Consider the following 288,358-nt stretch of genomic DNA (forward strand, 5'->3'; position numbering starts at 1 on the left):
ACAAAATATTTACAATGCTATCACTGAATACTTAAAGGTGTGCAACCAGTTAAACTGGGAATGGTTAGGAGTGAGGGATAACGGTAAATAGCTCACCAACTTACGGTTCGTAGATGACATTGGCATACTCAGCAACACTGCAGACTATTTGCAACAAACGTTTGAGGAACATGTCGAAGAAAGTGTAAGTCTGACTAAGAGTTAGTATGCAGAAGAGAAAAGTAATGTTCCGCAGCGTGGCGAGAGAACGAATGTCATGGTCGGCAGTCAGCCTCTAGAACCTGCGCAGAAATACGTTTATTGAGCTTAATTACTCGCAGGGGCCTCTGATCAAGGAAATTAACAAAAATAAAACAGCTGCAGAGCTTACGGCAGGCATTACTAAATAATGACCAGGGAGCTTACTGCTAACCATTGCTTTCTACCGTTACTAACGTATGGGGCCGAAACTTCGAAGTTACCAAAGAAGCTTGGGAAGACGTTGAGGACCGCGCAACGAACGATGGAATGAAAATTATTAGGCATGATGATAACAGACTGGAAGACAGCGATGTGGATTAGAGAGCGAACGGGAATAGCTGATATACTGGTTGACATTATGAGGAAGAAGTCGTGCTGGGCAGACATTGCAATGCGTAAGGGAGAGAACTGCTGGTCTATTGGAGTTGCTAAATGGGTGCTAAGGGAAGGAAAGCACAGTCGAGGACGGCAGAGAATAATGTGGACGTGATGGAATCGGGAAACTTGAAAACACGTGGAACCAGTTAGCACAAGACAGGGGTATTGGAGATCGCTGGAGAAGCTTTCGTCCTGCGATGGACGTCAAAATAAGCTGATGATGATGATGATGTGACGTCATCCATGCTAGCTTCGCGGCATGTCTTTCATGTTATGTCATGCATGCGTGTCATGCACGTTCTGATAGCTCGATTTCCGTCGATTGCGGGGGGGGGGGGGGGGCGCTAGTAGCGGCGTAGCCAAGTGGGGCACACCGGCCACTTGTAACGCTCACTAACAGTAAAATTTTTGCTGCTATGGCAATGGTCCCGCTCCTATCCCCTCCACGGTCAATTGGGACCCCCCCCCCCCCCCTCACACGAAAAAATTTTCTGGTTACGCCACTGTGGGGAGGGGGGTGTAAGATTGCTCTAGACCCCTCCCCCTAACTTGTCAACGGAAACGGGGGACGGGAGGGCAGCTGCCGCCGGGCCGCAAACCTTAGGCAGCCCAATTAACGGCTGCATTTCCCTTTTGACGTGAATACTGCATTAATGCCATTACACTGTAGGATTCGTGGCGGTTCGAGGGCATGCGACAATAAAAAAAAAAAACATACAGCCATCAGAAAGTCTTAGCTTGAGCAGATCTTTGGGAGCTGGGCAAGACTCTCACAAAAGAAAAAAAGCTTGGCACCCCTCTTACAGGTATTGTCAACTCTGGGTCCCACCGCTGACTGTACATTTCCGGTAAAAAAAATCACCCATGAACTCCTCTCGGATTTGTCTAAGTGTGCGTAAGCATTGTGACTCTTCCTCATCTACACGCAGTCCATGTCGTTATCAATGTTATGAGACTTGATCCGACAAGTATAAGCGCCAGCGCTGCGGCGACACGGGCTGCTCTGGTCGGCAGCGCAAGCAAAGTACTGCAGGTGGCGGGGCCAGACGCGCTGGTGACGTTCCGTTCGTTTTGAGCCGTTATCGCTCTTTAGCCCTCCTCATCCGCGACGAACCATTATCAACCGTTCTCCGGCGGTGGCTGCTTGTGGCACGGCCGCGCGAACCGTATCTTCAAAGCGAACTGCATTGTGGACAGAGTGTGCCCACTGCTGAAAACTTCACGCGCTGTGTTCTCACCGTTTACTTCGCTTTGAAAACAGACGCGCGCACACCTATCTTGAAAGTGATCTGCGAAAAGCGCTTAGTGCGGCATAAGCTGAAAGCTTCGTGAGCGCAGTGTTCTCGCCGCTTCGGTCGCGTTGAAGCCTTGAAGCGAGAGCTAGCACGAAGGTGAATTCACTCGCTGCTGCAGGTTCTATATTGAAAGATATCGTGCGGTACGGACTGACGGACGGATGGTTTTTCTTGTTGGGGAAGTATAGAAATGCTTACGTTATATAAAAAAAAATCGCAGGGTTCGCGAATTTCGCGATAAGAGCCAACACCAACCTACTCCCCCACCCCCCGCTGAGCGATGCCGTCTTGATCGCCCCCTCCCAACCCCAGGAAAAGGGACACTACCTTTCTATCTCAGTTGAAGAAAGGATGATGAAGCGTTAACAACGACAATAACGGCATTTTCTAACGAGTCTTATGGCCTCTGAGACTTGCGCGCGAAGCTGGTGCGCGCGAACCTGAGAGGCCATAATTGGCCGCTTAATAGCATAACAAGACAAAGATAATGCCAAACGACACAACTAAAAATTCAAACAAAGAACTGATCTTAGCTATACTGTTTGGGGAAAAGAAATAAAAAATTAGACAGCCGCAACACACGCCACTAAAGCCACCACCGCCGGCATAACGCGGAACCAACTGTTGGCAACATTCATTCGCGCGTCATTGCTTCGTCCGCGTCGTCTCCGCAACGAGAGCCGCCATCTTCTCGCGCCTAACGTATTGTATGGTTTTGTTTTCTGCAATCCGCGCACACAGCTCATCGGTGGCTGCACGTCTGCTCGGCGTCGCAATGCGGCCTGCGGCATTTTCTGGTGCTCGCGCAGTCGGTGAGAAACATGTCGCATGTGAAATGTTTGATAGAAGTGCCTCACGTCCAAGTCAAGCCGCCGTACGGGTGTATGGCTGTGCGCCCCGTTCTCGGAAGCGTCGACGGGTTTCCGGCATGCGGATTTCAGGTACGTGCAAATGCGTTTCGCCCTCCTATTGAGCTCCGGAGCAAAGCGTGCAATATTTCATGAGAAAAATGCAGTGCCCGTGATCATGGTGTGAATTTCGAGCGGCAAACGAGAACTTTGGCACTTAGAGCACACCGCGGCTGCTAAGTCAGCGTGGAAATTGTTTTACGTTACCGTAATATGTTGCTGTCAGTCTAATCTGCGGCTTGTGGATAGTTAGCCCATTGACGTTTGCTTGTGGCAGCGATAGGTGTATAAATGGAAGCGGTAATAATTTTCGAGAGCAGAGTTTTTTCGCTCGATGTTTGGTCATGTTTATGGCGTTATGAAAGCTAGAAAACTAAATGGCTTGATCGTGCTTAGTTCCAACTCTAAGGGGCGTAACGTTGGCGCTGTATATGTTTGTTTTCGGTATCACGAGTACCACTTTCATGCTTTTGTTGCATGAGAGTGATAGCTGCTGCGTGCCGTCTGGGTAGAACACAATAAAAGCAATTTCCTCACTCATACGTATGCAATGTGAGGTAACAAAATTTCCAGCGTTTTATTCGGAGCGTAAATATCCAGTATAGTTTAGTAAGAAACTCAAATTCTGTGTTAGCTTAGTAGGCGTGAAACAAGTGAAACTCGCATTCCTTTTTTAATTGTTCGCCCAAACTGCACCGCCCCCAGATGCGTCATCGGGTAATTGACAGTAGCTTCGCTACGTGAGTTGTTTTATGCGCCTATATTGCCCGGTTAAGTATCCTGTTCATTTATGCTGACGCTCGTTCATCTTGATTTTAAGCGGTTACTATCCCCGAGTACCGGACGATGCCAAACTTGTGAGGTGTAGCAAACGCGGGAAATTCAAAGTGGCGTGGCTGCAAGGCCCTGTTTTTACGTTTCTTGCATTCAAAGCCAACAGACACAGTATCACTGATTTATTTTCCATTTCTGCTGTACTTGATCAATCTAATGTGACAACTGCATCTGCTCTTTAATGTTCTCCATTTACTGTGTATTCAGCTTGGCTGCCACCTTCTCTTCAGAGGATGCCGCTGTGATACCTCTTTCGTACAGCACATGCCTCTAGGCCCTTGTGTTTCAAGGACTCCCGCGAGGCAGCAGTGCTCCAAGTAATTTTACCATCCTATATATTTTCTATTTTGCATCATTCTTCCACGATGGATTTTAATGTTAATAGTATTCGTCATTAGTCATCGCCATAATGTTATAGCACGTAGATTTTACGCACTTCACATCGACAATTTTTAGGCCAGTTTACAGCCAAGTCACATCTTCCATAATACATCGTCAACATTACCACTTGTCATGGCGCTCTTTGGCCAAACCTGGCCCTTGCGCCATAAAACACAACACATCATCATCATCAGCTTGGCTGCCAGAAAATGCTTGAATTTCTTTCAGTATCCAAGTGACGAAATATTTCACTGACGGCCGTGTGTGAAACACGCAAGATGACAAAACTGATAGCAAAATAATGAGATATTTCTTTTATAGCGTTTGGACTCTACTTTTGGTGAGGATGTCGATCGACCTTGGGCCTGGCGACAGCACACCCGACATCGCCAAAGTGCAGCCTATCAGTTGAGTGCCCCCGAATGGACCATCAACATTGGAAAATGAAGCAGAGCCAGGTAGGGGCAATTTTTACTTTGGAACAGAATACTGACAGCTGCCTCTTTTTTTTAAGAACTAAATAACATATTTACAAACCAATCCTTTCTCTTTGTGCAGCCTACATAGAATTGTTTTTTGCTTGTTATACAGACCTTCAGAAAGCAGTTCTGAACCCTTTTTGCATGCACAAATAAATAAAGAGGAGTGCACTTTCTGAAGAAATTGATGCACTGAAATGTGCGTTCGACACACAGTGAGATGCAAAATAACCAACAACTTTAAAGTGGTAAAAAAAATTTGAAACATGTTCTAACATCATAGCCCGCCTTGGCATACGGATCTAAATATAACAGCAACGGAGGTGCATGCAGAGAAGTGTTTGCAAATGTTTGCAAGATATGTACATTGTCTAAGAAATTGTTTTTATTTACTTGGAGCTTCTTGGTGCCATGGCAGTGCAGTAAAAGCTCAAAATGATGCCCCTGCTCCTAATAAAGCACTTTTAGATTTTAAAATTAAATTATGGGCTTTTACAACCCAAAACCTAAAGTTTTGGTAACCTGGCTTCTTTAATGTACACCTGAATCTAAGTGCATAAGCGGTATTGCATTTTACCCTCATTGGAGGGCAGCTGCCATGGCCTAGATTGAAGCTGGGACCAGCATGACTGAGCAGCATGGCATCATAGTAAGTGGGCTATTACACCAGGTCAAAATGAGAAATACTGCTTAGAACTACCAACTTCTTGGCTCACAAGCACTTTGCACTAAGTTAAAGGAGTATGTAGTACTGTCAGTGGCCGTTTATGTACCAATTTCTTTTTAACCTGACTCCATTATTAAAGTGCGAAGCTTCAATTAGTCAAAACCAGCCTAAATTACAGAACCAGCTCAAAACACGCACCATGTATAGCTGGATTTGGACATGAAAATGGAGTCAATTCATGTCGCCGAGAATGGCGGTGGCAGTCACACTATTTCATGCATTTTGCCTAAAACAAAGTCAATAAAAATTAATCAATTTCTAAAATATTCTTTTCAAAAAGTTTTTTTCAAGCATGAAAGGAGGAGCCAAATGGTGTTCAGGTGCACGAGCAGTTAGTTGCACGGCACTTCTTGCATGTGTTCACTGGCTTCTTTCTAGCTTGAAAGAAAAATTTGTTGCACCTATTGAGCAGTAGAAAGCTGGATTGGGAATTTTTCAGGATGCTCTACAATTTTCGCACTGACACTTTTGCTTTGAATATAATATTTGAGCAGTTAAGTAATGGTTACTAACTAATTAACTAATTAGAAGAAATGTAAGAATTGGTTTCACTTCCTCAAAACGATGGCAAACGACATTGCCTTGGTGCTGTCCAGCTACGTGGCACTTGTACATATTTAAAGCTTGCACATGTCATACAGACCACCTGGTAATTACAAGGCATATATAGAAGTGGCTAAGTTGTGTGAGCCAGCCATATGTAGCAAATCATGAGAAACAGCCATGTTTCTTTCACTTAAGGGCATAATATGATTTACATGCTCGACACCTTGCATCAGTGTGTTCTAGGCCTGTTCGTAGTTTAGCTGCTACATAAACAATATTTCTCCACATGTAAGCTCATATGCATCTTTCAAGTATATTGACCCGTGTGTCCAAAATAAACCATCCTCGCGCTTCCTTCATTATGTATACATCTGTTCCTGTGCTAAATTTTTAACATGCAACTGCACAAATTTTCATCTAGTTTACATATTTCCTCGTTGTTTGGTGGCTTTATTTCTGAACAAGTTGTTTTCGTTAAACCCTGTTGCACACAGCAGTACACAGCATTTCGGCCTAGAGTGGGAATTGTTTTTTTTTTTCAGATTGACATAAATACACCTTGCCTGCGCAATGTAAGGCATTCTACATAACACGGCCCTGCAATAATGTCTCATATTGCATTCCAGCATCATACAGAACTGTTTACTTACCAGATTAGAATATGTATAAGTGTTGGAAGTAACAGAACTGGAAGAAGCCAGCAGATAATGAGGCCAAGGAAAGCATAGAGGAACATGTTTTAAGTTTTTTATATGAAGTATAGAAATGATGAATTCTAGGTAAGTGAAAGTGGATTAAAAGATATCCACCTCTTGGTGGGGAACGGACCCATAACCTTCACATTACGCATGTGATATACTAACCACTGTGGTACTACGGCCGTGTTCGAGCGTCGACAATCTGAGGGGCCATTGTGGACGGTTGAATGCTGCCTCGGTGGCACAGTGGTTAGTGCATCGCATGCCTAATGCAAAGGCTGTAGGTTCGTTCTCCCCCCATGCCTGTTTTTTTTTTACCATTTTCATTTCCTTTCATCATTTCTACATTTAAATGGAAAATTACAAATAAGTTTCCACGTGCCTTCCCTGGCATCTTCCAGCTGTGATTCAGAAAAATTTTGACCCTCAGTATCCGTTCTTCTCGTATGGAAGAACAGGAGCTTCATTTTAAAAATAATGAATTCACCTTGTTCAGCATCTCAATGTGGTCTCAAATCTTGTCACAGCATGTGTATTACTAAGTGAAGTTTTTGTTAAGATGATATAGCATGGGACCTAATTAGTAGCCTTTGTGTACAGATATATGACTAGTCTAATAAATAGGAGGATTTTAAGAAGCACTTCTAACATGGTCTGAGCATGTGTTTAAAAAAACTAATCGAGCATGATTTCAGGCATAGCTGTTGCTCCTGAAAAATATTTGGATCATCTGCATTGGCATTGTTTTTAGCGAGCACCAATACTATTTTGATAGAAGTAGCCTCGTGGAACATGAAGCATCGCTTCTTGCTTAGTCAAGGAAATATTATCTGCATATCTGACGTGCATGTGTCATATGCTCGAATGCTGTTTAAAGGCTGCTAATAAGAAAATTACTTCACTTGCCTTCCAGAGATTGCTTCAGTAGTCTATGCTACTCGATCATAAACAATTTACCAGAGTGAACTTTCATCACAGTTGGCTTTGCAATGTTTATGCAAAATGCAATTGCCTACTAGACATGTGACTGCACTAAAACTTGGAATTAATGACCAGTAAGATTTATGGGACCAGCAAAACTTAGTTTATTACTCCAGAACAAAATGCGAGGCACTTCGGTTATTTCTGCCGTAGAGTTTCTTACAGTAATTACTAGAGGGAACTCTGGCGCTGCAGTCGTACTACCATGGGAATGATGGGAAGCACATGGATTTGTCTGATATTCGTGCTTGTGAATTCAGACGTCCTTGTGGCTTCGTATATTATACGCTATATAAATCTTATTGTCGTAAATTTCAGCGCAGTCTATACTCTTCGAAGTGCAGAAGACGGCGCCAACACGCACAATTGCTATTAATTGCAACGATTGAGCTTGTCCAGGTAGCCAAATCGAAGGGCACCAAGCGTCTCAAGGCACTAGTATGCCCGCGATAAATTCATCAGGGCGTTGCACTCGCTTGTCGTTACATGCCTCCGTCGCTTAATGGTTTCAATATCAGACTTCTGTTCTAGAGTTCCTGTGTTTGAATCCTGTCGTCGGACGATTTTAATGTTTATTTATTTATTACGCAGTATATTGTTGAAAATGACTAGAATACAAAGTCACAAAGCCGTTTGAAGCCAAACAGGCGAAGTTTAGGCAAATCCATGTACTTCCCATAATTTCCATGCTGGTACAGCCGTTCTTGTTTGATCTCCTGTGGACACTAACGTCAGCGTTCCCTCTAGTAATTATTGTATGAAACTGATTTCTGCGCCTCGCTCGTGCAGAAGCGGCACCACACCTGCTGCGCTAACATGCACTGCCTTTCGGCCGTGTGCAGGGAATGCTGTGAACTCGCCATGTACATAGCCTGCACTAACTAAAACAAATCACAACGTGCAGTTGCTACCACGTTGAACTGGTGGAATGAGTCGTGAAATGCAGTACCTCCTGAACTAGTTCAGAAAGTGCAGGTTAATCAAGTGGAGATTATATAGCAACAGAAGTTGAGTGATTCTGCATTACATTCACGAAATATACTTCATGATACTTTTCCATTTATTTCCTCAGTTATTAAGAATCCCTTTTGCATTATTGGACAAAACTACAGAATGCCAACATATTTTCCAGCATTCACTGGTAGCAAACATGTCAAAACATGTTCTAGTGTCTGGATTGCCGCTTTAGCTGTTAACCCCCAAGTTAATTCCGGAAAATGTACCAAATGTTTTACGTACTCAATTTTCGGTGTCATTCTCTTTCTAAAAATATATTACTTCATTGGTCTCTGGTTAGAAATAACACAAAAATAAGAGCTGCTCTTGAGGGCAGCTTTCCCTCAATGCCGACTGTAACTCATCTTTGACAACAAGAGCAGCATAACGTCGGGCAGAAAGAGTGCAACTAGTCATTGGCGATATTGGTACTACCTCCAGTCACTAGTACAGCTTGTGATCAATGGTTAAAGGTTGCGACTTTGTTGCTGCCCAATTTTAATTCTGCAGCTGTTACACTTGGGTGTAGCATGTGTACGTACGTGTGCATGCATTAAAATGACTTCACGCTAGAGGAAAGCAACTAGTGCAGAGAGGCATTAGTCATCTTTATATATTTGCTTTGTAAAGATGCACTAACTTTATCTTTTGCAATATAGACTTGGCGCTCATTGGCCAAAGATGCCCTTGTGCTACTAAAACCTACCAATTAATTCGCTTTTTGCAGTAGCAGGTGCTTATTCCTTTTTCAGGATCGGTCTGTGAGTTCTAATTTGTTTTTCTTGAACTGTGCAATTCCCACTCACAGGACTGCATGTCATCTAAGGTGTTCCTTTTTCAATCAAGAATGTTGAGGTTGTGTTTGTGAAACTCGATTTCTTGCCTCAAACGAGCTTGTACAAACTGACCAAGCTGATAATTCTACCTGCTTATATAATAAATGTGTTGCGGTTATGAACCCTCATAATGAATGACACAATATAAAAATTTTATCTAATAAAACAATTTAATGAAAATTTTCATGTTTTTCGCGTTCGTGTTCACTTCTCTACTCTCGTGTCCTGTCTGCATGCCTCACCTCTTTTTTTTGCATATTAAATATCGTATAAACTTAACCATGCTTTTTTACCACAATGCAGGGGGAAAAGGTACCGGTAACACTGCATTCAGTATGCTGGCCCAGACGTGTATGCAAGCAACCTCCTTCATGTGGACCAAGAACTACTCTGCAGTGTCTCACAGACTTCCATGCGAAGCCCTCAACATTCTCGTCTCAGTGGAATGGCTGCTCATCTATCTGCGTGTCCATCACCAAGATGGCCAGTTGTAAAGCTCCTGTACCCATTTAAGACAGCTTAATGATTTTTTTATTTAGTTTGCATGGTTGGCCGTAGAATCTTAACATTTTTGATGTTTCTAACGTTTTTACCTGGCCCAAAGTGGTGCAATAACTTTAAACCAGCGTAATGTATTTAAGTGATACTCACTCTAATGCCTATCTGGTTTTGTTTGTGTTTAAGAAATTTGAATGTCTGATGAGGTAACAGCATTTAAACTTGTCATCGTGGCTCTTTTCAGTGAGCTGCTAGGAAATAAGATGCAAAACTTATCACACGCCAGTTGTAGCATTTTTGTTTTCAAGACTAAAGTATACATGTTTCAAAAGATGGAAAGTGGGGTAAAAAGCCTCAAGAACATAATCATCCTAGGATTGTCATGTCCTTACAACTATGCAATGACTAATGCCTCATACATCTTGGGAGCACATTGGTCGCAATGCCTACAGGTATACTTAATAAGAGAATAGCTTGCACTCAGATTTGCCACGCAGTTGATGGCTGATAGCTTTTGTTTGTCGTCTTCATGTTACTACTATGTATTCAATATTCATTTACATGTGTTGCGGTTTTTTGCAGTCACACTCACACACACACATACGTATTTATTTATTTATTTATTCTTTATTTCAATAAAAATTTAGTTGAGAGTTAGCGCTCATCCTGTCTGCTTCTAGTCTGTGTCCGTGTCACTTCGCGCTACAATCCAACATCAGGTTATTGTACCAACTTGCCCAACTTTTTATCCTTTTGTTAAAGACACACTCAGACTTGTTCTTACTTATGTGACCGGTTATTTTTGTGCTTTATAATAAGATGCAGTGCTTTTCAAATGAAAACACGTGATAGTTCGTAGTGAGGTTATTTAAAAAAACTGTTCTGCTTAAAATTTAATTGAGCAAGCCTGTGCCATTATTCGGTGCTTATGTCTTTGTATTGGTATGGTTTTACTCATCTTCCTTTTTACTTTTAAAATGTGCAAACATTATTATGTAACCATTTCTCTTGAATGAAATAAATACTTCTGACATTTCGTCACAAATTTTACAATGATTTTGTTCAATTAGGTAACCTTAGACTAGCCGATTGTTATTCTGGTAGCTTAACTTACAATGCCTGTAGAATATTCAATGCAAGCACGTGGTGAAAAATACACTAAGTTATTGGGTATAAGCAGGTCACTGTCAGTAAATGGAGCATACGTATATTTCAGAAAATAGTGCATGCTTACATATTGAACAGCATGCACAGCTACACATGCTGTTTTGTTCGTAAATGCTGAAAGATTATTCGACGTGGAAGCACTTTGCTCTTGGGCTTTCAGTGCTACCTTTAAGTCATATATGTGAAGGTACTAGTACAAGCATGCCGTGGAGATGAATGACAACTTTGATGAATAGAGGTATAAAATATGTGCTTAAAACGGCAAAAAACTGCTTGACAGGCAAACGTATACTTCTGTAGTACTGCACTTGTTACCGTCGCCAATACATGCATTGCTTGCGCTCTATTCCATTCAATATGAGCTACAGCAGCGAGCTGTGGTGTCTTTCCCTCCTGGTCGAGCTCGTGTTGCGAAAATTTTTGACCAAGAAAAGGAGGTTTTTAATCATTTCTGAAATGCATGTAACTATGCTTTTGGCTGTGTGCTGTTTCCACGGAGTTATAAGTACTGGTGCACCAAGGTGCGGGAGATCCTGTGTCCTTAGTGCAGCGCGCATTGTTATTGCGCTCTGCATCCTGCCGGCAGTGTACTATCACTGCAGAGGAAGATTACGAAAGCATGGCGTGTGTGCCTTGTTGCAATGGCGAAACCTTAAATTGTTTTCCTGAAAGGGCCGCACGTTATGCTACCACATGACGGACCAGAAGCGCAATATGACGACGCCTCACAGATTCTGGCTCATACTGAACAAGGTAGTACCATAGCTAAGGCTAGGCAGCATTCACAACAGCTAGTCTGCCCATTAACTACATGGCTGTAGTGAACGCTAAAATACTTGCAGGGATAACACCCTTTTGGAAGGCTGTTGTCACATGCTACACCCATATTGAAAGGGTGGTTGTCTGTGTTACACCCCATATAGAAAGGGTGTTGTTGGCTTTACACCCATAGGTGAGGTGACGTCATATTAACACCCCTTCTTTTGTGGGGTGTTAATGTGCACCCTTTGCTTGGGGTGTAGCAATACACCCAAAAAGGGTGTCACCCATGGGACAAGCCATTTACACCCTTAAGGGTGTTAAAATTTTTAGAGTGTAGGACTCAAGGCAAAGTGGGGTCTTTCCTGGTTTTAGCACTGGAATTACCCGAGCTAATTTCCATGAATCCGGAAGGGTCTCTTTTATCCAGATATCATTAAATATCTCCAAAAGAGTCATATTTCCTACTGGACCTAGGTTCTTTAGCATCACATACGTAACGCCATCTGGGCCTGCGGTTTTCTTTGTACGGCATGACGAAAGAGCCCTTTTCAATTCATTTAAACTAAACTCACAGTTTTCTTTTTTGATGTCATCCTATGCAATGTGTAATCTCGTGCAGTATTTCTGTTATCCCGCTGTGTAGAGTCGCAAACCACATATCGCGCGCTGGTTAACCTCCCTGATTTCCCTTTTATTCTCTCTCTCTCTCTCTCTCTCTCTCTCTCTCTCTCTCTCTCTCTCTCTCTCTGTGTGTGTGTGTGTGTTTATGCACTTCACCGTTCACTAGCTATGCCGAAATGCAAATTGGAGTTCATGCGAATGCACAATGTGAGGCGTCGACGTATAGTGATGTCACGATGACGAAGAGATTGTTGGATGTTTTTTCGAGAAAAGAATGGCGAGGAGAGGTGCATGTAGAGATAATACGTGAAACGAAGTGGTAATGTAGACTATTATTCGTCCGTTCCATTCCTGAGTCTATGGCCTATATAGTCGAAAAGTGCTATATATACTGAAAACGTGCTACTGAAAACGTGCTATATACGCGACGGAACTCACGGGCCAACCGTTAACCTAAAGGTTTCATCCCATTTTTCTTTGCGACCACGTCTATCGGGGGTTGATGCCTGAAGTGTAGTTTTCGGTTTGTCTTTAACAGCAAGGTTTGCAAAGGAATTATCGCAGTGTGTGTCGAGTAAAAAACCTCTATACAGGGCTTTAGTATACAAGCTTCGCCACCACTTTACCGCGCGACATACTTCGGCGTGCCAGAACCGGATATACTAGCTCGTGTGCATGAAATGACCCCGTCTCCATCTACAAAAACGTTCTTTTATCAATTGCATTGTGAAACCTTACCGGTCAGAATTCGACAACGTACAAGAGCATCTCCGTTTCATCCATTAATTGTCACCGGCGCGATGCGCCCTAAGCCATTGGACGTCGTTTTATAAGCTGCAATATTATTTCGGGGTGTCCTTCGATGAACCTTTCCAAAGTACTTTGATCTAAGTCTACATTCTGGGCGATATCTAGTGTCCACTAGATGTGACGATGTACCATTTGGTACGCTTTTACTTATCGGAAAGCACAGCCTGTGGAAGACGTGCACGTTGGAAGGAAACGCCGAACTTATAATTTCCTCGGCAACTCATTACAGCCAAATGACCATGCAACTGTAGGATCTATATGATCAAACTGAATTTCATCTAGAGTGGTATTCAATATCAGCAAGGTACTTATCCTTACCACCATTCTAGTGTTTCTTGTAAAGCTTGACCGTCGCCTGAGCAGCATGTCTCAAGGACGAATAGGAATTTTATAGCGCTCCTTGTATATGTCTGCGTCGTAGTGAGAGTGGAGGAGGCTCATTAGCTCTTTTCACTGCTACCCGCAAGGGTCATTTGTGCCCTGCAATAGACACCACGAAAAAAAAAATTTGCCACCTAATGGTTTGAGCATCGGGCTGTGGCGCTGGAATACCGAGGTTTAATACCACCAGTATCGCACTTAGTTCTTTTATTTTCTGTGTGGGAGCTATTCTGCAAGACTTCAATAGTAGCATCCACGGTCAGAAAAGTTCGGGAAAAGAAGGGCCTTGCAAGACATGAAACGAAGAAGAGCGGTGGGAGAAGATGGAATAACAGTTGATTTAATCAAAGATGGAGGAGACATAAGGCTTGGAAAACTGTCGGCTCTATATAAGAAGTGTCTATCAACTGCAAGGGTCCCAAAAAACCGGAAGAATGCAAACATTATACGAATCCATAAAAAGGAGACGTTAAAGAATTTAAAAATTACAAGCCCGTTAGCTTACTCCCAGTATTATGTAAAATATTCACCAAAATAATATCCAATAGAAGAAGGGCAACACTTGACTTTAGTCAACCAAGGGAACAGGCTGGCTTCAGGAAGGAATACTCTACAATGGATCACATCCATGTCATTAATCAGGTTATCGAGAAATCCGCAGAGTACAATAAGCCTCTTTATATATGGCTTTCATAGATTACAAAAAAGCATTTGATTTAGCAGAGACACCAGCAGTCATAGAGGCATTGCGTAATCAAGGAGTACAGACCGCTTACGTGAATACCTTGGAAAATATCTCCAGAGATTCCACATCCACCTTAATTCTACATGAGAAATGTAGGCAGATACATATAAAGAAAGGGGTCAGACAAGGAGACACAATTTCTCCAATGCTATTCACTGCGTGGTTGGAAGAAATATTCAAGCTATTAAACTGGGAAGGTTTAGGGGTAAGAATCGACGGCGAATACCTCAGCAACTTTCGGTTTGCCGATGCCATTGTTCTATTCAGAAACACTGCGGATGAGTTACAACAAATGATTGAGGACCTTAACAGAGAGAGTGCAAGAGTGGGGTTGAAGATTATTATGCGGAAGACAAAGGTAATGATGACTAGATTGGCAAGGGAACAAGAGTTCAGGATCGCCAGTCAGCCTCTAGAGTCTATGAAGGAGTACGGTTACTTTGGTCAACTAATCACAGGGAGCCCTGACCATGAGAAGGAAATTCACAGAATAAAAATGGGTTGGATCACATGCGGCAGACATAGTGAGCTCCTGACTGGAAGCTTACCGTTATCATTGAAAAGGAAGGTATACAATCAGTGTATTTTACCGGTGATGGCATATGGGGCAGAGACTTGGAGACTGACAAAGAAGCTTGAGAACAAGTTAAGGACAGCGCAAAGAGCGATGGAACGAAGAATGCTAGCCATAACTTCAAGAGACAGAAAGAGAGCGGTCAGGATCAGATAGCAAACGGATATAGACGATATTCTAATTGATATTAAGATAAAGAAATGGCGCTGGGCAGGTCATGTAATGCGCAGATTAGATAACCGTGGGACCATTAGCTTGACAGAATGGGCGCCAAGAGAAGGGAAGCGCAGTAGAGGACGGCAGAAGACAAGGTGGTGCGATGAAATTAGGAAATTTGCGGGTGCTAGTTGGAATCGGCGGGCGCAGCACAGGGGTAATTGGAAATCGCGGGGAGAGGCCTTCGTCCTGCAGTGGACATAAAATAGGCTGATGATGATGATGATGATCACGTAGATTTATCTGTGCCGTAACGACACAGACGATGGTATAATGCTGCACCAAAAAAAAAAGTTTTTCTCTTACTTTATACCGTACAGCTGATGGTGCAGGCGTTATTATTATTATTATTATTATTATTATTATTATTATTATTATTATTATTATATCAGAAACCTTCACGCGCTTTCGCGTCGCAGCGACGCCTGAAGAAGAGTGATACCTCGACTTTTATTTAAAAGCACTTATTGTTTAAGTAATTCGTGAAGCTCACAAAAGCGAAGGTGACAATTTTGGCTCTAGTGAAGCGAAAGTGTCTGCGATACCATTGTTCTACATTTACCGCGCGAGTGATAAATTGCGCAGGGCGCAAGCTGACGAGGTATAGTGCTGCGAGCGCCACGACCCTGTCAGTTTCTCGCAACCCTGCCTTCTCCGTTCTCTCTTTGTAATGGACGAGCGAACAGTACGACGCCGAGAGTGAACGCTGACGACGCTGTCAGGCCGCGGATGCGGAGGCCGCCTGCTGTCCCTGTGGAGAGGGACGGCATATAGCTTGCTCCAGATCATTGTATACAACGACGCTGTCGCTCAGGGCCACAAACGCTCGTAAGAGAAAACGTGCCCTGCTTAGGCAATGTGTTTGCTCAAAGGAAACCCGCTATGTTCGCACCTGCTTCGCCCTTGCACGGTCGGCCTTGGCCAAACATCGCGCCTCCAGAGCGCGCTGGCGGCACCTACGCGGGCGCGCTCGCGGTCCTGACGAGGGCGTTTCGCCCAACATTGCCTCGAGGCGGCGCCAGCGGTCCCGCAACCAGCGCTCGGAGCGAACGACGCGACCACCGGGCGACGACGACGCGTCGACGCGCTTGGCCGGCGCTGGCAGAGCCACCCGCGTGGCCTCCGTGCAGCTTGCCAGCGAGCTGCACGCACAAGGGACTTACGAACGGATGTCGAGCTAAGCTTTTCGGCGAGCATGTACAGCATTTGCGAGCATTTGCACGAATGTAGAGCAACTTGTAGTAACTCTACATTAGTGGCTCTACATTAGTGGCTCTACATGTAGTGGCTTTAACCAGTAATAAGATTTTATTCCTGTTTCTATACTCGCGCAGACGAATGCATTTGCTTATAATGGGTGTACAATATGCAATATCCGTCTATTAAAATCATATACTTGGCCGTTGCTTGGGCAATGCTGCCTTGTCAACTGGCTTTTATTTTTTTATTATCCGTTTTTATTTATTTCGCGGTTTAATTCGTCGCTCATGGGAAGATAGTCGTGAACACTAAATTTTGCGCGTGCACATCCGCAGATATAATGTCGCTTGCATAGTATTTTATTTGGAAATGTTTTGGGCATTAACTGCGTTCTGTTTATTGTTCTGTTGGCGCTACTGTTGACGCGGTTGCGTTTACCATGCAGTCAAGTGCGTAAATGGCGCTTTCGTGTCTTTTCGCAGTCGTTAATGTGATCCCCAATGTGATAAGTCCTTAAGTTGATTGCAATAACGCGTCCATGGTTATATTGCGCTCAGTTTTACACAGACGATATTAAGGAAGGACAGGACGTGGACGGACGTCCACGTCCTGTCCTTCCTTAATATCGTCTGTGTAAAACTGAGCGCAATATAACCATGAACGTTCACCAACTAGCCCCCTTCATTGCTTTACTAAATGCAATAACGCGTGATGGTGAACTAGTTAGTACAACACTTCGAAAGCAAACAGCGCTAAGAACGTGCCTTGAACTGAGCTCTAAAGTCAACGCAGGCTGTGATTACTTAGTTAATATTCCAGTATCGTTGCCTGAAAATGCAGCGCGAAAAATTATTTTGCCTGAATGTCTTTTTCTTTGGCAATTGTTTTACAGCCTTACATGGGGTTGCTGCTACTCAACTACGAAATCATGCGATGTACAACTTGTCTGATCTAGTATTTCTGCTTCCAGTTTCTCTTTGCCCAGAATTGGACATTTTATGTCGTCTTAGTAATTCGCTACGCTGGTGGCTCATTATGCCAGACATGTGTTTATTTTCTGTGCAGTACTTGAATGAAACCTCCGTGAAAAAAAAAAGAAAAAGAAATAACGAGCAACTGGCTTGGTATTTGTTATGAGGTTCTTATCACCAAAGGCGCGAGGCGGTGGCAAGCAACATCGTGCAGACCGGGTAACAGGTAAAGGAGACGTAACATGACAGTTAGCTGCCGAAGCGTACGCATTTGGGCTGATGGTTGAGCGGAAACAGCGCAAGATTTAATAAGACGTGTGAACATGAGACGCCGTTGTCTCTCCCTCTCTCACATCCTGTCGTTTTGTGCTGTTTCCATTTCCACTCATGTCGCCTACCGCCTCGCAATAACACACATAGTCACGAAACACTAACGATTTTTTTTTTCTGTTCGCCAGTATTTAGACCTCCGGTTGTTCCTGGGCACACAAATAAAAACTGATTCATTGATCAACGAATGCCAACAGCATTGTCATTGTCTTTCTCACTTTCAATGAAGCAGGTGTTAAATGCATTCTCTTGACAAACTTTATTTGCTTCGTCCGTCAATCGTCGCCACCATGATAAAAAAACAATGATGGCGTAATACAGACGCTTCAAAAAGCGGCCTTGACTTGTCTCCGTATCGAAAGTCTTCATCATCTCCGTGTGATACTGTCAACTTCCTTGGCATTTCTTGGAAGACAGCCACGGTGCGCGCATTCGTCGCACGTTTGCACCACGACTTTCGCAAGCGAATGACGACAAGTCAACGCAGTGGCCGCCATTGTTCTGGCGGTCCTTCATTCCCTTGCGTCGTAGTTAACAGTTTCTTCAAGAGCTTGAGCGGGCATATAATTACATGTCGTGTTCTTTTTACACGTAGGTTTGCCTCTCTGTGTGATGGTTTGCTTTCTTTTTATCTTTTTTTTTTGACAGTGACGTTTTTGGTGTATTGACGACAAGGGCCGCCTTTACGGAGTCCCTGAGGTTGCAACTGTGATGTTGCGGCCACGAACATACAGCTATAGCGCGGATTTTTCTCAGTTTCTTTATATGCGGCATTGTTTAGTGTGACTATAAGCTAGAATTTGTCACAATTTATTGCGCCCGGACAAAATTGGGATCAAGTTTGAAGGCGATTGCAAGTAAACTTGCCCCAAATATGATCGATATTTGGCCTAAAAACGTTTCTGACAATAGTTGTCATTTTCGCGTCAATTCTGTTTAGCCTCTTAAGAAGTGATTTTTCTCTCTATTATAACTTTTTGCCATCTATATTGTATACGTTTGAATATTTGGGGGCGAGTACTATAGGATAAGTTCAAATTGAAGGACTTTTTGGAATTCTTGTTGCAACGTGTTGTAGAAAATTGTTATTTCTATTGAGATCATTACATGTAATTTTGGGTCATTTGAGTAAAACAGGTGTTGTAAACAGAAAATCTTGGGTGGCGCGGAGGGAAGTATTTATACGTCAAAAATGGCCGACACTCGCGGGCGGCAGTTTCTAGTACTAGTTCATTAACTAAGAAGGGACCCGTTGTGGTTGCTCAGTGGCTATGGTGTTAGGCTGCTGAGCACGAGGCCGCGGGATCGAATGCCGGCCACGGCGGCCGCATTTCGATGGGGGCGAAATGCGAAAACACCCGTGTACTTAGATTTAGGTGCACGTTAAAGAACCCCAGGTGGTCCAAATTTCCGGAGTCCTCCACTACGGCGTGCCTCGTAATCAGAAAGTGGTTTTGGCTCGTAAAACTCCATAATTTAATTAAGTAAGAAGGGACTCGTCATGTGGTTATGTTATTATTAACGCCGTTGGGCCGCCAATGATGCGTCAAAGTTGTCCGCCTTCAGCAGTCTCGCAACAATGGGAACCCGAAATGACACTGGCGTAGCAAGGTTATTCCAAATTGTCCAAGCTAGAGAATCTGGACGTGACAAGCTGGCTCTAAAATCAAAGTAGGTAAACGAAGAAGCTGTACGCTTATGATGGGCGTATTAAGGACACCTTGAGGTGATCACTGGTAAAAGTGCCCGACCATTCAAGTATGTGCCAGCGGAGACGCTTCACTGGTGATGTTTGGCATGCAGAAAAATATGCGGAGGTATTAATGCTGGAAGCACGACGTCAGACCTAAAGAACGCCCGAGATACGACGCGCAGGATGGAAAGAGGAACGAATGCAAGGAGCGAATTCGGTCGGCAACGCGCGATGACATCGCAGAAATTTGTCGGCTATATACTCGCAAAACGGCACCGTGTAGGCCTATTTCCTTTTATCCTTCTCTGTTGTTCTAAAATTTGGAAGACACTTAAGCTTCGCCTTTAAGGGTGGAACGCGACAGCTTTCAAGAGAGAGAGAGAGAGAGAGAGAGAGCAAACGATAAATGAAAGGTAGGGAGGTTAACCAGGACTGAGCCCGCTTGGCAGGCATTGCAGTCGGCGCTATCAGCCATTCAAATCAAAAACGTATATGCATTGGTGAATGCGATGCCCAAGCGTAAGCTGCACAGAATTGTTTCCTCATTACGCGGAAGCCCTGGTAACAGCCGCAGTTGCATAGAGGGATCGAGGGAATGCAAGCGATGTTGAGTGAATTCAGGTGTGTGCCACTTCTCCAATGACATACGGCGTGCTAGCTTGCCTAAATGTTGGGCTGCGTCAGTCCGCGATAAAGATATAGAAACAAGGGTTGCTCCTTCGTGTGCTTTCCTAGCAGCTTCGTCAGCGAGGTCGTTGCCGGAGATACCACAATGGCCAGGCAGCCACTGAAACACGACGTCGTGTCCTTTCGCTGTCATACGATGGTGCATTTCTCGTATCTCCGACACTAGTTGCTCACACGACCCGCGACGAAGAGATGACAGAAGACATTGTAAGACCGCCTTCGAATCGCAGAATATTGCCCACCGATTAGTGGGTTGGTTGTTAATGTAATCAACGGCACCTCGGAGGGCAACAAGCTCCGAACCGGTCCATGTTGTCATGTGAGAAATCTTGTATCGGATGCTAATTGATCGTGATGGTATGACCACTGCGCCGGTGTAGCTGGTCTGAGTGGAGGAGCCATCCGTATATATGTGGACTCGATCAAAGTAGAGAGTGTGCAAACAATCCAGAGCTGCTTGCTTCAAGGCAAAGGTAGGCAGGTCGGTCTTCTTTCTTATCCCTGGAACCGTAAGACGCACTTGAGGTTGTTTTAAACACCACAAAGCTGAGGTTGAACGTTCTGAGGGTGTGAAACCCGATGGTAAGGAAGCACGATGGATGCTGCCCTCGTTGGAGGAGGACGCCTGTGGTCGTCGTTCTGGCAGGCACGCAAGTGAGCTTGACTGCATCCGTGAAACATGACGAACATGGGCTCTAAGCGTTTCGGTGCTAACGTAAGTAGTGATCGGATGGTCTTGAGCCATCATAATGGTTCCTGCTGTTGAGGCCCTCCGCGGAAGGCCTAGGCAAACACGTAGTGCCTGCGCCTGCACGCACTGAAGTACTCGAAGATTTGACTTGCATGTTTTAGCAAGCACGGGAGAGCTATAGCGCAGGAATCCGATGAAAAGTGCTCGATATAACTGTAGCATGGAGCCCACTGACGATCCCCATGTTTTGTCCGCGATGAACTTGAAGACGTGAACAATAAATGTGAGCCTCTTCATTAAGTGGGCAACCTGAGGGCTCCAAGCGAGTTCCCGGTCTACAATGACGCCCAAAAACCGGTGATTTCTCTTGTATGAGATAGGCTGACCATTGATGCATACTGAATAACGAGTCATCGCTTTTCGCGCAAAAGCGACTAACGTACATTTTTCTGTTGAGATGGTAAGGCCTTGAGTGTGAAGATAGTCAGATGCCTGCGTTGCTGCTTTCTGTAGCCTTGCGCGAACATGCAGGCGAGTGACCGCTTATGTCCAGATGCAGATGTCGTCGGCGTAGGCTGAAACACTCGCTGTTTCCGGTAGGGATTCGGCCAGCCCAAGAAGCGCGAGGTTGAAAAGAACAGGGCTTAAACACCGCCTTGGGAACGCCTCGGCATGTGCATTGGTCAGTATAGTCGGACCATCTTCCGTACGCACGAACAAGGCCCTTTGTGTCAAGTACAGTTTCTGATAGCTTTCAAAGATCCGTGACTGCTTCTCACTCTTCCCGGCAACTACAGCTTATGCAACCGTAATGTTTGCTGGGAAGCGCTGGAAGCGCACGCTATATGCATGAAAGCGAACTTTCCGGTAGAAACGCGGCCTGCCGCATGGGCTGATCCCGGAGGTGTAGTGCACAGTCGCGCGAAAAAAGTTGCTTCATTTTCAGGGTTTTGTTATTGTTTCGCACTTTTGATATTTAAGTTTGAGAAGATTTAACATAAACGGCATGCGGTAGCTGTCCATGTTTTGTTTCATGACATTGATTTGTGGGCTGTCATGCCCAAAATTTCGAGGAATAACTTGGTTACAAATGTAAGGCAAGGTATGGGCAACTTTAGTGATAGAATGGTGAGGCAATATAACCCGCATATACCCCATGCCATATAGCAAGGTGTGTTATATACATATACATAAATATATAGGGACAATTTCAACTCGCGGGCAACTCCGCCGACATTTACACCGACACCGGATTTTCTGCGACACGGGGCCCTTAACGCTATCGCGTTAATGTGAACCAATTATTCCGTCAGATCCGTTCGGTAAGCTTGTGGGAGAGCTCGCCATAATCCGTTTGCGTGCTAAAACAACACCACACATCAGTAGCACAGAGACGGATGACAACAACACGCCAGTTTCAAACGCTTCTAAGTATTTGTTAGGATATTGGTATATAAGAGATTATAATAGGGAGAGATATCCGCATTTTCTTTTTTAAGCAAGAGCCAAAATTCTGTACACAAGAAGCCATTGTGCCCCTTCCGAAGCCGCGAACGTTAAGCGATCGCTGAAACGTCGTATTTTGCGTTTGTCCAATTAAAAGAAGCTGCGAATGCGCAGGAGGAAGTACAGCATGTCATGTAGCGGTTGTGCAGATAACTAGCCTGTCCATGCCAAGTAGGCCTTGCGCGACGGTGGCCGGGCGGTCTTTGAGTGCCGCGTGGCGCAACGCGAACGTGAGTTGGCTGTTTCGATTCCGTCAGTGGTCTCGTAATTTTTGGCTGACATCGACTATTAACACATTGCCGTAGCACTGTGATGTATGTCACTTTATGCTTAATTCCGGCAAACAATTTAAAATTAGGCGTCTCACTTTAGTGGTGGCGAAAATCGCTGCGGAGCGGCTGAACAATGAAATGTCCTGAATTTCCGCGCGCAACAAATTTAGTACGTATAAGTATACCTTCCTCAATTCTCTGTCGTAAGCTATTCGTAAGCTCAGAGTTCTTATACAGTCCGGAAACAAATTATTTTAAGAAATTAGGCGTGGTGTTCCTGAACAGCTCAGAAGGGTTTACGAAATGAAATAATCCTCGTCAGATTTCCACAAAGAAGACGTTCGTTCACCGTGAACGAATGACAAAGATAGAAAGGTCCCTATAAACCATCAATAAAGTTGAATAATATCGATAGCGGCTTTGCGGTGTAGCGGCCATCGTACGGTCTCGTCTCACAACCAGTCATTTTTTTTTTTTTGTCAACTGCACTCACTGCGATTAGTTGAATTCGACATCCCGCGCCAGCTCCGCCAGTATAACTGGTTCAAAGGATGGCTATTCGCATCGGCTAGATCGCGTGCACTGCCTGCGGTAAGCATAATTTTACACTGCGGCTCATATTTATTTATATGCACATCAGCACACTGAGTACTTATTTTAATTGAAGTATAGACAGAAAATTGCGAGTTCCATGGCAGGTCTGGCAGAATTTCTTGCGAAAAGATATTATTTATTTATTTATTTAGTTAGTTAGTTAGTCAGTCAGTCAGTCAGTTCGTTCGTTCGTTAGTTAGTTAGTTAGTTAGTTAGTTAGTTAGTTAGTTAGTTAGTTAGTTAGTTAGTTAGTTAGTTAGTTAGTTAGTTAGTTAGTTAGTTAGAAGTACATTAGAGGCCTCAGGGGCGATAATAAGGGGGTAGTACATGAAGCATTGTTCTGATATACATTTTGAAAAAATTGGAGGATGCTTAAGCTTCGCCTCTAAAAGTGGACTGGGATAGCATTAAAAGATCCCTGCCTGCTTCGCACGCTTCCCGGCAACTGCAGCTTATGTAACCGTAATGTTTACCGGGAAACGCTGGCGACGAACGCTATGCATGAAGGCGAGCTTTCTGGTCGAAACGCGTCCTCATGCGTGGGCCGATCCCCGAGGTTGTGCACAGCCGCGCCAAACCTTAAACGGCAGCTGGAAAACGGGTTTGTGCTTGAATTTCCTCGTAAAAGCATTACGTTTTCTCGTATATTCAAATTACAATCCGACGCTATCATTTCTGTAGGTTTTGTGTAAGTCGTATTCTACGATTTTTCTGACGCATTATACTTTAAGAAATTCAGTTAGTTCATTAACGCCCATGCATCACGCGGAGGGCCTGCGTGGTTGGGGATGATTTTGCGCTCACGGACAACGCCGCTGACGCCGACGCCAGATTTTCTGTGACATGGTGCCTTTAAATCTATCGCGTTAAATAAAGAAAGACAACTACAGCTCGATCTAAGTGAGCAAACTTAACGAAGTCCAAATAATAATAATAACAACAACAATAATAATAATAATAATAATAATAATAATAATAATAATAATAATAACTACATAAGTTCCATCAAGCACGTGTAATTAAAGAATACACGTATCGTCGACATATCATGAACATATATCTTCAAAGCAAATAGCTTTCCGAAGTGGTCGGACTTTCACCTCCGATAAAAAGGGCGCGTACTCTCGCGCAACCTAGTTGCAAGGCACGTTGTTCAGCGACCGCCAACTATTGCAGCTCTTCGAGATGCGCACGTGCACTGTCGCGCGAGAGCTTCGAGATTATGATGATGATACTTGAATACTTGAAACGTGGCCGTGACAAATAGTCACGTAGCCTAATTGATTTAATCAGGTATGCTAACCGTGTTTTGCCTAGCATTTTTGTACGCGTCTCCTTAACTTTTTTCCCCTTCAATATCTACCTTGTACCGCTAGCTCTGACTCTTCTCATCTTCTCAACCTCTTCTCTGCTTTTTTTCCACCGATGCTCTAAACGTCTCTTGTCTATTTCGACTCTGACCGGTTGATACTTCCGTCTACTTTAAATCCAAGCGGTTCTGAATATTGTACGTTACGTACTGGTCTCGCTGCGTGAATCCCTTCGCATTCCATTAGTATGTGCTGAGTGGTCTCCGGATTTTTGCTGCAGCATACACATGCCTCGCCTCGTCTAGTTCCGAATATTTGCTCCGGTATGTTTTTTGGCCTTAGGAACCGGCTCGAGCCTCAAATAGCGAGGCACGGCCCTTTGTGTTATCGCACAGGTTTTTTCTTCTAATTTCTTTCTTCTAATTCTTGTAAATCTCCATCGCATTATTTGTTTCCATTCTTTGTATCCAATTAACTGTCTCTGTTTCTCTCACTTTTCTTTCTGGTGTCTCTTGGTTGTCAATTTACAGTTTCAATTACCCTGTACTTGGTTGCCAACTTTCTTGTCTTCTTCCTCCATTCTGTGTCCGCGCTTTTCAAGTACAGATACTCGTATACTTTAGCTGGCCATTCATTTTCATCCATGTTCCTGAGCCTTTCTTCAAAACTAACTTTGCCCTGCGCTTCTCCGACTTCAAAAGAGGCCCAAGTCATGTCATCCTGCACTACCTCATTTGTGGTTTTACCGTGGGCTCCCACAGCCAACCGGTCTACCGCTCTGTGTTTAACTTCCAAACCCAACAAGATATCCAATTTTAAGCATAGAATGGCTCCTTTCCACATTCCACGCACCACCTAACACTTATTGTGGCCCCACAGTGATTTGTGCTTTATTATTGCTTCACTGCGCTTCCCCATTATTTTCAGATTTTCTTGGTGGGTGCTTGAGTAAGCCTTTCCTTCGTTTATGTATACGCCGAGGTATTTATAGTGCTTGACTATGGGTATGACTTGCTGTTGAATTGACACCACGTAATTACTCGTCTCTTCTTTAAAGATCATTTTTCCCGATTTCTCTGCGCTAAACTTGAGGCCTGGATTTGTCGCTGCGTTGCCATAGATATTCGCAAGTGTCTCTAAATCTCTTTTAGTGTCCGCTAGTAGCACTATGTCGTCCGCATACATCAGTCCAGGGAGCTTCTGTTTCACCATTTGTCCATTACGAATGTTGGATAAGTCAAACCCAAATTCACTGTTTTCCAGTCGTCTTCCTATGCCCTTAACATAAAGTGTGAACAACAATAGAGACAAAGGACATCCTCGCTTCAGTCCTTGGTGAATTCTTACCACTTCATTACCTTCCTCGACCTTCCCATACAACTTGTACTCGGTTGTCTCTATATATCTCCCTCAGCAGCTCACGAAATCGTCCTCTATGCCTTCGTGACTAACAATACCTCATAACAGTTCCCTGTCTACGTTGTCATATAGGCTTCTTTAATATCTAGAAATGCTACCCTTAAAGGTCTATTCTGAGCTACTAAAATCTATGCACTGATTTAGTACAAACATACTATCCTCTAAGCGACTGCTTGGCCTGAACCCATTCTACAGTTGCCCCAGCACACAATTTTTCTCCACCCATTTCGGGCTATTATTTTGGCTTGCATTTCCATTCTATATGTAACTGTAACTGGTCTATATGAACTCGTGTTATCTTTATCGCATTTGCCTTTGTAGATGAGGTTCTTCTAATCACTTGCTCTATGGCATTAGTCAGCAGTACCTCGCTCTTTAGACCGTGGTTTTTAGTTCACTGTATTGTGATTTCATCTGGTCCTGCTGTCGTGTTATTGGGCACATTTTCTTCCGCTTTTTTTCCAATAAAATATTTCTATGCTAAATTTCGATCTCTCAGGCTTCTCTGTTGTTGCTGGATTTGTTTGAGTCTGAAATACGCTTTCTTTTGTGCCGAAGTTATCCCTAATAACGTATGTGATGTACCGCAGCGCACCAGTCGAAGGAGATGGTAACATTCTCCTTCGAAGATGTTACCATCTTCGTCCCTTATAGTCGTTTGCGAATTTTTAGTTGGAGTTCCTAGTGCTTTCATATGGATCCAAAATTTTTTCGGGGTGCCTTTTTTTTTTACGAATGTTGTGCACCCGGCGTTCACTTCCGCATTTAATTTCCTCTTGCACGAGGTCATTCGCCACCCGTTTCTTTTCTGGGTGTTTTTTTCCATCTAAGGAGCACCTCTTCTTCGTGTAGCCCCAACTTTTTGGCTTCTCGATGATCACTAGACGCATGCTTACGCTCTTCTATAGCTTGTTTTATATCCCTGTTCCACCACTTACGTGGTTTCCTCTTTCCAATCGAACAGTTTTTTTTTTTTTTTACCGTGTATGTCTTATTTCCTGCTCCATAACCTCTACCAGTTCCTTATATTCCAAGACTGCTGTAGGGAAAGCCTCCATTTTCTTCTCCATGTTTTTTACGATCTGTTATTTGTCCTTCATTCATTTTGTAGAAATTCTCGTGCTATTGGTTCGTGTTTTGCGTTAGTATCTCTCTCAAACTTTAATGTTAAACGTCTATGATCGCTACCCAGGCTATTTTATTCGTGTTCGACTATTATCATTTGGTCTAGTTGTTCGTAAACCGTTTCTGTGACGAAGGCGTAGTCTATACATGACCGCCTGTTTTCACATTGCCGCGTTACCTGTCCATGACACTTATTATTTCTGTTACCTGCTATAACGTTCTGTTCAACACGCAGGTGCAGCACTAGAGAAACGTTGTAGTCAGTATATCCGTCTAAATCATCCATGTGCGCGTTCATATCTCTCACTATCATCATCTAGCCCGATTTGGGAGGCTTAGATGCTGCGGTGGAACATTTGGAGAAGCCCAGCCTTCCTCTTCTCCCTCCGCCCTTTCTCCCCTGTGGCGGGAGAGGAGGATGGCGACCTCGTGCTCAGCAGCCCAACACCATAGGCACCCTGCAATGCAGTTTGCCTGTACATGTCGCGCCACCTGGCAGCGGCGGTGAGCACCCGCGGGTAGGCCCTCACCGTCATTTCACCATTGCCCGTGGTGCGCTCAGGCCCGCCTGCAAGCCTGCTTTTCCAATTTTCCAATGGATTCCCCGCGGCCTCTTCGCAGCTCCTTCGGGAGAAGCATGAACAAAAAGAACAAGCGCAGATACTGCTGCGTTAAGGGGATGTCGGCATCAAATTGTACCGCTTCCCTTCAAAACCAGGGGAAGCAAACAACCCGGCGGCTGAAGTGGATCGTCGCAGTTCGTGTCGGTCTTGCGAATTTCTGTTAAACGAACGAAGACGTAAGTGCAACAACAAGAAAAAGAAATGAAAAAGAGCCAGCAGCGGCATCTATAAAAACACGCAATAAAGCGTAAGCTGCATAAAAACGCGTGAATTGATTCCGGCTGTTGTAAATCAGTTTTGATAGTTGTTTAGCTCGTCTTGCTCCAAAACAAACGCGCAGTGGTTGTTAGGTGTCAAATCTAGCTTCGTAAGCGCTCCGTGCTGGAGCTTTGTATGCGCTGTGCTTCTTCCTGCGCCAAGATCAAGACGCAAATGCTGGAACCGAGCTCATTCGTGCCGATGTTTACTCGCGCTTAGAACAACTGAACTAAGGTTGGAGTACACTGCAGAACACGTCGAATATTCGAAAATTAGCATTTCCCTCGCACACGCAAGCGCATATTTGTTAAGTCTTCACGTTGTTGAATCTCAGCTGATTGTTATCTATGATGCTTCAGCGGTAATGCCTGTCTCTCACATTCGAGCCCAAACGACAACACCAGAATATGCTCTAGGCACTTTGTCGACGGTGAAAAAAGCACTTACCGGCCAATTCGCCAGAACCTCTACAATGTGAGGTGCAAGGCACGCTCCAAGTAAGGAAGCGACAAATTACAGTTCAATGACGTCCACGGCCGTATCTGCTCACTTAAGTGGCATAAAATATTGATTTGTTAACGCACTTTGAGATCGACGTCGTAAGCATACTTACTTTGTTCTGATAAATACTTCGCGACCTGCGGCGGTTGCTTAGTGGCTACGGTGTTGGGCTGCTGAGCGCGAGGTCGCGGGAGTAAATCCCGGCCACGGCGGCCGAATTTCGATGGGGTCGAAATACCAAAACGCCCGTGTAATTAGATTTAGGTCCACGTTAAAGAACCCCAGGTGGTCCAAATTATTCCGTCTCCCGCCACGGCGTGCCTCCTAATCAGATCGTGGATTTCGCACCTAAAACACAATTTGATTTAAGCACCTCACTGTAATGTCCGTGCTGTTTACTTCTTTGACACGGTATACGTGGTTGCAGTCGTAAATTTGACGTCCTTTCTCAAGCGTCGGTGGTAAAAAATGGGCCTCGACGTTTTGGATTGCCTTAAAACCGGAATTTAAAAAGTTCGAAATGCTTCAAACGAGCGCCTCAAAAGCATGCCTCCGCAGCAGCGGCCGCCTCAGTGTTTCGCGCAACTGACACGGTGGCGCTGACGGCTGAGCCGATCGCCGCGCCGCCTGACCATTGCAGGGAGCCCATAGCCACTGAGCAACCGCGGCGGGTTGTGGAGGATGGCAGTCGGCTTTATTCAGCGCCGGCGCTCGCGCCAGTGGTGACAACACACATGACGAATCGGCTTATAAGTTATAGCCACCGATACTATCGCTACAGATGTGCTGGTGAACAGCCTCTGTTATGCGGAATTATGCGATGAAACAACAAGTGCCACCTAAATATCCTCACTGCAACAAATATACGCCGTCAAGCGCATCACTCGTTTAATCAATCGAATAGCTTCCTAGATGGGTGCGGCTATTCGCTGACCTTGAAGATCAACGTATATATATATATATATATATATATATATATATATATATATATATATATATATACGCCTCTGCTTATTAACAACGATGTTCCTTTATTTGTTCGTAATGCTCACTACTAGATGTAAAGCTTAACATTCATTTTTATTTTCCTTCCAAGGCATTCACTCGTATTCACAGTGTTTGAGCAGCACAAGACTTCCATTGCTTTACGGAGGATAGAACAATAGCGCTCCTAAGCGATACGGCTCGACAGGGTGAGGAAGTTCGTTGACGACAACAAGTTGGCCATTGGTAGTCTAAGGAGGCTGTGTTACGCGCGCGTCTGGAAATATCCTGTAAGGTACACATCTGACATACTGTATTCTACGTCGCACATGTCAATAGATAGCTTTATACATAACGAACATAAACGGCTTCCGTATATGCCAAACGGGGATTTTGCGTTCCCACAGAAGTAATGGCGGTGGAGCTACTCACTCTCACAACTGGAACTCTCATTTTACGCGGGGCGCAAAGTGTCGGCTTCCATATAGTATGCATTTTCGGAAGCCCCCTAGCCTCTACAGTTGAGCTTCGAAAGACGAAGGGGGAGAGAGAGAGAGAGAGAGAGAGAGAGAGAGGCAAAGGAAAGACAGGAACTAAAGAATAAAACACGTTGTATCACTATGATGTTATCTTCATGTTCCTACTAGTGCCTCGGCATTTGACCCATCACTTAAATAAAGGACACTTCATCAGTTATCAACTCGGGAGAGGGTGGGGTTAGTCAGCATATGCGTCCTTTTTAAGTCTTCGGCACTTGCATTCCGACTTTGTAGCTGTCGTTGATCTGTTTTTTTCTGGCAGCAATGGATAACCGAAACACTATAAATGTAAACATTTATTTCAGGTCGGAGGCAAGGGGGGAGTTGAAAAAGCGTATATCGTCCAACTGTCTCGTCATTTTGCTTTTCACACTAAAAGCAAGTAAAACAAAATAATTTGGTCTTGCAGACCACCACCAAAGAACTCATACGTAACAACTAAATGAAGCCGAGTTTTCTTTTGTTTTTCTGTTTGATGTCTGCTGTTGCACGATCACCGCAGGCTATATGGAGATGACCAAAAAGGTTAAGTACAGAGCGTCGACCCGTGTAGGGTCCATATTTGGTTGCACTGAGAACGTCGCCGGAACTGATAATCGATAATGTAACTAACGCACGGGAACCAAGAACCTATAAGTGCAGTCTCGATAACTTGAATGCCGCGGTGACAGTCGATTACACCAACGAATAAAAAGATAGAGGTAGAGAAAAGCCTGTATGGCGGAGGGCGGGGTCGCTGCGTCTTTCGTTCTCAGCGAGAAACGTGGCTGGCCTGAATAATGCTACCCGGCTCCATCATCGCACCACCCGGTACTGCGAGTTTCCTAAATGTCGTCGTAACATTGTAGCAGTCAGTCCACTTCAGGTTAAGCCGGCAGTACTTAAACGAGCACTTGGCTCCCCAGGAGGATTTTATTGTCTGCCGCCCTTTTTCCAATGATGCTCGTTGTGGTCGCCGACTTCGTCGCAGGGCTGTCACAACGTTTCACTGCGTAAATGGGCACTCGGGCTCAGAGAAAGAAGAAAACGGACCAGGTTAAATTGATGGGGTTATAGTGCCCTAAACTGTACAGTGGGCTATGAATGACGCTGTAGCCGAGGTCTCCGGAAAATTTTTAGACCACCTAGGGTTCTTGAACGTCTACCCAAATCTAAGTGGATGAACTGTTTCTGTGTTCGTTCCCCATCGTAATGCGGTCACCGCGGTGGGTGAAAACGAAGGGATGTATCGACGTCGCGTCAAGAAGCATTTCTTGCGTATACTTTCATGAATATGAGAAGAAAACTCGCAGTTATCTGTTAATTCAATAAAGAACAACCAAGCACAAAAATAAACAGAAAAAACAGCTAAGAAATTAATGAAATAGAAGAACACAGCACAGTGAAAAAGCAATTGCCCGTGCATTGCGGGTTCAATTAAAGCCGCCGTGGCCACACAGGAAGTGAGGGATTGAAAACCAGTATATGAGTTAAAGCAGGTATATGAAGCGAATTGGAGGGGAGGTAAGGATTGGAGAGATGAGAGAAGGCGTACGCGTAGGGGAGAGCGCGGAGGACGCACGTGCGACACAGCAGAGCGACATCATGTTGCCGGCGTCTGCACTCGCAGTGGTGTCCTAATAGATGCCCCCCGCGAGACCGAAGGCATCGGCTTTGAGCGCTCCGCTTGAGTGGCGGAGAACGAGTGCGCCTTAATTAAAGCGCTCCCTTTAAGTTTATTTTCCTCCTCGCCAAATCACCGCGGCCCCAGCCAAGTATCGGCGTCATTTAAATCTAGCGAAAGTAAAAGAAAGAAAGGAGAAGGAAAAGAGAGAAAAGAATAAGAAAAAAAAAGCTAAGTAAGGAAGGGAGGGAGAGAGTCGTCCATCGCGGTATACGTACCCTGCATGGCTCGCTTGTTTCCTCGCGGGCCTTGCGTGCCTGGGCATTTTTTTACGACTTCACTCCGATAACGCGCGGCCGAAGGGACTTGTTTTCGCACAGCACAAGGAAGATTGGGACACGCATCTGCGGCGGACAGCGTGCACGATATGTGGGAAATTGGTCGGAGAGGGGGAGACCCCGCTGCCCTCCGCTGTGCCGTCCGTCGGCGAAGCGCGCAGATAGGCAGGCGGGCCTCGGCGCGGCGCTTGCTTTATGCCTATCAATGCGCTGCGCCGGCCTTGTCAACAAACAAAGAGCAGACGCTGCAGCGACCGTCGCAAGTGGCAGGACCCGCGCCGCAGCTTGCATCCAAACCGCGCCATTATACGCGCGCGGCCACCTCGCGCGATAACCGCGCGACCATGCACCGCTTCTGGCGCTCCCTCGGATTCGACGTGTGCGCGGGGATGTCCCCCCCTTCCCTGCCCTTTCCTCCCTCCTGAAAGCTGTGTGCCCTTTTCTTTTACCTTTAATGGCAGTGCGCCTAGGCCGCTGAATAATCCGTCAGAAGAACACTCTGCAGACAAACTGCGGGAAGCGGGGGGAGGGGGGACCGCGTGCGCATGCTGCTCCCTCGCGAATGGCCTTTTAGCCCCCCCGCGCCGGAGCATCCGAGGCGCTAGGAAGCGCCACTCTGTACTGCTCCTGAGAACGCGCGCGATTCGAGGAGTCGCACCGCAACACCGGAGGAACGAACAGAGAAGCAACGGATCGTGTTATTGACACGTCAGAGCAGGTTCTTGCTGGTCGCGTCGTACCTGTGTGACTCTTCCCAGGTTCGCGGAGGGGAGGTCCCCTGTAAGTCACGGCACGGCCTCTTGTGTGCAAGCGGTCAATCGGCGTCCGCGTAGCAATCGCATTAAGGGAACGTGCTGCCGCGCGTAAATGACGTCAACTCAAATTCGAGTCTGCTGTGACCTACTAAGTGCGTGACATTTACCTTCGCATGACGGCATGGCTGATCGACAAGGACGTTCTGTATAGCCCCTGTAAAGAAATAATTAACCGCCGTTCATGCGATACATTACAGTATGTGCGTCGTATTAGGTGCTCCGGACCGAAAAGGCAAACCTTTTTCGTTCGCAAGTGCTCTTTGCCATTGGTTGACTGTCATCGCTAATATGTCCAGCATCAGGATTGGCGGGAATGCGTTATTTAAAGGACACCGGACTTTGTGACAAATTGTGACTGTACACTGTGTGACGTAGGATGGGACGGTGACAGTGTGCAGCACTAGGAACGCTTTCGCAGACTGCGTGACAGTGCTCGCAGAAACAGTTCTGTATTGTGTGTATATGCGTGCGGTTTTTTTCTCTCTTTTTCAATTCTTTTTCTCTCTCTCACCTATCGCATCCCCTTGCCCCTCCCCCCGTACCGGGTAGCCAACCGGAGATAATCCTTGGCTAACTTCATTGTCTTTCCTTTGCCTTTCTCTCTCTCTCTCTCTCTCATGGCTGGAATTTGATCTTACGAACGATTCTAAATAGCGTAAGACATTTTCGTGAATATAGGCCCAGATACGTTGTTAAACTTAATCGCTGTACCATTCATCGTTGGGCTACGTGATTATTTCCATGAGACAACTGCCTTTTCGGACGAGCCAGGTGGAACTGAGGAATTGGCCTGCATCCTACACCGAAGAAGCACCTGAATTCGTCTTCTTTTTTGTGGACAGGTTTCTTTTGTGGCGGGTTTCAGTTTTTTATAATTTCTGATCGAAGTTACACTACCCCCTACCACGCTTGACATTTTAATGTTGCACGGATACCTTATTGGAACACAATTGTTCTGCGTATCCTTTTATTTTTTTATTACACCGAAGCTGTCTATGGCTAGCTGATTCATCCGTCGGTCTGTCGATTTTACGCCGAGAACTCCGACGCAACCCCATGCGCATGCGCAAAAAAAAAAAAGAAGAGATGGAGAGGCGCATGATTGACTGCGCCAGTAGTGACGTCGTTACTCTACGACGCAGCCGAGCGCGCTCGCAGCAGTTTCTCTCTGGCTCCGAAATGAATAGGCCACGCGTCATACGTACTTCTGAGGAGCAGGCAGCTTTCCAACAGCAACGCCGCGAGCAGAACCGGGAATGAGGTCGTCTACGCCATGCCAATGCTGCAGCCCGGACACAAGAACAGGCTCGTGCATCCGAGCGCAAGCAGAAACTGCGTACCGAGGATCCGACCAAGCAGTCGTTTAAGGAACTGTCGGCATTAACCCAGTGATAAACACCGGGGACGCTTGTTTCAGCTTCGCTGGTTAACAATTTGTACAGAGTGATAGGGCAGCATTTTTTTGGGCACCTAGCCGTTTGTTTAAAGTGCTTTAATCCCTTCTTTCTAGACTCTAATGTTTCAAGTCAATGTTTATGGCAGAGAGGACGTAACAAGTCATCGTCTATTAGCTTTTCCAGTGGCGTCTCCGAGTATACAATGGTTTAGGCAGATTGTAATTGATAAGCTACCATGATCTGTTTCCGTGGAAGGCAGAGTGACTAAAGCTGCCGAAATTAACAAGTTTACTTTCTAATTTGCCACTCAGCTAGCAAATGTTCATTTGGTCAACGACGAGCTTGATATCCCCGCCCGCGGTATGGAGGTTTCGTTCTTCCTTTCTTTTTCTTTACATGAAGTAATAAGAGAGGTTGGCGCCTTTTGTGGCACCAGTTGTACACCTCGTCGCTTGGCAAAGAAAAGCGTTATCTCGAAATTGGCAGTAAAATGTGCCACGAACTTACAATAAAAGTACAGTCAGTCAGCATGGGCCCAAAGTTCTGTACATGATTCCAGAAACCTGCAAAGGATATACATGTGCAAAGTTACATATACCGGGTGTTTCAACAAACACTTTCAAATAATTTTTTTTAATTGCCTGATGCAGATAGCACAATTCTACTCCATGAGCTTGTCTACTCGAACTGGCGGACATTACTTGCACAAAAAATTGAAATGCATAATCGACTAATTTTTTTAAAAAATCGCTAATTACGTTCCTAACTAATTACCTTGCGGCACATATTGAAATTTACAAACTATAGCTGGAAACTTGGCAAGGCGGGTCCTATTGGAACGAATTCTCCTAATGACACCAGTCTTGAGATATCAGTTCTCGAACTTAGCAGAGAAATGCATGGGCGTTTCAGTTACTTTTGTGCTTCAATGCATAAAACGACGTTTTAATGAGAAAGTAAGCGGAAATGCAGTGCATCTTTACCGCTAATTTGACGGCGCATATCTCGTAAATGGTGTCATCCACACAATTCTTTTCAAGTGCATATGTCTTGCAGTCTTGCATGTGTTGACGTCCATCTGGCGAGTCCTTGGCGAGTCTGATCAACATCGACTCCAGTTTTTGTAATCGATTGCGAGAACCACAAGAGAACACTTTAAGCACGGCCAAGGTATCCTGACAACAAACGTACTTTAACTACGAACACTCTTAAATGATATCTAATGTCCATTGAACAAACTTCCGGAAATAGTTGGCACTCACCAACGTCCGGCATCGTAGAATGCCACTGGTATACCGAGACAGCACGTCGCATGGTTGCGGCATCATCCTGTTTATTTTACCAGTACCACTTTTGCAGCGCTATTATCCTTGGTGGTTTGATTGCAATGGTAACGGCGATGATGATAACAGTAGCAGTATAGCAGTATAGTAGTAGTACACTGAGGTGCTGGGGTTGTTTTGTGCTCCGCCCGAGAGCGATGACGTTTTCGCTTCATTCCTGCTACAAACTTCGCCGCGGACACCACGAACAACTAGTTCTAGAAATCAGACTGCCGCTTCACCACCTCGTCGAGCAAGGATACTACATCACGTTACAGTGGATTCCAAGCCACTGTGGCATAATGGGCAATGAACATGCCGTCAGAAGCACGATTTGCACATGAGGGGCGCTTGCAAGACTCCATTCCATTCTCAAGAACAGACGCAGCAATTAAAATTCGTGTGCTTGCAAATGAAGCCATAAGATCTTTATTGAACACACCAAACTTGAAGCACACACGCCTACACCGACTGGACCCGTCCCTTCGACTTCGACCCCCATCTGTACTCTCTCGAGTCGATACAACAGTACTTTGCCGACTTTGGCATGGTGTCGCTTTCACATGATCTTTCGCCTTCCGAGTCGGTATAGACGAGAGCACGGCTTACAGTCACTGCGGCGGCGAGGAGACTACAGAACACGTACTTTGCCTCTGCTCTCAATACAGCGCGCACCGGTTGTAACTAGCGGCCGTGTTGGCACGCCTTGACGACAGGCCGCTTTCAGAACAGACAGTCTTGGAATGCCGACATGAACTGTCGTCGCACCGAAAGTCGGTCAAGTCTCTGTTGACCTTCTTGCGGGGCAGTGACCTATTAGAAAGACTAATGATCTCATCCCGTCCCTTTTCTCACGCCTTTCTTTTTGTCCCTGCTCTTCTTTCCGTCTTTACTTCCCCTTTCCCTTCCCCTAGGGAAGGGTAGCAAACCGGAGGCTTTAACTCTGGTTAACCTGTCTGCCTTTCTCTCAGTTGCATCTATCTATCTATCTATCTATCTATCTATCTATCTATCTATCTATCTATCTATCTATCTATCTATCTATCTATCTATCTATCTATCTATCTATCTATCTATCTATCTATCTATCTATCTATCTATCTATCTATCTATCTATCTATCTATCTATCTATCTATCTATCTATCTATCTATCTATCTATCTATCTATCTATCTATCTCCACTTGCAAAAGTTTGTCGGTCCTTAAGTAGTCTCTGGTTAATGATCTAGACACTAATTGCTAAAGATGCTGTGTTCTGTGAAACCTAAGCAAAAAGAAAAACAACTTGCTCCCCCGCAGAAAGATTTGCGAATAAATAGTGGCACGTGTCGAGCACAAAGCTCAGAAAAGCTGCTCACTGATGCTCGTACACGCGTTTCTTACGAAATTGCAAATTGCTCAGCTCCCGTATTCAAAGGCCATGAACCTATCATCATTTCCCAGCTGAACAGCTCCTCGAGTTGTACTGGCCATCATGGACAACACAGCACCATCTAGGCACCTTCGAAGCTGATTGATGGTTGTATGCGACGAGCGAGAACAGAAGGGAAACGGTGACACTATAGCCTTCTCAGTAAAGCTTTCTTTCTGTGATTTAGTCTCGAGGCCTGACATGTGGGTTGTACGACGAATCGTGTGGAAAAGCGGCCTTCAGAGATTTCGCGTAGGGTGCATTTATATTTTATGGGGTCCTCTCTGCCCGGGTAGTAAAAATTCGGTGTTATATTCAAAGAGAGAACCCGAATAGGGGAGGGGGTGATAAGGGGTTTTTGGTTGTCTGGCACGCCAAAGTTCTGGATTTTTGTGGCAAATTTGTGGTAAAACTCATGCAATGGTATTTTTTTTCTTTTTGTACACAGACGGTTATATTTAAACAAGCAAAATCACTCACAAGAAGATGCAGTGAAATAGAGAGCTGCTCACGAATCATTAACTACCTCATCTATACAAATCCTCGATGGCACGCAGGCATGATTAACTATATGTCTAAAAAAAAAGATCACGAAGAACAACAAATAGAGACTGGTTTGGCGATACCTTTTTTACTTTATTCTTCGCACTTCTTTAACAAAGGAAAAAGAAAACCGAAAAACAAATAGTATAGTGCATACGAGCATGCTTCGGAAGAGGTGGGATACTTTTTATTATCTTACAAGCCCGGGTTGACGTACATTATCGTAATCATTCCGAGCATTTCTGTGTCCATCCGAGAGATCTCGGGATTTTCGTCCTTGCATGCTGTCGTCCTGTTTTACAGGTTGCCTCCATGCGTTCTTGCAAAAAATTAATATAATGCCAACTAGATGGGTCATCCATCGTTTGAATGTAAAATAGTTGAATAAGCGTCCTCTCAAAGCCACAGCTACCATTTGCAATGCAGAGCAACCTCGGCCGATGCGTTCGCTTTCTAACGTATTACTGTAATTTACATGTATGCGACGGGGTGGAAATGCGACGCAATGTGCCATTGTGGTAGCCACGTATATGCGGTTACTAAAGACTTAACAGGTCTTCGTTTACTGAAAGTTGGCAGCTGCTGAGTATATTATGTATGCTGGTTTTCGCTTAAGTGTTAAGCGAAAAGCAGTCGTATACTATGTTCATAAATGCATAATATTACTAATGTGAGGAATCTTGACCACTTGCTCGCACAAGGTGGGCAGAGTTTATTAGTCTGTAGTACCTACGTTTATTAGCAGCCTTTACGAAAGAGCAGCCTACGGGCTGAAATCAGCTCTAATCGGATTTTCAGAAAACTTGTTTGGGGTGCAAAAATAGAGAATTACCCGGTGTTACCCGAAAACGAAGGACCCCATTAATATCACAACCTGCTCAGTAATGCCAACAAAATCTGAGTCGTGCGGAATTCTATATATGGACAAGCGGCATCCTTTAGCTGTCTATAAACAAACACATGCGGCGTATTCTTGTGCCAAAAAACTGAAAGTAATTTGTGATGAGTTTCAACGTTTTAACTGCCTTCAGTGTATCTTCGTTTCGCTCGTCAACCAGTATTTACTTCGAAAACTATATCTGGCATAATAATATCATTTTAGGCAATTATTATGGCACCTCACCACATACGTCGAAACTATTGGACGGGTTCTCATGAGTATACAGCTTGCTAATTACATTCAGCCTCCATTTTAAAATGGTAGCAAATGGTGGACAGGCTTTGAATTTGGCGCGAGATATTGCACCAGGGTTGCTTTTGGTGTGTTCACTGATTGCTCTGACAGCTCCCACGAGATATTCGAATAGCATTATGCTGCGCCATAATTTCAGTACTTGAAAAGAATGTGCACCCTTAGGCTAAAGTGGCGGGCAATTGCACCTGTTTGCTCAGTTACTTTGCATACTGAAAGTGCGGCGCAAAGCGTGGCTCGTGAGCGCTCTACTGAGATTTCCTTCCGCTTCGTTTGTTATACAGTTGCGCAGCTGCAGTCCTAACTCACTCTTTGCCATTCACTAGCTGCAGAAGCCGACCCTGCTGAACAAAGCGATGAAAAGCTTTTCACGAATTCGAAAACCGAATGCTGTCGTCGTCGATAGGAACACGCGACGACAACCTTTTACACCAGTGTCAACGTATAATGGCGTTGTGCACGCTTCACCATTTCTGTCGTTTTGTCGCATTTTGTCGCGTCTCTCCAGCTTTCATTCGCGTTCCTTGGCTCGCATTGTCACCAAGGGCCTAATTCACAACGCGTTTCGTTCGTAAGCGATCTTTGTCATTCACCAGCCGCGCCTACGCTGACATGTCCAGCACCAGGATTGGCTGTAATTTTCCCTGACGAACAGTTCTATGCGTAAGATATGTTTTTGTGCGTGTGAATAGGGGTCCCAGATTGCACTCCCGGTAATGTAGATTGGATTCGACGCGATTATATTGCTTTTCGGCAGTTGGCCGAGTAAAAAGTCAGCTTCCGCGCGCCGCCGATCTGTAGTGATTCTGGTCGTGTAGGCTGATTCTTATCATCCTCCGAGATGCATATTTAAAGCTATGGTGTGTTAAAGCTGTAAATTCCTTTTAGAAAAGAATATCGGACTGATTATGTGCTACCCATGGGGCAATAGTGCACGTGGTTCCCTGAAAGACATCTATACTTGTTCCTCTTTTCAACTGCCTCGGAGTACTCCTCTGAGCCAACGAATCTTCCCATACACGACAAACGTTGCATGTGGAAAGCGGCAAACATTCTATTCCATGACAGCTGTTCCTTTTTATTTTATTATTCATTTTGCCTAAAGGTCACACCGCACCAAATGACATTGATAATCCCCGAAATATTAAGCTCTAGTATGTGATATTTGTATGATACATTAGGAAAGGTTACTTGAAATTTCAATTTTAAATTCGAGAACAGGACCAGTATTCACAAAAAAATATTTTTATGCTAGAACTGTTCGTAAGAGCAGCTGCCAGTCAATCATGATGTTGGACAAATATTGATGATTGAAAACAGCCCGCCAATGCCAAACAGCACTTACGAACGAAGAATTTTGTGAATCTCGCTTCAGATCTGCACGAATTTATCAAAAACAAAAATAAATAATCGAATATTGTTTGTGCAACAGAAATAACAACTATACCTGCTTTACTGCATAGTATACTACCGGTGTCATGCGTACACTTCTGATCGCGATCGGGGCCGATCCGCTTTGGATTTCTTGATCGCGATCAAATAGCTTCTGCTACACGGTGTAATAATGATCAGGATCGACTTATTAATATTTGCTGATCGTTGGAAACTCTCAGAACTGCATAATGCCTTGGCTACAAATTCAGATTTGCAAACTATGGTTAAATTTGGACAATATTTCAATTTTACAGTTCACTATTGCTGGCGAAAAGGTGTTTAAACGTTGTTTATAGAGCTGCCTTCACTTTTTGTTTTTAGCGTTTTAAGAATACTGCGCTAGAGGGCGCAGACGTCAGCCTGCGATCGCGATCAAGAGGCCTGATCGCAATTCATGGATCGCGATTGTCCGGATCTGCATCCCGCAAGATCGCGATCACATATGATCGTTTAACAACACTCGATCCAGATCAAGCTCAATCCGGATCAGCCCCGATCGTGATCAGAAGTGTTCGTGCAACACTGGTGTAAAATAAAAACGTAGCAGGCTCCAGCGACTCTTCCACTACCTTAACTCAGTTTCTGCGCATTTACGAGTCCCGGACTTGTTTATGCGCGACTTCGGTTCGGTATTCTTGGACTTCACTAAAGCTTTTGATACAATTAATCATAACATACTTTTTATTAAGCTAGAAGCCCTGGGAATTACCGGTCCAGTAATCAAACTCCTAAAAAGTTACCTGCATGATTTAGAACAAGCAGTTCTTTATGGAGGTATCTATTCTGATACTAAAGTTATTAACCAAGGTTTACCACAATGCTCCATGCTAGGTTCCTTATTATTGTCTACTTATATTAATGATTTACCCACGTGTCTTAGATTGGCACATTGTGTACTATACGCAGGCGATACTACTATCTCGTTGCGTGACAATTATTTAAGAACCTTAATCCTTAAACTAAACAATGACCTTGACCATATTGTTGCATGGTGTTCGTCCAATCATTTAATTATCAATGCTTCAAAAACTCAATTCATGATTTTCCGTTCTAGCCAAAGAATACTACCTGGCTTGCCTGATATAAATCTAGATGGTAATCACATTCCCGTCTCAGATTGCGTATCCTTTTTAGGCATCAAATTAGATTCTAACCTAAAGTCTTCTCAACACATTGCCTTCATTAAGCAAAAGTGTACCTTTGGTATTAGAGCATTAATCAAATAAAGAGCATATTTCTCCAAAGACACATTATTAGCATTATACTTTGCCTTCATTCACAGTCACATTAATTATGGCAATGTTGCCTGGGGAAACACAAATAACTGTCATATCTCGTCCATCAGCACTTACAAAACCAAGCAATACGCATTATCACTAACAGTGGGTTTTTCACGAGTGCTACTCTATTACTTCGTGAAAATAACATCCTTGTTGTGACGAACTTGTTCAACTATAATCTAATAATTATGTTTTATAAGTTGGTTACTAAACAGCTCTCATACCAATTCATTGATTCCAGGCACCTCATCAATAACAATAATACCAGGTTTGCACGTAACTCCAATTTTCTACTACCTATTGTTCATTCTAACTATGGAAAAATGACATCATCATTCGCTGCTATAAAACTGTGGAATGGTTTACCCGTCAGCATTAAATCTTCATCCTTTCATACATTTAGCGGTGCCCTTAAGCTGTTTTATATGTATAACTAAGTTTACGTCATTCATTACACTACATTTGCCATTTGTATGTATTGACAGTTCTTTTTATTTACTATAGATTTGTATACAGACAATTTGCTTTCGTTGATTTTATTTTTCTATGTTGTATTTTCGCGATTGTGATTGTTTCTTTTAGTTAGCTTGCTCTTCTTTAATACACCTCTCCACTGTTATTATTAACCGAGGGTCCCGCTGCAGTCTTTGACTTTGGGACTCTCGTCTGTATATTGTCTCTTACCAATTCATTGTATTTAAAGAATAATAAACTGAAACTGAAACTGACTTGCGGATGATCTGATGAGCACAAAAGAGGAGGTGGTCCCACGATGTTCAGGAACCACAAACCATGACAGACACACACGTGGCCCTTAACTTGTTGGTGAAACACCTCCTCAAGTATGCGCCCACCGCGGCCCACCTCGGATCCTCTGTGCACCACCGCTACCCTCCACCACCTACACCGCCCCCACGATATCTTTATGAACCCGGCGCGAAGCCGGGTTCATAAAGCCGGGTTCATACACCGCCCCCCACAAGATATTGTCGGGGCGGTGTAGGTGGTGGGGGGTAGCGGTGGTACATATAGGTTTGTATACAGACAATTTGCTTTCGTTGATTTTATTTTTCTATGTTGTATTTTCGCGATTGTGATTGTTTCTTTTAATTAGCTTGCTCTTCTTTAATATATATATACATCTATATATATATATATATATACACACTCACACACTAATGCCTGGCGTCACACCCACTGTCGCACTGCGCGTCGTTCTGCGTAGCCTGGGAAATCTCAGCCGGAGAAGGACACGTTCAGCTCATTTCATATATGGCTTATAAGGTTTAATCGCAATAGCACGGGGACGTAGAGCTGTGATTAGAGCGTTCGGCTTGAAGCCGTGCAACCGCTGCTAGCTTGCGCTACGTACTGTGTATACTGTTTGTCCCAGCCAACACTAGCCAAGCTGTTCAACAAAAGAAAAAAAGAAATAAAAGAAAAATCAACACAATGGTTTACAGAACGTGGTACAAGATACAATTACGGTGCTCCGTCGTCAGCGTTGTGATAAATGAACACCATAGGTCCTAAAATCGTGTCTTGCAGCATGTTTTTCAAATAACTTTTTTTAAATAACTTGGCTAATGCTATAGCTGAGACACCGTTGGTATGTGCGTCTCTGTCGCTCTTCTCCAGAACTTGCGAGTCCTTGGCTTTCAGGTACTTTCCTTCATTGAAGGAAGGTGAGAGCACTGCAGGAACTGTCACTTTCGCCGGTCCTGCACTGTAATGATGAGAGTATTGATTTTTTTGCACGAAACAAACCCGTTCCAACGACATTTAACAACATTTTTTTTTATTTGTTGTGTTTTGCCTTCTGTTTTTGTTTTTTTCGCTCCGCAGTTTAGCCGCAGCTGAACGGTTTTCTCTGAACCTGCCAGAAACCGAAACTAAACGACTTTCGGTTCGAAACCCTGCTCGAGGACTTTACGGCCAGTTTCGAGATCGCAGCCTCCAAAGTTCGCCATAAAATGCAATGGCGTTCCAGTTTGCCTTTTCCCGCAAATAAGGCATTCTTTGCAGATAGCTTGTACAGAATTGCGTGCACCGTGAGAACAGCAGTTTAAATTCGACTGATTAGTGCGCAACCAATATACATACAGTACGCGGGCATCACGTGGTTGCGTCCGGACACGCTTTTACAAGTTTCTTTAGTGAAGCCTCGCTTTAGCTCGGGCAGCTTGATGCGCATAAATAAGCACCACTTATGTACATTAAAAACAAAGTTTGCTGCAACTCGACGTACACCTGATCACTTTGATTTCGTGACCTAACGCGTTAATTGATGAATATCGGCACAAGCGTTCTGCCTCAATATTTTTCGGAGCTTATAAGCTCCGAAAAATGCCGAAACAGAACGCTCGTGTGGGTACCTGTGTACAGGTGTACTTCTGCTACTTATTTCATTTCTATATGGGTTGAAGCGCTATGTGTGATGAATATTATTTAAACTAAAATAAAAATAAAAGTACTGAAAGGCGAACGAAAAAAAATTTGTAAAGAATCATGGAGGACGTAAGGTCACGCTTAAACGCGAGGTTGAAAAAACAAAGAAAATAGAATAGTTCGAAGGCAGAGGCGCAGTACTTTGGCGCTAGGTCACATGTGATCCGTACTATTCAATTTAATCGAAGTTTATTCCTCAACAAGAACGGAGTTACGAGGGAATTACCATTCTGCTGCGCCAACCGATTCCAGCTTGCGCCTGCGAATTTCTTAATTTCATGACCCCACCTAGTCTTTTGCCGTGCTCGACTGCGTTTCCCTTCTCTTGGCACCCATTATGTAACCTTAACTGTCCACCGGTTATATCACCTACGCATTACATGCCCTGCCTAGCTCCATTTCTTTCTTTTTTTTTTGATGTCGATTAGAATATCGGCTATGCCCGTTTGCTCTCTGATCCCCATCGCTTTCTTCCTGTCTCTTAAAGTTACGCCTACCATTCTTTGTTCCATCGCTCTTTGTGTGGTCCTTAACATGTTTTCGAGCTTCTTTGTCAGTCTCCAAGTTTCTGCCTCATATGTTGCCTCAATCAATGCCTCAGTGCATTGCCACAATCAATGTCTCAATGCATTGATTGTACACCTTTCTTTTTAGTGATAATGGCAAGCTTCGCGTAAAGATCTGAGTATGTTCGCCGCATGCTCTCCAACCCAATTTTATTCTTCTGTAAATTTCATTACCATGATCAGGGTCCCCTGTGAGTAATTGTCCTATGTAAACGTATTCCTTCGCATACTCTAGAGGCTGACTGGCGATCCTGAACTCTTGTTCACTTGCCAGGCTATTGATCATTATCTTTGTTTTCTGCATATTAATCTTCAACCTCACTCTTGCACTCTTTCTGTTAAGGTCCTCAATGATTTGCTGTAACGTGTCCCCAGTGTTGCTGAATAGGACAATGTCATCGGCAAGCCGAAGGTTGCCGAGATATTCGCCGTTGATCCTTACCCCTAAGCAGTCCTAATTTAATAGCTCGAATACTTCTTCCTAGCTCGCAGTGAATAACATTGGAGAAATTGTGTCTCCTTGTCTGACTTCTTTCTTTAAAGGTATCTTCCTACTTTTCTTGTGGGGAATTACGGTAGCTGTGGAATCTTTGTACATATTTTCCAAGATATTTTCATAAACCTCCTCTTTCCCTTGATTACGTAGTCCCTTTATGACTGCTGGTATCTCTCTGCTGAATCAAATGCCTTTTCGTAATCTATGAAAGCCATGCAGAGAGGTTAATTGTACTCTGCAGAATTCTCGATTACCTGATTGATTGCATGGATGTGATCCTTTGTACAGTATCCATTCCTGAAGCCAGCCTGTTCCCTTGGTTGACTGAAGAAGTCAAGTGTTGACCTTATTCTATTGGAAATTATGTTCGTGGATATTTTATACAATACTGGAAAAGAGCTAATGGGCCTATAATTTTTCAATTCTTTAACGTCTCCCTTTGTGTGGATTATTATAATGTTGGCATGCTTCCAGTTCTCTGGGACCCTTGAAATCGTGAGACTTTTTAGATAAACGGCCGCAAGCTTTTCAAGCATGATGTCTCCTCCATCTTTGATTAAATCGACTGTTATTCCATCTTCACCTGCCGCCTTTCCTCGTTTCATGTCTTCTAAAACCCTTCTAATTTCATCGCAAGTTATAGAAGGAGCCTCCGTAACTTGTTGTTTACTACTTTCAAAGGAGGTGTCCTGGCTGCTCAGGGTATTGTACAGGCCAGTATGGAACTCTTCCGCTGCTTTTACTATATCTTCGAAATTGCTGATGATATTACCTTGCTTATCTTTCAGTGCATACATCTTTGATTGTCTCATCGCAAGTTTTCTTCTCACTGATTTCATGGTGCGTCCATTTTTTACAGCTTCTTCAGTCTTTCTCACGTTATAATTTCTAATATCGTTTACTTTCGTTTTGTTGATCAGTTTTGACAGTTCCGCGAATTCTATCTTATCTCTTGAGTTGGACACTTTCATTCTTTGTCGTTTCTTTATCAGATCCTTTGTTACTTGGGAGAGCTTGCCTACTGGTTTCCCTGGTGCCTTGCCTCCCACTTCAGTTGCTGTGTCTGAAGCCAGACTCATTACGGTTTTATTCGTTACCTCTATGTCATCTACATCTCGCTGTTCTAAGGCTGCATACTTATTTGCAAGTACCAGCCTGAATGTGTCCGGTTTTACCCTTACTTCCTCTAGGTTGATCTGTTTCTTCTTGACCAATTTTACTCTTTCTTTCTTCAAATTGAGGTGAATCCTAGACCTCGCTAACGAATGATCACTGCACTTTCCCCTACCTAACACTTCTACATCCTACACTATGCTGGGATCAACAGAAAGTATGAAATCGAGTTCATTCCTTGTCTGACCTGTAGGGCTTTTCCAGGTCCACTTTTTGTTGCTACGCTTTCTGAAGAAGGTGTTCATTATTCGTAGCTTATTCTTTTCCGCGAATTCTACCAACGTCTCTCCTCTAGTGTTTCTAGAGTCGACGCCATAGTTTCGAATTGCTTGTGCACCAGCCAGCTTTTTCCCCACTTTTGCATTGCGAAGTGGGGAAATGCTTGCTGTCTATCAAAACCACCGTGAGATAGACGTTGCAGAAAAATTTTGCGCGAAAGTCGCCGGCGGCACAGTTTTAGTCCATGACATGGCTTTAGGCAACATCCCCGGCTCACGAGCTACAAGTATGGACGCTCTATTCTCTATGGAAGAGTTAGAAGCTGCTATGGCGCTCTGCAGGTGTTCGTCTTCACCAGGGCCCGATCGCATACCATATACTGCTTTGCGCCACCTAGGTCGAGAAGCACGAAGAGAACTCCTCAGCCTTTTCAATAGTTCATGGCAAGATGGTGTCGTCCCACAGGAATGAAAACGCAGCCGCCTGGTACCGCTTCTAAAAGCAAGAAAGTTACCGCTCGAACTGGCATCGTATCGGCCTATAGCTCTTGCCAGCTGCGTCGGGAAGCTCATGGAACGCATGATCCTCATGCGCCTCGAATGGTACCTTGAACAACACAATATTTACCCTGACTCTATGGCGGGATTTCGACGCGGTCGTTCATCGATTGACAGTGTCATCGATCTAGTATCATCTGTAGAACAACAAAAATTTCGGAAGCGATTCTCAGAAGCACTCTTTCTTGACGTGAAAGGCGCATACGACAACGTTTCCCATCAAACCATTCTAGACGCACTTTTATCAATTGAACTAGGAGGGGGAGTATATCAATGGATCAGAAACTACTTGACACAAAGGTCCTTGTTCGTGCGTACGGAAGATGGTCCGACTACCGACCACTACACATGCCGAGGCGTTCCTCAAGGCGGTGTTCTGAGCCCTATTCTTTTCAACCTCGCGCCTCTTCGGCTGGAGGAATCCCTACCGGAAACAGTGAGTGTCTCAATCTACGCCGACGACATCTGCATCTGGACATCAGTGGTCACTCGCCTGAAGGTTCGCGCACGGCTACAGAAAGCAGCAACACAGGCATCTGACTACCTTCACACACAAGGCCTTACCATCTCAACAGTAAAATGTGCGTTAGTCGCTTTTACGCGAAAAGCGATGACTCGTTATCCAGAATGCATCAATGGTCAGCCTATCTCCTACAAGAGAAATCACCGGTTTTTGGGCGTCATTGTAGACCGGGACCTCGCTTGGAGCCCTCAGGTTGCCCACTTAAAGAAGAGGCTCACATCTATTGTTCACGTCTTCAAGTTCATAGCGGGCAAAACATGGGGATCGTCAGTGGGCTCCATGCTACAGTTATATCGAGCACTTTTCATCGGATTCCTGCGTTATAGCTCCCCCGTGCTTGCTAAAACATGCAAATCAAATCTTCGAATACTTCAGTGCGTGCAGGCGCAGGCACTACGTGTTTGCCTAGGCCTTCTGCGGAGCGCCTCAACAGCAGGAACCATTATTATGGCTCAAGACCATCCGATAACGACTTGCATTAGCACGGAAACGCTTAGAGCCCATGTTCGTCATGTTTCACGGATGCAGTCAAGCTCTCTTGCGTGCCTGCCAGAACGACGACCACAGGCGTCCTTCTCCAACAAGGTCAGCATTCGTCGTGCCTCCTTACCATCGGGCTTCACACCCTCAGCACGTTCAACCTCAGCTTTGTGGTGTTTAAAACAACCTCAAGTGCGTCTTACGGTTCCAGGGATAAGAAAGAAGACCGACCTGCCTACCTTGGCCTTGAAGCAAGCAGCTCTGGATTGTTTGAACACTTTCTACTTTGATCGAGTCCACATATATACGGATGGCTCTTCCACTCAGACCAGCTCCACCAGCGCAGTGATTATACCATCACGATCACTAAGTATCCAATACAAGATTTCTCACTTGACAACATCGACCGGTTCGGAGCTTGTTGCCCTCGGAGGTGCCGTTGATTATATTAATACCCAACCTGTTAATCGGTGAGCAATATTCTGCGATTCGAAGGCAGCCTTACAATGTATTCTATCATCTCTCCGTCGCGGGTCATGTGAACAACTCGTGTCGGAGATACGAGAAATGCACCATCACATGATCGTGAAAGGACACGACATTGTGTTTCAGTGGCTGCCTGGTCATTGCGGCATCTCCGGCAACGACCTCGCTGATGAAGCTGCTAGGAAAGCACACGAAGGAGCAACCCTTGTTTCTATACCTGTATCGCGGACCGACGCAGACGAACACTTAGGCAAGCTAGCGCACACTTTGACATTGGAGAAGTGGCACACACCTGAATTCACTCAACATCGATTGCATTCCCTCGATCCCTCTATGCAACTGCGGCTGTTACCAGGTCTTCCGCGTAATGAGGAAACAGTGCTGTGCCGCTAACGTTTGGGCGTCGCATTCACCAATGCATATACATTTTTTATTGGAATGACTGATAGCGCCGAGTGCAATGCCTGCGGTGTCGAGGAAACCATAAAACACCTACTGTGCTGCTGCCCATCTTTTGAAAATGAAAGGAAAGACCTCTGCACAGCTCTCAATCAGCTAGATGGAAAGCCGTTGACCTTGAACAAGATCTTGGGACCATGGTCTCGCATATCGCAGCTACAAAAGAGCATGAAAGCGCTGCTGCGATATTTGAAAGCTACCGGATTAAGTCAGCGTCTGTTATCCGGACTGAGTGACCGACTGATATCCCCAGTGGACTTTCTCTTATTTTAATCTTTCCGTCCCCCTTTCCCTTTCCTCAGTGTAGGGTAGCCAACCGGGCTCAGTCCTGGTTAACCTCCCTATCTTTCATTTATAATTTTCTCTCTCTTTCTCTCTCTCTTTCTCTCTCTCTTTCGCATTGCAGTCGCCCATTACTACAGTATACTAAGCTTGCACTTTTCTTATGGCTAATTCCACGTCTTCATAAAACTGTTCTATTTCTTCATGATCGTGACTGGAGGTTGGAGAGTAGGTTTGTACTACCTTTATTCTATGCCTCTTATTCAGCTTTATTACGACTACTGCTACCCTCTCATTAATGCTTTGTAAAGTTCGTCAATGTTTCCCGCTATGTCCTTATGTATTTGGAATCCTACCCCGTGTAACTCCCTATCTGGGAGTCCTCTATAGCAGACGACGGGGCCGTTAGTCAGCACTGTATAAGCCTCACCAGTTCTTCTAATCTCACTATGGCCGATGATATCCCAAGCAATGCCTGATAGTTCCTCAAAGAGTCCTGCTAAGTTAGCCTCCCTCGAAAAGATTGTGGTCGCCATATTTCACTATCCTTGTTCGACGAAGGGACTACAGGCAGGCCTGAGGCCTCCTTTCTGCATCGCCTCCTCACGAGGTCAGCGGAGTATTTCGGCATCGATGCATGATCTGACACGTCGCTTCCCCGTTATGTGTTGATTGTCGGACTCACGGGGATGTTGACAATTAATTTTTGGGGTGTCCTGGAGTCGCTACAGAGAACTGAAGTCTAGTTGAAAAATTTCAGCGTTGTGGCGCTCCACATGGTGTGCTGTGTAGAGGGCACGGTGTTACCACGAGGAACACTGCAATACGTTCAAAACACGTGTGTGGTAACAATCAGCTGGTCTATTTAAGGGTGAATAAAGAAAGAGGGGTGGAGGTCGACATGGCATCTTGCTCTGGGTGTCTCAAGAGCTGTCCGGTAGCGTCCTGTTCTGTCCTGCCCCGTCCTGCGCGTGAGCACCCCTGTAGGTATCACCCTTATAGCACACCTAGATTTTCACCTATGTGTTGTACAATAAGTAGATCAGTGCCATATAATTTTTTCCATGTCTATAGCACCGCCTAGCCATTTTACTTGCGGCATTCGAAGGAGCAGGCTGGTGTCTGGGCCGCTCTGGCTAAATTAAGCCTGCAGTGACGTGCAAGTTATATTTCATCGCTTCAGTCAACCAAGCATTTAATTTGCCAAGCTTTTCAGTCGCAAGAACGTTTCGTGAGTGGTCGCGAATGTTTAAAGATTGCGTCTCGAGCTAGCGTGATTAGTAAAAGCATGCTCGGGTGCACGGTTGCAATCGCAAACGCTTTCACAGTCGAACAGCATCTCTGTCAGCTTATAACACTTGATTCATTGGCGCATGCTCTACAGTTTGGACAACGCTGCCAGTTTTCAGTGATACAAAGTGCATGCAACGATGCACGGTTAGTTAGTTATATACAGAGGTGTTAACCCCTGCGTCTGAAAGTTTCCTGCCCTTCATTTCTTTTTACCGTCACCTTGTGCGACATGCATGGTTTGGAAAGAGAGCTGCGTCCCCTTGCATAATCTGCTTCCTCCAGGACATGGAGAAGAGGCATTTCGTCACGGCCATACAAATGATGTGAACACAATTCTGAATACATTTTTTTCTTGCATTATATTTTGTGTTATATATATTAGCAATTCGTGCCATTGTAATGTTTCACATCATGTGTCTTGATTTAGTCTGTTCACGGCCGACTGTGCTTTTGTTGCAGTGCATGACCACAACATGCAGGGCGATTGCGCGCATCAGACATCTGGGCTCGCATTCGCAAAGATTCTCTCACATAAGCGCGTTTTCGTCATTGGTCAACGTTCGGACGCCCGCCGCTCGTGAGAGTGATCGGCATGATTGCGAGACGATCGCCGCAGCGATGGCCAATCGCGAATGGTTACGAAAGGAAAGTTTTGCGGTCCTTTGGACTTTCTGGCGAAGTATAAGTGCAGAGAATCGGCGAACAACGCTTCAAAAGAATGTACTTTAAATTTGGCTAAATTAGCTGGAATAATTATGTTTTGCCTTTAGAGATTTATAAATCATGCCAATTCCTGTGGGGAAAAAATGATACTAATAGACCAACATTTCTGCGTGATGAAAATGTGAGGTTAGCTAAAATTTGTTTTATCAGAAGAAACCATTCTCAGAGCAGAATGCGTAAAGAGCAGCGGAATGTAAGACAGAGAAGAAGCGAGGAAGCAAAGGGGGACGTGTAAAAAATATTTTTAGGTATTGGAGTTTGTCCAGTGACACGGTGACACGTGCTTGTGCAATGACACAGTGAATATTACGCTACACGTCAAATAACTTTAATAAAGCTACTTCAAAAGGTGCAAAATTGAAGTAGCGAACGAAAATCTGCGATGTCAAGCGAAAGTAAATTCTTGCGCGTAGCAATAAAGGAAAGTGGGAAGAAAAAAATGTAGTTTCTTGCCCGAAGCGGTGCAACTGTGTTGAGTGCTGTTGCTTCGCTGCTACTCATGTCCAAAGGGCAATAACGTGCTACTGAAACGGCCTAACTCCGCCTTAACGCGGCGCAAGGACGATTGAGCAGACATTGGCTCTCTGTAGGAAGCAGCAGATCGTCCTCCTACGAGGCGCATAACGAGGTGCGTAGCCCTTCGCTCTTTGCGCGTACAGCACATAGACTATATCCGATCTCGGCCAGACGACGCTGCTGGATGAATGGACAGGCGGACGGATGGATGTTATGAGCGCCCCCTTTGCAACGGGGCGGTGGGTTGCGCCACCAAGCTCTTGCTATTATACTGCATCATGTCTTACCTAGGTAAAAAAAGAAAAGGACCGCACGATGAATTCCCATAACCAAATTTTCTGACCCACTATTGTGAACTTTGTTTCTGTACGTCTCTGTTTCTTTCTTGTTCTTTTTTTTTGTCGTTTCCCTACTTCCACCAATCTTCCAATTGCCTCTTACTAATCTCTATTGCAGACATGTTTACTTTCCCCCTGCTCTCGCTGAACCCAAGGGCTTCAAGGAGTCCAGTGGTGCCGACCGCTGGGCCGATATCTTCACATTCTAATAAAACGTGCTCCACCGTTTCCCTAGCTTTACCGCAGCCCAAGCGCGTGCTTCTTCTTCCTTCTTATATATCGCTGATATACCTGCTGCGCCTTGCTAAAAGGCGCCCTCTTGTTGGAAAAGTTCAGCTCGGTGGTCGCAGCGGCGCCCCGGCGGCGTTTTGTTTACGTTACGGCTGCGTGCTTTTGTGCTACTTAAGGACGACGGGCTTGTGCGACCATCTGTGACTATTAATGCAATTTCTGTAAGGCCACACACGTCAGCGAACTCATCGCAATTTCCTTCTTTCCTTCCCTCCTCTCTCTCCCTGTTATCTTTGTTTTCCCCTTTCCCATTCCCCTGGTGTAGGGTAGCAAACCGGACGTTATTCTGGTTAACCTCCCTGCCTTCTCCTTATCTCTTTCCCTCCTACGGCTGCGTGCTGTGTTGCTCGTTGCTCGTGATGCTCGCGCTGTATTTTTGAGCGGCAGCGCGTGAATGTGTTTGGAAACGGTGATGTACACTATAGGCTGCAGGGCCGTTTTGCAGAAACTGTACGACGCAGAATACTCGTTTTTGCTTCGCGGCGGGAACATCAAAACATATGAGCGTATGCTGTGTCTCTCATTTACGACGTCGAACGATATTTGGACGTATGACGTGATTGCAAACGCCAAGTGTGCTTCACACGTCAACGACTAGATCATCTGCGATGTCGAGCTTGAGATGTATATACGCCAATCGATGCGACAGAACCTAGCGCAAGCTGCGAAATATGTGAAACAAAAACGAGTGCTGTTCATTTCGTTCCGTTGTGAAGCACGCAAAGAACATTTCCGTTGTGCTGAGTCCCCCTTCATTAGGTAGGTGCACGTACATGCAAACGTTGATGCTTTCTTTATATTGTTCTCCGTCAGAAACATGGGCGTCATGGTTTGTGCAGCCAATTTGAGAGGTACGCTGTAGTCACACCTCAATATATAAGTCCGATCAATTCAACAAGGCTACTGAATCATAGAAATTTGCGATTTTAACGTCGCGATATAAAAACACAAGTTAAGTAGCCCACTGCCGACCTTGCGTTCGTTGCATAGTTCAAAAGCACTTCATCACTTGTGGTAGGGGAACAATGTATTTAGCGGAATGACAAATAATATTTATTTTGGCGATGGTAGCATTCTATTAGTGAAGAGGCTTGCAGAAAAGGTTATGACAACTTACAAAACAGAATGGTTGATGATAAACAGCGTACAACTGCCAATTGTTTATGCTATACTGGGTGTTCAAAATCAAGCTTTATGTTTTTTGTTTTTTGTTTTAATTTGACATTGGAAGGCACGCGAAGACCACCTGTGCAAATAAGTTTTGTGGCCAGGGGGACACAAAGTGAGATGGTAATCATCGCTGTCAGCAGCCCAATTAAATAAAATTGAATAATTAACTTTTTTGTTGACTGCAGTAAGTGTGTATGTTCGTATTTAAAAGTTAGAGGCAGTTTCGTGTTTCTACACAGTATCGGTTGGAAGGATTTTAGCGTGTCTGTGCTCCGACATATCCGGCTCCAAATTTTAATTGTCCTTCGCATGATTACGCATGCAAGAGTGTCAGGATCGGCGCAGAGCTGCTCCCTGATATAATGCGGCTGTTGTGTACGGCGTTTAATCTGACAACAGGGCAGAGGCATAGGCAAAGAAGATAACGGTTCCCCTTCCCCTCTCGGCTGGCGAAATCAAGGTATGACAGCGCGGTGTGCCGTGCAGTTGTTTCTCTTGATTTCAATAAAACTTACAGTACTTGGAAATCAGTAGTCACTTTATTTGCGTAGCCCAGGGAAGGACCATGCCCGCTCGTCAGTCGCCATTACGCACGCGCACTGGCCTCCGGCTTCTCCACTCGCGCCATTATCTCGGCATGGCAGCTGCCGCCATCGTTGCAGTCTGCGCGGTCGCGTAGTGCGACAGCCGTTTGGGTTCTTCGATATTTTTTTATTTCGCCAGCCGAGAGGGGAAGGGGGTCAGTTATCATCTTTGCCTATGCCTCCGCCCTGTTGTCAGAGTAAACGCCGCACGCAATAGCCGCGTCACATCAGGGAGGAGCTTTGCGCCGATCCTCACTTTTTTGCATGCGTAATCATGCGAAGGACAATTAAAGTTTGGAGCCGGATATCTCGGAGCACAGACGCGCGAGAAGAATTCTTCCAACTGATACTGTGTAGAAACACGGCAGCCTCTAACTTCTCAATACAAACATAACCACTTACTGCAGTCATGAAAAAGGTAACTATTCAATTTAATTAATTGGTCTGCTGACAGCGATAATTATAATCTCACTTTGTGTCCCCCGGGCCACATAGCTTATTTGCAGGGGAAGTCTTCGTGTGTCTTCCAGTGCCTAACTTTAAGAAAACCATAAAGCTTAATTTTGAACACCCTGTATACTAGATATGTCATTATTGCGACATTCGGCTGCCTCACAAACTGTAGATGCAGATTACGGAAAATACCGTTATGTGCCCTTTCAAGTGCCACTAATACGCGCTATCGAAATTGCAACGTCTCGGTAAAAAAAAGAAACGCATTGCGCCCGCAGCCGCGGCAATGTTTCTCATTAGCTGGTCCTGCAGCACACTTCACCTTGGAAGAGGCTGCACGGTAGAGTGGGCGTGCTCGTACGCACGAAGCTCACAAACATTTATCGCTGAGAAGGCAAGGGCCACTCGATTTACCGTGCACACGACACGGATGAAACGAGGGCACTCCAAAATAAACATGCGCAATTTAACCCTGCATGCATACAGTTGAGCGGTTGTCCCGTTGACGAATTTTCCTGAAATGTGCAGAATTTCATCGCCGGGTCACGGTGTTTCGTGTTCTCGAGACTGTTGTGGCCCTGAAAGACACAACAATGCTGTGTGCCAGGCTTGCGAGATGACGAGGGCACGCTTGCAGAAGTGCAAACCCAACCACAAGCAGCACGCGCTGCAGCGCAAACGCGCGGCCTTGACGCGTTCAAGTCTGCCCGCTAGGGGAGCAGTCGGCGTTGATATCGCGGGCGGATAGTTGAGGTGGCCTCGTCTATGCAGCGCAGAACGAAATGACGCCTGCGAAAAGCCTACGTTGAATGAGACGCAATACGTTTCTACGTGTGCGTCACGTATACGTAAACGTATACGTATGCGTTACCACGTTTCTACGTGCGCTTGACCGAAGAACTTGAGAAGGACCCGCCGGATTTTATGGGAAATGTTGGCTGCACCTGAGGTAACCTTCGCCATAGTGTGTATGTAATATCCACATATTCCAGGCGTTTCATAACCTCGATTACCAATACACCCTTCGGAATTAATATACAGAAACGCAGGTCTTTGTTTTCCTGAAATGCCCGGGGCTCCGACCAATTGTATTCGAAGGACAGAATTGTATGAAAACGGAAGCTTTGCCATTTTCATCTATATATGTGTATATATATATATATATATATATATATATATATATATATATATATATATATATATATATACACATATATATGTATTGGTGGTAGTATTCAAATATGTGCGCAGAGCTTTTCATTAGAGGGGCCAAACTATTTTTCAGCGCTTCCCTCGCCATCCAATACTTTCATTTTCGCGTGCTACCCGGGGCATTTCGTGGACGTCAAACGAGCAATGAAAAGCGAACATAGAATATAATATTTATTATTCACTCAGTAAGCGCTTACTCGCTTATCACACTTCTACACTGTAATCATAGACTATTCTTTCATGGGTATTTTGTTCGCAGCTTATTTATAATGTCCAGCAATTATGCACCAGACATTAAAGCCACAATGGTTTGACGGTCCCACAGTCATAAATGTGCAGGTTTGTTTTTAGAACTCTCCTACAGCTCAAACACACACAAAAGATAAATCTCCCTAGAACTAGAAAACACACAAATCTTGCATCGTGCTTTTCAAGGCAGCAGTCAATAACAACTCGGCATGCGAACAAACGTAAATTATCTAAGTAAAGATTCTAGCTTACACATTCTGTCCTCACCTATTTAAAGCAAAAGCGTATACCTTCTTGTGGCCAAATGCAACGTTGAATGATCGACGAGCCCGCCTACCGGAAGCTGTTGCTTATGGCACACCAACTTTTTGCATCACCTGTCGCTTCCTATAGGACACGCGGTTATCGTGGACACGGCGTCGCGAGTCAATCGTTGTCATTGCCGACTCGATTTCACGCGGCGCTCTTGACTAAGGGCACATTCTCTAACCAAGGATTATGCGACTCCTCGCTAATCCACGTTTCCAGCATAAAGCTTCAGTTATTGTTCTCACCTGCCTCCCGTTGCAAGTGCGAAGTTTCCTTCGCCGCGGGCGAGAGCAGTTGTGTGTTTGTGTCCGACGAACACGGTATACACCCGCCGTGGTTGCTCAGTGGCTATGGTGTTGGGCTGCTGAGCACGAGGTCGCGGGATCGAATCCCGGCCACGGTGGCCGCATTTCGATGGGGGCGAAATGCGAAAACACCCGTGTACTTAGATTCAGGTGCACGTTAAAGAACCCCAGGTGGTCGAAATTTCCGGAGTCCCCCACTACGGCGTGCCTCATAATCAGAAAGTGGTTTTGGCACGTAAAACCCCACAATTTTTTTTAACACGGTACATATATATGAGCTTCTGCAGCCGCCTTTGTACTACCGTACGCAATTCCAGTCTGAGCGCGACCGGGCTCGGTAGCTGCGCCCCGGCGGGCGTTCGTGTGATGCGTGCTTCCTCTCAGCTGTGCTTGCGCCTAAACCCTCCCATGCCGAGCAGTGCTGTGCTCAGCGGACACGTATTCCGCTTTTTCGGACGAAGGTGAAGTATACGTATAGACGTATCGACTCAGGGACGCATATAGCCTGAGGATGTTAGTTTCCTCGGGCGTGTATGCAGTCTGGCGCAGTGATTGCGTTGGTGGCGTATTTGTTAACTTGAGGAAAGGCGAGAATAGCTTGCTCAAAAGACTTCTTTTGCAAGTTGTTTAACCACTGATAAGGAGGCTGCTTAGTGTTGTTTTTAAAACCACGGGGATGTTTTTTTTCTTTTTCTGGGCATGTGCAGACCACCAGTAATTTTCGTACTTGTCGAAATATCAATTGTTAAGCGTCAATATAGTGTTCTTTGTCTGGTCCGTGTCCTTCTTCTTACGCCTTCTTTTTTGTTTCCATTTCTTAAGTATGACGAGCCAGCTCGCCCAGCAGCGTGTCGTGAGGATTTGAACTCGGTACACAAAATACCTCCTTAATATATTCTGCGAGCTTCGCGCCTTGACCGGGCGCACGTGGATGCGTGCACTCAGTTAAGTGCTGTGCGAGTACGAAGACAGGTCGTTTTGCTTCCTTTCTATTCTGCTGCGTCGCCATAAACACGAGCCAACGTTTGACAGCGATTCGTCTTAGTCGCCTTAGGGAAACGCGGACGTACACAAAAAATTGTTGTTGGAAAAGTTGGACGCTCACCAGAATAGCTCTGACACGTTGGATACGGAGATTCCAAGAAGCGTTTCGACGCGGCGTTTGTTGTTTTCTCGCTTTGTGATAGTACATTGCACTTAAAAGGTAAGAAAAATGTGGTTTATCTTTCTCGAAAATAGCATGAAGTAAACTCACCACGGGACCATTTTAGACCTAACAGGAAGCTTTATCTTCCGTACAAATCCGGTTTCCTTATTCGAATGCTATACATGCGAAACGTAGAAACGCTCTCATTATAGAAAATCTCCGAACTGATTGAATTAAAATTTGTTGTATTGAAGAGCGAAACGTAAATTCTGCTGACCATTGTAAGAAGAAATTTTTATTTCGAGCTTTAATTTCTTTTACAGAAATTCCTGAAACATTGGTAGAATAAAATATTTAGGCACGCATTTACATGTAACTCTGTACCACAAGACGGCTATCAGAATTCTGTAAATTGCCTCTATTAGATCGTTTGAAGTGCACAAGTACGATGCGCCAGTTTACAGCTTGCGTGAAACTATTACGTTCCAGAAGCACTTTGCTGCGTTCTAGTTGGTTCTTGCTGAACACATATAGTACTGCGCAAAAATACATCAAGACCTGCGGAAAGGCGTTCTGTCCAGTCTCTCTTTCCATCCCCGCTTCACCTTTCCCCCCATCCAGGGTAGCCAACCGGAACTGTCTCTGGTTAATCTCCCTGACTTACTATGCATCTCTCTGTTTCTCTCTCTCTCTCCGTCTTTTTTTTTTTCATGTATTTCGCGTAGCACGTTACTTGTTTGCTATTGCGTTGTCTACGCGATTCTGAGAAAGCCCCATAGACTTCACCCTGACGAAGGCAAGTACCCTTGTCCAAACTTCGACTTCGGAGACATCTTTTGTTCGACCACTGGTATTGACCACTTCACAAGCATCCATCTTCCTGCGTATATACCTCTGTCCTGTGTTGACCATGCACTCGCAATTTGGTGGTATGCTTGCATGCTGGGCGTAATATATACGTTTTGTCCGCTTTATGTGTCCAAAATCAGATGCAGCGTACAGGACACTGATGCGTTTATTGCTGATTTGTAGAGTTATAAACTTCATTTCGCAATTGACTTTTCTGAGCAATTTTTCTAAAAAAAGAAGCGAGTCCTAATTAAACCCACAGCTCCTAACCGTCGCTATATAGTTTAACTTTCGCTTTGAGAAACAACCAACCGCATGAAAATAGGTTCAGGGGCGAGAATAGCGATTTATCCGTTTTCACGTACAGAGACAGATATAAACGGGATGGGAAAAGCAGGTAGGTTAACCGGATTAGATATGTGAGCTTCCAGAGGTGAGGCTTTTTCTTGAGAGCCTCGATATCGATAGGCCGAGGTTGTTGGAAGTCACTCGCCACGCTCGAATCAGAAAACGGCTGCTGCTGCTGTCAGCGTTTTGGTAATATAGAGGAAATATAGTAATACAGAGGGGAAAAAAGCCTGTGCTTGAGGCGTATTCGCTTCGAGTGTAGTGCAAGTAATTCCGGACACGACATAAAACACGGTAAACCACCTTTCTTCAGAGTTACTAGATACGACAGCTAGCCATTTCATTCCTCGTATGTTTACTGAGTTCTCTTGGAGGCGTTACCAGGTAATATACTGTTCGTAGTGCTCCGACTTGTTTCTCGGAAAATGCAAATGTTGCAGGTATATCTGTGATTAGTTGATTATCTGCGCGTGCCTTATTGATATGGGCATACTGGGGAATAAAAGACGTTGGCGAAGCGCGGCTGTCCCGAAAAAGGTTCTTTTACTGAGGTCCTGTAATCTGCAACCTGTAACGTTGCAGCGATACCGTTAAGTGGCCCACTGCAGGGGCCACGTACTAACGCAAATGCAGACTGCATGCACGACTCAGTTTTGCATCGGCCTGAATAGCTGACACCCAAATCTCTTGTCACTTCCATTCTCTTCTAGTTTCTCGATCACTTTAACGAACAGCGACATTTTAACAGATTATTGAGACCGCTCTCTATATTTTCTCTGTTCTCTATATCCCGGTTTTCGTTTACTTGTTCATGGCTCATTAATGTCTTCATTAGTGTATATGCATTTTTGGTATGTATACGGCTTATATCGCCATCTCTCAGTGCCTTTATTGTGTGTCTCAACGCTTACCCACATTTGTGATAAATTCTTATTATTTTTAGTATGTTCTATTGCTTTCCCTAATTGCATGTTGATCTTTGACTGTATACGTACCAGGTATCTTGCCGCGCCCACGATACGTTATACTCCTCGACTCAGGCGCGTCGACGCTAACTGCTCGTATCTGTGTGTAAGCGTGCTTTGTTCGCCCATTTACTCACGCTATTCCTATCTGTTGATTTGACAACCAAAATGTTGTTGAGAATCCAGTGACGAAAATGGGCAACGTTTCCGATATCACCAAATAAGTCAGTGAATCACTCAATTCTGTTTCAATCACTTCTTTACCGCAGGAGGCGTCAAAAGATAAAGGAGCGTTACATGGGTGTTTCCTCTGCCCCTGCCTCCGCTTTCCTAGTTTGCAGGGGTGGTTGGTCTGCAGCCAAGCTAGCCGGAAAGTACAATAGAAATCAAGAAGTCGTCGCCTACTCCCACTCATACTGCCTGTTCCCCCTCTCTCCTTTTCCCCGCCACACGCGCCCCTTTCAACACGCTCCCCCCTCCCCCTCTAATACGCACCCCTGCCAAGTATAGACATCCTTGTTTACCCCCCACAAAATCCTCGCCCCAGTGAAAACTGTTAACCACCGCATCGAAAACAACCGATGCGCCTTCTTGGTGGAGTGCTGAACTGCGAAAATATCTCTCACATCCAGGGGTATTGAAGTTTACTGTTTATTCTTGCTTCTTTTCACCAGTGCATTTATACATAACTACGTAAATATGATTGTAGCAAACGCAAAAAAAAGGAATAAAAAAAACAGCTTAAGGACATGCAGTGTGCGTGACCCTCTCTTTTTGAAGTGATGCGAAATGAAGTGATATGAGAACATACGTGGATCTCAATGTGTTGCAGAACATAACTGTGTCCGATGAAGGAAGGAAGCTCCATTGCAATTTTGGCTCACAAGCGATGCTACGTGATCACACTCAATAACCGAAAGTCAAGCGTGTAAGCTAAGAACAAAAATGAAATAATTGTTTCCTCTTTTTGATTATTGTTTAGCTGCTTTCTGCCCAGACGTGTGAATGCAGGAGAGTCGAGTCTCATATCCTTCATGTTCTATCTAATTGTCCTCTTACCGCCAAAAATTATATATATATATATATATATATATATATATATATATATATATAGACTTTGTCATGGGCAGCCAGCCTTCCTAAGTTAAGGCTTGGTACTTGGACTTGTTAGTATGGCATACTTAACTGCAGAGCGCGTAAAATACAGGACGAAGAGGCAGTATTCTGTGTTTCGTCATAGCGCTGTGTGATCCAGTTTGCCTGTTTTTACGATGCGCTGCAGCGTATTTGAGCTGCTTTGTGAGTTCGGACCTTGTAGCGGCAATCTTCACAGCTGCAGTAATGGAACGTGGCATCACCGGGATGGTTCGAGAAAAAAAGAAAAGAAAGAATAGCTAATCGCGTTCGATGAGTTCTGGCTGATACCTAGCCGTGAAGACTAAGGCTTAATGTGCACATGAGACAGCGAATGCTGGCGGCGAGTATACGCTGACAGATGCGTGTTATTTCGTTAAAAAAATGTAACAGTAAACTTGCCTTATAGGTAAATACCTGAGTTTTCCTCAGTCTAAGGAAGAATGACCAACGCAGACGTCAGTACCATCCTTCACAAATCAGATGCAACGGGAACAAGATGGTCTAAATATTGGTCTGGAGATCCCATCCGTTCGGGGCGTATCTCATTTGTGTAGCATCCCGTACAATGCGTGGCCTGAGCCCGCCAACCTCGTGACAGCGCGAAGACTGACACCTTATTCGACGAAACTGGCAGAGACGATGACCTCGCAAAGTCGGTATTTTTTTGTGGTAGCGTTAAAGTGGATGAGAGATCCCTCGCGCTGTCCTCTCTCATACACCCTTGATTTTTTTTTTCTATTGGTGTATCACCACTAATGAAAGCTAATGTGAAATTATTTACAGCCAGCACCCTATAGTACCGGTATAACCTGTAATAATTCCGCCATTCACTAATACCATTTCATCTATTTACAAACTAAATTCAGGAGCAAAAGACAAAGACTACGCTGCTGTAGTTCATTAGATATCGCGACGTGGTAGCCCTGCGACGACGTAGGCACACTCAGAACGATCTCGACAACCGATTTTACAAAGCACAGTAAAAGCTGGTAGCACGTGAGAATTATGTAAGGTTGCTTCGGGTGGAATAACAATGCTCCTATTAACCGATTACACAAGGCGCAATAAGTGTTTCTAATGTAAGGTTGCTTTGGGTTAGAATGTGTGTTTGTTGAAACATGGTGCACGACTCAAGTGGGGTTAGCACTATGTAATGCTTAGCTGTACGGGCGCTGTGCAGGTTCAACATACGGGATCTCGTTCTGTGAAACGCCCACATAGTTGTTCAAATCGGTGGGATCAAAGCGAAATTTAGCTATTGTAATAGCCTGATATCGTAAGCACATCATCGTACTGGCCAGACAAGAGAACTCGGAGCCGCATGCGAGAGAACGCCGACGAGAAGGTGCAGCGTGGAGGGGAGTCCCCTACACAAATGCTCAGGCTTGTGCGTATGTCCTCCGCCTTTCTGCATCCTCAGCTTTTTGCTGCTCCCTCGTACAAACATGTCTCGTGGAAAAAAATTCTGCCGGTGCGATTTTGAGCACTTCGTTTTAGCCCGGCATTCTCGGGCATAACGAGTGGCATTGTGAGCGGTCCGTGTGGCAAATAAGGGAGGAGCGGCGGGCTCGCCGCATGCCTGCCGAGTCAGAGTCGACGTTGACAAGGATGGTTTAGCGCCTTCGACGGGCCCACAAAATGAGCCGCCGCTCCGAGCCGGCGGCTCTCAAGGGGGATAGCAGAGGGGGCCGCAGCGCTTGGGACCCGCGGCGGCCGACGCCCCTCCCATGCGATCCGGTGTGGGCCGGCCTCTGCGTGGCTGGCCCGCGCGGCCGAGCGCTTTGCCCACGGCCGTCCAGGTGTCGCTGACGGCGGCGCAGCGCCGCCATTGGGCCTCGCGCGCCCGCCTCCCCGCGGGGCGTGCCGGGCGGCGGGCCGTGCAGCTGGCGGCGGCCGCGGCGCCCTCGGCCGGCTGTCGGCAACAGAGCCCGTTTCTGTAGCGGCCAGCGCGAACGCACCGGCGGCACGCTCTAATTAATTGCGCCAACCAGCGGCGGCCAGCGGGCCCGACGCGCGTGTGGGCCTGACGGCGGCGGACCCGAGTTGAGCCCGATGCTGTTGTCTGTTGAGCGCGACGTGGTGATGATGCAAGAGGAGGCCGTCAAACCTCCGCCATCGACGGCCAGCAGCGGACTGCGCGCCACCGACTTCTCGATCGCCGCGATCATGGCGCGAGAGTCGCCCGGCCAGCCGGCCAGCGCCTCGTGGCCCTCGGCAGCCGCCAGCTCCGGTGAGTGGTCGCCTGTCTCGCTGCCGCTGCTAACTCTGCTGCTGCTCGACGGCCGCTTTCACGGGTTCGCCGCTCCGGCAGACCTTTGAAAACGGCCGCCACCGTGCGCCGGCTGCCGCGCTTGCGTGCCGTCCCGGCGGCGTCGCAGCGAGGCTCGCCCGTGCGCGCACTGCGTACGTGGTGGTTGCACGCCGGCCGCACTGTTCGCCGACCCCGTGCGAGCAGGTGTCGCGCACACAGCCGCGTGAACACTTGCACTGGCACTGACATGACCGTACGAGCGATGCTCACGCGTATGCGCCCCGTGCTGCGGACGTGTGAGAGTGCCACTGACGCTCTGTGACATGTGTTGGACGTCTTTTTCGCTGTGTTCCGTGTCATGAGCCTATGTGCACCGTGCCCAGGGTATACGGCAGTCGATGGCGAATCCGTGGGTCGTGATGTGATTCTGAGGATAGTTTTTACGATAGCAGTTCCAGCAGTGCGTGTAGCATGCATCCGATCGACCGTGTGCATGCGGTTTTATTGCCCATGGAGTTTCTGATCCACCTGAGATAGGGTTCATTGTACTTGCGTTGTTAATAATAATGCACTGCAGTGCTGTCAGGTGGCAACTCTTTCGAGTTGTCGAGCGATTCAGCGTTGTTCGTATGAGGTCAAGGGAAACCAGGTAATGATGTGTCAGGCCGTAGAGCTCCAGTGTACAGCTTTTACATCCGCCGTCAGTGTTGACAGCGGTACAAAATTGATGCTGCGTGATGATATATGCTCGGCCCTCAATCCAGAAAGCGGGCGTATGGTCGTTCGGCGTGTACAAAGCCGTCCAAGGCCGCCTTCCTGTCGGTGCTGCGAGCACCAGGCAGGCGGTGTGGGTGGTCGTGCCCTGCACGCACGTGGTCACAGGATGTGCGAGACGCCTTAGGTCGAGGGCTCGTCAGCGCCACCTTTGAAACAGTAGTGGGCCCCTTTCCACCTCCCCAACTGCATGTGGGGGGAACGCGCATAGGCATCCTTCGGCAGTACACAATGAACGGTGCTCCGAAACATGAAACATTTTGCTGTACTGTAGGCGTCTGTGCGCTCCTTTTTGTAGGAATCAGAGTCTTGCATACGGAGATAGAAAACGTCTAAATGAGCATGTTGCGTGATCTCGGGAAAACGGGGCGTTACTCGCAGTTTCAAAGCAACGCAAATCTCGGATTCCAAGATATATGCTATAACATTTGATGATCTCAATACTGCTAGGATTAAGAATTAGTAAGCCCTTGTGGTTGCAGTTGACGCAATATACACATCACGTAGTCTTCAGAATGAATTTCGCTTAGCATTTGCACTGTTGTATATTATGCAGATGCAGATTAAGCGAAGCTACGTTCGAAGCTGATTACATATGCCCAGTGAAAAGCTCAGCTGAAACTGAATTGCACCGATCACCTTTAAGATGAAGTATTCTCACAGCAACGTGCTATTCGCGTTGTGTGTATAGTAATCTGTTTACTGGATATACAAGCAGGCAACAGTGCTGCATTGCATAGAGCATACATTTTTTTAATATCAACGTTTAGTATAGATTAAAAGGAAGGTTATGGGCACTTTGTGTTGGTTTGCTAAGCTTTTGGTTACAGTCAACGCTCCGATAACGTGACCATCGGTACATGTTGAAGTACGTGAGCTCGTGTCCATCTGCCATGTTTTGAACACAGAGTACTGTAAACGATCCACTGCTCCTGGTCTGTGCTTGCATGTGTTCACTGTTCGCCCTTTACTACATAAATGTACGAGGGAACTTACAGGTCATTTGCACAAAATGACACGAACCCGCGCCGTCAACCTTGTTTGTGGGCACTGCTTATTGACAGCACACTTTTTCGGCTCGCATATCGGCCGGCATAAACTTCAGCGCATCATACCTAAGCATCATTGCATTTGCAGCTGTTTTGACGCTGTTATTTTATAATTTCGACAACTGTCCTGCAGCATAACGTGGATGGTGCATTTCATACATACAAGAGTCGATTGGGAGCGAATGTGCAGACACAGTGTCAATAGTTTGTCATTGAAAGGGTACACATTTCTGGGCCACCGTTTTCACAGCATGCTGCATGGAACAGCTTGTAACAGGCCAGGAGCAGTAGACGCGCAGCCTCGTGGAAACACATATGCGCCACAGTCTGGCGTATAGTTGCACTAAGAAACGCAAACGAAGATTTCTGTAAACATCTCACTAATTTCATGCTAGCTTTCCATTATATACATAAATAATTCAGTATACGTTGTACGTGTTGCAAACGACATGAGGCTTTGGAAAATATATATATATATCTTAAGGCATCACCCAGAAATCTCAACCGCGAATGATCCAGTTCTAATCTGTGCACAGGTTTCCAAGTTGTAGCCACTGGCTTCCTTATTATTGTCAGGGAACGAGAACCTTTCCCAAGTCAAGCATCAGGAGAGCGGTAACCAACTCACTCATTGCACTCAAGTTTTGTATAAATGCATCTATGCGGCACTAAGCTTTCGCAAGTCGCGTCGAGATTGGGCTGTCTTCACATTTATTGAAATGGTATACATGTTCATGTTCTCTCATCAGCCTTTTAGTGTTGGCATGCACCAAAATCTTGTGTAACCAAGAAAGGATGTTCCTTACACAACCTTCGCCGATGGCCCTTTGCAGGCGCTGGCATGTAGCTGTATACTCGGTGCTTTTCATGCCGCATATTAGTAACACACATCCGCGATATGTTATCAATAATAGCTTTTAATATTGGAACGCATGCATTGCTTTGTAAGCCTGTCTTATAGTCAGCCGTATTCAAACCTGCAGGTGTAGTTGGTTGTTTGTAGAATATGTATAGTCGGAACCGATGAATTAGCGATATGTGCTATGTATACATCAAATCATGTGTGTTTAATTCGTCTAAAGACAGCATGACGGCGCGTATATTGGCGAATGAACATGCGCACGACTACGTTCCCCGTAAAAAGCTTGCTTGCCTGGTCTTGCTTTATCCTCTTTCTTCGCTTATTCCCCTTGCCCCGGTACAGGGTAGCCAACCGAATATTTATCCTGGCTTATGCGACGATATTTCTAGTGAGTTGCTGGGGCGAAGTGCAGATAGCCAGATAGTCACAGTGCATCTTAATTAACGGATGCATGTATAAAATGAGCTATAACCAACACTATGTCATAATTATGACTTAGGATAACTCGTCAAGCCGCAAATGTAATTAAAGTCTTAAATAGCCGATGGAGCCACAATCACAAATCGCGCTCAGGCCATCTCAGATTTATAATATTCATCGCGTGCTGAATGTCTGTATAAACACTCGTGGTTGTAAGAAACACTGTAGGTGCGCCCGTCTAAATGCACCCACCTCGAGGCGTCTGAACAACCTTATATGCGTCAGACGTTTAGTTTTCGAGTTAACTATTTTGGGTACCTTGGTACCATGCGTTGCCACTTCACGCCTGTCTAACAATGTGAGCAACCGTACGACTGTTTTATGTGGTAGCAACCACAGCAAAGCTACAACCACAAAATTCTATTGAAATAGAAGGGTCTGTCATTTCACTGCTGCACATGGCGGCGACTGTATTCCATGAAAGGTTTATATGCGAATTGGCCCAGGAACGAAAAAAAAAGGGACGACAACAACATTCAGGAACCTTTTCTGGATACAACCGCAGCAATATCAGTATTACCCTACACAAGAGCTTGGACAAAAAGATAATGATTAGGAGGATGCACGGTGTAGACACCGCTCTGTACACGGCGGTACTCAATGCAGGCGCGAGCTGTATAACATAATTGTCAAAGCAGAGGTCGGCAGGTTCTCCTTCCTTGCGCAGGCTCATAAGAGAAGAAATATAACCTCTCCTCTTGGAATGGAGATTCGCAGCGTTTAATTACCTGCTTAATTACTCGATCAGCTGCGGCGCTGAATTCACAAAAGTGAAGTAGCTCGTGATTAAAGTGAGGCTCGTGGATTTCGCTCTCAAGAAGGAGAGGAAACACCTTTGCTTTAGTATAGAAGTGATAAGTGAATTTCACTGCCAGTGGCTCTGGCGCCTTCGAATGGCGACCGCCGACAGCGTGCCCGATAAGAAAAAAGCAATAAACTCCTGCCGCGAGGAGCTAAACACATTGCTCATTGGTTGTAGAGACCGCGTCGCCGATGACGTCAGCGTCGAGGAGGCGGGGGAACAGCTCCGTACGCCGGCCAACGATTATGCAGGGGCACTGCCCTGCCCGAAACGAACGTAGACGTTTTCTTCTTTATTTTTTCTCCTCCTTATTTTTGTGTTTCTTTTCTCCTTTCTGTCTGTTTTCTTTTTTTAAAAGTAAAAACATGGCTGTTTTTATTTGAACGACAAAGGTTGGTTGAGTTGGATGCGCTTACTTACGAAGGACGTTACGCCATTCCGAAAAATCACAATAACAAATCGAATAAATGGGGAATTGAACAAGTTATTAACAGTTTCTTATGCCACCTTTCCTTCATATAGCGATTGTTGCTTCCGAAGCAAAAAAAAAAAAACCAATTTAACAACAGCCTCCTCCTTGTGCCCCTTTGCCCTTTTAGTTTTTTCCCTCTAGCTAAGGAAAACATGCACTTACACGACGTAAATGTGCCAAATTCAGGGTGAAAACACGGTATGCTAGCAAGTTCAAACAGCGAAACTAAGAATATGCAGTAAAATGTACTACGGCCACTGTGTACATCGCTCGCTTGTGATATTCAGGTGCTTTGGAGAAGTGCTTTTGGCGCCATCATTTGAGAACATGGCCGTTAGATTCACGTAGATGTTTCAAATTTCAAGGTCGGGCACCTTACGCTTGTATAAGGTGGAGGAAGTACAAGAATATGTAAGCATAAACGAAACTGCGCTTTGATTCAGCCCTTTGTATTCATAGGGGGGTCGCCGTTACGCCAAGAATTCTTACCACATAGTAGCTAAAAGAAATCACGGCTACACGTCTGCCCTATAGTCTATAGGATATGATACAGTATAATAAACTCGCGGAGTGGGCAGTTCCTCGAGTTTTCCATGACACTAGAGCAGTCCATACCAGCCTTTGTATACGTTGAAGCAAACTGATCGACTCAAAGACTATGTTAACTTTTCGATCCCTGTTTTTTTAGGGGGTGCATCGTCCAGGAAGCAAAACTTCCTATATAATAAGCTCTTTCATCGCGCAGCATCAGCAAGCAACTTTTACTCTTCTAAATACAAAGCCAATAAGACATCCAAGTTGGACTTGTTTCGTACCTGTTCCAATGTGGTTCCAATGTAAATGGTCTTTGCATGGCTGGGGACGAACGCGAACTTGGCCGCGTACTTATCTACTCGACAATGTGAAGAATTCTGTCGTAATTATGTTTGGCAACTTCTTAACCATAACAGTTAGTCGAAGCAGCCCATTATTTAGTATTGCGGTTAGTTGGCGTTACGGTATACTTCCGTCCTTGCCGTAAGTCGCATCATGAAGTTAGTTACGTGACATTGTTGAATGTTACGTTAAATGCCGTTGTTAAACAAAACGTAAGACGTCCTTCATGTCCCTCGGCATTCCGGCATCAGCGGGAACTGCCCTGCTCAACCAATAGTCAATGCAGCTATATAGAATCACCATGCATATAGTCAACATTGCACATACGGGCACCACAGTGTCAATGCGTAGCGAAGCGGGCTGCAGCATAAGTGGTTTGACATCACCTTTCTTCGGTACGGCCGAAAGGTGCTATCAGTGGTATACGGGCGCTTCCGTTCTTTTGGCAAATGCGATGGGAAGAAATTGTGAGGCGTCACGTTTTTGCGACAAAGACGTCTAAACGTCCCGCTCTAGAATGCCATCCGTAGGCCTAACAGTGACCGCTACGATATATCGCAATGTCGCTTAGCATTCGTATATAGTCGAAATGCAGCAGTTCTATAGCTGAATGATTTCGCCCTTGCAGCTTACGTGTCGACAGAGTTAATTAAGGAACGTTTCGTGAGCGATGCATGTAGCTCCGTTTTTTGAGCGCAAGCCTTACAACAAATCCAGTATAGCATTTACTGTTGCTTCAGGCAGTGTATAAGTCCCTGGATGCCCATTCACTGCCAGCAACAAGCCCTCGAAATTTCTGATGCTAAACCAAATTTCTGAATAACTGCGCTGTCTTTGTCTAAAGGTACTTGCCCACAGGATATATTATTGCGCTCGAGTTGGTTGCTCCCGTGAAGTAACGCGCACAGAGTGTATACGCCTATATATACGTTTGTGTTGAGAGAGAGAGAGAAGGGAAGAAGGAAAGGCAGGGAGGTTAACCAGACTGAGTCAAGTTTGCTAGCCTACACGTGGGGAGGGGAATGGGGAGTGAAAGAGAGAGAGAGAAAAACGTGAGTCTATACCGCACTTTTTGTTGGTGAAAAAAGGTGTAAATGTGTCTATAACTCACACCCTTAAGGTGTGATTTATACAACTGACACCCTAACGGTGAGTTTACACCCTTTTCACTTTTAAGGGTGTAAATTATTTTACAGTGTAGCTGTTGTCGATCGCTTCCCTGTTCGCTTACTTAGCAACGCAGTTTTCGACAGCGACCTCGGTTAGCGGCTATACTATCAACTAAAACATACTCAACGCTGTCGGTCAATTTATTTTACATAAATGATGTAGCTCCGAATACAGGAACTGTATGTGTCAGTTATTAGCCATATCGTCCGCATGCCCCAAAACATTAAAAGATTCTACGGAATGATGCGGTATCGGTGTACTCTTTTATGATAATTAGGTTGTTCTGCCGAAAAAGAAACAACGTATATTAGGCGCGTGATAGCAACTTTTGAAAATGTTTTACGTCAGTTCTTGCCGAGGGAAACACGGCAACCGATGTTACCGGGGATGGGCGTCGACGTATACAGCAAGTAAAAAAATGCTTGTTTCTTCATCTATGCACTTCTCGAAAAGTTGCGGCTACCACGCAAGCTATGATTTTCTCACTATCGACGCCCAAGCTTATGCAGATGATTGCCCCCTTCCATACTTTCTTCCCTTATTTCGCCCTATGATTTCCTCATAACGATTTGGTACCTGCCCCACAATATGCTACAGCCTATAAAAACGCACACTTCCCAGTTTTTTTATGAAACGTGGCATCTATATATTTAACTGTCATGCAAACTTAGAAGTAAACGCCTGATCTTGATCACGCTGCTAAGATGGATAAGAACAGCTCATAGCAGTCATGTATGTAAGCCCAATCGTTCGTGTACACAATCGCTCGGCAACAGACTCTTGGCGTAAATAAATGTTTTTTTTTCTTTTAGGCTAATTAAACCTTTAAGGAACAGCGTCGCGCGTATTTAGCTTTTGTATCACCTCTTGCTGAAATTTTATCGACGTAAGTGACATATGTGTCATTTGAAAAGAGAAGACCGTCTGGCAACACAGATTTCATAGCTGTGTTGCTGTAAATCTGACCTGATTTCTTTTAAAGCTTATCTGCTTTCGTTTTAAGCGCAGAAAAGAACTGTCATGCCTTTACAGCGAGGTGATGATGTCTCGTGAGGCTTTCGACTGTTCTCTTGGACTCTGTACATTTAGCGCGCCCTGTTAGAACTTCCACCGTGCCGCGGGAGTTGCTTGAAGAGGGCGAATAAACCATTCGAAGGGATAATAAAGAGAGAGAGAAGAGAAACACTGTTCAATGCATGCTTGGAGTTATAGCCTAGTATGCTGCTCCATATGACGAGGGTGACATTAAACGACGGACCTGTAGTAAACAACCCGTACTTCTACCTACGTGCACAACATACACAAGCACACAATATAGCAACTAAGTCGAGTGTCTTGGGCGGGCCAATGCGTCTCTGAGAAACGCTAAGAGGGCCATCGATGTGCGCAAAACACTACCAGCGCTTATATAAGGCCACGCGGCATGCCAAAATATTTTACATTCGTAATATCGACCCATAGACGTATAATAAACAGTCGTCAAGCATGTCAATGTCAAAATGAGTGGAGGAGACCTGTCAATAAAAAAAAAGTATATAGTCTTTTACGCTGTTCCAAGGTTTCGTGGTGCATATCCAAGCCATGCAGATTCGTTTCAATTTCGTTTCGCTGTCGTTAACAACCGTTTGCTTTTGTTCTGGTGTCGTGAAACACACTGAAGTTTCGGAAGGAAGCACTTAACAGCAAGCAACACACAAAACAGCCGTATATAGGGGATAATCCAATTCACGCCTATACCCATTTCAAGGCTTCTTATCAAACATCTGCGACATCAGTAGGCCGCCTGCTCGTCAACTATTTTGTCGAGCCGCTTGCCTGTTTTCAAATGGCAGCATTGGGCGTGGAAAATGCAGTGTATCATGTTAAGGCAATAACAGGCATATCACTTGCAGCGATTTTGCAAGACCGGTAATGCAGAGCAAGGCAGGACGTCAGCGGTATACCGCCCAGCTAAAACCTCCGTTGGCCATCCTGCTGCATGCACGGTGTTATTACACAGGCTTCACGGCAAATGAAGACGTTCAATTTTTCGACCAGAACAAGAAATTATGACGCAACGCCTCTTTATTATATACTTACAGTTCCATTTAATATAACTTGCTGTCAATGCGACATATATCGCGCTAAAGGAGGTGCAGGGTCTTTAAATCACGTCAATACCATACTCGTCAGTAAATAAATATGGCATCGTGTACTTTTGTTTCGTACGCCGTTAATGTACACGATTACAACAATTATTACAGTTATTATTACTGCTATTATTTATATAACTCACACCCTTAGGGTGTCAGTTATATAAATCACACCCTAAGCGGGTGAGTTAATCACACATTTACACCCTTTTTGACTTTTAAGGGTGTAAATTATTTTACAGTGCGGTTCTCTTTATTCACGTTTTGCCCTGTTAGCTTATTTAGTAACGTTAAGTCTTTCTTGCGCAGTTAAGGATTCCACAGCTTAATCGGCCTAAAACTCAGACAAAACATTAGTGCCTCCCTTTTTGCGCAACAATGCATAGTCTTTATAGTTCGTTAGAGCTTATCATCCGCATGAGCGAAAATGCTCTGTTTAATAAGGCCACGGTTGTACATGCTCTGCACGTGTGCTGCACCGTCCGGCCACGTTTTCTACAGCTAACTATGGGTGCGTACAGACAGGACACAAGCTTTGAGAATATATGGAAACATATAGCAAAACCTGTGGGGGAAAATGAGGTTTATCAATTGGTTTGCATATTTTGCTACCCACTGCTAGTATGAGTTGCGCTTGATGTAAGCTGGGAGAAATGAAGGAAGCATCTCTCCTCTCGTTTGCTCAAGAAGGTGCATGGCGTTATGTATTCAGTGGCGCCAGGCTCTTATCCTTGAAGCAAGAGGGTGGAGCCATACGGACCCCTCCAGACCCCTCGTAAAGCAATCTCTTCTATTGACGCGCTTTCTGTCTTCGCTAAAGGTCAAAATCCAAGCCTCTGGCACCACAGAGAGGACAGCAGTGTTCACAGTGCGCTATAATGCCAAAGGCTCAAGAGCATATTTGCCTTCAACGCGCATAATGTTCCTCATTCTTGAGCTGCAATCCGAAATGTGTCCCGAGGCTCATTTGTCATAACGAGAACTATGCTGCAAGTAGTAGAAAGTGAGCTTCCGTTTGTAATTAGTGTAGGAATCGTTATTTTAACATAATTTACCTGTTGCGCCGTGCATATTGGCGCACGGTACGATGCAGCTTCTTGTCCAGCCCTGCACCTGTTGGCCCTACATAGTCTAAACCGACACGTGCCTAGCTCCAGGCAGATCATCGAGTATGCCTATAAGCATCGCGTAAGATTCAAACATCGCGTGGCACAGTTATTGATTCTGCGACCTCGCACACTATACCTCCCTGTAGTGCAGTGCATCATTCCTTACGCCATAAGTGAGGCACTATATAAACAATGGCAATTGGCGGCGTGCGGCACGTTTCCATACAGAATTTTACCGGTACGTAACCACCGTGCACCGTGCTCTGCGAAAAAGGTGCATGCGATAAGACGGTGATTTCAGTGAAAAATTGTGTGTCAGCTTCTCCGATTAGATCCATAAAATGAGCGCATGCATGACGAGTGTTTACATGAGTAAATATTAAAATAATAAAAAACGCGTAGAGAACGAACAGTCTTGTTACGAGGTTAACAAATCGGTAAAAAACCTATACTTTCACATACTACTTTATTTTGCCCAAAAAGCGCTAGACTTTGCAACGAGTGGCGAAGATACCATATCTTCAGATGAATAGTATAATTATTAATTTATGGCGGATTTATACCCCATGAGGAGGAAGGCAAAGTGGCTCTCTCATCTACTGCTATAAAGGTAATACTAGTGTAAGTTGAAACCCGCTTGGGTAGCAAGCGTGGCGAAAATATAGTAGAATATCAGTGAAATGAGCATCACATGCCATTTATAATCCGAACATGGTATGATGAAAAATAAAGCAAAACATGAACAGCAAAGCAGATGAAATGAGCCTTCGTATATTTCTTTTTTCCACTTTCTTATGAAGAAGTCTGTGACGCTCGTTTGCACATTTTCTCACTTCGTGTCTTCTATAAAACTTTGTGGAACGCAAGAAACACCACATAGCTGGAGCTCATGGCACACTCCAGAATGTTGACATCATGGCCCGTCGTTACCGTAATTGACAGCGACTGATCGCCGAACTGCTAGCCATTTTCATCGACACTGTCCGATTCCTCCAATGTTTTAATGAAGCGTTGTCGGTGACATCGCAGTCATATTGTTCAAAGCGTCCCGATAGCGGGAACGTTCGCTTCACTGACAGACGTGCGAGGTTTGCTCATCTCGTACACCGTACCACAGCGCCTCGCCAGGCACAGCGTTGATTGAGACCTGCGACGTCGACCCACGGCGCCTTCTTCCTTCGCTCCACCAGGATTTGCATTGCGTTGCACTTTCTTTCTGCGAGGTTCGCGGCTTCGTTAAGCAAACGCGGCAGCACTAAACGTGTAAAGTCAGTAAAGGCTCATTCGCGAAGGGCTCGCTAACAGGGCGTGTCTCGCATGTCCTTCTAAATGGATGGTGCTGCGGACACAGCGCGTCTGCTGTTGCATGAAAGCTGTCTGCTTCTTCAGATTGCGGGGAAAACTTTTGTGTTGTCCAGGAGTTTCCACGAGTTCTTCTGGTTGCACTGGTATTTTCTCCATGTTTTCCACGAATACTGGTTGAGATAATTTCTATAGATCGTGTTGGATCCTTTATAGAAGTATTCCCGAGCCGGGACATCATACTAGCTATTCGCAGTGATTAAGCCAAGGGTATCAAATGATTACGGCAGTATGGATATTTTTTTTGTTGTCATCACAGATTTGTCTTTGCCAGTGTCTTTGACACGATTAGCTTTTCCTACACTGATCTGAGTGCATGTTCTGTTGTGGCTGCTACGAGACACTTCAGCACCTTATATTCGAGTGTCCCGCTTTCAGTGCGCAGCGCATGTCGCTAGTGAGAAACTATCATCTCCTTGGCCTGCGGTGTGCGACACTCGAGGAATGTTTATACCCCAGTGGTTGTGCATCTAAACGTGATCAGGCCCATCGCGCCCTACTATTCTTTCTAGAGTTGACTAACTTAGGTTCACGTTTGTAGCGTGAACATTCAACATTCTGTAGTAGCGCGACCTTCAGTGACCGGCCCTACTGTGTGGGATCTGTACTGTGTTCTAACGCTTCTTCCTTCGAAGATGGGAGGTGGCGGGTTCAAACACCTTGTAGTGTATATTGTGAACCGACTACCGGCGTCACTTTAATTCCGGCTGCAGAGTCGAAACTCGGCAGAACAACGTGCGTAGTGTACTGTGTTCTACTTTAGTCTTTAGATTTGTCCTGTTGCTCTTCCTTTCCTCTTTCCTCCCCTCCTTCCTATCTTCCATTTCTGTGTTGCTGTCACCTCCCTTCAGAAGAGCAGGCAGGCGGTTGTGCCCCTTCCGGTGGCAGTTGCCAGCCGGCTCGTCGCTTTCCCTTTCCTGTTAACTGTGTATATGTGTATATGTGTCCAAAACAAATAATAATAATAATAATAATAATAATAATAATAATAATAATAATAATAATAATAATAATAATAATAACGAGGGAAATTTATTTTCGCTCGCTGAATGCATAATTGCTTGCCGGTTTTTCGCATCAATGCATACAGTCACCTACTTTATGATTTTGGACATTGAGAACTTCAGTGTATTGCATGTGCAGAACGTCTCCGAAGAAAAGTTATCCCCCAATTGCACAACCAGCGGCACGAATGCGTCCAGTTTAGCTGCATCTTGTTTCCCGAACACGCATTTCAGTAATGCGCCATCTCGATTGAAGTCTGCGCTGAAAAACAATCGAAGATACCTCACACTTACACAATAGGTCGCCAACGTTACCGCGCTGTGTCGCTGTCCTTGGGCAACGTTATTTGTGATAAACAGCGCCACCGTTGTCAGTATAAGTGCTGCAACTTGATCGGCAACGCCTTCCATGGCTGGTATCTTCTGTAGCATCGCCTTCAAGTGTGTGAGGAACAGGTTTGCTCGACGATCTAATGTTCACTAATTAAACAACTCTGTTCAGCTGCTTCTGATCGCTGTTTCTAGCGCCAGGTCGAAGGAAAGCCAGAACAACTGACGCGACGAGCTGAACGCCCGCGAACAACTGTACGTCACAAAAAACCGAGTATCTCACAAGAGTTTCGTTGGTCAACGCCTTCTCGCAGCCGACTGGAGGTTTGCGCCGCAGACGCGCAACATGGCGTGGTCTGGCATATAATGCACGTCCCGATTTCCGAGCAAATGGCGTAGGAGTTATGTCTTCCGGCGGGGTCAATGGAGAGGCGTTCGTTTCCCCCGCCGCTCACCGGGCCGCGGGAACGCCTGGTGCGCGCGCAGAGGCAGCAGGCCGCTGTCCGCACGACGAGGGGCTCCTCGAGAAAACGCGGGTGGGCTGGCGCGGAGGCCAGATGAGCGCCGTTATCGCGCCTCAAGGGACGCCCAATTAATTGCGTCCAATCTCCGCCTCCCCGCTGCCGTGCTTTTCAAAGCCGGGCTTTCGCAGGCACCCGGTTTTCGTTCTTTCTTTCTCTCCCTCCCCTCGTGTCTAGTTTACCATTCTGTTCCTTCGCTCTCATCCAACGGCAGCCCCCCACCCCCTCCCCGGACCTTTTCGCCATCATCTTATTCTCCTGACGGCCTTCTATCGGCGGCCATTGGCGCCGGGCGTTTGCTGGCCTGGAGGCCACATCTTACGAGAGTGTGTCCTCACGGCGGCTCTCATCCGGGTATACTGGTTGAGGGAACGTGTAGTATATGGCACGAAGGGAAATCGGCGCAGTCTTTTTTTCTGTATCACACAGTCGCTTGCTGTAGATGTGAGCCGGCTACGCCCTTTGTGGAAGAAATAATTGTCGAACGATGGACCCTGAACTAAACTTGAACGAGAACATCGCAATCGTCGTGCTTCAGTTTCAGCTGCTTGGCCATGACGCCAAAGAACATCGGCTACGTATACTTGTTTACGAAACAGGAACCCGATTAACGGCATTACCGTCGTAACGGACCCTTATTCACGTCGTTTCAACATAGAAACGGGTTCGATTTGGCACTATGGGCCACAGTAAGCTATTGATTAGTATTCACGTTTCAGCCATACTTGCGGTGTTCCATGTGCAATCGCAAACTGATAATTGCGGGCGCTTTCCATGTGTTCCATGCATGGATGAAGCAGCTCTTCTTTAAAAAAGAAAAAAGAAAATGAGGGGTGCTACGGGCCAGAACCACGATATGGTTATGAAGACACATGGGGATCTTTAATATGTCCACAGTGCACACCGGACACGGGCGATTTTGCACTTCACCCCCATCGAAATGCGGCCGCCGCGGCCGGGATTTGATTGCGTAACTTCGTGCTTAGCAGCGCATCACCTCAGCCACTAAGCCACCAAGGCGGGTAGGTCGCTCTTCTTTCTGGACGGATATATTGAGCAACATGTCGGCGTATTCTGATACCCCTTGAGGCGTTAAACGGGGCGCATCTAGAGAATCATCAGAGACGGCCTCTTTACGCTATTTCGTTGCGCTCTTCCACGGTATACCAAGTCAGAAGACAGAAAGAGGGTGTGTGCGTACAAGGGAGGGGGGGGGGGGTGAGGTCCTTACTGAAGGGGAACGAGGAGTCGCACGACGCGGAGATCATTTGAGCGGGAAAGTGCGAACCGCGACGTGTGTCCCTGCGCGCCTTTTCCCGCTCGGGACAAGTCGAGGGGGCGTTCACTGAAGGGCGCGAAGCTCAGTGCCTATACGAGCGCGTCTTGCGCGTGTGCGGTCGAGCCGGCTCGTTCCCTTTTAAAGGCGCGCACCACACATGGCGGTCACGGTTCGCCACCAGCCATAGCCGTCACCGTGAGACCGCACTGGAGCAGGATGGCATCCGCCTTTGAAGGATGGCGTGCCGACAGACAGTCACGGCGCACGTGCACGTCGCGCTGAAGCCCCGAGGTGAAGCTGGCAGATTCATTCACTCGCGTTTGCGATGACTTCTACAGGCTCGATGGAAGGGCCGCTGCTCACCTCTTCGTAGGGAGTTTCAGCCTGCTTCTGTCGCTCTACGAAAACAGCCTCTGCCCTAGATAGGTGCCAAATGCGTGCGAGTATACCGGGACGCACACGCGCTGATGACCTTCCGGAGATGCTAGCCGTATACTGCTAGAGCGAACACGGTAATGATATAACACTTTATAGTGCGAGTGCGCTGAACATATATACGGAGATGAAGATCAGTTTATGTGCCTCTTATAACCAATAACGAGTGGTATGAATAGGTTCTCACTGCGGTCGCAACTTCAGTAGCGGCGCCGACAATGGATCTATCTCACTGAGAACACGTGTCGGCCATTGGAACGGCCCACGAATCGTCGCGACACTTCTGCACAATGCGTCAAATGCGACCTGCTCTTTGAACAAAGTCAACCAAACCGTTCGTTTTGCGCTGTTTTCAATTATTGCGCGCGTCTGCGTAGAGATAGGGCATACCAGCATGCAGTATGTTCTGCCCAGTTTACGGAGGTGTACGCGTTTAGGAGTCAATCCGCGCGCAACGCGCTGCTTGGCTGTTTGTGCAGACGACGCTATTGTACTCCCTGCGCCTTCATTATGCGGCGCATGCTGTTCAGTGTTCATCAGTCGCATGTAGCGGCGGCAATTATGAGGTGTCTGTGTCCGCCGCTATGGCTTTTCCATATTCACACTTCCCGCTTCGATGCGCCCTGAGCAACCGTTTCATTTCCGCCCAGCCACACCAGACATTGTCCTTGTTGCCAGCAAGTAAATGCAGAAAGCGAAACTGCACATTGCGCATAACAGAGGATGTGACGCATACGCAAGTCGTATTTCGCACTCGCAGCCATTCCGCGCCTTCACTGCGCGGGCGTATACTACAGCATTGAGTCGAACAGGCACTCCGCGGGATGTAGCACCTGCAGCTCTGTCTGCACTATTATTTCGCGCTTGTGTTGTTGCTGTACAGAACTGAAACGTTCGATCTATGTCAGGCGTTCGTTGTTGCTGCTGCTCGGGCGAATCCAATGCACGCAGAAAAAGATGAGCGAGCTCCTCGCCCAAGCACGAGCTCTATAAAGGGCTGATATCTGACCATCATTTGTTCCGAGTACGCGGGATATTAAACAGACAGTAAGCCATTGTTCAAGCACCCCTGCTCGATCTAGCGCTGCTTGGACGTGGTCGAGGAAATGGAGGGACAGTGAGGTGGGGGCGCACTATCGTGCGTCTCATTCGCGTTCCATCTCCTCTCCAGTGGTTGGCGGCGCCGTCTCACCGCTGGCTGGTGACACGTCGTTTAGTGTTTGCCCCGGCGTGAGTATATACGGGCCGCAATTAATTGGAAAGCGTCAGGAAAGCGTGCGCATTGTCAGCGTCGGGACGCGGCAGCCGTCAGTGTGAATGACGTGTGGCGCGGCCGGAGGAATGACGGACAAAGTTGCGCGCACGCGAAAAGGGGGGAACGGGCTTCATCTGGTGAAAAAGCTTGCGCGCTCATTCGACAAGAATCCAATTTCGGTTCCCGGGGTTATTTATACGGCTCGGGGCGCCGCGGCTGGCGTATGCGAAGTTGAAAGTGCGTGGTCCGCGAGGAAGCATCGGAGATGAGCGTCCCCGAACGAAAAATAAAAACGAGCGCTATAGCCGCCGGCCGCATGCATCTGCGTTGGCTTTGTTCGGCGCCTGGTGCTTCCTGACGCATGCGCCTAGGAATAGGCCGCCTTTTTGACGGGCGCGCAGCTATGCGTCGCCGGGGAACACGCTAGTGTCGAGTGAAGTCGGCGCGCGTCGTCGCCACCCTCGGATCTTTTTCCGTCCGGCGCATACCGGGCTGTCTTGCGCGCGCCGACGAGCAAGCACATTCCGCGGAGACGTGCCTGGGCCCCGAGGCCCGCGGCCAATCAGCGTCGCCGGGGAAGCCACATGGGAAGGGAAAGGCGCAAGAAGCCAGCCCTATTTAAATAGGGAGAGGAGGAAACGCCTTCTTGACGCGCGGTTAAAAGCGCGCTCGCCAGAAAGGTCGACGTCGGGACGAGGACCGAGCGTCGAGTTAGGGCCCGGTCGTTCGTTAAAGTCAGCAGAACCGAGTTACCGTGGTTTGTCGCTTGTCGCGTGCCTTTCTTTCGTCGTTTCTCTTTGCGATGTCGCGTAGATGCTGAAGCGTCAAGGACATGGAGTCCCTATCGGCTGGTGGAACAGAGCAAGGAATGACTAAACAAAAAAAAGTGACCACCATGTTCCCGTTGAGCATTTGCTAACGTTTGATGTCGCAAATATTCACACGTCACTAGATATTGGGCGATAAAGTATGGGGGCGTTTTTTTCTTTTCTTTCTGTCTTGTTCGCGCTATTATGCAGACAGCTAATATAAGGAAATGGGCGGAACGCCGCCTATAACCGAATAGTTATGTTTACAAGCGGGAGCGTTAGAAGTGGAATCGATGAAGGCAAAGAAAAAAAGAGCTACGTCACGGGTCAAAAGTTAATTAATTTATGCACGATCGTCTAAGGCCGCTGGAAAAGGAATTGCTAAAAATAAATTTTATAAAAATGGTTCCGATGCACAAAGCTTCTCGTTCGTAAGGATGGTTTTTAATTAGTCGATCGCCTTGTAACTTATACATTCGCTGTCACTGTTGTTTGGTACTTATTCTTACGAATACGAGCAACTCTTGCGAGCACTTCATACGCGATTGCGGTTCGCAAGAACTGGCACTGACATATTATGATAGCTAACATAGTATTAGCGAAAGCAGCCGACTAATGACAGATATATATATGCATACGAACGAAAAGCTTTGTGAATTCGGCTGCTATACTTCAAGATATTGGGTAAAGGGTTCATATTAACAACATCTATAGCGTAAGCGCCATCCGCGATTGGTCATTGACCAGCGAATGCTGACGTTATCACGGTGATCCTAGCCATGAGTCATAGGCGCTCGAACGACAACTGATGAGGTGACGCTTTTACGCGAGATAAGTTTTGCGACTGCACGGGCGGGTCATCTCTGCTAAGGCAAACGGCGCTAATATAACATGCAATGGCTTGCGCACTTTTCGAGAATCGCTTTGCATCGAAGACTCCACCATAGTTCTGTGGTTTCAGAGCTTTAGGGATCATTGGTGCTGCCTCCTTTTAATTCTGCACCTTCCTATAGCTTGTTACTGTCATTAAAAAAAAGGAAAAAAGCAAATAGAGCGCCTGCATGGGCACTATAGAGCCCACGAAGGCAGATCATATAGTACATGAAGCCTCTACGGCCGTGCAAGGCTGTTGTAAAACACTTTAGTAAGTTGGGAAAAACACGGGGAAGACGGGAGAAGCGTTTCGACATGTGAACTTGAAAACGACAAGTCCACTTGTCGGAACGTTGGCTCCCGTTTTTACCTTGTTCCCGTTTTGCTCATCGACTTTAATAAGTTCGTAAATCTTGTCGTCGATGCCTTATTATTTTTTTCATAGATTCTTGGCAGCTGCGCGTACAAGGCATCAAACATGCGTTTTTACCCCTTCAACAAAGCATAGTTTCTCATTTCAACAAAGAATACATTAACATTAAATTATCGGGTTTTACGTGCCAAAACCACGATCTGATTATGAGGCACGCCGTAGTGGGGGACTCCGGAATAATTTTGACGACCTGTGGTTCTGCAACATGCACCTAAATGTAATTGCACGGGTGTTTTCGCATTTCACCTCCATCGAAATGCGGCCGCCGAGGCCGGGATTCGATCCCGCGAGAATACATCGTGCACGGTATAAAAGACTGCTGACATAGGGCAGGAAGAAGAGAAGGTACTTCCAGCTTGCCTTGCCACAATTCGTCTACTAAACATTCTTCACAGCTTTCGTGGGGCTTTCCAGCATGCATTCGCGGTGCCGCCATCACCAAGAGCTGTGGCAATGTGCCGGTAATTATTATCATCATGTCATCATGGTAGTGGCAACCATACGTAAATATAACGAGGATAGATGAAGAAAATAAGCATCGCAGCCACTGTCGAGCGCATATATATCTTCCGCTATGAAAAAAAACTGAAGCTCCAACCGACCGCACCATGATGACATTGGCAAAGTTTAAGCGCGGAGAGGATTAGCACCTCGGGAGGCAACTGTGCGGGTGCGTTCCGCGGTGCGGGTCAGACACAAATCAGAGCCGAGGGCAAAGGAGTTAAGGGAGGCCCACGAAATGATGTGAAGGATAAGAAGAAGGAAGAAACGTATGCGGAGGTGCAGAAACGGGGTGCTGTAGAGGTGAGCGATCGCAATGAAAGGAAAACACTAGCGAATATAACGTGACATCCTGTAGTTTTCGGTTCTCTCTGTGGCACATCTCTGCACAGATTAAGGTTGATTCAAAAGTCCATATATCGCTCAGCGCGCGTGCCGAGGCACGGGCCAGCGACTCGAGGACGAGCCCGAACCAAGTTATCTTTGTACACGACAACCGGGCTGCAATCGGTGACAGACTTCGGACAGACAGACAGCGAGGCGTGCATGGTTTGTGCAGCGCTGACACCGTTTACTGCAACACACACACAAAACTGCGGGTCCGCTGCGTGCCCACGAACGACAGTTCTGGAATAAGGGGCCATATATTGCTTTGGAAGCCAAGATATGAGTGCGTATGTCGGAAGAACGCAGTTCAAATTTTAGGTTGTGCGATTTGAACTTACGTCTCACTCAAAGGTCGACAAAGTTCGTGCGCGCGCTAAACCAATAGCGTGAACAAAGAATACTCATGTTTTCAGTCCCTCATACTAAAGGTACATTACATTGCGTAAGCTACCACTATCGTAGCAACGCATTCTGGGTAAAACTGCAAGTTTATTTTCAAATATAGTTTTTTATCTTCACAAAACATAGTTTTGATTGATGCAGCGGGAATTTGCTCGAATGGGTACGGTATCGAGACCAGTGCGGCATATATCAGGCACACAAGTTGCACATGCGCGCCTCGTTGCCGTGGCCAAGTATCTCCGGCGTATAGTTTCGGAACTTAGGTGTGCAAGGTCAACGTCTTAGCATAGATGATAAGGTTATCGGTTGGTATCTGGTAAGGTATCGCTTCGAATTTGGGGCACTGACTTTGGACAGGACGTGGGTCTTTTCCTGGGTAAAGGCCGTTCGGTCTTAGCATTCTCGCATCCACGATGTGATTGATTGTTCTGATGGGTTTGGAAACGGATACATTCGTTGGGCGCTTTTGCACAACGTTTGACTGCCTCCTATAAGCAGATCGATGTGACAAGAGATATATTCATGTTTTCTTTTTGTAGCGTTGGCACTCAGTGCTCCCAATTATAGCGAAATGTTCCCTAATGTTCGGGCTTTTCGACGCTCACTTACAGGGCGCCCTGCCACTTTTTAGTTGGAAGACGCAGGGGAGATCTGCAACTTCTGCCAACATCGACAAGCAAAATTTACTCGACATATATACCTTATGTGTCGTATCGTCAGTGATTCGTCTACAGGTGCTCTTTTCTACCTGATAACTTCGGCACTTTCTCAGTTCGTGAAATATTGAACTTTCCTCAGTTACGTTGCGGAAGGTTGAAAGGCACTATACACTCCAGATGCAACAGCTCATCTCTGAAACATGCTTTCGCACTGGCTAGAAAATATTCAGATCAATGTAATCTCACAAACCGCTCTCCACCTCTATCGCGTGTTTGATCCGCCTTTTTATCGAACAATTTAGAGTGTTATCTTTGTGTACTTCTATCTTTTAAATAGTGTACCAGCTAAGTATGCAGCAGGACGCTGTGCCACATTAAGTCCTGTTGTTTCATCATACGTATATAGTACCGACATAATAATTGCAAATTTCCAAGTTTTATTCCTTCCTTTCAGGGATTCTCCTACCACCCTTCCTCATTTAGGCTAATAAGCCATCCTGATAAATAAATGGTTCATTCATTCATTCATTCATTCATTCATTCATTCATTCATTCATTCATTCATTCATTCATTCATTCATTCATTCATTCATTCCTACCACTTGCGAAGTTCATTTTTTACTGTTGCACATTTCTCTTCGGTTTTCAGGGTCGCTTATGTGAGGCTTATACTATAAAATGCATGCATACAAGGCCACCTTGCCAGTTTAGGTTTTGCCGAGGTAAAAAGGCGGTTGACATGAGATGGATTCGCGAATTTCATGCGTTATTATTTAATTATAAAAATTAAAAGGAGAGGCTTAGCGGCTTTAATTAGGCTACGCCTGCTACTCCTCGTCACCACGCAGCCGAAAAGGAAAGTGCAGAAAGCACCGAAAGTGAAGAGAGCCACAAGACATGCACGTACAGTGTTCAAAGTTTCCCAAGCAAACGAAAGGAAGGAAGAGAAGAGAGTGCAAGAGGCATGCACAGGCACACTTTCGCTATCCAGTGCAAGCACTGAAAAGAGTCCAAGAACACGCACACACACGCGCACAATCATGCACACGAACATATAGCTACATAACTGTTCCTTACTACATACATCAAACTTAAGCGTGCGTGACACACTCAAGTGTGTAGAGGATAACCTTTTACAACAATGAACTCGGACACAATTATTTAATTCAAACCTGAGTTCTTGCTGCTTTCCAAATTCTTTTCTACTAATTTTTTTTTCTTTTAGCGACTAGAACTTTTCTTTGTAACACCGCTATTCGCCATTAGGCAAGTTTTTTTAGGTATTTAATATGAATAGTCGACGATATAACAAGATCAAATCAATATTCAGTCTTCTCTTTGCTGTAGTTTGTCGTGGGCGCTCGGGAAAATGGTCGCGAAAATCCTCGTCTCAGTGCCCTAAAGGGTGTTGTGGACTCTATAGCAACGCATTGTAGTCTGTAGAGAAAGTACCGCGTGTGCCAAGCCGCAGACGACGTAATAAAGTTACAATCTTTCTGTTGTTAGATTTCACGGAATAGAACTCTGAATGTAAGGGCAAATAAAGAACGACTCGGATATTTTTGACTGCTGATCAAAGCAGGTGTTCCTGCTAAGTCAACAGGATATCTTCCTCAGCAGCAGGCGGACTTCAAAAGAGGGAGGGGATCATTTTCGTGCTCCTGTTTTACAGCGTCACTGGCTACAATGTTTTCAGGGATATTGTAGTTTTCTGTCATTTATTGAAACGCCATACAATGTGATTCTTTGCTCTCTAGATTTTGTGTGCTCTTCGAGGGTTTCATACACCAAATGTGCGCTTAACGCAGTTGTGTGTACATGCTTTAGCGGCATAAGTACGGCTCGGAAATCGCCAGAAACTGTCCATTTGTGTGCGTCCTCTACTGATGCTGTGAATCCAATGCAGAGGCAATAATAAGGAGCTCAGTTACATGTTAAGATGAGACTTCTAATGCCTCTCAAAGGAAAGCGGTTCATATTTTGGCAAAGCCTAGTGCTAAGGACCCTGGCATAATAACTCTGCATGCTAAAAAGCTGTGCTGACTGCTTCCGCCGCGCGCAATAAAGAGAGAGAGAGAAAGGCAAAGGAAAGACAGGGAGGTTAGCCAGAGATTATCTCCGGTTGGCTACCCTGTACTGGGGGAGGGGCAAAGGGATGCGATAGGTGAGAGAGAATAGGAAAAAATCCCAACAACATACACACACGTACGTACACACGACACACACAAACTGTGTCTGCGTGTGGGCACTGTCACGCAGTCGGCGAAGGCGTTCCTGTGTTATGCAGTTTCACCGTCGAATCTTACGTCACACAGCGTACAGTCACAATTTGTCAGAAAGTCCCGTGCCATTTAAGTACCGCAGCAGCGCCTTCATAGTGGATCGCGCTGATGCTGACGTAGGATAGTTTCCAAGGATGTTGTTTTCTGTTATTGGGCGCTTGTCCAGTTTGTCTATAGGGTGACTGAGAGGACTGCTCTGTGCAGGTCGAAACGAGGGCACTCACAAAGGAGGTGCGCGATTGTTTCATTGCACCTGCAGGAGTCACAAAGTGGGCTTCTGATAAGCCATTCTGATTAGCCATTCTGATAAGAAAGGAGAACGCATTTGAAAATGCGACTCCAAGCCATAGACGGACTAGAAGAGTGGAGTTATACACGTCGTGGAAGGTTTGGCGTAGTACGGAGCTGTAAATTAAGGTTCAGGTTATGAAGGCGTGCACTTGTAAACTCGGATGAATTCCGTTGAGCTAATGTTAGGTCACGCGCAAGTGCGGAAAGTTTTTTTCGCTGCGTCGGCTCTCGAAAGAGGAATGGCAACGCAGTTAAGCATGGGCGTATAGCATAGTAAGAGCGCATCACTCACTATGATCTCTAAAATGATATTTATCCTGCATTTTATGCTGCCTGGCAATACTGCACACGTCTTGCATACGGCAACCGACTTTGTTAACTCATGCTTGGAGTAAATATCATAGAGCAAGAATAGAAATAAAGATGAACGATAATCATTCTTCTTGTCGATAACTATATTGTTCAAGAAGAGCAAACTTAAAGAAGCGGGTCCTGCACAATGTTTATAAAGGACCACCGTTGTAGTTACCGTACTCGTCTGTATACGTTTTCCACGTACTTGCAGTGGAAACAGACCATCTTACTTTGCTGTACATTTAAGGATAAATGAATTCCTCAATTGCTTTTGGCCAAACTGACGTAGCAGCATATATGGTATCAAGAAAGTGGCTGGCTTGCAGCATCGAAGACGGGCCTTCCGGGCTGCGGCGCCCTCGCCGTTTCTCCTTCGTTTCACCATTCGCCGCTTTCCGAACCTCGCGCGCGCGAGCAAAGCCGCTCGCGATCGCTGCAGCGACGAGTCGGTCCTTCCTGGGCGCCGCGCGTGACTCGAAGCCTGCGACGTCTTCGAGACGGGCTTCCGGGCGCACGCTCTCCCGCGAGGCTGGCGAGCGAAACCGCGCTGATTTGTCGCGTACGTCCAGCGCGGCGCTTCGCCGTGCGTTTGGGGAACGGCGGCCCCGCGCCTCTGTGGGATAGGGCGGCCGTAAGTCTTCCCATCCATCAGCGTGTATCGAACGTGCTTAACGCCAGTCGATCTAATCTCAGATTACACATCGAACGCATGAGCGCTGCCGCGTGCCTTCGCGGGAAGCGCTTGCTTTCGGAGCCACCCTTGGCGTATCCTAACAGGCCGCGGCCTCGGTAATCCAGCAAGGGGTGCCTTCCTTTGTGTCGCGCTTTCGGCGCCGCTCTTTGATGCCACCGGCTTATTTACATGTGCAACCGCGCAGCGGCGCCAAATTTCATTCGGCCGCGGTTCCGCGCGGACAGAGCGGCTGTCGACGGCTTGGGCGCCGCGTGGCTGCTGCTGCTGCCGCCGCAGACCGCCGCGCGAGTTGTGTCGTGTTCCTCCCGGCTGGACCTCGTTAGGGCGCGTGAGCGGGGCCCGCGCATGCGCTCCAGGCCGGACGGCGCGCGCCGCATGCCATCTCCGATTAAAATGTCGCCACTTCCTGGTCTCCGACGAATGTGCACCAGCGGAACCCAGTCTTTACGGTAGCCCGGTCCATTTCGTGTTACGTCACGACACATGATGTTACGTCGTGTTGTATTGGTATTGCGATCAGAAAAAAAAACAAGAAAAAAATATAAAATAAACAGGGAAACTTGTAAATGTTGCTGCATGGGAGTGAGGAAGTACTCTTCGGAAAGCATTAGTGGCTTCCTAGAACTGGTACAGCGCAACATACAAAGGAAAAAACAAGCCGAGCCGGCCAGATAAAGGAACAGAGCGCTGTCTTCCAACTGGTTTATTGGCAAGTTGCACGAAATATATACCTACAAGAAAGCATCAGGACAAGTCCTCACAACACTTCACAAAACGTCACACCGATAGAAGGCTACACCATCATGAGTCACAGAACGCGCCATTCTGTTATGCAAGGTTAAACTGATCAAGAAATCTTGCTTCCTGTGAAGGTAGGCTCAAAGATTTCTGTTTCTGTGGCGTGCAGTGACTCATGATGGTGTAGCCTTCTATCGGTTTGACGTTTTGCGAAGTGTTGTGACGAAATGTCCTGATGCTTTCCTGTAGGCATATATTTCCTGCAACTTGCCAATAAACCAGTTGGAAGTCAGCGCTCTGTTCCTTTATCTGGCCGGCTCGGCTTGTTTCTTCCTCTGTATGTTGCGCTGTACCAGTTCTAGAATGCATACCAAATCGCCCAATCCTCAACCCTAGTGATTAGTGGCTTGGCTTGCAACATCCATTTCTATCGTCGAAATTACGCACAATCGCGGCGTTGGCAAAGAAAGTGGCTGTAATGACCGTGCGCTCCTGTCAAATAACTGAATGTCAGAGCTTGACGCATTTCGACCCCACTCGTCAACCGAAGTTCACGCGCACGCTGAGATCAACAGACTTGTTCCTACTCCCGTTCAACTGAAAAAGTTCATACGCCAGAATTTTTCGTAAGAGCAGGTCGTCATGTTCAACATATTATTAGATGGTCTGTTCACTTAAGGATCTTTTTTCCCATCTCTGTCATCTTTCCGTACCTTCTCCTCTTTTTCCGCACTGCGCACAGAGGTTCAGGTGCCAGCCGTGCGTTAGACAGTTGCCGTATTTACTCGAATGTAACCCTGCCACGATTGTAACTTGAAAGAGCCTAAGTTGGGGCATGTTGGTGTTCCATAACTTTTACGAGGGTCGACGTTCCAGTCAAGCGAAATAAAACGCAAAATAAAAATAAAACCGCGATTGTAATGCGAGATGAAAGGAAGAAGAAATGGGACCTTTATTCAAGAAATCGCAATTAGCAAACAAATTCTTTTAGGCGATACTTTTCAAAGATAGGTTCACTTTCGCGAAATTTCGCGTGACTCGCCACTGAAAGCATCCCCGACAAGTGTTTTTGGCGCTGTGCAAGCTAGCTATCAGCGCCAAGAGTGCTGTCAGCCGTATACTTTGAAGGGATCGGTGCCGGGACGAGCCAAGCCTCGCGAAGGCGAAACTGTCGCCGAAAGTGATCGCCCGAGAATCACATCATCTCCGAGCTTGTTTGAGATGAAGTACTCTTTAAGAGGCCACAAAACCATCTCATGTGGGGACACTACCAGGTCACTACGAAGTCTACAGAGCCCTTCCGGCCGGGCTCGGATTTAAAGAGGGCCTTCCATTGGTCTTGCCATCCGGGAATCGTTGAATCGTTGACGCCGAGCCGCCGAGCCACGGCGGAGTATCCCACCCTCTGGGCCGTCAAAATTGCTCGCCTCTCGAAGCGGGCAATATACCGAATGCACTACGTTGACATACCGTCACGAATAAATGGAGTCGGAGCGCGAAAGTCCATAGAGTGCTGCAGCACTGTAACCGTAACACCAGTCACATGCACAGCGAAAATGTCGTCGATTCTAACAAAAACCTAGTTTTGACTTCGATCGACTTGTTTACAGATTGAATCGGGACGTACAGATTGCCAACATAACGATAAAAACTGCGACATTTAGAATATTTGCTTTAATAATGATCGATTTTGCCATTAGTCGAATGTAACGCGTGGGTCGAATTCAAGCAACGAAAATCATTCAAAAACTCGCGTTACAATCGAGCAAATACGGTATCTTGTGGTCAGCAGGATTAATTCCCTCTTATGAGTCAGGCAATCACTCAATCAATCATATACATTATTAGTGAATGCTGCCAGCCTATGGCAAACTGCTCTTAGGAACAAAAAGCTTTGTGCATTTGGACTCAGTCAAAAAGAAGAAAAAAAAAACGCATTCTGGAGCTCTTAAGCACCAAAGGTTATTTTGATTGGATTAATTTGACCACCTGGGGTTCTTTAACAAGCAGCTAAACTTAAGCACACGAACGTTTTTTGCATTTCGTTCACATCGAAATGCGGCTGCCACGTCCGGGCTAGAACCCGCTACATCAAGCTCAGCAGCTCATTGGAATAGCTACTGAGCTATACCACTGCCGACATCGGGATCAGTTCTCTCGCTCCTCGTTTCCTTTATCCCCCTTAGTCCTTAGTACAATGCATGTAACCGGACGTTCATCTTGTGCGCCCCTATGTTTGTTTCTTTCAAGTTTCCCTCTCCATTCAATACGCACGGTGCTAGTAAATGGAGTATCGCGTCTGGTTAGGCAACGACTAAATTGGGACTTCAGTGGAGCGAGACGCCTTCTTCGGCAAACCACAAGACAGTAAGGAGCTCAGTTCTGCTGCTCTGTGCCGTAGGCCACTTTCGAACATACTTGACTGAAGTACAGATGCGGTAATATACGTTTACTGCCGGCTGTGACGTATAGATGCATTGGTATAAGAACCGCGCGACGAGGAGGAACACAAATACGAACGAATGAGCGCAGGCTTACAAGTGGTTTTATTTTTTTTAACCAAAAGCGCTTTATATGTAGGTATGTAGATAATTAAATAAAGAAAAACCTCTGGTAAAAAAGTTTCAGGACGTAATTTTCTATCTCTTTTTCTGTGATATTCAAATTAATTCAAATGTGAATTAGTGTTATTGATTCGCTTTGTATGTGCCCAGAGTAGATTTTCCCTCGGAAGGGCTTCCGTGTAAACTCATTAGGTGGCAGAGCTGTCTTCAGCAACCCACCGTTTGACTTGGCGTATTTTGTTGGACGTTACATGCACAGATTGGACAGCAATTTCTAGTAGAGGGTTCTGCGCTAAGTCAGGGAAAACCTCTAATGAGACACAAAACTTGATCCAGTAAGTATATGGTGACGAAGCATTATCGAGAAGCCGTGCCACTGAATGGCAGTAAATATTTCGGGAGGGCATATATTCGGTGTAGAACGATACCACAGTCGGCCGTCGGTCAGCGTCACACGCTGCTACAAACATGGGCCGTTTGAGGCATTTAGTGCATGAAAATTGCCTGCTTGCCGTGCGCATGATACCGGAAGATCTGAAATTGAAGAAGGGTGTGCGTCATGAGATCTTCCGCAATTATATATGTAGAAAACCGGAAACAGAGTTTAAAAAGAAATCATTGCACACACACTGACTGACTAACAAGAGAAAACCAGATGAACAAATGTGCAACACTCAAACGAAGCGACAAAGTGCCGCATAGTGAGCACTCGGTTCACCTCCCTCTAAGTAAGCGAAGCGATAACCATAGAAAACAGACAATAGATTGAACACTTTTTTTTTTTGTGCTGGAGGTTTGGTGCACTATGAATATCTGCCTGAAGGGAAAGCAATAGACGAAAATTTCTACACTTACGTGTTAAAATGGTTGCGCCAAGCGATACGGCGGCGCCGTCCTGATTTGTCATATATGGATAGCGGTTCTTGTTGCACGACTACGGGAAGCCTCGTCCCTCTGCATCACTCCAGAAATACCTGCCCAAACACCACATACCACATACCACATATTCACCCTATACCGGTCGAGGTGTGATTTCTTCTTGTTTTTACACGTATGAAATTGCCGCTGGAAAGGACGCGTCCTGAAGTTGTGCCAGCAGTCGAAATTGCTGCAAATCATGTGCTGAAGAGCACCCCGGATGAAACTTTCTCTGCTTGCTTCGATGATCTCCATAAAGTGGTGGCAAGTGTGCGTAGATATAGCCGAGGTCTACTTTGACAAGACCCAGAGCAATTATTTTGTTATTTGGGCAAATGATTTTTTACAAACTCAGTCCTGCACTCTAAACATTTTTACTCCCTTAAAGGAGCTGCTTGTTTGTCCCATGGGTGACACACCCACCGCTTGGGCTTTGAACAAATGTATAGCGCAGGAGAACGAGCTCTAACCAGGCGTGCTATAAGAAAAAGCGGGGCTGAATACTTTGTAATAATTCTGATAGCCTTGGGCGCACAGAAATATCCGACAGGAGAACTTGAAAGCGGTAGCTTTGAAAGGTTATTTAATGCACTTTTCGTGTCTGTCACAGCTATGACAATCTTTACTTGCTAGAAAAAGTCGGCAAGCAAGATGCCATCATTGGTCCCCGCCAACAATTCGATCTTACCCCTTAAACGTGAAAGTGTCAGCCGTGGGAGCACCGAACACCCTTTATAGATCCATAAATGTGCAAAAACGCCTAGAGTGTGGAACGTTTCTGAGAAAAGTTGTATATTAAACAGTCACGGTGTCACGTTGCAGCCTGCGCGATCAACGATAAAAGTCGATGCATAACAATACACCATGATTCCCTTTGCGCATGGGAAGTACAAGGCAAAACAAAACTAAGCCAGTATGATTCCTTATTTCACATGGTACATGAAACATGAAACACACTTTGATGTCTTCCTTTGTCTGAAAGCGTTGTTGGAGGCTGACTGACGCACTCCTCGCCCTTTCTACCGATATGAAACGGCTGGATCATCTGACGAACGTCTCTTATGAAAGGATAACCGCCTACCCGAAATTGGGCTCATCTCCACATATAGTCGCGGTGCGTCGGCAAGCATAATCCTAAGTCCCCGAAAGCGAGCGTACGTGCCATTCCAATCTGTTACTAACAAACAAGCAGTTTTCATTGATCTATGCTCTCCGTCAAGCTACAAGCGACAGATAAGGTATCGCTACTTCGCATGACACTTATTTCCTGCTGCTGACACCACATTAACCTGCCAATAGAAAGTTTTAGAATAGGGAACCCATAAGTTCGGGGTTCCAAAGAGCTTAGCGGCTGTTGGTGTTAAGGCACGCAGGAACGAAGAGTTTTAGAATAGGGCTTCGCGTTGGCGGATATCGTCTGGCGCTTGCAGCGCCACTACGGCGTCAAAGAAAAGCTATTAAAATAATTCAATAAAATATAACATTTTATGATAAAAAGAGTAATTCTGACATTCGTGTCTCCGCGTTTAATTACATTTTAGAGGTTATTCTATTAGCAGCAAGCAATTAGTTGCGCTTAGTTTTGAGCGACCAACTATACGTGCCTTCACCAGCTAAGTTAAGCCGTGTTGGGCCTATTAGCCATGAAATCGACGATAGAATTCGGAATTAGCGGTGTCTAATGAATCAATCTTCATAACACACGCTAGTTGAGCGAAAGCGATAACCGCAGTCAGTTCTCCTAGCTTGCGAACTTCACGCGTTACCTTCGAATCAAGCCCAGTTTGGTGCTAGGTTAGAGCCGTCGCTTCGATGGGTGCCCTCGCCATGTTTGTTGACGCAAAGCTTTTGGGGCTCTCGCTAAATCAGCGAAATAGCGTGCCCGATGCAAAACCCAAACGCAGTTTGCGTCTCGCGCATGCGCAGTGGCTTCGACACTATTTCCTTGGGGTCCCGAATGTTTGGGGCCCCTATTTAAAAACTCTCTATGGGGCTCGGGTGTAATTTCTTTCCTTTTTCGAACAAGGATGGAGGCTGTGCACTTTTAAAGTGCAGAAAGACTCGTCCTAACGTCATGTTTATGACTACAGACTGGAAAAGGCAAATGACCTTTTCTTTTTTTTTCTTGCGACCTCATCGTCCCTATTTAACTTATAAGAACGAAGTATGGCTCTATAAATATTTTAGCGGTACTTTTACTACGCCTGTAGATGCCTATTTCGATGTTGGTGCCTATATTGCCTTTCCAGAACGCAAGAACGCATTTCCCCGTTTTTTGTGCTGGCCTTATTTTGTTTACATTGTTATCACCCGCTGGGGAGCTTGTCTAAAGGCAGCCGATTGTTACGACAAAAAATTTGCCGGTGCAAAGGCTGTTATTAAAAGCTTCGAAGCAGATGAAAGCATCGCTCTGAGAAGGGCTCAAACTGCGCTAGGCGACGACACACTTGAAGGTGACTTCGCCTACTCGTGCTCTCACTTCATGCTGTTATCATAAATCATTCGGAAACTTGAATACTCGGGCACCACTCCTACCCGGAATGCGGGGCTCATTTTGGAGAGTCAAGAAGGGTTTGCCACTATCCCCAATGTACCTGTTGCTGATAGAAATAGTTAGTGACATTAATCGGTCTTTGACAAAAATCTAAGCTTCTAGGTTCCGAAAAAAAAAAAGAACTGCTAAATGTTCTGACCAGCGAACATACTGCGCAATACCAGAGGGCATTGGATCATCCAAACTTTCTCAAGTACAAATCTGTGTCCCTAGCCTCGGTGAATGTGGAGCGTTGCTTTTCTGCTTATACAAACCAATACTGAAGAAAAAAAAAAAGAAAGGCGCGACACGAAACTTGCAGATATTGAGATGGCGCCTATTCGTCGTTTCACAGCTTTTCTCGTGGTGTCTGGTCACGTTAAATTTAGGAGAAATGTTGCAACCTACGCAGCTCGTATCATTCCGTTTTATCGGGAAAATAAAGTTAATTTCACAAAACAAGGGTTCAATGAGCCTTCTGCCATAATTTATCCCCAGATGCAAAGCGGAAGTTCTCATTAAGTGAGCCCATACATGGAGGCTAACCGTCAATATTAGGCGCCTGTGTATGCATCAGATGACAGCTTTAGTGCCTGTTGTAGCCGACTGCGGCAGCATTTTTAGTGCCTAAACATCCGGTCTCTATTTATGACCTATCTTCTTGATAGGGGCCATGTACACGCGTGGGACAACAGCAAGCTGGTCGGACAGCCGAACGGTCAACCTTTATTAATATACATGTGTCCAACCAGACCACAGTGTTTGTAATCTTCCCACATCGTTTTGGAGAGCGATTTCTCTATAGCTTGCAACGTGCGCTCCCGATATTCCAGTAAGCCTATGCTCCAAAATAATGAATGAATGAAAAGTAAATCAACGAGAAACCACATGAAGAACCCTACATTCGATATAATTATTGGCGCCGAAGTTCAGCCAGTTTGTACATTTGCGTTGCTCCGCAGCACGCTTTGCAGTTGTTCCACTTTCATTGCACGAGCAAGAATATGTAAGCTAACTGAGATGCTCTATACGTGTGAAAGATTGTCGCGTAGATGCTTATGAAGCTTGTATATTCGAACCGAAGCCTCGACCCCCCCATTGGCCGGCAAGGCCAATATCTGGTGTACGCTATTGCGCGTTCGTTGGTGGGCTCCGCAGCGAGGCCGCAGACTGCGATGCGCTGGGTTTCCTCAGAGGTGCAGCCGTTTAAGCGGCGCCATCGATGGCCTGGCGATGGATCGCACTCCCCCGCTCTCGCTCGCTGCGCGCTAATTAATTTGCAACGCCCGGCGCGAGGCATCGGCCGCTCGGCGAGCGGCTCTGCCGCCTCGGAGCACACTTGCGCGGAGCTGCCGGCGCGAGCCAATAATCCTGAGCTAACGAGCCGTGTCCCGGGAGCACGAAACGGCGGCTGCCGGAGAGCGCGCACCTCGGCAGCGCAACAGCTGCTCCGCGTAGCAGCAGCCGTCGCCTCCAGAGGCGGAACGCCGCCGCGCAACGCCGTGCCGGAGCTCCACGCGCGGGGTCTCCCGAATTCCGGCTCGGCAATTGTGAGTGGTCGCAACCCCTGGAGGTGTTCGGCCGCGACGCCGTGGATTTGGCTGATGGTGCCCGCGGATGTGTGTTACTATATGTGCTGTACCACGGCGCAGTTCTGTGCCAGAGCAGCGCATCTTGTATATATAGACCGCCCGTGCACGTTCGCCTAAACAGCCTCTCTCCGCACTCGGGCCGACAATCTGAAAGGTCACTTTTGCCGCGTCGCAATGATGTGGCGACGCAGCGGCGGAACATTAAGCCTGCCTCGATATAACGTCTGCTTCGATCCCTAATCTCTGATCCTCGTGCAATGTTTAGCTCATATGGCCGTCCGCCTCGGCGGATCCGGCGGCGTCAGGATCGTAAAGGGAGCGCCGGCGAGCCGTTGCGACGTATGTACGGCGTCGTTGTCTGATAGGCGTTTCCCGAGCAGTCGCTAAAGGGCTCGCTCCATCTCGCTCTGGGCGTCATTTTCTGTGCGGGACTCGCTATTTCTGGCGGCTCGTGTACACAGAGACCAGCTCAATAAGCGCCGCCTGTCGCCCAACTGTCGGTACTGCCCACGAAGAAGAGGGGGAGGGATGGCGATCGAAACGCGCGTCCTCCTCCCCCTCCCCATGACTGCGCGCGGGGATGGGGGCCGGAGGAGGCCTGCATTGAGCGTGGATGAAACGGAGCGCGGGAGCCGACATCGATATCGCTGCCTGCTCTTGCTGACGATTCAATTCGGCTGCCCTCTCCCCCCTCCCTCCCCCATGAGCAGATGCCTCCTTGCCGCCTTAATCTCGCGGGATAAATGCCATTGGCTGCAGCGGCTGCTAAGGCCCCTCTGAAGGGGGGCCTACGGTTGGCCAATACGCAGCTGCCGACGCCAACGTCCGATAAGGGAAATTTGTGTGAACTGCACCAACTCAGCGCGGGTGCCTGGGGGGAGGCCCGCGCCACAGGGACAGCTGGGACCCAGCACTCGCGCGGCGCCCTCACCCAAGCCGGTGCGAACATCTTGAGCCGGCTTGCAGCCAGACTACGAGTTTGTGCACGCGAATCCACCGCATTTGTCCGGCGACTGACGTGACAGGCTAAACGAGCGATGTAAGCCGTAAGTTCTGGTATCGCAGTATAGGGTGTTTGTGACGGCGTGCCTATTTGCAGTCGCAACGCACTCTTCAGCTACACGAAATTTAGAAGGACTCAGAAAACTTTCCGTCTTCGCGCTTGTACATAAGACAGAATCATGTCTTTTAATTGCTTTCTTATATTTATATGTATGCATAGTGTACGCTAAGCTAAGCAGTTCATGAGAAAAAGTGATTGCGAACAAAAATGATTTCGCAGAATGTCAGCGGCTGGCATACAGACTTGTACACGTTACACAAAAGAACTAATCGATTTTATGTACTTACTTTAAAGATGTAATTCAATGGTTACCAATTATCGCCCCTCCCGAAAATAATTCAGCAATTACTAAAAATTAATCGATTACCTTATAGGTTACTTTCCTCTCTACATTTATTAACGTTGCTCAAATACAGTAAACAAAACGAGCTGCATGGCTTGGCTCTTTCAATACGTTATTGGCAGCCCTTCACGCTTTGTTTATCTTAGCCAAGAATTGCTTTTCAAAAGTTTCATCACTAATCTCGTTTTTCTTGTGAAGACATCTGCAGCGACACTGAAAGCTCGCTCGATGTGCGCGCTGGAGAGAATTAAGGGCTGTGTTGTAACGTACGGACACCTTGCTCAGTGATTGTATTTACTCAATGCCGCTATATATCGACGATCGGGTCTGGGTATTCTGTGAAGCAGAGCTCTTGAGTGTTGTTGGGGCTAGGGGAAGGCGCTCCTGATAGAGCCAGTGGAAAAAAAAAAATCGTCCGTGAGCGATTCCGCGAGCACTCTCCAAGTGGCTATCGCTATAAAAGCGCCTTTTCACTTTATCGGCCAACACCTGGTGGACCTCCTCCGGGCGCCCTTCACTCGTTTGCCATTTAGACTTATACGTTTCATTGCAACAGACGCCAGCAAACGTTCACGTTACTTAAGAAGGTGGCCAAATCTAATGTGTAATTTAATATAAAGCTGCATATTATTCAGCCCTAGAAATGTAGTTACCGTGTTACAATCGTAAAAACTATGTGTATAGGAGTCGCTATATCAGACAGATGGAAACATGCGCATTAAACGGCCAAAAACTTGTATCTGTATCAGAGAAGTCGTAGACGGCCTTAAGCGAAGAATTGAGCAGCAGCTCTTACCGCCTATGAGGGTCGTTGAAAAGCACTTACAGGAGAGAAAGAGAGAGAGAGAGAATAAGTGGTTATAAGAGAGAAGCTCGGAGGTCGAACTTTCAGGAAGCGTGCAAATCTACAAGCCTGCCATGTTCAGCTCATCGAGGCTTAGCTGCAGGACGCCGATTGTGGGAAGGAGGTAAACCATGTACTACACGTTTTAACCCTTTGGACACTAGCTCAAAGCTGATTCCCTTGTTATAGCTTTCTTTTTTCGTCAAAAATGTAATTTTTTTACATGTAATTGGTTACTGAAAAAAGTCAACGAAGTAATCGTTAAATTATAAAATTACGAAAAAACGTAATTGATTACAAGTGAATGATTACACGTAATTCGTTACGCACACGTCTGATGACCGGCCACCTTGACGAATGATATGTTTTCCAGATCACGGTTGGCCAGAACCTGCCCTTGCGTATCGCTTTAGCATACAAGCTGCTTTGCCAATACGGGGCCTTGCGAGTTCGTTTGTAGGACCCGTATTCACAAAACAATTCCCGCGCCAGGGTGGTTCGTAAGAACAGACGCCGGTCAATCATGAAAAGGAAGATCATAATTGGGAAGGCGATCGACCAGTGACAAAAAGACCTTGCGGATAGAGAAATACTAGTAATAATAATTCGACCACCAGGATGCCGAATCGACAATACTTTTGGTTGTAAGTGTTGTTTTTCATTTGCCGGCCGCCTTCACATATGTGCCCGACGTCACGATTGGCTGATATGTAGTCTTACACTTCTAGCGTATAAGAACTCCTTTGCGGATAGTGTTGCATATCTAGGGCGCATGTGCGACAATGACAGGATATTCAACGTGGACCAAGAATTGCCAACGTACTGCCTCCTGTAGGGACCTCAATTTACATTTTGCCAGCGCCTTATTTATTTATTTATTTACCCTCAGGGCCTTTGGAGCATTACAGAGGGGGTGGGTACATGGTTGAACAAGAACAGAATGTGAAGTTGCGGATGAAATCAAGAAAAATCTTAGAAAAACAAAGCACACACATGCAGAAAGCACATAGTGCAAGGCTTTAAAAAGACATTCAAAGTACAAGGATAAGCTATAACGTGTTCAATCTACAAATGCAGAACATTTTTCATCGCGCCATTGAAGGCCACATGATCTTCCGTGCAGCCAATGGAGGGGGCCAGGTGGTTCCACTCTGTTCTAATTTTCGGCCAGAAAGAGTGCATAAATATATTTGTACGGCAGAATGAGGCGTGAACTTTATGTGTGTGGTCGACACGTGTTGACAAGTAAGCCGGTTCGGAAAAGAGTTCACTTTTTTAGAAATTGGTTAGTAAAATAAATTTTGTGAAGTAAACATAGACGAGAGAGCTTCCTTCGAACATGTAAGTTAGGTAGACCTAGTTACGATTTCATTGAGGAAACACTCGCAGTACGGGCATCGACAAATATAGAATGAAACGCGCTGCACGATTTTGATCTGCTTCGATATCGTCAATTATAGCACCAAACAGCTGGATCCCATATTGCGGTGGCATATTCGAGCTTAGGTCGAACTAGGGTTAGATACAAAGTGAGCTTAAGATGTTTTGGCGCTTGGGAAAAGTTTCTACGCAAGTAACCGAAGGTGCGATTAGGATTGTTGGTGATGTGTTTTACATTAACATGCAATGAAAAGTCATTTGTTAGGTAAACACCGAGATATTTATTGGAAGTGACATTTTCAAGGGGCATCGAGTTAATCCTGCAGCAAAAGGGTAAAAGCGTGTTAGTACGGCGGGAAATTGTCATGCTTTTGCATTTAGTAGCATTTAAAGTCATAAGCCAACTGTTGCACCAATTAGAGATAGCGTTAAGGTCAGATTGCAAGAGAAGGTTGTCATGAGGGTTAGTTATTTGACGATAGAGAACACAGTCATCGTCGTAAAGCTTTATGGATGAGGAAATACATTCAGGAAGGTCATTTATATACATTATGAATAATAAAGGGGCCAAAACGGAACCTTGTGGAACACCGGATTTTACAGGGGATATATATGGTACACAGCAGAGGCGCATACAGGGGCGTCCGATCGTTTGTGGGTAAAGCGTCTGAATGCGTTTACCTTCGATGATGAATTTAATATTGCACCTCGCATTGATAACATGCTGCCATTTAGTTTGCGCATGATCCTTCTTTGTAAGTGTACTTACAATGCTGTATTTCTTCCCGATATGAACCAGTTGGGAGTTCAGCATTCGTCTTGTCACTTTACTCTTGTCAGTCTTGCTAACGCTATACAGTTATTGCTTTTACCTCGTGTTTCAGCTCAGGCAGTTGTATGGTAATAAAAGATTTGGATTTTAGTGTGGCACTAGAAGGCCTTTGAGCTGCACCAGAAAAGCATAAGCATCAAAATTCTCGTACTGATGTTTTTCATTATAGCTGTACTACTGTTGATTGGCATGTAAGCGCTGCAATACAGCTTGTTTAGCTTTTTCGTACGGTAATTTGCATACACACGGTTATTCCAGGAACCTTGTACGAAACGCTTATGTGCGAATAAAAATAAACGGAAACAACGAGAAAACGCTCAGCAGACAGTGAGTACAAAAACTAAATGTCATTCTTGCGGTGAAGACCACTTATGTGTTATGTAAAGACCACAATACAGCTGCCATGAACTTTGGGCGTAGAAATGTCAAGCTCCATTGTGAACCAATGTCGTGAAGACTGCATACGGTAGCGTGTGCGCATATTATGTTTGCCTGGACGTTCAGTTCTTTGCCCTTTTTTACCTCTTGTAAATTTATACTGCGTCCGAAACATATCAGAAGTTGTGCTTTTTTCTCGCTGTGTGATCACACGTTGTTAAAACATTATTTTTTAGCCGTTGCACATGACTGTATAGAAGGGCAAGTTTCCATGGACGATGTCAGAGCAGAAAGTTTTGCCGTAATTTACACCAGGGACATGTTCGTACGTAAGAACCCTGTCTACCAGAGAAGCATTGCGTTTTCATTTTCTTTCTACACCATCACGCAGGTTTCTTCGGAGTACTCGACAGGCTTAGTGACCTTAGGGCGTAAGATACTTGACGTGCTTTTTGGGAATGTCAATAAGGGCAACTCCGGCAAGAACGCTCAAGTTAATTTTGAAATAAGCGAAAAATTATAGTAAGTAAAACGCTAACTCGAAATCGAAAATGAACCGGGAATCATGGAGAGCCACTTCTCATGAGCGTCATTGGTGCGTGATGTTAAAATATGTATGCGACGCGAGCAGGAGCGCAAGTGGCGACATCTTGAGACGATATGTTCAACTACAACAAATTTTAAACATTCTTGTGTTTGAGGACTTGCTCTTTTGGGGGGAAGGACATGAAACAAAAATAATGCTTTAGTAAGGTTACGTTGCTGCCGAAACATTAACGTCAGCAGATAAGCACTATACGCCGTCACTCATGGCAGAGGAGTACTGCACAGTGTTTAACTAAACAAACACAGCTTCGGAAGATCTGGCCACTGCGGTACTACTGCTGCTGTCCGTAGTTTCTCGTGAGCAGATATCGCCGCAGCATTCAAACACCTCTATAGGGTGCCCCAGCTGAGCTTAGCCAGGCTGTTTCACGAAAAAAGAAAAGAAAAAAAAGAAAGACAAGAAAGCCATGGTAAAATACAAGACCTAGGGTGCTTGGTCGTCACATTTCTGACGACTGAACACCGTATAGTCTTTATAATTTCATCTTGCACCGTGTTTTGTTGTTGCTGTTGTTGAACGGTTTCGCTAACGTTACCTAGGACATGCGGTCTATATTTGCATGCATGAACGTCTATTTGTTGTTATACGTCATGTATTGGTGTTTCTGTCGTCTCTAGCGGCGATTTATGTTATGCACATGGTGAAAAGTATCGCCGGAAGGAAGTACTAATTCATTTTTGCCTTTGCAGAAGTGACTGCTGCCACTCTATGGCCTAAATTTATGCACTACATAAGATATGACAGTGCCGGGAAGTAAAACACGTTCACACTAGTTCAACGCAGCGCGTTGCGCCGTTTATGCAGAAGCCAATGCGCACGGCCGTTTGTAGTATAGCAGAGCGCTGCGTCAAGTTAGAGCAGCGCAAGTTAAAAACCGGAAGCGGTTCAATCGGTGCTGTTCCTGTAGCACCTCGACGAATAGCTTGTCATTTTCGTCGCCGTTATACGCACGCAGTCACACACACACACACGTCGCTGCCACGGAAACTGGTGGGCTGCGGGGGTGCCACCCCTCCCCCCCCCCCTCCCTCCGTCAGTTTCACCACGTGGGCGCGGCATCGCTCCGGGACGTATAGTATATATATCCCCGGCGAGCCACTTGGCGGCACCGGTGTTTTTGCAAGTACGGTGCACGTGCCAGCCCCCCCCCCCCCCCCCCCCTCTTCACTTCCCGGCCTCCGCTATGCACGGCTCCCTTCTTTCTTCTGCTCACGTTTCGTTTTCGGCTTGCGCGGACCAGAGAGAAAGCAGGGCCCAAATGAAATTCGCAAGAACAAACGGCCCAGGTTGGCGGCCGCTTTTGGTGAGGTCCGCTTTTGGGCCACAAAGAAGACAGCGGCCGGCTCTCTCGCCTTGCGCGGCTGCATCCCGCTGAGCGCTAATGAAGCGCTACGTCGCGACGCCTCCTTTCGGCGGAGCTGCGCGGCGCGCGTGCGCTCTGCAAACAGAGGCCCTTTTTCTCGCCGCCGCCATTGCGTGCAGGTATTCACATGCGTGGGCCCCGCTTCGTTACGGGGCCGCCGCGGCGCGCACATAGCGCGCACTTTATTATTCTAATGGGTTCTGCGCGTATAGCTGACTGCCGCCGCTGACCTCAGCGTGCCCGCATGCTGCGCCTCCGGTCGGTATGGCTCTGCGGTGCCGCGGGGAGGGGAACAGAACGACGCACCCGCGCCACACACACACACAACGAGCATCGCGTGTTTCGTTTGCTTGTTTCCTTGTCGCACAAATCGGACGGAGGCAGCCACAAAGGAGGCACGCACGACGTTTCTAACAAAACGTTTATTTTGCCGGCACAGGGGTTCTGGACTGATCACCGCAACAAAACAAGAAACGATGAACAACGAACAGGCCCAGCTGGAAGCGCTTGCTTAGCTTGTTTCCTTCTGTACTTAACTCTTCGGTTCGCACAGGCCGCACTCGACAAGCTTTGCACTGAACACTTTCCGAGGTATGTGGGAACGAATTAATTAATTAAATTCCGGGCTTTTACGTGCCAAAAGCACGATCCGATCGTGGGGCACGCCGTTTGGTGGGCTCGGGAATAATTTTGACTATCTGTGGTTCCTTAACGTACACCTGAATGTGAGTGCACGAGGGCTTTTTGCATTTCGCCCCCACCGAAATGCGGCCGCGCTATACAACCCGTGACCTCAAGCATAGCCACCAAGTGAAGGCGGCGGTAAACATGTAGGAATGACGATAGTATGTTGAAATAATAAATTGTGTGGCCAACGCGTTGGAACGAATATAGTTTCAGGGAACAAAACCAGTTCGTTATATATGCCTATCTACTTAAATGGCTCGTGCGCGTATGACAATAGCGGCTAAGACGCGATATATAATTGAAAAAATGAATTGCGCTTTCCGTTTCACCGAGGCTGTCCTTTTCGTGCTTACTATCAATTTATTAAGCATGTTGGTTAGTAAATTTACTGATGGTTACATAGTCCATAAGATTTAATGAAGAGTTCGCTGAATGTTTGGGAACAACGAGACAAACACATGTCGGAATGTGTTCCCGCGGGCCAGCTGGATCTGACGGCGCGAAGAGAATGCTGACGGCACCTTGGAACATGGCGAAGGAAAATAAATAGAAGCGCGGCCGCCGCTGCTTCTTAGCATCTAGGTCACCTATTCGTTAAACCTCCTGGAGTCTGAACTTATCTCTGAATTTTATTGAGACGTAAACATTTTATAATAACTGTAAATCTTGTCTCTCCATGGCCATAAAACGACGGAATTGACGTTGGCATGGCAAGACGGATCTCCGTCAAACGCTGGACTGCAGCCATTAAAATGCGTGGGCGACTATGTAGATGATATTAAATGTGAAATTCATCGCATAAACTTGAGTGCTGTAATTGCACGGTGCTCGAGCCACTAGACCTATGTTGGTTGTTCTGACGCGCCTGCTAATTATGCAGAGGTGTCTTTGTCTTTGTCGATATTCTTCCGTACAGAAACTTTTCTTGCCAAGCCTCCTATTAACTTGCTGTGACTCTGTGTATTGGATCATATACCTCAGCACACGCAAGCAATTGAAATAACGAGATCTATATAGAAGAACAACTAAGTGGAAGTATTGATTTAACCTCTGTTGATGGGTTACACTCCATGAAACTCCGAACAGAACGGTCCTACGGATAAAAGGATGCTTAATGAGCAAGAAAGGACGCAGAAATGAAGAATGGGCCGTCAGCGCTGCCTTGAAATCCAAAACGTAACTACCCATAATTTCATTGCTTATTGCACTGTCACGCTCATTGCTACGTAGTTACTTGCTTACCAAATGATTACATTGAGCGTATAAGTCTTTAAAATGAAATATGCAAATTCCATGCGCTGTAGAAATCGGTATACTCGAAGCTTCTCGGCAACTTCCATCACGTTTCTAATGCCAAGGCTCTGGTGGTCTCACTGTGCAGGTGGAATGGCAAGTACAGGTTGTGTGTATACTGAGAAGTACGAAACTTGCGTAACGCTTGCCGTTTAACGCGCCCACATCCCTTGCAAGTACATGTCGGTTGCACCTACTAATCGAGACATTGGTGTACGTTGTTAATATGGTCCCGCTGAGTTACGCGAACACTATTTGTGACGTATAAACCAGCGCTGCTATACGCAAGCGGTTCCTCTCGAAGCTGCTCCAGGCTAGCCTCACAAGTGTTCTCTGTGCGTTCCCGGCTCCGCGCCTCAGCTATGTGAGAGACCGCATGCTGCATGCATGCGTCTACGCGGCGTGACGCCCACGCAGAAGCTGGAGAAGAGGGCTATAAGAAGCTTTAGGTCCTGCAATGCGATAGCATTGTCAGGATCGATCCACTCACAGCTTTGATTGCGCAGTCGCAACGATCGGCCCGCGTTACAAATCACAATACCCCTGCTAGGACACATATCCTGTACGGCAGGTTGTCAGGATCGGCGCATCATGTCACCACCTTTGATCACACCGTCTCCAGGATCGGCTGAGTCTAGTCGGCGAGATAGGAACCCAGCCTAGCCAGACCCTGGGGCCGTAGGCAGGTAACACTTCGCCTCAAAAAAGCTTCGTCCGGCACTTTTGGTAGGCTCTTCATGCATATATAACATGAAAATATGGCAAAATCTGTGCAGTCAAACACGTGCACCGGTGCTTATGTTTGGGTGCGATATTCAAAAATAGAGGCTTGGCGTTCATATTCTACACTTCTAATGAACCATTCATTTTACAAATGAAACGCCAAAAAAAAATTCTCAAGGAATAATCTTCGATTCTAAGCTTGCTCATTGTATCTATTAGTAGTGTAGCTTTAAATGGATCATCCAAAAATATACCATGAATATTTCGAGATTTAAAACCTGTCGTATTCTATTATATACGTATAAAAAAAAACGGCACCCGAGTTCTCTATCTCTCTCTCTCTCTCTCTTGATGGTTGTCTAATGACTAACTTTCAGATCTTGCGTTGTCCTGGGTGTTGAAACTGCGCCCGCCATCGCACTAGCAAAAGTGGGCTGATAATATCCCCTCCTCCGCATTGTTGAAGAAGGGAGACGGTGCAGCTTTCCGCTCGGACTTCTCGTCCACTGCTTGGATCACGGCGCGGCCGAACCCGGGACGCACCAGCGTCTCCGCCATGCCAACCGCTGTAGCTGCGTCGTTTGGTGACGCCCGCTCGCGTCGTCCCTCGGCGGAGAGCGAACGCGCCGACCGGCGGCTCCCCGCGCGAACCTCCGTGCTTCCACTACTCACTCGGCGGCTCGAGTCGTTAAGGGTGCGCTGAAAAGCAGCTGTTCTCAAGCGGAATGGCGTTGCCAGCGCTGCCAGGGCAGACAGGCAGACAAGAAGACGGCCCCGCGGCTGCCGGAGGCGGCAGCGCCCGGGCACGGACGGTCAGCGAGCACAAGGCGACTTCCCTGTGCGCCGCGGGCCCGCAAGAATGCGTGGCCCGGAAGGCGAAACCCGAGCGTCGCAGTATAGCTCCCGTTGGACCGCCGAGGACGCTGGGTGCACGCCATTAAGCAGCCGGCCCGGCCTCTAAAACAAAGGCGTGCGAAGAGGAGAAGGGGGGGGGGGGGAGGCGAAGAAAAAAAGAAGTAGGCGAAAAGAAAAAACGCGAGAAAGAAGGGGGCACGTGACGCTGCGCACACGCTCGCTCGCGCGAATCTTCAGCATGTCGCGCGGCCCGGCCCGAAACGAGAAACCACGGGGCGAGGGAGCGCGCTGGTGTGGGTGGTCCATTTCGGAGTCGTTAGCTGCACGCGGCCCCTCGCGCTCCGTCGCTCGGTGTTGCCGACTTGGCAGTTGTTTGTTATTATCCTCGCCGAATTAACGCGGGCGCACATACGCGCGCTCGTCGGACGAGAGACTGGCCTGGCTGTGGCGGCGTACTCGTCCTTTTCGGCGCAGGAGGTGTCGCGGCAAAATCAAAGCGCGCGTGTGCGCGCGCAGTGAGGCGTATTCGGTTACACTGACGCGTATACTTTCGAAAGCAAGGGAATACTAAATTACGCTGATGAATCGCAACGCTGGCGCGTATTAGCACGCAGAGAATGATACTTACTTCAGGCGCATTTTGCACGCGCTTGTGTTGGGAAGCGCAATTCTTGAACAGTAGTGTGCAGATTTCTAGCTCTTTTATCCGCTTATAACATGAGAATAATAATAATAATAATAATAATAATAATAATAATAATAATAATAATAATAATAATAATAATAATAATGAGAAGAACAACAACCGCTCTATCAGCTCACAGCAGCCATGTGTTGCATGCTAGCTTTTCTGTAACTGCACGGGCATACTTGAGAAAAATAGCGGCGCGCTCGCGCGTTAGGTACATTTTAAAGATATCTTATTATTTTCACTTAAGCGAAACACGTACATCAGCAGTTCATTTTGAAGTCATTGTGTGCCGGCATGTGGTCGCAGGCTAATATGCGTACTTTGCCTGCGTGCCAGTGACAAAGGAGTTGACAGATAACTGCAGTGGGACGAGCTGCTTTGTTTTACGAGTGCGACGGGGTGTGCTCTGTTATAGCAGCGACGATGGCGTTATGGCACCGGCGGCGCGCTCTGGGTGCACTAGATTGATTGCCGGAAAAGAAGGAGTGACAAACAAAACTAACATAAATAGTACGTGAAAAAAAACGATGCTCTGGAATATTCTTCTGCGGCGCCATTTCCGCTGGAAGCCGCAAGTGGGGAACTTTCACGCTGCCTGGAAGCGTAATTTGCGATTAAAAAGCGGTGAAAACTTCAGTATAGGCGTCGGCGGCCTCTCTGTCTCCCTCTCTCTCTCTCTCTCTCTCTCTCTCTCTCTCTACATGCGCAGCGCATTGCAACCGAGTGGTCGGCTGGCCCAGCGTTGCCAGTTTTTCGGCACCTCAGAAGGCTCAAAGTGCACCGCGGTGCCCGAACTTCGTTCCGGCTGAACTGTACTTCCTGTCGAGGTAAATGTTCCGAGCAGTGGCTATGAATCAGTCAGTTTTCGGCCGCCTTTATGGGAGGCCGAACACGGTGCGAAACCGATGCGCGAGGAGGCTGCATAGCGCTGGAACTCCTGGCCTTGATGACAGGCTTGAAGGGCGTCCGTCTTCTCCCTCGGAACGAGCGTCTCAAGTTCCCTGACCATCTGTCGAGGTTAGCCGCCAGGGCTCGTGCTCGCCGCGGTGTATAGGTGGCGGTGAGCAGGTCTTGCAGCAGTGATCGCACCTAAGCTTAAAAAAAAAACTACAAAAAAAACGGTGCCTGACGCTCGTCCATGTGACGCGAACGAACGCGACCTGTAGCGCGGGTAAACAACGTCAACAGCTTGACACGCGTCCGTTTAAACGCGAACCTGAGGCCCCCTCCTTTTTTTTTCCCCCTTCTCTTTGTTAGACTCGAGCTGCTCAAAAGCCTGACACATGATGGAAATACACAGCGCAACTTTTACGCAGACCGTATAGGGCAGGAAGACACGCACAAGCGCTGAACTCGCAACTAATGTTTATTGAAAGCGTAGCGACATGCATAAGGAATGTCGGAATAAAGGAGCGGGAAAATAGAAGAAACAATAACGAACCGACTCACCTTATAACCTGCACTGCCGTGCATGTGGGTGTGTGCCGGACTTAAGTAAGACGAACATCATTGTGAGACATAAGCACACTGTAACCCGCTTGATCATTCAAGTTTACCACATTCAGAAGGCACAAGACAGATGCATCAGCCATCCATCAATCGCATTAAGAGAAAAAGAAATACGGTATCTGAATTAACAAATGCGAAACGTGTTGATTGTATGTGCTCGCGGAACGGTGTGGCATGTGCAAAATGAAGATTTTCTGTTGTTGCGCGTGCATTCCTGATTTAATTTTTTTTGTACGCTTGCACTGTGATAACTTTTCCATGTATGTGACACTACGTTTGTTGCGCTGTGTAATTCCATCATGCACCAACTCGCCCAAATGTCCGCTCTTATGAAAACAAAAGCCGAACGGCTGAAACGTGACAGGCCAGGGCCGTAAGCGGTATGTTAATTGATTATTCACTGTGCGCGATCTCTGCGTTCTGTGGCATGTGTACTATAACAGGATCAACTAGAGTCGATGTACTGTGCAGAGAGAAATGGAGTGAACTAACTTAAGAAAAGGCAGAGAGGTTGGACTGACGTAAAAGTAACTTAACTTGCAATGCAGCTCAGAGGGTCGGGAAAAAAAGAAGCAAATGAGCGGTATGAGGGTGACGCGGCAATGGGACGTGAAAATAAGCAAATGTGTTTTCGGTTAATGCCCGTTCACAGCCGCGCGTTTAGTATAAGTCTGCGTTGCCGTTTAAGGAGCACACGGGTGGCTCGCTCGGTTGATAGAAAGTCTGCGCAAAGGTTGCCAGATTACGCTAACCAAAAGTTCACTGCCTTCCGTTCACGGGCATATTGGAGTCAGACGGAGAAATATATGTGCTTCTACGTGCTCGGTGTCTTTTCTTTCACTTCACCTGCATTGAAACCTTATGGCATGCGGTCATTTTTACACTTCACCTTCGCTCATAAAAATGCTGCTGTGAGTTTAGTTGTTGCTGCGCTCTCGTGATAATAGCCGGATGTCCCTAATCGCGCAGCCCCCGCGACTTGTTCGAGTATATATGTACACCAGTGAGCAAAATTATACGGACCACACGTTCGCCGGAAAAACAGAATTTCTTTGTAATAAAAACACGCATAAACGGAAACTGACGAGGGCGACAGAAAATTCGTCATGTCAAGTTTGAACTGCAGTCATTAATTTCAAGTTGCATTCACAGACAAGTGAGAAAATGAGTTTTATCGCGCCATCTCTGGTCCGTATACTTTTGCTCACGGGTGTACGCCTCGGCTATGGTTCCTGAAAGCGAGGCTTCGTTCGGCCGATAAACATGCGTGAAGCTGTTAAAAAGCATTACGGCCGCGTCTGCAGGCAATGTCCATATGTTGAAGAAGAAAAGAAAAACGAGAAAATATTCGCCGGCTGGGCAATACCTCGTCTTCTCGGCAAATTGTCTGCGCGCATTTGCAGACTATAGGAGGCACGTATATACCTCTGTGAATCACAGGCTAGGGAGCAAACTGTGCAAGAAAGAAACGCGGCTTATTCGGAAAACGAAAGCACTGTTAAACAAAAGCAAAGTGTAAGGCAGGATTCGACTGTTTCATACCTTAATTCTGATAGCAACTATACATAAAATGTGTATTCATGTGGTTGTACATCACACGAGTAAAAAACAGTTTTTCCCGTTAATTTTGCCTCCATAGCAAGACACATTAAGGTGCTCTAAGGCTTCCTTCCTCTTGCCTTTTTTCTTGTCAACACATATGCCTCATCCGCTTACCACTTTTGGCCGATTAAGTCGCCTATCCAAATACTACTTTGCCGTCTTCATTGCAGCACGCTGAACTGCTCGTCTGCGGCACGCTTGTAGATCAGAACATTAACCTAAGGCAATGAAGTGGGACTTGTCAAAGGTAACGAGAGAGGGCAATGGAGCTCGACAAAAGCACACTATAGGTATTGTAGTCAGAATAAAATGGATGTCATGGCCAACAAGTGAGCTAAAAAAGGCATGCAGTTGCCATCTTTATACAGTCTGCCGTACAATCTTCCTTAAAGAATCAAGAAAGAAAGATTGTAGAAAACAATTAGTTATGTGTTTCGGCGTTCATGTTATCGTGGTTTCATATTTTATAGATGCAGGTATAACGTATAAGACCACTAGCTAAGTATACTTAGCTGTGCATTGCGCATATTTTGAACTATGCAGGAATAGTACGTTACCTCATTCCAACTTTACAGCTTTCATTTTATTTATTTCATCTCGTGCAGTGATATCTAATGCAGTGAGCGGTAATTTATTTTCACTGTAACCAAAGAAACATCACTATGTGGGCTATTTGGAATCTTTCATTACACGGTCTTCTTGGCAGAACGCTTGTTTCTGTGCTCTGTGAATTTTTGGGTGAAATCTTCGCTATTCGAGGTGCCTCGCCTCCCCGTCTTGCGGCCATGGACGCGGAGCATGCCAGAGATCCGCCTGGCCAGAAGTCATCACGGCCGTCAACCGCAAGGAAGCGAGTTGGCTCCCCCAGTGACACCGAAGACACCGAGCTGTATTCTATGTCGGAAGACGACTCATCCGACGACGGCTTCATACCCGTCCGGAGTAAGAGGGCGAGGAGAAAAATCGCCAACACAGCGCCGTCAACTCCTGCGAGCACAACGACTGTGAAGACAAGGCCTGCGCGCTGGCCACACGTCATCATCTTTATGCCGACAGAACCGTCAAGCAATCTACGATTGCTGAACAGGCAAGCCCTATCCATTTTTTTGGAATGTGCGGTGCCGGATCAAATTAAAGACATAAGAATAAATCCACGCAAGAATATACTCGCCATAGACGTGTACAACGCGAGTGCGCTTGGAAAACTCCAAGAAATCACAGAGCTAGACGGAATCAAAATGCGCCCCTTTATCCCGATCGACGACACATCCATAGCCGGTGTGATTTACGACATTGACATTGCCATTCCCAATGATGACTTACCTAGCCTCATCAAGCCGGCATACGAAGGCACGATCATTACGCAAGTGCGCCGTCTTGGGAATACGCGCTGCGTAAAAGTAATATTCAAGGGGGATTGTATCCCATCCCACGTTAAAGTCGGACATTTCCGTCATCCGGTTCGACCATTCATCCAGAAGCCGCTTCAATGCCATCAGTGTTTCAGGCTAGGATACGTCAAAGGCGTGTGTCCCAACTCGCTACTGTGTCCCCGTTGCGCTGAACCTCATGCAGAACAGACCTGCGGTGCCACGGTCCTGAAGTGCGTCAACTGTAGCGGCCCTCACGCGGCCTCCTCGAAGGACTGTCCCCGCATCAAGAGGGACCGCGCGGTTCTTAAGCAAATGGCCAGAGACAATTCTGCCCACAGGGAGGCAGCCGAAGTAGTCCGGCGTCGGCGACGACGTAGGCGCCATCGTACGTCTTCGAAGAAGGCGCATGCGCGAAGTGACAGTACCCACTCCACTGCGGTGCCAGTTAGTCACGCCGTGACAAGGCCCACCACTTCCACGAAGGAAGCAGAAAAGACTCTATCTTCAGAGGAGTGGCCTACGCTACCAAGCCGTTCCCTTGCGAAGGAACCTCAGAAGATCGGGGTCCCACCTGATCCTTCTCCGGCCATGGACGATTCACCTAAAACAGACCGCCAAGTCATCTCGGTGCTACGTTCTCTCATGGAGGCCATTCGAGCAATTTTAGTGGACATCGGGACACCCTGTGCTCAAAACGCACTTAAAGTGCTGGACGCCTTAGGCCCAGTGCTTGCATCCCTCAACTAGAAAGATGGCTACCCATACCCCATCCTTCCGGAAAGAAGTCAAGGCTGCGTCCATCATCCAATGGAACGCCAGAGGGCTAAAATCACGAATTTCAGATTTTCGGCAGTTTGTGTACACCAATCTGTTTCCCCTCATCGTCATTTGTGAGCCCAACTTGTCGAAATCAATAAGACTGTCAGGATACGAATTTATCATGTCATCAACAAATGGTGCATGCAGCAAAATCGTCATTATTGTTCGTCGTGAACTCACCTATGTTTTGCAACCAATTGCTCCCCACGACGACAATCAATATATATGCATCACAGTTAAAAGGAACAAACTCTTGTTTATTCTCATAGGCGTGTATATATCGCCTTCCTGCAATTTCGATACCAAAAGATTTGCGGATATCTTGAGTGTTTGTCCCGCCCCATGGGTCATCATAGGAGATTTCAATGCACACCATCCTGCATGGGGAAGTACACGGACAAATGCAAGAGGACGAAGATTAGCAAGCATCGCCCACAACTATGGCCTTACTCTCCTGAACGATGGTAGCCCCACCTTTCTTCGCGGCGTGACATACGGCAGCTGCCTCGACCTTGCTTTCGTCTCCAACTCTCTCGCCAGATGTGTGAAGTGGTTTCCAGACATTGAGACACATGGGAGTGACCACATTCCCACCTATCTGAACATCAAAGGCTTGTCGTCTAGATCAGGCTTACGGAATACCATTCGGACGATTCAATGGGCCAACTTCAAATCTGAGATGGAAGATGCCTGCCGCGAGGGCCTACCATCAGGGTTAGAGCAAACGATTAAAATGACGATGCAAAACGCCACTCGCATGATGACGACCTCTTCCACGCGGAATGACTTCGACATAGAATTAGAGCGCCTTCGAGCGCTTCGTCGCCGGGCGGAACGTCGATATCGGCGTACAAAATCAATTCATGACCTTAGGGCAGCCAGGAGGATGCAAAAGAAGATTCAGCGTCGTATGGATAGATTAGCGTCGGAACGTTGGGCAACGTTTTGCCAGAAACTCGACCCCCGCAAGCCACTGTCTCACATATGGAAAACGGTGCAAGGTCTGCGTTGCCTTCCGGAACGGCGTTTCCCATTCAAGGCGCTAGCGCTTTTCCAAGGGCGGCAAGACATCGATGTCGCAGAAGACTTTTGTGCGCGGATCGCAGACCAAGCTACTCGTCCAGATCCTCCAGCCCGAGCTGACGTCCCCAATTCATGTGATGGCCGCATGGACCTTCCTTTTACAATGGAGGAGCTCGAAGCGGCTCTAGCTCTCTGCAGGCGCTCATCATCTCCGGGTCCGGATGGTATATCATACCGGGCCTTGTGCTATCTCGGAGAGTCCGCACGGATAGAGTTGTTGAGCCTTTACAACTCCTCATGGCAGGAGGGAAATGTTCCTGACGAATGGAAAGTAAGCCGCCTGGTGCCACTCTTAAAGCAGGGCAAATCCCCATTAGAGCTCACCTCTTACCGCCCAATAGCGCTGGCCAGCTGTGTAGGAAAGATAATGGAACGGATGATCCTTGGCCGCCTGGAATGGTACCTTGAATACTACAAGATTTATCCGATTTCCATGGCTGGTTTCCGACGTGACCGCTCTTCTATCGACAATGTAGTTGATCTCGTTTCCTATGTCCAGCACGAAAAGTCCCGTAAGCGTTTATCTGCAGCTTTATTCCTAGATGTGAAAGGGGCATACGATAACGTATTACATGAGGCCATTCTCGACGCCCTTGCGACGGTTGGCCTAGGTGGTCGAGTTTTTTTGTGGATTGCAAGCTACCTATCTGCAAGATCATTCTTTGTGTTAACTGACGATGGCCCAACTACGCGACGCTATACCAGCAGGGGCGTTCCTCAAGGCGGTGCTCTCAGCCCGACGCTATTCAACCTCGCTCTTGTTGGACTTGCTGAGTACTTGCCAACTACCATCAAAATTTCAATATACGCTGACGACATCTGTGTCTGGACTTCGGCAGTCACACGTCCTCAGATACGTGCGCGACTTCAAAGAGCGGCCACTTTGACAGCGAACTACTTGTGTAAACAGGGACTCAGCATATCACCAGAAAAATGCGCACTAGTAGCATTTACTCGCAAACCGATGACGCCTTATATCATCTCAATCAATGGGCGGACTATTTCCTATGTCCGAACCCACAGATTCCTTGGCGTAATAATTGACCGAGACCTCTGTTGGAGCCCGCACGTGGCCTACATCAAACGGCGCCTGACAGCAACTTCCCAGTTGTTTCAATACTTGGCAGGAAAGACGTGGGGGATGTCAGTAGACGCAATGCTTAAACTCTACAGAGCTCTCTTTCTCGGTTTTCTAAGATATAGTCTACCTGTACTGACCAACACCTGCAAGACAAATATTCGTGTTCTGCAGGCAGCACAAGCTCAAGCACTCAGAGTCTGCCTTGGTTTGCCCAGATGCACCTCAACAGAGGCAACTATTGCGATTGCTCGGGACCATCCAATGCGAACTCACATTACGGTGGAAGCCCTGAGAACGCACATCAGACATTTTGCACGTGCCACCTATCACCACCTTGCAGCACTACCTTCGGACAGGCACCAATCATCATTCGCTAAAACTATCATCAAATACAACGACAAACTGCCATCGGGCTTCACCGCTGCATCTAAACCATCGATACCCCCTTGGTGTCTTATCAGCCCTACAGTCCATCTCAGTGTACCAGGAATCGGAAAAAAGTCTGAACTGTCGTCGCCTGTGCTCAAACAACTGTCTCTGCTTCTTCTGCACGAGAGGTACGCGGACAGGGAACACATTTATACCGATGGTTCCACAAACATCCAGTGTTCGTCCGGTGCTGTGGTTGTCCCAGCAAAAGCTGTTACCATCAGCTTTAGGACTGACCACCCAACAACATCGACATCTGCTGAACTAGCTGCTCTTCGCGCTGCACTTCGTGTCGTCAATCGGGAGCCACCTCGGCAATGGTCAATCTTCAGCGATTCAAAGGCAGCCCTACAATCTGTACTATCAGCTCTGCATCGCGGGCCATTCGAACAGCTCGTATTCGATATTAGATGCCTACTCCATACATCACAGGAGAAAGGACACCATGTGACGTTTCAGTGGCTGCCAAGTCACTGCGGCGTCACTGGAAATGAAGACGCCGATAATGCCGCTCGGGCAGCTCTTGAGGACGCACAAGAAGAGGCCATACCGCTTTCACGATCCGACGCAGCTAGCAGACTTCGAGTGCTTGCACATGAGATCACGCTATCTCTATGGTGCACATCAAACAGCCAGACCACCCAGAGCAACCGTCAATACCACCTGCCCTCTTTGATGCATCTCTATATGCCAACTGGACTGCGTCGAAGAGAGGCGACCCTGCTTTATCGCTTATGGCTGGGGGTGGCTTTCACCAAATCTTACTCCTTCCGCATTGGAATGGCCGACAACGATCTCTGTAATGCCTGCCTTTGCGAGGAGACGCTGGAACATGTTCTGTGCGACTGTCCTGACTATAACGTTCAGCGACAGTCCATGGCATCTGTTCTAGCGCGCCTTGACAGTAGACCATTGTCGCTCGACACGATTTTCACATGCCGCCGACAGAAGATATCGCAGGTGAAGGCGACAAAGGCACTACTTCGGTTTTTGAAAGAGACGGGATTGGACAAGCGGCTGTGAGAGTGACGTCGCGTACCATGCCAGAATGATGGACTCCAACGGACCATGTGTGTGTGCTGTGATATGTGCTCTCTCTCCCTCTCCCCCTTCCCCATCTTTAATCTCCCCCATCCCTCTCCCATGTGTAGGGTAGCAAACCGGTTAAGCCATACTGGTTAACCTCCCTACCTTTCCTTCTCCACTTTTTCCTTCCTTCCTTCCTTCCTTTCATTACACGAGTACCGCCATCAAATACATTTGATGAGAAAGAAAAAAAGCACAACGTTGCATCGAAGCCTGCACGGTCATAATTTCAAAGGAAGGGCGTAGCACAGATTGCGCTTGAACACGGAACTGCGTGGCTGTACGCCGCGGTACATGTGCCGCGCGCACACCGCAAAACCCTTGCCGAGTCTCCTCGCTCGTGTTCGGCAGTGAAGGCACAGCGCGCGCGCCTACGTGCGGGGAGCTTAGCGCCGCGTGTTTCAGCGATTCGGTCACGGAGCAGAAACTAATTGCGAACAGGACTCAGCGCTGATGAGCGCCTGAAAACGTTGATGCAGCCGTGAAAGCTGCACAGGTGCCTGACGAGCGAAGTGGAAAAAACGGAAGATAGAGAGAGAGAAAAGGCAGGAGGGAAAACAAAATCCTCAGAAGCGCCACTTGTCAACTTTAGGCACACGTCCCGTTGTCCTCGCAGATGTCACTGGGCAGAGCGCTGGCCAGGCGAGCACGCGCGAGCCAATCTGCGCTCCCGCTGGGATGAAAAGCGCTCGGCGAGGAAAAATAATGAACCGGCTACATACGTGGAAGACAGCCAGCGATACACTGTTGTCATGCGCCTTGTCAGCTGTCGGATATGTTCGCCGCAATATACTGCAAATTGAAACGAGGAGACGATAATAACAACCTGAAAAAGTTGGATCATGAGGAACAATGGCATTTTTTTCTCTTTTTTCTTTACCCCAGCCTCAATTATAGTCATCCAAACGTCCGCTTCGCGTCGCTCTTTGGCACACCGTGTTCGAACCTCCACTTTCCCGCGTCTGCATCTTTCACACGAATTTTCGCGACTCGGGAAACAAGTTTTATGCGAAAAACAACAACAACACGGCGAAGCCTCCAAAGGAAGACGCGGGTAACTAAAGGCTAGCAGTGTCAGTGCTACGGAAGAAAAAAAATCGTCGAAAGGGTATGCTTTAAACCGAAAAAGATGAGATGACGCTGACTGCAGGAGTGAAACAAGAAAAATAGTTTCAAACTATCGGACTCGGACGAGCTACAGCTCGAATCCAGGCACGTACATATGGAATCATTGGTACTTTGTTCATTAGCTCATGATTTTATTGATGCACAGGTACTCGTGCGCTCTTTCGTAGTATCTCGCATTGATCCGGTCGTTGTAGGCGTCCAGGTTAACAGATAAAGATTATAAAATGAAAGCGAAATGAATTCACGGGCGCGAGTCGTATTTTATGAACACCATGGAGCTCGTGGAGCCGATAACGCATGCAGAATTCGATGCAGACAGCTGTCGTTCTTGCTTTTTCTTTAGCTTTCTGGCTATACTTAATGTTGCCGCGCAAATGTTCTCTGCGTTGACTGGTGTGATTGCTTCATGGCCCTTCTTCATTAAATTTCTCCCCCTCACTGTCAAGCACACTATATCATGCACTCTTCAGCAAAAAACATAATAACATAAATAGCAACAATAATGAAAACAAAGCGTGGGTGCGCCAAATGGCACTTCGCTACCAAGAACGCCCAACCGGACTCGCCTCATTTACTCTGCGTCCGTCGACCCTGTTCAATGCGGTTTTTCACGCTTGCTTGCTCTCTTAAATACTCGCTTGTTCCGCTGCGGCTACGCGAAGAGCACGCTATCCTTAACACTCTTCGCAGTGCTGATTGCAGTTGAGGTCAGTAAAGCGTCCCATTTCTCTCGCTGTATATGCCCAGATTCACACTGACGCCGCTGCCTGCCTAACTAGGGCGAATGAAGCTCGAACCACGCTTACATATCGGCACCCACGCTTCAGACGCTCGTTTTGGCGGGAATTATGGAGGTGCACGTTGAGCGCACACTCCATTTGGCGACTACTGGTCTTCGCGGCGTTGTGACGGGTCCGGGCGGGCAAGGAGGCTGTGCGATAGGAAAGAGGTGAGGGGTGACGGAATCGGGCGAAGCGGCGGCTGACAGCTCCTCCGGCTGTGCGAGCGGCGGCGGCGGCGCACTTGAGCGCGCACGCGGCTTGCGCCACCGCCGCGTCCCGGCAAGCGGCTGCAGCGCGCGAGCACAAAGCCGCGTCTCTGTCTCGCACGAGGCCGCCCGCGTGCGCGCGCGCGCGCCCCGGGCAAAAAAACAATGTCGCGACCGTCGTCGTCGGAGGCAGCAGCGCAACTTCCTCGCGTTCTCGCAGGCAGGCAGCAGCTCCGCGCTATCGCGCCCATCAGACGCTCATTTGACGAGCTGCCAGATGCGCAAGACTGCATTACACGGACTTCCGAACTGGGAGCGTGGCGTTTGTTTACGCGCCAGTGTCGGATGACTGCCTCGCGAGACCTCCCACACGACCCGGGGCTGCGACCTGTATTCCTCGCGGCCGAAGTTGGGGGACGGGGGGAGGGGGGGAACAAACCCGCAAAGGAGCCCGCCGCTCGCCCGCGCGCGTTTGTCGGCGGCCGCCGCCGCTGCAGCGTGCGAGCGCGTGTGCAGCAGCACGCGGCGCTCCTTTGCACGCGCCCGAAGGCGGCTGGTCCGGCTTTGTGGCTCGCACGCAGCCCCCCTTCTTTGCGTCTGTGCGTGTGTTCGTCTGCAAGCTCCGTCTGCAGACGGCGCCGCCACCGGCTGTACGCTTCTGAGACGACGGGCCATGTATCGCGTCCTGGAGCGGTCGTTACCTGTGCGGATCGCGTATTTGCGCCACCGCAGGGCCGAGGAGAGTCACCTTGGGCGCAATCTCTGCACTTCTCGGAGGGAACAGAACGTGCAGGAGACGGTCCTTGTTCTCTCTTGTGAGCGATCCTTTCCATTTGTTTTTGTTTCGTTTGCTCAGCGGCACACACGCACTCACACACACACACAAAAAAACGTTGGTCTTGACGGAACCTGGAAATATGGCGATGGTAACAATGGCCGCGGGAAATGTTATTGTTCGGCGACGCTATTAAACGCAGGAGAAAACAAAAGGCGAGGGAAAGGCTGTCGGCGCGTTCCTGTCAAACAGCGTTCGCAGAATGCGTCGTCCTGTCTCTGCGCGAAGAGGGAGAGAGAGGCAAGAGAGGAGGGACCGCTGTTATGCGAACGAGAATTGACGTTAATGGGGAAAACACCCGTGGTCGCTCCTAAAGATGCGCCGGCTCTCCCGGCCGTACCCTCTTAACGCGGCTATAAGAGTCACGTCTTCGAAGCTGCCCCCTCTTACCTAAAACTCTTCCCTTCTAACTTCTTCGCCTTTTCTTTTCTTTAATTTTTTTTTCTTGGCGTAGCGCTCTCGCGGGGGCGGGTGGCAACTAAGCGACGCCTCGAGGTGGCGACCCGGCGCCGGCGATTCGCGTCTAGACGGCGGCGATCCGTGCGCGAATTGCGAGCGTTTGCCGCAAAAAAGAAAGAAAGAAAGGAAAAAAAAGCACAAATAGCCCCCATAAATAAATGGGCTCGGAAATTTTGTGCCTCTGGAAGTCGTCTATTGTTTTCCAAATAGAAGTCATAAAAAGGCGCGTGTCTCTCGCGCTCATATTGCAGATGCATTCTGTGCTCGGTAAAGAAGGCGTTCACTTCTTCCGACTCTTTATCTCAGTTTTGCTCTTTTTTCTTTTTTTTCATCTAGCCTTTTTCCCCTTCAGCCGAGTGCCTTACAGAAAGGCGCGGCCCTAGACACTGACTGGGGCCGTAAAAACACAGCGCCTAGAGCGCGGCGCGTGCGAGTAGTACCGCCTTTGTCTTCTGTTTTGCCGGCCGGGTCGATGCGAGCCGGCGCTGTGCGCCGGACAAACGGTTGGGCGCGTTAAACGGCAGGCGTCCGCTAAAGGAAGAAGAAGAAAGAAAAAAAAGATGGCAGCCGCGTCTCCCCTCCGCGACTCGGGAGGGGGGGTTTTTGGACGAGCCGAGTGCGCCGGTTTACATCGATTCGACACTTTATCATCCCCGAAGCATTACCGAAATGGGACAAGGAGGAAATAATTAAAGAAACGAACGGGTTAATGACCGAGGCCTACACTCTACAGCGGCAGCGGGTTTTACAGCGATCGCCGTGCAGTGTGTCCTTTCCTCTTTTTGCTTAACGTGCACTGCAAGGAGCCAAAAGGGGTAGAAATAAACGACCAACTTGGGTGGCTTTTCGCGCGCACATCGTTCTTCTCGCAACGGTGCGCGCGTGCGACGTTTTTTTGCCAGGCCACGAGGCGTCCGTGAAATCGGGAACGGGAATGAATTATGAATTCACTGTACATGAAACGTGCCGGAGCGCAATATGTATACATATAATTAATCTTTCTTCCCCTATCTGGTGGTTATGAACAGTTGACAAGCCATCCTGAGGCAAGGAGAAGCCGCCAAGAGGACCGCATGCATGTACGAATGCACTCCGCGCGGCATCACTTTGGAGTAGAACGCAGCGACCTGTAGAATGGAACATGTCTTTTCAGCGTCGCGAGAATGAGCGTGAGGACAGGTGTCAAGACTGTGAAGAACAAGTCGACGTCGTCGCGCGCTCAGTAGCTCCTTTTGCGAGTGACAAGAGCAAATGAGCAGACGAACACGCGCATTCCACGTGGATACGGCGCTTAAATTAAAGCAGGCGGTAATTAAGACGGATGGCAATTAAATTATTGCCGGAGAAGGAAACAAATGTCTGAGTCCGAAATAGGTAGCGCTTGTCAATTAATTGATAAATGCTGGTTTCTCAAACGCATGGGTGGCAATTGATATTCCAACCGTTCTCGCTTGGTTTACCAGCTTCGCTTCGGGAAGGAAATAAGAAAAACAACAGAAGTCTTAGTTGCGGGACCAAATACATAATTACTATGCTGGCATCGAACAGAGCGGGAGCAGGACCGCGATGCTTTCAAGAAAGTGAAGAAGACGTAGACGATGAGGATCTTCGCTCTTCCCGTGGTTCCTTCTGTTCCTTGGCATGCGTCTCGGCCGCAGGAATATCCGCAGTGTTATACAAGCTTGTTCTTGTTTTCCAACAGTGGGTCATACCCACGACAGGCATGTCCAGGAATTTTGGACATTGCCCCTTCTGCTATCTGTCAAACTTGACCACAGTGCGTTACTCAATGGGCAGCAGTTTCAAGAATCATTTCCAGAAAGCCGTCCGAATTTCAACAAATTTCGGTTAGCAACGTCGAGAGGGCGTGCCCTTTTATTACCATGCGTATTTACGGCCCCTGGTCGTTACGCCGTTTCTCCCCAAGGTTGAGCACTGGGCGTGTTGGTATAGCATATTAGAGGCTGGATTGCGTAACATTTGGACGACACACACAGAAGAGAAACACACACCACAGAGCGCTCTGAGGTGTGTGTTTCTCTTCTGTGTGTCTCGTCAAAATGTTGCGCAATCAAGCCTTTAATACGTTTCTCCCCGTTGCTGCGTTATGCTAGTGTCTTGGTCAGGATGAAAACGTCTAAGCATATATATATATATATATATATATATATATATATATATATATATATATATATATATATATATATATATATATATATATATATATATATATATATTGCACATCGAGTCCGCTGGTGCGTTGCGGTGAAGTTCGACAGAAGGCCGCTGGGGTAAAGTCCGAAATTCCGGGATATGGGATTAGGCAAGAAGCAGGCGGTTTTACTTGCAATGGATTCAGGCGCCTGTGGTATAGCCTATGCCGTGCTACATTATTCCTTTCTGCTTAATATGTCTTTGCAGATTTTCATCATTACACGCAGCTTCATTTTCTCTGTGATTCGGGCCCGCTTGATTAAACTATGAATGCCACTTCCTCTTCGTTTAAACTATACACTCATTGTGACTTTCCTTCTTTTTTCGGTTACCGCATGGTAACCTTCCTTCATGATAGGTTGCACTACTTGAGCTGGAAAAAAGAGCTTCGTAGTACAATAATAATAATAATAATAATAATAATAATAATAATAATAATAATAATAATAATAATAATAATAATAATAATAATAATAATAATAATAATAATAATAATAATAATAATATAATAATAATAATAATAATAATAATAATAATAATAATAACAACAACACCGGCGCGCAATATGGGTAGTTAATGATGACAAAGCCGTATACACTCAAATATGGATTCGGCAAACTTGGTTTCCCTGCTTTCTCCACTGCCACCTGTATATACTGTAGCAAACAGCGTTTCGTTGACATCCCTGCCTGTCCTTCCCTCTCTCTCTCTCTTTCTCTCGGTGTGCTCGTCGTGGGGACATACATTCAGCGATTTGCGACCTAACGATTTTCAGCAATAAACATTGTCTCATCAACGCCGCAATTCGCAATGAATACTCATGTGCGTGCATATACGTGCTGCCTTATCGTCTTTAGAAAAGCGCGATTGCTCGCTAATTTAGAAAGGCAAAGTGTAAAAAATAACCCCACAAGGACGTCCGAAGCCAAGCACGAAGATTAGACAAATCCATGCATACTAACCATCATTCCCATGATATAGCTGAGCGGTCGCACCGCCATAGTTCCCTCTAGTAATTGTTGTAGGCAGTTCTATCACGGGAGACGCCGTATACAGTCGGTTGCTCTGCATGGATTTTGCCCACCCGAGTTGTTTATTCTCTCTCTCTCTCTCTCTCTCTCTTAAGACGTTCACCGGATTCTGAATAAGCGAATGCTGTTGCATCCTGCCCCCTTCGGAATGTGGCAACCACAGCTGGGAATGAAACCAACACACCTCGGGCACAGTAACAGAATGCTGTATACCCACTTGACCAACGTGGCGAGCGTATACAGTAAGAGAAATGACTGACCGGCAATTCAAACTGTCTGTGAAAAAAAAAACAATTAAATAATGAGGTTTTGCGTGCCAAAACCACGATATGATGATCTCATTATGACGTACGCTGTAGTGAGGGGGAAGGGGGGGGCGGGAGGGAGGGAGGGAGGGCTCCGGAATAATTTGGAGCACCTTGGGTTCTTTAACGTGCACCTAAATCTAAGCACATGGGTGCTTTCGCATTTCGCTGTCTGTGGAAGCAATCGTGCTCGCATCGTATTTGTTGATGTTTATCGCTGGAAGATGAAAAAAATATGAGACTGAAGTAATATTACTGAAACAGTACTAAAATACTTCGTGCTAACTATTTTATTAAGCTTGCCCGAAATTATCGTACGTTCAGATATATCGACATGCGAATGACATATTGTCGGAAAACAGAACCTTGAGGCCCGGCGCTTTTTTTTCTTGGCAGCCTATATTTAGTCGTATATGGAACGTTCGCACGTGATTTCAAACTGAGAAGTTTTGTGGCTAAAAACTAAGTATACCACATTCAAGGTTGGCCCTCCCCCCTACCCGGCCTTAATGACAAGCAAACCTGTGACGGTAAAAAAGCACGCAGAAAGACGTAGTTAGAGTAAAAAAAAAAGTAAAGAAATAAACGAAAAAGGTATGTGCGAAGCAGGCGTGACGTTATATGTGACAATTAGGGGATATGAATGAAAACGAAAGGTTAATTTCATCCACTGCATTTCTTGTCTGCAGTCGCATGCGAGGTGATTTCGCGGGCAACATCCCAATACACCTTAATTGCCTTCAGTGTGGTTGCTGTGGGCGGACGATCAGCATAAATTTAAACGCCGCCAATTCCCAAACTACCCCAATACACTGTTGCGGTTACATATTCACCTGGTTTTTTAGCAGTGGCTTAACTAAGAGTCCAAAACGGGGCACACCTCGCACGACTTCATGCCTATAGAGCGATTATAAGTCACAGATTACAGTCTCAGAGCGATTACAAGTCGAACTTCTATGCAATTACACGTACAGGCGTGTTTTGATCGGCAATTTTATGTTCGGCGGTTCAAGTTATGCTGTTGACACAAATGGTTTGGTGCAATCAAGCGGCGTGCGCGCGCAGTACGCCAGGGGTGCCAAGACGCGGTTCGCGAAGTGGTTGTGTGCGGCCCTGCGTGGCTATATTGAGGCTTCACTCACTCCCATGTTATAGCAGGCCAGATTTAAAATGGCAACCTTCCCCATGTTTCGCAAAGCCGCAGTATAGCCGGCGCTGTGCATTGTTATACGCGGCCGGCGCTGTGCATTGTTATACGCGGCCGGCGCCTGCCTTGTTTTAGCTTGAGGATACTGCAGTAGGCAACGTGAACTTCCTTTTTTTTCTTTCTAATGAAAGCTTGTTGGTAGCTGTACTTTGTTGCTTCCCTTGTCGCTGTTCTGTGTTGACGGGCTTCGTCGGAAGGGCAGAAATTTCCAGAGCATGCAATGCGTGCATGCCGGGGAGTTTGCGCATTGGGGATCGACAGGCTCGCCCGACAGTATGCCGCCCCGTTATGTATGCGGCGGGAGCATGGGCACAGGTCGCGTCTCTGGCTTTTCCATCACGCCCGAGGCGCGAGTGAATGGAATAAAGATGGTCTCATCTTGGGGGCATCCATTTAGTGCAAAGTGTGCCAAGCCATTTGGGGGCGCACTTGAAAATGTTTTGGGCCGGCCTTTGTGTCGTGTGTCCGCGCCAAGATAGCGGCTCATCTCGCATTCCCCTCGCCGCCGCCGGGCACACGCCCTGATAGGCATATCCGACGCGTCCTCCGCGACCGGGCGCGCCGACGATACGCGCTGTAAATATACCGAGCGGCGAGGAACAAGCTGACAGACTGGTACACGCTGAGCGTTTGCCTCCCCCCCTTCTATAATAGGATGAGACCTGTTTTATCGGATACCGTGTCCGGGAACGGTTCTTCAAAAGGCCCGTCCTTCCCGGCCCGCGGTTGTTCCCGTGCCGCTGGCAATTTATATGTGCGCGTCGCGGCAGAACCGACTGCGAAACGTCGCCGTCGTCGTTCGTGTGCATGACGCCGGTACAGATGTCACCCCGAGGTAATTGCACTGCCGCCACTATGTCCGCTGCTTTCGTCTATCTGCGCTCTCTCTCTCTCTCTCTCTCTCTCTCTCTCTCTGTGTGTGTGTGTGTGTGTGTCTGCTGCTGTCTTATCGGTTGCGTTAATGCTCACCGACTGATTGCGTTGTCGAATGCGCTTTTTATTTAATTGCACCGCCACTGGCACTGCATAGAGAACGCTTCATTCTATATAGGTTCGCGTGCCTCCAGAAGCTAGCACTCCTCGATCCCGTGATGCCAAGCACTGTCGGCGGGGTTCTAGATTATGATTTTTTTTATTATTCCTGATGTTTTCCTTCGCCCTACGTGTGATGTTTAGAATACGTGATGTTGTGAATACGGGCCCCGGGGCCAAATGCACGAAGCTTCTCGTTCGTTTACGTGCTGTTTGCCATTTTGCCAGTTTGCCATTGGATAATGATATATTTCCAACATGGCGACTGTCTGGCATCTTCTCCTCGAACAGTTCTATAGTGCAAGAAGCTTTCCGTTAATACAGTCCCAGATGCTCAATGCAAACATACTTCAACGCCTCCTAACAGTCAAGCTCAGCACTTCTGACTCAGTGATGCTATACGATACAAAGCGCTGACTAATCGCTATTTCAGTCGTGCAGCTTCACAACAGAGGGTCCCATTGTTGAGCCCCCTTCAATAATACTATTCGAATACCACCAGAAGTACTGAGTACCATGTTAACTACTTTATATTTCAGGATAACAGAACACTCGTGGGCTTGTGATGAGCTTAGTGCCCCCTTGGATGCATATATACCAGAATAATTCAGTAATTGAACTCATTTCCATCCATAGCCGCCATTGCATCTGTCTTGTGATCATATTTAGCGATAAGGAGAAGCGAAATCGCTGTTGCCAACTCATATTGGTCATAAAGGAATTAGAAATAGAAATAAAAACACATAAAGGGGGCTGAAAGGAAGTTTAGTAAAGTTATTTGCCTTTTGTATCTAAAATCGATGCTTTCGTGCGCACCCATACACTCGATATGATCGACCGAAGGGAAGGTATCGGGCAACGTCGCGGCAGCGCGCTCAAGCACATAATGCGCCGTACACGCAACCGTCCCGCTGAAGCGACACGAACGCAGAGAAAAGAAAGGGGAGGCCGCTTCGCCGTCATCCCGTGTGTGTGATGCTACATGTCGCAGCACATCACATTACGACAGAGCGTAACACGCGTCCCTGTTGCCGCCTTCGTGTCGTATGCTGAGCGAGCCCGTGCGGCGTGCACACACAAGCCCGCTCCGATAGCTGTCGTTGGAAGCGCGCGGTGGGGTCCCCCGAGGGGAGATGCACGATGAGCAGCAGCGCGCGGTGTATATATGTGGACATCGCGCAAAGTGCCACGAGACGAGGCTGCACAGGCGCTGACCGTCGGCGGCGGGTCGTTCACCGTCCGCACGCCGCTCGGCGAGAGGAGGACGGCGAGGCAAAAGGGCCCCGGAAGAAGGAAAAAAAAAAAAGGTGGCGGGGAGAGAGAGCGACGATGCCGCGGATTTCCGATAGCGGAAAGAGCGACAGCTCGGGGTTATCCATCGTTGCCGGGAAGAGCGGCGGCAGCACCATCTGGGAGGTCTGGCGCCCAAGCCGGAGTCGATGGCGAGTTTGTCGCCACGGTCGAGAAGCGACACAGCGTCTCCTGTTGCCCGGCGTGGCTGCGGTAGGTCACCAGATGTGGTTGCGCGCCTCGCTGGCAGCCAGGGTCTCCCTCCTCGCGCACACCTAGGCCGCCGCTGCGCCCACGTCGGAAGGGGAGCCCCGTTCCGCCTAGCTTCTTCCCCGGGGGCGCCGCATTTTTTTGCTCCTTCTTCCCCGAAGATGCTGCGCACTAGCGCAGCGGGAAGTGTGACTGCTATGTTGCCCCCGACTGCCGCTCGCGCTGCTCGGGCGGTCCCGTGGCACGCCGCCGTTTATTCCAGCGCGGGACGGCGTCGGCGATAGTATACTGCGCGCGTTGACTCACGCGGTCTGGCGCGCCGTTTCGCCCGCCATGGGCAAGAATAGTTCTCCGTTGACTCCGCGATTCGGCGCACCAATAAAAGAGACTCTCCTCTACGTCAACCAGGCGCTGTCCCTCGAGAGACGCGTAGCTGCTGATAAAAGAGTGTCTTTCGGTATTGCGTTACATCTTCGCCGGTTCCGCCCAGACGCTTTCTTTTTTTTTTTCGTCTCTCTGTGGCAGTTGACGTTGCTTAATATTTTTGCATGTGCGGGTTCAGCCCTCCATGTGAATGGTAGGGCGTTAGTCTCCGTTCCTTCTTACTGCAGCACAGTTTACGAATAGAGAACTATGAGATACTTGACCGCTAAACAGCCTACTGTCTTGAAATCTTGGCTAAAATGAAACAAAGAGATAAAAGAAAGAAGAGGCAAGAGGGAAGAACATGACAAAACACTTACAAAAAAAAACGAACGAGCCTACATCACGAAGAAAAACATGCAGTAAAAAAAAGAACTGCTGGCACAGACACACCAGATCCAAGAACGTGACCCGTTGTCAGAATCCGTGGCCTCTACACGTCCAGCTCTCGCGCTAAAAACGCTTGTTGAACACATTCACAACACACTTGTGAACAAGTTATGAGAGGATGCAGAATTACAGAAGGAAGGCGGTTATGCATCAGTGACGATGACGGGCTTTTTCGTAGCCACCCCGACTGACTGTGTGTACGTACTCTCCATTTTCATCGCAGAACGGCTGCTGGAAGAGCCCGAGGAGGCGTCCCCGGGAAGTGCGGGCGAGTGCCGGCTGGCGACGGCCTCTTCGCCAGCGCCGTCCAGCGACGCCCCGCTGAGCCCGTGCGAGTCGCGGTCGCCATCTCCCTGCCGCAGCACGGTGTCGCCGGCGGTGTCCACGCAAGGCGAGGACGGCGCATCGTCCCGAGACTCCGGCGCGGGCACCAGCGGAGGCGGCGGCTCCTCTTCGTCCAAGGCATCGAACAATCCCTACGCGGCCGGTCTCAAGCCGCGCTGCAATTCGGAGGAACTTGTGCACGTAGACTGCCACCTCGAGAACAAGGACCTCTGGGACAAGTTTCACGATCTCGGCACCGAGATGATCATCACGAAGTCCGGAAGGTGAGCGGCCTCGCCATTTACTTACTGCTCGTTTTCTCCTTCTTTTTTTTTAGGTGAAAATAAATTGAGGAGCTGTGGCCGTTTGCTTGTGATGACTACACCTTTTCACTTGGTTGGTAATATACGATAAAAAATAAGCGACATATAAATCCTTGCATTCAGTAATACTAAAATAAAGTAGAACATGTATCGACACCACGGGTAAAAGCCTCTCTCGAAAAATTTATCAGAAACAAAGTACGCGAATGTCTGGGGTACAGAAATTTGTTTCATATTTTTCAGGCGGCGTGTCTTAAAGGTCCGCTTGCCAGCGTCGGGTTTCGCAATTGAGTCTTCTGCTTCTTCATCGCGAAGAAGGTCATGTTGATATCTTTCTCAGGCGTAGCGAAAATTGCTGTACGCCGGAATATAAAGAACGCAATCGGCGTTAAGCGCTCAAACGTCGTCCTTCGCGCTGTCTCAAACAAAATACCGTGGCCGTGTTCGTGCAGAGCGTTAGTAGAAATAAATAAATAAGATTGAAATTCATCACTTGCAGCGTCGTTGGCAGCACTGTCAGGTGATCGCCACGCTACAGCTATTGGAAGGTGTCCAGTGCCGAGATATAGCGTGTGTGTGCGTGTGTGTGTGTACACTTTCGTGTGTGCGGGTGCCCACGTGTGTGCACTTTCGCGGGTGCATGCGTTAGCTCACGTTGGAACCATGGGGAGAGAAAAGTATAGAATAAGAAGACGCGGATGGACTTTAACCTCTCTATTGTACTGACGTTTTTGTTATATTAATGCTAAGACAAACTCGTGACGCATCAGGACTGGCCATAAATTATTACACCCGTTGTATTTCGTTAGGAAGCGCAGAAACCTCATTCTCCATTGTTCGCATTTCAATCGGTGGCGATAGTACCTTTAGTAATTACAGACAGCTACTCGTAAATGGAAGTATACCTAGAGAGGGACAAAAGGTTGCAGAGGAAGGCGTGGAGGTTGTCCTTAGTTCCAGTTGGCTACCCTGCACGGGGGTAAGGAGTATATGGAGATAAGAAGAGAAAAAGAGAGGAAGGACGATAGAGAAAGAGGGACGAGCAGAAGCAAACCGCGTATACTATAGAGCGGTAGGGGGCGACGTCCTTAAGTCTATCGTGAAGGCCCGTAGACCGCAGGAATCTTAGTAATGCGAATAAGACCTGCACGGGTGTTCTTTGGGAGCAGTGGCTTAGAGCTTTTAGTTCTGATAGTGGACAATTGTCCAATTGGTTCATCACTCTGCACATCACTTGCCTCTCGGCACTATAGCAAAGGCAGACACAGATAATATATGCGAGCGTCTCTTCACAGCTGCATGTGTCGCACGTGGGGATGTTGGCCATTCCAAAAGGAAGGCATAAGAATTGGTAAATACGACGCCTAGCCACAGATGGTACAGCATGGTCTGTTCACGTCGTGGCAACCCAGGCATGATACGTCTGTACGTCCGGTGACAACGAACGCAAACGACACATAGTGAAAACGTTCGCGTCCCACAGGGGCAAAGTACATTCATGGGACATCAATCGCAGCCCAGCTGCAGGGTCTGTTCGCGGAAGCAGAATCAAGACACATTGACAACTTTCATGCTCAGATTGGGCGGCTTCGTCGGCGTATTAATCCCCGCTGATGTTGCAATGTCCTGGAAGCCATTGAAATATTATGTTGTGTTATGACTTACGGAGAGAGGCGATATCTCTAATGAATAATGGAGAGGTTAGCTTGGCGGCACGCCTAACACACTACTCCAGATGAGAAAAATAAGAAAACTTCGGGACTTGCTCGTGCAGCAAGCTAAAATGCTGAACGCTAGCCACGAGGATATCTGATATATTCGTCAGATATCCGAAGACCAAGAATGGTCACCTCCTTCGGCGATCAGAAGAAAGGGACCATATCCTTATCCGAACCATCCCGATTCTCTCTATCATTCCGGACTATTTCTGTAACATAATTCCGGATATCGTCCGGAAAATCACTCAAGTGCAAGCTGTCACGAGGCAAATCCAATCAACTGAATGGTTGTGTTCTGAACGCGCGCGTGAAGCGGTAGCCGAACTCAAAAAAGCTTTTAGTCCAGAAGTGCGGTTTGCCATTGGTCGTCCGTCTTCGCTTATATATGTCCAACATCACGGTTGACTGCCGTCTGCTCGTACGAACGTCGTAAAAACGTCCCCCCCCCTCCCCTTTTTTTTGTGTGTGTGTGCGCGTGAACATGGGCCCTGAAGTTGTGTCAAAGGCCTGATATGCGCATAGGAGCTTGAAGCGGGAGTGTGCGATATCTTGCGCTGTAAATGTATTTGTGAAAGAGACGTAGAAGAGATCTGGTGCGGCGAAATTCGAATGGTCGAAGGCAGACGTCATGTTTAATCATAGTTATGCTATAGCCCTGCGGTTTAATAGAGGCGAAGCGTGCAGCTGCATTTATTATTAATGAAGGCGATCGTTCATTGGTACAAGAAGCGCTTGCAAACTAATAATCTTGTGAATTCGGCCGTTTAAACTTTACTACGCCACCCGCTACAATACAAGGTTTCCTTTCCCAAAGTCACTTGGATAAGACAGGTCCTCATCTTTTAAGATTTCCCGAAAACTAAAGCAATTATTTATTGTTTGCACATAAAGGTGAAGCTTACGTACACTGACGGGGCATACTGGCAAACGATGAGGTTGAAATTATTCGTTAAAAAGGTGGTTGAAATTATCGGCAACTCCACATTTCCCACCTGTTGTGTTCTTTCACGCAGCTTTGGCGCTGGTGCAGCACAGTCTATTCAGCCTTGTTTATTCTTTTATATATCGAAATACAAGTCTGCATTTTGATGCTGAACTTAAGGATTGCGTCCTTTCTGACCGAGTCAAAGACGGCGATAGCGAAGAGAGTGTGAGGAGGAAAGCGGATGAGGAGGATACGGCGGAAGCGTGAGATGAAAAGCTGGCCGTCGCGCAAGACGAGCTCTGCGGCGACGACCGCTACGAGACGGCGCCAGAGTAGCGCGCCGTCGCCTGTTCACCGATGGCACGCGGCTAGCCTGTCCACCGATACCATATATGGAAACAAAGCGCTGCATGAGCGGTCCGTCCGCGGCGGCTGCTGTGAATCGCGCCCACGCGTCGCCCACGCGCTGCCTCTCGTGATCTCCTGATTAGCGAGGCAGTCGCGCCACACTTCGCTCCTTTTGCAATGTGCCGCGCGAGGCAAATTGTCCGCGCCAGCCAATAATATCGCAAATGAAAACACGTATAGAGCTGCGCTCAAATTTCGCATTAGGGAGTATCGTAATCATCGGTGAAGTTTTTCCTGGGCCAGAGTGAGCTGGTATTCGCTCTTTCACCCCCGCGGTGACATATCGCTTTCAGCGCCCACTGATTGGCTGAAGCAGAGGAGCTGCTGCGGCGGCTTGAGCTGAAAAGCGTCGGCAGGCTGAGTTTCTGGGCGGTTATGTTGGCCCCCGTTTGTGCCAGTGGAGCCCTGAACTAGGGGCCCCAACCACGGGACCGCAAATACTGCTTTTTTTTTCTATATAGTTTTTCTCTCACTCTTTCTCTCGTGACCGAAAAGAAGGTAGACATTGGCTAACAAATATTTCATTCGCACAAGCATAAGTTGACGTAATGGAGACGGTGGTGTGCGTATACGTTAGTTTTGATATTGAATAATAATAATAATAATAATAATAATAATAATAATAATAATAATAATAATAATAATAATAATAACGATGAAAGTAGATTCAGTTCCTTAGTGTCAGCAGTGTTGTGCGTTTCAAGAGGCCTGCGAAACACCGTGCCGTTCAGGGCCGTTATAATGAAAGGAGTCATTTCGCTGGATTACATATTCCTTTCTTCAGTCATGCAGCGCTGGTCGATCCCAGTGATATAACGTGGGCGGGGCGCCGCTCGGACCACTTGCGAAGCAGGGTGAGGAATAGCATTGGTATAGAAGTGTTACATTATGACGGCCCACTTTCCCGACGTTATATATTCCTCCACTGGGCGCACTCCATCGTGGGAGTGTTGACCGTCTACGTTCCCGGCCTTTCTCAGCTCAGTGCGTGCAGCGAGCGAGTGGGCGAGTCGTGGTATGAATAACTCTTCTAAGAGAGATCGACGCCGCATTTAACCTTGCCGTGCATGTTTAATGTCGGACACGTTAAAACTAGACGCTCGGGTGGAGAAATTGGCGGCATGCCTTTCAGATGACTATAGACGTATACGTGTATTGGACACTCGAGCGACCAGTTGCGCGGCAATATTGCGTGCATTTGCGAGCTTCTTTCACGCTCGGAAAAACTCTTTTATGCAGCACGTATTAGGCAACAGAAAGCACTATCGGGAGTTTTTCATGTCGCTCTACAATTTTCTTATTGACACTTTTTATCTAATTATAATATTTGAGAAGTTTGGTAGTTAATTAAAACTAACTATCTAATTATACGGAATGAAAAAATAACTGGAGTATCTTCAAGCGACAGCAACCAACATTGCCTTGGTTCTGTCCAGCTACGTGGTATTTGCATATCTTTAAACTCTCGCTAAAGTTAGCTGGGACACCCTGTATATAGTGCTAACCATAACTCCGCATTTCAGGTTGTTTGCCGAGGTTACGAAAATTCAGCTTTTTCTTTTTTCTTTCTCTCCCCCCCTTTCCCCCTAGCTTGCGCCCTCTGTAAACTGTAGACACAGATAGCACGAGTGTGAGTTACTGGACTCCTTTCGGTGTGTTCCTCTTCCTACACACCGCGCGACAAGAAGTACCCGGCGCCACTTGCAAGCGTCAACGTCTCCTTTTACTTAACGCCGTTAAAGAAAAGCGGCTAATCCCAGTGCCACAGACGCCCTTGCGGGGCGTAAAGATGTGCGTAACCGGAAGAAGAGGCAGCGTTGCTTCAGGGTCACTAACGGGTGAAGCCAGCATCCCGCGAACTTTTTCTTTTTCTTTATCTTTTTTTTTTGCGCTTGCGACCTGCGAAATTCCTGCGCCGACATAGTTGCAGTATCCACACTTGCATCGAAGGAAGAAACATCCGGGGCCGTCGGCAGCAAGTTTTACGTTAGCTGCGCGGAATAACATCAGAAAAGTAGGTGCGTCTATCTCTTATCGAAAAAGGAACTTGCGCGTGACGAAAAACATTACTTAGGCGTTCGCTGCCGCCATCGCATCGCATCGCTGCTGCTGCCGTCGCCGTCGCCGCCGCCGGGCGATAGGGGCAGGTCTTGTGGCGGGCACGTATTCGCGTACAAGGGCCTCCGTGACGCGGACGTATTACACACTCGGGTTTCTCGCGCGGCTGTGCAGGAACGCAGAGAGCTCGGCCCGATAAGGTGGCGCAGCCGAACGCTGGCATGGCGCGCCGCGCACCTTGACTTAACGCGTGGCGGCAAAGCGGCTCCCAGGATGGCGCGTCTTGAACAAGAGACATCTTTGACAGCAAGTCGCCGCCCACCACCTTTGGGGAAGCTGTATGACCATTTGACTTCCAAAACCGGGCAGTACTCGTCCGAGCAGTTTCTACCGATATCATCTAAGATGAATCCTATATGCTTATCCAGGCCGCCGTCTTTTTTTTTTTTCTTTAATTATGGGGTTCTACATGCCAAAACCACTTTCTGATTATGAGGCACGCCGTAGTGGGGGACTCCGGAAATATCGACCACCTGGGGTTTTTTAAGGTGCACCTAAATCTAAGTACAAGGGTGTTTTCGCATTTCGCCCCCATCGAAATGCGGCCGCCATCGCCGGGATTCGATCCCGTGACCTCGTGCTCAGCAGCCTAACACCATAGTCATTGAGGAACTACGGCGAGTACCGTTTCTTTGGTAGCTTCACGTACAGAGCTACCAGGATCTTTAACGAATTTCATTTCGAACAGTAGAGTTTTGACTCTGACACACCTTCTCTGGCGATGTATTGTCAAACTTTGTATAAGCTATTCAGACAAACATTTTTGAAAGGTACACGTGTTTCGAGGGGAAGCCTCCACTTCGAAACAAGTGCCCTTAAGTAATATTACAACGATATCAGTAAATTGCGCACACCAATAAATTTCGAATCGGGGTATGGCCTGCAGAAATTCGGCGGAACAAGGAAAGGAAAGTAAGCTTTCAGAAATTTTGTGCATCTTTTTGGGAAGGAATTCGGCCGGAAGTGCAAGAGATGACATTGCATTGGGTCGCAATTTTGCTGTGCACCCCAATTCACCTAAAAAGCGTAACGTGTTTATAATGCCCATCCTATCACCTTCTTCCATCACCAGAAAGGGGACAGGCCGATGCGTACCGCCAAACTCGGAACTCAGCGCGCTGTTCTGCATGCAATTATGGCGTCGCCGCCGGCGCACCATTAATCGCGGAATCACCGAGCACACTTGGGGAGGACTTCCCAGCTCTTTCGGTCCCAACTCATGGCGACGTTCACCGCCAACATAACGCGTTCGCGCGTCCGCGAGAACCGGCCGGGCAGCGACGCAATGAAAGCCAGGTCCGGCAGCGCTTGCTTCGCGCACTGCTCGCCATCGCGCCTGTTTGCCAAGTGTGCCCTGAGTGAGCGGTCCTCGGACGGGAGCGCAGGGAGCGGGAAAATCCCTCGTTGCCCGCGTATGTGTGTGTGTACCCTTGTTCCGGGAGGCACTTGAGCTTCGCGCGACTAATTAGGGAGTGCCCTCGACCGGCCTGGCTTGTAATGGATGTAATTAGTGGCGTCGTTGGGCGAAGGGACTGCGCCTGCAGACGGCCGTGATGGCCGCAGCCAGATTAACTGGCGCGCCGTCCTCTCTGGAAATCGCATGGAGACGCGAGAGTTTGCGCCAGCCAGCGGGTTTTTAAGGTTTTTGCACTCTACCTTACGTTTCGCGCTGAACTTTCAGGAACCTGCGCGCATTGGCGAAAGTCGTACTGGAGCCGTGGCTGTACGGCTCGGCAGAAGCACTGATAAATGGAAATGGGGCGGAGGGCTTAGAAGTTACTTTGCACTTCATTTAATCGGCGCAGCATTGCTCCCTTCACTGAGGCTCTGCAAAAATAAAAGCCGGTGAATCAAAGGGGAAGAAGCCCTTGGTATGTGCGAGCGTGAATGTGTGAGTGAAACAATGGAAAGGCAACTGCAGTTTACCCAAACATTTCTGTGAAACGTGAAGCTTCGCAGTCAGCGGAGATTCAGTGACCGCACGGCGAGAAGCGCTGGCTTCTGGCCAAAACACCAGAAGAGATGAATAATCGCGAACATGTTTACATTCGCGATAACGACACAAATGGGCAGCATGGAGGGGAGCTGTCTTTCTCTCTCTCTTTATACTCTCTTGTCACCAACCTTTCACCCAACTTCGGAATGTACAAACAAGAACGCTGAGTGCTCAGCTGATCGCGTTTTGTGCCCATAACATGAACACGGCGAATCGAGGCAAGCGCACTCATTGAGGTGTATGGTAGGGGCCGGTATACATTGCACAGTGAATCTTTCAAAGTGGGTGTCTCGCCATTCGAAAGTCATCCTACACACCCCTGCAGTTACAGCTGATGACGATTTCCCGTGGTCGGACGGTACATAGAGCCGAAAAGGATTGCGTCCCCCGCGGCCTCCGGCGATGTCCAAAAATGCGTGAGGTCGCCGTCGTGCACTGGAACGGCGTAGCCGTCGGTACGCCACGTGGACTGTAAAAAATTAAATTATGGGGTTTTACGTGCCAAAACCACTTTCTGATTATGAGGCACGCCGTAGTGGAGGACTCCGGAAATTTCGACTACCTGGGGTTCTTTAACGTGCGCCTAAATCTAAGCACACGGGTGTTTTCGCATTTCGCCCCCATCGAAATGCGGCCGCCGTGGCCGGGATTCGATCCCGCGACCTCGTGCTCAGCAGCCCAACACCATAGCCACTGAGCCACGTGGACGGTATGCACCCGGATATAGCACCTCTTGCGCTCGTGTTCGACGGGCGGAAAACGACCCGAAACTCCTCACTGGCTCCAGTTGCAGTTCGTGGAGGTGCAAATGGTTCCTTCCGCGCTACAGTGGCTTTTATATTGCCTTTTGCACTCTCTTCTTTCTTTTTTTTTTTTAACAGAGAGTCACAAACCCACGCTGGAATTAATGTGCTGTGAAAGGAAACAGCTGCGCTTCTGTTCATTTACGACAGCAGGAAGTGCTGCCACTCGTTACATGGGCGCAGCGTGTATTCTGGCTTGCTTCAGGCTCTGTAGCGTCTAACAAGCGCCATCTCTTGTGATAGCGTAAAACAACCTTTGTTTTGTTTTGTTTATTGCTGACGCCGTGTATTTTGCGAGTGCGTTTTTTTCTTTATATATAACCTAAGTAAATGACTAATTTCTCTACAGGAAGGACGATGTTCGTTCCCGCAATGTTATCTTTCGGTACAGCCATTCTATTTAACACAATGCCATCTTCAGGCAATTAAAAAAAAGCAGTTTTATGCTGCACCCACTGTTGGATATAATGTATGATGCCATGCAGGACTTCCTTTCGTTGACAACAGAGGGGATTATTTGTACATTAAGTATACGACATTACATATAGCTTTTAAGTGTCTTGAGGCATGCGGCGCATTACGAGTTGGTGCTTCCTTCAAGTTGGAGCAGGTCGGTTTTGAATTCACTTAATTTTTATTTGCCCGGGACACTCCGATACACGCGGAATGTCAGCCGCGGTCAGTGAGTAATGAAAAAACGTTTCATTTAATGAGTCAATCGAGTCGTTTCGTCAATCAATCAATCAATCAATCAATCAATCAATCAATCAATCAATCAATCAATCAATCAATCAATCAATCAATGAATACGACCCATATTGTAAGGTATAATTATTATATACGTTAATAAATACCGTTTAATAAAAACAGTATGTAGACGCCATGGTGAAAGGCAGTTGTTGCCAAAATAAGGCTGCGTGCCGGGTGGATAAGTAAGTAGCCTCACGCCATGATTTTCGGGTTTATCTGCCAGACTTCCGCGCAGGCGTTCAAAATGGGGTCTCGCAGCAGCATGCAATTCTCACTGTCCGTGTTCAACTTTAAGCATCACGTATTTGTCGCGTATTCAGGATTCTGCTAGCTTGTGCAATATTCCTCATTTATTTTACCTGCATGCGCCCAACCCGCCGCGGTTGCTCAGTGGCTATGGTGTATAGGCTGCTCTGCCTAATCGAATCCCGGCCACGGCGGCCGCATTTAGATGGGGGCGAAATGCGAAAACACCCGTGTACTTAGATTTAGGCGCACGTTAAAGAACCCCAGGTGGTCGAAATTTCCGGAGTCCTCCACTACGGCGTGCCTCATGATCAGAAAGTGGTTTTGACACGTAAAACCGCGCAATTTAATGTAATTTTCCGCATGCGCGGAGTTTAAGAAGATGAGACCTACGCCCAGTACTTGCTAATTACTCTTTTCAAGAACGCGTCGGTGTTGTGGAGGGTGTAAGTCGTCAGATTCGTTCGGATGGCGGGGTCACATTGGCGGGTCGTGCTTCCCCTCCTTTCGCGTAAACAATATTCCAGTCCTGCTTCAAATGCGCATGAGATCGGGAGGCGAGGTTAAAGGGGGAGAACCAGATGGTTCGGAAGCAGTGCTCAATAAAACTACATCTATATATATAAAAAAAACAGAACAGGAAAAGGTAAAAGATGCGCGGAGGTTTAATGCGCTATTGAAAAGAAAGGGGGAAATCCAGGATCACGCCTATCGCCCGTTTGAGGAACGGAGCTCGTTATTATCGAAAGCCAGAGACGATTGGTTCGCGCGTCGAAATGCATGCGCATAATGATTACCTTTTGTTCGCGCGAAGACAAACCGGCACGAACGATCGCGCACGCGTATGGCGCGAGCAGCTGTGGCTTGCTTTGACTCGCGAAGACTTCAGAAAAGCCATATAGCGCCCAGTCTAAGTTATAGATCCAGTGCGAAGAGGGCCACTCCTGGTTGGAACAAGCCCGTCCAGCTGCTAAAATGCCGCTCGGGCATTTAGCAGTTGGTGAGAGAGAGAGAGAGAGAAATAAAAAAAAGATGGAGGCGTGCATGGCGAAGTGCTACTGGCGTTCTCAAGAGCCCATGCCAGACTGGGCGAGCGTCGTATAGAGCAGGCTTCGAGAATCAAGTGGCGGTGAGGAAACACGTAGCGATGCGGTCACGAGGCCTAAATCATGAAAAAGCGCGATATCAATCGAAAGTCTGTCTGCCGCGGACAATGATTCTAATATATGACTCTTGGAAATGCCGCCCGGGGTCGCTGGAGCGCCGTCCCGCGGCGAAGGGCGGCCCCTGCACCGGGCCGCCAGGCCTGCCCGCGGTGCTGAAGTTAAATAGCAACGAAAAAGAACAGCCCGCTGTGAAGGGGGACGGGAGGAAGGAAGCCTTAGAAAGCAAGGGGGGCCATGAAAATGATTTATGCGTGGATTTATTTTTTCTTTCTTTCTTCTCTGTGATCCTTTACTTGACGTTGTTTTTTTGCGTACGTTGCATGCTCTTTCCATCTGTGGGCGCAAGACTGAATTGTTGTAGGCACATGCGCCGTGTTTCTCGCATTAGAGATTATGCGGCTTGCAGGAGTAGGCCGATGTGTTTTGTGCATTTGCGTGGTGGTGGTGACCGGCGGGCAGACCGCAGCGGTGTCAGACTGGCTCGACTGGGCGCAGCGCGGTTGCGCTACCGCATACCGATTCCTCGACGCGCACGGTGGCTGACAGCCGGGGAGACCACGGACACCGCGGCACTGCTGGACACAGCATGCGACGGCTGCATGCGTGGCTGCGACCGCGGAATCCTGCAACTGCTCGACGATGTTTGTCCGCGCCATGCAGTGCGCGTTGCACTGACGCTGACCGCCGCGGCCAGGTTGGTATAGAGAATGCAGGCGGCGCGAGATGGGGGAAATTTTTCCGGTGGTAGAAGTCTCAAAATGGCAGAGAACAAGAGCACCGTTTGTGGCGCACATTTTTTGAGGCACCACCCTTGAATGCATATGTACCGCTGGGCATTCACTTTGACAACCGGCAAGTAAATCTCCTGCATATGCGACGCTCCTGGGCAGAGCGCGCCTTTGCCGTGCCACGTGTATTGCACCCTTGTCGAATTTCACATCATCAGTGACTGAATGCATTCGCTGGAGGACACCTTGTAAACGGGTGATTTTTCTTGCCAACCCCCCCCCCCCCTCTTTTTTTTAAATTTATTTTCTTGTAGCCTTTTGAATGGCAGACCCAACACGAAGCCTCATTGGCTACGGCGTTCTCTACTGCCGAGCATGAGGTCGAAGGTTCGATCGCCTGTCACGATCAGCACACGATAGGGACGCAATGCAAAAACGCTCCTGTACTTAGATATAGGGGCACGTTAAAGTACCCCAGGCAATCTAAACATCCTGAGACTACAGCGCCTCTCATATACCTTGTATTGCTTTACGACGTTAAAACCCACGATTTGATTTCATTTAGTGGCAGTTAAGCTACAGTGGTCGCGCGGGACACCCTGGGCGCGTGCTAAAAGAGAACGAAAGAGAGAGGATCGGCTCGAGTATGACGTAGAGCTATTATAGCATTTGCGGTGGTCTGGCAACGGGAGCATAATGATCGGACGCTTTTTCATTTCTCTCCAGGTGTACTGCACAGCTTGTTTCTCGGCAACAAATGAGCGCATGGTGCGTTTGTGATGCAGTCACGATTCCGTCATGTATGATTGCTCTCGTTCCTTGAGCAAACGTTTGCACGGCACGAAGAAGTTTACGACTTCTGAAATGGGAAATCGAGTCCGTTGATAATGGCCACACGCAAGGCCTGCCCACTTCGAGTGGCCGTAGTCGCCGGTTAATGAGTGAGCACATGTGCAAACACTGGCACTCACGCGCGGATAACGATAACACCCCTCGAGACAAGGCGTCGATGCGCCGCCATACTGCGTTGCGTTCGGTGTACGTGCGCTTCTTTGGCAATGCGGTCACGCGCGAGCGCATTCGGTTATCAAAGAGCGCAGTTATGGTTTACATGCAGGCATGCCAATTTTAACGCGATAGCGTTAAAATCCCCGTCCCACAGAAAATCCGGTACTGTTAATTGTCGGCGGAGTTGTCTGTGAGCAAAATTTTCCGCATATATCTCATATGTAGAAGCCACGCCTTGCTATATGACATGCGGTATGTGTGGCTTACATTGCCACTCCGTTCTATCGCTTAAGTTGCTCATACCTTGTCTTACGTTCTTGACATCCTCGAAATTCTGAGCCTGACAGCCCTCAAACAAACGTCATCAAACAAAACACTGACAGCGCATGCCTTTTATGTTAAATATTCTCAGTCTGAAATATTAGAAGTGCGAAACAATATAACAGAAACCTGAAAATGATGCGTTTTTTTGTTTTTTTTTTAGGCGCACTACTTTCGGGGTCGGCCCACGCAAGAGGCCGCGTTTCTAGCAGAAAGCTCGCCTTCGTGCAAAGCGTTCACCGCTAGTGTTTCCCGAAAAAAAAAAAAAAGCATTTGCAGTTACATAAGCTGCAGTTGCCGGGAAGCGTGAGAAGCAGTAATCGTCTTTGAATGCTTATCGCGTTCCACTCTTAAAGGCGAAGATTAAGCGTCGTCCAAGCTTTCTTGATATATCGGATGAGGTGACATGCAAAACGCGCCAACTTCATCATTCGTTTACATTATTTTCGATGGCGTCCATTGAGTGGGAGGAAGCTTTCTTTTCGCATGGTGCAGAAGTTCTGATGGTCGATTTGAGCATGCACAGCAGCACCACGAAATTGTTTTGCTGTTTCTTACTTTACCGTATCAATAGTTTTTTCTTCTATTGGAACACAGAGGACGCCATTGTTATTTCTAAATGTTTGCCATGTATGAAGGCAATAAGTATAGATTTGCTGAAAATTACTCTTATGCTTTGCAAATACTTGTAAGTTATGCAAATTTCGTACAAAACACGGCAATGATCATTGTTCTGTTCAGGTATATTCGTTTTAAGCGTTTATTTCAGCACACTTCAAAACCACTACTGATGGAATCGTTTACACATCCGAGGACAAAATATGAAAGGTAAGAACAGCGATCCCTTCTGTACACCACACTGTCCCATCGAGCTTGTATAATTGAACGCAGTAAACACTAACGCATATCTTTCTTTCATTTTTTTGCAGCAGAATGTTCGAAATACGATAATTATATACATATTTAATTTTCATATTCCTTTATGTTTCACGTTTCAGAACTGTTAGCAGCACGTAATTCTGTATTTTTTGTAACATTTACGCCGTGCCATAAGCGTGCACCTTCGGGTGGTACTCTCAACTGATTAGTTTTAATGCGTGAAAGCTACATTTAAGCTATAAATAATGGCGTGTGGAGTGCTTCTGATTTTACCGTATGTTTTGCCTTTTTCTTTTCTTTTTCTTCTTCTTTAACACGCGTTCTTGCAGCATTCAGAGTAATTGAACGCTTGTTCACATTTGCTTACTTGGGCTTGATTTGCCGTTCCCTTCTCCACTTTTCGTTTGTTTTTTATATCCTTCCTTTCATCTCAGTCATCCCCATCTAAAGTAGCTAGTCCTGAAAGTGGAGGGCTGTGCTCTTCAGTTTCCACTGAAGTCTGCCTCTATAGACTTCCACTGAAGTCTGCCTCTATATCTTTCGTCTCGCTTTAGAAACTTAGCACACGAGTGTTTTTTGCATTCTGCTTTCGTTGGAATACCGCGACAAAGTCGCGTATCGACAGAAGTTCGTATCGACGTAGCGGCGCAACATCCGCCGAGTCACCGCGTCTGGTCTCATTGGGACCATCAAGTCCATACCACCTGCATTACGTTGATATCGAAGCCGGTTAAATGACGTCGGCAGATGCCAGCTGGTGAAGAACGTATTTGTAAATATGCATCTTCTCGACCGAGGAGGCGCGTCCTGTATAGAGCGTCCTGGTCGCAGAGTTGAAGCTCCCTTATCTCGAACGTTTCCGGAGGCCAGCGGCCTTGGAGACGCCGAGACGCTGGACACAGATGTCCCATTTTGGCTAACCGAGGCTCGGAGTACTGTACGCTTTCAATTTCGCAGAACGCATAGCCCGCTGTGGTGACAGCGATTGCACGGCGGTTCTCGCTGAGCCAGGCGCAACAGCTTTCACCGAGCGGGCCGTCGAGCGGATTTTCACAGCGCTGCAGGTGCCCAAGTGGTCGGGGCCACCGCAGTGTGAAGATACACGGACGCGAACACAGGTGTTTTGGGCGGCAGGCGAAAAAAAAAAATGAAAGAAGGAAAAAAAAAAGATTTGCCGCCAGTTCGCTGCATGCATGCGGCACCGCCGGCGCCAGCAGCAAACCGTGACGTAAGCGATAGCGTGGGCGCCATCTTGAACACACGTTTCGAAGCCCCCCTAGGGTGCGAACAGGCGTAATACACGCTGTCGAATGTGCGCCAAACACTCGCCACCGCTCTCCGATGCGCGACCCCAAAGGGTGCAGGACAGGATAGTTCGTGCTTGCCAGTGACGCGTCGCTCCTTTAATAATCTGGAACATGACAAATAGGCACTGGTCGGGCAAGGTGCAGAATGGAAAGCCGGGTCTTTCGGAGGATGACGGTTCATTGTCCGAACGCTTTTGTACGCTATCGCCCGTGAATCTCGCGCCGCCAAGGTCGCCGTATACGAGCATGTCTTCCTGCTTTATTGCGACTGTGTAGCCGTCCAGAATGTCTCTGCTCCGTGTGCGCGCCCCAACTTTCTTCCTTCTGTCGGATAGTCGGCACATTGCAGCCGAGGCTCTTCGTTTACTCCTCATTTCAATTTGCACCTGGGCGTGGGACTCGTGTCGGACTCCGTTTTCCCCTCGGTAGCGCGAGCGCGTTACACGCCCTAGCGCTGCTTGTTTTAATCTCGCGCTCTTCCAAGAGCCATAAAAAGAATAATAATACTAAAGCGTGAGCGCGCCTAACCGCCTGGCGCCCATTGTTTGAGCGCACAAGAGAAGGCGCATTTACTTTACGACCCTCGCGCTATGGCCAATTATGGTGGTTGGACTGGAGCTTTTTGAAATATTTACTGGCTTCCTGCATGCGCCTTCCGCAGGTGTTAAAACGCGCACTCTCTGAAGACCAAGGCAGGCAGCGTGAAGTGTGGAGCGTAAAGCTTTTAATTGACCCCGCAATTGAGCGGAAGCTGCTTGCGCGGAGACGCTGGCGCCGCGCTGCGGCCGTCCGCGTGCAGTGCGCGTGCGCCCTGGCGGCGAGCGTGCAGCTTGGCGCCGGCGGTTCGCACATCGCCGGCCAACTGCCTTTGGCGCTGTCACGTGAGAAAAACTCTTGTCGATGTGGATTTTCATGCGACTCTAAACTTGCGTCTGGTTTAGTTAGATACGCAAGCAACCATTGTATCAGTTAGTTGCGCGTCTTCCTGTGTCCGCTCTGTCCTATCTTTACAGGGATATAGCGTAATGTATGCACTGTGCGCGCGCTGTGGGCCCTAATGCAGTGTGATATGTGGCATGTAACGTAACGCCTCGTTCTAACTGGTTAGCACCGTTACGCGTGCGTCTGCTCTTGTTGCTAATAGCGTCAAATTGAAAGCCGCTTTTGTGGGAGTTTCAGTTGTATATAGTTCTGAATTTTTTGCATGTACATTATAGATTGTTTTAGTTAACTCTTCAACCAGTCACCGATAAACGTAACTTTAATTAAGAAACATGCGCGTCGTTAAAACAGGTGACGTACCTTGAATTCCTAATTTAAAAAAAAAAGAAAGAAAGAAAGCCTTGCACTTTCGTGTTTGGGTATCGTGACCACTTTATGGAGAGGAAGGCACAGCTTATGCAATCTCAGCTTTTTTAATTAAGTAATTTAACTAATTTAAATGTGTGTGTGTGTGTGTGTGTGTGTGTGTGTGTGTGTGTGTGTGTGTGTGTGTGTGTGTGTGTGTGTGTGTGTGTGTGTGTGTGTGTGTGCGCGCGCGCGCGTGCGTGTGACGTAAGCAGACGCCCAGTCTCGAAAACCAGTTACGTTGCCGTACCCCAGCACATGAAAAACAAAGAAAAAAGAAAAGCAGAAAGAAAAAGAGAGATAGAATAAGGAAAGGAAGAACGAGAGAAATAAAAGTTGGTTTAATTAATAATGCGGAGCAGTGACGGGATAACTGGCGGCCTTACACTGTTTCGTGCGTCATCGGTTGCAGTTAACATTCGCAGATGCGCACGAAGAATTTCTTTTCCATGGAGCAAGAAGCAAACTTAATTCGTTCACGATTCTGTAGTCGGAGTCGTCCTCGTTTGCGGAGGTGGCTCTCCCCGGTGGTAAGTGGGTGGACACGACTTTTACTTCCTCTTCTCTGCTATCCTGCATTTCGCTTCTTGCCACTGGCTTCGTTTGTATTCTTTCACTTAGGTGGCGCTGGTTTATGGATAAGCTGCACCGGGTGGCGTCAGCCAATCATTTTAGTGAGCGTTCAAGAGGCCAGACATCGTATTCTCCAGGCACAGTATTTTTTGCTGCAGCATCGGCGGAGTGGCTGAGAAGTAGAATCTTCGACTGGAATTCTGTGGATCCGGATTCGTCGAGGGGCACTGCAGCTTTCTTTCTCGCAAAGCACTTTGGTATTCCAGCGACGCCCAACAGCGGACGTCAAAGGAACTATGGAAGTGAGCCTATAAGAGCTATGGCTGTGAAAATAGTAACCGTTAAGCTGCTACGTTTTGGATTTTCAAACTTTCAGTGAATTTATGTGTAAAAGTACAAGCGATTGTTACAAAGCGGCATAGTGGCCGCCATAATTGCTGATACTAAATCATAACTTCCGCAGAACCGCTGTTTTGGCATGCAAACCAGCCTGCACTATATGCCGCCGAAATTGAAGCCACAAAGCCGCGTGGCTAACGACGCTTTTGCCAGGAATATCTTCCGCCCCCCCCTTTTTTTTAACAGATTGCCATCCGTGTCTAAATGAATAGGTACAGTCATCTCGCGTAGAAATTGCAGCAAACCCTCATATAACGTGTCATCTATATAAATCTTTTTTCTCGCTGATTCGTTCTCGTTGGAGCGAAAGCAGGACCACGCACGCATCGAAAAATGTGTGCTCTTGTAGGTGCAGTGCTTGTATACGTGAACATTAGTTAGCACGGGTAACGATTCATTTACGAAACCATGTCCGCTACTATTCGCGTAGCGCGGCTATTGGATAACGAGCTGGTTACAAACCTGTACCCTAGTCAACAGGGAAGAGCGAAATAGACTCAACCTCGCACCAGCATTAAATAATGAGGCTGTATGACGTCACGGCGCCCATTAAGCGGTGCACGGTGGCACAGGACTTGCCCACGCTACTTTAGTTCGCAAGAAGCCTGACCACCATGCACGGGTAACGGCAACGATAAGCGGCGAAGTCTAATGTGCAAGTTTAAGGCCTCATCGGACTGCGTATAGCTGAAGGCGCAACAGTGCATGCGTTCGCGCTGGCTCATGAGTGCGTTAGGGAACACAGGCGCGCAAACTTCAGTTCCAACCTGATGCTTGCCTGGCGCATCTTTACAAATTAGCGCGTTACGCTAGAAAAAGAAGGGAGGCCATAACGAGCAAACACAGGTAGTTGGACGCGAGTGATGGTCTGGCAGTGGAATCTGATTACAGGGCGGGTCTTGTTTGCCAGTCTGCTCGCGCACTGTGAGGCAGCGGCGAAGCCTCGCGCGTCCCGACTTTCCCTCGCGTGGCGAAGCAGCAAGAAGCTGCATTCTGCTGCGGCGCGGGAGGGAAAGGCATCCCCGGCGTCATTTTTCAAAGCGGCGCCTGCCCCTGCGCAGGAAGCTTTGTTTATCTATGAGCAGCTCCTCAAATTCACTCCTGGGGCACTGGCAACAAAAAGGGATCGCTATATACACGCCCGCGTTTTGTGTCTTTTGCGCCACACTCCCAAGTGTATATATATATACACGATGCGAAGCGCTAGTACGTATTTTTCGGTCGCGAACACGCGTGCAAAATTTCGCTGCAGCCTGCAACGCGGGAGAAGCCGGCACAAAGGGACCGAGCGGGAACCGTTATATAGAGAGATTAACAATGCAATCTCGGGAAAAGAAAAGGCAGCCGTGGCCTCTGTTGCCTGTTTATGCTTTTCTACGCGCAGCGGCGCATGGCGGCTGCGCGGCTTCGGAGGCCTTCGAAATAAATGATCCTTTCAAGCGGTTCCGAAGCGCTGGCGCCTAAAACTTAACAGATCGACGGCTTTTTGTTTCCTTGCGCCCGGGGGACGTGTGATGTGTTCCACTGTGTATCGGCGCGTCTGCCCGCGCAGTAGGCCTGCGTTGGTTCAAGACGGAGGGCCGCGTAAACGGAGCGAGTCCGGCCACGGGCCCCGGTCGTGGCCGGCGATTAACGGCGCCCTAATGCACCGAGTCGTTTATGACCGCGCGAGGCTGGCGGCTACAAGACGTCTCCCCGAATCACGTCCGCTGCCGCCGCCGCCGCTGATCCGGACGGATGCGCGCGTCGCGCGCTGGTCACGCCGCAGACCGCGTGATTAGATCGGTGCGCGCGGGCCGCTTTGCGCGGGGCCCTTTAACGGCTTCCGGCTGCGGCCGCTCGTCGGGCTGCACTCCCGCCGCCACCGAGGCTCGAGGCGGCGGCGGCGCTACCGGCGAGAACTGCTTCGTCCGGGACCTGTCGCCTTTGGGGCGCCCTTTCTGCGAACACGCCGACGCACCGTAGCGAAGACTCATCCTTCTTCCTAACGGCTCGCCACTCGAAAGCAACGCGGACGCTTCAGGCGGTTATCGCGCGGTGGTTTGGTGAAGTGGTTGGGAACACAGTGGGAAAGGCGAGGGGCTCTTCCCAAACACGTCGTCTGCTCTCCAATACACAATGGCTCTCGCTGTGGATCTACGACCGGGCGAAGACCCTTTATCAGCTGCGCTAGAACTTGTGGTCAAGACGTCAGTGTGTAATGCGTGCTTTAGTAAGTTTTCTCCGACTATTTTGTGCCTTTCTTCTTTTTCTTTCTCCGTCTTTTTCTTTTTTTTTTAGCGGATAGGTTAATTTATCCAACAGGCATTTCGTGCACTGCCGGCTGCAGTTAGGTATTGCGACACACCAGCTGGCATCACCTACACGTATAACTTCACAAATTGCCGAGTTAAGACTAATTTCTTCCGAGTAAGGACAAGTGGCCTATCTGTGCTAAATGTTGGATTCTTGCACGTATCTATGTCCCTGAAAGAGACGCTTAGGCAGAACAATTTGCAATCGAGACTGTGAGTCTGTACTACCATGCATGAATCGTGCGCACGATTCATAAGTGAGACATTCGCCATCGAGATATTCTACACCACAAAGTGCTTGTTGGCTTATACTGTATTAAGCGTTCTCGAATGTGTTCACTCGTTTATTATGCGTAAATACACTACGGCGTGCCTCATAATCAGAAAGAAGTTTTGGCACGAAAAGCCCCATAATTTAGTTTATTATGCGTACATGTGAGAGTAGTCAGTGCATGCTTTGCGAAAAGAGATTATTTTCCATGAACAATTTGCGCGAGCGTGGGCTCTCTCCGGTTCCCGCGTGAATTCGAGAATATTCACGAAGTGGTGCCTAGGAAAAATCATGACAAGTGTAGATGCTTCCGGTGAGTACCCATTTCTTGCTGTAAACGGCAACTATACTTATTTGCCTCGTGCACAGATATGCGAGAAAAAGAAATAGAGACAAGAAAACTACATCGGCATGCACCCCCTGACGACTTCGGGAGCGGTCTGTGCCACGTACTTCTGCAGCCATCCGCCCCGTACGATTTCTCGAAGTGCAGTGCTCGAAGAAGCAGCTTCCACGATTTGCCTTGATCACGCAAAAGTATGAAGGAAACAGTATTGGTGCATCTTTGGGGTAAGTGCCTTGCGGTGCAAAACCAGTACAATTCGCAAGACAACTTGCACTCTACCACCTGGACACTGCGCGCAGAATGTTCAGTCAGGCGCGCATGGTGCGAGAGCGGTGACTTTTGTTTCGAGTAATTTGTAGGCTCATTTCTTCGAGGCAGCATATTGATTATACTATTTTTCTTGAAAACAAAGTGGGTGTCTAACAATACCGATATCTTTTGTGGTTCTGCCTGTAATTTCGCTCAACGGGTGTGAGCGCAGCGACTCTAACAATCGATTGGAGCTTGAAGTACGCTGCTAAGATTTCTTTGCAGTGGCGGGACATCTATGGCTTCCGATCGCTTTACAGTGCAGAAGTGGGCGAGGGTTCGTATTTTATAATACGAACTGTATAATCTTTCGATTCGTATGCGAATGCGAGTTTACTGCGCGGAATTGTCAAGTATTTTGTTTCGGTTCCAATATAAGGGATAACCACATGCCCTCAAGTCGACAGGTAGATAGCCAAGTGCAAATGGTGACTGTTCCGAATTATTGTGCTACAGGGAAGCTGCAGTTGCTACGGCGGCGGGTTGGGGCACCAGCTTCAGAGCGAACAAATCGAGTAGCCAATTTGTTCTCGATAATTTAATCAGCAAGAATGCCCTCGTGGGCGGCCTGCGAATTAGTTTTCTCGATTCACCTAGCAATTTATTATTCGGACATGGTCACCGCCTTTTCATCTATTTAAAACGATGGCGCTGCTGTAGTATTACATTGTGTTCCTTCAACATCTGGCGACGTGTTGCTCTTGTGTTTCATTCCCGTCATTGTCAGGGTGCGCCAGACACGATCACCTTCCAGTTGTTTCTCATTCACAAGATCCTCCACACCCTCTGGTATAGGATACACAACCCTTGACTCTCCGTACTTGTAACGTGGGCGAAATGCAGAACTCACATGTGGAGTAGATGTGTGTAAAGGCAATCAGAGGTGGACCAATAGCACTGACTGACTTATATTGTCGCTCCAGGGCAGTGTCACTACTATTGTAATTATTGTAATTAGTGGCACTCGCTGCAGAACACAGGGGCTTGCGACTGCGTTCGTCGAACTCGCGTCGCTGAATCCGTGTGCCTACCTGACAGCTGTGCCTTATTATGCTGGTATCATTATTTATTATTGGATTTTAATTTGCTGCCAGCTTACAAGTGTAGTTGTCGCCCGCGTCATGTCTTACATGCAGTCGTCTGTCTTGTCTATTAAATTTTCGGTATGCTTCACGTCTCGCATTTTCCTTGGCAGAGTGACGGGTTGGGATCATCGTCACAGATAAATACTCTCGTGCATCTTGTTACGGGCTGACTCTAGCAGAACGTAATGCCTGATAGAAAGAACAATAAAAAATATATATACACCCGGCGTGGTCGCTTAGCGGGAATGTTGTTGCGCTGCTAAGCACGAGGTCGCGGGATCAAATCCCGGCCGCGGCGTCCGCATTTCGATGGGGGCGAAATGAAAAAGCGCCCGGTTCCTGCGCATTCGTGGCACATTAAAGATACCCTGGTGGTCAAAATTAATCCGGAGTTCCCCACTACGACGTGCCTCATAATCAAATCGCGGTGTTGGTACGTAAAACTCCAGAATTTAAACGAAATTAATAATGATACGAAAGATCCGGTCGAATGAGCTGTGCAGCAATCTGGGCGTCGTGGAGCATGACCCTTGTCCCTTTCTCAGGAAATCTTTGGGGAAATTTCTGCAAATAATTTTCGTCCTGATAACAACTACTGGGCTTTATGGAAACTACTCTCATTATTCTTGGGCACGATTTTAACTGTTTTGCTCGTTCAAAATTCATTATTCAACTGCATTGTATACGGGCACCTGTGCGACACTGTAGCTTCGGCCGAACGCCCGTGCGTTCAACCCGAGCGCTCAACCCGAACGTAGCAAAGGGGGAACGCACATGGGAAAGTATACATTCAAACGGCCCTGCCCCGTCCCTGTCTCTCCAAGCGAGAAATGTGGTAGGAGACTTCTCTGCGCATAATTTAAGGTGACGTTACAGCCGGAGAGGCAGCGCTCGCCACGTCCCGCCTCAGCACGAATGCGTGCTCCCGCGACCAAGGGGCTCCGTGCGAGCCGCGCCGGAGCTTGGAGCGCTCATTTCACGCCCTCTCCGGAGCGCGTGGCGGGAATGGCGAACGCTTCGCGCCTTGCTGCGCCGCTCGTTTCCTCTGCCAGCGCGCGGCGTGGCTCTTGTCGGGCAGACCAAACAGAGACGGCGTGTTATGCGCCAGCATTAGAGTCCGCGATTACCGTTTAATGCCGCGCTGGCAAAAGATAAACTCGGGGGAGGCAAAAACAAAGTGGCAGGCCCCGTTCTCGCGCGCCCCGCGCACGGGAAGCTGCGGCGCGGCTGGTTTTCCGACCCGGTCCAGGCGGCGTTGCCGAATTCAGGCCCCCCTCTTATGCTAATTGCCGGTGCCAGGGGCATGCGAGGGACGAGTGCGAAGAAAACAAGTCGCCTCGGCCGATGAATAAGTAATGCGGCGGCGGTTACCGCGCGTCTCCCGCGACTCCTGTTGTGTACAGCTCGCGAGGCCACGGCGCGATGCGACTGCTTGATTTGCTGCTGCAACTTCTTGCTCGTCCCGGCGGCACGTGCTGCGCGATTAAGACCAAGAAACTAATGGTGATCGCCGCCAAGCAACAAGAGCGAACCGAGTCCGCTGCCAGCAATTTGTCAGGGGCGTTTCTTTGCTGCAGCGCCGGCAACACCGAGTTAATCATAATTACACGTGTTCCACGAGAAACGGCGCCGGTCAGGGAGGTGGCGCGCCAGCGGGGGCCCAGCCGCCCACACTCGCCGCCGCGGCTGCGCTGACAGGCGCCGGCTCAGCCGCGGCTCCCGACCCCTGGCCGCGCCGATCGTGCGCCTCCTTTGCGCCGAACAACGCCTGCACGTCCGACAACAAGCGCACGGCGCGACAACCCGATCTAACAGAGGCACTTCTTGCGGCAGTCCCCCGCTGTCGTTGTAAGTTTTCCAGTGCAACTGCCATACGTATACATTTGCTCAGCGAACGTGCGTACATTGGATCATCAGCGCCCAGGGGAGCGGTATACAGACATCACAAAATTTGCATCTCGTCGTCGTATACTAATCGTGTATGAAGCTATTTGCTCAGACAGCTGGGCTTCTCTATACTCCCCCGCTCGTAATTGTACCGGAAGCCTATATAGACTAGCTACATATTTCTGAACAAGCGGGCATAGAACATGCAGACAGACCGTGGTGACTATGTTGACACGCTTTATTGTGTGCGTGTGCCCGTGAGAAGTGAGAACTTGTCTCCTGCTTCTCATTTTCAGTCCCCTTTCCCTCTTCTTCAATGCAGGGTAGCCAACCGTACTCAGCCTGGTTGACTTCCCTGCATTTCCTTTATCACTTCTGTCTCTCCTTTTTTCTTTTAGATGTTTGCCGCTTAGCTATCAGTACATACGTACATACATACATGCATGCATACATACACACACACATACATACATACATACATACATACATACATACATACATACATACATACATACATACATACATACATACATACATATACATACATACATACATACATACATACATACATACATACATACATACATACATACATACATACATACATACATACATACATACATACATACATAAGAAGCCAACAAACAAAGACACCACGAACAACATAGCGGAAATTACTTGTGCTTACTAATTGAATTAAATAAATGACAAATTAATGGAAATGAAAGCGCATAAAGAAACAACTGGCCTCAGGTGGGATACGAATCCACGCCTTCGCATTACCGCGGCGCCGTATTCCCATCCACCTTCTGGGGTATTTATGTTTTACTACAAGAACTAAACCCGGGAGTTTTAGCCAGCACCACCATTCACAAACCTTGGCGGCGGATGTGGAACATCCTTTCTTCCTTTCTGCTTTAGGCGTCACGAGTACGTGATCTATTTGGGTGACGGCAGGAGGAGGAAAGAGAAAATCAGAAGGCACTGGTCAATGAACCCACATATGCTACCCGTCCATTATATATATATATATATATATATATATACATATATGGGGGTGTAAGGCGTAAGAGGCGCAGGCGACAGAAAGAAACAACATTTAACTCGACTTTTTTTCAGCCAAGGTTCTCAATCTGTTAAGAGTCAAGGCCGGGCCCAGGCCCGATACGTCGAATTGCATAATTGTTTTTGTGTTCCTACGTGCGCCTGACACTTTTTACGAGTTGCTTCATTTGGCATCACGTCACTCCGGCGCGGCCACGTAAGTCAATGAAACCTCATTCTAAGCCTCTGCATTCACTGATGCTTCTAGGTTTAACGTCGCAACGCATTGAGCTAAACAGCCTTCATTCCGAAAATGCGCATTTAGAGTGTTGGTGATCTGGGTCCGGCAAACAGCTACGGATGCCGAGAGCGAACGCTCGATATGCCTCGGACAAGGCATTTGTATCTCGTTTTTCGTCCTTTTAGGAATTTCATTGCTGTCGGCACTTCTTTGTGCAGCTGCCAGCTCTCAGAGCTGTTCGGCGGCCGACTTTACAACATGGTAGAACAGTGACGCGATCTTCAGCCGAAGATGCAATCAGCGCTGTGATGATACATTCACAGATAAGCGCTATCTCTAGCAAGAATTCATCTAATATGTCGAGGGCCCGGCGTTGTTCGTGATGCGCTATATCGCTTCGGTGGCAGTCGGTTTTATGGCCGCCACATGAACTAGCGACCCAACAAAGACACTACTACAACGATTCCCCGGGAACATTCGTTCGGCAGTATTTTATGCGTCTTCGCCGCAGCGACCACAAACCGGTCCGATCGCCGCATGGATTCTCGGCAGTTCTTTTTTTTTTTCTTCTTCTACTTCTTCATCGATTCTTTTGCATTTGTTTACCGAGGATGGGCGACGTGATGGAGGGCGGTGAGGACTCGGGCGGGAAACTACTTTGATGAAGATTTTACGGCCGGAATATTTTTGCTTCGCTATAAAACTTAAGGTCCCTTCTCCCCCCGTGCTGTGGAAGAGAGACAAGGCTGATCTTTGACACCGCATCAATACAAACTTAATATCAGCTCAAAAATATTAATCCCTTAGAGCTGCGTTCGACAGCACGACTTTGCGCCTGCTTCTTTCTTCCCCTCCACTTATTTTAGTGAAATACTGCTGCCAAAAGTGGCTACATATTTTCAGCCTACATTTTTTTCTGGTGTTGACGTATACATTGTGTGAGAGAAATTTTTTATTCTCGGCAAGAGGCTAACCTCGCTCTCTGAATGTGTCTGTGCGTGCGTGCGCGAAGGCATCTTTATTTAAAGGCAGCCGTCCCCAAGCTCAGTGCTATCACTGGCTGGGGGCTAATAAATTAAAAAGCTATAAAACTGGCATTATATATATCCCCCCCTGGTGCATGTTCTGCTGCCTGAGACGGATAAAGCTGAAACCATATATATGTATGAACTGTGCCGGCTGTTTTTTCGCAGTTGCATGCATCTGCTTGTGTGAATGCAACAAAGGATGTCAAGCCAAAGGATGCGTGGGAAAAAAGTGCTAACGGCTTTCTTTTTACCCGTAAATTTTGTTCTTGTAGTCTCTCTCTCTCTCTCTCTCTCTCTCTCTCTCTCTCTCTCTCTCTCTCTGCGGAGCGTTTTGTGAAACACATCCTTCGTTCGGATCGTAACACCGCATGCCGCGTGCAATAGAAAGTTCCGCCGGTTCACGTTCACTTGTATTCGAACCCGTCCCTGAGAAGTGTAACAAAGCGAACAGTAGGATTTATTTATTTATTTATTTATTTATTTATTTATTTATTTATTTATTTATTCGGGTTAAGCTCCCCAAAGGGATGGCCTATAGACTATAACAGTAGTCATATACATATAGTGGGGGTTCCGGATTAAATTTAACCGCTGTTAAGTGAGAGGGTTTTGTGAACCTTCAACAGCGTCTGCTTGGAGCTCGAACCAGGTCGACCATCGGAGAGGGTTCGGCAGGGAAGACGAGGTGATGTAAAAACAAACAACAGAAGTTTAATGCATCGTTACGGGTGAGCGGTGCGCTCCAAGGAAAGTACAAAAACATTCAATGTGCGTGCACCTCACGCAAGGGCAGAGAAGATGCGGCCACACGTGGCAGCTCGCTGGCTTTCTTATACGCTCCGCCGTCCGCGCATCCACATTTCACTTGCTCCCTGGAAGAGGGCCTTGTCAGGACACAGGAGGGCTACGACTCCTTTGCGTAGAGGGTTTGAGCGTAGGGCACGTCAGGGCAACCCACACAGAGGGGCACGGGAGGGAATCCACTTCTTGTCGCAGAGGGATTGAGCCCCTTAAAGATGGGAGTAAGATTTGCACATTCCGCGCATAATCCCGTCGCACACACCCGACGGACAACTCTTTTCGTGTTGACGAGCGTGACGATAAGGCACACCGTGTTCCAGGCGTTTGGCGTTTGTTCCATTCATTGCCGCACAAAGGGAACCGTAACACCACCCACGGTTTTTAACGTTCACCCCAATCTAAGCACGCGAAGGTCGCTTATTATACTCTTTCTCTTTAGTTTCTCTTGTATTTTTCACTCCCTCTCCATGGAAAGGTGGCCTCGGCTGCCGGAAAATTGAATTCGCGACCTCATGCTCGATGGAAAAATGCTTTCACTTATGAATGGGGCATAAAGCTATTGTGCTGATATAATTGTAGCTGTCATATTATGAATTCTTCATTGTGCGTGCGTGTGCGCGTGCAAAGTTGTGAACTTCTCTCTTCCTTCTCATCTTTCAGCTCCTTTGACCCGTTTCTCCAATTCAGGGTAGCCAGATGGGCTGGGCCTGGTGAAACTCCCTGCCTTTCTCTTATGACTTCTCTCTCTCTGTCTCTTAGGAATTTTGGTAACGGCCGTTAGTTTGACAAGTTGAGACAAGCGCTTCAGTATAAGTATACTATAAGTATTCGGTGAAGGGCACGTTGCACATCTGAGCGGGCTCCCTTGCCTATTATATAGTCTTTTCTTAATGCTCATAAAACATGGAGGAATTGGCCAAGGCGAAACAACATGTCACAAGTCGCTCACAAAGCGACTGTGTATAGGGACCAGTGCTTGAAAGGCACACGTACATAGGAGATAAAAACCGGACGAGGTCTGAGCTGATCTCCATACTAAGGACGTACACGCACGCTTAATGTACCCAACCGATTGCTCCAGGATGTGAGACAACGTTCGGGCTTCTATCTGGACGAAGCCTCTCCCAGTAGAAAACGCGACGAACCTTGCCTTGCATGAAGACACGACGACATGCGGCACAGTTGGCCATGAATTCGACACTAAGAACGACGAGCAAAAGGAGCACACATCGGAAAGACTAAAGAAAGATACTTGACTAGCAGTTGTTGCGTGACAGCTGCTAATAAACAAGATGACCAGTCAAGTCACAACAGTCAGCCGTTAGTGACAGGCGATCATGTGCGACATTTGCGCTACCGATGTTTGTTCAGGTTTCTTCTTCAGGTTCTTCAGGTTCGATGTCTGTTCAAGTTTCATGTTTCTGTTCAGGTTCAGGTTTCCCGTAATTGGTGGCAGTATGAGAACGAGGGCGCCAATATCGAAAACGATTTGTCGCGACCGAAAAGTTGGGTACATTGGTACGAGCGACTCACATGTATAAAAACGTGTCAAGTACCATACATATTTTGCCTTGCGGCAGTTGTAGTACAACCAGCATAATTAGAATTGAATGACTCAAGGTAGAAGAAGTTCAAATGGGCCGGCTCAGTATACTACAACGGGATTCAGCGAGCAAAAGCCAATGAGTAGAATGTACGAATCTGCTGCAAGAATAGATGAATCAAAAATACGAGACATGCTCTCACTAGAAGAAAGATTCGCAGTAACGATAGATGCGACGCATGGCCATGTTATGGTGAATCGTGGTGTCACACAGCAGATGTTAAGGCTTTAGACTCTCTGCGCTGTGCCCATGTACTGCGTGGTTCGAGCGTCAGACCTCTGCCGGCTATAGCCCGGCACGAACCTCGCAAACCATGCGGCTACCAGCGTATCGAAACATCGGGGTGTGCGTGGCCTCTGAGTTTTCGTTGTCATTGCGCGCTATTTGTTCGTATCTCTGTGCAAGGCTGTCGTGTAATCGACAGCAGTAATGTGCCGCGCTTTAGTCGGCGTTGTAACACCATTACTGACAGCCTGGTATACGGCGAGAGTACTGCTGAAACTGCTTGTGAAGCCATTCGATGCTAAACCACCGTGGATGCTTGTTTGGGCCATGTTATATACGACAGCGTTTTTCGCATAATCGAAACTAAAACTCGGGTACGCTTTGTACTACGCAGCAAAGTACTGCATGCCTGCTCGCGGCCTACTGAATGGACAGTTGCTTAAGTGCGTGTACTTAAAACGCGTTTATAAGCACGAAAATTAATTAATTTACATTGCGAGATTTTACGTGTCAGAACTGCGATCTGATTATGAGGCATGCCGAACAGCGGGAGACTATGGATTACTCTTAACCACCGGGGATTCTTTAAAGTGCGCCTAAGCACACAGGCGTTTCTTTCTTTTTTTTATTTTCATGCATTGGCATTTCGCTCTTATTGAAATGCGAGCGCACTCGAACCCACTACTTCGAACTCGATCAGCAGCGCAACGCCATGGCCAGTGGGCTACTGTGGCGGGTTTTATAAAGGCAGTCGTGTTGTGATGAGCTCACAAGAAAGATGAGAAGAGACGAACGAGGGACCCGCGTCTAAGATCATCGTATACGTGTTCAGCAGCATATATGTTTGCTGTCGTGCGACACCTTCAGTTCTGCTATAGCCAAAGTTGGATTATAATAAACACGCAAGAGGCACTTTTTTTACCAGTTGGTCGTTGCTCCCGGGAAAACTAGACTGCTGTTTAATTTTATTTTGTAGCGCCCAAAACTGCTACGAAGAAGAGTTGATAATGCCCTAGAGGCGTTCCTTGCCTACAGAAAAAAAAAAGAAGGAAAGAAACGAAAGGCAAAACGCCGTTGCGCTCAGGTAGCGTACAAGACAAAAACACTTGGCGCTGAGCACGCGAACGTGCGGCGAGTCAGGTCTTAAAATACTTTTGTGCGCTGTCAGAAACGAGAACACGCCAGCCGGAAGAATCACGTGGGACCAAGACGCAAACAGATAAACCCCATTTTTTTAACCCCTGCATATACACTAAGGAGGGCGTCAAAAATGAAGCCTTTCTATCGTTTAACGGCGTCGTTACAAACGATTACAAGGTCTACATTCCTGTTGGTGGCGATTCTGGCAGTGCGTGTCATGAAAGAAGCAGCACGCAATGTTACTTGCATGCCGCACGTAACGACAGCCGCGCATTGTTGAAAACCTGGCACCGCACTTCGATGGAACATATACAGTTGGGGTAGTTGCCGGGGTTTCCCTGTTGGAGTCGATTCCCTCTAACGGGATTATTACTTTTCTTTCCTTAGCAGCAAGCTACTGAGATTTTGTTAACAGCTTTTATTGTTGGGGACCAGTGAAGAAGTTCTAAACTGCAAATACTCAACATTCGCGTTGTATTCATAGTGTGCTCGGCGCTCTGAGAATCACTTGGCTGCGCTGTTTGCCGCGTATTGTCCAAAGCCGAGAAATGCGTTCACAGCCACCGACATTGTTCTGATCTCTTCGATGTTAGCGGTGTAATGTGACGCTATGTACAACTTTATAATGAGAAATTTTCCTCCATCGTCACCCGTAGCGAGGTTAACAAATGGTCTACCGCTTATCTCCCGCATGCGCTAAACAACCTCGAGCAACAGTGCGTTAATTTTATCGTGGCCGTAAAGCCGAGCAACGTAAACCACGCGACCAGTTGGTGATGCATATCTCCACTGCTGGAGCGACGAAGCAGAGAAGGTCGAAGAAAGAGGAAAAGACTGGCGTTTGTATTCATCTGCTCTCTCCGTCCTTGCTTGCTTCTCTAGTATATACGCTGTTCAAGTTAGGTTAGGTGTGGGGGGGGAGGCGTGGCGGCAGGTGGACATAAGGGGCAGGGGTCGTTGGCTACAGGCCTATCTACACTTGCAAGGGTTGCCGGAAAATGCTTCGCCTTAAGAGCGTAACAGTGTTGCCAACCAACAAATCGGAAAACGCAGAAGTCGGGTCTTCATAATGCACTAAACATGCTTTTTAATTCAGTCTGCGATCGAAAGTACAACCAGTGCGTAAGTTTCATTGCTTATACGTAAAAATACAACTGAATAAATTGCACTGGAAAAAAAAGATCCATTTCTGTTCGTACGGAAAGTAATAAACACAGAAAAACAATAAATAATAATGCGCGTGTTTTGTGTGCATGTTTTCGGGGAAGGCGTGTATAAGCTTCGCTTTAATATGTGATTAGAAACTCTGGTTCCGCGATCGAATTGGCAACACCGTTCCCGCATGTTCAGGTATAGAGCAAGCACATCCTCTGCGAGAGCGACAATATGATAACAGTGGTAGAGCTATCAAACATGTCACCGACAAACATGCAACAACGCACGCGTATGGAAATGTTCAATAAAATATGGGGTTTAATGTCCCGAAACTGCATAGTGGATTGTGAGCGGCGCTGTATATCGGGAGACTGGATTACTTTGACCACCTGGGGCTTTTCAACCTGCACCCAATGCACGTTACGCAATCATTTTTGCATCCCGCCACTATCGGAATTAGGCTGCCGCGGTCGGGATCGAACCTGCGACCCGTGAGTCAGCAACGCGACGCCACAGCCACTAAGCCACCGCTGCGGGTACGTGAATGGCTCGCAGCACCATAGATTCCGACTGCAGTGTTTCGACGCGGACGCTGTACGCTGTAACGTTGGACACTGTGATAGTGCCGGGCCCCTCTTCACACGTAACAGCGCATCCCCTCTCATGAATCGTCAACACATTACAGTCTTCTCATCAACACTTGAAGTCCCTTCCTGTCGCGCAGGAGAGCAAACTAAATTTTGTCTGTTGTCGGCTCAGTAATAAATTACTGCGACGGAAACGACGGCGATTGTTCGGAGACAAGCAGAATTACCTCGGTCCCCACGAGCGATATCGTGCTCGGAGCTCCTTAATTACGTGGGAGAAGTACGATGAAAACTCCGCCTCAAGGCTGGCGCTATACAACCTTTCGTTATCGTATATATACCTCAAAAATGCGCCACAGCAGCACCTGTGTGTCTCTGGTTCGAAGCGACACTGTTGTCGCTTACGCAACTAGAACGAGTCCACTTACGCTTAACCAACGCGTGTTGCATACGCATCGCCGATTCCACCGTCCTTTCACTGACGATGGCGTTCGCTCCACGGATGCGGCAGTTTCGGAGCCTGATCGTCCACTAGTAAATCGAGAGAGACAGCATCGGTATATTAGCAGACAGGTTCGGCTTATTGATTCGTGGGATTTAACGTTCCAAAGCAAGGCACCGGCTATACCCGCCGTGGTTGCTTAGTGGCTTTGCATGGCGTTGCACTGTTAAGCCCGAGGGCGCAGGATCGAATCTCGGCCACCGCGGCCGCATTTCGAGGGCGGCGAAATGCAAAAACGCCCGTGTACGGTGCATTTTGTTTTGTGCAAGTTAATTAACCTCAGGTGGTCAAATATAATCCGGAATTACATAACCATATCGTGTTTTTGTCACGTAAAACTCGATATTTGTGAATAGAGTATACGTACCGAATTTCCCTCCGATAGCGTTGGCGTGTATTCCGCTTTCAAGAACCTTGCTTGAGTGCATTTAAACATCCCGCTTTTCCTCGACAATATTGTTTGCTTTTGCCGGTGATTATTCCCATGCGTTCGACGCTTCTTCTTGGTGCTGCCTTCGCTCCTGCTTCCACTGCTATACGGAATGCAAATCAGCCCTCCGTGTAACAAGCACGAAAACGGTTGCTCTTCAGCTGCGGCCGATTAGAATGGGACCCACGTGGCCAATTCATCTGCCGTGTTGATTCGTTATCCTCCCCGTGCTGTCGAAGGCCCCGAATTAGGAGACAGGTGCTGGAGGGGGCGAGGACGCCGTTGTAGGTAAATATATGCGCGTTCATTCTAAAAAACAAGACCGATAAAAGAAACAAAAAAGCTGAAAGAAGTCACGGCAACTATGCCTGAAACGAGCGCATCAACGGTGCGAACAAAGAAGGTCCTCTCTTTCCGTGCTTCTCTCCCCCCCACCCCCTTCTTTATTTTTTTGTCTCACAACGCATGCGCGAACGACTCGGTTGTGTTACGAAGTGGTTAGACCTTTAATTAGGGGACCTAGCGCGTATACCAGGACATGCCAATGGGGATCCGCGCTGCGGCTCTCCGGCGGGAATGATCGTGGTTATTAATAATTATCACCGCGAAGCGTCCGCTTGGTTTCCTGCCAGGTGTTCTCATCGTGCTCCCTGGGCGTTCGCGCGTGTCGGCGGCGCATATTAAGTCATTCGGCAGGGCTCTCCATCTACGCTTGCCCGCTCTGTACACGAGTCGCGTCTTTCGCCTTTTACTTCGCTCGTATTTTTACCACATACGTGGGCGACGAGCAGCTGATCAACTGAACCTCCTGGGAAACTTCGGGGCTACTAGCGCTTGTGTTACTCGCGAAACACGCTGCGAACACGCTAGCTTTCCTATACATGGTAGAAAACATGGTCGTAAAACTTGATCAATGTAACTGCTCGCTACTACTCAGCATGCGTATCTGGTCGTCTCTTTCCTTCTTTTTAACTGTGGATACGACTGGGAATGTAAGTGAATATATAGAGCGGCATGCAATGAAGCATGCCGTACACTTCAGCGCTGTTAAACTAAAGGCTCATTGCATCACAGCAAATGCTATATGCACACTTTTTTTATTCACTTTAGTACAGACATTTTGCGATCTGGCTTCTGCGCGAGCCAGCACAGTGCATACTGTATGGACGATACACTGCGTACCGCCATGTGCTGAGCAGCCGCAGAAAAAAATCTCAGAGCTTATTCAACTTCCCACGCACGTCCACCGAACCGGACAATCTGATGGCGGTTTTGTGCATATTCAGCTTAACCTGCAACCCAACGGCTTTGGAGCTAAATGCGGCGTGACGACATCGCAATGTCAGCAAAAGAAAATGATCTCCATGAACAGTGTGACCACGGAAGGGGTCTAAATAGGCGCTTTAGCGTGTGCTGGAAGTAATATGCCTGTCTGCGAAGCTTCTTCTCCGATCCTTTCTGAGCGAGGCAAGCTGTCAAGCAATTAGAGCGGTCCACCAATAGCGCAGTAACAATGATAATGGCATTGCCCGGTACCTCTCAGTTTGTTGACGTGTCTGTAAACCTTTGTGTTCTGTGTGCCACTTCCTGTAAGTATGCTCGCGCTGATAGTGCTCGCTAAAAGCAGAGCGCTTGATCACACCGTGTCGTCCACCGGTCCTACAGCGATTCTGACCGGCCCACGGACTGCCCAGAAATCACCGCCTCGCGAACACGTCGGCGGCGTGTGCGACTCGGCGACGCGCGCAATTACATGTGGTCATCGGCGCGCATTCGATCGCACCTCCTCCTCCTCCCCCTTTTTTTCTTCTGGTCGCCAAGTTTTACGCGCTGCGCTCTTCGTTCGGAGCTCCTCGCTGGGGCGTCGGAAAGGCGCATGACGTCAGCGCGCCGCCGTAAAGGCCCCCCAGCCGACCAGTCGTGGCGGAAAAAGTCACCGCCCGGTGGGGACATTAAAAGTAGGACAGACCGGCGCGCGCACAGGCGTGTCCTGCCAAGGCTGCGTCAAACGTATCGCCATTGTCTCGCGGCTCCCGACCAGTTGACATCTGGGAAAGCTCGCGGCGCTGGCGTCTTTCTTGCAATTCTAATAGCGTCGACCGTCATCTGTGTCACTGCTAACCCGGATCGGTGGTCGTGTCGCGCGCGCACGCAAGCGCTGCCGGCGGCGGGATGCTTGTCGGCGTGCGCGTCCTTGCGTTTTCGACACAATCAGGGACGATGGGTTCCGCGCGCGTGCGGCTCTGCGCCGTCGGGAAAGCGTCGCCGCGTATACGCTGCACGCGCTGCAGCGTTGCGCGTACGTGGTCCACTGCCTCGTTCGCTCACGACCGGCGCATTGCCCGCCGTTTACAGCGCAGTATACGATCGCGATGCGCCAGAAAGAAAAAGAGGCAATCGCGCGCCGCTTTGTTTCTTTGCCTCCGCCTGTAGACGTGTCCCGAGTTCGCTGTATACGTATACTAACGGCAGGGTCGCCTCTGATAGCGCTTTTCGGGCTCGTTTTCTCCACGACTCTTTGCGCTTTGTAAACAAGCGAGTAGTAAAGCGATCAACACTATAAGTCGCTATCAGATTAAACAGCGCAACGTACCTGGCACTGTAATAGTTGCGCAGGTGATATGTACGTTATTTGATGTCGGTGTTCGCGTTGTAGCGCATTGCTGCGGAGCTCGTTTCTCTTATCAGGACATAGGTTTCTTCATAAGAACGTAGATTTTAAAAAAAATAAATAAAATGTTTAAACGTTTTAATAATGCATGAGGTCTGCGTCAGCTGCACCTCGCAGCCTATGATCCAAATCAATGTGATTGTGACGTGAATCAAGCAAACGTAAACAACTCTAGTGACCACGAGTCATCAATGCAGCGCGCAGTTTGACGACAGTGCGTTTCGTTTAGTGCATCGTTATCGCTGCGTTGCCGCTGCACGCGTATACCGATTACAGTACTCCTGGCGCGAATGGAGGTCGTGAGAGCTTATAATTTGCATTGTTGTCTATATATACAGGGAAGCCTCTTTTCGACTAACCGTTCAATTAGCTGGTTAATTGTCTGTATCCTCTCTCATCATATATATCTATTCGCCATCCCAAGCTTACGACTGTTGCAGACAAGCCTTGTAAAGTGTGGGATTACTTGTCACGCTGATTGCAGAACCTCTAATATTTCTTTGAGAACTGTTCCAGAAAACCTGAGCGATCGCTCTGAGAACGGGAATATTCGGTAGAGAATTGAATGCACAGATGATAGGCGGTGCATCACGACAAGAACTATTGTTCTCGCGAGATGTTTCCTGATAAGAGGGTGATGTCGCGAGAGAGCATTTCTCGGCTGCGCATATGTCCTCTCTATAGGAAAACGGTTCAGAAATTGAACATGGCGCATTTCGTTGTGCATGTGGCGGGGCACATCTCATCACTCATGCAGCAATGTCGCACAAGAAGCAGCGTGCTCAAAAACTCAAATAGAGGAAATGGAGGTCTATCCAAATATATAGGGCAAAAAGCACACATATTCATGAAATACGATAACATTTGTGGGCCTCCGTGGGCACGGTGCAAACTACGTGTCAGCGGGCTAATTCTTCTAAAGAAGAAAAGGAGGTGCAGCCATCAGTGCATCTCGTTATCCCATAAAAGGATTCAGTGCGCACGTGATCTTGTATTTGAGCACAACTGAAATACCCTACCTAATTAAAATTTTAAAAATAATAACAGCAGATCGAGGCGTTATACTAATATAAAATGGGTCACCAAGGGCGGTCCAGTTGCAATGGTTGTGATGAATAAAATCAAAATCAACCATTCCTCGTGGCGCCTCATGCCAGGTCACTCGCCCGTCAAATGGTTTATCGATGGACGGTCGCTTACTGAATGTGAGTATCGAGAAATTTATCGCGATGCGCTCCCGCATACGGGCTCCTCGTCGTGTACATCGGAAAGCGAACTGGGAGGCAGTGGCCGTTGTGAATCTACATGCCACGTGAATCTACATGCAAGGTTGATAATACAGTTCAATTCAGCAATAAAGTTGCTCTTTCAAGTGACGATAGTGGGCTCCGCGCTGAAATGTCATCATGCTGATCAACGTTTAGGAAATAGACCATGAGTTCTGTATTGCTATTCGACGGCCTGTGTTATTAGAGATCTGCTAGAGTTCCAGAAACGGCATCGAAGGATCATCACTAAACATCACTGGCGCGCATTTCGTATATATATATCAATAAGTTAAATTTATTTGCACACTTCAGAAACTTCGTTTATGTGTTTTCAGCGGGGTATGCTTCGATTTGAAGGTGGGCAAAACAGTAAAGCTGCCAGGATACAAACATCGCTCGAACGGACGTCCTTGTTCGTGTTGCTCGTAGAGCACGCTTTTTGTTGTCCGTTTTCGGCGAGGAAGAACGGGAGAAAGCACAAAATGAGAAACCTTCAGTCATGCTTTCCGTCTCATGATTCGTTTTTGGCGCTATTTCATCCGCATAAGCAGCCTATCCTTACTTCATCCCTTTCTAACAGACCAATCAGCTGCGCCTATCGTGGTGGCGCGTTAAGATGTGGAAGTGAGCGCGATGACCGCGGAGAACTGCGCTAGCCCCCTTGTCAACGTCCATTTAACTTTCCGATTGGTGTCCAAGCTGGGCGATCAATCGATCAAGCGGCCGACGCGCTCTCGCTATAGTAATTGCGCCACGACTGCCCAGACATCGCGGATCGCTCTAAATGCCAGCCTACTGCTATGTCGCTACTGCTATGTCGGCTCCCTTCGTATAAGCGCGCTCGTACGTCGAAAGGAAAAGGCATGACATCACGTGACCCTTGTCCGGTAATGAAGTGTATAGGGGCTGTGTGAGCGGTCTATACGTTTTGCTTCGAGAGTGCTCAGTGTCAGTCAACGTATCGTGGCGGCACTGACGCAAGATGCTGACGTCATGTACAGAACGCAAAGAAGGATCGAGCGAGCGCATAGCGAACCTATATATATATACACCCTCTGCATGCTTCATTAAGCCTAGAAACGACCGCGTTCGCCCGACGATATAGACGTTACTTGCGTGACGTGCCTGCTCCCCTGAAGTATATACGGCTGGACGACTGCGAAGCTTCGCCTTGAAACCAACTTAAGCGCGACGTAGTATAGAGACAGAAAAGCGAGGCGGTGCTCCTTATAGTTATATGTATACCGGTAGTCGATGGAGGCAAGGCGCCAAAGACTTAACCGTCCAGTGAGCGAGGAAACCAACTTAAGCGCGACGTAGTATAGAGACAGAAAAGCGAGGCGGTGCTCCCTATAGTTATATGTATACTGGTAGTCGATGGAGGCAAGGCGCCAAAGACTTAACCGAGCGAGGAGACTGCCATCGTAAATAGCCGTCGCGTTAGCGCAGAGTGTGCACACGCGTCGGCAAGTGAAAAGTCCGCGTATGCAGTTTGAGAAGCGTCAGTGTCTTCGAACCCACCGGCGGAAAGGAACTTTCGTGTGCTTGTGCGCATTTCCGCACTTTCTCTGTCTCGTGCCATTACGCCAGGGACACCGCGTAGCGATTCGAAATAGCCGAGGCGGTGACGCAGGCACTTCTCAGGATCCGAGTTGTGCGCGTGCGTGCACAGACGTCGCGCGAATTTAGACGACACACGAGAAATCGAGGGCTTTCATGCGACTGCTACATTAGGACGACCCGCCTTTAATCTGGCTGCATCGCAATCAATTTATCGGCGTGGTAAATCACTCGTTTCATTAACCTCGACCGCGCGAACCGGGCGGGTCGAGGCGGGGGTATGGATATGTATTCACGCCTTCGCTCGCCCCGTATATAAATATATCTATACCGCTTCTGCGGCGATGGAAAATTCGCGCGCGGCGATGTCCGAGCCCCCATCATTCAATGGCACTGACAGGGCGACCAGTCTCCAGTGGCCGCGGAACGATGATTTCTTCTTTCTCCGTGGCTGCTTCACCGTTGAACCTAATTACAGATAGCCAAAACAACACGTCTCCATAAAAGCGCAGCCTCACGCAGCTGTTCGGGAGACAGTGTGAGCTGCGGGGGGGCGAACGAGTCGCTTGACTCCGCCGCTCGCCCAAACGAGATGAGTGTGCTGATGCGTCGGGGTGCCTCCTTGACGCTTGTCGGGCGGCGAGAGAGAGAGAGAGAGAGAGAGAGATAGAGAAAGCCAGTATGCTCCGCACGACCACGACACACCTGTTCCCGGCCGCCGCAATGCGGTGGCGCTGACCACCAAGCCTTCGGCCGGCAGCGACCTCCGCTGTACAGCCCCCCACCTCTTGTACTACTCAGAGCCGCGCAGCCCGTTTTTCCATGCCCTGCGCGTTCCCCGTTTCCTCTCCGTGGATTTGCGGTGCGTGCGTTTTACACGTCGCCTTCACGCACAAACAGGTGGCGGTGAAACGTATACATCGCCGTATAGTCGAGATAATCTCCCCTTATAATCTCGAGTCCCAACAGCACGGCGGTACGCGGAGCAGGATGTGGCGTTGGACAAGTTCACATGTGCACTTAATATGTTAAACCCACTTCTCAGGCTAGTTGGCCGGCGGCGTTATCATTGTGCCTCCGAGCTGAGCCCTCGATAGCCGACACCTGCGTGCGTTTTCAGACTCCAGCAAGCTTCAACCATGCAGGAACTTTGCCATGAGGAAACGGTCACCGCTCATGAAGCTGCATTGCGTATAACTGCGTGCCACTACTCTTCACTTGCTTCTTTGTGTCGCTCTCTTTCTGCGAAATAATGCGCGTTCTTGAACGCTCATTTTTACTGTACAGTGACGACGTTTGTGACGAATTCATTTTTCGTGCTCAATACTGCTCGGCGCCGAGGCTTTGATGCCGACGTTTGAGTGCCACGGCCGACGTTGACGCAGCGCACATTCATTTGCATTCATTCGTTCGAGAGATCCATTTGCACACCCCAACGAAAAATATACAGGATTATGAAATACGAACGACTGAGACAGCGACTGCGTGTCACTCCATGTATAGGAGCGAAAGCTCCTGCTTGCGTTGGGGAGATGCTATAGCCGCAAGAGCTGGGAGCAAGAGATGGTATAGAGCTGCAAGAATAAGCGGAACCGTGGGGCTCAATTTTTAAGGAATAACCTTATGAAGCCAACAGACAATGAAGCTATGGAAACCATAGGGGAAATTAACTGCTTTGTAGAATAAATTATGGATGAGGCTTATATTCGCGATGAGCTTCGTATTCTTGATAAAGGAAAGTTTTACTCCTTCTGTTTCTGCTATACCGCTGTATTATGCTTTTTTGTTACTTCTCAGCGCATTGTATATTTGAATTTTTACTTTGTATTACATTAAGTTTAATTGTAATTCTGCATTGTGTATGGTTCCTTGATTCATGCTGTATGTCAAATCGTACTTTTTTTTTCTCTTCACTGCTGCCATTTTGTAAACGGGCCCCGGATCCCGTCAAGCTGCTTCAAGGCAGCTTTTTGTCCCCGGCCTTTTTCTCTTGGAGAAATAAAAATGAATCTTGAAAGTTGAAGGAAAGGCCACTGCAGCTGCCTGTGCCATTCTTCTTCTTCTTCTTTTTTTAGGTGGAAATAAGTGGAGGGGCCTTGATCGCCGTGTGTCCGCGATGGCTACTCCTGTACACTTTGTTATTAAATAAGATAAGATGAGAAATAAGTACAAACAGGCGAGGAGTTGATATATGCGACTCTGAGATCGTATATAGCAGACGATCATTATTGTAAAATTGATAGCCGCTCTTCACATGACGGCCTTATCGAGGCCGCCCATGCTGGACGCGAGTACAGCCTTTGGAAGGCCGGCACTTGGGAGCGTCACGTACAATGAAGGATCACGTGAATATTCACCGCGTGGCGACCGCAGCACAGGAAGCGAGCGGCTGAGCGAATCTCTGGCGCAAAACTGAGCCGTTAGCGCCGTTACTTCGCTTTCAGTTTTTCAATGTCGGTAATTATGGTCCACTCAACAGCGCGCACGTTTTTGTGACAACGTTTGCGGGAAGGCTGGGTGCAATCGCTTCAAAAATACGAGGAGGAAGCTGCCTAGTGTGCGTGATACCGATTCCGCGAAACTTTCCTTTGGCGGTGGAAAGAGAAAGAAGACGCTGTGAAAATTTTGAGCCGTTCCTACAGTATAACGGGTAAACAGCTCCGCAGCTGCGCTCCAATGTTGAGCGGCCACATCCTCCGGAAGTATTTAGTCTACAAATCAGAATGTCATTCTGAGTTGGTGCTATTTTTATCTCAGCTTTTTGTTGCTGCCCTGCATTGTTACACTTGCTGCTTTGGGTGCCACGTTGCTTCTCAGTGAAATTGATTGCCTTTTGGAATTGCCACCCTAAACTTTTTGTTTCGTAAATCACAACGGACAAATAAATGCTAACAAAACATAGTATATCGCAGGAGACAACGTGAAGCGAGCAATGCGTACTTGATGCTCTTATTGCCACTGATTGACCTAGAAATGTGACGGGAAATACTATATGGATGACGAACAAAAAAAAAAAAAGAAGAAAGGAAGAAAAGAGAAACGTTAGTGTGCCGTGCGTTGGGTGGACATTAAAGAACCCCAGGTAGTAATAATGATGCCGGAGTTCTCCAATACGGTATCCCTTATAGCCCAATGTTCAGTTTTGGGACGTTAAGACGGTAGTTTAATTAAGCACTATATTTTTACTGATTCGTTACAGCGACATACGCCGAAAGCAACATAGTAATTCTTGGCCTTAACGTATTATGTGCATATTATTAACATATCTAGAGACATGCTGCGTGGCTTTTACTGAACTCGGATGACCAAAGAAGGAAACAAAGAAAGCAAGAATACTGTCTACAATGCAGGGAAAGGGATACGACGGATGCAAGGCAAAAAAAAAAACAAAAAACAAAAAAAACATCAACAACAATAGAAAGTGTGCCGGCGAGCTTCCGCAGAATATCACACAGTCGCGCGTTTCAACGCTAACACCGGTGCTGTGTTATGTATGCGCTCCACACAACAAGATGGCCTCAGTATACACTCGTTCGCAAACTGTGCATTGAGTGTTGCGCCTGCGCAGCCGGTGCGTACCATTGCCACAAAGAAGGGGGACCCCTGAATTTGGCTGCAGATACATACGTATATCGTACACTGTACGTAGCGCCATGTCACGTGGTGTTAGCGAGCGCTCGCGTTCGTGCAAAGTTCGTTGATGGATCGCACAGCGACACCACGCACATGCATCTGGCATGCGGACGCCTCAGTGCGAGGAAACAGCTTCTGCAAAGCTCAGGAAGTCTCCTCTATATATATATATACTCACAGTTGCGAATCCCACAGCGAGCCACATATGCACATAGAAGTGCTTGCAAAAGTACACGAGGCTGCTTTCGCCACACTATTAAGTGATACGTGATCAAAATTTCCTGATACGTTCGTTGACCGTGCATACTTTTTTCGCGTTTATGTGGAAACGAAAAACAAACAAAAGGAGAATAACAGTTTTCCTGTGCTTTCTTTCTTCCTTTCTTTCTTTAGGGTGGTGAGATATGCAATGCATGGCGCAGCCACTCTCATTAGCGCGGCTCCAACGGTCGGCAGAGTTGCAGAACGTAACCTGTTTTCGAAGGCTCCGGCGCTCGCAGCTGTTGTGCGTGCGGCGTCCGGCGAACGGGGTGCGGAAATGCCCAGATAGGGTCCCGGCAGAAATGGAAATAAACCACGCTCATTACGCTCCAGGGAACCGTCACTGTCTAATTCACACCCGCGAGCGTTTAACGCCCGTGTTACGCTCGTATGTATTGGTTCAGTATTTCGGTTGAGCGTACAGGACCGCCAGAAGGCCGCCGTATATATAAATCGCGTTCAGCGGGGCGTTATTTTTTTACTTCATTTTAACTCATCGACTCGCAACATCGTGATGTGCTATGAGAACGTGTGTGAATGATAAGGCTCTACGTCTGAAGACCACTACTGGACTCTAATAGCCGTAGTATACAGTGAAAGACTATGGTTCGATTTTAACCGTCTGGTGTTGTTTGCCTTTATATTTTTTTCATCTTCACTGAACTTGTAGAACACGTGCGTGAAGATCGCGTTGTCAGTTTATCTGAAACATCAAACGGAAATCTTGCACGCATAGTGGAAAGATTACTGCCTAGTTTCAGCTTACTTGTTGTGGTGTAATGGGACAGCAAAGAGCGTAAGTCGCTCTTCCACATTTTCACATTGTTTTCGTAATTTATTAACTGATGACTTCTTTTTATTTTTATTTTTTTGAGGATTTTAAACTGTTTCGCGTCGTATATCCCGCCACAATAAGTACGAACCAACTATAAGTTCAGCGACAAGAAGTGATATTTTAGCTTACTTGCATGTTTCCCTCGCGGAAAAGAAAGAAGACAAACAAACAAGAAAACAAATACACGCAGTGCTTCTGTGAAAAAAAATGTAGAAATGTGAAAAATGTAGAAATGTTGAAATGAAATGGCGACGTTACTAGCATGGAAATTAATAAGTAACAAACTGGACTCCCGTCCTCCCGCCTCCCTCATACCACACACGAACACGCGCGCACGCGCAGAACACACACGAACGTACAATAAATGTCCGCTGTCAGGTGAAAATGGAGAAAAAATTATGAGGGTAATGCTCGGCTCCCATACGTTTCTTTATATACATATTCGCGACTCTTATTCTTAAGTCAGCCGCTTTCTATTTTATTTTTCATCAGCGCACTTCTTTCTCGGTTTCCTTCTCGTCCAGGCGCGATTTTTGCTTCGGGTAGACGTTTTCGTCGTGGCGTGTCTGTTTCTGTCAACGCAGGAGCCGCTTTGATGGATTGCCCGTCGTTGTGAGGAGCCCAAGAGCCACGCGCACAGAAATAGGCGCTGTAGGCGCCGGGCTAAATCAGTTTCACCACGCTGAAAGGCGGTAAATAGCGGCTGGCTTCGCCTTGCTCGACCAACACGACCGACGGTTGAGCTCCGGTTCGGGTTCAGACGACAAATTGGAAGCAGGCGCGCTTCCCACGCGCGCCTCCCCTTATTAGCTTTTCTTTCTTTTTTTTTTTTCACCGCGTGCGCAAGAACGGAATCTGCGTCAGCAAGAGTAGCTTGTTTCATGCATGAAGCGCAGATGCTGCTGCCGTCGCTCGGTGTCTCTTTGTTGTTAGAAGCGTGGATGTTAACCAGAAAATCGTCTTGTTGGCTACCCTGCGTTAGGGGATGGGAATAGAAAGGAGAGAGAGAGAGAGAGAGAGAGAGGCGGTGAATAGTGATCCATTAAAACAGGTAAACAAATAAGGGGACGAACGAGGAAGAGCGCTGGATTGCTGGAGTGGAGAGCAAAAGAACAAATGTCGCCACTGGCGTCTTTCTTTTCAAAGGATCGAGGCTCCTGCGGGCGGTGTTCCTTGTGGTCTTCTTGCCCTGAAACGGGGTTGCCGCCGAGTGCGGGGCACCCTGTGGTCGGCCCGCGCGCCGGCTCTTGCGCAGTCGGCGTCGTTGTTGCCGGTTATTAGCCGCCTCCGCGCGTGCTCTCCTCCGCTGCGCCCTAGCGTCCCGGCGGCGGCGGCGTCGGCACACAGAGCTCCGAGAGAGGAGAGCGCGCCACAATGGCCGCCTGCCGCCGAGCGGGCCATATGCCCCGAGAGCACCCCACCTCGGGTGAGGAGGGGGTGAGCGTGCTTCATCAGTGCTCCCGCTGGCGCGCTTGTCCCGCGTGCGCGACAAAGGGCCCGGAGGCACCCAACAAAGAGCTGCGGGGAGGTGTGAACGTCCACAATGTCAACCAGCGCGCCCCGAAGGGCAGCACTCTTGCCTCAAAAACGGTGTCGGTTCATTAAGCGGCTATTGTGGCGTCCGTTGCGGTCTGGAATGCCCTGGATGGGGCCGAGGGCGGGCCACAATCCCTCTCGCCCTCCGCGCGGTAACAGTTGACGATTGCATTCACGCCCTGTTGAACAGTATAAACGTTTGCAAATGAGAAATGGCAAGCTGCGAGTCGCCGTGATGTTCCTGTTGACTTGAGAAAGAGAGAGCATCGGTTTGTCTGGTAACCTGCGTGTAATACGATCTCGGCGGCGGTCGTCTGCGGCGGCAACCGTGACTTTTGTGAGCGCGAAAAAGAAAAGAAGAAAGAAAAAAGAAACGCGCGCTGATTTATACCGGACCGCGGCGTCAACTGGCCACTGCGTGCGCGCGGGCCGCCGAGCACAAAGGGAGGCCGCGGCGAAAGCGACCCGCCTGGGCCAAACGGAAACGAAACTGATCCGTCGACGACCCGGAGCCGCTCGCACGGGCGGCCGACTATCACGGACCGCCCCTGGGCGGAGGACGCACAATGGGGCCGCGCCGCGTTGCCCAGCGAGCGCGCACGACTTCGCGACACGGGCCGCAGAGCAGCCCGGGAGCACATCGCGCGCGCCCTGGACGCCCGCACCATATGTTGCGCCGAGGGTTGTGCGCGGCGCTTGTGAAGTTCGAGACGAACGCACTGTGCCGGGTGACTGTGGGAAAACAGCTCTCGCGTGCAGCTGCATGTCGACACTTCGCGAACGACTTTGCGCAAGTTGGTCTCTGTCGACTTGCGCGATGACAGCTAACGAGGTGGCCCTCAGCTTCCAGCGACGGTAATTGATCTGACCGCGCTCTTGACTCGCGATGCGTCCGCTCGCACACCAGTGATTCGAGTTGTCCCGCTAGAGGAGCGACTGCTTCTCTAGCATTTCCACGCAAACGCTTGTCATTTTGAGTACGTACGCATGTGAAAAAATATGCCTTGTGGGAGGACGCAGTTGAAGTTCTTCTTTTTGGTTGTACATTGCTGCATATGCAGGCGTCATCTCTTTGAAAATTGACGATATTGGCAAGCTGTAAGCATGCATATGACAGGTGCTAATATTGCTGGAAACTTCTGAGGACAGCACAATACATGAGAAGTGTATGCGAACCGAGGGGGCTCTGTTTTAGTGGAGTCAGCTCCATATTAATGCAGCGGGCACTTAGGCAGATGAACGCAAAAGCAAAATGGAGCTATTCCTTTTTCCTTGGAATTAAACGGTCTTTTTTTCGCCCAGAATTATTCTGCCACATGTTCTTCCTCATGTCCGTCAAAAGAAGAAATGAAAAAGAGACAGCATGACTTTAGTGGAGTCCGAATCCACATTCTCTGCGTGACGCGTGTGGTGCCTTACCAAAGACAGACAGATAGAGAGAGGGGGAGAGAATGAGAGAAAGAGAGAGAGAGAGAAAGGGACATCTACTGAAGCGTAGGTGCTGCGTGGAACGCCATTGTATGAGCAGGTGATTGTCGTATGCGCCCTCATACATTGGCCAGTATTAAGTTAATGATGTTACCTTATTTAATTGACCAATTAGCGTAGGGAATTCCCAAATTAACCGGGGCACAAGTTTCAGTGGTGGTATCGGAGTCGGCTCGGCGTATCTTCATTTACTAGGATTCCCGGCTAGCGCAGATTTAAGGCGATGAATCCGTCCCCGAAACATGCAGCAGAATGCATTCGTGTACGCCTTTCCGAAGTACACGAGGAATTCTTATGCAAGTTTAGTGACCAGTGGAAGCGCAGATGTTCAGAAACAACATTTTCTAAAGACGCGCTGAACCTGCCCCCATCGGCGTTGTGTAATTAAATTACCTCTCTTGCGACGTGCACCCGAACGTGGCTGTATTGCGCAGCATCTGTCTGCGCTCGGTTATTATGTCTCTGTCGTAGCCTCCGCTATGCACACTCGGGGAGAGGAATCGCCGTATACCGGCGCGTTTCGTAACAGCTGGCATGGGGTGCTCGAGGCTTCGCCAGAATCGGCCGAAACACGCATCCCCATAGAGGTGCCGAGCAGGAGCGTATTGTTTACGCAACCAACCTGATAACAAGGGCTGCGCTGCTGCGCGCGCACGACGCGCTGTTCGCGTCAACGCCGCCAAGTGGAACGCGCCATTTTTTTTTCTTTTTCTTCTTTAACGCGCCTCCTCGAGGCCCCCTGGCGGCGACGCCTGCGCAGGATGCGCCTATTTGTCGGTCGGCGGAACATGTGCGCGGGGACCTGCATGTCGAAAGCGTCGTCGATAGCGATCGTGGCCTTTCGCGAGCGCGCGCCCTTCGTTAATGTAAATGCGCTCGCGGCTCCCGGGAAGCCGCAATCTCTTTCTGTCATCGCGAAGCCAATGACAATCCGACCATATCTCCTAACAGGTCTCGCCCCCCCCCCCCCCCCCCGGACGCCTCGAAGGCGTGAGAAAACTCGTGACGGTGCGATTTTTTTTTAAAGCTCGTTCTCCGGCCGATCATTGTGTGCCGCTGCTATATGCTGGCGACAGGCGGACGGGACACCCGTCTTTGGGCCGTTTCGCGCGTAGCCTTCATCGTCGGTGAGAAGGGAACTCGCCTTCTCAGATTCAGATTGTGGAGCACGTTGGAGAGGGTGACGGAGTTGAGAGCAGGCGCACGCCCACGGCTAAGTGTGGGACCACTCTTCTCCTCGACTTGCGCTGAAAGAGGAGCGCCACGGGAGCATAATAATAATAATAATAATAATAATAATAATAATAATAATAATAATAATAATAATAATAATAATAATAATAATAATAATATATGACAATTTGAATATTAGTGGGACACGTTTGGATAGGATGACAATAGAAGCGAAATTTTACTCTGTAGCTATGATTATCTTTAGTCCCCTTACGCGCTCAAGTTGCGCGCAAACCTTGTTTTGGTCCAGGGCTTGTCCTTCACGGCCGCGTTATGCACGAAAAGTCAATAGTTGCGCTGATTTGTGCGGGATGTAGAAATCGTAAAACGACATTTCTATCCTGCGTAACTTCTACAAGTCCATCAGTGCAGCGCGAACGCGACTAAAAGGAGCGCAACTGAAGAGCGGTCTTGCGGTGGCTTCGCCTCCTGCGTTGAACGTAACACCGAAACGGACGGACGCCCACTGGAGAGCGGAGCACCGTTTTTCCGCAGCGCGGGCTAAAAAAAAATCCCCCTGCGGGAGGGGAAAGAAGCCGGGGTTAATATACATGTGTATTATGGGGAAGCTATGCGAAAAAGCGCACAGAAAATGTAAGCTCTCTGCAGATCTTGGGGATCGAGTTCTAAAAGAGGGAGCCGCCTGCCGGCCCTGCTGTCTGAAGACCACCCCGGAGAACGCACGCCCGACGCTAACGCTCACCGCGCGCGGGAAATAAAATACGCCTGAGTACGCGAGCGGCAAGAGGCACGATAAAGAACGCGCGCTACGCCGCGGGAGCGCTGCGGAAAGCGATACGATGGGTCTCGCCTTTTCTTCTTCTTCTTCTTCCTACGTTCCATGCAGGGATTTCTGCCGAAGCATTGCTCCCCCTTCAAATACCAGCGTAGGGCGTGTCACAATATTGGACACGTATGCGTCTTCGCTTAAGTTAGGACGATACCTCGTTTTGTTACCCTGTGACAGTACACAGCTCAGTAGGCAGGCGGCGATTTCATATGCGTAGGACGCACACACACGCTTGCACGCAGGCGCACACGCATGTGCGCGTACACCGCGAGAGAGAGGGCGGTGTCGGCACATACCACTTTGACGCGGCCAGGAGCGAGTGTGTTTCGCTTGCGGATAGCATTTGGCAGAGCACGAGTCGTGCAAAGCAGCCGACGGGAAGCAGCGCACGTTTGCAGCGAGGTGCGAACAGACCCCCGGCGGACGCGCCCGGCCGCCCTTCGAGTCGAAGTTGGGGTGGGGGGGAGCGGAGGTCAGCACGGAGGCCTCATGCGAGCGAGTCCCTTGTCAGGGCGCTGTCAGGTGTCACCATCGCCATGTCGGGGAGGTGGCCGTCGCGCCCGAAGACGGCGCACACCGTCGGTCCTCTCCTTGGGACCGCAAGCGGCCGATAAGCATCGACCGGCGATGCGCGATGGAGCTCTGAGTCAGCAGTTTATCTGGCATCTCGCATTCTCAGGTGTAGGGCGCGCGCGCACGACAGCTCCAGCTTGGCCTCGGAGAGAGAGGAGGGGGCATTCCCGGGACCAGTTCGCTGGGCCGCCCGTGGGAGCAGACAGCATTCCTCGCGGACAGATCCTCCGTTCGAAGCGTTGCCGATTGCGTCACGCTGCGCGTGCGTTCTTGTAACGACCCTCTTCAAATGTTCGAGGCGGCGCGATCGATAACGCTGGTCTCAATTCGGTCGCGTTGGAGCAGACGCGCGCTCCTCCCGGCCTTTCACAGATGGACGCACGCGAGGCAGCTTTGTGTCCACTTTTCTCTGTCGGCACTGGACCCCCCGACTGCGCTTGCCACAAACTTTAGGGCGAGCCGCCCCCTTGTGATGGCACTCTGTATGGTGGTTCAGACCGAAGCTTCGATCTCTTCGGCGGTCGCAAACAAACAAAATATATCGAAAGCGCAGCGTCGCATTCACTCTCTTAATCACTTTTAGCGCCGTCCGTTATGGCCGAATGGGGCTGCGTTTATTTGGTTGTGTCGAGATGACCGCACACGTCAGCTGCGACATCCCTGACCTCTCTCTGCAGAGACACAAACGCTCTTCACCGTCCTTGATAAGCTCAAAAGCCTTTCGTGATCAACAGAGGCTGTTAGTCCCGGTACAAGCATACCCCCCCCCCCTCTGGCTGTCTTCTGCTACTTCTTCGACTAATAAGACGCGATTTGGCTGAATAAAGGTGCGAACGGTCTGGCATATTGCGACGATGTTGCGCGCATCCTCACATGTGTACCTGCATCACGCACCCCCCCCCCTTCCCCTCCTTCATCTTTTGATCCATCTGTTCAATTTTCCGCAGCGCGAATTTATCGCCAACAGGAAAAATGTTCGACGCTTTCCGCATCTCCTCAAGGCGAACCCTTCTTTTACAAATTTCGTCGAAATTCGTAAAAGAAACTGTTGTATTGTTTCTATCGCATGTTGAAGTTCGGCGCATGCATCTGGACAGTAAGCTGTGCACATTCACGCGAACGTCGAACACGCGTGCAACAGAAGCTCAAGGGCACAGGCATGTAAAAGCGCCAGCACGCGGACACACGGAGACAGGAGCGGCCCATGACCGCGTGCGATAAAGAAAAGACACGTTTGGTTTGAGTGGCGGATCATATGCATACGTTTAACGTCGTCCTCCGTTTTCTGGTAGCGTGGGAGTCCTTCACCGAACCCGGCCTTGTTTTCTCTTTAGCGTTAATTTTGGATAGTTTCGCATACATATAGGTATATCACAGTTACCTCTGGTTCCACCCACCGCTGTATGTGCGGCGACATGAATAGCTCCAACGACGCGTGTCGCGTGTACAGCCGTAAGTGGTCTATATACCGAGTAGCCTTATTGCACTGTAATTTCGTGCTCGTGCTCCAGAAAGCTCTACATCGTTAGGCATTGAGGCGGCGTCCATTAGTCGATGCCGCCTTAAGTCGATGGCTGGCCATACGAATGGGCGTGACCGAGCGTGCGTGCATGAATGTGAATGCGCGTGGCGAATTAATAATATTTGGGGTTTTACGTGCCAAAACCACTTTCTGATTATGAGGCACGCCGTAGTGGAGGACTCCGGAAATTTTGACCACCTGGGGTTCTTTAACGTGCACCTAAATCTAAGCACACGGGTGTTTTCGCATTTCGCCCCCATCGAAATGCGGCCGCCGTGGCCGGGATTCGATCCCGCGACCTCGTGCTCAGCAACCCAAGCGCGTGGCGAATTGCCCATGGTGTTCGACGTGTACACTTTATATATTGAACATCATTTTATGTATGTGACAATTAGTTCATGTGTAACTGTGCGCTTCCGTGGATCTATGTGGTTATATATGTTAGTCAGTGAGGACTCGGACACTGTACTTTGAAAACGTGCCGCGTATACAGTGCTTCGTACTTTGTATGTGTTATCGTCCTGGTGGAATTGTGCCGTGATTGTGACTCAGTGTTCCTATCGTCTCTTGTTGAAATAAGCTTTTTTCTAAACACATAGTGCGGCTCAACGCACCATAAACTATTGGTGAAGTCGGGTATATATGCCAGTGCCCCATTCTTTTTTTTTTCTTACTTTTGAGTTTCTTGGTGCGCATTTAACAAGTGGTGGAACCACAAGGAATCTCTGCTTCGCGAACGGTTTTTAGCAAAATAGCCGGAGGAGTTATAATCATATCACGTGGGCGGTGGCGGACCCCTTCGAACCGGTCGTCTGCGACTCCACTGTAACAATTAATAAAGAGGGAGCAAAGGCTTAATTTTTTATTTTATTTTATTTACAGATACCTCACAGGCTCTATGTAGGAGTATTATGTGAGGGGGACTTGACAATAATTTTTAGCAAGAACACGAAAACAAACAAAAGAAATTCAAGAACCACGTATTGTGCAATGGTAAAATGTAGTAGATCTGGTGTAACATTGTAATAATAAAATACTTAGTAGGTTTTATACAAAATCGAGTGGGCTTACATGATATCCCTATAAAATCTATAAACATGATTTCGAGTCATCCTATGGTCAAATAGTCATAGATGGTTAGTATTCTATTTCTAAATCCCACATGGTCATGAACCCATGTTGATGTGACGACATCATCAGGGAGGTCGTTCCATTGAGTAATTGCACGTGGAAGCGTAGCTTTGTTAAATAGGTTTGTTTAATTAAGAAAAGGAAAAAAAAAGTTGAGAGAAATTGAGATGCTGGTATATCAGACGGAAGGCTGGATAATGGCTTATATTCGTTCACAGCTTACCCCTACGAGGTCGAAACATGACAACAAGGAACGATTTTATTGAATTAGCGCTATGTTTTGCAACCGTTTATTAATATTTTGCGCTCTTTCCTAACGGTTGTAAGCATTAGCACAACCATGTCGTCATTAACTGCACCGTTTCGTCAGAATCACTTCTAACTTGCGAGATATCCGAACTTATCGATAACGCGAACACGTGCATTTTTGTATTCTGCAGCGCATGCAGTGTACAGCTGCTGTCGCGAGTTTTCGAAACAAGGAAGCTGCACACAATTGTTCAGCTTCCTTGCATAGTTTACCCATCCATGCGAAGCTTGGATGGAATGTCTGCGTATTCACGTATATCCGCTCACCTTTCAGTTCCAAGCGGCATGCCCTAAGCAACGATAAAATCACGCTTTAAATGCGTTGCGCATTGAGAAACTTGTCACCAGTATGTCTAAGTTGATCGTGTTCGAGCCCCGGATGATATACAACGCGCACGTTGTCTAATGCCGCAGGAGGATGTTCCCTACCGTACGAGTTTCCTTCTCCGGAGTGCAGCCCGACGCTCGGTACATTGTGCTCCTGGACATCGTTCCTGTGGACAACAAGCGGTACCGGTACGCGTACCACCGGTCTTCGTGGCTGGTGGCCGGCAAGGCGGACCCTCCGTCGCCGGCGCGCCTCTACGCGCACCCGGACTGTCCCTTCACGGGGGACCAGTTGCGCAAGCAGGTCGTCTCCTTCGAGAAGGTCAAGCTCACCAACAACGAGATGGACAAGCAGGGACACGTGAGTCGGCCTGCTTTCTTTCTTTCGCTGGAGCAATGGTTGCTCAATGTCATACAGGATATAAACGTGATGAAGGGCATGCGCGCACGCTTCCGCTACAGTCTTCCTCCTGTAGCCCTCCCCCTTCCCCTCCCCCTCTGTAGTGCTCTGTGTATAGACCGCTTAGGCTTCAATGCGGCAACCTGTTTCTTCGAATGCCGTGTGCGCCTGTATACCTATACATCTGTGGCGTTTGCTGCACTCTTTATGCTGTCGACCAATTTATGCTCGCCTCGTCGAAAGCATATGCGAGATAGCCTCTGATGTGATTGACGCGTTTTCATTGCCGTCGATGATGAAAACTGGACATGTGTCATACGAAGAAACATAAAAAACTTGGCGGTTTTATATTATTTCGTGCTAACGCTGAATAAATGTCACCACTACAGCTGCGCTTATAGCTCACCTATATATGCGGAATGTGATTTGACGCGCGGCGAAGGCAACGGAGGTCGTTATTGCTGGCTGTCCTCTATGGTGCTGGGAATGCTTACAGCGACGATGACTGTATGCACGCAATCTCTCCTTACCTGCGCTACGATTGTTCAGCGGGAGCGATGGGTGCGATGGTTATCGACATGTGATAACGATGCAATGCGTCGACGCCGTCGGAGGCAGGATTGGTGACTTCATGCTGCTTGTATTTGTTGAAGAACGCGGTCATGTGCGGCTCCTGCCGTTGGAGTGCCATTGGATCACCCAGGTTTATTGGAGCAGCGATATCCTTCACAGGGGCACCGTGGTTTTAGAGGCAGCTCTAAGTTCATGTTGATGGTACCGGCACGTCGCCACAATTTAGAGCACACGTTATTGGTTCGTATACTAAGGCAGCAATACAGGGGACACGTCGACACAAGAAACGTTAAGCAGATGCCAGGAGCACTGGACTAACAACTTAGTTTTATTGCTGATGATTCGACATTTATAAGCAGAAACAATCGCTACAAAAAAAAGTGTCCCACGATTACGATACTCTCTAATGCGAAATTTGACCGTAGCTCGATACGTACTTTCATTTCGCGATATACAATCTTCAGCCGCAGTTTTAGGAGGTATTTCAGGGTATAGGCCTATAGAGACAAACATGTCCAGGGTTCGAACCCGAGGTTGCAATCTAAAAGCACTAAATTAGCAAATTCCGCGATTTTCGCATGCACTATAACGTGGCTGACCAAAACTGTTTAGCGTGGCGGAGCTTTGACAGCTATTAAAAATTACGGTTATTCTTTCAGCGATTACCTCACTTATAGAACGTTTCGGTGCGGTTAGTAACTAACAAACATAGACGAGTACGCAAGCATGATTTAGGCACAATTGCAGGGATGAGCATTAGATTGGAGGTGTCAGCTAATGTTTTACTAAAGCGGAAACTACTTGAAATGAAAAAAAAAAGAAGAGAGAAGGAAAACACAACGTCCGACAGACTTCATCGCTATCTAAACATATAGATGGGATTAATGTGGGATCAGGTGGAAATGATATAAGGAATTGTTTCCTACTGCTTCATTTTACTTCTAAATGGGCTGAGGCTCCATGAGTGATGAAAATTTTAATGACACTTAATGACCAGGGAGAAAAATAGGACAAGGGAAACAAACAGTCGACGACAGAAAGTCCACTGTCCACACAAAAAAGAAAAAAAAATGCTTGTTAAAATATTCGTTTTTGCACATCGGCAGCGTACATATAAATCGCTGATCAGCTTCCACTGGCCTATGTCAGCTTTTGACAACGTATTTAAAGTAGACTATTACCCAAGACTGAAACTGACTTGGAAACTACCGGGTGGTAAGTAAATCCGCCATGTACACCATATAGTAACCCGTGACATAGGAGGCACGAGCACCGTACCAAGTCGTTTTGTGGCACCGATAATATCAAGTGACGGAGTTTCCGCCATTCCTGTATAACTTAACAACGGATCTCAGCTACCCTTTCTTTCTTTCTGTTAACGTCGGTCCCTTTTAGCGTTCGCTTGCAATTCACACGTTACGAAAGCTTGAGGAAAGGCTCCGTCCAACCAACACTCACACTTCTACGCGCACAGCCTGCGCTATGAGGTAGTTGTGCTGCATCTAGAGTTACATAGATGTTAATGAAAAGCAGGTGCAAAAGGAACTCAGAATCCCCCACTATAGCGTACCTCATTTAGATATCGGTTTTGGCCCGTAAAACCTCACTATTTATTAATTTTTGTTTTGTTTTGCGTTGCAGTACTATAGCACTGGCACGTGTGCATCAGCTATTTGTTTATCTGTGGAGGCTTTACGGTAACTGCAAGGATGCTTATCATATGTGCGACACTGATCTACCACCGCCCAACTCGCATGCGCGACGTGACCAGTATAGATACGGTGTCGGTCAGGTATGCACTGACCCGCATGGTATACCGTTCACATCGTAACACATGAAGCTTTATGGACCCACCATCAGAGCTCTACTCGCGTATATTTTCGAAAATGGTCTGGATTTGTCTATTTAATCATTTGTACCATTCTCCCCCCTCCACACCCCAATAAAAAAGGAAGCAGCAATAATACTTAACGAGAGTTCTGGCAGCGTTGCTGTAGCAATAAGTGTAATGGTTGTGATTTGGTGCACCTCTCTCTTATGTATACGTAGCGCGTGGCTTACGTGAACAGCAAAAACAGCAGATTATTATTTTTTTCTCATTTAGATCGTCTCAGAGGTTTTCGTAGAAAGCCCTGATACAACACCAAGTATTTCACCAAATTAAAAGCATTATCGAGCTGAATGAAAACGTGCGCACTGCGGTGAAGGCTGCGGCTGTAATTGCGGGGAGATGTGCACAAAAGTGCACCTCGAAACAATTTACACACATACGCGACGTCGCTTTGAAGAGTAGACCGAAGTGCACGTCTCCTAAGTTTCGGGTGGAATGTCGGCGAGGTGTGCGAGCTCGAGATCGTTGTCCGAGCGACAACCGGCGGTGATCGGTATACTTTGATGAGCGCTCGCTTGCGTCCGTGACAACGCGCGGCGAAGCCGGGGGGACCGGCCGCGCGGCATGCAGGCGTCGTCGCCGCGCAGCCCAAAGAGGAGCGCGAGACAGGGCAGATTAGCGGGCGCACTTAAGCAGATCGCAGCGCGTAATGACTTCGGACAGAGATGCTCGTGCGGAATTCCTCCGGAGCGTCCACTCCTCGGGGTTTGCAAAGCTGCCGAGCTGGGGGCGGCGGGCGCGCGCGCGCGAAACGGGCCATAATACTCGCGTCACGCGAGGAAGCCTCTCGCCCGAACCAGACCGCGCTGTGTAATTCGCGGTTTGCATATTTATAAGCGCCTGCCACGAAACCTATTATCCCAGGGTCATTGAAACGCCGCCTGGCCGAGTCTCTGACAGCCCCAGAAAACTGGGAGGGGGGGGGGGGCTGAGGGGACGAACGGGGCCGTGACGGAGTATGCATATTCCCGAGGAGGAGTCCGCCTCGCTGTGACATATCCGAAGATGATACAGACGACGCACTGGCGAACAACAAGCTGTCACGAGGGGGGCGACTTTGACGAAAATGGATGTGCGCGTCGGGCTCAGTTCTTGGCGAGTCATGAGACACGCGCACCGTGTCGACTGCACACCCGGCCCTCTCGGCGGGGAGCCTGTTCGGAGAACAATTACCCGGCATAACAGAGCGCGTGCCACAAGCGGGTCGACCGCGGCTCGCCCTGCTGGTCCCCAGGCGCGACGGCGGAATGCCGCGCTCGGACACCATGTCCCCTGCGCCGGCCGCCGCGTTGTGCGACGCGCGGCTGCACCGCCCCCATCCAGCGGACGGTTCTTTTTTTTTATATATAATCGTGCGAGCTGTTCACCGCACCGAGCGAGGTCTTGTTCGCGCTGGCTATACACATTTTCTCCCTCTATTTGTTTTCTCAATTGATATTCGGAAGCGCATCATGAACTGAAGGGAACCCGCCTGCCCGCAGCCGCGGACAATATTCTTGACTGAAGCCTTCGCTTTTCGTTCCTGTAGCTTACAGCTACGGACGTGGTGCGCAGTGCAGCGTGTATCCTCAAGGCAGTGCACACGTTATCTCAAGTAATGACCACTCGACTGAATTCAGAGAACCGTTGTAATGGCTACATATTAAAATTATGGGGTTTTACGTGCCGAAACCACTTTCTCGTTATGAGGCACGCCGCAGTGGAGGACTCCGGAAATTTCGACCACCTGGGGTTCTTTAACGTGCACCTAAATCTAAGGACACGGGTGTTTTCTCATTTCGCCCCCATCGAAATGCGGCCGCCGCGGCCGGGATTCGATCCCGCGACCTCGTGCTCAGCAGCCCAGCACCATAGTCACTGAGCAACCACGCCCGGTAATGGCTACATATTAGCGAGTGCACCCTGCGGCATCAAATGAGGTCGTTTACGTCGTAACAATGTTGAAATTTAGGAAAGCTGGCTAAACTTCCTGATGTTTTTTTTTTTTTCTTTCTTATTACACCGCCGTGCACAAGAACGTTTACTGTATACAGGAAAGGTGCCGAGACAATTTCAAAGAAACATAAAGGGAAAGAAAGCCACAAAGCACCGTCGAATCTCGAATCTGGTGATGAAATAAGCTTTCCCAGTTAAACTTAATTCACAGCATTACCAACTGCCTCTCGCTTAGAAATGGAGAAAAAAAAAGTAAAACAATTCTGTAGCGTAAGAGCGTTTTGTGAATACGGGCCTTGTTGCTTCGCGCGTTCTACGGGTGCAGAGGATGCTGCTGGGTGCAGTTCTTGGGCGGAAATTCATGCTGTGGTTCTCAGACGTGTAGGTTCGTTTTGCACCGCCTGGAAACTGCATTATATCGTCCGTGAGCATTATCGTCCTTAGGCATTCCGTAAGCAGTTTGAGGCTGACTCTTCACTTTGAAGCAGAATAATCACTTCTGTTTGTTTCCTGTCTCCCGCTGAAGCCGCGTGGTCAACAGTTGCCACGGTACCGGACGTTTGTTTACATTTATGTTGGGAGCTTAACCGTGGATTCTCAATATAGGCAGCTCAGACATCGCGTTAATAGTCGTTTTCGTTAAGCTGCTTCACTAATGTCGAGAGGCTCAGAAGCACGTTTCCCAAAACATCTCCTTGTCTGGTTACACTTCGCAATCCCTCGTTGTTTAGTTATTCCAAATGCGCACAATCTGGAAGACGCAGGTGACGCCTGCAGGACCATGCGAGGTCATGCTCCCGTCGTCGGGATTTTCTTTTCACCCCTCACCGCGTCGACGTGCTCCGGCTAACCGTTCAAACAAGCCCGCCAGTTTCTTTAATGTTTAATGGTGCCGTGGTGAGCATCCTGACGCTACAGAGAGATGGCAAATCTCAGGCTTCGAAGGTCTCAAAAGCAGCTAAGGGCGAACGGAGCATATATATGGTATCAGGACTAACTTTCAGTTTCTGGAAGGGTGAAGAGGAAGAAAGAAAGGGACAAGGTAGAAGAAAAGTAGAAGGTTCTGGTAAACATCCATATAGGGAGGTTTAACCAGAAAAGCGTGCGGTTGGCTACCCTACGCTGGAGAAGGAAAAACGGTAGTATACCACTTGACGCTATGAACAACTACCTCACTCCACGAGCTGGCTATACATAGATGTTATCAGACGCGTCGCGAATAGTAACGTCTTAACAAAAGAAAAAAAGTATGAAAAGCTATTTTTCATTGCCAGCACGCACTGTTCTAGTGCATCGAAATTCAACTAGGAGCATTTCTGAACTGCTGGAATGAACCTAAAGTAATCTTAGATGCCTCCCTGCCTTTTGTAAAATCCGACACAGGAATTTTTCTTAAGTTAAGCGACGTGAATATTTTCTGTAGCAGACAAAAGCTCCTTCGGCTCTTCGTAATATGTGGTACCAAGACAGTTGAACCCAAGGACCACACCGCTGCTCTTTTTTGGACTTCATGCCGGGAAGGGGGCTTCACCTACAATACCTTTAATTCATCTTTAGATACCTAAACGCAAAATAAAAGGACGTATCTGTCTGTCAGAATACATTACGTAGAGTAAAGAGCTCGGTATTGTTGTTCGTGTATCCAACACCAAATCCACAATCAGTCATACAATTTATTTCTCGAATACGACATACAAAAAGAAATCGAAACAGTGAGTAAGCGATAACGCACATACACGGATACCTCAGCATCAAAGAAACATAAACACCGTCCGCCGTAGTGGTGATCAAGGGTTGACAATTACTAGACTATTCGGTCCGATTGCCTGTATCAAAGACGCCTTGCTTTCTTTAACGGTGTCCAAGTTTCCTTGCTTGACAATATTTTCCGGGAGGTTTTATATAGCAACTTTTCTTTAATCAAAGTGCAGGAAGTTATACACAAATGATTTTTTTTTATTTCTATTTGGCATACGAAAATTCATTCCAACGCTGTACAAGCTTGTATATATGTGCACCAAGATAACGCGTATGTAAGTCAATCATATGAAACAACTAGCTTTTGACTGCGGCGTGACTTCAAAACTACAAAGAGACATAAAGAGAGAGAAGGAAAGGCCGGAACTCAGAGAAAACATTATTGGTACCTGTACAGCGTGAAGGTATGCGTTGGAATGCGCCGTAGCTGCTGAACACGACTGCTGGCAGAATTACAACATGCAACTGTCACGAGAACTTGGTGATTTCTGCTGCGCCGCGTTGAGCTCAACACACGCTGAGGTCATGTTTCGAGGGGATGAGCAAAAACCTTGTTAAATGGAAAAACAGCTGGCTGGTGGACGGGGTCCGTAGTCCAGCACTCCGTTGGCCCTACCCGACGCCTTCGGCCTTTCTGTCATCCATATATAGTTGACTATTCGGGCTAGAGCTGGCAAGTTCACTCTCCCACTGCTCGTTTGTTTGACTGGGTATTGGACCCAGGTATGGGTTATTCGGACATTCGCAGTCCATGTGATACAGCGTCGCTAGTTGGCCGCCGTGTCTCCACAGGGGAGTGCAGAGTGTGGCGTTGATGGGCGTGTAGCCTCGTGGGGTGTGGGAATGTGATTGCAGTTGACGGAAGATGACTTCTTGCTCTTTCTACAGCGCTCCTTCTATGTTCGCCGGGACAGCATGCACTGTTTAGGGATGCCATTGAAAGTAAGGAGAGGGTGGCTTGCTCGGCCGTCATCCTCCAGTGGTGCCTGGTTTGCAAGATCTCGGGTGATCTCGGGTGCCAGATCTCGGCGGGGGCCGCTTGATTACCGCGGAGTAACGAACGGACAGGCGTCCAGATTATTTATAGGTTTCTAGAAACCAAGACGAATTACAACCGCATTCTGAGCGTGACCCTAACCGCTGAAATTAAATTACGGGGTTTTGACGTGCCAAAACCACTTTCTGATTACGAGGCACGCCGTAGTGGGGGGCTCCGGAATGGTTTGGACCAAGTGGGGTTCTCTAACGTGCACCTAAATCTAAGTGCACGGGTGTTTTCGTATTTCTCCCCTATCGAAATGCGTCCGCCGTGGCCGGGATTCGATCCCGCCAGCTCGTGCTTAGCAGCCCAACACCATGGCCACTAAGCAACCACGGCGGGTGGCCCTAACCGCTTCAAAGCGTATGTTTCGTAGACGCGCCGTATATTTCCTAATTGCGCCATGGCTGCGTATCCATGCCATGGGAACATTTGGGAAACGGCAATAGTTAGCTATACGACTGTATACATTCGTCAGCCATTGCAATATGACACGCACTTAATCTCGTAAGAAAACTGCGCAACAACAACAACAACAACAACAACAACAACAACAACAATGACGACGACGACGACGATGATGATGATGATGATGATGATGATGATGATGAATATCTCACCACGAGAAACGTACATGCGCACAGCCAACTAAAGTTTGTTATGCAGATACTGTCAGCTAATACAGTCGAAGTCAATATATGACAAGAACACACGGCAACTCGCGCGTACAAGAAGGAATTGCAAGAGACTACCAAGAATAAAAATATAATCTAAGATCGGAAGAACAACAATAAATTAAGTCCACTTGTATGCACATGATGTAGGGTGGAGCACTGATACACATTGTCCGCCAGCAGCTTGACACGGCAGGCCGCCGTTATTTTTCTTCGACGTGGCTTTTATTTTAGAGAGTCGCATTGTATTCATTTAGCTATAGTCAGTGACAACCTAAGAATTACAAACAAGATCCTCCAACAAAAACGCAGTGCACTTGCCCTTCACCTCTCAAAGAGAGCCGAGCCAACTGGAGTCCGCTCACAGCTTAATGTAAACGCTAGGCTAAGTGGGCAATAAAAGTTGGTTGTTTAAAGCTAAAATGTTAGTTATGGCTGAGCCCTAGATGTTCAGGTTTTAGACTGAAACCAGTGACACAAAGACCGATCTGTATGGTGAAAATAGTTGTTTTAAGCACGCGAAACCGCTTGACGACAGGTAAATAAGCGAACCAAATTGGCTGGCGCATCCATCCAAATCGTGCTCGGAACAGCGTACACATAACCATGTAATTCTTAGGTTGTCACCGAATATAGGTAAGGACAAGCGCACGTGTGACAACTGAGCTGTCAGATGCAATCTATAGAAGCCTCTTTAGTAACACGAAATGTGTCTCAACACATTTGCATATTTGCACAACATATTTACGCAAACCAATCCGCCCAGCGTTGCGTAGATATCGAAGTCGTACGCCATCCTTGTCCGTAAGGTGCACCCTGAGCGCTCCTCTTCCTTCTCCCTTGATTATCATCGCCGTCATATTTCGACTACAGATGCTGAAATTCAGGGTGCCAATGACTGCATGAAGTAGCAGGTCAATGTTGACTGGATGTATTTGACAAATATGCAAAGTTTGGACGTTTAACGTCCCGCAACTGTGCAGTGGCTTATGACAGACGTGGTCAATGTTAATTTAATTTTAATTTTAATTAATTTTGACGACCTGCAGTTCTTGTACATGCACCTAGATCTAAGCACACGAGCAGTTTTGCACTTTGCACCCTCCGAAATGCGGCCGCTGCGGCCGGGAAACGAACCCTCAACTTCGAGTTTAGCTGTGCGACGCCATAGTAACTGACCCATGCACCTCGGCAGGTTTTGACGAACGTAGATCCACCTAATCGAAACATCGGCCAGCATTTTTGAGGTGCCTTACGGTGCAAGTTGATCCTTCTTTATTAGTTGTCCGGCTCCTACATATTGTCTTTGGATTTCGACTTACACCAAGTGATTCCTGTGGGAAGGGAGAGCTTTTTATGTGCGAAGTGCGAGGCGCATGCTGACCTCATGCGTTCGACAGAACCGGCAAAAGGAAAACGCGTAGCGGGCGTATAGCTCCGTGCCTTGAGCACGAGGGAATTATTTGCGCAGCAGCATGGCAATGAAGGCACGTGGTGTTATTTAGTACCACCACTGATGGATACCATTGCTCATGAAAAAACAATTATTAGCTGCATGCAGGAAGATGTTGGTGCTTATTAGACGGCGCCAGCGACTCTCTTAACTCTTAGATGAGCTGAAAAATAAAAATAAAAAATAATGTAAAATAAAAAAAGAAAACCTCAAAGAAAATATAGTGAAATGATTACAGTAACAACACTTTGAATGTTCACATACACACAACAAAAACAGTTGTTTCTGATCTATTCACAAGTGTTCGAGTGTTCACTTTGACGTACGCACGGCGGTCCTCGCTGGTGGAAAACACAGTGCACACACACACACACAAGAACCACAGGAGCACGATAATGTCAGCGAATACGCGAAACACGTATATACGAAATTGTAATAGCAGATGTTCTATGTCTTCTTCAGCCTCCTCACAACAGTGCACAGCGATGTCAGTTTGTTCTATCTTGTACAAGACGCATTTAGTATAGGCTGTGCCAATCCGAAGTGTATGGACACCTTGCCGCTTTCACTTCGCTGATGGAGCAGCTCTTTGTCATCAGAGGGGCGGTTCGCACCTCGAAAATACCACAGAAACGGTAACGGCCCGCATATGGTAGGCAAAACGGACGAGTGTGAAACCGAAACTTTTGTCTCTGTGAGGAGCATGCGACTTGACGAAGACTTGGCTTAAGCTAAGCACGGTTGCTCTCTGTAAGCTTAGCACTAGTAACAATAAAACAGAAGTTGTCACGCAGCAGCATATGAGCTCTGAAAATATATTCTTCGTGTTCAGCGCGTAGTACATTCGTCTCCGTGGGTGCAATCTGTTGGTCAGTTTATAGTTTGCCACACTGACAACTCCTGCAGATTAAGCTTGTGGGCTGCGTTGTGAGGAGAACGCTCGACAGCTATCCAGAGAAGCTGACGTGCGAAGGGCGTGCGCTGTGTGCTGCCTCGGTGTTAGTCACACACCGTCTTCAGCCGGCACCTACTGCTGTGTTACGCGTGACTCCGCAGCAGGGATGTGTGTCGCTGGGGTTCCCTCTCCCGCAACGTTTTTCTTTTTAACATCTGAACGAAGAACACGTTCGGTAACAGGACTGATTAGTTGCCAAAACAAGTTAAAAATAATATCGACAGTCATCATAGCTGGCACTTTGCTGTTGTCAGCTACACAGACAAAACGATGATGTCGGATACTTACGCCAAGAAGAGGGGGTGCAGTGCAGTAGGATAAAGAAAACGCCGCTTATGTTTCGTAAACCCGAGAAAAAAAGAACAAGCTTCTTCCAGAATACAAATTATCGTTTCTTTTACTAGCGCCTGAAGACTGATAACATGAGAGCAAGCACTTGTCGCGTTGGTTTGATAAGTTGATAAACTGACTGACTGAATATGCTTCATCGGGTTTTTAACAAGGAGGATCGAATGTCTCTACTCTTTTAGTGCTTTCTTCGAGGGACAGTGTTAAGAAAAAGGGGGAGAAGGGAGGGGAGAAATAACGATGTGTGACCCTCTGGTTCGTCGGCGTCTGGTTTCTTCACATACAAAATTACACAATCAAATAACAGCTCTATTCAAGAGCGTGTTCTGGAAGCCGTAGTCTCGTCGGGCTGTCTTGCGCGTTCTGCCTAAAAGAGAGAGAGAGAACGAAAGATGAGAAGCAGTAAAAGAAAGCCAAATCTTACTGCTGCTGTCTGACAAGGTTGTTGAAATTAGCGGCAGCTATTTATATAGTGGACGTGCTTCACTAAGTTATTGCGCCCACGCTGCATTTCGGAAACCATGTATTTTGGCATGTTGCAGCTTGCAAGGATATGTGTCAACTGTAATTTCTATGTCTATTTCCAGATTGTCCTGAACTCCATGCACAAGTATCAACCCCGTATACATCTGGTCAAACGTCGGCATAACGCCCCGAATGTTCCCGTTAACGATCTCGAAGCTGAACAGTTTCGGACGTACGTGTTTCCCGAGACGGTCTTCACAGCTGTCACGGCGTACCAAAATCAGCTGGTAAGTACACTCTTAGCACTCCTCCCCAACAACTGCAGGTGGAGCGGTTAAAAAAGTTGCTCTTGAAAACGTATCGCAAATATATAGAGTTCAATTAGAAAGTTGAAATGCACACTAGCAGGCTACCTAAAATGACAAGTGTAAATCATGTTAACGTGTTAGTATGATGAGACAAAGTAAGTCACTAAAATTGGAGTATACGTTAAATGTTCACCTTGCATCATTCCGTTTTGTCGATACATCACTAGCCCATTCGTTAGTGTGTCTTGGTAAACAAAGGTCTCTCTTGTTCCCTTTCAGATAACGAAATTAAAAATAGACAGCAACCCCTTTGCAAAAGGCTTCAGAGATTCGTCGCGGCTTACAGAACTTGAAAGGTAAGGATCTCGCTTATACTTCATTCAGTGGAAACACTGAGACGAAAACTTGCTGCATTGTGTATAGTGTTCAGATTCAAAACTTAGAGTTGAAGGTTTTCGCTAGAGTGCGCACATGTGAGGGGTTAGGGCAGGCGCGATGCCATAGGTCCGACCGAAAGTGGCTTGCGTTCGGTGTTTAGAAAAATGCGGACAGCTAAAAATACACAAAGCGTGGTCGACGGGGGTGACCAGCGAGACCTGCGAGCCCCGGCCGCTGGGCCGTTGTTGTGATGGGCTACCCGCTGTGCAGGTCGATGAAGCCGACACGGCACGAAATGTCGACTAAACGCGCTGCTGCAGAAGCATGCACGTGGCCCCCGGGAAAAGACAGGTCGTGCCGCCGCCGGGCCGTGAAGCGCGCCCCCGGAGGGCGATCGCGCAGTTGCCGGCTGCTCGCTCTGCGCCGTGGCTCGCACGAGGGCGCTGCCTGCGGCTGGCCCCGTCCGCGGGCGCGCCGCCGCGTGCGCGCGCGGACGCTGCGTGTCGCCGTGCTCGAAGGCCGCTGTAAAATAAATCACGGTATTCCGCCCGGCTCTTGGTAAGACTTGGGCAGGCCGCGGAATCGTCAACTACGCGTTGACGTGCCTTCGAAGGACACGCACGTGATCCTATAAAAAGGGAAAGGGCAAAGCGGCCGCACGACATCTGTTCCAATTTATATGCCTCTCCTCCCGGCCCCCCCTCCTCGCAGTTTCGTGTTTTTAGAGGGCGGCTGCGACTGAGCCACTTTCCCCACAGGGATACAACTTAAAAGTTCCCAAGATGTAGTGTAGATGCGCCGTCCGATAAACGCTAGTTGTTGAGATTACAAGCGGCATTTGCCGAGGCCGCCTCCCTCGTATGTAGACGTGGGGCGCTACGATGCCGAGAAGCCGTCCGTTTGATAGCGGCGCTCGCTGGCGACCGCTGACAGCAAAATCGCGGGAGGACCCTACCGGCGGCGCTTCTTTCCCGCCGCTCGCCCGGAGGAATGCACCGCGCGCCTGTACTTTCGCCGCCCGAGTGCACGGCACGTTTGGCAGTTTGTCAACGAGCGCGTTCGTTGAACCGGGGCGCGAGCACGGCGTGCTCAGCGCTGAGCTAGTCGACAGCTTGCCGAAACACGTGTTTGTGAGTTTGCGATTGATCCCGCCGGTTCGGGCGGCCCATCATTGTCAGCTTTGTTGATTGAAGCGCGTATACCATCGCCTCAAAACCACTTATGAGATCCAGCGGGTGTTCATATAGTGCTGGGAAAGAAATTTCCTCTGTTGCGCTACAAATAAATAAAAAAATATGTGTATCTGTCTGCTCATGGTGAACGCTTCTCGGTGAATGCTGAGTGCCGCGTTAGGGATAGTAAATGTCCATGTCATGAACTATGATTGGTAATGAACATACGAATTATGAAATGCGAGGCTTGGGCAATTGGAAGACAGTTTAGGAAGCAGAAACAAAACGGAAATCCGTTTGGTGCCAAGTAGTGGGCTTCGCTTTAAGAAGGATAACACGCGTGTACAAATGAGAAAAGTACCGCATACACTCGTGTAAGGGTCGCACCTGTGTAAGGGCCGCACTCCTAACTTGACAGTCAAAATTTTGGGGCAAAAAAACTTCCAGCGCAGGAGCAATGGTGCTCGGTGCCCCGATGCCGCGTGCGTGCATCGGCGAATTTTCGCGTGCTGCGTACTTCCGCGTGCCACTACTAGATGACGAGAGCCATCTAGTAGCGGCATATAGTATCTAGAGCTATTTAGTATAGCGGCTCTTAGAGGGGACCGAAATGGTTCGGTCCAGTGTAAGGGCCGCACCTCGTCGAAGTTGGGTAAAGAACTGCCATCCTTACGGTAGTTTTGAATACTGGCCAGGGTGACTTAGCATTGGGGGAAGAACGGAGGAGAACAGTTGTCGGGAATTACAGTTGAAGCAATGGAGACAAAAATCATATTCATGTACCCGACGACAGAAAGTGTATCATCTGAAATCTATGCGTATCTTCGTGCGATCGAATAGCGTATGACCTGGAGTCCGGAAGTAGGCAAGATAAGTGGCGGCTGCTATAGCCCCTGGTGCCGTTTTCGAGTTTCCTGCTTTTTTCCCCCCAAATGCTTTGTTACTCAAGGTGCATTTTGACGACGGAGCGACTCGTTAATTCAGTCTGAGTACTTAGTCTTTACGTAAATCACCAACACAAGATCACGACGTGCAGAGCGGTGCACCCCGCCGACAAGAGGCTCGCGGCGCTATTCGGTACCGTTGAGTCACGTCATGCTCGATGGCAGGACAGAAATAGCCATATAGCCCCTGTCTGAGTTCATCTTTATTAAATTACTGTGTCTCTGACAATACCGCGTAATTGCATATGCCTGGCTTTACGATATAAAACCAAAAACTGCGACGAGTGTCGCGTGAAGTGTAGAGAGTGTATACAAGCACGGGTAGGGGCCCCACCGGTGTACATAGCCGGTGTCCGGTGTTCCGTTTGCCGCGCTCGATGGCGGCTCATCTTCGAGGGAACTGGCAGGCCAGAGACTATAACGCCGGCAACCTCGCGTGCAGGGAGACGATGGAATCGCTGATCACGGATCACCCGTTCGCGCGCACGCCCCTGCGCACCTTCCTGGAGAACGGGGGCGACCCCGAGACGGCGGCCTACCTGCACGAGAAGGGGCTGCTGGGCGGCCTGGGCCCACCGTCCGCGGCCGCGGCCGTGGCGCGGGCGTCTCTGCTCTGGAAGCCGCCCGGCATGGAACTGTACGCGCAGCCGTCGCTGTACGCCCTCGGCGTGCGCGCCCCTCCGCCCGCGGGCATCCCGGCCCAGCTGTGGTCCCAGTGGGCGGCGGCCGCTGCCGGCGCTGCCCTGCCGCCTCACCTGGCCTCGGTGCTGAGCGGCGGAGCGGCAGCCGCGGCCGCCGCGGCCGCGGCTGCGGGCGGCGCGCTCTTCCCGCCCATGATGCGGCCCGCGGCGTCGCACACCGAGACCCTGCACTCGCTCGGACTGTACCGCTACGCGCCCTACGTGTACCCGAAGAAGGACAGCCCGTCGGCCGCCGGCTCGCCGGCCACCACGCCAGACGCCAGCGACGCGGCGCCCACTTCCCCGCCGGGCGGCTTCCGCTCGTAACGACGGCCTATTTATCGGCTGCGGCCATTATTTATAGACTGTGCGAACGGGTGCACCGATCACGGAGCCACCCGACAGCGCCCCGAGAAACGGAAGGGCCCCGGTCGCTGCGGCGACCGTCGACGCGCTCCGTTGCCGCCGTGTCCACCTCGGCGGCCTCCGCTGCGGCGAAAGGCGTGTGTGTGTGTGCTTGTGCCAGTGCCCCTGCAACTACGAACTTCCTCTCGGACTATGACGACACGCGTGAACTGTACTTGGACACGACTGTATTTGTGCTCTTTGGAATTGTGCAATGTTCACCGAACAAAAGAAGTATGTGCCTAATGTAAAGGCGTCGGGGAGGGCATCATTTTTCTGATTTTTTTTCTCCTTTTTTGTTCAAATGACGGAAGAAATAGTGCACACGGGTTTTTTTGGGCAGCAGCAGCGTTGTTCGCTGAGCTGTCAAGTTACGCTATTTCTGTGCTTAGAGAAGATAGAACAGTTCATGACTCGCGCTGTCTTTCCTTTCCCTATTTATTTGAGAAACCTTGAAGAACAAATTACATAATATGGAATTTCTTATTTCGCAGTCTGGTCCTCTGATATTTTCTAGGTGGCCCACATGAGCTAAGAATCGGCGGAATGCATAAACATAACAGTCACGAAAAGTGGGACGAAAGAAAGATGTTTTCAATTTCAAGTTTCCTTGCTCGGTTCGAGCCACTGTCAAGCATGCGATGGTGCTTCCGACTCCCTCGCATCTCTGCTCTCAACACAAGATCGCTGCATTCTCTCTCTCTCTCTCTCTCTGAAAGTACCTTCACAGCTCTTCACAGCGCAACAACGCGGCTATTGTGCTTCACGCGATGTTTTCACCAAATACGCGTGGCCGCTATCCCGAATGTCTCCGGTGAGCGGTGCGTGGCCTCGCCGGATATTTGAAAGCAAGGTCGGCTGCGGCTAGGGCTAATTAGCGACTTGGCATTAGGTCGTCGGGCAAACGACAACAACAACAACAAAAGAGAAAAGCGTGTAAGGCTGCCGGAGTTCGAGAGGAAGCGGGAAACGAAACTCGCTCTCGCGATAAGCACAGAACGTGCGCAAGAACAAAAGCGCTCGGAGAGTCCCATCTGTCTTGTCCGAGCGTATCGCAGTGAGAAACGGAAGGGGTTCATCCGGAACGCCGCGCACGTAAGCGCCGCGAACCAAAGGAGAGCTGCGCCCTCGCGTGTTCCCCGAGACGGCGCTATCAACGGCGGCGACAAGCCATGTGCTCGTAACGTCTGTGGCGCGCGGCTGGTCGTGTCTTTCGACGCAGGGCGGACTGGCGGCGGCCGGGCCCCTGGCGGACGGCGCATCGCTGACCTGTTCGATGTGATTTGTGCGTGTATGCTTGCGTACTGCCTGACACCCACCAGCCGCGTAAAGCTTCAGGCACCTGGCGTTTTGATGAAATGCCCCCCCCCCTCCCCCTTTGTTTTTTCGTCGAGGAGATAACTGGTATTTAAATGTAAAACTGTGTACATAAGAAATGTCTGCTGTTTGGAATGAAATATATATATATTATATATATATATAAATGAAGACTTTTATTTCTGTAACTTATTTACTTGCCCCAATTTTTTTTAAAGTCTGAATGCAATGCCTGTGTGCGCGAACGCTTTCTTTCGCCTTTCTTTTTTTTTTCTTTTTTGTGAGTGACGAAGCGAAGATATGCGATGGCGGTCCAAGTGATGTCATATATAGGGAGCCGAGAATGTTTTCTAACACGAGGAGGCATTTCGCTGCGCACAATGTGGAACCAAAATATTTTCTTTCACGTCGCCTACGAAGTGTGCGAAACTGTGCAATTGTCGTGTGTGCGTAGGCAAGTGAACCGTGTCATAAGAAGTGTGGCTGAAGCTCTCGGGGCCCCTTTTCGGGAGTCTGTGGCCACCGAACGTGATATCTGGCTTTTGCAGAGCATCTCTCATTGACCCCTGTTTTGTAGGATGATCTCATTTTCTGAGCAGTAGGCAGAGTTCAGTGCTGTTTGTAGACTACGGCATGCCGGCACGAGAGAAATCATTTGTGTCTTCAAAAAACTTATTCGTTGTGGTGTCTGTTGGTGCACACTTTTCATTACGCTTAGGCTTGTAAATAAATGAACATGGTCTCGCATAAAGGTGCGTTAAAAAAAAAACAAGTAGCAGAAAACTGAAGCGCATGGTGCTGAATGTATTCGAGCTTCTATATCTGCGGGCGCATTAATTGACGGCGAGGATGCCTTTGTTGTGTGAATCGTTTTGTTGCTTGTACATGTACCGGGCTTCGTACACCAGTGAACTTGGTGCGTCCGCATCAGTCGGTAACCTCGGGGTGCATATACCGTGTCTGCGATTGCAGCATGGTCATCGACGCAATGACGACTCCAGCTGACGCCATGCCGGCACAGGCATCGGAAATGCGTTCCGTGCCGTTGTAGTGAAAGGACGGAGTTAAACTTATTTGCCCATTTTTGTGTCGAGCAGCTATTATGGTGCATGACAAAGGCCAGATTCCCAAGGCGTAATTTTTTTGTTCCTGCGTAAATGGCGGTTCGTTACTCTCCGGCACCTTGGCATTCGCCTCGTTCAGTCTATCACTCCCCAGCACTAATGCGGCAGCCATGGCACCAATGGTTCCTGCTTAGGAACTTACTTTCGAATCGAAGGTCGTATTACTAAACGTTGATAACGTATGACGAGTGCAACTGGAACGACTGCAATATTTATTTAATGAACGTTGATGCCAAAGTTGTGACTGAAGTAAAACTCTCCACTTGAAATTAAGCATTAAACGCTGTAAGGTAAGGTGCAAGTATGCCCGTTATTTTGCGCGAATAATTTCACTTAGCAAATTGGATCATGGGTCCATATTCAAAGAAGCATGCATAAGGAGAAACGGTTGCATAAGCATGGTTGTCGACCAACTGTGGCGGCGAACCAGGCGCTGACCAAGAAGTGAGTCAATGGCCAATAGTTATTGCGAAAGAAAATATCTGGTAATCCTGGCCCTGGGTATATGCGTTAACGGAACCATCGAAGAGCCGTAAATCCTGAAATAGAAGCGAAACGGCACAAAAAGGGGTGTACTGGGAGCGAAAAAAATCACGCGGTTCCGTAGTTCTCATTCGCAATTCTTTAAGTACACACATATTCTTGCGGCTGCGCATATACAAGGCAGAAAGAAAGTGTTACGAATGTAATAAATAAGCGTATGTGCGACCGCGCAAGCCGCTCTCCTCACAAGGAAAGCAGCGCGCTATAGATGCCGAGCAAGATGTCTGCAAAACAGGGGTTTCTAAAGTGCGCGGTTTGTCCTGTATGATCACTCAACAATTTAAACCACGCTTCGTGACATGTCTTGTCTTCTAATTCATGCTGTACATAAGTATCGCTATTGTTGTTTGCATTTTGATTGAAAGATGTGAATTCTATGGTGTAAGAACCAAGAATAAAAACAAGTGTGGATGTCCCGCCTTGCATACTGTGGTCGTTGTCTTTCCTCACTGCTGTGCCCTCCCGTCCGCCCGTCCCTCGAAAAAAAAATTCTATCACTCCTCAGTGGTTGTTCTGGCGTAATTTGTTTCAAGCACAGTTCCCCATAAATGAAACACCATAATCAGTGTATTTCACATTTGTTGGATTCTTTGGCGTCTGGTCTATGTCTGCTATAGGCCGCGGTTACAAACGCCGACTTTTCTTACTGGCACGAATGCCTCGTGCACCATCTGCCGTTGAGTCATCGCTATTGAACACGTATGCTGCCACATATACGTTCTTTTGGCTTCCAAAGGCGTTCTGTACTTGCGGACTGTGCTCACGAGACATATTGGCACGTCATGTTCGTTGAACGCTACTACAACGAAATCGCAATTCTTAAACACGTCTGGGTTGTGCGACTTCCTTCGAATGCGATGCAACCGCTGCCGTGTGCGCGTGTCCGTAACTTCTTTTCACTTTTTTTTTTCCTTGTACCCCTTGCAGGATACCACACCAGTAGCAACATGGTTAAGCTCCCTGTCTTTCTTTCTCTCTAGCTCACTGTGTGTCAGAAGATATTGAAAAACATTTTATTAACTCAACGACATTCGCACTTCTTTCCTTAAACTGCCCATGATTGAGAATTGTGAACGCTCAAATACAGGGGGCAAAATGTATCAAAAGCCTCGGTCGGGCATTTTCGCGTTTCATTCATTCAGCACTGTGGCGTCAGCTCTGTAAAAGCCGTCTTCGCTTATAATACGCTCGATAACGACGATCGATCATGATGCTCCAGCTATTGGCGTAGCCATGATTTTATTTTTTTTTTCGGGGGAAGGGGGGGGGGGGCGCATTTAACCGGGAGATTAGGGTGGGGCAAGTGGGTGTTGTCGCACGTCATTTTATGCCAGGCGTCCCTGGTACACAGAAATTGCGGGGTGTCACCGAAATTACGGGGATACACAGAAAGTACCCCCACGCTGCCACCCCACCACCCGGCCATCCTGGCTATGCCCCATGGCTACAGCGTAAGTACTTTGTGAATGCGAATCTTGACATTTGCGACCATTATGTATACCAATATGTTGCACACTTATTCAGCGCCTATTCGGAGAGGACGTTCTCAATGACGAACGTGGCATTTTGGATCCTGTCATCCATATTTCAAGGCTTGCCTCTCATGGAATGTACACAGGAGCGCATCTGCAAGCTGCTTTGTTATCACGCGAAGCCACCTCCATTGGCGCAAACGAGACACAAATGGGTATTTGCGCAATGCCAACAGTTGCTCTGCCATGAAATCCTCATCTCCTAGTGGTGTTCGGACTTGTGTCTTTTGGGTGGCGAGCCAGGCGTTCTAACCACTGCACTTCCTTTGGAGCGACGGAATAGTGAAAGCATGTTACGCAACTCGACGCGCGTGCGGTGAGGACATACTTGCAACTGCTTCGCGGAAGACCACATCCTGGCGTTACAGCTATGCATTACACTGAAAAGGCTGATTTATTTGGGTGTGCAGCCCCCGACCCCGCGCGATGAATAGTAACCTGGCAACGCTTGTGGATGTCGATTAGGAAGTCTCTATATGCACACCTCAACAATTTGTCAATGCGCTGTAAATATGATAAAAACCTTGTAAAGTGTTTTTGTAAATGCACTTATCAGTAGGAAACGTGAATTCACCTAGGGCTATCGCCATTGCATGTCGTTCGCTCTAATAAGCAAAAAATTCAGATCCGTTCCAGTCTGCGAAGGTGGATGACGAGCGGAGCTGTATATATGGTGCGAAATATGTTGATAACAAATATATTGATTGAAAATAAAAGGCTCATAGCACAATTTCGTTTTTTCACGGTTTTTGTCGTTGTTTCATTAGATTGCATGCTCAATACTTTTATCTTATTTTTAACCTTCTTTTGTTTGCTTTTTTATAATTTATTAGCATAACGCCGACAGTCACCAAGGTGACTTTCGCCTTATTATTGACGCCCCCGCTGAGAAGCGGGGGCGTCAATGCCGGCGCTTGCCTGACTTTGGTCGCGTGAGCGTAACTGATTAATCGGGATCGAAAAAGTTAGTCGCGATTAAAGCTTTAATTGATGAATCGGAAGGGTAGTCAATTAATCGCCCAGCACTAGCCAATGATGCTACTTCCGTCGGAGCCCTTCACTCTTAAAAATAAAGTTAGTAAATAGCTAGTAAAGGCACGGGTTCACTAGATTACTATCTATTTTACTACCTTCTCAGTGGTTCTGCCCTAGCCAGTGCCTAGTATACAGCTAGTAAGTGCTGACTTTATTAGCCAGAAAAGCTGCTTAGTAGTTTTTTACTGACTACTAAGCTATACTACCTCGTCTGGCCATGGCCTATCATGGTGTGATTGTGACAGTGTTGTGCAAAATTGAGATACGCTGTATTACGTAACCTTATGCGCGACGTCGCAGCACACGTATACGTAGACAGTAGACTTTAGAAATGTGTGCACCAAGCTCTAATTATTTAACCAAACACACATATAAAGGTGCTCACCGATGCAACATGTGCTCCCTCAAACTATAAGGCTATAAATAGTCTTGAAGTTGCTCTTTGAGTAGGTGTCGCGCAGCACCTTTGTCGTTCTGTATGTGTTTATTGTGCATCGTTGCTTGTTGGAGATGTGTAGTATACATTCTTACCCGAAATCAGTGCGCCCTAATGTCCCTGGTAAACATTACGCATAAAAATATAATTAATTGTTGCCTTAATATATAGCGAAAGGACGCGGTCCTCTTTCTTACATATATCTATTTTGTTTTCTTATGCATTTACAATACCATCGACTTCATATGACAATGCAAGCAACACTTATAAATTGAATATGCCTCTTTGTATTGTTGGTAATTATGTTTCAGTTGCGTTAGTAACTGCGCTACCGAGGTAGTATTTAGTTAGTACTAAGTTAGTGCTTTTTTCTAGCTTCAGCAGGCAATGAAAATTATTAACCATCATTTTACGACCTGCGCTTACTAGGAAGGCAGTGCTTTTTGGGAAAAGTAACGTGTTAGTATTTAGAATATTGAATATGACGAGCTTTTCTTTTTAGGAGTGAATTGAGAACCAATAAAGTTTACGAGATGCAGTCACTTGTAGTACATTTAGTACACATAGTGACGCTTTCCTTGGGCGCGTCAGTGGGGACTACGACTGAGTAAAAACTTGTTCGGATGGTGGTGGCAAACGTTTACGAAATGATATTAATTAGCAACCACGGGTAACTCGATCTTCACGCGAGGCGCATACGCTTTTGCTTCTTATACACCGAAACGCTCCGCACTGTCATTTCCGACTTGTGTACGGAGAGGGAAAAAAAAAAAACTGCGAACGCACGTGCCTGCAGCGCTTGTTTACAACTGCCGCATGGAAAGAGAGGCTTATGCGCACGCATGCTAACTACGAGTGCTAAGCAGGCGGAAAGCAAGGAAACGGGAGGCTTCCAAACGGCTGTGCATAGCCCACTATCACGCGACGAGCACGCCGTGAAAGGAACTGCCGTATACACAGGGGGCCACTGGTTTCTCGCCGAACTGCTGCGAGCGCGTCCGAAGATTTTCGGCACCAGCGTATTGCGGCGCCATTAGCGGAACACCGCGCTCTTCGCCGAGTGGAGTTCGAAACGGCGCAGCGGCGAGACGTGACACCACGCGGAGCCGCGTCGTATCGCATCGGAGGAGCCATCTAGCAGCGCGCAGGCTCAGCCGCGCCTGATCGCTATGATATACGGTGGCGACACTGGAAAGTTTCTTGGCCAATGTGTGGTCTATACACGACCGATGACGTGTCGTGGGCACACTGATGTTGGTGTAACATTGAATGCCGAACCTGTCCAAGAGAAACGCCACGAACCACTCTCGCGCTGACCGAGACACATCTATGTTGAAATCACCCACAATCGCGATGGGAGTGGAGTCGGTAGGGTTGACACAACCAAAGGCGCGTACGCTTGGTATTTGCTGCAGGATTTTCGTCTGTATTACGTGCCATCGCCACGCACATTCCCGGTTCTGTTCACGACGGTGTTCTTCACCGCACGCGGCCTACCCATTGCACGAGTGGAAGGGAACTTATATAAGATTACGTGGTTTGCCTATAGAACCCGTGACGTCAAACCGAAATCCATACCAAACAGTGTATATTCCGGTTTTACTATATTTATTGCGATATTCTTTTATCACAATACGTTTCGACACTTCTCGCGATTAAACAGATCTGGGGCATATCCGGCGTTATGCTTTTGCTTCATGCTTTAGCTCTTTTAGCTCTGCGGTGGCCCCTATCTTTTTTGCCTACGCACACAAACCGTCAGAACCTAGCATATAACAGCTCTGCTGTAAAGTGCTCGAGTTGATTTTGTTTATTTGCTTTTAATTTTCTCAGCGGCATTGTGATGACAGACCAAGCGATGGCATTTCGCGAATACTCCTTAGTGCTCGTTCGTCACAATGGTTGCCGCCATTGAAACAAAGGCACGCTTAAAGCATGACTCAGTTCAACAACCGCGAGGTTCCTTGGCGAGGCGGTTGCAGCGAAGGCGCGAGTCGGCACACATGTAAGGCACGGCGTCCGGCCACGGCTGCCGCCTTTCCTATAGTGCTCGCAGGCTTGGAACGAGAACTCCTTCACTTTCGTTTTCCTTGCCTCATCAATCCCGCCGCACTGCGCACCGACAAACAAAGCACGATGCCGACGCAATCAAGAAAGGCGGACATCTCCGGCGCGAGGGGAGCACCGCCTCGCGACGTGAAGCCCTCCGGCGTCGTGTCGAGCGAGCGGAGGCGTTGTCCCGCAGCCTGTCGCCGTGGAGCAGCGCGGACCACCGCCGCCGCCGCGCGATCCTGCCGGAGAGAAATGGTCCGGCGCTGCCCGGAGCGCTACTTTTGGGCCGTCCCCGTCGGGGTCAGTCCAAGTTTCGATTTATCACCGCGAGCGCCCCGGCGCTCAGGCCCGAGCAGCAGGTAGCCGGCGTCTTGGTAACAGCACAATCCGTTACTGTCAGCAGCTTCGGCTCAAGGTCAGCACGGCTGCCGGCGTCTTCATCGCTTCCTGGGGTCGCTAGCCGCAACGCGCGCGCACTGGTCCGTCAGGTTGGCCGGCACCTTTCAACGAGAAGTAATCGGCCCCGTCGCTCGAGCGCCCGGTGGTCCCGCGACGCTTCTGGCGGGCCCTGCGAGCCCCCGCCATCCGTTTGCGGCGAGCGGCACCGACCCCGGGCAGCCCCGGCACGGGGCCCCGCGCTCGGTGGCCTGCACGACCCCGTCGCCAACCAGGCTGAGACAGCGGAGCGTTGCCGGCTTTCTAAACGCGGTGGCAGATAAATAAGCCGAGGCAGGACGAAGGACAGTCGCCGCATTTTATTCACCCCGCCGATGCTCGCTGCGCCGCGCGTCTGCGTCCCCTTCTGCAGCACGCAAAAAAGAACGCGAAGAAAGCCATGTTCGTCGAGCTTACCGGCAGCCTCATTTGTAATGGCGAGAACGCTCCGAGAGGGCAGCACATGCCATTTGTTTTCGTTTCGCGATCGCGGCTGCACGCATCGACAACCCCACGCGGCGCAGGTCCTCGGCATGTTTACCAGACGCTTGGCGTAACGCGGTGTATAACGAAAGACTGTCGGAAATCAAGTTCGCTCTCGCAAATCGCAGACGCGTGACGACAATATCAGGCATTTCACGGAAACTGACCTCGAGCTGTAAATCTAGTTGTGCGACTTTTCGTTACATTTCAAGGCAGTAAGCAATCACCAGCTCAGAATGCGCTTGATGAGGTGAGGCTGAGACACCAGCATCACGCATGATACCGAATTTTCATTCGCACGCATTTAAATAGACGGAAAAAGACGCAATGGCAAAACATACAGCAAAATCAGCCCAGTCTCCATCGCGCGGCCTGCGCTGCTCATTTACGGTCTTTGCACCTTACGGCTTGCAGTGCTATTGAATATGAGTCGGAAGCGTAAAAGAATGGTCACTATAGACTTCAAGCGTGACAAGGATAAAATAACAAGATGAATTTTGGGCGCTATTGTCTTCTCTGGAAGGATCAGTATGTAGACGTATCCTTCAATTGTTTCACTAGAAGTACCAGTGAGAGCATCCAGATTATAGCGGCCTTGAAATCTGACACTGTCGACGTGTTTCCGCAGTGCGCAAACATGAGCAGTCCAGTCGTTGGAACAACCATTATTTGCACTGAAAGTGCATAATGTTACTTTGTTGCTTCTTCCTTGCCCTTCCTTTATTCATTTCATAACGCGCCGTGGTGGCTCAGTAATGATGGCGTTGTCCTGCTGCGCTCAAATCAGCCAATTTGACTTACTGTGCACATTGGACTTATATGCAGTTCCTACCACGCTCCGACTCAGTTTGAAGTGACGCGCAGCCCTCTCAAGATTGCAGGCAGAGATGGTCTGCCTCATCCGACCATTCAATTGACCCTAAACAATCGGAGGAGTCATGTCATCGGGATTCTATCGGATCTCGATCGCGCTCCCCGCTCCGAGCGCTATGAGGTAGAGCGCGGAGCTCTGAACGAATCAGGCGAACGGGTCCCGAGCGCTCGATTTCGACTAGCCGAATGTAAACCGCACCGCGAGGGCGCGCTAGAGCGTCCGAAAGCGACAAGTCGAGTGTGTCATTGCTCTCTGCAGCCGCATCCAGATGGTAGCGCAATGCAGAGGTATTTGTGTGGGTTTAGATTTTGGTGCACTCCCCCCCCTACCCCCGTTAACGGAACCATTCATAATTATTCTCCAGCTACCGAAGGTCCCTAGATAACCTTGTTTATCTAGGTAATCTTACAGTTATCCATTCCATGACGCCTCCCCACGAGCGAGGTGGAGGTTTGAGACAAGCCCCCTTATGATTATCATTTCATCGAAGAAAAAAAAGGGGGGGGAGGGGAAAATAAAAGACGCCCTGAGATGCTGCCGCGGATGAATGAGACGGGAGAATTTCGGTGCAACTTCGGGACAGTTTCGGTGTTATTTGGAGCGCTACGTTTTAATGCTGATGAGTGTGCTTTCCATGCTCTCCCTCCAACGCGACCACCCCCAAACGCACATACATACTTGTTTTACGCTGCAAAATATGTAGCACACAAGTGCATCGAGGCCTATATGTTCATATAACACTTCTTGATCATGAGACAAGGAGTAACCGGTGCTGTATTAATGCGCGAAGATGTCAAAAAGAGAGATATGTTATTGGCGGGTGCGTGGCGGTTGAATGAAAGCGTGTTCTTTCAGAGATAGGTTAGACACCATGTTGGCACAGTCTCGATAGCTGTACACGCTGAAATAACTGTCTTTTCTCGTCGCCTCTGTAGTTTTGGTAACGGCGCAGAGATGTCATATTTGTCATGGCAATCTATGGCAGATGTATAGACTGAATACGAAACAGAAAAAAACGTGTGCCATGTTTCTTTAGTCGGATTTGAATATTCAGCTTTTTTTTGATAAATTGATTTCTGGCATGTCTAAATTCGAAAATTTATTCCGGGGAAGTGCCGCCTGACAATGCGCGACTTTTTGCAGCTTTAATGTAAATGAACTCGTATCTTACGCGCCACTGAAACAAAAGTCAAGCGTTAATATCTCCTCCAGCACCACGTATAGGTGATTAGTTGAATTTGACAAAAAGGGGGAAACTAGTGGTGGGCAGGTCATCGTTCGTTGCAATATCTATAGGCTGTTCCAAAGAAATTAGAAAGATAGACATTTATTATGATAGAAAAGCTGATAGGTCGATCTGAATCAAAGTTCTGACTTGCTACTCAACATAGGGAAAGGGAGAAGGGAGATAAGAGAGAGAGAGAATGAAGATCGTGATGAGTGAACAGCAAAGATTCTTCAAAGTCTGAAATCTAGACCGCACAAGTGCATGAATTTGATAAGAGCCTTTATGAAGAGAAGAATAAACTTTATTGCACAATGGAACTCCGTGTGGCCCTCTTGTAGAGCTCCACTTGCCGTCGCTTGGAGATTCTCAAATATTATAATTAGATGAAAAGTATGACTGATATAAGCATATATATATATATATATATATATATATATTTTATTTATATAGACGGATTTTTTCATGGGCCAAACGTATTTAAAAAAATGGAGAAGCCCAACATCGCGGTTATCTTAGATTTATTTCTTTAACCAACAGTTTCGGTCGGGGGACCGACCTGTTTCAAAGGATACAGCAAATTTTCACAACAGTCCATTTATCTATTTAGATAGAGAAAGACAGACATGCAAAAGAGAAGTAAAAGACAAAAAAAAAGAGAAAAGAAAGGTTGGTCCAGTGACTGAAACTATTGGGTAAATAAACCAGAGATAGCCGCAAATTGTGCTTCTCATCTATCTAAATACGTTTGGCCCCTTGATAAATCCATTTACTATATATATATATATATATATATATATATATATATATATATATATATATATATATATATATATATATATATATATATATATATATATGAGGGAGAGAAGCGGCATATTCTGTAGGAAGAATATGGGATAGGGTCAATTGCCTAAGGCCACATGAGGGATATACGTGACCTTTCAGAAACTCCGGGCCTAGAGAGAAGCACCACAGCTAGGTCTTAACAAAGTCCATGCTGGTACGCTCGCTACATTGGTCAGACCAAACCTGATGGAATGGCGCCCTCAAGGTGTAATATAGATTGTAAAAAAGCACTCTCTGAACGTGAAATATGAATCGTCGAAAGCGGGTGACGTTCGTGGCGGGTCGACAGTCGAAGCTACACCCTTAGAGCTTTGCCGGAGCGGTAATCGTCCATTGGACAGACACGCGTTCCAGCAATCGTGCTCTTGGTGGAGGTGCAGCGTGGGAGACCTTGCCATATCTAATCCGCGTATACTTGTGTGTTCCTTGACGGTCACCTCAGTACACTGTACTCAGTACGCAGCATTGTTTGCACATTGTTAACATCACCTCTACGGTTGACCTTCCTTCCTCTTTCTTTTCCTCAAGCTTGTTATTAATTCACGTGTGTGCAGTGTTCCCGCTTTCAAGGGATCGGTTTTTCAGAGAGCTATCACCTCAGAGAGTTACACCTTTCTTTTTTTTTTCTTCGAAATTTCCACCGAAAGCAATAGAACGACTGAGATGACGGCCTAATTTTGTTGTAACGAGGTAAGTACATCGTTGGGCTTGCACCTATTATTGTCTCGCGTAAGAGCCTCCTTAGTACTCAATAATTTGCAAGCCTTCACGCACGTTCGTAATAGCGACTACAGAAATATTCCTTTTTATCGCCAATCCCAAAAACATCGAACATCCTTCCCCTGCCCCATCTCCTTTCTATATACATATTTTTTCGAAATATCAATTTCACACGGTGCGATATCGACTGTGCCCGCAATAGTTCCGAAGGCATTGTACTTTGTGATCTGTCTACACAGCGCCCATATCTCGTGGGGTTTGCAACATCCGTGAGCGAAATTGTGTTGCTTACTTGATTGTACTTCTCCTGAAAGCACACGTGTAGTAGTCAACTGCGATGACGAGCTGAATCCTATACCGAGTTTTGCACTGAGTACTACGTTAAAATAAAATTATTGCTTAAATGCATATGGGGGTTGATAATGAGATTTGCATTAATTTGTCTCTGTTTCGCCCTTGTGGCTTCAATGAGTTTGTTATTTCTCAAGTTAAGCTTTTCTTAGGCTGATCTAACAAAGTTACAAAATAATTATTTAGAATATCGTCATTAATTGCTTTTTCTGATCGTTACTGCCGAAATATCATCTAGATGATTTAACGGCCTCCACAATGACATGCGTAAGGTTTAACATACAAGCTCTAAATTACGCGACAGGTCAGCACAATACAGCCATCGACTCTGTAACGATGCTCTGAGACGAGTATGCGATATAAGTCGCTTACAGGAATCAATTAAAAAAAAAAAGAAGCCGCAACGTGCTTTAACAAATTGACTGTTGCAAATCGCAGAAGAAATTTACGTACTGCTCACGATCCTTACGGTGGTTGAACAATTGCAGATTCCCTCTAATAACCCTAGTACGGAAAGCTATGGTACCAGCGTCTTGAGTACATGAATCATAGTGCTGGGCGTAGAATAATAAACTTAAGCCACTAAATCAGTGCATTTCATTTGATTAATTAATCGATCAATCGGATTTCTGGATTTACGCACATAAGCGAAACCCATCAAAGCCGGTGATTTGCAACATCCATACACTTTGGAGAAAGTAAAAAAAAAGAACGAAAAAAACGCGCTATTTGAATCGACAATTGCCTTTATTACTTGAACGGCACTCTGCGCAAGTTGACCACACTCTAGACAATTGGCCACGCCTCCTCCCTCGTTCAGCACCGAAATAAAGTGAGATGCCTTCGGTTAGCTCACCTTTTAATGACTAAGAAAAAGCGCCGCACTTCTCTAAAAGAATTTACACCCTTAAAAGTGAAAAAGGGTGTAAATGTGTCTGTAACTCATACCCTTAGGGTGTAATGTATAACTGACACCCAAAGGGTGTGAGTTACAGACAAATTTACACCCTTTCTCACGTTTAGGGGTGTAAATTACTTTACAGTGCACACACGTGTTCTATACAGCGCAAAGACGAATGAATAGGAAAACTAAACATTTCGACAGATTTTGCCGCAAGTGCAGCGTGCATGTGTGGGCGCTGCTGGAATTTTGAAATTAAATTAGACTCTGCGTTTTTACGAGCTAGAACACCGATCTGATTATGAGACGCAACGTAATGGGGGACTCCGGATTAATTTCGGCCACCTGGAGTTCTTTAAGCGTGCACCCGATACACGGTACACGAGTGTCCTTGAATTTCGCCTTACGAAAATGTGGCCGCCGCGGCAGGCAGTCAAACCCGAGACCTCTTGCTCAGCAGCGCAATGCCGTAGGTACTAAGTCACTAAGCTGCCACGACAGGCATACAGTCGGAACTCGTTCCCGATTCCTTGCGCTTCAGCAATAATAATAATATTTGGGGTTTTACGTGCCAAAACCACTTTCTGATTATGAGGCACGCCGTAGTGGAGGACTCCGGAAATTTTGACCACCTGGGGTTCTTTAACGTGCACCTAAATCTAAGTACACGGGTGTTTTCGCATTTCGCCCCCATCGAAATGCGGCCGCCGTGGCCGGGATTCGATCCCGCGACCTCGTGCTCAGCAGCCCAACACCATAGCCACTGAGCAACCACGGCGGGTGCTCTTCAGCAAGAGAAGCGGGGGCGTCAATGCCGGCGCTTGCCTGACTTTGGTCGCGTGAGCTTAACTGATTAATCGGAATCGAAAAAGTTAGTCGCGATTAAAGCTTTAATTGATGAATCGGAAAGTTAGTCAATTAATCGCCCAGCACTAGCGAATGATGCTACTTCCGTCGGAGCCCTTCACTCTTAAATATAAAGTTAGTAAATAGCTAGTACAGGCACGGGTTCACTAGATTAATATCTATTTTACTACCTTCTCAGTAGTTCTGCTCTAGCCATTGCCTATTATACAGCTAGTAAGTGCTGACTTTATTAGCCGGAAAAGCTCCTTAGTAGTTTTTTACTGACTACTATGCTATACTTCCTCGTCTGGCCGTGGCCTAGTATGGTGTGACTGTGACAGTGTTATGCAAAATTGAGATAAGCTGTATTACGTAACGTTATGTGAGACGTCGCAGCACATATATACGCAGACAGTAAACTTTAGAAATGTGTGCATAAAGGTCTGGTTATTTAACCAAATACACATATAAAGGTGCTCACCGATGCAACATGTGCTCCCTCAAACTATAAGGCTATAAATACTCTTGAAGTTGCTCTTTGAGTAAGTGTCGCGCAGCACCTTTGTCGTTCTGTATGTGTTTATTGTGCATCGTTGCTTGTTGGAGATGTGTAGTATACATTCTTACCCGAAATCAGTGCGCTCTAATGTCCCTGGTAAACATTACGCATAAAAATATAATTAATTGTTGCCTTAATATATAGCGAAAGGACGCGGTCCTCTTTCTTACATATATTTATTAATTTGTTTTCTTATGCATTTACAATACCATCGGCTTCCTATGACAATGCAAGCAACATCTATAAATTGAATATGCCCCTTTGTATTGTTGGTAATTATATTTTAGTTGCGTTAGTAATTGCACTACCGAGGTAGTATTTAGTTAGTACTAAGTTAGTGCTTTTTTCTAGCTTCAGCAGGTAATGAAAAGTATTAACCATCATTTTACGACCTGCACTAACTACGAAGGCAGTGCTTTTTGGGAAAAGGAACGTGTTAGTATTTAGAATAGTGAATGTGACGAGCTTTTCTTTTTGGGAGTGAACTGAGAACCAATAAAGTTTACGAGATGCTGTCACTTGTAGTACATTTAGTACACATAGTGACGCTTTCCTTGGCCGCGTCAGTGGGGACTACGACTAAGTAAAAACTTGTTCGGATGGTGGTGGCAAACGTTTAGTAAATGATATTAATTAGCAACGACGGGTAACTCGATCTTCACGCAAGACGCATAAGCTTTTGCTTCTTATAAACCGAAACACTGCGCACTATCATTTCCGACGTGTGTACAGAGAGGAAAAAAAGAAAAAAACTGAGAACGCACGTGCCTGCAGCGCTTGTTTACAACTTCCGCATGGAAAGAGAGGCTTATGTGTACGCATGCTAACTACGAGTGCTAAGCAGGCGGAAAGCAAGGAAACGGGAGTCTTCCAAACGGCTGTGCATAGCCCACTATCACGCGACGAGCACGCCGTGAAAGGAACTGCCGTATACACAGGGGGCCACTGGTTTCTCGCCGAACTTCTGCGAGCGCGTCCGAAGATTTTCGGCACCAGCGTATTGCGGCGCCATTAGCGGAACACCGCGCTCTTCGCCGAGTGGAGTTCGAAACGGCGCAGCGGCGAGACGTGACACCACGCGGAGCCGCGTCGTATCGCATCGGAGGAGCCATCTAGCAGCGCGCAGGCTCAGCCGCGCCAGCAGCAGCGCGCGCTGTCTCCACGGGGCGCTTAGCGCGCGAGCGCTAACGCGCCGGCTCTAACGGGGCGCCGCCGGAGCCGCGCTCTGGCCTGCAGGCCCATGTTGATGAGCCCATCAGGCAGCGGATGACTGATGCGGCCCCGAGTCTCGGCGGACGCGTCGCGCTACACCTCTCCTCGTGTCTGCGCCCCGCGACGCCCGACCGAGAAGTCGCGTAATCTGTCTCGCCGCGAGGTTGTCTCAGACGGGCCTGGATTTTAGCCGCGCAAACGTGGCCGGTCGCGGGCGCGGCTCGGAGGAGTTAATGATTCTCCATTACGGGACGAGGGAAAGCGGAGAGCCGGCAAAATGAGTCCGGGGGACGATATCAGGAACTATCGATGCTCGTAGGTCTGAAACCGCTATACCACGGTATATAGGGGATCCAGTTTTCAAGCATGCGTTCGAGAGTTTAAGCAGACTGATAAACGAATAACAGCAAGAAGAAGGAAACGATCAAACGCTTCGCGCATAAATGTGGCTCCTCTTGCACTTTGACTGTAGCCACAGCAATGGTTGTGTGCAAGCCAAACGAGGATAATTAATTTATTTTTATGTTATAACGTTGTACTCATTATAAGTTATACGGCTAAATATATGAGTCAATTAACACTGTCCGAAACGCAGGCGGTCGTATTAAGGTGGGTTATATACTCTACACTTTGGAGTGCTGCATTAGGGTGTAATTGCGACAACTCGTTAAGAAGTCGTTAGCGTTAACTGTTTACCTTCTAAGCTGTGGTGGCGCCGACCACGTATCTCTGTTTGTTTGTTTTTTATCCCCTTCTCTTCCACCTATTTTTGGAATACACACCAAATCTACGTAATTTTGACTGCGTTACTGCAAAACAAGACTCTCACTTATTGAATAAAATTGCACTGCAGTGACATGAAAGTCTCCTGAAATAAAATCGCCATCGAAAGAAGTGGGGTATATTTTAGCGAAACGTGCACAGGAAACTAACAAACGATCCTCCTCCTCGGTGTATTGGCTTGATTTTCTTCGTGGCACTGTATCCTCGTAATTCACAAGATCAAATTAGTGCGCGAATTACATTCTTTCCGTCTTGCTTGCTTTATTCTCCTCAAATAACCATCAAACTGAGGGCTAAAATATTTCAATGAAGCTCATCTATATATATATATATATATATATATATATATATATATATATATATATATATATATATATATATATATATATATATATATATATATATATATATATATGTGCACACACATTGTAGAGGAAGAGGAACGCTATATAGTGGACCATCCTCTCCAGCGCATTGCTCGGGGAACGCCCCTCGTGCTAAGAGTTCGCGCCTTGCTCTGACGGTCGGTCCAAACACTTGTGACTAATTAACACCTTTACAAGTGGTGGAGAGTAGAGTGGAGTTGAGTTGAGTTGAGTTGAGTTGAGTTGAGTTGAGTGGTTGTAGGCTACTGGTGGGATTAGCCTTGCAGTTGCTGCCGGCAATTGCTCCACCGTAGAGACACTTAAAATACATAATTTACATTAATCAGACACAGACCTCACAACTACAAATAGTTACTCCTAAGGTCACCATGTGGAAGCCAAATCCGAGTTTTGCAGGTAATTTAAAAGAAGGCGAGAAACCTCCTTCCTACACAATTGGTTCCCGCGCAGGAAAACAATGTCCTGAAGAGAACTGTGAGAAATTCCTGTATTCTTGAGGGACCCGAGTAACACACTCCTTTCCGCGTTATACAGAGTACAACACATAAGGTAATGTTCTATGTCACCGCACACACCACACGTTGAACATAATGGCGACAACGCCAGGCCAGTCTTATACATCCACGCAGGGGTACGAGCAGAGCCCGTGCGAATGCGGAGCAGTAAAGTGGCTTGGTTTCTTTTGAGACCCTTGGTCACACATGACTTGTGAGGTGAGCTCCACAAAGAACTGAAGTGGCACAACACCGATTCTCTGAGGAATCTCTTGTGCTCTTGAGGAATTTTTCTCAATGGATTCCCAGACAGCGCTCTATGGACGAGGCTGTCCGCCATCTCTTTACCTATGATACCTTTGTGCGAGGGCACCCTTTGGAAACGTATGGAGAAGCCTTTCATATGGAGATTGTGCACCGAGTGTAGGGAGCTAAGACAAAAGGCATCAGTAGGGAACCCGTGCTCTAACCTTTGAAGGGCGGATTTTGAATCTGTGTGAATGACAACAGGTTGAGGCGTACGAAACCGTAGCTTCTTTAGAGCTGCCTCAATGGCAACGTTTTCAGCAGTTGTGGAGGACACGACTGCAGTGAAGCGAACGGACCAATCATACTTCAAAGAGGGAATGTGAAAAGCAGCTGCACTGGATCCTCTGACCTCGTCCACAGAGCAATCAGTAAAAATTTGAAGATGACGTGCATATTCGGTCTCAACATGTTCCAGTACGAGCAAACACGTTGCCACCAAAGGAGAACTCCGCTTAGCGCGAACGTGAGGAATTGTCAACGAACAATCGAGGTTCGTGAATGACCAAAGTGGTTTCAACCTCTTAGTTCGACCTCTAGCGTCAAGACACCGGCAACCAAGAGTATTAAGGGCCAAGTTTCGGACTCAGATCTCTTTCGAAGGCTCTGTAGAAGGGCTCGCCCGGCTATCGTCTGTTTGAGGCCTCCAATTTACATCAATAACCTTTGTCAAGCGACTAGGCTAAGAGGTCTCGGTAGAGACTCATAAAGTACTGCATTGTTAGGAGCAGTCTGCGGAACGCCAAGAGCCCTCCTTAGGCCCTTTCTGTGCAAAACCTCAAATCGTTTCAGCTGTGATAGCGAGGGGGAAATTAAAGGGAACTGGTACATTATTCGACTCGTCACTAGTGCATCGCGCAGCCTGATCGGTATGCGCGGCTGAAGATAGACCTTGATCAATCTTGCCTTCGTCAATTGAAGCACAAGCGCTTTTTGGGCGTCATTATTGACTACCGTCTACAGTGGCGACTAGCTGTGGACTCTATCGTAACATCACTATCTCCGCGTCTCAATGTGATCCGTAGAGTTGCAAATGAGCAATGGGGAAATCACCCTTCTTCAATGAAAAGTGGTGGAGAGTCACGCCGGTCACATCGAACGTTATTGTAAACCTGTGCAGCCGCCTAGCACCACACCACCCGTGACAAGCCAGCCCAACCGTCCATATTTCGACTACCCGTCGGCTATGTCACCGATGCTGCGCCCGCCGCCAACTCCCCGTGTTTCACTCGAGTCCCGTCACTCTGGACGCGGAAAACTAACCGTCGCAGTCCAAGAGGCATAGGCTACAATACCTTCGAAATGGGAAAGTCCTCAATGCAGTCCCTCGAACGTAATCGAAGTGTTTGTTGACGGTGTTCGCGCATCTGCACTCGTGCACACAGGAGCCATCGTATGTGTTATGGACGCTACGCTTCGCCGTTCTGAAAGTCACGACGCCCCTTTCGGGGATGTCCCTCCGCACAGCCAGTGCTCAGCAGAATCACCCCTTAGCGGCTTGCACTGCTCGTGTTGTCATTGACGACGTCCTATACGCCATAGAATTCATCATCCTTTCCTCGTGCTCTCATGACGTTACCCTTGGCTGGATTATCCTCGGCTGGGAGGGAACTACTTGTCCAAGCCAACACCTACGTTCCTCCGGGCGCGTCAACGGTTGTACCCATGTACTGCAGCGGAACCTCAGACGCTGTTGCACTACTGTCTCCATCTGACAGCTTCCTCACTCGGAAAGGTCTGCTGCAACCTTTTGCGACAGTGGACATCACACAGGGCTACAGCACCGTTTTTTGTTTGCAACTCGTTCTCATACCCTGTGATGCTGCTCCGAGAGGAATGTCTTTGCAATAGAAGCTATCAAAGACGTGCAAGTTATGGACGTGCCCGATGACGATTACTGTGCTAGTTTCTGTGCGCGCAGTGCTGTTTCTACGTGTGCCCTATCACCTAGTGATGTGTTTGGTTTTTCTATTGCCGATGACCTTACACCGGTCCAGCGGCCTCTGCTTTTGTGCCTCTTAGAAGAATTTCTGTCTCCTTTCGATGCACAACAATCTTCCTTGGTCCGGACGTCAACTGTTACACATCGCATCGGCACTGGCTCGCAATCGTCATTGCGTCAATGTCCGTATCGCGTATCTCCTGGAACGTCGCGTACTCAGCAGACAAAATCGACGACATGCTGCATCGCGAGGGGATACGTGCTTCCAACAATGCATGGGCATCACCCGCCGTCCTTGTTACGAAGAAAGATGGTTCTGTGCGGTTTTGTGTGGACTACCGGCGCCTCAACAATGCCACTCGCAAGGACGTCTACGCTCTCCTGCGCATAGACGACGTGACTGACAGTCTACAAGGCACCGAATTCTTTTCATCTCTCGATTTGCGCTCAGAGCATTGATAAGTACCCATGGCAGACCCCAATCGGCCAAAGACAGCTTTTCTCACACCCGACGGCTTATACGAATTTAACGTAATGTCTTTTGGACTTTGTAACGCGCCCGCAACTTTTGAGGCATGATGGACATTGTTCTGCGCGGTTTGAAGTGGCACACGTGCTTGCGCTATCTTGACGACGATGTTGTGTATGCTCCTGACTTTATCACGCACCTTGAATGGTTCCGGTGTGTGTTGACGCGTTTAACAAACGCTGGCCTACAACTAAACCTCAAAAAGTGCCGATTCGCAGCTCGGCAGCTGACAATTCTAGGTGACGTCGTATCGAAGGATGGGATTCTCCCAGATCCAGCCAAACTTCGGGTCGTCGCCGAATACCGTCCGCCGAAACGTCCTTCAAAGAACTGCACAGTTTTATAGGTATCTGCTCTTATTTCAGACGCCTCGTTCGCAATTTCGCCGCCATCATATCGGCCCTGACGAAGCTACTTAAAAGAAACGGGCCCCTCACTTCGTGGTCGTCCGAGTGCGATAAGGCCTTCACAAAGCTGCGCCGTTTGATAACGTCTCCGCCAATTTTGCGCCATTCCGACCCGACAGCCCCTACCGACGTAGTACACACAGATGCCAGTGGTGTTGGCCTTGGTGCTTTTCTTGCCCAGTGCAGACAAGGGCTTTCTGAATATATTGTGGTTTATGCAAGTCGCACGATTAAGAAAGCTGACACAAATTACTCTGTGACAGAAAATGAATGTCTGGCCATCATCTGGGGCTCTTACTAAGTTCCGGCCTTATTTGTATACGGCCGTCCATTTGATGTAGTCACGGACCACCATGCATGCACTATGTTGGCTGTCGTCCCTGAAGGATCCCTCAGGCCGTCTTGCCCGATGGGCCCTTCGCCTGCAGGATACGATACCCGCGTGCTGTACCGCAACGGACGCAAGCATACTGATGCCTAGCTCCTCTCGCGCTCTCCCTTGCCTGGCGACAATGCCTGCTGCTCACTATCCCAGTTTGTCATTTCTTCACTCGGCCTTACCACCATCGCTACTGAGCAGCGCAAAGACCATTGGATTGGCTCCATTACAGACTTGCTTTCTGGTTCATCGGCCCAACCAACCACTCGCACGTTGCGTCGTCAATCTCACCATTTCGCCATTCGGGACAACCTGCTTCACCGACGCAAATATAACCCCGAATGGCGCAAGTGGTTGTTACCAGTACCTCGCAGTCTGCGTTCCGAAATATGCGCAGCGTTCCACGCCGATCCACAGCGTGCACACTCAGGAGTTTTCAAAACTTATCAATGCCTTCGAAAGCAGTACTACTGGCTGCTTTCGAAGGCATTCGAAGGCCCAAATGGCCAGCGTCGGAAATATTAGAGTCATAGCTCAGCGTGACAACGGACCAGCGGACGAGCAGGTCCAGCAGGCCAGCGTAGACGCCACTGCGCATGCGCAGTACAACATGCGCAATGGCGTCTACGCTGGCCCGCTGGGTCCGCTAGCCCGCTATCTCGCTGAACTATATAGCTCTATATTCACCCCGCTTCTTGCCAACCGTTCTGCAACCCTTACTTTGCCCTACCCGTCCGCTTGGGCGCATCGGAATCGATTTGTATGGGCGCCTTCCTCTGGCACCGGCTGGCAACCGCTGGGTCATTGTGGCAGTCGACCACTTCACGGGATACACCTAAACTGCCGCCCTCTCGGCATCTACAGCACGTAATGCTGTATCCTTCTTGCTTTGCCGATTCATCCTGCGTCATTGGCCACCTCAGTAAATGCACAGTGATCGCGGACGTGTCTTCCTGTCCGAAGTTGTTGAAGCGATTCTTAGAGAGTGCCACGTTGATCGGCGCACAACTACAGCGTATCATCCTCAAACCAATGGTCTTAAAGAATCCTTCAACCGTACGCTCGGTGACGTGCTTGCCACGTACGTCACCTCTGATCCCACAAATTGGGACTTAATTCTGCCCTTCGTAACCTACTCGTGCAACACGGCTACCAGACCGCATAGCCACTGAGCAGATACCAGACCGATACCAGACCGCAAGTTGCCCGGATGGTGGCGGGTATAAGAAGGCCAGCGAGCCGCCCCGTGAAGACACATCTCTGCCCTTGCGTGCAGGAGCACGCACGCCGAACGTTTCTGTACTTTTTTCGTCTTGGAGCGCACTGCCCACCAGTAATGATGTATTAAACTTCTGTTATTGTTTTTACATCACTTCGTCTTCCCTGCCAAACCTTCTCCTATGGTCAACCTGGTTCAAGCAGACGCTGTTGAAGGTCGCCGAAACGCCGTTCCCGTAACAATTGTGGCAGCCTTAACAGCGCCCATTTCTGCCACGGCAAGACATGCTGAAGCGTGCCGCGATCTCGCACGGGTCTTTACCTCCAATGACCAAGACCGCCAAAAGAGCACTCGCACTGACACCACTTCTGCGCCCACCTTCCTTACTGAAGAGCTGTGTGGCTCTTGGTTTCTTCTGCTGCACGTGGTCTCTCTTCAAAACTACTACCCAAGTATAAAGGGCCCTACCGTATGGTAGAACGCGCATCCTCCGTCAACTACGTGATCGAACTCGTTGAAGTGTCTTCGGACATGCGCCGTCGTGGAGGAGACATTCTAAACGTCGAGCCCCTCAAGCCCTACTATGAACCACTCATAGTGAGGAGCTGTTAGGTCGCCGGACGGCTCCTTTCACGTTCCAGGGGATAATTGTAGTGAAGGAGAGGAACGCTATAGTGGGCCATCCTCTCCAGCAGTCCGGGCCTTGCTCTGACGGTTGGCCCAAACGCTGGTGACTAATAAACACCTTCGCAAGACACACACACACACACACACACACACACACACACACACACACACACACACACATATATATATATATATATATATATATATATATATATATATATATATATATATATATATAATGAGAAGCCAACAAACACTGACACCAAGTACAACATAGGGGAAATTGCATGTGCTTAATAAATGAAATAAAGTAATGATAAATTAATGGAAATTAAAGTGGATGAAAAAACAACTTGCCGCAGGTGGGAACCGAACCCACAACCTTCGCATGTCGCGTGCGATGCTCTACCAATTGAGCTACCGCGGCGGCGTTTCCCCATCCACTTTCTTGGGTATTTATGTGTACTAGTAGAACCCTGGGAGTGTTAGCCAGCGCCCCCACTCACAGACCTTGGCGGCGGACGTGGAACGTCTTTTTTGCCGCAGGCGTCACGAGAACGTGATCTTTTCGGGTGAAGGCAACTGGTCAATAAACCCCCATATGCTACCTGAAGGCATCAATGTTGCCGGATTCGAGACCCTCGTTATGTAATAAACGAGAAGAAAGGGGGTTAACCGAGGGACCCGATAATTATTAGTCATATAATGAGAAGCCAACAAACACTGACACCAAGTACAACATAGGGGAAATTGCATGTGCTTAATAAATGAAATAAAGTAATGATAAATTAATGGAAATTAAAGTGGATGAAAAAACAACTTGCCGCAGGTGGGAACCGAACCCACAACCTTCGCATGTCGCGTTCTACTAGTACACATAAATACCCAAGAAAGTGGATGGGGAAACGCCGCCGCGGTAGCTCAATTGGTAGAGCATCGCACGCGACATGCGAAGGTTGTGGGTTCGGTTCCCACCTGCGGCAAGTTGTTTTTTCATCCACTTTAATTTCCATTAATTTATCATTACTTTATTTCATTTATTAAGCACATGCAATTTCCCCTGTGTTGTACTTGGTGTCAGTGTTTGTTGGCTTCTCATTATATGACTAATAATTATCGGGTCCCTCGGTTAACCCCCTTTCTTCTCGTTTATATATATATATATATATATATATATATATATATATATATATATATATATATATATATATATATATATATACCGAATTGGAGAATGGCGAAGAAAGTCGCGCGCATTTTCAGTGCATTATCATCAATCAGCGCACTCTGTAAGGCATTCAAACCACTCAAATTAAAAACAAATAAATGAAAACCTGCATGTATGATGCCATATTCGACTGGTCGTTTCAGAGCGCTCTGACATCGCTTCAACTGTCCTGTAAGGTAGCAGATAATAATAATGCGGTTTTCTGCGCGAATACGTAGGCTCAAATGATGATAACAGAGCCTGATTATCGCTATTTGACCCGCTCGTTATCCCAAGAGCGCTCTAAACCGTGCAGTCGAATATGCCATAAGGGAAAATAAATGTAGAGGCATTTACTCGTGTAGGTTCGTACACTCGATTCATGCATTTTCATGGGGTCTACAAAATTGTAGAGTTGCTGTTTAAAGAGCAACGTGTCCTTTAACCATTGTAGCGACTCCATCCTTTTGGAAAGGAAAGGCTTGCCCCTCGCACCACTCTAAACCAGCTAGACGGAATACCCTTCTTGTTAGACAAGATCTTGGGATTATGGTCTCGCATACTGCGTCTGCAAGAAGGCCACAAAAGTGCTGTTGAGATTCCCTTAGGCGACCGGTGCGTCAGAAAGCGCTGAGAATTTTCATTATATTTGCGACTGCAGTGCACACCAGCTCCCCGACTTTCTTTCCTCTTAACAGTGCCCCCCCCCAACTCTCTCTCTCTCTCTCTCTGCCTCAGCGCAATTCAATAAACAACGAAATAGGCGTTCTAGCCCAGTCAACGTATCTTTAGTTTCTCCACTTCATTGTTAATCAATCATCGTGGCTGTCAATGAGTTGACAAGTTAGCATTGCGAAATTCGTACACGTGCACAGGTTATACCGAAGACGGCAATTAAAACGGCGGGTCCCCGCAGACGGAAGCCACAGGGTAGTGAACGTTGCACATTAATGATTACAACGACGCGTTCTTAGGATTCTGTAGCATCACTAACAACAAGGGACGAAAAACAAGGCAGGCACCCAGCTGGCCAGCTAGACCAATTTACTGCCTTGTAACAACAACAACCCTTGAGGGGTCTCTCCGGTAGGATCTTACGTGTAGCTGCAATGTCACGATGGTTTCCAATTCAGACGTTATGTGCATCATAGTGGAACTGATTAACAGCTTCTTAGTATTAATACAAACAGGTGGAGCTTAAGCTATGGGCTTTAACATTCCAAAAAGGAGGAAGAAAAAGAGAGGGAAATAGCGAGGTTAACCATTGTAAATACAGGCTCGCTACTTTATACTGTTGAAAGGGAGAATAGAAAATAAAAAGTTGATTAACGGTCCCAAAGCAAATCATGTGTAATGCAAGACGCCCTAGTGGAGGGTTCCGTATTATTTTGATCATAGGGGGTAACTTAAGGTGCACCTAAAACATGGTAAATGGGCTCTTTGGCATTCACCCCTAGATCGAAGATAAAGTGCAACTAAATGGAATAGATAATTGAGTAGCTTTCACAACTTTGCGCACAGGCAGTGTTGTGTATCCCAATAAGTTATACTGAGGAGCGATTGTTGCTATTTGAAAACCCTTTACTGCAATGACAATTATACGGACCCCCGCAGGCGAATTATTGCCGTCGTCGTCGTCGGCGCCATCACCGTGATGTTCCGTTTAAAGTCCAATTGCGACAAGATCCTATCGCTCCCTCTACGCCGATGCTGCGGGTGCGAGGGAAAGCATGCGTTGGTGAGCCGAGAAGGATAGCGGCTTGATGCGCGCAGTCTTCCCGTGCGCATAATGTTGGAGGTTACGTAATCAAGCACACGCTAGGGGAGGTGAGAGTGCGTCTCCTTCTCTAGCCCGGCCGGGGCTGCGCATGGGTGTCCGCGCGGCTGAGTGCATACGCGGCCTGCGAGCCGTACCTTGGATATACACACTAAACATTTTAACACCCTTAAGGGTGTAAATCAGTTTGTCGCCAGACGAACACCCTAAGGGTGCTGTTGTCTACACCCTACAGTTGGGGTGCCATTATTGCACCCTAGAGGAAGGGTGTCCAGCAAAATAAATTTAGGGTGTAAGGACGTTCGTACAGATTAACACCCATCTGTGTGGGTGTTGGAAGGGTGTACAGCCTTTTATTTCTAGTGTGTGTGGAAGGCAGGTTCGGCAGCACACGCCTTCAATTACTATTATGTACAGCGATCCACGCGCAACTATTGTGTGTGCCAGAAGGTTCAAGTTCGGCTACCAAACGCACCGTTGAACAGCCGTCCTTGAAGCTTCGATGGGCATACGCAACACCTATACGTGTGGATCACATTACATATTAGTAATTCATGGTGTATATTGTACAACCTGCCTTCGCTGCACAAATACAACCTAGCAAACTTGACACTTTTGAGCATGTATATCAACACCAAGGTTATCACGATTTCCATATCCAAATAACATGCAAAAGACTGGTAAGATATATGCTGCATTTTCAAGAAAATGCAAATATATTTATTGCATGCTGCAATACAGAGCACATATACATAAATCACATGAAATATAAACATGCACTATCACCAAACACATCGGTAAGTACAAGAACATGTACATTTCCCACAAAGGTATCTAAAATATATGTATTGATCAAATCTGTTATTAGAGAAGAAACTATGTATAGCGGCACTGAAAAAGCCTGGGTTGATTCGCAGTGTTTTGGGCCACATAAAGGAATAAATATTTAGTATTAGGCTCCAGTGAACGAAAATTCAAGTTTAGATGCCTTAAAGAAAAGGCATATTGCAAAGGTGAATTAGGGAAGCAATTGAAATGCAGAGCAAACGCACAAGAAAGACACCTGTTATTTTGTACACTAATGTAATCGCAAAGCATTATGAAAAGTTTGGAAAGTCGATGTAAAGCATAACTGGCCAACATTTTTCAGACTGAAACAATACTTTTCAAGCATAGACATGCTTTAAGTGAGGTTTAAGCCAGGAGCCTTATTGCAAATTTTCTATTTCCAACAAGATTACTTGAGCACAAAAATACGTAGAATTCTTTAGTGCCTAGATAGTTTGTCCTCTTTTGTGAAACGAGAGTTCTCTGGGCTAAAGGTGCTGTGTAGCGGTTTTTCTAACTACAATACCAGTTTCTATATATTTTTGTTTTGTAACTCGAAGAAACTGGTACATATACAATATGTAGTTTGAAAATAGGTTCTTTTCTTACTATAAATTAAAAGAGTGCATATTCCACATCTACTAGTGCCTGGGTGCAAAGTGCAGTAGGAGGCCTTATAAAAACAAACCACTGTTGATTAAACGATTTTGCTGAGCACAAAATGTGGACAGTGTTTTAACATACATAGTAAATTTCTAAATTATTTGCATTTAGATGCAGTAATTCAAGATTAAGGCATGCTGTAGCATGTGAGCATGCAAATGAGCAAATATGGTTTAATAAATTAGCCATACTCTGGTTACTAAAAGAATGCAGGCATAGGCAGTCATGCAGAAGTTCAAGTTAAATATCACACTGTTAACATTTGCCAGCAAATGGTCGTATCAAACATTATAATTATACTGAACAAGGGTAGTTTCTTGGGATAGTTTGCAATTAATGAGATAAAATTACGTACAGCTTGAATGAGAAGAACTGCGAGAGATGACAGACTGCGCTGACTTCCAACAATATTTCATTACGTTGCCACATCATGTGTAAATGTACAAAAGCGGGCATGCGCGGAATATGAGTCACAAGGGGTGTCTAACAGCAAGTGACTGTACTAAGAACATCGTCCTTTGAAAAAAATAAGCATTAGAATTTCTATCTGTTGAGATACAAGACTTCACTAAGGGTCAGCACAATAGAGGGGTCACTAATGCACACACTAACCAGTTTTCTAGTGAAATCTGCTTCTATGGTTTCCCGGATGACCTGTGACTCGCTAAAGCTTCCGTACCTTCAAAGAGGGGCACGCAGCCGCAGTCCCAGCAATGGATGCCGAAGTGGCCTTGAACAGTGTTATGCACGTTGTTAACATGCTCTCCTAAATGATTGTTTAGGCGCCTGCCTGTCTGTCCAACAAAGTCAAATGAGATATTGTAAAGCTTTGCCTCCTTAACAGCCTCAATAAATCTTGCTCACACGAGATGCAACACAGTGTTGCTGCACAGGTTGATTGCCTTTCTTGCGTTGGCTACCCTTTGGCCTTAATATCAGCCATAGCGGAACAGCTTCTGAAGTGCACAAAACATGATGAGCGCGCTCGGTCAAGGAACCAGCCGGTTGAAAGACACAGGTTTGCAGTGCTACCGTATGTTCATGATGTCTCCCATAGGCTAAAAAAGATTGGGGAACCTGCAGGAATCACAGTCCTTTTCTCAGCCCCGGAAAAGCCGGCAAGGCTCTGTAAGCATGTAAACGCGCCTAAATCGCGTCAGAGTTGTTGCTCTGCCGGGCACAGAAAACGTTTTGCGTTGTGTGCAACGAATGTGGTTTCCCAAATTCCCATTTTGAGGCAGTAAATATATGGACAAACAGGCAGGCGCCTAAATGATCATTTAAGAGAGCACTATAACGTCAATAACACTGTTCAAGGCCACTTGGGCATTCATTGCCGGGACTGTGGCTGCATGCCCCTCTTTGAAGATACGGAAGTTTTAGCGAGACACAGCTCACCCGGTAAATTATTGAAGCTGATTTCACCAGAAAACTGGGTAGTGTGTGCGTTAGTGCCCCCTCTATCACGCTGACCCCTAGTGAAATTTTGTATCTATAGAGATAGAAATTGTGATGTTTTTTTTCAAGTGACCATGTTCTTTTTACAATGACTTGCTGTTAGAACACCCCTTGTTACTGGCTTTCATTTTCTGCGCATGACCCCTCTTGTGTATACACACACGATGTGGCAAAGCAATAAAATATTGTTGAAAGTCAGTGGAGTGTGTCTCTCACAGTCCTTGTCCTTCACGCTGTACGTCATTTTTTATACTGAACAGCCAATATTGATTCAAAATTAGAAAAATATAGTACACATCTGAGCTGCAAGAATGCAAGTGATGCAGCAAATGGCCTTTAGCTTTCCAAAAGAAAAAGAAATGTTCACGGTTAACCACGAGGTGCAGGGACTCCATTCTCTGAGCATCTTGACCAATAAGTGCAGCGCATGGCATTGCTGGAATCTTGCATCCTGCATTAGCAAAATAAGAAGAGAATCATGAGAATTCAGTCCGTGCAATTACACATGTACTTTGCGGGAAATTTGATAAAGCAACAAGCTCCTCAAAGTAACAAACTTAATGCAAACTTAATGTGACTGGGCAGAATGCACCGCTCAGGCAACTGGGCAAGACAAGTGAAAGGTAGGAGAAGTTTCTATTTTGCAAATTAAGGAATTGCATGTTACTGTGAATGCTAAACCACTATGTCATTGTGAACACAAGGCACATACAGCAGCAAAAACATATAAATTTACAGTAGCCTTTTCACCATAGAAAATTAGAGTGAATAAAATTTAAAGACTACCAATGACATCTCTCAACAACACATTTGTACAAGAGTGTGTATGTGACCTTAACACAAAATTGACATTATGAAATCTGCAATATATCTGCATTACACTTTATAAGTACTGCAGGTGAGAAGCTTACGGGATATGGCACATTAGGAGTGAAATGCACAAGGTATTAAAAAATCACTGTTTTTGCACAACATTATTACACTAGGAGACAAGGAGTACTGTTTTACTGTTTAAATGAGGGAATGCCCACTGGCATTCTCATTTGCCCTGCAATACATGCATCCAGCCCAACAATATCCAACTCTCCAATGCACTTTATTAGACACTTTCTGCATCCTAAAATTTATCGTGTATTTCTTATTTACTAATTTAGTAAGAATTGGCATTTTGGCATACTTTCCTCGAAAATTTTGCATGCGTTGTCAACTATTTTTCTTAGAGCACGCCCCCTTCTTTCAATGGGTTAGCTTGGCAACGCACTGACAAGTAGTATTCTTTTATTTAAACTTATGATCCTTCCTCATGCTCCCACTTCATGCTCTAAACTGTGATGCCCCTCTGACGCAGTTTATGTTAATCTGTGACTATTTACGTGGTCCTTCTTTCTGTAGCCTCTCAACTAGAGCCTGAAATTTCTTGTCACCTAGAACAATCGTCTTTCTTGCCTAAAACATATCGCACGGTTACCCCTCATAGGGGGGTACTGTATATGAGTTTTCACATATTCAATGAACCTCAGAGACACAACCATCTCTCAACCTGTGTTGCTACTATCCGCATGAGTCACAATGGTTGTAAGTTGGCTACCTGCCCTCTCTCGCTTAAAAGTACATTTTGCCATGTGGGAAATGACCACAAGCATCACATTTCATTCAATGAGTGCTCCTGTGCATGTTTTTTTTCCGTCCTCTAATGGCTAGGTTCCACATGTTCAAGTTGTTTGAAAACTGTCTAGCCTCAACCAATACTTTGTGTAGTTTCAAAATTATGAAACATTCATTGTTCAAAACGTGTTCCAAATTAAGTATGAGACATTTTCATGATGCAAATGAGGTAAGGTTGTGCTTAGAGACTATGATAGGTCTGCTATATACTGCAAAACTGTGTGAAATGAAATATGCTTGCAATTTTCATGAGCAGCTAGCTCAGTACAATTAGGCACATTACCTGCGGAAACGTTCTTTTAACACTACCGAGAGGTCCTGGTTTTTTGTAATTTCTTCAAGTTCCTTGCAGTCTATATTGCAATCCAGTGCATTTTGATTTTGATATTGTATTCAAAATAGAAACAGCTGAAATTTTAAGGTTTTGATAATTATATGGGAATAAATTAAAGGTAGAAGAGTGTAATGCAATGAGCAAATAACAAGCTTATTGCAGAGAGTAAACATTCCTTCCCTGCAAATAAATTGGTAGCAGGAAGGTCATACGAAATTAGCAAGAATATGATGCTACAATGCCCCGGCATTCTGTGAATATTCTTGCACAAAGAAAATCCTCATTATGAAAGACCATCAAGAAAATGCAAATGTATATTTTGGATCAGCAGTAATACCTGCAGTATGCACTGTACCATCGGCAATATTTACAACCACAGACAACTGCACATCATATCAAGCTTAGGTGGCCAAGGAGCCCGAGTTTTATATTATAACTTGACTTAGTATATTACACTACACAACTATATCTACTTACAATGTTGTCTTCTCAACCGCTTTCAAGAAGACATTAACCATCTGTCTGAAGGCGAACGCAAGTGGCTTGCTCTTAATGGGGGGGCGCCAAGGCTGGGCATTGTGAAATTGCTGCTACCATCTGCACGACCTGCGAGAAACGACGCTCTAAGTACAAGATAAACAAATGCTATTGGAGCAAAAGACAAGATCATTGGCAATGAGTCTCGTTTTGGTTTGCACGAGAAATGCCAAGAATATGGTCTTTGTGCTGCTTACTGAAGAAAAAGCCTCCTTCCAGATGTTGCAGTCATGCATTAGGATTGTCACACAGCTGCATGCTTGTATGCTCATATGCTGCTGTCGCCAGTACGCCAGTATGCTTTGAAGTTTATTATTTCAAGTTAAATTGATTATTGTGTTTTCTTGCCAGTTCTTGGCAAACAGACCAGCAATGAAGTAGCTCACTTACACACATACTCCCTTTTGAGGAGCGAATTCACACACACGCACGCATGCATGGGCGCACACACACGCACACATGCCTCTACCACATGAGCAGCTTCCTACGCTTGACACACATACATTTTTTTTATCCTGTGTCACTCCTACTGCTAAGGCATAAAAAATCCTTTGTGTTAACAACTCCAAACTCCTCAACCTACACCTCCAGCTTAAACACTTTCTCGAGAGCCAGGATAAGCCTTCTAGCTTCCCCAGTGCTCCAAACTGTGGTTACGAATTTCAATAGGGCTATAGGCGACAGCTCTCGAAGGGCATGCAAACTACCCGGAGACCTAAAGCTTGTATATGATACCTCTAAGGCACAACACTTCAAATTTTCAAAATGCAAAAAAGCTCCTGAAGACAATTGCTATATACGTAGAACGTCTCGAATAACCTGCCGCTAACAATTTCAGCGGTTGTGTGCATCAAAAGAAATGTGGGCTAATGGGAAATCCACGTCTTTAAGATCGGAATTAGTGTAATGGCGAAACACACTACCAGATTTCTTAATCATTTATTTATGCTCTGGATGTAACGTTCCTTTCACAGTAACAATCAAGGATATCGATTCATCAGGGCATGGGAGGAAAAAGGACGAAGCGTACACCTGGCGCCTTCCCACTGGTCCTCCCGATAAACGGCGCCTCATACAGTAGTTGTCCAGGGTGGCTTGAAACCAAACTCGGCTTTCAGGCGGGAACACTCGCTGCACCAAATCGGAAGAGTTTTATTGCGAGTAAAACTCTACCGGCCTCATGCAATACAAACGCACGCACACACAAGTATACGCACTCTCAAAGCGCAGACACAAAAGCGCGCACGCGCACATTGATGAACACAAACAAGCACACATACATGCATGCAGGCAGACACGCTAACACGTGCACGCACACACAGCAAGCCACAGACAACACACTCACAAAACACATACGCACTAGACACGCGCAAACACGCCGGCCCATACAAACTGGCATGTACTGTACGCGCGCGCGCGCGCACGCACGCACGCACGCACGCACGCACGCCCGCACACACACACACACACACACACACACACACACACACACACACACACACAGCGAGCCGAGCCGAGCCCACGCATGCACACACACACAAAGCGAGCTGAGCTGAGCGCACACACGCACGCACACACAAATCGAGCCGAGCGCGAGCACACGCACAGACAAAGCGAGCCGAAAAAATGCCGAAGGCGTCCGGCAAGCAGCAACAGCAGCACGCGACCGCAACAGGGAGAACCAATACCGCGCCGGTTCTTTCGAAAGGTGGCTAAGCCAGTCGTCCTTTTTCTATGCGACGCAAAAGTGGTCGACCACATTTAACTGAAGTGCGAACGATCGTATTACAAGCAGCCGCGCTGAACGCACAAGAGAATCGCATCAATGAATGCTCAAGCGCTGAGAAACAAAGCGGAACTATGCAGGCGTACCAAGCCCGATGTAGATTTGACAAACATTAGTCACACGGGACGCGTTCGAGGTAGTTAACTTGGCCTAGTAGGAGTGCAGCTGCTCTTCCTCTCATATTAGCGAATTATGAATTATGCTACGAGATCACAGTGAGATATTTCTAAAGCGAACAAAACAAATACCAAATAAACGGGCACTTGCCTGAAAATTTCCATCATGCCAGTACTACCGACCGGGCACGTTGCAACTTCTCGTTTCAGCCTTCGTGGATCCATCTTCCAGTGCGTACGAACGCTTTGCTTTGAAGTGGGGCACGAGTAATACACAAAGCAAGGGCCACATCTTTTTCTACCCCACGCGCAAAACTAATCACACGTTTAAAATTATTTCGCACAGCGGGAGACGCGAACGCATGCGAAAACGAGCATGATGGCGCAGCTTCCGCCTTCCCGTCCTGCCGCGCGCCGAAGTGATGGTACAGCGTCGTCCGTCACTTCCGGTCGCTTTTCATTGGGCATGGGGCGGCCGCGCAAATTGAACGTTTATTCTGACAGGTTTGCGTGCTCGCAGGGCCGCCTGTTTGATGCTGCTTCGTTGTGATCTCTAACTAGAGCGGTGAGGCTGGTAGTTGCTACTACGTTTCGTGCCGAGCATTTTATTATGGGGTGGGGGCGCAGTCTGTGCTGCATCACTTAGGGTACAGTACGCAAATCGGGACCGTGAGCGAGACGATCGGCGCTCTTCTGCTGGTGCGATTAGATTACTCGCTGCGTCCGAACGAAGCAACTTTGCGAGGTCACAGCGTAGTTTCAGCGATATCGTGGCTCGATAAAGACGCTCACATCTTGGTCGTGCGACAGCGACGCGTAAATATTCATGAGGAGACTGAAGACTGCGTTTGCAAGTGCGTATGCTCTGGATAAGAAATTACAGCTTTGATGACACCAGCCCCTTATAGGCTCAGCCTTACAAACTGTATTTGAGGATGCACTTAGAAAGCAGATCAGTAGCTTAGTAAACCTCTGAATGAATTAGGCAAGGTACGTGGAAATTCGGCTTTGAGAACTTCCAACGTGATCTCCCCTCTACAAGTCTTTTTTATGGATTCACCATGCAAATTGTACGTTGATGCCATTGTACAGCAGAGGCTCGTCTAACAGCACGTCCCTGTTTGTTCAGCAATGTATCTAAACAGCTTCTTACATTTTACCACTTTTTGTTGGGCTATTAAGGGCACCGAAATATTAGTGCAGAATTGCGCAAGTTGCGCTCGTGTTCTCGCTCTGCTACTGCAGTTTTTCTAGAAGTGTTTAATTGCATCTTAATATTCCTGTAAGCACGAAAAATAATCATAATGGAATTGTAAGTGAAAGGGAGTTCTTTTTCTGGACGATACATTTTTGGAGTGGCCGTCATGCCAGTAACATCAGAATCCTTGATGAAATATCGACAGTCACTTAGGAATGCGAAAACTTAATCCCTTCACGCATTGACACTTGCAATTGTCACGTGACCATGATACGTTAGTTCATACATTGTCACGTGTTCTTCTCAATTCTACCTTAATGTCCCGTAATCCACCATGCTATAGTATGTACGAACCTTAATCCAATTTATTCCACCCTTATTCACATTATTTCACATTATTTACCACTAATTGTTCATAATTAACGTTGTTGTATTTACTACCTTCTGTATCACTACTGACGTCATACAAGACAGTGATGACTTCACATTTTATTTATTTATTATACATACATTCAAGGCCTAGTAGGCACAACAGAAAGAAGTGGTGAAAATATGCAATAATTGCAATGCAACGCAAGAATAGAAAATGAAACCATAAGATAATTTGAACGGCGACCTTGAATTAGTGGTGTCACAAATTGAGACTGTGGAGGCGGGAAGGCGGTTGCATTCAGTGGCTGTTCTTGGCAAAAAGGGAGAATGGCACATCAATTTTGTGTTGATGGTCGATGCGAGACGAGAACTTGGTGTGGTGAAAAGATTTTCTTTACGAGAAGGGTTAAATTAGCATATTCTATGAAAAAGACAGAGGCGAAAGTATTTGCGACGTAACCAAAGGCCAGGTTCACCTAGTGACGTGACGCTAGAATGAAGTGAATAATTTGAGAGAATAAAACGGGCGGCGCGGTTCTGAATGCTTTCTGACTGCTTTCAAGGGAAATGACAAGATTGGCATGAGCAGGGTCCCATATGGATTGTTGTTGCGGAGAACGCCACCTTTCCTACCTGAAAGGCCATGAAACGCTTTCGCATTAGAAATGCAATACATACACACATTGCTCAATGCGTGGACGTGTACACGTTACTCAGATTTATGCATCAATACGTTCAACACCCTACAGGCGTCGATTTAACACCCTTCTTAGAGCAAAGTCACACCTTATGTATGGTATACACCCTTGTGATAGGGTGCTTTGGTCGAAAAGGGTGCTAAAAGGGTGTGGGCATGGGTGTAAATGCCGAAAGCACCCCTATTAACACCCATAAGGGTGTAAAAATGTTTAGTGTGTAGGCGGCGGGGGCTAAGACTAAGGGCGAGTTGGTGCCTTCAAGTGTGCTGTACGTCTTACTGCGCACCTAGCGCTGAAGGTCGTGTAATATCAAGTTTCGGAGATGCGGTCAAGCGACAGGCAGTACGAAGCGCTCGCCCTATCCCCTTCACTCCCCCGCTGCAGGCGCTCTTCATCACACCAGCGTTGTGTCAGCGCGTGCTTGCGGTCATCCAGTGAGGTTCATGTTTGTCTGTGCGCGCATGAGGACGTGCTTGTTTATTTAATTAGTTAGGCTACGTTTGTTGTGATTTGTGGGGCCGACAGAACTACGAATCTTACTTCGTGTACTTTGGTGTCGCTATGAATGCTTCGTATTAAGGTAAAACAACGTTTCTTTTTTTTTTTTTCCACAGCACTAGCTGTCTTCGAGCATAAGGTTGTGACGACGTATTATGATAAAGGAAGTCGTCCAGCACGACACATGCGATGACGTGTCCAGCTGCGCGGTCGGCTATTCTTCACACAACCACAATGCTGCACTAACATCATACCGCTTACTGGTATACGCTAAATGGAAGAAAACACTGAGAAACTATACATGTATCTTATCCGCGTCAAAAGTTTAAAGTTTCTTCTACTCGTAAGAAAAACTACATTTAGGCCGTGTTGCGCGCATTATCTAGTGTTGTCATTTGTCCAAATACAGCATTTCGGAAGACAGTTCCAACTGTCTTCAACCTGTGAGCGCCATCAGCGACACAGCAGATCCATTAATACATGACCCGTCAACAGCTTCGGTCACATGCGGAGAAGGCTTTAAACTTTTGACAAGAGGGGGGAGGAGTATATCGAGAGCGAATGAATAAAACGGGCAATTCATGATTACACCTTCCAGATTCGGGATTGATCGACAATTCCCAAGTCAACCTTCAGCTTCTCTGAGTAGGAGTCTGACTTAACTATGACTTTTCCAATATAGTTATTCGCACAACAATGCACAAGCATAAAGTGCTTGTGCATTGTTGCACACAGCCGTATATTTTGTTTCGAAACTATTTTCCGTTTCTCGATGGCGCTCCTATGAACGACCAGCGGCAAAGCCGATGCCACAATGGCCCGATAAAGAAAAAAAGAAAAATCTAACCAAGCGAAGGAAGCCGGGACGTGCGCAGTGCGCGTGGCAAAACGCCACCGCAAGAAGGTGGCGGCGCAGCCGGACAGCCCGCGGCACGAGCAGCATGCGGATCGTGAATTCGAATTTGATGGCTATATATCGAATTCGAAGGCATGATGCCCCCGTCGCAGTCCAGTAGCGCCAAAGCGTCGGCACGGCTCGTGACCGACGGCCAACTTGGCGTGCTTCGTGACGCTCCTTCCGCGGCCGCATGAATTACACGACGACTCATGGACGCCTGCTGCCGCAGCACACCCGGGCGGGCGTAATGATGGCTCCCGCAGGAGTTGCACCGCCGGATTCGGCGCCTCTGCTGCCGGCGGCGGCGGCGTGCGGAAGGCACGAGGAGGATTACGAATCCGCGCTCAAGCGTTAAAGAAGGGAGGCCTCCCCACCTGCCCCCGGTAAGACACCCCCCGCGGACAAGGGAGGGGGGGGGGGGGGAGGGAGACGACGCGCTTTCTCGCTCGTGTCGCAATGAAATATGGAACTTATCAGCGCGCACGGAAACGTCCTGCTCAAAACCGGCGGTGACCTCGGTTTCTCGCCTTTTTCGCTGCGCTATCTTCATTGGCTGGCGTGACGAGAAGAGGAAAAAGAAAGGGCGCTCTAGGCGATAGGAAAGATCCAGCAGCCCGGAATCGTTGCTGCTGAGTGCATTTCGTTATTCACCAAAGCCAACTGGTTTCCGGTGATAACACTCGCGTTATCAGTCATCTCCTTAGCTTGGCCTCACGCCTTTGAAAGTAGTTTGCTCGGCTGTTGTCCACGCAGTCGCAGCTGTTTTCCATTGCCACCTGTGTAGGACAGAATTTTCTTTCCCACGTCGTTGGGATTGTCATCGCCCCGCCCGCAATGTAGATTTCAATTCAAGTGCAAAGCCACGTTTCTCTCAGGAGATTTTTGCCTGGTGACACGCCCATGATTGATGACAATTCTCTTTAAATAAGCTGAAAAACATTATTAAATTAAATTAAATCAAATTAAATGCTGGGGTTTTACGTGCCAAACCACGATATGATTATTAGGCACGCCCTAGTGGGGAACTTCGGAATAATTTTGAACATCTGAGTTTATTTAACGTGCACCGATTTCAGTGCCACGAGAGGTGATCATATTTCAATAGGTGCCTGTTCATTGTGGTGTGACTGGCAATGAACTCGTTGACAATGAAGCAAAATCTGCGTTCTCTTCCTCTGATGAAGTGTGGCTTGCCTACTCGCGACCTGACACCAACTCAATGACCAAGGAACTCATGCAGGACCTTACAAAGACATACAGAGCTCACGTTGACAACATCCACAGTTCATATGACAGACCCAGACTGCAAATTCTGTTTGCCCCCGAAGGTTACGCGGAGCAAAGCGCCATTGCTACACAGGATTCGGCTGGGCGTTGCTTTCACCCGCTGGTACGCACACCTCATAGGCCAGTCGAGCAGTCCTGATTGTGAACACTGTCAGACGCCTGAAACGCTGGAACGGGTATTATGCAATTGCCCAGCACATATGCTGGAGCGAAGGACATCAGATAATTCCTTAGCCAGCGTTGGCAGGCAACCAGTGTCGGAGGACGCACTATTCTCGGCCCGTGGCCTGACACTACAACTTAAATGCGGACAACTAAAGCGCTGTTGAAGTTCCTGCATTACACGAAACTTGGATTTCCGTTACCTTGCGGAAGTGCGGTAAGTATAGCTCTTAGGACTCGGAAAAGATGGGAACAATTAGTTTCTGAATGGAAGGGGCAGAACTCGCGTATGTTTTCTCTCTTTCTGGTTGCACAGTTCCCTTACTGTTGTTCATTGTATACCTTAGCATAGCTAGAGGTAGACGTATCTTGCTAGTGGGTGATCTTCGGACTCTCCTTTTGGTACACTGGGTTAGTGGGGTCTAAGTTGGGAGGTACAGTGTTGTGGTGAGGTATGCACCCGTAAGCGAGCGAGCGTTGTCGTGGTGTCGCCTGTATTGTCTCTCTTGCTGGTTGCACTGTTCCCTTACTGTTGTTCATTGTATCGCGAAACTTAGTGGTGGAGTCCGTTCTCTCCTTTGCTGATTCAAATGTTCCCTTTGGGTGTTGCCAGGCACCACGTACATGCGTTGCAGAATCAATTGGTTCATGTGAGTGATCTGGGTGGGATTCTGGTCGGCGATCTGAGGTCTGTGTCCACCCACCTGAATTCTTCATAAACTATGCGTATCTAGACGTAGACGTAGCTTGCTGGTGGCTGATCTCCAGACTCCTCTTTTGATACACTGGATTCATGGTGTCTAAGTTGGGAAGGGCAGCTTCGCGGTGAGGTATGCGTCCGTAAAAAAGGTCGCATTGTCGTTGTCGTGGTGCTGCCTTTTTCTGTAGAGAACCAGAAAACGACGCGGTGTGGGAACCCATTGCAATACGCGTACTTTGGTTGTCGTACCGACTTGCAGTCCTTGTAATGGTGGTATTTTGTGCATACTTTGCAGCGTCTCGTTCCCCTGCAGTTCTTCGCTAAATGGCCAAATATCTGGCAGTTGTAACTGATGGCTGGACCCGGATATTCCCCCACTCGGTGACTCGTAAAATCGAGGAATAGTCTGCCAGGCATCGGTCAATCGTAACGTAATTAGGAAATGACACTACGGAGAGGGCCTGTCTCCACCGCGCCATAACCTTGTCGATAGTATCACATCTGTCGCCGGCCAAAGGTTACCCCGGTGTCTCTCAAGTGTTCCACAAGCTGTTCCTCAGTATACTCCAAAGAGACGTGCTTTATCTTTCCCACGTTTCTTGTGTAAGATTCTGATACAGATGCTTTTACAGGCAAGCCAGCTACTTGACCGAGGGCCCATAGTTTTTTGATGGAAAGGAGTGAACTTACATTAATCGAAAAGCTTCCATCTTTGTTCTCTCTGAAGGATTTCACTTCCTCTCTAGCCGCCGCAAGTATACCTCGGAGGCGACAACGTTCGGGTTTACTTCCCAAAAACTCCCATTCTCTTCGATTGGCCAAAAGACTACAGGAATTCCTTCAGCTCTTTTCTTCTTGTATGCCACTCGCGCGTACATCTCGTCGTCGTCGTCCCATTCAATACCTGAGTGAGTGAGTAGATGTTTCCTCATTAGCGGCGTCAGGGTTTTCATCAAGCCTAACCTTCTTCACTGAGCTTGATTCATCAGACATATCTGCGTGCCGCGTCGGTTGCAGTAGTACAAGTGCAGGTGGTCGTGTAACATGAGTTCGCGACTAACCGGACATAGTGAGGGTCACTGACGGTTCCAGGTTGAAGCCATGTCGCAGTGATGGAGGACCGTGGTAGGCCTTCGCGTATAGGTAGCCGCCTTCCGCCACGATAGCGGTTGGTGACCGGGGCTGCGTCGCGCCGTGACTTCCACTCGCTGCACTAGTACATGTCGACGTTGTTCGCAAGAAAGAGTCGGCTCGAACTTCCTGGGACAACACGAATTTAAAAGGCCAAATCACAGGATAGAACAGCAAATGGCGTTCACGAAGCACTTTAAAGAAAATGCGAACACATGTTAAGCATGCAATCTAAACTATAAACCCTTGTACCCAGCGTGTAAACCAGTCCCCCACATCAGCAAATAAGGAGCCGACATGGTCGAAACTGACAGACGACCGGCCAGCGTTGAAGGCTGAATAAAGTTTTTGGTTTCGCTTATTTTGTTTCCTGTCATTATATGCACAGCTGAAAGTGATGCTACGCAAGCCCGCAACGCGCAGTGACATTTTTTTTTTCTTTCACATTTTCCAAGCTTAATTCAAAGCTTCATCTGAGCTTATATACTCCCGGCCTATAGGGGTGGATTGTAGAAACGCTAGTGTACCGTGTTTTCTCTGCACGTTACAGGACCGCGGTTAGTCAGAGTTAATACAGAGCTCCGAAGTATACGACGTCTTCCTGGCTCGTGTGTTGTTTTAAGAAGTTAAACTATATATGTAAACGACAAGTGTGTGGTACGATCCGTCGACCATAGGCAGGCCTTAGAAATTTGGTTAAAGTAGCAGTAGTGCGCGACGTACATGATCTATCAGTTTGGCAGGCTGTATGCAGCAAGCAGTTATCATGCACTTGTATTCGTCGAGGTGTAATATAATGCGCGTGATGTGTATTTTCTGAAGGAAAGTTCCGCTGTCTGTCACCGGATAGAGGCATGACCTCCGTCTTATAAGAGCGGTTCTACCCGCATGGCGAGTGTAAAAGCAGCTTAAACGACCCTGAACCACCCTTGTAACCCAACAAATTCTACAAACGTTTTTCTTTTGTCAACGTATGTGTGCGCCAGCTCGACTGTCTCCGTTACTGCACTCAAACACTTATCATTTCCTGTTACAAAGGTAACGAATTCTATAATTTCATTCATTTCATCATCAAGGAACTACCTGCACTTGTTATTGTGCTTGTTTTCCTTGCGAAAACTTGCACATCTAGGCGTACCATCCACAACTTTAACCGATTCGTTCCACAGAAGCTGCCTCGAACTAGTCGGTAGATGGCAAATACGTTTTCTTCTATTTCCTTTATTTGAAGCCTTAATGTTTCTTAAAGACGTCGTTGTTTTCATGAGTCACTCTAATTGGGATAACAGTCTCGAGCGACGGAGCCGATCTCGGAGGCAGGTGTCGTCGTCGAAGCATCGGTGGCTGGGCCGGGCGGGAGCAGCACAGGTGTCGGCGCTGTGTTATAGGGCCGGGCAGCAGCCGCCGGTATATCGCAGAGGTCGCGGGGCGTTCACCGCGGCACTCGCCGCTCGAGACCCACCGGCAGCGGGGCGGCAGTTTGTGGAGCGTGCGAGGGGCGTTTTCATGGACACACGCGCCCGCGAGTCCCGCGTTCACGCCGAACGCAGATCGGTACAGAGCCGTGAAAAGCCCGCCCTGTGATCACGACCGCCATCGGGAAGATTCATGGAGCCTCGGGGAAGGGCGTGAAGCCCGTGACGCTGCACTTCTGCGGCGGGCCCGATTGAGCGCCAAGGGATCGCCGGAGACGGGGCCGATCCTACGGGGACCGATTAGGACGTCCCAGCAGTGACATGTTAATCGGGCCAAGCGCAGTCCTCGTGCGCCTCCAATTAGCGGTCGATTTTTGGACGCGCTGAGAGGCCGCGCTGGCGCCACCCGGAAGCGCGCGCGGTCGTCCCGGGGTGTGCGGAGTTGCGCTTGCCAATTTGGATCGCCCGCCGGGGCGCGTTCCCATTCCTCCCCCCCCCCTCCCCCCCCGCACCACCACCACCACAACAGCGGCGGCGCCGCTCCCTGGCGAGCGAACAGCGACAGATGGACGTGCAATCAGGCGGTTCTTGGGCTGCGGGCACCGCGGACCGCCGCTGGGACGCGCGTGCCGGGCGCGTCACCGGCGCTCATAAACTTCCTCACGCCCAATGCTCCCGTAGTGGTGCTCATCGCGAGGGCCTTTGTGTCCCGGGCACATGGTGTGAAGAAGCGAAGGCTAGATCGTGAGTGATGTAAACAAATGCGCCTTTTATAGAGCCGGCGACGCGCGAACGGACAGATTCAGGTTGGGGCGCTTATTGGAGCAGCGTCAACCCCTGACGTGACTGCGATAAAAATTTCTGCACAGTATATATTACAATCAGAGAGGAATTAACAAAACTGAATATATTTTGGCGCCACAGTAACGTTCGAAACATTGTCAGCACACGAATAGAGTACAAGAATACTCCTTCAGAACCACTAGTTTTGCTAAGTCCTTTTTAAAAACAATTGTAGAATGGAACTGACTCCCTGAAGACACAGTAAACATAACCGATAATAGTGTCCGCCTTTCATTGTTGGGATTTGTGACATGGGTATTGCAATTTTTCACCGGCTCACCATTTGCGTATTCTACTAAATGCGCAGAGTTACGCCATTATTGCAATATTCTGCATTCTACATTTTTCATTCTGTTTTCGTATTCTTTTCTAGTAATGTGCTTAAACTATGTCGACACTGTATATGCCCCTCCCCCCCCTGCCTCCTGCAGTAACGCCATTATGGCGCTGCAGTAATTTTGTAAATAAAACAAAAGCACCCATATCTAGGAACTCTCTTTACCTTATATGTGTGATCGTAACAAGAACGAAGGTAAAGAAAAATCGTCGTGGGCCGCCGCATAAAGTGCTAGTCGATGAATGGCTCCCCCATATCGACCAGCAAATGGGATGGAGGTAAAAGGACGACACAATAGGAGGAAGTATAGTGAGGAGAAGAATAGCCAAGAGTGGAAGTAAAATAAAAACTGACACACACACACACACACACACACACACACACACACACACACACACACACACACACACACACACACACACACACACACACGCACGCACACACACACACACAAGCACACAAACACACACACACACAAACACACACACAAACACACAAACACACAAACACACAAACACACACACACACAAACACACACACACAAACACACACACACGCACGCACGCACGCACGCACGCACGCACTTCGTTTAGGGCCGATTTACGCTCGAGCCGCCTATCGCCGCAAGCCGCAGCGCACGCGTGCGGTCGCGCGAAAGATTGCACGTGTCAAACACTTGTGCACAAATTTCGGTTTACAATGTGTAAGGTATACACTGTGCACACAGTGTAAATGGTAATTTGTGCACAAGTGCTGCATACGTGAAATTTTTCGCGCGACCGCAAGCGTACGGTGCGGCTTGCGGCGATGGGCGCTTCGAGCGTAAATCGGCCCTTACTCTACACCACTGATCCATCGGTGTCTGAAAGCAGAAATGAAAAGGTGTCGTGAAACTCGCGCAGGTTTCACCGCAAGGTACATTTAATTTTTCGAAAAAGGCAGAACACAAAGAGTTAGTCTGCCAGAAGCTTTCGACATTTAACTTTCTGGGAACAACAATTTAAGTACCTTTTTACCACAGGAATATGTAATCTACAAATAATATTTGTTATATAGACATACTGTGGCCATGTTGTCCTTGAAAACTTAATCTCATCCGCCCACCTAACTTTCTGCTGCCCCATGCAACGCTTCCCTTCTCTTGGAATCCAGTCCGTAACCCTTAATGACCATCGGTTATCTTCCCTCCTGATTAGATCCCCTGCCCATGCCCATTTCTTTTTCTTCATTTCAACTAAGATGTCATTAACTCGCGTTTGTTCCCTCACCCAATCTGCTCTCTTCTTATCCCCCCCCCCCCCTTAACGTTACACCCATCATCCTTCTTTCCATAGCTCGTTCCATCGTCCTCAATTTAAGTAAAACCCTTTTCGTAAGCCTCCAGGTTTCTGCCCCATACGTCAGTAGTGGTAAGACACAGCTGTTACACACTTTTCTCTTGAGGGATAATGGCAAACTGCTGTTCATGATCTGAGAATGCCTGACAAGCGCACCCCAGCCCATCCTTATTCTTCTGGTTATTTCAGTCTCATGATCCGGATCCGCGGTCGCTACCTGCCCTAAGTAGATGTATTCCCTTACCACTTCCAGTGCCTCGCTCCCTATCGTAAACTGCTGTTCTCTTCGGAGACTGTTAAACATTACTGTAGTTTTCTGCATATTATTAATGTTTAGACACACCCTTCTGCTTTGCCTCGCCAAGTCAGTGAGCATGCATTGCAATTGTGACTTGGGTCAGCATAAAACCAAAAGAGAACAAATGCTACTACCGGACCGATAGATGAGGGCAACGTTTTTCACAAACGCAAAGCGCGCAATTGCGTGCCTGAACCATGATCGGATTATGAGGCACGCCGTAGCGGGGGACTCCGGAAATTTGGACCACCTGGGGTTCTTTAACGTGCTGCTTAAATCTACACACGGGTGTTTTCGCATTTCTGCCCCACCTAAATGCGGCCGCCATGGCCAGGATTCGATCCCGTGACCTTGTGCTTAGCAGCCCAACACGATAGCCACTAAGCAACCACGGCGGGTGTCATCGCGAGAGTTTCTGATATTAAGAGAGAGAGAGAGTTTTATTGACGTTCAGTGTCGTTGCTTTACGATACGTTTTTGCCTTCCGTGTTTTTTTACATTTATTTCTGTTTGAGGCACGCGGATATTCGATGTTATGAGCGCTCAATTTGACCGCCATTCATGGATAACCCACTCGTGGGTGCCAATCACGTGACGACTTATTTCATTTGTACTATGCGCTTCGTTGTTCCGATAAGAATGTTCACTCCTCTGGGTCTTCGATTTATTTTTCTGTGTCGTGGTTTTGCCGCGATGCTACAGTCATGGAAGTACATACACCAACTTCTCCCTTTCTCTGCACTTCTGAACATACCACGTCACATTGAAGCGGGTGCGCCTAGCATGATATTCAACACGATTTGATCTCGGGCTACGTACAATATTTGCTTTCCTCGAGCAGAACCATCTTCCAACGTCTTCCTCTTGAGCTTTTTGTGCACGAAGACAAGCACTTGGAGTGCAAATTACTTAATGATGATCACAAAACTGGGGTTACTCACAGGACCTCTCCGAGACCCTCACTTCGTCCACCGATACGAGCCAGTTGATCGATTGCCGTACTTATGTGAATTTTGAAAGCTAGTGCCCACGGAAGAATAAAAATAAATGCGTCGCAGAAGACAGCTTACGTGAGAGGGAACTAAAATTAGAACGCACGAGCGCACTACGTTCAGCCAGTTCCCGAGTCTGCCCTCAAGCAATTTTTTTCCGTCAATCCTCTCGTCCTCACCCTGCCTTGACTCACCATGCTTTACCGAGAAGCGTGCCACTTACTTCTGGGACATACGTTTCCGCGAGTGCTCAATTGATAGCGCACACGCACGTGAAGTACCATGCGAGGTGTGACAGTCACGAAGTGTCTCGTTAGCTCGACGCCGGCGAAGCAGTTTGCTTCGGATGGGCACGCAGAGACGGACGCAAGCACTCCTTGTATTCGCCGAGAGGCGCTGAGGCCCTTGCGCTCGTTAAGCATCTAAACTATACCGCATGCTGCGCACGCAAACAAGCGCGCAAACGCACGCATACACACATCCTGACACACAGGGAGACCTTTACAACGTATACTCGCGCAAGTGGCTGGACAGTTGACGGCTGTTTCGTTGTCTTGTTGTCGTATCATCTGGTGTAATGACGCCGCCGATAACGGTGCGTAGAATTTCGAAGCACTGCTACTTTACACTATTTTTGTGAATCTGGGCTGAGAGAGAACGAGAGCGAAAGACAGAGAGAGAAGCAATGAAAGGCAGGGATGTTAACCAGACGCACGCCCGGTTCACTGTCCAATGATGAGGAAGCGCATAAGCGGGGCGTGAAAAGAAAAAGAAGGGAAAGAAGTAGCGCTATCCGCGTGCACCCAGATAGGTACACACCGAGTCTGTAAGTGAACTAGAGAGGAACTAAACCGTGTTACCAGATGGCTGTACCACTGAAGTCAGCTACGCAGCGGTTTACCTGGTTGAGTCCGTGCGCGGGAACTGTGGTACAACGGAATAGCCCTTCCAGACGGAAGGGGTTATACTTGTGCTGCTCGCATTGCAGGCCCGGGGGCTTGCTTCTCCCGCTGCAGGACGCGCCTCTCAGGCCGCAGGCCAGACAGAGCTGCTGGCAGCGGCCGCCTGAGCGATGATGTGTGGCTGTCGCTAAACGCCCCCCCACCCCCAACCCACGGCTTCCTCCCGCGCCAGGGCTGCGCGAGCTCTGCGGCGGCGAGCAGCCAGCGCCGAGAGGCGGAGGTGGCATTTTTCATCCCTCTTGCGTCTCCGCTTTGTGTGTGGGCGCCCAAAATCCGAGCCTAATTAGAAACAAGCCGTCCCGAGGAGAAGAGAACCCCGCGTTCTTGGAGCGCGAGAGCGCGTGCGGCGGCCCCGGGAATGCGCGCGCCTTGTGGGCGTTACGGTTGACGCGCTCCCTTCGGAACGAGTTGTGGCCCGGGAGAGTCGTCCCCCCGTCGCTCGGGTCCCGCAATCTCGGCGCGGGGCTTAATTGGTGCGCTTCCACGCAACCGCCGCTGATTGCCGGGCGCCCCGCGCCGAGTTTTGTCACTTGCGGCGCGGCCCCCGCGGCGGCCCGTGTGTTCGCCCGTCGTTCTTCATCCAGCGGCGCGTCGGCGCAAAATACGGCTCCTCTTCCGGCTGACAGCTCTCTCGCGGGTCAAAATGGCACCTATCGATCAATCCGCGCGAGACGTCGCCGCTGAGCGCGCTTTTGTGTGACCCACTCAGGTACACGCGCCGTGAAAACGCATCCGCACGGACTGCAGCGAGCGTGGACCGCGTAATGGCGACCTCCTGCTTCGCGCCCGAGAAGCTGCGCCGTGTTTTTGTATATAAAACGCGTTCTCGCCTTTCGAAAGGGAGTCTCGCTAATCAGAGGGAGTGGCCGTTGTGCTCTAGAAGCCGTGCCATAAATCTGAACGCCTAGGCGCGCCGTGCACCTTGTTTCGTGCCGCTTGACGGGCGTCTTGTACAGTTCGTATGTATACAAGCGAGTCTTATTGCGGCGCAGAGACGAGTCCTCGCCACTCCCCGTAGTTGAGTAAATGTATTTGGTATGGGTGAATAGCACGATAACAAAATCCAACGCAATCTATTTATATATATATATATATATATATATATATATACGATTATTGCCCGTGATTATAAAGGACTTACAGAAAGGCGTATGCTATCACAAACTGAGCAACCCCAAACATCCGTTTAATGTTTAGGTCAGCCAAAACGCATACTTTACGCCTTTCAGTCACATATAGAGATTGAGTCGGTAGTAGAAACTATCGGCACGCCCAATACTACGTCACATTCGCAGAAGCAGTAGCCGTCTGCGTTTCCCTCTACTTATCTGCGAGTATTTAATGCGATAAATGAGAGTTCCACATTTTAACTGATTTGCTGTATTTAGTTCCCTGCTTTGTCGACGTCAGCTCTTATTTGCAGGAATTTAACGACATGCGTTGGTTATATTTAATATTTAAGAGAGAGAGAGAGAGAGAATGAAATTAGGCAGGTTAAAAAGGTCGTGCCATGGTTTGCTATCCTACCCTGGGAGAGGGGAAGCGGGAAAAGAGAGGAACATATACTTTTAATTCCTCTCTTCTTTTTTTTTTAGCCTGTATAATTTATTCACATACTGCACTGTATGAAGCAACATTTACTTCGGAGGATGAAATAGATGGAGAGGATGAGATCGTCAGGGAGAAACGCAACGTAGCTTGATAGCCGAGAGTTTGAGGCTGCACGAGAAATAGGCATAAAAGACAAACAAACTGGGTGCAGTGACGTTTCTAGGCACCCTTATGGATACGTACTAGCCAAAAACAATAGCATAAAAAAACATATTGGCCAGAAACTACGGTAAGATGGTTGTCAAAGTCAAGTGATAGCTTCCCGGTAGTCCAGTTGAGATTCGCTGCTGGTGGATACAGTTGTTGGTTAGTACTATTGGTTAATGCTAGGATGGACATGCTGTGTGGGTGTTGTGTAGGAGATCGGCCGGCTCTAGAAACCACATTAAAACACTTGCAAGAACACATATAGTGCGCGCGCAAACGAAAACTCCAAGGGTGACCCATCGTAAACGTTTCCTACTTTAAGTACTTAGTGTAAATAAGTTGCGCCGCTGAAAACAAATATTTATTCAGTGATTAACGGTTCCTAGTCTTTAAATGGTGAAAGGGATGTTTGCAGCTCTGTTATTAGTGGTTCAGTTCAGTTTTAAGCTGAGGAAGTCGATATCAGCTCGCTTGGAGAAAGGAGAAAAGTACGCTAGAAAACTACGATTGGTTAAAATGAATAAAGCCAAATTTAATCAGGCTGAGACGATTGCAAAGAACGATGATTGTAACAAGCTGCAGTTCGTTTGCGGTTCTTGCGGTGAGAAAGGAATGATTTTGGGAAATACGCGACGCATAAAATTTTTTTATTACCAAAATAATATTTCAGTTGAAGTGGAAGTTGCTCGGTAACAATCGCTACTTACTGCTCATAACGTGCACGCAACCGTCGCAAAGTGAATCATGGTAGAAAAAATATGATCTATTTTCTTTAGAAGATATGATTGGGCGAGTGACCTGAGGAATATATGAACACACGCACACGCACACGCACACGCACGCACACACACACACACACACACACACACACACACACACACACACACACACACACACACACACACACACACACACACACACACACACACACACACACAAAACGAGAAAGTAACACGCAAACACATAAAGTAAGCAAGCAAGCAAGCAAGCAAGCACACAAAGCTTGTCCAAAGTTATATCTAAGAGTGGAAGTGACTGAAAATTTTCTCCACAAGTGCACGCTTTGTACCACATTGGCTGCACATCTACGTATGTGCAAATGTATTGAACCGAAATATATATTGTAAGGCGGATAGCACTTAGGATTTCTGAGCCGTGCTGCAGATAGTGATGTGTATAGTGCCGCAGACTCATCTGAAGAACCTTGGTTGCAACATCTCAAGCTCCTCACCACAAGTTGCCAAAAACATATATCTCAGTATGTCACCGATACAGGATTGCCTACAGGGCCGCCGCTGAGTAGAAAGCTGCTGCCTTTAATTAAAGCGGCACTTTAAAAAAATAGCGAGAATGGAACAGAATGAACCATTACAGACCTGCAAAGTACGTCAATCTTACCGCGAGGGGAGGATTGGTGTGGATGTATAGAAACGAAAAATGGCTGGCTATACATACGCCATACCTCGAAATTTCCGCACCAGCTCCTCGTCACGTGATGGACTTCGGCAGCGCCTGGACGAGGCTGTTTATATACAATACTTAGTTACATTGCGTGCAAAAAAGTAAGCAAGTCCTTACAGAATCATTCGTTGTGTCCTGATTGAGTTTTTTTTTTATTTGCTCCATAGAACGAACCGAGTATCAAGTCAACTTTCTTCGAGTAATTTCGAGGTTATTATAACGGATTGGCCACTAAGTTTAAATTAAAGCTCACAATCGAACTTCAGTTAAGACATTATTGAGTATACCCAATATGTTATATTTCATTTTATTTAGATGTCTGTTAAACAAGGCACTAAAGAAAGATGTGAAAGGAAAAAAACAATACAGAACAAAGTATGACAATTTCAGTTACATCACTATCTGGTTTTCTTACATTCTGCTTCCCACTTTTCGAGTAATCTCACTAAAATATTATGTTGATGGATGTTTCGTGATTTTACAGAAATATAGATGGGCAAATCTCACTGGGCAGTGAGAACCTGACATCCGGCACAACGCGACACATCCAAGCGTCAACTCCATACCAAGTATACATACACATACATACAGGGTGTCCCAGCTAACTTTAGGCAGGGTTTACAAATATGTAAATGCCACGTAGCCGGACAGAACAAAGGTAATGTTGTTTGCCGTCGCCGGAAAATACTCACACTGTAGCTTTCATTTCGCCTAACTATGTAATTAGCCTTAATTATATTATCAACTTCTCAAATATTATAATTGGATGAAAAATGTTGATGAGAAAATTGTAGAGTGACATGAAAAACCTCCAGATACAGCTTTCTGTTGCTCCACATACGTGCTGCATAAAAATGCTTTCCCAAGCGTGAAAGAAACCCGCAAATGCACGCAACATCGCCGCGCGACTGGCCGCTCGAGTAACTTTGGGTGTTTATGCGGGCTTGTTTCACGCTCGGAAAAACACTTTCATGTAGCTCGTATTGAGCAATAGAAAGCTATATCGGGAGGTTTTCATGTCGTTCTACAGTTTTGTCATTGACACTTCTAATCTCATTACAATATTTGAGAACGTGATTAATTAATCAAGATTAATTTATCTAATTATCTAATTACGCGGAATGAAAAAAATAGTTTATCTCCAAGCGACGGCAAACAACATTCCCTTTGCTCTGTCCAGCTACGTGGCATTTGAACATGTTTTAAACTTTGGCTAAAGTTAGCTGAACACCCTGTATATAGATATAGCCATGCTCTGGGTGGCATTGACTGCAAGCATACATGATAATCAAAACCACCGAGCACATTGTAAGCGTGTGCAATAGTAAAGGACAAAAATACGTTAAATAAAAAATTAAAATCATCTTTCGTAAACGAATGCCGAAGAATCATCCCTATGCTGCCGTTACCGAAAAGGAAAGTAATTATTAAAAAAAAGAAACGGACATTTTACCTTAACTATGAAAGTGATAGCAGGCTTACCTCTTTGAAAGGTTACCAAGTATTATTTTTTTTAACTTTCTTTCATTTCTATTTACCTAAAAAATAAAGATGCAGAATGTGGCACTATGCGATACACCAGGTAAAAAAAAATACACAAAAAATGTAGAAAAACGAAAGCCTTCGAACGTTGTTTTGCATTTCAACGTGACGGCTTAATTTCATATGCCATATCAAAACGGCATCATTTATATTCCGGTGCGAGCTCGTTGTAATATATAGCGCTCCTCGTTTTACACGACCGCGTGCTAAATCTTGGCTAACCGTAGGCAGACTCGTGCGCGGCATTTAAAAGACGCTGTTTTTTTTCTTCTTCTTTCTTTCCCCGCTGTCTGCAACGTTGCTGCGACGACCGCGTTTCCGAACTTAGCCCGCGCTGCTAGCGCGGCAAAAGCGAAGATGAAAGGTTTTGCCGTACAGGCAGCTTCTTGGGTGCGAAAACATTGTATCGTGCGTCAAGACAGAAGCAGATCGACGTAAATATCGCCGCCGCTTTTATGCTTCTCGTGAAGGCCCGTTCTTAGTTCATCGCCCCGTCTGTTTGTGCAGCGCCCAGCGGCGCGTTCTATGTTATTAGGTTTGAAGAGCGAGGCGACGCGCCCCACAGCCCTCCGCCCCCTCCGCTGCTGCTCCCCGCGATCGTTGAGGAAGGTGTGCGTGCGTGCGTGCGGGAGGAGGGGGGGGGGGGCACGGGGAGCAGGAGGGAGTGGGCGAGAAAGCTCCCGCGTGCGCGGTCGGAGATGATCGCGTGTTGTCACGCTTCGTCGGAAACAACATGTCTTCCCGATGTTTTAGGCCAAGCCGCATCAAAACGTGTGCCCAGCCGGTCGAATAAAACGAGCGCGCGGCCAGGAATGAAAGCCAGCGGACGAGAGGGCTCAAGAAGGAAAGACTGACAGAAAAGCCGCCACGTATAAAATAGCAGACGGCATCACACACTGCTATGCTTGGTTATTTCTTTTTTTCTTCCTTTCTTTCTTCTCCTGTCTCCGGAGAGAAGGAATATTTCGCCCATAGAGCATCAAGAACGCGTACGTACTGGCGAACGCCTGGGCGACCCATGCCTGACATTTTTTTCTCTCTCTCGCTCTTGATCCAGAGGGTACAGAAATGTGAGGAGGGAAGGGAGGGGGGGGGGGGCCTTTATTCTCCCGTTGAAGTCACTTCTAGCTCTCTCCAGCTTTCTTTGGTTTTCTTCCCTTCTTTTTGCGCGCCTAGAAGCCCGCGAAGACGACAGCGTTGTCAGGAGACAACTTGGGTGGCGAACGCCCATCGGCATTTTTCTGTCTGGTGCATCGCGCTGAGAGAGACAACGAGGGAGAAAGAAAAAAAGCGGTAACGAACTAGAGAACAATGCGGCACCCCGGTAGCGAGAAAGGACAGGCGAAAAGATGCGCGAAGGCGGCGCGGCACGGCTAGACGTCACCCGCGAGGCGAGGGACGCTTGATGATGCTTGAGGGTCAGGTCTTTCGGTCGCTTTCTTTATCATGCCGTCTGCTGAAGCGTCGATGCGCTAGTCGAAAGTCTTATTCAGTGCCACCTGACTGCAACCTTCGTGGGCGGTTACACGGAGGGCGTTGGCTGTGGTGCGGTACTGATGGTCGCTGTAAAACACGCTTGTCGCACGAAGGGAGGAGGACAAGCTGTCTTGTTCTTTACTGCCACCGCCTGAAGGAGGCAGAAAGCATGGCGCGTTTCCATGTTTCGCCTGTAACTGGATCCCCACTTGTTTGCGATTGGCGGAAACCTAATGCACTAATGTAATGGCATGAATGACTGCTTGCTTTTGGGCAGCACTATGAGACACCATCGCGGTTTAAATCCGGCATCCGTAAGACGCTATCGATGCCAGGCGAAAGCTGCCATTACGAGCAATGTCAAATAGCGACCGTAGCAGCTGCATATCTAAGGCAAAGCCAAGAAAAACATAAAATCAGTGTAGAGTGATGCTCTAACTGTATGTTCTAGAGTTCTCATAAAAAAAAATTATCTTTCTTAAAATTTCACGACTAAATAGTTGCGCCCGCGGCGAGGTCGTGATGTCACGGATATGGCGGTATTTTCGCGTATTTGGGCCCTCTTTGCTTAAGGAAAGTCCACAAATGCTTCCGACTGGAGCTTCCCCATACAAAAATAGACTTGGATAACACAACGTTCGTAAGAAAATAAGTAAAGGTAAACTTTGAGTGCTTGCGGCTAAAAGTCTTGGTTTTGCATTTGTTAGTATTTAAACTTATTTGACATGACACACAAAAACACGATATGCGGCCGAGGTCATGTTGAAGTGCACTATGATGACCGCTTGAAATAATTTTTTGTACAGCACAAAGTCATATACGAACAATCTGATTTTTGATGCTATTTGGGATGGCAAGTCGTTAACGACTAGAGGAACAATAGAGCACCCAACACGGAGCTCCTGGGGAACGCCGGACGAAACAGCAGTTGGAGGATGAAGTGTTACGATGACCGTGAATTGTTTGCGAAAAGACAAAAACAGTTTCGAAGCCAGGAGACAGTTGAGGAATCTTAGTGAAGTGATGAAATGTTTTCTATTAGGCAACAATGGATGACACGGTCAAATGCTTTAGAAAAGTCTATGAATACGCAGTCGGCCGGAAAGTATTTATGAATGTCAAGGAATAGATCATTAATTTGGAAGTATCGCTCAGTGACTTTGAGCTAACACGCATGCGAGGTTCTCGCTGTGCACAGGTTGAGGGAAAAGAAAGGAAATAATTTTTTCAGCCCTTGCTTAGTTTTAGCATTTTAAGGTAAATCAAAATTTTGACGTTGGCACATTTATATAGGATGGCGTTATGTTTGCAATGGCAGAACCTGCTAACTCGTTTTGGTCAGTGGCATATAGCGTTATGTTAACTACAAGCAACTTCATCTTTTGGTCCCATTTTAAGCGCTTTTTCAGTTTTTATATCGATTAGCACAATTTCTTAAAGCCGTGTAGAAAACTTACATCTGTCCAGGAGTCTCATTTTTGCCTATATATTCCCTTATGGTTCTCATAATCATTGACCAAGAGCTTTTCTAGTAGAACGCACCCAAGTACATCAGGAGATTTTCGCGTTTGTCTTTCTTTTTCGGTGCAATAGCTCGGAAGCGACTCTCCCTGTCTTGTAGTGGTGGATTTACAGCCCGTCGAGACCTCGCAAAGCTCGCAATCTTCCACGGGAACCGCAACAAGAGAGAGGGAGAGGGAGAGAGAAAAAAAAACAAGGGTAGGAAAGGCAGGGAGGTCAACCAGAACGGCATCCGGTTTGCTATCCTACACTGGGGGTGAGGGAAAGGGGAATAGAAAGAGGGAGAAGGGGAGAGAGTAAGCACTGAGTACGTGTGGGAGGGACACCATACACAAGGACACAATAAACGGTCTCTTAAGCCGGTGCACTTCAAGTACTGCACTAGTGCACGAATCGCTTTTCGAGCCAGTGACGGGTGTGGCTACGGTCCGAGTATCTTTGACTCGGTGAAAGGTCTCGAGTCCAGTCGGCGTAAAGTTGCCCGCAGAGAGAGGCGTTGGACACCGTAGCGAGGGCACGTACACAATAGGTGCTCGATGGTCTCCTCGCACCCACAGGAGTCGCACATCGGGCTTTCGGCCATTCCCATACGGTGGAGTATGCGTTCGTGAACGCAACTCCCAGACACAAGCGACACAACAAGGTTGTTTCGCCGCAGGAAAGGCTAGATGGCAGTTGTAGCGCTATCGTGGGGTCCAGTTTACGTGATCTGCAATTGAGGGCACTTGAAATCCAGAGACCTTGTGACTTCTTGCGTGCAAGTAGGCGAAGTTCTCTGGCAGCGTCCGACTTCGCCAAAGGTGTTGGACGCGTCTTGGCAAGTTCGTGGACACACCGGGCAGCCTTGTCAGCTAGGTTGTTGCCGACGATGCCACAGTGAGCAGGAATCCACTGAAATATAATGTGGTGTCCTCTTTCCAGAGCATGGTGGTGCAGTTCCCTGATGTAAGATGTAATCTGCTCGTAAGTTCTGTGACGTAATGCAGACTTGATGCTGTGAAGGGCTGCCTTAGAGTCACAAAATACGACCCATTTCTCTGTTAGCTGATGATGATGATGTACATCATAGCGGCATGGAGAGCTGCAAGTTCTGCCGATGTAGATGTAGTCGTGTGTGACAATTTGAATTTAACTGTAACGTTCTTGGCTGGAACGAGGAATGCGGCAGTTGAGCTGGTAGGTGAATTCGAACCATCGGTATATATATGAATGTGGTCATGATACCTCTGGTGCAGTAACAGGAGCGTAAGTTGCTTCAGAGCCAGCGCTGGATGATTGGACTTTTTGTAATTCAAGGAATAGCAAAATTCACTTGAGGTTGTCGCAGGCACCACAGGGGAGAGGAAGGCTTCGCCGCCGGTGTAAAAGATGCCGGTATGCACTCTTGATGAGCGCTAATCACTCGTGAAAGGTCGCTTGAGGTCTCTCGGCTGGTAGGGAGGCCAAATGATGGTCGGGGATCCTTGACAGATGGCGAATGTGCGCTCTGAGAGAGTCGACAGCTACATGTGTCTGGATTATATGGTCTCCCGCGATGGCGATTGTTACTGCTGTTGAGATGCACCGAGGCAGCCCTAAACACGTGCGTAGGGCTTCACCTTGTATGCTCTCCAAGGCGCGAAAGTTCGTCTTGCATGCATTTGACAACACTGGTAGGCTGTAACGTAGAAGTCTGAAAAACAAAACCCTGCACAGCTGCAACATAGAATGAAATGGTGTACCCCAGTTTTTCCCGCAGAGAAATTTGAAGACCTGAACAATGGTGACTAACTTCTTCTTCAGATAGACGCAGTGAGGGCTCCACGAGAGGTTGCGGTCAATGATGACGCCCAGAAAGCGATGCGTCTTAACATAGAATACAGCTTGACCATTGATGGTAACAGGATACGATGACATTTGTTTCCGCGTAAAACCAAGTAATGCGCACTTTTCAGTAGACACACTGAGGCCTTATTCTCGGAGATAAGAAGCCGTCATGGTTGCCGCCCGCTGAAGCCTGGCTCTTAGCTGAGGGCGAGTCACCGCAGAGGCCCAGATGCAAATGTCATCGGCGTATATTGAGACATGTACTGTCTGCGGTAGGTAATCCGCTAGTCCTACCAGGACGAGGTTGAACAAAATAGGGCTCAACACTCCACCCTGCGGCACACCACGGCAGATGTAATGGTCTGAAGTTGGGCCGTCTTCGGTCTGTAAGAAAAAACGCCTTTCAGTCAAATAGTCTTGAATCCATTGATACATCCGGCCACCAACTCCAACAGCCTCAAGTGAGTTTAGTATGGCCTCATGGGCGACTTTATCGTAGGCTCCTTTTATATCCAGAAAAAGTGCCGCAGACAGGCGCTTGAGGCTTTTTTTGATTTTGGACCCATGTTACGATGTCAATGACGTTGTCTATGGACGTGCGACCTCGACGGAAGCCTGTCATGGCGTTCGGATAGATGTTGAATCGTTCTAGGTAGCATTCCAATCGGGCAAGAATCATTCTTTCCATCACTTTGCCGACGCAGCTCGAAAGCGCAATCGGACGATATGATGAGATCTCAAGCGGTGACTTTCCAGGTTTCAGAATGGGGATCAAGCGGCTCAATTTCCATTGTTTAGGAACGGCGCCGTTCTGCCAAGACTCATCGTAGTAGTTGAGCAGCTCATCACGTGCGTCATGTCCAAGGTGGCATAGGGCAGCATGCGTGATACCATCAGGTCCTGGTGACGAAGAACGCCTGCAGGTCGCCAATGCAGCATCGAGTTCTTCGAGTGAAAATAGCACGTTCATTTCTGGTACACGTGCGTCAGGGATCTTAATCAATGCTGCGTCAGTAATGATGGCCACGGATCCAGCAACCCGTGCACAGAACTCTTCTGCCACTTGAAGTTCCGAGCGGAGTTGGTAGAGGGCCAGAGCAGCTAAGGGCTTCCTTTGAGGCGGAGATGAGCGAAGACCCCTAACCGTCCTCCATATGCGCGAGAGCGATTTTCTGGGATCAAGCGACTGACAGAAAGTTCTCCATCGCTTATCTTCCAATTTATCCATGTGATGCTGGACTTTCTTTTGTATGCGTCGTGAAGCCCTCAGATCCAAGACGGACTTCGTGCGCCGATACCTCCTCTCCGCCTGTCGGCGTGCCGCACGCAGCCTCTCCAGTTCCATGTCAAAGTCTGTTCGCCTTGCTGACCTTGTAGGCGAGCATATGGATGTTTTCAATGCCTCTGCGATTGCTTCTTCGATAGTGTGTGAAAGGCCTTCCCGACATGTGTCATTCATATCCTTCTTAAACTTTGACCAGGCAACTGTACGCAAGGCAGTAGAGGAGGGTTGCTCAACTCCTCTAATCTTTATGCATGTTGGAATATGGTCGCTTCCATGTGTTTCTATGTCCGTAAACCATTGGACGCTCGAGGCAAAGCACCGTGACACCAAAGTTAAGTCCAAGCAGCTACTATAGGTCGTGCCTCGCAGAAATGTAGGGATGCCGTCATTCACATAGCACAAATCATGGTCGGCTGCAGAGGAGGCAAGGCTCCTTCCTGCCTTTGGAGTCAATTTGAGTGCTTCCCCATAGCTGGTGATGCGCGTTGAAGTCACCTGTGATAACCCAAAGGCCATTGTTCATTAGTAATATTTTCGTAAGTCGTTCGCCGTCGAAGTGACCCGCTGGGGATATGTAGGCTCCAATTAGTGTAAATGACACATTCTTATTTTGGACATTTAGGAAGACATATTGGTTGTCGTCATGAAGCTCTATCGCGTTAGCGACATATGTTAAGTCCGTGCGGATGTAGATGATCACTTTCGTGCTCGCACCGCATGTGGACGAGACGAAATATTCATAACCGGACAGTCTGAGTGGAGTTGATATATTTGGTTCGCAAATGACCAGTATGGGGAAGCAATTTGTAAAAATGAATTGGCGAAAGTCTGATATACGGGTCCTTAGACCACGGGCATTCCACTGAAAGATCAACGCACTTTTAAGTTCAGTGCGGAAGGGGACTATTGGTCGAGCCATGATGTTTAAAAGATGCTAGCAAAAACTGGATTTAGTGCATCCAGTATTTGCAGAGCGCTTCGAGCTGCTGGTGTTTGCAGCTTCTTCAGTATAATGCGCATTGTATTAATTAGCAATTGCAGTATATCAGCCACCTGCCTGTCTTGGTCGCACAAATCGCCAACAGTAGACGTCGGGGGTTGTACAGCGAAAGTTTGCTGTGAGTCTGTTGGTGAATGTTGTCGTTTCGGTAGAGCCGGCCAAGATTCGGCAGATGTGGTCTTCTCAGTGGATTTGCTCTTCGCGGTCCTTTCCACATTGTCTGGCCTGGCCGGTGGAGGAGGAGGTGGTGGTGTAGGAAGTGGCATGCGCCTTCCTTGAGGAGCCTTCCTTGAGAAGCGCCGGCGACGTGAACGTCGCTTCCTGATTTTATCGGCGGCTTCGCGATGAGATGAATGATCTCTCGCCATTTCTTTCAAGATGGCCATTTCCTTCCTAACATGTGGGCATTTCTTCGATGAAGCTTCATGTGATCCTCCGCAGTTTGAACACTTCATTACAGTCGCGCCACATTTATCTGCAGCGTGGGGCTCTCCGCAGCGGGGGCATGCTGCCTGATTTTCGCAGACGCTGCTCACGTGTCCCAGTTTCATGCATTTGCGGCACTGAAGAGGTTTCGCAATGAAAGGCCGCACTGCATGTCTGAAGTGTCCCACCTTAACATGCGAGGGTATATATTTACTCTTGAATGCTATTTTCACGCAGCGTGAACTGCCTAGCCGCTTAACATCAACGATGACCTCATCATTGGCTGGCTTGATAAGAATCGGCAAATCTTTAATAAGGATGGCGACGTCTACGTCGTAGATAACGCCGGTGACTACGTCAGATCCCGTGCAGAGGGATGTAAGAGCGCACCTGAATGCCATCGAGGTGCGTTACGCTGCGTAGAGTGGCCAAAGCAGCCGCATGCTGGACATCAACCGCCAGTAGATTTTTTCTGGTGTTCACGCGAATGTCCGATATTTCATTTGGCACCAGGGCTTCCAGTGACATCGACACAGATTGCCTGTTAAGTAGCTTCATGTTGACGTTGGGAAGCAGGGGCGCAAATATGATGGTATTGGCGTCCGGCCTCTGCGTCTGTCTCACTGTTTGCGTGCTTGACGATGAGGACGTCCTGGTGTTCCTTCTCTTCGCTCTGCGGCTCTGCACAAGCTGGAAGTCGTCATCGGAAGTGTCCTCACTGCTGAGAGAGTAGACATGGGTGTCCTCGCTGTCGGTGTCGCTCTGCTGACCGATCCGCTTCCTGGAGGCGGCCGCCGCTGACGCCGCCGTCGCCGGCAGACGTGCGGGGTCGTCCACTTCCATCACGACCGAGTAGGGAGCGAGGACCAGCGGACGAACTTAGGTTTTCACAGAAATAAACCGGAGCTAGAAAGAACAGCGCTGTATCAAAAGACACTTCGTCGTCTTCCCCACCGCGTCAAGGCAACGGGTAAACGTTACCAGCTGCAGCAAGGATGCCGATTTCTTCTCCACCTCAGGCGGTGATTCCTCGGACGATGAAATCGAGACTGTCTTGCATCGCAAGGCCAAGAGAAGAATTATTCAAACATCCTCGGCATCAAGTATGTGTCTGCCTTTAAGTTCATGCCTCAACCGCATGCCATTTTGTTCGTGCCAGAGGAAACTACGAACAATCTGCACGTCCTGAACAGGCAAGCCATGTATATTCATTTAAAAAATATATAGTGTAGAATTAAATTAGGGATGTGAGACCTAACATCAGAAAAAAAAAGACATCCTGGTTATTGACGTCATGTATACAGCAGTACATTGGGAACTCTGCGCAGTATAACGCAGCTGAGCAACATCAATATTTGGTGTATCATACCTGAGGATGGTGTCACGACAGCCAGCGTCATCTGTGGTATTGACGTAGATGAACACTTGATGAAAAGAGCGCTACGAAGACGCGGACTAAAAGAACAACATGTACGACATGTTCTTTTAGTCCGCGTCTTCGTAGCGCTCTTTTCATCAAGTATGCAAAACCAACTCCCCACATCAAGCTTCTGCTGCTTCAGGTAGATGTACAGAACGCGGATCTCCCTATAATCACATAGCCTGCTACTGAAAGTGTGCGTCGTGCATAGTGCACGACACACACCGATAACGACGCACAACGGATAATGCGTCGGGCACAGATAGATAGATAGATAGATAGATAGATAGATAGATAGATAGATAGATAGATAGATAGATAGATAGATAGATAGATAGATAGATAGATAGATAGATAGATAGATAGATAGATAGATAGATAGATAGATAGATAGATAGATAGATAGATAGATAGATAGATAGATAGATAGATAGATAGATAGATAGATAGATAGATAGATACTGACAAAACTGTAGTTAATTCTGAATTCTTACTCGTTTACATTTACTTTAAAGAGCTCTGCGTGATTGAGGAATATGAAATCAGTTTTGCTGGCCTTTTCCTCCGCCGTCTTTCTTTCTCTACTTCTTGTCAAGACTGGGCTATTCGCTTCTGGATGTGATATTTGAAAGCAGTATATTATGGATATTCGGCGTTTGATTCAATTGGAAGATTTCGCCATTTTCACCATATTTCGCCCACGCTCTTACTGCATTGCATCATACACTGTCTCACTGATAAGAAGAGATTAAGGCTGCTGTGTGTCTGCGTGAAGTCGTTTCTATGTACGGATTGATAACGCGCGCAGACATCCACTTTAAAATTTCGCACCCTTAGGGAGTGCAAAAAATAATCGTCATCAATCTTACGTACACTTCCTTTATTTCACACACCGTGCTTGCAATTTTCGCATCGGGAGTGCTATGTCCCACGTATGCCGTTCGTGATCTAAAGTACCGGGAGCACAGCGTTAAAGACAGGATGCGCACGCAAGATAGATGAAAATTGTTGTTGAGGGACAAGATAAGCCGCAATGGGTGCAAGTTTTTGTAAAAGGAACGGTTTCTTCGTCTTCTCTCTATCTCTCTCTGTCTCTCTTCTTCATTATTATTATTTTTTTTTTACGGGAGGAGGAACAATACAACCCTACACAGACGGAATATATGTATGTATCCAGAAGTATTGGACACAGAATTTGTACGAGCAACAATAGAGAGAGATATAAGCAAAAGAAAGATAGGGATGTTTACTAAAGGATACCTCCGGTGGGAAAAGGGGTACGAAAAATGAGAGAAAAGAAGCACAGAAAGTACGGGTGAACATTGGAAGAATTGTGTGGGTGCAGTCACCCAGTCTATTACGGTGCTACATCATCACACACAGTGTGCCAGGCACATACAACGTCATACTTAGCACAGTGTTGCGGGAGAAGATGCTGAAAAAAAAAAAAACAGTGCCCTTCCACTCTGTGAAGAAGGACGACCAGCGAAGTTGTGTATGAGTCCCTCAATGGAGAACTGCACCTCCGCCGCGGCTCGGCCCGGCATTGCACTATGTTCAGGATTTTTTTTTCTAAACGCGGACACGATAGCGGGGAATGAACCCCTTAACAGCTTTGCTGTAAAAAAAAAAAAGAAAAGAAAAAAAGAGAAGAATGTAATGACTTCGCATTAATTTCAATAGCTTTGCAGATGAGTGACAGACAACCTGTTTACTCGTGCACGAGCAGAATTCCTGAAGGTGCAGAGGCTACATTCCGTACATGGCACAGGATCGTGGTGGTGCTCATATGGCAATTCCCGTCCTCCAAAGCTGTGGGTAAACTGCGGAGGACGTCCTCCCTAATCTTTCCAAGCTTCAGATTGTCGCGAGCATACCTCCCTGCATTGCACAAACAACAGTTCTGGTCACGCTGCCAGTAAGTAGCCTGCGCTTTTGTGTCAAAGAGAAGCACGCATGCGTCCCAGCATGGCAAGAGTGAAACACAGTGCTTTCACCACTGCCTGTATTGCGACAACTATAAGACCACAGCGCTTGCCGGCGATGCAGTGTTCTCCGGGATAGTTTCTGGGCCGCGGCGTCTTCGGCAAGCCGAGGGTCGCCTTCAACGCGCACCGGAGGGGAGGGCACAGGACGCGTCCGGCAGGGCGTCCTGCTTGTCGGCGCGCGAAGCAACGTCGCCTCACGCGAGGCAATGAGGTGCTGACTGTGGAGCGGCCGGTCCGTCGTGACCGCGCGTGCCTGCTCCGCCATCTGCGCGCTCGCTTTGGGCGCGGTGCGCGCCGAACGGCGCACGGAACGCGGGGCCCCGGGTAAGTCGCCGTGGCGACGCCGCCTGCGCGCACGAACCCGAGGCGATCACGCGTTCCGCCGACAGGTGCACGAAAGTATGGCACGAGGCTGCTCGGCCGCTCACGGACTCAGCGGTGGGCGCTGCGGGCCCTAGGCCGCCGAGATCCACGTCGGTGGTCTGGCCTCACAGTTTTCGCGGCCGACCCAGAGCCGACGAGGCACCGCCCTTCCTCGGGGACACAGCTCGAACGCCATGGCGCCCCTCTGTGTCGCTTTGCCGGAGCGTGACGGGCAAGGCGCACGCCCGATGGATGTATGTATCTGTCCGGGCTGTGGCGCTGCTGCAACGGCGTGGCGGAGGATGTGCCGTGCCAAGTCCTTGCACACTTTGATCCATTCGAGAAGCTACTTTCCTGGCGTCATGGATACGCGGAAATCCAAACTCTCCGACATTCACCAAAGCAACGATAACACGCGAAATTAGGCGCCGGGAAAACGTATAAGAAAAGTAGCGCGATTGAAGTATGCAGCCGCGGTTCGCATCGGCGTGCAGAACGAATACAAATGCCGGAGACGCGGAAAGAGTGCAGCAACAGGTGCAGCTGCCATTCACCGTTAAGAAGGCGTTGGTGGTGGCGCTAACGGGTTTTCTATTTCCCACGACTCCTACAGGGAAGTTTTTGTAATCATCAAGTGTGAAACATCGCCATTGAATTGGGGGACACTATGATGTGCAACAGTATTCCACAGTTCGCGAGGGCTTAGCAACACTATATACTACAAACGCCGTGCTAGTAAAGCTGAGATGTTTTCGTTCAGCTTTGAACTACTCCTATTGCATGTGCGCAAAAAGATTTTTTTTAAAGGTCGGCGGATGGCATCCTAAAGTGGGTATCAGTGTTAAGCAAAGCTTTTTTTTTTTATGTTGGCGCAAATTGTAAACCAAATGCTAATCGAACGTAACGATAATGACGGAAATGTTTGTACAGATGATGTAAATGAAAATTTATTTGACGCGTTTCTTTGTAGCCAGCTTCATATATATATATATATATATATATATATATATATCGACTTGTTTGCTGCTTTGTAGCTCAAGGCTCCTCGCTCAGGGTACACACTGGTCTCCTTTTGTCCATTTTGTCCATTCGCTTACTTTTTTACACTCGGTGGCTCCTTTGACTTCTTCGCTTCTTGCCGCGTGTTCTGTCCGTCTATTCGGCAGCATACCCTGGGGACAAGCCCATTTTGGGGCATTGGCCAAGAAATGGCACCTACCCAGTGGCACACTCAGTGGTCCAAGTTGTTTACTCGGCAAAATAGTTGCACTCGGTAGAAAAAGAAGGGAGAACAACAGACCATCATCAAGTGAACAAACAAACAAACAAACAAACAAACAAACAAACAAACAAACAAACAAACAAACAAACAAACAAACAAACAAACAAACAAACAAACAAACAAACCTTTCATTTTAAGAGCTGGAATCATCGCAATACTTGCAGCATCTGTCCCTCAAGAAAAAAGTAGAGACTTGGGGGAAAAAAAAAAGTGCGAGTTGACAGTATTGGATCGCTTGCCGACAGGAAAATCGCGTCATTCAAGAGAGAGGCGATGTTGACTTCGCATTTGTATACGGAAATCGTCCTCTAACTATACAAAGTCTCGCGTGTTACACTCGCTTAACAAATGTGGACACTGGGAGAACCTGTCATTATAGTGAATGGCGGCCAACGTTTCATGATGCTTTGAGCCGATTTCTGAAATCAAGAAAGAGCGCGAGAGAGATAGACTCACTTTGAAGAAGTACGCGAAATCACCCGCTATGGTCGCTGCTGTCTGCGAGCCCCGCTTCGAAGCGTGCCAAGATCATTTGATTAATATACGCGGGAAGTAAAAAAGATACACTATACACCCGAAGAGTTCCTCGTTGACTCGGCCAGAAGAAGCACCAGCGAGCGCACGATCGATCGCGCCTCAAGAGTAACGGATCAGAAAGCAAAGCGAAATAAGCGAGCCCCTGACACTCAAGAAAATCAAAGGCGCCGAGTAACTGGAGTGGTTTGCCTCCAGGGCTAGTAATATTTCATGGTCGCTATCATCGTACCACGTCGTCCGAATCTTTTCCCTCAGGAATAAATCGGCAAAAGCCTTAGTAATTTTCACACAACCCCACCTCTCCGGTCTGGGAGTTACAAATGGCGAATTATTGTTCTGGGAATAGAAATGCGCCGTTCCTGCACTGAAGTGGCTGAGGAAGGCAGGAAGACGAAGAACAAGAGCATGAAGAAACAGGGAAAAAAAAAAGAAAGCAGGTTGGAGCGCGGAGCTGTGTCTTAGAACCTACGTGAAGGGTGCGCTCAGGCCAGAAGGAAGTAAAGCTGGCGTTAGCGGCGTCCCACAGTCTGCAAACGCGCCATAATACTATGAAAAAAAGTTTACCCGCTTTGTGCGTAAGGCATGTCTATATAGAAAGAAAACATGCGCGTTCATGTTTATAACTTGGCGAAACAAGTCCAGCAGTATCCAGCGTGAATTCAGTGGCACCCGTTCTTTATTGGCTGTAGTCATCATTTTCAACACGGTCAAGTTGACACTGCATTTGGAATCACGGAGCCTATCGGAAAGTTATGCCAAAATAGAAGTGAGGCGTGCAGACAGGACACAAGAGCAGAGAAGTGGACAACACGAACGCCGACTATAGTCGGCGGATAGTCAGCGTTCGATAGTCGATAGGATAGTCGATAGGATAGTCGATAGGATAGTCGATAGGATAGTCGATAGGATAGTCGGCGTTCGTGTTGTCCACTTCTCTACTCTTGTGTCCTGTCTGCACGCCACTTCTATTTTGCATAATGAATCCTTACCAACTAGCTCAGCTTTCTGTCGTTCTATCGGAAAGATAGGAACTTAACGCTCACACGGAATATCAGAGGAGCCGGGCCGGGCATGGGACGAGTTCCTGCAATTTCAAGTCGTTCCAAACGACTGCCATTGGTGAGAATAAGTGTGGGGAATAAGCAGTTAATACTTACCCAAGGTTGTGCTCCGAGGATGACACCCTTTTTGTTCTGTTCTGTTATAACCAAGTAGAGAGATTCAAAGCTGCTCAGTTTTTCTGTTCTGCACCAAAGGACTAAATAAATAAATATTATAATAAATAAAGGTTACACAGGTACAACGCACATGTTGGAGTATATGTGAAGTGAAGCTTATTTAAATATAGGCTTAAGGCTTACATACTTCCCACGTGACAGCGACAGATACCCATTAAGTGGGATCCGCGAAGAATAGACACATACCTAGTGGCGTTTACCGAGTGCCCAGGAGAAGGGTAGCCGAAAAAGAAGAGTTAAGAAAATGAAGTAGTCATTGAATGTCAAGGTTTATTCGCTGAGAGGTGTGTGTACTGTAAAGACAGGTGGGGGGGGGGGGGGCAAGGCAAGGAGGGAGGGTAGGTAAATAAAGCATCGCTTTAATATGAAGATGTGGCGGCCACGACGCAGATTCAGACATATTAATCAATGCCTAATTGGTGTCGGAGCAAACACGCAAATACAGGATGTCTTTCACATCTTTTACCCTTGGTCAAGGAGCCCTCTATACAAGGAAGGCAATTCGACTACAGTCTACAAAATATAATAGGCATTAGTGCACACATCGCTACAGAACAGAAATGAACAGAACAACGCATCGTACAGAAATGTATGCATGCCACTTCCATTCGAAGGCGATGGGTCAAAGTGCCTATGTGTCGAGGCAGATGGTTAAACTGATGGAGAACATTCTCAAATACGAAAACTAAAGATCCGAAGTCTAAAGTGTATACATATGGAGAAGAAAAAGAAAGCGAGTGTAGCTTTGCAACTCTCATTAAAGCTTATGTGGCCCTGTTCTGATGATCGCTGATGCTTCTAATCGTTTTAAAGCCTAAGCTAAGCTCCTTACCCAAACTTCAAGTACCTGCCGCAAATATACAGAGTATGACACCGACCCTCTTACATGCAACATGTCGCCTTGAAGAAGACAAGTCCGCTTGTCCAAGCGTTGGCTCCTGCTTTCAGCCTGTTCTCGTTTTGCTCATGTCTGGTATTGCATTTCTTATGTCTGTATTCTTATTTTTCTATCTGAGAGTGATGCTTAGCGGCGATGTCGTCAGCTGCTGGGCAGTGCGCGACCAGCTGTTGTGGCTTTGGCAGACCTGGTCTTGTATTCTGCTAAAGTGGATAAAGAAATTATTATTGTTACGTCACCGCTCCAAATAACATAGGCTTGAACTTCGCGAAACTGCACATTTGGTTATGAGGGAAGGCGCGTAACAGGGTTCCCTATTGTTATTGAGCACGCATGCAGTTCTTTTAACGTGCACCCAAAGCCCAGTAGATAGGCGCTTTTTGCATTGTGCGCCTCCGACAGAACGCGGACTGCCGGGGCCGGGAATCGAACCCGGGACCTCGTGCTCAGCCTGGCTCTAGCAGCAAAACGCCATAGCCACTGATTAGCCTCAAGTGACGTGGACTCATTACGCATAAAACTTCTTTTAAGTAACACCACTTCATCGTTTGCCGAAGTTCTGGCATTCGCCCTTCATGAGCGCGCCACGAACAATGCCGAAGCAAGCACTTAGTGAGAAATTTTGTATGTGATCACCTTCGGCTTCAGTGAAATGTGTTTAAGCGCGCGAGCGCGGGTTATTTTAGCAAGAAAAGAAGGTCGCTATCTGCGCGCGTGTGCGTGTGTAGGAGAGAGAGAGAAAGAGAGTGAGTGCGTGTGCGTGTGCACGCGTGAAGATTATCTACGCTTGCTCGAGCTGATTAAAAGAGGCTACAAATGAATGTTCTTATTCGTATTCGTATCTGCGAGGTACCATTCGTCTGCATAGGGTTATTTTAAATAAATAGTCAAATAAATAAAACGACCGACGATTCCCAAGACGGAAGACGCCCTTCACTCTCCGGCTAGAGCTTAGTCCCCGTGGTCGAAAGGCCTCTGCACAGAGCTTGCAACCCCTCTCCCACCCCTCAACCTCTCTCTCTCTCTCTCTCTGTCTCTCTCTCTCGCTTTCCTGTTCGGGAAAGAAGAGCCGGCAGTCCATCAGAGGCAGCACGTCCACATACTCGAGGGGATTGATCGGGAAGGGGCGGGACCATGCTAGGGCTTGTAAAATATGAACTGCATTAGAACCAAGATTGTTTCACCCCCCCCCCTTTCCCAAATACAATACTGTTATCGTTCAGAGGTCGTCCTCACTTTGTGTATTGCCCCCATTTTTTATATACGTATACGTATTTAGAGGACGCATCCACACACACGCACGGAAAAGCGCGCGTCTGACATGTTAGAGGGAGAAAAAGAAAATAATAATTTTTAGTGAAAATCCCTTACATCAATCATCAGGCGCTTACAGGCAAAACGAGATTTCGAGGCAAACTATTAGGTTACGGGAAAGACGCCAGGATCAATATTGATTCCTTCCAAGCCCGGTGGTCGTGAGGGGTCATAAGTTGTCGGATAATGCGCGAGTCAAAAACAGATGAAATAGAAGAAAAAAAGTGAGAGAGATAGAGAGCATTAAGGCGCTCAGTTTCAGAACGTCGAACGCGGAACTTCGGGTATACGTATTTATTTTTCTTTTCAACTATGCTGCGCGATGTTTGTACCTGAAAATACCAATAAGATATTCTTTAAAGCTACCAATCCGAGCTACCAGTCCATGGCCACACTCCCACAGCTTGTCATGCGTGTGCACAGTGAGTCATCAGTGCGTGAGCTCTGCCCAGTAGCCAGCGAGACGGCAACGGAACTGCAGCCAAAGATTCGACGAATCAGGAACGGCGCTTACGTCGGAGAAGTTTCGTGAAGAAAGTCCTTGCGATTTCTAAAGACGAATTACACTGCCCACTTTGAAGCAGCTCTTTTTCTGCTCTTGTATAGGACAGCAACGCATTTGTTGTTGATAAGATACAAGATGGCATGTTTCGTCGACGTCTGATGTGTGCTGCTAACTTGTCCGCTTTGTGCCCAGAAGAGCCGACAACTGTGCGTCAAGCTTACAATAATGAGAAATCGTGCGCTTTCTTTGGTTACTATTCTTAGACCGTGGCCTTCTACACGCATTGCAAGAAGGGTGTTATGTGCTATGAGTAATTTTTCGTTAGTTTTAATGTCGAAAGATAGGAAAGCAGCTGCGCGTTAAATCCGGTTATCTCCAAATCCGAAATTCATTACTCAAGTAACAATAAAAAAGGAAACGCAAGAATATCAACAAGCATTACACACACACAATCACAAGCGCAGAGAGTGTCTTTATTCGGGCACCAGCACCGAGCGTTCTCTTTGGTACCTATAACACTGTCACTCATCCACACAGGGGTGAGAGACCACACAAGTCGTATTATGTATACATATATAAGGAAAATACGGATGTTGCTGTTGTTATTTGTGACTTAGCCTCAAAGTACTGACTGACGGAGTGCGTTTTTCACTTGTTTTTAAACCTCGCGCCTTAATGTATGATTACGTCATCCACTATTTGTTTCTTTTTCACTTTTTCCATATTCAGAATTTTTCATTTCATTTTTCATTTCGAGTAATTTTTCATCACTCACAGCGCCTTAGCTCATATACATATAAGTAAAATTGGAATAGTAGGAAGCACATGATCCCCTTCTAGATCTATCTGATTTGGATGTACCAGCAAAACGTTAGACATTACGTCTAACTCACCAAACGAGCATGCCTCCTCTCGAGTGATGCAACGAAGAAATACTTCAAATCGAGCGATGGAATTCGCGCAGGTTATCTGATACACCGTGAACCGAAAGGACCTTTGGTCGGTGCTCAGCGGCCAAATAGGGCCTGTTATTACGAACCGCTCTGGCGAACAAAGCGCTTTGTGTATGCAGGCCCATTGTTGCTCTTCAGTGACTGAAAGGAAGTTCACTTAGTGTGCACTTAAAGTAATCCTGAGGGCGAACAAGAACATCCAAAGCATGCAGAGGTGTTGCCAAGGAAGAGGGGGGTGCTCGCTTCCCGCCTTCCCCCCAAATTTTCGTGTACCGGAATGCCACCTGTCCTGCCCTTGCGCCCCCCCCCCCCCTCGCCCCACTTCCATCTCCCGAAAAAATTAATCGCTACGCCACAGATATACGCTCTTGAAAACGTTTACACCCTTTGTGTCGTATCCTGTACCACAGCATTATTCGACATCTGTCTTGCCGCATTTCCTTTCTTCAACGCTGCGAGTCCGGTACTTTCAAGTCACGAATGCCTTGAGCGTTATCAGCGTCATTGTTGCAGGGCAAGATACGACCCAAAGGGTGTAATTTTGTTTGAGTGTAGCGCTGGCGGTTACGCCGCGGGGTCTCTTCGAGCAGTATCGAGTTCTCCTGTTCAGCCTCTGGGAAAGTGGACTTAGGGTGCCGTCGACATACCACGGTTAGATGGAAAGTTGATGTATATACAGGGTGTCCCAGCTAACTTTAGCCCGAGTTTAAATATATGCCCATGCACTCTAAGACAAAGCGATCAAATGCGTGTTGCTGACTATTGTATGGAGTAAGTCACACTTTTTTTGTGTTCGACTTAATTGCATAATTCATCATCATGATCAGCCTGGTTACGCCCACTGCAGGGCAAAGGCCTCTCCGATACTTCTCCAACTACCCCGGTCATGTACTAATTGTGGCCATGTTGTCCCTGCAAACTTCTTAATCTCATCCGCCCACCTAACTTTCTGCCACCCCTTGCTACGCTTCTCTTCCCTTGGAATCTAGTCCGTAACCCTTAATGACCATCGGTTATCTTCCCTCTTCATTACATGTCCTGCCCATGCCCCATTTCTTTTTCTTGATTTCAACTAAGATGTCATTAACTCGCGTTTGTTCCCTCACCCTATCTGCTCTTTTCTTATCCCTTAACGTTACACCCATCATTCTTCTTTCCATAGCTCGTTGCGTCGTCCTCAATTTAAGAAAAACCCTTTACGTAAGCCTCCAGGTTTCTGCCCCGTACCTGAGTACTGGTAAGACACAGCTGTTATACACTTTTCTCTTGAGGGATAATGGCAATCTGCTGTTCAGGATCTGAGAATGCCTGCCAAACGCAAACGAGCCCATGCTTATTCTTCTGATTATTTCAGTCTCATGATCCGGATCCGCGGTCACTGCCTGCCCTAAGTAGATGTATTCCCTTACCACTTCCAGTGCCTCGCTATACCTACCGTAAACTGTAGTTCTATTCCGAGACTTTTAAACATTATTTTTCTGCAGATAAATTTTTAAACCCACCCTTCTGCTTTGCCTCTCCAAGTCAGTGAGCATGCATTGCAATTGGTCCCCTGAGTTACTAAGCAAGGCAATATCATCAGCGAATCGCAGGTTAATAAGGTATTCTCCATTAACTCTTATCCCCAATTCTTCCCAATCCAGATCTCTGAATACTTCCTGTAAACACGCTGTGAATAGCATTGGAGAGATCGTATCTGCCTGCCTGACGCCTTTCTTTATTGGGATTTTGTTGCCTTCTTTATGGACGAATTTATGGAATTGCATAATTAGTCACGATTAATTAACCTCCTTCTGAAGCAACGAGGTTAGACCAAAAATTCCAATTAGAAAGTTGTAGAACGGTTCTAAAAACGTCCGATGAAACAGCTTCTAACTTTCTATCTATTAAGCATTAGTGTTCTTCCGCTCACTGCAGACGCCCGCGAAATAAAAAATAAAATAACACGGGACATGACCGCTTGCGCGCCGTGATTGCAGCGCTCCCAAAGGTTCCGCGTAAAAACGAACGTAGCGTCTAGCCGGATGTGCTGCCGCTTAGAAGGCGACAGTGCAGTGACGCAGGCGTTGGCTGTGCGATTTACGCCAGCGATGTGCTTTCTTCGCGGCAGTCTATGATATCGATAAGCAGACGCATCGGCAGCGCACCTGGCTGAATGCTATGTTCGTTTGTACGCGAAACGTTTGGGAGCGCTGTAATCACGGCGCGCAAGCGAACATGTCACGTGGTATATTGTTTTATTTCGCGGGAATTCGCAGTAAGCGGGAAATACCTAATAGATAGAAAGTAAGAAACTGTTTAATCGGATGTTTTGCAAAGCGTTCTACAACATTCTAATCGGAATTTTTTTGCCTAACTGCGTTGCTTCCGAATTTGATTGATTAATCTTGACTAATTATGCAAGTAAGCGGAATAAAAGAATAGTGTGACTTGCTCCATACAAAAGTCGGCAACATGCATTTGGCCGCGCCGTCTTAGAGTGCATCGGCATATATTTAAACTCCGGCTAAAGCTAGCTGGGACACCATGTATGTTGGGCGCTTCGCTGAGGGAGGAGACATTAACTAGCGCGATAGTCATCCATTGTGTACCCTGCGTTATAGCGATACGCTATGTCTCGACTCATGCTCTGCTAACCTAAATAATTATAATAGGAAGAAGAAAAAATGGTGCTGGGTAGTCTAATGCTCCTTTCCCCTGTTGACTTTCAACGGACGCCGATAATCTGAATGTGAGCCACGTAGGAGACATGTAAATGTCGTATCAGAACTTCTCAAGGCCTTTCATATTTTTTCCTAACCATGTGTCACGGGATTAAATATTGCCCCTTTTTTTTTCTCTGTTTCTTGTTTTTTTGCGTTTATAAACCTATGCTGTTGTGGAATACAATTTAGTTGGAAGACAACGCTGTGTCATCGTTTCCTTCGTGGTGTGTTTCTTCTGACCCTTGTTCGCGTAGTGTGCTATACTCGCAATCTACCCCCCTCCCCCCCCCTGAAGAAAAGAAAGGAAAAGGAAGGAAGAGAAGGAAAAGTAGGCAATGCCAGTGTATTGTGACAGCCTCATTTTTTCGTTGTTGTCCAGCAGCGCCGCAGTATAACATATTCAGGTGCCTTAGAAAATGATGATGATGTGTGGTTTTTTGTGGCGCAAGGTGCCTTAGAAAAAGCCGTCATATAAGACAAAACACATTTTTCACCAGATGTTATTCTCGAATTCTCAGTCATGCTCAGAAACGCAAACAAATGCCAACTTGTCCGCGAATATGCAATGTCATTTATTATTATTTCAAGGTGTTATCTAGCCATAGATCGTAACGATGAAATTGTTTCAATAATGCAAATGTTCGCGACCTATTGGGTCATTTCCTGGTCCCCCCGAGCCCCCCCCCCCCCACCCCCTCAACATCCACCCACGCTCTTTTTCTTCTTTCTTTCTTATCTTGCGTGTCAATCGGAGCTCTTGTTATGGTGTTATTTATCTGCCCTTATATATAGGTATGATGCACCCAGAATAATTACGTAGTTCATAGCGCCCATGAGTACGATGAAATTAACAGCTCAGCCAAATTGGCATTAAATGTCTGATAGCAGCGTATAGCTATCACTACCAAGGCTTTGAAGAGTGAAGTACTTGTTCCTTCTTTTAATCTGACGCAAAGCTCCGTAGTTGCCGGGCTTGATTAAAATGAAAGGCTAAGCAAATGCCGCGGCCTCACTTGAACTGCCGTTGTTGCAGCTGCACGATGATCAATGGACATTAGAACGAGACTGTTGCTTGTGAAACGGCTGCCGTGCCCCCAAGTTGCGTGTCCTTACACCGACACCAGTTGGCAGATTTCTATGTGAACGTGGTTGCAAAGTGGCGTCGCTGCTATTAACAAAAGTTACGCATTCATGAATAGCTAACATACACACGTCCTTGAGGGAAAAGAAAAAAAGAAAAAGAAACGTAAACCCTTGGGCACTGCCCTTGAACACACGACCGCGGCTGCGCAACTTCAGCTGCCCACACACTCCACTGCTGATGCGCTTCGACAAGGGAGTGACGGTTGCCTTGCGGCGGCTGGCAGCAACAAATGCATTTTACACTGCGGACGCGAGACGTCCGCAGAGCGCATCGTCAACGGAGGAGGGAGAATCCGCGCGAACACCTCAGCGGCCGAGTTGCCTCGGAATATAGCGAGGGTGCGTAATGGGCACGCAAACTCGGCTCCCAGACATTTATGCGCTCCACACGTGGCTTGGCCCCAGCTGTTCAAGCGCGAGTACCAAGTGCGCTGCTTGCCACTTATTTGTGCGCCCAGCTCGAAAGCCCGCGAGCCTAACTCAATTAAACGCCGTTTTCAAGCGCACCGGGCCCGAGAGCACGTACGGCGCCGGGCCGCGCCGTGTGCTCCGGGAAGGGCAGCTATCGGGATCGCGGCCAAATCTCACCACAGTCTGACAATCAAAGAACTCGCCCGGACAAAAAAAAAAAAACGAAACAAAACGAAAAACTCTGCCACACACGAGGAACGCTGCGCAGCGGGCACCTATATCGCACGGAAACAAAGAACAAACAAATAAACAAAGCGAGAAACGAGGCGCGTAATAACGAAAATCGCGAAAAGCAAATAGCTGCAGCTTAAGGGCATTAAATTTGTTCGAAGCGCCCCCCCCCCCCCCCCCTTCCTGTAGGCGCGCGGCTCGCGAGCGCGGAAGCTGGCGCCGCGAAATCCACTCTGGCGAACGCGTGCGCACCCGAAGCCACTTAAAAAATGGATAGAGGAATGTGACACGTACGTTTTGGTGCACATTACCAATTTCATAGATGCCGGTCGTTTCATATCCTCCCCGCCGGCGGCTCTCAAGCGCCGCCACGTCCCTCCGGGAGCGGAGAGAGAGAAAAATGAACGCCAGGACAAACGTACAAAAAACGGAGGGACAGAAAAATCACTGTTCTATAGGGCGTGCGCGCGTGAGAGTTATTACGTCAGCTCCGAAAGCCATCTCTCACTTAATGGCGCAACTCGAAGAAACTTTACAATAACGTATACCGCTGCGGCTTTCTTTTTTTTTTCTGTTCTTGGCGTTTTCACCCGGCTACGCGCTTCTTGTCTCTCTCCGCTGCCTGCTGCTCCCCCTCCACCCCCACTTTTTTCTCTTCTTCGTTCTTTTAGTTTCTCGCCCACTCTCGGAAAATATATCTATATAGCGAGACACGATTGAAGCACGGAGGGGAACAGAAAAAGAAATGCAATCCGGAATTACAAGATCCAAGAAGAAAGCCATAACTGACTGCGGATATGCGGCAAGTTTTCAAAAAACATGCGTCGGTTTTAAAAGCAGTATGTGATTAGACTATTACATTAGGATCAAGAGAAAAAGGCAAGAACGAGGCAGGACGAACGGGGGAGTTGTGCTACGTGACTTGAAAGAGAACGTCATTCCTGGTCGCACTTTTCCGATGAGGCGAGGCGTCGAGGGGAGCGCGTCTCGGAAGAAAGACGAGATATGCTCCGCCGGTGCGTATATGTACAAGCGCACTTCTCCCTCGCGCGAAATGGCTGCACCGCCCCCCTCCCCCTTCCTCCCCCGGCGCAAGCAACCGTTTTATTTCTCCGATTTTTCAGCGTGCGCTGTGGTTCGCAAGCGCGCATGTGTAGCTCTTTGCCGTGTCCGGGGAACAGACTGAGACCGTTCTGACGACACTGTATGCGAGGAAGATCGTGTGGAGACCTGTTGCCCAACATCAAAACCAATTTAGAGTCAACACGTTTAATTACAGTTGTAAAAAAGGGCTAATTTTCACTTTTAGGTCGACAGGTCCCTGCAGACATTTACAGAATCTATATGCACTATCACGAGTGAGTACAGCTATGGTGGTCTTTCTCTTCCTTCTTTCTTATTTTTTTTTCGACCCTTCATCCCATTCTCTCTCTGTAGGGTAGCTAACCGGCTGGGGGCGGGGGGGAGGGGTTCAGTTTAACATTCCTGCCTTTCATTTCTTCTCTCTACCTACCTTTAATTGTAAAGAAGTCTGAAGCTATCTTGGAGCTTCGGTCATCACACAGCCACGAAATTCGTTTTCGAAGATCTATTTCTAGCCGGAAAAGAATTCAGTATTCGTGGGCGAACAAACCGCAGCATCGTAGTATGTACACGCATATTTGTAAGTTTTCTATCACTCATTATCCTGAATTCCTCCTCGAGGTTGACGTGTGGATGAGTGTGGCGTTAGTTCTTGCGGACGCGTACAGTTCTGCAAGTGGCACTTGTTTAAACAGAAGCAATACTAAGGTGAAGGTTTTTACTATGTATTTCGAAGCGCAACTAGCAAATGTGCGTCCACATGATACATTATAAGCAAATACGCTGCTAGAAACGGTACGCATTCAGGACGGTTAATGCATGGCAACTGGAAAACAGGGCAGTAACTCGACGGCAGCAGCGTGTCGTCCAGTAGTTCTTGTTATCATTCCGTTTCGACGCTGTTGTTTTCCGGCTAAATTAGATCTTCACAGATGCATTAGGATGAAAGAGGTAGCGGGGAAAAAAGACAGAAGGAAATGAAAGACAGAACTTTAATGAGAGTAAGGGTCTGGATGCCTGCACTCAACACAGACAAGTGTACATGGAAAAGATGAGGAGAAAGAAAGATGTCAAAAAAAAAAGAAGATTAAGGGTCCGTGCACATGCGATGAAGCGCCTAACAATTAATGTGCACAGTCTATCGCAACAGAGTGCAACGAATCCATTGTTACGGCACAGTCCTATACGATGCAACACAGGGATGCTCTTAGGGGCCATGCAGTATCCAAGTACTATGCTTTCTGTGAAGGAACGGCTGTCAAGTGCATCAAACATGGTGGAGAGCGCTCTTCTTTGCTCACTGAAGAGAGGACAGTCACAGAGAAGGTTCACAATCACCTCTTTGCAGCCACAAACTTCACATTCGGGACCATCAGCCATTCCGATGAGAGAGGAGTACGGATGCGGAAATGCCACTCCAAGTCGTAGACGACAAAGAAATTTAGCCGCACCGCGGTAAGCAGCACAGAAGGCAAAGCGGTAGGTCGTTACCTAAGCAACAAAGGCCCTCGTTTATAAAAGTCGACCGAATGCCATTGGGGCAAGGTAAGCTCGCATGCAAGCACGCTGGCAAGCGCATGATGCTTCGTCGCTGCAACCGTATTACTTAGAAAACGAGACAACAACGCAATTGGCACTGTCATGGGGAGGCCCTGCGAATGCGTTTGCTCAGTCAATTCCAATGACACCGCAGTGACTTGGTAGCCATTGAAATACAATGTGTTCGATGAATTTCTCTCATGGCTGAAACAAACTGTTCGCGAGATTCCCGGTACAGCATACAGAGTAAGCTCTGCAGGGCTGAGTTGTAGTCGCAAAAAAATCATTGATGGAGAGTTTCCTAATTTATGAGCTGAAGCACCGCATATAAAACTGCAAGCCCGGCCGGCAGGCATCGATGGTGTCGATGTTTTGAATTTAGTCTCAACCGATCTAACCGAGACGACCAGTACGACTGATGAATTGGTCTACTCATACCCCAATATAAAGGGGAGGGGGACAGGAAAATAACATAACCCCCTCCCGAACGTGCTCGCATTTCTTTTGCATTGGATGATTTCGACTTTCCACACCCTACTCTACGCACCAGCTCATTATCCTCCTCCTCCCCCATTGATACTGGGGAAGAGTGAGTTACCCGTACATAAACACTTTCAATGAAACTATAGCAGCTGTTGCAGTGACCAAGAGAAACCTCCTTGTGAAAACGTTGACTACAGCAACATCACTCGCTCGAACACTGTTAATCTCTTCAGTCGGTAGCAATTTAAAAATTGCCGCCATTGTGTAAAAGGTCGTCCTTTAATTATTAACGTTAAACTGCATCGATTTCTTGAGATAATTATGGTGTTGCATCTATCCTTGGTACAACACATTAAAAACAGAAAACAGAAACTTGAAAGTGAAATACAAATTATTCTGCTTACACGCGGATAAAGTGCTTGGCATGCGAGAAACCTCGGACAATGTCAACCAACCCGTGCGAACTTTACTGTGGGCTAATCCGCGTTATACGCCCCAATGTAGAATGCTCAATCTTGCTTTCGGTTCCCACTTTTTTCTTGTGAAAAACAAGAATGAAGCAAGTCCACCTGGCAATAATACTGACACTACATCCATTAGTTCATTGAGACTTCTAATGTGGTTATTTATGCACGATAAAACTACAGGGTTGGCACTTGCGAAAGGCGCGCACGGGACGCAACAATGAGGCAATATCGAAGTCATCACGCAGTGCGCCTCACATATTCGTTTCGTGTTCCGATTTTGTAGCGCCTTGCCCAAGTCCCTCGTAAGCGCGACTCCACACATGGAAGTTCACTGGTACGATTACTTATAGAAGCCCGTGCTAGCAACAGAGCGCGCGCAAGCCTCGGTTAGCGCCAAAAATCAATGAAGCGGGAAAACTGATTGTTTGCCGTAATACTCATACAGCGACGCATCTGCATTCACGGACATGTATGGAGACCGCTGGTCAATACTGCTCGTATTGACCAGCTCGTATTGATATTCACCAGCTCGTATTGACTGCTCGTATTGACGTATGCGTGTAGCCACACGGAGACCTACACGCATACGTAAACATACATCCGTATATTTAAAAGTGAACACATAGTGAATGTTACTGCTGATTGAAAAAAAATAAGATATTAAATTTCACTGAATTTAAATGGAAGTATAGAATAAACACAGAAATTATATTATCGAAGGACACTTTCTACAAGGATTGCACATATTGTCTGACAGAACCGTAAGTTTTGGCGTGATGGTGAAATTATCCAGGAAATCAAATCAAAGAAGCGAAAACAACAATGCTATGAGGGTGAGACGAAAAGTGCTCCCAGCTTGAAGTATGTATTTTGCTTCTATAGAGCTCAAAGTGTCGGTGCCGCTTTAGACGCTCAACTCTGTCTTGCGGCAAAGTATAAATCTCCGTCCCCCGGAGAGTCTGTCGGGTTAATGCTTTTTGTCCGCGATCCTCGTTCTTCAGCGATGGCTGTCGTAACGGACGGCCATGCAACTGATGTCGAGTGTCGAAAGGCCGTTCACAAGAATCTCGGCATTTTTTTCTCTCGCTTTCCTCGCTGGCACACGTTGAGCGTTTCGTGGCTTCCTGAGGTGAGGCCTTTTCGACAACCTGAATTATTTTTCCGCCACCGCTTAGACACTGGGCCAGGTGTGCCTGGTATGTCCACGCGAAACCCCGTAGTATAAATAACGACCGCTCGTTCGTGACCTTCGGCAGGACAGCAAGCATCTTTGTTTTCTTCGCCACTTCCTTTTTTGTTCGTTTTTGTATCTCTCCTTTTTCCTCGTACTTTTCACGAAACTGCGGGGGTCTCTGCTGCTTTAATTTGTCACGGCATGAGAAAGCCGATCGAATGGTCGAAGCTGCAGCCACCGAGAAAACAGACGCGCTAAGTCCAGTGGACAGGTTCTTCGACTCACTGCAACGCGGTGGGAGCAAGCAGCTGACGGCGACGAGGGAGTTCAAGAAGGCGGCCTTTTACACGCAACACCGTGGCACGGCTTCCCTGGAGGCGCAATGTATAGGAACGCGCAGGTATAGAAACGAAGATAAGGTTTAGCACGAGCAGCGTGTGAACGAGGATCTTGCCATCTCGCTTCTTCAAAGCGGTGATCAACACAGAAGGCTGGCGCATTGTAGGCAAGGTATATAGATGCACACCCGAGCAGCCCATCGACGCGCTCAACGTGCTTTCACAGATCTAGATGTCCTCGCGGCTTCGTTGCTTTCCACATCGATAAGCAGCTGTTACCTCAGTCTCACCGCGAATAAAGCCTCACGTTTGGGCAAAGCTGCGCGACTTGTTCGAGGGACAAGGTGACAGTCGATTGGCACAACCTATTGGCACCCTTCATGAAGCGATGCAAAAGTTATTGCGAAGGACGAAGTCGGTGTTGAGAAACGTTGATCATTCAGATACGACTCGTACGATGAACCAAGAATGACCGCTACAGCAATTTAGTGCCATTGCGAGTTTCATTGGCACTTCCTGGTCGTCACATGCGTAGGATATCCCCCCCCCCCCCCTTGCAAATTTTGGCAACTGAATGACAGAAGCACATGATAGACGGCCTACTTGTAGTTGACAATAGCGATATTTGCTTAAAACGGAATGTCAGATGGCAAAACTTTATTGACGGAATGTCAGATGAATAAAATAAATGCGGCAGACGTACCATTTCATCCAAGGGCGTTATAACGTAAAGCTATTCTATTCGGATTTTATTCCGATCTCCTGATGTCAAATTTACGTAACCGCCGACGCAATCATGGGTGGTGAATCACGACGTTGTTCGAGCAGCCTAATCAAACGCTCCCCTCGTTTAGAGGAGGTGACCTTTGTTTGGTTTCCAAGTGAATAGCATTGCCTACCTTGACAGTTTTTCATGATCTATAATTGACTGACCAGGGGCGAGAAGGGCGGAGAAGCTGAGAGGGTTTCAGTGGGGCCGAGCTAGCGCAGTGAAAGCAGATAACCAGGTGAAGAGAGCGTGGCGCCCGCGTCTCCGATTGATCCGCTTGCCCTTGCTTGGCTAGGGGTGGCTGGACACAAATCGCGACAGTGTGCAACGGCGTGCTATATATGCTGCCAAAGCGGATCCTCAGCGAAGAAAAGTTGGCAGAGTGATGTCGCATGCGTATATAAAGAATGGCTCGGCGACGTTATACTGCCACGCAAAATTTTATTATACGCAAAGAAATAAATTCTCCATGTAAATAGTTGTACATAAATTTGTGCATCGGGCTTCCTCTTCGGAGGAAGCCCGATTGCGGAGGGCCAATGACGAAAATGGAATAGAAACACATTGGAATAGGTTTAGGTTTAGCGCCCCTATTGTATGCTTAATTAGGCGCGTGTGCCAAGTTTCTGGCCGGATGACGAGCATAGAACATACACCGCTCCAGTTTGTTCGCTCGCTGGCAGCTCGGTGCTCTGGTTTGCCAAATCAAGTTTCTCTTGGATTTTCAGATGCTTTAGTATTTCAACTTCAAAGCTTCTAAAGGACGTGAAACCCACCACGGTGGCGTAGTGGCTTTGACGTCGCGCTGCTGAGCCCAAGGATGGGGGCTAAATGCAAAATCTCCCGGGTACCGTGGTATGGGTGCACTTTAGAGAACCTCCAGGTGGTAAAGATTACCTCAGAGTCCCAAACTACGGCGTGCCTCATTATCGTATCGTGGTTTGACCTCGAAGGTGGTCAATATTCACGGACTCGATGGCAGCACTACATTCTTTGCTATCAGCCCTGCGGCGCGGACTATACTAACAACTGGTATTCTACATTAGAGAACTAATCCATACCTTCACTCAGAAAGGACACCACGTGGCATTTCAGTGGCTTCCAAGTTACTACGGCGTCACAGGCAACGAACACGCCGATACGCTGCTCGGCAGGCTCTTCGAGGCGACGAAGAGGAGTCGCGATACCGCTGTCGAGCCCAGATGCCGCTAGAAAACTTCGAATGCTCACCGAGGATATCACGTTCTTCACTTGGAACACACGAAATTTTCAAAGCAACCAGCTAAACCACAGAAGAATAATAATGGGCTGGGGTGCGTTTGGCAGGCATTCTCAGATCATGAACAGCAGGTTGCCATTATCCCTCAAGAGGAGAGTGTTTAATAGCTGTGTCTTACCAATACTCACCTACGGGGCAGAAACCTGGAGGCTTACGAAAAGGGTTCTACTCAAATTGAGGACGACGCAACGAGCTATGGAAAGAGGAATGATAGGTGTAACGTTAAGGGATAAGAAAAGAGCAGATTGGGTGAGGGAACAAACGCGAGTTAATGACATCTTAGTTGAAATCAAGAAAAAGAAATGGGCATGGTCAGGACATGTAATGAGGAGGAAGGATAACCGATGGTCATTAAGGGTTACGGACTGGATCCCAAGGGAAGGGAAGCGTAGCAGGGGGCGGCAGAAAGTTAGGTGGGCGGATGAGATTATGTAGTTTGCAGGGACGGCATGGCCACAATTAGTACATGACCGGGGTTGTTGGAGAAGTATGGGAGAGGCCTTTGCCCTGCAGTGGGCGTAACCAGGCTGATTATGATGATGCTGATGATGATTATGATGATGATGATGAAACCACATAGACCCTTCTCTCCGCCTTTTTTTATTATTATGGGCTTTTACGAACCAAAACCACTTTCTGATTATGGGGCACACCGTAGTGGGGGACTCCGGAATAATTTGGACCAACTGGGGTTCTTTAACGTGCACCTAAATCTAAGTACACGGGTGTTTTCGCATTTCGCCCCCATCGAAATGCGGCCGCCGTGGCCGGGATTCGGTCCCGCGACCTCGTGCTCAGCAGCCCAACACCATAGCCACCGAGAAACCACGGCGGGTCTCTCCGCCTTCGCATCCCAGCATGACTGTGCCGAAGCGAAGTTATCTTGCTTTGTCGAATATGGCTAGGAGTGGCATTTACGAAGTCCTTTGCTTTCCGAATCGGATGAGCCGACGACGCCTCGTACGATCACTGTGGTAGCGAGGAGACTCTTCAACACCTGCTCTGTGACTGCCCTCGCTACAATTTACATAGACGATCGCTCGCAATAGCGATAGCGCGCTTTGACCAAAGACCTTTAACTGAGGAAATTATTTTAGAATGCCGGCACCCCAAGCCATTGCAGTGGAGGGCAACGAGGGTGCTGTCGCAGTTTTTAAGGACAACAAGCTTGGAAATGTGGCTGTAATCTGAATTGATGTTTGCTACAAGTGCTACTGTGCTGTGCGGTGATAGTACGCGGTGACAGTGACCGACTGTGATTGTGTATCTGTGCTCCCTTTCTTTTCTCTTTCTCTCTACTTTCCTGTCACTTTAGCTCCTCCTCCTCCCCTCTCTCCCCAGTGTAGGGTAGCAAACCGGATCTTCCCATCCGGTTAACCTCCCTGCCTTTCCCCTTTCTTCTGTCTCGCTCTCTGACACGTAAAACCTCAAAATTAAAAAAGAGGATCTAAAGTTCTCCACGGTTGACTCAAGAAATAAAAAATAAATAAAATAAAGATAATATAGTTCTGCGGTTGTACGTGCCAAAACCACGATACGATGATGAGGCGCGATGTAGTGGGGGAATCCGGATTTATTTTTGATTGACTGGGTTTTTTAACGTGCTCTTATATCTACGTACGCTAGAGCTTTTGTATACCTCCTCTATTGGAACGCGGCTTCCACAGCCACTGAGCTACCACGGCGTGTCCTAAAGAAAAAGGAAACAACAATTTTCTTGGGGGATTCTGATTTTAATATCAGCGACATAAAATGGCTTTACTAGCACAAAAAAAATAATAAGGCAAGGTTTTGAATTAGTTTCTTACATATACTGAAAGAAAAATCTGGGTAACAGCGCTGAACAACGGGACGTGACTGAGACAGACGAAGCGCTGAGTCACGGTCTCAGTCACGTTCCGTCGTTCAGCGCCGTTACTCGATTTCTTCAGACATGTACCAACGAGCCCAAGTTAGCACGTTATTGCGTTTCAGAACACATGTGTGCTATATCATGTTCACAGTGAGCTGCAACGCGCGAGCGTGACGTTCTCAAGAAATAAAATGGAGAGGGTTTTACCGCTGCAGCAATGTGTTTTCCGTCGTCCGCATTCTTCTCGGAAAGACATCACGATATTACATTGAAGCTCTGCGCAACGCATGTCCAACAGGCATTGGTTCCAGACTTTCTAACTTTCTATTGGAAGCTCTATCTCAAAACAAGACATGGGTATTTTTGTAGCTCGCTCTACATGTGACGACAACGCGCAGCCAGCTTGCACGTAGAATGACGTCGCGTCATTGTACTTTTGCGCTTTGATGCGAGTCGCAACGAGACACAGTGAAGCGGCCTAGTTGTTGTTTCAATTTTTTCAGGCATCGGTGAACTTCTTGTTAGGCTATTTTGACCTTGCTACATATTCGGCGTACAACTATGAAAGCATACGTTATATATATAGTGTGGTTGATTAAAGAGGATGTAGGTGCTGGCTCATCGCCATGCAGTGTTTGCATTCGTAACCACTCCATGAAATAGTCTGTGAGGCTGTTTCAGAGCTATTACAAGTGAGGAGGGCTCAAACGCATGCCTTACAGGCGAATGCGAATGATCTGCGCTGGCATATTGCTCGCACTATACTAGTGAGACAGGTTCTTCGGAGAGCTCTAGCTTGACGTCGAGCCAGTGGAATTGCAGATTCAAACCGTTGCTGTAATAATCATTATAATTTAAGGTGCTAGAGTTGCACGGCTGGTTATTAGGAACCTTTTGTTTGAGCGCTTCACAGTAATCGAACAAGCTGGCGTTCTTTCGTTTTACCACTGTTCACTCCCGCAGAAATGCGGCTGCCAAGGCCGAAATTCAATCCCTCCGCCTCGTCTGAAAGATAAGAAAAATTGTGGGCTCTGTGTTGGTAAAATAATTCAATGCGATACTTGCTGGTCGTCACTATAGCGGCCAGCTTTACACGCTATCGGAACACACACTTTAAGTACGCATGACTGGCCGAACGCAGAGAGGGACAACATCACGCAAGCATCGTATATATATCTATAGATCACAGGGTAAATAGAAAGCACGTTGGACATTCGGTGTAGCCGCCTCATAACGGAGCCACGGCCCGGGTACTTCCGTGCGTGTCATCCATAGTGAAGAGCGTGCTGCTGGTCGGTGGCGGGGTCCCCGAACACGACGACGACACCGCGAGAACCGGCCCTGATTAGGCCCGCTTTCGTAGCGTATTTCCCCGAGGAAGACTTATCCGTGTAATGTCGATGACCGCGTCATTTGTCAACCGCCGGCTTCCAAGGGAAACAGGCGGCCGTCTTCGGTGCGCCTTGTGCAATATGCAAATGCATCCCCGCGCATCTCGCCGCTGACTCCTCGGCCGCCGCCGAGCGCCGGTAGCCCTCTCGCGTGCGAAGAACGGCTCCCGCGCCGAGGGTCAATCTTGGGATGACGGCTGTCCCCTCTCGTTTGCTCGCTCGCCGGCCGCGCGTGTACTCCATCAATATTTCAACGGAGTCGCCTCTTGTGCCCGGGCGCTGCCAATCGTTAAAAACACGGGCCCCCGACCTGTTCCCTGTCTCCGTTATCGGTGTCTTGCTGCTCGTCCCCGCCTCGACTGCCGCGCACGCGGGCGAGATAAAGTATAGGCTGAAAAATGTCCGCGAATTAAGGAAGAACCAACGGACACGCGTCGTATGGAGCGTCCCGCCGCAAGCTGGAGACGCCGGTCAGAGGGAAAAATTAATCCGCACGAAAGACGCCGTGTCTGGCTGCAGTGGTGCACCTCCAGCTCAAGTTGAGCGGCCGCGCAATAGGATGTTTTATAGTAGCCATGTCTATAGATGCAACGAGGCAATGTTTCGAAAACAACACGAATGAGGTATTATAATCGTCGGGGTCAATCAAGGCTTAAGCTGAAATGCAGAAAGCTGAAATTTACGCGCGGTTGTCACGTTCGAATAACCACGCGCTCCTTTAACGATCGCTAGTTCGGACATAAGAATGCTTGTCGCTCGATGCCATCTGAAAAGACCTTGGTGTCGCGAAGCTGTTCAAGGTCCATGCTAAAGCGACATCTCCCCACTGCTTCGCGTATTTGCAGCCGCTCTAGTAATGGCATGTTTCGAGCGCTGCAGTGTCCATACCTACATGACGCGGTTATATAGGAACGAAAGCAGCTGCTTGCTGTTGAGACTTCATTCGTGATAAGCGTCGCTGAAGCATTCGACGCACTTTTTTGTGCGCGCGTGACAAGCGATGTACAAGCTGACATGAAACAAAACCCATATGTTGCAGAGCTGCTTATTTCCCATCTGCGCGGCACACCCCGCATTCTAAGACAGAAACAGCCAAAGAATGTTACAAAATTAACACGGATTCCTTTTTCTTTTAACTCCGACGATTCGTAGTACTCCAGACGGTAGTCTTCTTTCGCGCTTTTTTCAACTGCAACGTTATTTTATTTGTGCTTCAGCGAAGTGAGGGGTGAGCACCTTTTACGTTTTCATGTCGCATGTTACTCCTGCAGCGCCTGTCAGACCGTTTAAATGGCTAGACTTCCGCCGTGACACCCACTTACGCACGATTCGCGGCTAAAACGCGGCAAGCATGCCGCGGAACTTGGGCGCGTAGGACTTCCGGTGGGGAAACATCCTCTTCAACGCATCGTTAGCGAAAGGGCCGGCTTCTTGTGAGGTCGTTCCGAGGCGTGGAGAGAAACGCGTGTGATTTCAGGACCCCCCGCCCGGCGCGCAACGGGGCCTTTCGGGGCAGCGTTCAGGGAAGTCGCGGATTTCCACCTTGATCTCATCAATCCGTGACTCCTGCGCTGGGAAGGATTTCCACTTGCGTGCCGGCCCACTCTCACGGACAGGCTCGACTACGTACACAGGAAGACACGAGGGCCATAAAATCGTAAAGGCGATTACAAATGCGTAGTCCACTATACGCATAATGTATGTAAGTATTTATGCCTTCTGATGTTTATAGTAAAGACCATGCGGAGAGGAATCAACTAGTGACTGCGGTATGACGACGCCGTGCCGGTCTTGCTCTGGCAACTTCTCGGGAGCTGATGAGAAGTTCCATGCCGTTGGTCAGCTCGAAGCGCCTTAGAAGTACTGGACGCCCCGAAACCAGTGCTTGCATGCCAATGATAGCCATCATGACACTTCGGAAACGATTCTTCTACCATGCATGACGATGTGCGTCGCTGGCGCACAAAAGCACACAACGTGAACACCAGTTCACGACCTCAAGTCGACAGGTCTCTGCGACCTTTTGAAAAGACTTGCTGAGCATCTGCATGCATGCGCGCAACTAGTGCTAGTTCTCCCCCATTCTTTCTCTATTTTTGTACATTTTCACCAGCTATAGTTAGCTCGCTCTCTAGAAATAGATGGCACTTTAGCCGAGCCCAGCCATTTGTTGCATCAAGACCTGCCGCGTCATCTTCGCGGCGGTTCGATTCCCGATAAGGGTGGCGCGCAAAAACATAACCCACTGTGCAATTTGATGACACTAATTTTTTTTAATCTGTTGAATATGCTGTACGCGTACAGACATGAGAATAAGGCTGCTTCTATAGTTAGTGGATTGGCAACCATCCCACACGACTATTTGTATTAAAAAGGCTCGCAGTGTTTTGTGTTCAGTATGGAGAAGCGTAGAAAAAAAGATGTACCGCGTTCGTCAATGGCAATCTGTTAACTCTCCTTCACTGTACCTATTGTCCTCCCAGGTTTCTTTGCGTACTTGTTTTTTGAGTCAGGACCACAGAATAAAATGTCGAACCGTCAAGTGAAGGTTCTTATCAAAGACAAAGTTTACAGAAAAAGATATCGGGGCAAGATAGTGCCTCACGTTTAATGCACACTCGCTCGCGCTTGTAAAACTTTCTGGTCACCACTAACTTCCAGCCAAATTCAGTAAAACTCACTGAGACTCAGAGTCACGTTTTGGACATGAGTGCAGAGAGTATGGCCGACCAATGAGTGCTTTACATATGTTACGCATGGGAATATTCGAAGGTGAACATTTCGTCATGAGCCACTACGTATATTCAAGCCGCTCAGCCGGGCAAGCCGGCTGAGCATATAATCGCCCGTGTATATACCGTGCTTCTCCCGAAATGCGTTCGAAATTTCTTAAAATTAGGGAAACCGAGATAATTAAATGATTTCTTCTGGATTACATTTAGCACAGATTGAAAATGATTCGATATAGTAATCAGGCAAGTATTTATGTAAATTAGATTAATTAACCCTCTAAACAAAAGAGCCATGCTATTCGTCCCAATGGGACACTTGAAGCGCGCCATCCAATGAGCTCATAACCGTTTCCGGAAATCAAGAAAATTTGACCCTGCAAATGTTTACAGCGTAGTTGATTCCGGCCGATTTCACATCAGAAAAGCGCAACTGAACAGCCGAAGAGCGCAACTGTCACACTCGTAGTAGACACCCATATATAAGTGATGTGACTGCATGCTTGGACCTCACCACTGGACGAGCATGTCTCTATAACGCTATCGCGGCTTGATAAATACGGTGGCTCTTCCCCAGTGTAAGGTAGCAAACTGGATTTTCGCTCCTAGTTGACGTCGCAGTATTCCTCCTTTCTTTGGACTATTTGTTTTTCTTAATCATTATTGCAAGAACGTGGCACACGTCATTTCCGGGATCAGATGGCATTACATAGATAACATTCCATGCGCCACATGGAAACTTCCCTTATTCAAGCCAGTGATGACATGATGACATTGTTCGTGAATGACGGAAGGCTTCAAGTTCGAAGTTTAGTTATTCTGGTTCATTTGCAAGAGAAAACAAGCCATGAAAAGCGAGGTTAAATGTGTGGTTGCAGGCTTACTAGTCACTCGCCAACTTCATAAAGCCTGGAAAGAGTCCGCTCAGCCTGTCGCCACGTGATGCAACTGCATTGTCGAAGTGCGTTTGAGAAATGCTAGCTACGAACGCCCTCAATCGTCCGACGCCACGGCTGGCTTTTGACGGAACGCATCTCTATTGATAACGTGATCGCAACATCGACGCCGCAGCAAAAATTCCTCAAGAGCATATCAGTGACACTTTGGTGTCAAAGGCACATGCGATAATGTCCCTCACAATTCACGAAGCCGTCATCAGCGAACTGTGGGATGTCAATATGTGTGCGTGAAAGTTGCGGTGGTATTAAAACTACTTGAGGCATTGGTAGACGACGTATCGTCTTTGACTGCAAGAACTATACGGTAGAACGCCGAATTTTGGGGATACTGCAAGGTGGTTGTCAAGAGCGCCACACAAAGATGATTATAGCGATATTGCTAAACGCTTGGATGGATGCGTAAGCATAAGGTATTCCTGTTGCAAGACCAGCTATAGTATATTTTTAGGTGGCTATGGGGGGTGTCCTGGTGACAGATGCTGACGTTATTTCCTCCCCATATAGGGGGTTGTTTTTAACGAGTTTGTTACCACCTTTCAGCATTCCCTCGATTTTTCTTATTTTTGCTGTCATTGTGCTTCGCGCTTTTGCCTCTTTAGGGTTGCCTTTTTTTGAGGCAGCAGCGAATTGGCAACTGGCAACATATACGTATTGTATTTTTGTGCGACCGTTAGCCTATTAACTTTTATTTTATAACTAACTAATTTATTTATATGACGGCGCTTTGGCTCTCATGGCGTTGTTTCTTGTTGCCGCTTTACTGCTATGCTTCCTTTTTTTTTTCATTTCAATGCACCTTTTCGGTCCCTGCGACGTTCCTGCTTTTCTTATTAGGTATACAATCCGAGATATAATGTGAAATGTGGGATGAGTTATCGGTGGTCATGCTTCCCTTGTTGGTCGTTGTATCTGCCATGGCATTTGGCTCATGTGTCTTTCCTTGGTATAATCCGCGATCGGGGCTTCTACGCATGTCATAGAGCAATATGTGTACACTATAAGGAGCTGCTTCGTCTTTCTTCTTTTTGCTTTATTGTATACAAAATTTGAAGCCTGGCGCTAGTTGTCACCGTATGTGATACACCGTTTCCACCTCGCGAAGTGGAAACGTATTCACCTCGCGAAGTTTGCTTCTTTTTCAAGCTAACACGCATGCTAAAGGCGAGTTTTCTCCCTAGGTTCACTTTTGATTAGATGTGTTCAATTCCAAACCACTACTCACCGCGTTATCCCGTGTAGAAAAGTTATACGCCTTAACAGGTTTGGTATGGGCCTGTCGCATCTATCGAAACGCCCCAGCATAATCAGAGAAGCGTCGAACTGAAGTACAGAAAATGACAGTGTGCAACACACCTTTGACGGTAATAATCGTTAGCTACGTTTGTTCCCCGCAGTGGAAAACGAAGCACTAGTCTGACTGTTTTTTTTTAGCCTTTGGGCATCTCTTGTTGAGCAAGCATGAGGAAGAGAGCAGCATATAGGAAAGTGTTTCTAAATTCTGCTGTCAAAAGGAAATCGCGGCAAGCGGTTAAAGCTCCCATTTCGAATGCACGGCCCATTTGGGTCGTACAGTCGACTGCGTGCCCGCGAGGAGTGGCCAAGGGGCTGCTTCGAATAAAAGGGAAAAAAATAAAAAAGACGCGGCGAGTCCGAGCTCGTCTCCACAGCAGTTGGCGCTGTTGCGCCAGCCTCGGTTTCATTCGGGGCCGTTTTCTCGCCTGCATAATTTATCGTCGCTGCAAAGGAGCTAAGCACGGGACGGAGCAAGAGCAAAACAGGAAATGTAACGAGCGAGGCTCGGAGATTTACGGCGAATATAACTTTGGGCACAAAAGACGAGAACCGCATCGCAGACGACGTTAACGGTGCGGACGCTGGGCACCAGACAAAAGGCGTACAGCCGTAAATGTTGCACCGCCATCTCGCGGCGCCCTTTCGAATTATACAAACACATCGGGAGGAATCGGCCGATCCATCTGCCCGCATGGCCTTTCACAAAGGCCGGGAACAACCCGGATATCGCATATAACTGCCACACGAGCAGGATGTTCCGCGCTCTGCGCCGGGCTGGCTGTCGAATTAGCGGGCCCGCCGTCTTGTCGGCGGCGCGAGAAACCCGGCCTGGTCTCACGGCCGCCGGCTGTGTGTGCCGCCCCGGAGAAGAACACTGGCAGGCGTTGTTGCGCGCGTGGTTTTCCGCGCTCACGGTAAAAAAAGACGGCACGTCTCGAATTGCACAGAGCAGGCACCCAAGTGGCTGCAGAGCACTCGAGTTTGTCTATCCTCCGTGCACGTTATATACCAGCCAGGGCGCCGGGGCCGGCAGAGCTGCGCTCGGAACTTTCATGCTCCCGAATAGCTCGTGCAATGACACCCGGCCATAACAAACTGGGAGGCAGCGAGTTGCGCATCGTAACGAACAACCACCTCGCTGCATTCATGCCTTATGTACACCACGTTAATAATAATAATAATAATAATAATAATAATAATAATAATAATAATAATAATAATAATAATAATAATAATAATAATAATAATAATAATAATAATAATAATGGTGGTGGTGGTGGTGGTGGTGGTGGTGGTGGTGGTGATGATGATGATGATGATGATGATGATGATGCACAGGAACAACCCTAAGGTCTGAATGCTGGCGCACGTACACATAAAAACCCAAAACAAACAAACAAACAACAACAACAAAACTGCAGGGGAACATAATTAAAGAAACAATTAATAAAAAGATCATGAAAGGAAGAGTGTACATAGAACAAAGCGCAGGGTAAAAACAAAAGAAAAAGCTGGAGAAAGGTGGTTGAACGATGTGGGAAACTATGGCACAACAACGCAAAGTTTGGAAAAGAACAATGACGGCGAGTTATGAAAAATACCGAGATCGTGAAAACAAGCGTTATAAAGACTGGGTATTGTGTGGACGGTAGAGTGTTGATGACAGGCAAGAACATAGAAAGGTCTATGTTCTCTGGTGATCTTGCGCGGAATACGGAACATGATACCAATGAGGAGTTCGGGGCAGGTGAGGATACTGTGACGGAGTTTGAAAAGAAACAGAATGTCAGCGCGATCAATCAATCAATCAATCAATCAATCAATCAATCAATCAATCAAATGTTGTGCCCAGGAACGGCTACCGAGTCTTCGTATTGGTATACTTAAAAAGTAATACGCCAGCCAAAATGTAAAGAGAAGACAAATGTAGTAGACAAAACAATGTGAGATATGGAAACAGAAACAAAACCCGCCGTGGTGGCTTCGTGGCTACGGCGCTGCGCTGCTAAGCACGAGGTCGCGGGATCGAATCACGGCCGCGGCGGCCGCATTTCGATGGCGGCGAAATCGTGTATGAAATCGTCTACCGTGTATCGGGGGCAAGTTAAAAAATCTCCAGGTAGTCAAAATTAACTCGGAGTCCCCGACTACGGTGTGCCTCATAATCCAATCGTGGTTTTGACACGTAAAACCCCATAACTTATCAACTTCAACAGAAAGAAACAAGGAAATAGAATACCAGAGAAAAAGGGAGTTAATCATACAACATGATTACCTACATATATAGAAAACACAAGAAATGAACTCTGAAATACGTCAATGCAGGCAGAATACTTATTACATGTTTCTTGGAGTCGAGCCATGGGACAGTCTTTAATGCAACAAGGCCGCGCAGAAAACGCAGAATGCTGCCTGGTATACTTGGTATACTGCTATACCTAGTGAACAACAGCGCAAAGCTCGGAAAAGAACAATGACAGCGAATCATAAAAAAAAGATAATGAGATCATGAAAATAAGCTTTATAAACTATCAGTTAATCTGTGGAAGGTTGAGCGCTGGCGATGACCGGCAGGAACATGGAAAGATCTATGCTCTCTGGTGCTGTTGCGCGGAATTCTAATCACGATACAACTGAGGAGTTTGGGGTAAGTAAACATTCCGCGGAGTTTGAACAGAAGCAAGGTCAGTACGATTACGTCGGAAACGAGGCTATGTTAGTGAAAATAATCAAACAGTGCTATAACAAAATCCAGTACCGCTGTAATAAAGCGATGATGGTATATGCTTAGGAACTATTTCTGGACTCGTTCTATCAAGTCACTGTTGGAATTAGGAGTGTCATTACACGCCACCGACGCTTATTCAAGTTGAGTTAGACAAATTGTTGTGTACAATCTAAGTAAAGGTGTTGGAGAATTGAATTCTCTTGACAGTCTGCAAACAGAATCGAGATACCGTATTGAATTGCGTTTAGTATGAGCAGAAAAGTGTAAAGTCGAATCAAAGAGCACACCAAGATCTCAAAGACCTTACACAAGGGTACAGAATCCACGGAATAAGAAAAAGGAATACTTGCTGTATTGCAAGTGAAAGTCAGAACTTTGGTCTTAACAGCCTTCAAGGTGAGGTCATTATCTTTGCACCACCCAAAAAAAGAAAGCAGGTCGGACGGCAGTACACGAAAGTAATAAATTTCTTTTAAAATCTTGCTTTCATCGGCATCTACAAAGAAAGGGGAATTCCAGATAATATAATAAACGGCATTACCAAAAATTAAGACCTGAGGCCATCCTAATACTGACACTGGAGGGACGCCGCTAGTGGCCTTGTACATAGAACACGTTTGGCCATTGATGTTAACAAAACATGATCTATCAAGAAGACAGCTGTGCAGGAGTTAGACATTTCAAGAGTCAACACCTTAGTGTGTTACCTTAACCAGAAGTAGTGGGTGTTTGACCACGTTGTAAGCTACTGAATTCACAGCAAACGGTGTCAATTTGCCCTATCTGATGCACTGGCACGTAGGCCTGTGCGCGTCACCAAACTGGTGATGTTGGTGATGGCTGAGCGACCTGAGAAAAGTCCATGCTGATTTGGAATCAAAACGCTTCGATGTGGCAAAAAGAAGCGAACTGAGGCGGTATATATATATATATATATATATATATATATATATATATATATATATATATATATATATATATATATATATATATATATATATATATATATAGAGAGAGAGAGAGAGAGAGAGAGAGAGAGAGAGAGAAGAGAAACAGTTACAACCAGACTTGGGATTTCTACAGAAAAGAACACGAGTTTTCCATGGAAATATTCACACAATTATTAAATATAGATGTCGATACTTGGCTAAATATACTGCCCAAATCTTTCAGATTGACGGAGAGGATGCCATCTGGGTCGCAGATAAAATACGGTTACAAACGCTAAGCTATCCGCCGAGGAGATTCTTATCTAACAACACAACCCTAGATTTAGGAACTGAAGTGTCGTTCTGACGCAAACGACCATTGAAACCTGGAGCTATATAAGGAAGCGAAATTCACAACGACATAGTCAGCATCTGCCTGGACTTCAACGCAGCTAGAGTAGAGCAAGCGAATTAAGGACCCACCATGTTTACTGGGGCGCTTGTGCATATACTCGCGAATGTCCGTCGGCCGGTCAGAGGGTGTTCATCTTCAGAAATGCAAAAATCACATAGGGATCCCGCTCGTAGGGGCTTTTGCAGAGAGCCCGAAAGAAAAAGCGGAATTATTTTCTCCACTTACAGGCACACGACTCAAGCTTTTCAGTGCGCACAATATCCATGCTTTAAGGCAGTTATATGTTCAGATCTAAACCAACAGGAATATTTAGAGAGAGAGAAAAAAAAAACAAAGGCATGAAAAAGGAAAAATAGAGGACGTTGGGAACGTCCGTGAGACCTTTAGTCTCTCTAATAGGCCACTCGAACGCAAAAATTTCAGGAGTGCCTTGACCGACTTGTGGTGTGACGACTGTACAGGCGCTCCCAGAATAATTCGGAACGCCACACACGCGGCCGCTCGCCGGCGGAGCGCACCCGCGGAAGAAGTAGTACCATAATGCGCGTGCGCGGCCTCCCTAGCGAGCAAGGTTGGCTCCCTAGCGCATCTAGTTTGTGTTGCGCAGCTCCAAAACGGTAGCCCTAGGTGCCCCTTGACGTTTTGTCAAGGGGGCCTGTGCCGATGGTGTCTGGGACAAGCTGTGTCTGCGCATGCACTCGCGTTGGAGCGTAAGCGCTCGTGTCTGCATGTTCGCGTCCTTGGGCCTTTTTTTTTTCATTTTTCGTGTGGGCCGTATTTATCACTTGCTAAAGATATTTATGGTAGGTGACCGTGACTAGCGCTGGCAAAGGGCGGCGTCTTCGTCTGATGCAACCGTGACGATATCGGCGGCTCGATTGATGAAGGGAAACGAACATATTTAAACAGCGACAGTTACGCGAATTTCGCCCTATTCCAATCGAGGCAACATGCCGAAAAGAGTGCCGATGAATGGGCGGAGAAATATAGTTAAGCTCAGTTCACAAGGTATACCTCAATGCGAGATATTCCGCCTCACAGGAAAGTCTATAAGTGCGGTCAACCGAATTCAACCGAAGGAAAGCTTATCCAAGCTGAATCTGGGAGGGGCCAGTGCCGACGAACTCTGGCTCACCATAACGCGCGAGTGGAAGCGCCTTGGTGAGAGGAGGGACTTCGTCGATGCGCTCTACGAGTAAATTCCACGCCGCGTAGAAGCTGCGCTTCGCGTGGACGGCGCATTCGCGAGATACTGATATCGGAACACACCAATCGCTTTAGACAAAACAGTTACGTTTCGATTCTTTTTTTTTTTACTGAGGAAAAAATAAACCCCGTGTTCTTCCTGTTATTTCGATTTACT

General features: G+C 47.5%; 1 protein-coding gene across 1 annotated transcript; it reads left to right on the top strand.

The window, feature by feature from the left end:
* The first annotated feature begins 62,621 nt into the window (after window positions 1-62,621).
* Window positions 62,622-196,641, top strand: LOC139054254 (T-box transcription factor TBX20-like). The gene is made up of 6 exons (XM_070530979.1): window positions 62,622-62,920; window positions 126,660-127,044; window positions 177,949-178,222; window positions 189,475-189,639; window positions 189,940-190,016; window positions 192,597-196,641. The coding sequence occupies exons 1-6, from the start codon at window positions 62,743-62,745 to the stop codon at window positions 193,159-193,161; spliced, it is 1,644 nt and encodes a 547-aa protein (XP_070387080.1). The 5' UTR covers window positions 62,622-62,742; the 3' UTR covers window positions 193,162-196,641.
* Window positions 196,642-288,358: the final 91,717 nt, after the last annotated feature.

This window comes from Dermacentor albipictus, chromosome 1, assembly GCF_038994185.2.
Source record: "Dermacentor albipictus isolate Rhodes 1998 colony chromosome 1, USDA_Dalb.pri_finalv2, whole genome shotgun sequence".
In the NCBI taxonomy this organism is placed as follows: Eukaryota; Metazoa; Arthropoda; class Arachnida; order Ixodida; family Ixodidae; genus Dermacentor; species Dermacentor albipictus.

What these genes read in the sequence shown, in the direction of transcription:
- LOC139054254 (XM_070530979.1), top strand. Translation starts at nt 62,743, where the DNA reads ATGCTGTTGTCTGTTGAGCGCGACGTGGTGATGATGCAAGAGGAGGCC. An exon ending in ATCATCACGAAGTCCGGAAG is followed by an intron (nt 127,045 to 177,948) that starts GTGAGCGGCCTC and finishes CTAATGCCGCAG; the next exon opens with GAGGATGTTCCCTACCGTAC. An exon ending in CGGCGTACCAAAATCAGCTG is followed by an intron (nt 189,640 to 189,939) that starts GTAAGTACACTC and finishes GTTCCCTTTCAG; the next exon opens with ATAACGAAATTAAAAATAGA.